A 281,561-nucleotide genomic window follows, 5' to 3' on the forward strand; every position below is an offset into this window, starting at 1 on the left:
AAACTTGCAGCAGGGAATAAAAGGAAGAGGATAGAGATCGAGGAGAAATTTTGAACAACGCACAGATTTCTTCTAACGGCAAAAGGGCGGGGTTGAAGTTCGGAATTTGAAAAGTGCCGAAAGCGCCTGATTACGAATTATTTGGTGGCGAAACTTGAAGCGAAGAAACCAAACTTTGAAGAAACGACAAAGTTTTGGATGGTCGGAAAGCCGATGACTCAAAGTTCTAGAATGCAAGATTTTGAAAATTCAAGATACGATAGAGGAAAATACCGAAAGTTAAAGTCTGCTGACACAGCGTGGCTTACTCGACGAGTGGGTGTAAAAATTTAGAAAAACCGAAAGTCAGAATGACCAGAGTTCCGAACGTAAGAATATCGAAAATCTAAACCAAAGATAGCTCAAAGTGGTGAAATTTCACCAAGCCATAAATTCACGGAACCGACAATCTTGGATCATTCGGAATTTCAATGTTTCATATTGCAAAATTTTCTCATTTTCGCACTTTCGGAAATTTGGCTTGTCGAAGTTACGCCCTTTCGGTATTTTGCCCTTTTGAAATATTTCAAATTCGGAATTTCAACCCTGTCCCACTGCAAAGAGTTCGTTCTTCATTTCGTCTCGTTTTCGACTCCTACTCCTTTTTCTTCGTATTTTACTCATTGATAAGATACCCGTGTTTCCGACGAAACGACGTTATAAGACAACATCCCCTTGCCTTCGCCACTTTCCCGCCCATATTTCCCTTTCACTCAGGTCGGTAAACAATTTCCCCTGAAAGTTTTAAATCACCGTACAGAACCGTTCGTCTTTGTCCTGAAATTGATCGACGCCAAGTAGTCAAAAGTTTTCCCATTTTTCCCCCCTCGCTTCTCGCGTTCCTCACCTTTCTTTTCACATTTTTCCTATTTCTTTTTTTCCCCTTTATTTCCACGAAAATCACATTTCTTCTCCATTCCCATATTCTTTTACTTTCTATACTCTTATTTCTTGTCATCTCTGCTTCTTCTTCTTCTTCTTATCATCTCTCGGATGTTACAAATGCGACGAAATTAGTCAAAATTTGATTTCGAGAACACTCTATTCTACACAAATATCACCGAATTACTCATACTGTACGAAAATAAAAGGTAACTTTGATCTGATTTCAGATCATCGATCAATTCGCGAGATCTTATTTATTTTTCGTGTTATCATTCAATCGTTCTCAGTCAACAATATAACATATAAAGTTAATCTCTGATCGTGACGTCTTTTCTCGTTTAATTTCCCCGCCTGACGTTAATCGTTGATTACACATACACGTAATTATATCACACGTGCATAATATTCCGGATACTTTAAGTCTCCCAAGTTGTATTTTATCGTAAAAGCAAATACAGGCATTTACGATACAGAACGAAGCTGCTGCGTTTTGCGTGAAAAATTAGGTCGAGAAATTACATCGCCACCTTAATTTAACCTGCCGAAAATCCAACAAAACTCTGCACACCGAGTCTGTAAAAAATAAGTAGACTCGTCAATGATCAGTTTCGTCTACAATTACCTGAAAATATGAAAAACCAAAACACGCGTGTAAATTATGGATACATTTACAGGCAGGCACGTTTAACGGTGAAAATACAAGCGACAAGAATTTACACAATTGTGTACCGAGTGAAACTCTCGCAGTTTGATTACTTGCGTCAGTAATTAGAGCCTCCTATGCTTAGATTTTAATCAACCCGAAGGCGCCCGCGTCAGAAACTTGCGTTACACAAGAAGGATTCTTACATTTTAGTTCAAATTCGGCGTTTGCTGTTTTGCAAATATGTGTACGAATTTATAATCGACGATTTTCTCCTTTCAGATTTACATTCATCAATCGCATACACAAAAAACCTTAAAGGAAGAATGAAAACCTTCCGAAATTCATTAGTAATTGCTTGCAACCCGAGAAGACAAGAGAGAAGAAACAATCTTGATAAAATAAATAAATAAAACACGCTGTAATATATTGTCTGCTGCAACGGTATCTTGTCTAAAATAATTTTAGCACGGAGCAGCGTAAGATAGAAAGAAAAAAAAATAAAAAAAAACGACAGTAATGCGAGGGGCGAGAGAGACGGGATTTTTTATCATTTACTTACGTCAATGCAATGTTTCTTATCGCGAATTAAATCACACCATTCAGATTCGCGCGAGATGTACGTTATTTAGATATGAATCTTATCACGATTATGTCACGTGAATTCACTTGTGACTCATTATTGTATGTACACTAGGCTGATTTATTTTTAACTATTTTTATCTTCTCCTTACGTACCCTTCGATATTTCGATCAGAGTGTTTAAAAAATTCAACCCGGATGAGACGCGTTTTGAAATTTTGCTACCGAATACCGGTTTCAAAAGGTTTCGTTTGAGGTCAAAGACTAACTTTTCGAAGGGTGCGAAAGAAGAAAAAAATTAAGTTCATAGAAAAAAAACTGGCCTAATGCAGACGGAAAGTTTTCCTTTACTGCTGGTAGTTTTTTTTTTTTCTTTTCTTTTCTTTCAGAATCGTATCGAAAGTGTTCTGCGTTTATTTTTCATTTCGTCTTCAAAATATTAATTTCAAGCCTCTGTATCGAAAATTGATTTTAGTATATTGTAAAACTTCCCGACAAGTGCATACCTGAGAATTTGTAAAGGAAAGGAAATCGGAAGTATTGAAAATTGGCACTTTTCCAGGCTGCGGATTGGCCGACAGTAAGGTATCGGGGAAAATCATCCGTAAAATTATACCTACTCGTGCGGTTGTCACCCATCGTGATGTCGCAGAAATTTAATGCATATGTGTAAAATTCCTTCTTCGACGCGAAGTATACGGTATACGTATACATACGTAACCTGCGGGACGGGTACGTGACGTTTTTCGCACCGCATCTCGGCTCGAGTGGTTGATGTAATTTAGAGAAGTAGACGTATTGCGGAAGGTGGACGGCCAATTTGGAAACCGCTGGTCCTGAAATCCGGGCGGTACAGATTTGCGAAAGCTGGACGAGGAGAGGAACGAGAAATGAAAATGAAAATAAGAATAATGATAAAAATAAAGCAGAGTAGGAAGCTGGTGGAAAAAGGCTGAAAACGTGCGTGGAATTCGCGGCTTGTGTGCGGCGGAAGACTCGATCCTCGAGGCCGCAGATTTTCCTCCATAGATAACTATGGTGAAAAAAGTTGTCGTCAGCTGGCCGAGCGCGTTTTTTGCGAAAGTAATCTTCTTCGTACAATCTGCAAAAGCAGCGCGCCTGGATCTCAAGGAAAAGAAAAAAAAAGAAAACACTCGATCCCCTATTTTTTCACCCCCCGTTCATTTATACAATTTTCACAGGGTGGCCACTAAATCTCCATCACAAAATTCTCTGAATTGTCCAGTTTTTTTTTCAGACAAGAATCTTATAATTTTCGCGAAAAAATTCGGATGGTAAAAAAAATTTGTATTCGATCTAAATTTATCTAAAGGTAAAAAAAATTGCGGGACGTATTCGTACGAAAAAGAAATGTAGTAAACGCTTCCCTGACTTTCGGCAAAAACCCCCGACATTTCCCCGACTATTCCAAAATTACCGAATTCCAAGACATTACCAGGATTTCCGGAATCCCCTGACCACGGTGGCCGCCCTGTTTTCACCTTCGACCCGCGGAACTATTTCCGCTCCTGACTACTGCGGATATCTACCGAAATCTGCGGACCGGGGCAAACAGTTAGACACACAAGCCTGTGTGTTCCAGGTAGGTGGTTGGGTACATATCGTTGGTATCACGAAGGTTGCCATGCTGCGCGAGACGCGTGCGGCCGGCTACGTGACTAAGAAACCGTCGAAATTCACCCTACAGGCACTGTAGTCTCGTGGAAAAGGCCGACGGAATCCTAAAACAGCCTGCAGCCGATGATGCGGGGACACAGAGCGGGGCTTTGAATGAATATAAAAAGGCCGGAAGCGAATGGATAAATAAAATTTCAAACGGAAGATACCGTCGGGATCGGCGAACGACGCCGAGCTTATTTTACCGGCAAGTTCGCGGATTCCGGAATGAGTTTGCGCTCTTTTCGAAATTCTCTCGGCTTTGGAGTAATCCGAATAAAATCGCGGGATCTGAATGAAAAAAAAAAAAACAATGTCACGGAAATTATCCGTTCCATTTCGGAGTTTGGGTTTACTGTGGAAAAAAATATGAGGATGAAGCTGGTAACGTTACTGTAACGATGCGTGTTTGGGAAAAATTGTTTACTTGGAACGTTTAGGAATGTCTGAGTAAACCGTGATGAACGAAACGTACTCTTATTTTGAAAGTCATACTAAAATTACTAACTTCAGCCTCGTAAAAAATTTTATAACCATGAAAATCGCGGTGCATTTCCCCGGTATTCGAGATTCGAAATTGAACTTGAAAATGAATATGTAAATTGATTCATTCGAAATACGCGTGTGATGAGAATTCGCAGGTCGACAGCAGAATCGTTTGTACAAGTATGTGTACTAGGTACCTTTAACAAAGAATTGATTTATTTCTCAAAAGTTTCTGCAGAATCTATGCAATCCTCTCTGCACCGGAAGTGGCGATGATTTGAAAAGTTACGTGTATAACTAGGTACAGTAGATTCGTTCGATTTTTCCCCGGCTCAAATTCCCTTCGGATTCGACACCATATACGCGAAAGTTCATATATCTTATGGAAGGACGATTCGAATCGTGGTGAGTCGTTGTTAAAACTTACCAAAAATAATCGATTCAATTCCCGATCGATTTAGTATAATCGATTATTTTTCAAACTCGATTAACCGACCGACTTGATTATTTTACCGTACAATCGATTTTTTGTGATCAAAGTATCAATTATCGTCATTGTCTTACTTATTAATTATCTATTTGATATAACAAGTGAAAGATAAATGAATATTTTCACCTGATACTGAACAATTTTTTTTAATGAAATTATAGATTATCAAAAAACTTTTCCGCTATTAAGAATACGTGTTGAAATTTATAAAATTTCCGTTTCAAAAAAATACTTTCAATCGAGTCGCGTTCAATTATTTTTTTGGCCTCGATTAATCGAGTGCATCGATTTCATTACTTTGATCTTGTGGCCATCGATAGTCGTTATCTCGCGTAAGTTTGGATTCGATTTTGTCACAATTGCCGCGACGCAAGCAGACTAAGTGATTATCGAAGCCCTGGGCAGCCCGCACTGAACTTGATCACTAGTTTCCCATTACCTTTGAGCATCAGGGAGTTGCGAAGGGTAATCAGAGAGAGCCAATACCGAAACTGCAATATCTTTGCCCTCCACTTACGTTCCTTCCTTCCGTTCTTCGGAAGCAGGAATTTAGAACATTCTTCTGTTGCACGTTACTCGCCGATCTTACTACGTTCGTTGAGAAACTTTCGCAATCGTTTCTCAACCGTAATTTGACAGAACGTATCAGATGTACAGTTCACTCAAAACAAAACCGAAATTAATGTTGTATCAGTTTTTTTTTAATGTTCGGGCCCCAAAAACCGCTGCACATGTTCGCAGTTGATGATAGATAGAGGGTCGAACGACGAACGGGCTCGTCGTCAGCTTTCCGCAACGTCGTTTGTATAGCTGGTGAAAGTAGAAGAAGAAATAGAAGAAGACGAAGAAGAAGAAGGTGAAGAGGGGCTTTACTAAGAAGGCAATTTTCATTTAGCTCCTACCGCGTTGGTGGATACAATAAGGATGGAGGGTCGCTGACTCGGTTCCGAGAACGCGGAGCTGACGACCCTTAAATTCATCCTTCCGCCTTGGAGTCCTTGCGGAAGGTGTGAAGGAGAAAAAAGTAAGACGGAAAAAAGAGCGAGAATTTATTTTCCAAACCGCTGTAATCCACTGCCGGACATAAATTGGAATTTTCTAGTATTTCGTGGCCGCTTTAACCCCCGCGAAACCGATTAAAGATAGTCGCGTACTTTACACGGTTAGAAAAAAAACATGTCCCAGCAAGTGCGCCAAAATTTTTGGATCGATTTGACGATTTTTTGTAACGTATAACAAAGTGAGAAAAAAAAAATGTAAAAATTACAAATTCACCGTTGATAATATGACGATTTAAATGTTAAAATTATAAAAAATTGTGTCGTATTCATCAACAGAAATGTAACAAACAACAATGATTTTTCTAATAGTTTACCTTTAACTCTACTACTACACTCTCATGTCAGGCCAGCCACCCCTGCAGCTTCCGTTTTCGAGTTTATCGATCCCGGGCTCGAAGAAGAAGATCCCGAAGGACTCGGGTATTCGGAAAAGTTGGATGAGACGCCGGTGAGAAATTCGGACAAACGCAACACGGGCGACGGAGGAGTAATGAGAAGGGATAATTGTTGGTGAAATAACTCGAGCAATTTTCCCGCACGAGCTAAGTATACGCGGGACCAGGAATAAATCAGATCTCATACTAGCCCGAAACCCTTTTACCCGAAAACACTCCGCGAAGACGCTAATGAAAATTAACTACCCTTGACCGCCCGTCGGTCAGTTTCTGCGGATACTCCAAAAAGGGCGGAATATATATATTTTTTGGAGTATGTATGCGCCATGCCGCCATTTTGTTATTAATTTCGACGAACAAAATTCAAAGATGTTCCTGAAATTATACGTAATAACGACCTAAAACTCAAATTGCTCCAAGCGCTCACATTTTCTTTAAAAAAAAAATTCTAAAAATCAGTATGATTTTAAACTGATCAGACCCCCTTCCCAAAATTTTCAATCCAAAAAATTACATTTCTGTAATTCATTTCGGTATGTTTAATAGAATCGTTAAGGTACGTTTATGGGTCAGTGGAGGTCTTTCGTGTTAGGTAATTCTGAATGTGAATCTCGGACCTGCGTACCCGCGAAGAATTTGTACGATAGCGTAAAACAAGGTTCATATAGGTGCGCATATAGTGTTGCAATTAGCGTAATCGGTCGTTTGAATAATTTCGCATTCTCCTAGTCAATATAATATGAACACCCGCCCCGTGAAATTGACATAGTTAATTTAAGTCGACGTGCGCACGGTATTGAATGTATTGTGAACAGGTTGTATACACAGTGTCCGGGAAAAAAATAAGTAAACGAAAAAAAAACAGGGATCGTTTGCGTAGTACGTATATTTGTACAGTTAACTCTAGTTTCACAAAAAAAAAAGGATTCAAATTTGTAAAAATGCCAAAATTCGTAAGATAAATAGATAAAAAAGGACAATGAAAATGAAATAACGAGTGGAAAACATGAGAATAGGGTAGAAAAGTGTGAGGAAACTCATTTGCAGTGTATTTCGAGAGATGCTGCGGATTACAGCGGTCCCTGTCCCTGCGGAAGTTTGAAACTTGGCAGGATTTCAGAATCTCAGCCCATCGGTGAACGAAAGTACAGTTATAACGGGTAAAATAAAAATGAAAGACGAACCGAGACTCTGTTCGATTCGAATCATTTGCCAGGGTAATCGAATAGTTGAAATTCCCCGGATTTCACTCTGCGGCAGTATAAACTTCCTGGTGCATAAATACGGCATGAGGCCTGCCACTCTGTGTGTGTATAAATAGCGAATCAGCGATTTTCGCGAGATGCGTGAAATTATTGAGACTAACGCGAGTGCGAATGAATGAAAGGAAGAGGAAAAATCACTTGAAGAGAAAATACACGGCGAGGTTAGTAAGAATTACGACGGCCATGCGTGGAAGTACCCTGTGCAGCTACTGCGGAGGCGGAAAGTTGTCCATAAAGCAACACCCTCGAGGCCCGGGGGTTTTGGGGGTTAAAAATTCCACCCGGTCCTCCGCTGGCAATACCCTTTATACACGACTAGACGTACAGCATTAGCTACGTCAGCTACACGGCATTAGGCACACGTGGTCCTCCCTTAGTAGTGAGCAGAGGGACGTTGCGAGCCGTAGGACGACGATATTCCCGGGTAAAACTAATTCCGGGATAGAGTTGAAACTCGGCAGGACTCCTGCTCGCTGCGAAGATCGCGTGCCCGAGTTTCTCAATTCCATGCAACAAGGTCTTGATTAAAACTTAATCGCATACGAATTGGCCGATTATCTTCGAAGCTGAATTTTCGGCTATCAGACCTTCGACGATGGTGCAAATCGTTACTAAACCGTTCTTGCCATCACTGTGCTTCGCATTAAATATCGCTCGATGATCAAAGAGCACAGGAAATAATCGCAGGGTTAAAATTAAATCGCAAGTGGGCCAATGGCGGCCATCTTGATTTGGCGATAGCGCGGCCAAGTTCAGCTCTGAAATGTTGATCGACACTTTTGCTATTATTTATTCATCAGATTTTATAAGCTTTTCAACCGATTTATATCCATGCTTTTTTAATACCGTTATCGAGTCGAATCGGGCCAATTACTTGTCAAATTTTTTCTCCCCACAACTCTTCCACCCTGTAATTAGACGGCGATGTGAAGAGGACCCAGACACGACGGACTGCGCCTCTTTACTTTTTGTCGTCAATTTACCGCCGTAGCAGCAAAAGCAGCAGAAGCAGCAGCTATGCAGGGCACTACAGATATTGGGTTGGTACGCTAACGCCCGAGGCGACGAAGCACTCGACGAATCGTCTATAAGGAGCAATAATGTCGAAAGACGCCATACGTAGCGAGTTCAAATCGCTTCGATCGCCGAGTCAGCAGATGCACAGATACCTCGAATTTCAGTCTAAAACCTCCCTAGACTCGCAGATCTCGAAAGAGGCCGAGGAAACTTTACCGCAAGCTAGTTCTGTACATCGTAGATGTATGTGGTAACTATGTATACATCTTGTCAACAAGGACCCGACCACCTACTACCTTTACATACGCAGCGTTGCTACCTTTGCGTACATGTTGTAAATTTTCCTTATACAACGTATTTCCCTCCAGCTACCTGCGCATTTCGAAAGTTGTTTAATTAATTAAGTAAATTTTGTGCACGGAAGGAACTTCATTATAGCCATAATCTTTTCATCAATATATTATATTGATCTTTTCAAAGATTTCGGGTGAGCTAAATTCTCACCAGAGACGATAAGCTCCAAATCGTTGTTCGAAACACGTAAATGCAATATCTTCGCCTCGAAAAGATGTTCTGTTTTCGCATGTGCGTTTGTACAATGTTGCCATTGAAAATTTAAAATTTTACGTTTCACAATGGAGGCGATATTTTGCAACGTGAGCATAAATACTCGGTGTACAAATACAGCCGTTCGTAAAATTTTGATAAGAATGGGGCTAAGAATGGAAAACTTTTTAAGCCTATATATCATCGGTTGCGCGGAAAAGTTATCGCTGGAGGGTGCGAGGTGCGAGCGAGTTGTGTGTATACGCATGTATAGGTATGTATACACGGCTGAAGTTCGTTTGACCGATAATCGATACTGTTGCGTTTATACAGCATGTTTCACGTTTTCATTTAATATACGAGTAACGCAGCTTCGTACGACGTATTGATCATACCCAAGAAACCCACGAACTTAACTAATATGTCCCACGCGTGATTTAAGGGTACACAGAACGTGTGCTATTCTCCGTTTCTCCCTCTGGCATTGTCTCTCTCTCTCTCTTTCTCTCGCTCTCTCTTTCTCTCTTTGTCATAAATCTAACAAGTTATACAACAACTCCGGAATATCACCGTCATCTGGAATACCCCGTAGTGCGGCGAGAATTAGCTGGTTAAAAAAATTTCACAATTTAACCGTAATTGCGCGATATCGTGTTTTGACATATTTCGACTCCGAATACCCGTTGTAGTGAATTTTTAACTAAAATATATGACACCATCGAACGCGATGCGTGGCTGATTTAATGCAACCTGCATGTATACTCTCATTTAATATACCAGAAGGTATTAAAAAAAAAATTATAGCCACGACGTACAACAGACGAGAAGCGAGGAGAGAAAGACAATCTTCTCCACTGCAAATTTTTTTTGTCGCAGTAATTTACTCCCGTGATTATTCTCTTTATTTTTACTTGTTTTTACCAGCGCTTTTTGAATAAACTTTAAAGTAGGTTCGCCTGGTTACATGCAGCCTATTCCACCGCCATGGAAGATTACGCATGGTGGCGCTATCTGGCGAGGATTTATGCATCGTTAATTTCACTGTAGTTAAAATGACGGTCGGTAAGTATGTAGATCCCGTGAGGGTAGAACAGACTGACTAAATCTATCGTAACCTGACAACCTGCTTGACATAATCTCTCACAACCCCGAAAACAACACACAACGTACACATCCTAACCTAATTTTGTTTTAAATCGTAAACTTGGTGATATTTGACAAGATACAAAAACCAGAATCAATTATGTCTCTGAGAAACGTTGGGAAGAAAGTGACGCAGACAGACTTGCGTCGAGTTATGAATGAGCACAAAAAGAAGCTGACCACAGTGACGAGAATCGAATCACCAATCGCAAAATATCCTTTTATGTAAAATAGAATAAACATCATACTTTACGATTTTTGCATCCCCCTCTCATCGCTATAACTTGACTCGTATATTTCCTTATGAATGTAAGCACGTACACAGATTCGGGTCAGCTGATATGCATACTCTGCAAGACACTGGTGCGCAGTGAAGCGGTATGGAATATCCACCTGAACTCCAAGATTCACAAAGAAAACATCATCCTCGCAAAAAAGGAACATGTCGAGCCTCCCAAACCTGCTCCGCTCGCTCCACACAGTTTTAAACGGCCTACCTCTACTGCGAATGTGGAAGTACCGAGTAAAAAGTTGAAGAGTATTTTGAAAAATGGCCCTGCAGTGTCGTCTGCACTGCCTGATGACTTCTTCGACAAAACCTCCGCACCTAAACCTCCTCGTAATGTTCACGAGGCCAAAACTGAAGTGACAAAGGAATCGGCGGAAAGTGAGGATGTCGAGATGGAAGAGAAGGAGGAGGAGAAGGATCTCAGTCAGGCTCAGCTCCCAGAAGGCTTTTTCGACGATCCTATCATGGACGCTAAGGTGATGTAGACTTGGGTGAAAAGGAGCTGGTGATTGACTAGAAAAACTTTAAATAGTTGAGGCAACGTCACGAAAACTAAATTCTAACGAGCCGATAGATTCTTGGATATACTGTTCAGTGAAAAAGAAATGGTCGACGGTTCAGCCCAAGCGAGAGCTCTCCTCAGAACGGATTATTCAATCTGAATCATCTTTAATGATACTTACCCATACATCCAAGAATCTATCATTTCACCAACATTGAGGTCAAGATAGTATTTCCACTAAATTCTACTTCTCAGCTAGTTTCTCACTGTCTTGAATACATTTTCGACAATAACCGTTGCTTGTTTTGAGTGTATATTCATATTTAAGGTTTCTTGGTTTTTGCAGGTAAGAAACGTCGAGTACAAAGACCCGATTGAAGAAGAGTGGGAAAAGTTTCAAAAAGAGATTAAAGAGGAGGCTGCACAGTCGGCTCAGATCATAGCGGATGATCAGGAGGAAGCGACGACCGAGAGGCAATTAGACGAAATAGAGGAACAGATGCGACACTGGTCTAGGTGACGAAATCTCAAATAATCTTCAATCACTTTTGTCACCAAACTTTATACGCAATTATTACAGGTTTCTTTCAATTTTCTTACCTTGATCGAATCTGTTGTTTTCTCAGGGTCCTAGAGTTGGAGCGACGCAGGGAAGAAGTGCTGGAGCAGGTCGAGAGAAAGAGCGTAGCTGTAGAGGAGGAAGTTTCCAGCGGAGACGAGGCTGAGTTTGACGAGTTCCTCGATTGGCGGGCTAAAAAATCGTACAAATAATGAATAAACTTGTCACGATATCGCCGAGTGTACATTATTTTTTTCATCTGTAAATACTCTCGTAATTGTCTGTCGTACTCGCAAGGGTATACGAAATTCACGTTGCTTTAGTGTGACAAACAATTCCCCAGTTGTATAGAAATTAAGTCTGAATAATCTGATATGAAAGAAATAAATTTTCATAGAACAGTTTGGAGAAATCGAACTGACCAATTCTTTACTCAATATAAACTCACTTTTATTGTTATTTTATTCTTTATAAACTTGTCGACCATACCTTGTTTAAAAGCAAGGAGCTCAGCTTCGCGATGCGTTCGTTTAAACACAAAGACCGGCGATCGGCTCGACAAAATGGAGACTGCCCGGAGAAAAATCTTCGATAATTGCGACTAACGCGACGTCATTCGCTTCCGAGACATTTCACGAGTAACACGCACTTCGACGATTCGAAATCCAGAGCCCTCTGATCAGGCTGTGAAAAGAGGCAGGTTCAGTGTGTTCGGTCCAGAATTTGCACGTTCGTTTTAGTACACAAACCATGGACGCTTGACCTTCACGAAGACAGGAGTTATTGAAATTAGAAAAGCCTGCGAACATTGAAAGTGAGTTGTTTGTCTCGTTTTCATTGCTGCGGTAAATTTTAGCGTTTACGAGTTCTATTTGGTTTATCGATTCACGTTGGAAGAAACCGGTGATACGACGGATTGTTGAATCGCGCTTCACAATTGTTTATCCGCTCGCGGATCGCGGAACGGTCTGAACATAGCTGCAACAAATTTGTACTCCGCGTCGTTCGCTTTTTTTTTTTCTCTCGGCGTCATTTCTAACGGCTAGTTGTAAGAAGAAGTTTATCGGGACGTTTAGCTGAAAGACGAGGTGTCGAACGAGCATCGAAGAATTCTCATTCGGAAATTGCTGTACTTGGGATCCAGAGATGTGCGATGCAGCGTATAACTCATCGTAAATAAGCCTCTGTAAGTATTAATTTATGTACTATGCCGTTGCGAGTATTCATGCAAGTTCCGAATCGACGGTTGTATCCAATTCTTTGGAATTTCTTCTTGCGGATCGATACTGTGAGCCTGCATTGCGTATTTTATCATATTCTTTTATATAATTATTATATGTATTCTTATATATAATGCTGCGTATCTTGGAAGTAATGACGAAGTGATGCGTTCGAATGTATAAAATGCAAGCAATTGTTTATCGTGGATTGTTATTCAGGCCTTTTATTACGTTTATGAGAAATCTAAGCAGCTTGAATTACGTGTTTGTAGATTTTGGAGGTGAAATATTGACAGTGCATTCTCATGGTTTACCTCATTACAAGAATTAACTGCTGTAACATCAGTCAAAATTAGAAACTGTCCGAATTACGTGTCCTGAGCGACAAATCTTACGTAAGAAAAGTGATACGAAAACCGAACAAATTGTACTACCTCTGAGTGAAGAAAACAGGTAAACAATCGAACCATTTTTATAGTACAATCATAATCCGTTTTCCGCGTTGAAAAATATTACTATTACTTCCATATAGTATAAATATTTGTTAAAAATATTAGTATGATTTCAGCGCTATTAAACGGAGACAGATTTTCAAGATACAATACTAACGAAATATTGTTTTCTTTTTACCCCTGATTATACAGAACTAAACCATCTTCAGCACTGTTGATTGCAGTTGGCAATGATCTGAATTGAGTAACCCTATCAACTGATTATTTAAAACGAAGTGATAATAAAACCAAATGACTTCAATGAATAACAATGAAAGGTGTGTAATCGAAATGATTGATTTATTTACCAAGTGACTTTTAATCGTCCATTATTTCTGATATTGATTTCTACTCACATATTCAATTCATTTGTGGTATCTATGCCTCTGATTAGCTAATTTTAAAGTTAACTTATACACGCACAAAAAAAAATCCAAGATTTTATCAAAAAAAAAAAATAGATTGTTAACACAGACAGCCTATAGCCGCATGAACTCTAACTGAATAAATGATGTACCTGAATTTTCTGTCTCATTGTCATTCCAGTGCATCTAGCGAGACTTCAACACCAGACCAGGACAGATGTAACGTGAGCAAGGTGTGAAGTATGGAGCAGCCATGAGAAGGTGAGAATATTTTTTAAATACTAGTTCAATAACTCGAGATGGTACGATTGCATCTGAATTTTTATGTTAACGAAGCATGAATAAATGCAAGAAAATGTAGCGATAGGGATGAGTACAAAAACTATGAATCTATTGCATAACAGTTTCCGCACTCTGTAGGAAGTTAATTCGAGCTTCCTTTTTCGCTTTTTCAGAGTTAAGCAGAGACATCCGAGTAACTTCTCCATTACTCAGCAACGTTGGTGAGTTTGCATGCGTTAGGTTACGGGTATTTCCCTGGGACTCCTCCATCACGTGGCGTGGCGGTAACAATTGTTATATGAATGTTCGATTTCTTACCTGCATGGACAGGCTCATTCATGATCGCAACGATGCTTGACTTCAAGTTGGATAATTTTTATTTTTTTTTGCTGCAGTTGACCTATTTTACCGTAGTCACTCAAAGTTAGAAATTTTGCACGTTGCCGAATGTGGAATGAGCATCGCGACAGGTTACCATCACTTACTCGATATTCGCGAAAACAAGTAGTGTTTAGCTACAGATATGATTACCTACGTATGTTTGAATTTTCAAATCACGTCGTTTAAGTGCTGGATACGCCTGAGGCTCAAACATATTCCAATGATTGTTTGATCAATAACATTTCAAAGTCTGGCACAACGTAACATATTAAACTTGCACGATATATTTTGAATCATTTTCAATTTTTTAATACTCTGCAACTGTCGTACAACCACAGGCTTAGGTCGCTTAGAAAAATGCTGATTAGCATATAGGATGTTTTTAATCCATCTTACAAAAGGTTGATGTACAGATAGTCAGCCAGCAATCACTAAAATAGTACTTTCGCTGACTACGGTACAAAAGCATTTTGCTCCCAACAGGTAACCAACGAGAAAGTAAGTCACAGTGACCACGGCGCAAATGAGGAAGAATGATGTGTGTTGGAAAGAATGGAGAATCGTTTAGACCGAATATAGGTAACCGGGTAGGTATGTGGTCGTTTTGGGATCCGTCGCGAGGCTTAATGTATGTAGATGCGCGTGTGAATCTCTTTTCAACATTCCCGTTGGGTGGTTCCGTTGGGAATCAGACAAGGGTAGGAAGGTCGCGATGTACCGTGATGTTACTAACTTTTGTAATCCACAGTGTCAAACGATCACAGTGATTTTCCTCCAGAAGCACGCGAAAGACTCGGTATCAGAGTCTCCAAACTATTAGTGAGCCTTCAAGTTTTAACGAGGTTCAATTACCCATTTCTTGTCGCTCTGCAATCATTTTCCAGTCGTTATTCAATTTAATTACTTAGTCATTGTCGATAACTATTTCACTCGATTGATCTCTGTGATCGTCTGAATGGGCAAAACGCATCTCTGGACCATCTATCGCGTTCCGTGGTACGCTAGATGGGGAGAGATGCTGAGCTCGAAGACTTCGCGTCGAAGAGGACCGCCGACCGCCACGCCACACAATAATGCATACCCTCCAACCTCCCTCCCAGACTTGACTCGCATCTCCGAAGACCAATTCGCATCGCAATGTGTCGGATTCAAAAAGACGCAGATACGGATTGGATTTCTACAGAATTTTGCGACAAGTCCTAGATATGTAAGGTTTTTCGACAGGTTAATCGGTCGCGCCTTTTTGCGCGTAGATTAATCACGGGAATCGGACGCGTCTTCTGCTCGATGATTGATAATCAGGGTGGCGACGAATCGGGAACACCGGGGAAACCCGGAATAGTCGGGGAACTTTGTCCGTCGGAAAAAGTCAGGGAATTATGATGTACCATAGGGAAGAATGCACTTTTTTTATAAATTGTTTTCAATCTTCAGCTATGCTTCGTAAACTCAGCTAAGCCACCTTTCGGAAATGGTATCGATCAATTTCTAATTATTCATGTGAAACGAAGCAATATTACGTGTTTTTTAGATCCAAATTTATATATTCACGGTGCATAACTTCTGGATTTTTTGGCCGTAAAGGCATACAGGCCCATCATTACCCAAGTTCCGTGGGTAAACGTCAGGGACTTCTAAATTTTTTGACGGGAAAAGTCAGGAGAAGAGTTAAGGAATATTATACTTGAGCAAAATTGTCGCCACCCTGATAATGCTAATCGATCGACCGTGCCTTTTGCTTAGCGATTTCATAATCGGTACGTAAAAAAGTATAAAGCAATCTCGATGTGCGAAGCCCGCAGCTCTTCGATCATTTTTTTTTACCAACAACTGAGTTTTCAAGCTTCAGCTGACCGTGCCTGTTGCGCGTTGATGCGATACTTTTTAGTTCTGAGAGAAAGTGCGGTATTGTCAGGCTGGCAGCCAATTCACGGGTATAAAAATCGCGGGGTGTATAGCGATAACGGAGAATCTTTTCGTTAGTATTTGCGAGGTATGTCGGAGGTATAAGGGAAAAAAAGGTTAGGCTATTGAAAGTAACGTGGGTGGTTGAAATTTGCACAGCATATCGTGTTATGTATTATGATTTTATTAAAATTGATTCAAAGAGTGGTTATTACGATATAATATACGAGGTCTTTAAATACGCAGTTTTGTAAGCTAAAGTAGTATATGAATATACATATATATATATGTATATATGTATGTATATATATATATTATATATATATATATAATATATAAAGAACTATGATAGAGGAGACTAACAATAAGTCTATGTAATCGAGAATGTCACACAATTATATAATAACGCGTGTTAGTTTTATATTATATATATATAAAATACGAGAAGTGAAAAAGAGGGACTCGGGTCCACTAGGCTGATAGCTATAGGTATAATAATCTTGTTACGCCCTATAAAGTTACTTTATCGTTACACACGCGTTACGCGAAGGTTATTGTTTTTTATTCTCTTCTTCTTAATTAAATTCGCTATAATGTGTATATTGTATATTCAGCTACACAGTATTATGTATATCACGTGGTATTAAGCATTTTTTTTTCATATTTTTTCTTTCTCTATGACGCATGTAGTATATTATAGAATTATATAATATCGTTAGCTGGGAATCTATAATAATATATAATCATCTTCGTTATTATAATATAATACGTGAAATTCTTAAAACTAATATCTAATACAAATCATGGATTGTATTTACGTAGAATCAATATTATATACATATACTAGGGTGTGTCAAAAGAAATTTTTTTTTTCTCTTGGAAACAGGTTCGAAAGTTTCATTTAGCTACAAAAATGCGCGCGTTAAAATTTGAGTTCTTAATATTAACGTTAAGAGGTCGCGCATTGCACTTTTCTATTTTCCAGGAGGAAAATGGTCTCTGCTCCTCTTCATTTCAATAACTAGCTAAGGATGCGCCGTACAAAAAATTCACAGACATGTTTTTACAGTGAATGGAACGTTCTGTAAAAAAAGGTCTCTTATCATTTTATAATAAATTTACTGTTTCAAAAGTTATTTGAGGTTAAACATTATTTAAGTACCTTGAGTAACTTTTGAAAGAGTAGATTTATCGTAAAATGATACGAGACCTTTTTTGTGGAGCGTTGAAGTTAAATAAAAAAATACATTCGTGAGTTTTCTGTACGACGTATCGTTACCTAGTTATAAAAAAGATTTTTCCCGTGTCATTCTTACGATAGATAGAAAAGTGCGATGCGCATCCTCTGGATGTTAATATTAAGAGCTGAAATTTTAACAGGCGTATTTTTATATCTAAATGAAACTTTTGAACCAGTTTAAAAGAAAAATAAATCATCTTTTTTTTTTACACACCTCAATATATGTATATACGTAAATAAATGTATTACAGCTAATATCGTCAATTTACTTTCCATTTTTTATGGTCCAAACTATATCTATTCATCTATATACTTTATATTTTTTCTATTATAGTATAAAGTAATCTTCAGACTGAAATAGACTGTGTCACAAAAGTTTTCGCGCGACATTGGCATAGTATAGGTATAATGCAGGTAATGGAGCTTGTTGGGAATATTAATTTCTCAGGCATAAATACGAAACTAGTTACGGCTAATCGCCTGTATATATTTCTGAAACCCGAGTTCTATCATCGATTCGTATTTATGTATATTCAAGCAGAATCAGTGTCTGAATTTCTTTTTTCAAGATTCTCTATATTACATACAGAGTACGTCTGTTTTGTTTATTTATTTATATTTCATAAGGTAGCAAAATTTCTGCTCATCGGATCATGATTCAATTGTCTTTCTGTCTCACTACATTTCTCTAGTAAGTTTTCATCATTTATATATATAATATAGAGTGATTTGATGTGATTATTTATACCGCGTAACAATGTCAATCACAGACACGAATTGGACTAGAAGTTTCTATGAATAGTATAGCATATGTATATATATATATACATATTGTATATTATACGTCGTTATAATATCGTCGTATCTATAATAATAATAATAGGTATATAAATAGCTCTAGAAAAAATTAATCCAACAGTTTTAAATTGCGCAGGTCTATACGTATAGTATATATTCTATATATATAATAATAATTAATCGTAATAAAAAGTGCGTTTATAGTCATGTAGATAATACAAGTGATGTAAAGTGAAGGGTGCATCGGTGAGAAAAAAAGCTTTGGCTATAATTATTCGTACCGTCGTAATACGAAATTATCCACCGTATATAATGTAGAAAACATAACGAAAAGCTGAAATGTGAACGTTGTATAATGATGTGTGAATATATATTATGATCAGGTCGCCCAGACACTTCCCCATGATTGGGCTACCCGATATACATATACGGGTGTATTTATAATTTAATATTTGTATATAGACGTTTTTCACTGAAGCACGTTTTCATTCTTATTGCGTAATATATATGTATACAATATCATATATTTCATATCATACAAATATTCACAGATTAGCTTGAAAATAGGTTGTTCAGTGTTTTCGTTTTTTTTTTTTTTTTGTTTTTTTTTTCTTTTTATTTTTTCTCGTGTCGTATATATTTCTTTGAGCGGAAAAATTGTGAAGGGTGATTTCTAAAAGATTGCAATTCTCATTCTAAAAGTTTTATGTACTAGCGAATTTCTAATTGAATACAAGGCTGATTGTGATGTTGTTATAAGATCTAGTGACATATTATTGTTTATTTATGTTCATTATTTGACAGACGTCGTTAATTAGGTACATATTTCTATTATATTTTTTTTTTTTTTGTTTTGTTTTTCTTCTTTTGTATAGATATTTAGAGGCATAGTTAAATTTACGCATGGCAGGTTAAACGGTCCTTATTGTATGATTCGATTGAAATTAATCGAATCGACTTTTTAGTTTGAAGAAAAAAAACAAAAAAACGATTTCTTTTTCATAATATAAACCGTCTTCGGTTTTTATGATCCAGTATTTTTTTTTGCACGAATCTCTTCATTGCTTTGGAACGTTGAAGAGAGATGTGAAAAATTTTATCGTTTCGTTTATCGACGATTTGTTTGAAAAGGAGTAAGGACGTATTCGACGCAAGAAAACGATTATCCTCTCGAGGAAAAATTTTCTTTGGTCCCCACACTGAATATATGATTTGTCAGAGTCAGATATTTCTTCGCTGAATGAATATCGCTCGAACCGCGGTATTTTTTTTTTTATTTATTTATTTACTTTTTTTCATTATTTTTCCCCTCACCGTGATTTTTTCATTACCTAATCGTTACAACATCGAGTATATTATATAATTATACGTAATAATTAGCGTAATAATTCATCATGTGTATTCAGCCTCGGGTTTAATTATTTGATTATTCAATTGCGAAACATCCGCGCGACTTACTGTTGACAAAAATTAAACGATATTGCGAATAAGATTTTTGAAATAAAAAAGTATCGTTCAACTCGCGCAAATATCGCGTATAGTTCGCATTAATTAATTGCAACGTTTTATACTTCTAATCTGCACTCTTTATCGGGGTGTTATTCTAATTCTGACCAACTGATCGTAAACAATTGAATATATTTATCTACTTATCGGCTGAATCGAAGAGAGCTTTTAGCTGTAACCTAAAACTTCTAAGTGAAAATCTTCCCCTAATTTTCACCAGCAGAGTTAGGTCAGCCGCAAAAACTGAATGTTACTAAACTAATCAAGCTATACAAAAAATTTTACTATTACACGGTGATTATATATTATCGATTTTCGATAAAGTATTAGAAAACTTTTCTATCGGTGCTTTAATAATATTACATATAATTTTCGCAGAAATTCGAAACTGTAGATGGTTGAATATACCGAAATTGTTTTACATCATTTCTAAGCATATATAGGCATGTATCATAGGTATCGATTTTAACATGTCGAAATATTCGTCGTGGTAATCACAATGTAGCACAGTTACTACGCGCACCATTAAGTAAACGGTATATATAATACAACATATATACATATATAAATATATATATATATATATATTATATGATATATAAGTATGTAATAACAAATTGTACCGTCGAAAATTGCCATTATAAGCTTATTGTTATGTATTTTTTTATTTTTTTCTTCTTACTCGTCATCGAAAAGTGTACATAGTTAGATTACGTGGGACGTATGTTTTTTACCATAATATACGCGGTGCGTGTTTATGTGTTTGGGTAAAAAAAAAAAAAAAAAAGAAAAAAAAATGGTAAAGTGAAAACGGAACGTGACATTTAACTCGGCACATAAGAGTTTTTTATAAATATATCGTTATATGATTAATATATTTTGGGATGAAAATTTCTATATCAAAAGCGCGAGTGTCTAAGTTCGAAGGTTAGTTTTGTTTTTCACGGTTCTACCGCAAGTATTCGTTAACCGTAACTGTAAAATTCGTCACTTTTTAGATTCTGTCGAGCGTGATGATTACTTCAACCCACTTTCGTCCTCTGGTCCCTTGCGAAAATGACAACTGTTAGAGTTATTGCAAAATCAATCGTCTCTTACGAGGGACGATTTAACTTTTATTATTATACCTTCAGTTTTGAGAATTTAGTAATCATGGTTCGATAATAATTCGCCATTATTTATCTATATTACGTACTACGCTTAAATACTAATTGCGTGCGTGCGCGGGTGCAGATTTATAATTTTATACTTCGCGATTTTGTGCCAATTGATTAATTATTCTTATATATCGCGGTGCCCGATTAGGTGATATTTGGAATTATCTCAAGTATATCAAGGTCTATTCAAAACGCGCTTATTTTATCTACGTAATACTAGATTATGAAATAATGTTATTCCGTTTGCGTATAGAATAACCATCGAGTAACGGTTTAACGATAATATATTGTTTGACGAAATTAGTTATCAATAGTATTATAATTAGTTATAATGTTTCGAAAAAATTATCGCGACGAACTAATCGTGCAAAAACTGCGCAAATTGAGAAACTGTGCAACTGCTTAGTACATATTAATAATATGATTTATAATACGGTATTATAATCATGCGGCATGTAGAATATAGAATGGCTGATTGTACGCATGATTCGATTATACATACATACACATATATATATACATGTGTATGTATATAAAGTTTTATAATTGTCAAGCAAAGGCCAACGCTGATTAATTTTGCGCTGTAATTTTCATTTCTCTCGCAAGTATGTATTATTCATGCGGACTCACAATAACAATAATAACAATAATAATAATCGTATTAAATAATGCGTCAATCTCACATACCGGACGACGAATCATTTTGTGACGCTTTAAAATTTATTTGCGTTCTTGCATCGGAAAATAATGGAAAAAAGAAAAAACAACGAATGTTGATTTATCTGCATTATTGATCGATCCGTCTACGCGACGGCGGCGTCTTGAATTTCGACGGTTATGTTACTCGGTTGCGTTGCTGGTGGCGATTTGTTTGATCTCGTTGATGTTGCTGATGCATTTCCTGTGCTTCCTCGACTTCCTCTTCTTGACCCTGTTCGAGATCCTGCCAACATATCCCTAAATATTAACGTTGTAGCTGTTTGATTATTCCCGGTAATTTTTTACTATACATGTAAGTGTTAAAAATTCAACGATCCGTACGTTTTTTTGCTCACTACGCGACGAAATTTTAACGATATTTTTAATATACTTTACGTTCAATCGATTCAATTATTGGTATACAAAGTGCGAAAAATTCTTCATCCATTGTTTTCTGTTTAACTGTTGAGTTGAGTGAATTTAATTTTGCAAAATTATTGTATATTTGTGAAAGTTCGATTTTATTATACTTATTACCGGAAATCAGTCATATTTTAGCTTCTTCGATCCCGTGTACATTAGAAGAGCGATTGTTGAACTTGTAATTTTACGGACGCTTCATGGGTGAAAAAATTGACCGTCGTTGAATTTTTGTATACTTAAAATCAACTTGCTATTTTTTTTCACTTGATCGAATCAAGTCTGCAGTTATTCAGTGGAACGCTTCATATTACATAACTTCTTCGAATTTTGATCGATGTTGGTCACTTTTTTTTCACTTTACACGATCCTTCACAGTTTCAAAAATCGTTATTCAACCTGTAACTTTTTTTTTTGCCACATTTTCGACAATCTCGAAGTTATACAATACGTAATATAAGAGCCTGCAGAGAAATGTTTGGTACGAAATAGCGAGAAATTCGTATTTCATCCGTTAACCAATATTCGATATAAGTCGAATAATATGTATACAGTGTTTTATAAACCCATGCATTCGTGCGGAAATTCTTACTACAGCAAGCAACTAGCTTCACGGATATAATATGACTTTGACGATCAAAAGATTCGTTCTCTCAATCTTTTCTCTGTACTTTTCAACTGATCGGTCATTACGGTTTAAACATTAGTAAGAAAAAAAAAAAAAAAATAAACAACTTAATCGAATCCATAAGTGGATAAGGATGTCGATACATTATTATAACACGGTCGGAAAACCCATTTGAAAACGGCAAAAAAAATCTCGATTCAACTCGTCGAAGTTCGTTATGTCTCGACATAACTATTTCTATTTGAACTTTTGATTGATGGATTTTTTTTTTACAAAATTTCAATTCAACAAAAATTTAACTATCTGAAAAGTTTGTTTTGCGATGATGAGAAAATTTATCAAAAACGCCGAATAACCCCGATAATTTATACAGCGACGAAATTTTGCACAAAATTGTAATCAATGGCCGTAACGAATTTATTTATAATTATTCTTCTGATGAAAAAATCTCGAACAAATCTCTGACCATATACCATCTACGATTCTATAGTGTGTATATATATATAATCTATCAGTAGCTAATAGGGTATAAGGTCGTTATACACAACAGATGCGAATCTATATAGAAAAAGAAAGGTATACAAGAGAAAAAATAAATAGGCAGGTATACCATAATCAAGATAGTATAGAGGCATCTAGATCGATCGAACAGAGATAAATACAGAATCTATGTTAGTACGAGTATATATAATATATGTATATATGACGGTAAATACGTACTAGTTTATTTCAGGATAGTAGGTATATATATATATATATATATATGTGTATATATATGCATTAGTAGAAGATACGTCTGTATAACGAGAGGCTATATTGCAGTTAGTGTTGAAAATTGTTATTTGCAAGAAGAGAGTGCTTCTTTTTTTTTCACTCTATTTTTCACTTCTTCTCTTTCTTGGTAGGTAAATTACGTATGCGTATTATAGGAGAGTTAGTTATTGGGTGAAAGTTGCTTGCTTAGTAAATGAATGGATAAAAACCCGTACGGTTCACTCGTTGAGAGTTTTTCGCACCTTGCGATGCCGAGGGTGAGTGAGCCCTTAGAGACGCCACGGAGGGCTGCCTCGACGGGCCCCTTACGCTCCCTCGGGAGCCACGCCGCTCCTGTCCGTGCAAAAGCTTGCTGTCCCTCAGCAGGGACACGTTCATTAAGCGCGGATTCGGCGTGTTGAATATCGTCCGGTTTTCCCGCCAGCGAGCCCTGAAAAACGATCATTTTATATCGCGATATCGATCGAGTTTGAATTTTTCTTTTTCTATTCATTTTTCGATACACGCGCGATCAAACAGTCGTTATCGTAATTTTTTATTTATTTGTTATTTTTTTCGTTTTTTTGTCTTCCTTTCTTTTCTTCTCAAATCTGAGTGGAACAGCAAAGCTGGTTCTGGACAGGAACCTGTATCCGACACTTACCGACATTGACGACATTACCGACACTTGCCCGGCATGTAAACCTTCATTTTCCAGATCGTTCGAGGGTGGGGATATTATTGGACGGACAACAAAATGATCCGATCATCGATATAATTATCCGTAATCAGGATATCCCCCCAAGCTTGAACGTTCTAGAAAATGTTTCTGTGTCGGTAATGTAGGAATTTTTGTCCAGAACCGGCCTTGCTACTCTACTAATCTGTGCGTGCGAAAAAAAATTATCAATCGTACATCATCGAAGTATTCAATTACTTTCAATTTCTGTATAACGTACGCAATAACGGTAATTGTTCATTTACATCATTTTTACTACTATGCTGTATAAATATTTTGACGGTAATGACTGGAGAAGCAGTCTTGTCATACATTGCGCAGATATAAATTATTTTGCCCGTGAGTCATGTTACATTTTAGTTCGGATATATGCATATACCTGCACTATACCTATATACTAGATCTTGTATTGTATGACGTGTGTAATACGGAATTGTACGCGGAATTAATGTGACTCGACGAAGGAAATGATTGATGAGGTGGGGTGGTTGGATTCTTATACACGCTAGTCTATTCCCTTATAACCGGTATATAAGGCTTACTAGGTACATATATTGTAAACATATTTTTTTCCACGCAATTTTTACACTCGGATTGTCCATTTATCGGAGCGATTTTTCGTTAATATTTGGTGCTTCGTTCTATAATCTTTACAAATTTCTTCCGCGAGGCAATTTTTCATTCGGTCTTACATTTTTGAACAGTTGCTCTTCTTCTTTTTTACCGTATGAGCGTTATTTCGTGATATTTCGATGCTGCATCGGAGATCGCGTTTTTATGATTACCACTATAGTCATGCATGGTTACTATTATTATTATTATTGTCATTATGTTCTCTTCAGCGGAGAACAAGAGTTCAGATTACTTCGCCCGAGGGATTCTCGTTGATTTTCCTACTCGCTGATGTATGTATGAGAAAAGCGCGATTGTGGCCTGGGGGGGTAGAAATATGTGACAGATTGAGGGGGAAATGAAATTATCAAAAGCGTGCTTGAAATTTTTTTTCAAACTTTTTTTTCATACGGTTTTCCCGGTCGTCAATGTCGTCGTGCGGAAACATTCATTTTTCCCTTTTCAAAGAAATTTTTTTTTCTCCCTTTATTTGGGACGCAAAATCAAATTGGGAAGGTATTTATTTATTTATTTTTTTTTTTTGTTTCACACAACACGTAGAACGTGCGTGTGTGTGTCGGTAAATACTCAGGTGTATATAAATGGGATACTCACTTGCTGAAAAGTCTAAGCACGACGCATAATATAATGAACATTAGTGCCATGGCTACAAGAACCCAAATCATTGCTGGATCTACGTATTGTAGACTCGGTGGCTCCTTGTGCTCGGCTAAAAAATTGAACAGATTGAACAAACAGGCCGAGAATTCACGACTTGCGACTGTCGCGTGTGTTATACATATATGCCCAGAGATATAAAAGAAAGGAAACTGGCGTGACAAATAATTCTTCGGTGAAGTGAAAGTTTCTGATATTTATCGTTGAATTAAAAGAAATTACGGTCAAAGCTTAGCTCTCTTTTGTATCTCTTTTCGAATTCAACCGACAGTCGAGTTTAAGGCCATGTGGTACTCCTTTACCTTTACCGACCGAGCATACTCAATCTTTTTTTTCCAATATTAAACAAACAAACGACGGGAAAGGGTTCAAATTTCGACGGTGCATGGATCTCTTCTAGCGGAATTAAAAAAAATTCACTCATATCCCGAAAATCTGAATAATATGGTTGAGTTTGCTCGGTCGGTAAGGGCAGGAGTACTACGTGGCCCTTATTTTCCTGCATGCATAGTGAATTATTTTTTTTTCGTTTCGTTTGTTTGTCTTCAGATCCGATCCGATCTGTTCGCATCTGATTTCGTATTACCAATGCATTCTATCTCGCCGTCGTATCGAGGTACAGGAATCATTTCGAAAATGCAGATGCATCTTCCGTCCCGGCACTCGGTCTGTTTCACCATCGACTCGCATTGTTCCCGGAAGAAGCAGGACTCGTTGATGTTAGCCTCTGTAAAATTAGGTCGGAAAATATGTACGAGGTATTATACACACTTGTGAAAGTTCTGCAAAGAAACGGCGCGCGAAAATCTGCGCTGTAATTGATTAAAATACGAAAGTAATGAAATATTCGCACTTACTGACTCCGCACTTGTCGATGTGATTCGTTGCCGGAAATTCCTCCTTGCAGTTGCATTTTTTCGTTCTTGGCTCGCAGTAAGAACCGACAAATCCACAGTCGTTGTCCTGCTGGCATCTGTCTGCGAATTTCAGCTTACCCGGCGTCGCTGGACCTGCGAAACACGGCTTTTATCATTATTTAGTCTAGACAACGGTTGGTTGAGATAAAATTTATTCATACGGATAGATCGAAGTAAAAACGAATGCTGGATTTCGAAAGGCGAAAGGGAAAAGAAATCATTGAGAAACACTGAACCGGGATTCAGAATCAATATATTGAACGAAGCGTTCTGACAAGCGATAAGTTTTATCGAAAAATTATTCCTTCGTTGAGAGGAAAAAAAATGTCTACCATAAATTTCAATCGAAATAATTCAGTAATTAATAATCTAACAAAGACGGGTATATAATTATTAGGCCCATTTTGCTAATGCCAGATTTTTATAACAGCGACGCACTATTTTCATATTGTGAAAAGTATCTTGTTTCATTCTTTGTCTTATTTTTCTTCACATAATTAATGGGAAATTTTTTTTACTTCGTCATTATTTCGTTTTTGCTGTACCGATAATACGTACACCTGATAACGAATTATTGAATAAAATCGGAAAACCGACAATTTGTACAAATGTTTTATACCTTGTGAGGTATTGTTAAAAATTTGCGGCACGTTATATTTTATAACAAGGATTCGGCAAATACAATTTATCGAACAAGACTGAATTCGTTGAAGCAGATATTTCACGATGATCGGAGGAATGCGCAAGATTTCTAATTTGCGCGCATGCGATTTTTACATCAATATGATATCATTACCGCAGGCTATGAAGCAATCGAATTGCGAAATTAGTATTTAAATAAGTATTCAGAGGTTCAAGACATTAAAAACAAAAATTAGATTTCTGAACTTCGCTACCTTATTCGAACGAACATCATCGGAACGTTCGGCTGCTAATTCTGTCCGTAAGCTTCACACGCGTATCAAATTTGCGCACAGCCGAATATCTGCGCAAAATGTATGATTTCGTATAACGTATGACTCGTATAATACCTATACTGCGGAATCCTTCACCCCCGCCGATGCAGCAACGCGAAGTAATGAAATATTGACGGGAAATATAAGTATATAATGTACGTACAGTAGAGACAATGAAACGGTAACAATGCCCTCATTCCCAGAGTCAACTCGAGTGCATATTTACGTATATTTGCACACCTATACGTACACGTACCTACGCCTTGTAAATTATACACGATGCGTGGCGTATAACAGCGATAACATTCGTATTGACAGACGGTGACGGCGAGATGAACACCACGTCACGTTACGCTGCATGTTGCATAAAGGATTACAAAATTTTACACTTTTTTTTTTTGAAACCTTTTCTCTTCTCTTTTATATTTTCATTATTTCTCTCTCTTTCTTTATCGTAAAACTCGTCTGCGCGTGCGTGTGTGTGTGTGTTTTTTTTTCTAATTCTTTTATCGGTCACGACCGGTCTCTTGGCTTCGTTTTCATTTCTGGCATACAATGAATTAATGTTTTTGCGACCCAAGCCGCGAGGTACGTGAGTACGGTTGGTACGAGAACGTAATAATACATACAAGGGTCCCATTGTTGCGTGACGTTACCGCCACAGTGGCGATTGCTGCGAGATTCTGCAGGGCCTACGAACCAGACCGACACGCAAGTCTGCCCTCACATGTTGCATTTTTACCAATTACCGTTATTACGTTATATATTATATAGTCTGCAGGCTCGATCCGCTTGTGATTGTAATATACATGTGGTGTAAAGTAAAAAAAAAGAGGCAAGAAAATTGTTACAGTCTGAATTTATTATCATTTGCCTGCGGCAGTTGTATTAATATTACTTTGTCTTTTCTTCTTACAACGTGGTAGAAAAAATAATTATAAGTTTAAGCAAATAGCAAGAGATAAATCTTACTTTCGCGGAGAAGCTTTTATAAAGCTCTTGAAAAAATCAGAGATGATGAATTTCTGGAAATCTTTGTATACGTTATATTATCCACTTCTCGTCGTCCCGTCTCTCTTGGGGAATATAAATTTCCCCGGACGGAACGTGAAGTAACATTCGCGAGTGAATAATTTAACTGAAAAATGAACGACGGGTTAGGGATATGGAATTTGTAAATTCACGAGCGATGTTTTTTTGCGGAAAGTAGTACACGATGATAAATTTCACCTTTAATAACGCTAAGAAAGCGTTTCTTTCAATTTCTGCGATAAAAATTCATATCTCTTATTTGCTTGTTAAAATTCTATCTAATATTTTTATTGTTTGTATTATTTCTCTCTGTGGAAATGAAAAACCGTTTGAACGTAGATTCGCGCAAATTTCTGCGCAACATTAGGCGCAAGGCGCAGTTGCATTACAATATTTTACACGTTACGTTATACGATCTGAAGTTTTTTCTTTTACTCCCTCCCTCCAGCCGTGACCGAGAAAAATGGGTCTGAGGATCTAATATGACGTTTCGTTTCAACTTCAAAAAGGTTTCTTGCGAATCTATTTCACGGTTTTTACGACCTGCAGACGAATTTGTTTTCGTGCGATTTTATTTTATTTTTTTTTCATTCTATCCTTCCTTGCCTTTATCGTTTTTATTTTCCTTTCTTTTTCTTTTTTCTTTTCCTTTTACCGCCCATTTTTCCCTACATTTCTCTCGGGCAGCACACGCAGTTGGGTACGAAGCTATGATATATACATGCACAAGGTATAATATTCTCGATTCTCTCTGTTCCGCAGCGTGGAAATATACCTGCGGTAAAACCGACGTCGATACGCCGAAACGAGTCCTTTGGGCTTTAACGAAAAACGATGAAATTCAACTGATGCGTATAAAGCAGATCCCTTTCCGGTTTGTAGCGTTTGCCTCGTATTCGGATCAATGCCAACCAATTTCCGTTACCGTGCAACGTTCTAAAGTTTAACGGTTTATAATATTCGTCGTCTTGTACGGAGTTTATGATATATTTTTTTTTAAATTTATTGTTCGAAATTCTTATCGTTCGGACTAAATGAATACACGGTGTATAGTACGATTTATTGATATACATTGGATATACAATAAGTAAAGTAGAGCACGCATGTGCATGGTTAGAAAAAAAAAAAAAAAACTTGGAAGAAAGAATGAATTTTGGAACTGCGTTTGAACGAAGTATATATTTAGGAAAAGAGTTGAACGTGAAAAAGAAACGCTTGTTATATTTTGCAATTTGATCGTTAAGAATTCGTCTGTCGTTATATTCGAATTTACAATGGAAAAGAAAAATCCAATGAAAGAATTTTATCGATCACATATATCTTATACGTACTATAAACATTATCGGGGCAAAATTGGAATACAGAATTGGGTGAAGCTTGGTAAAGTTCAAGTTTAACGCGGTGTATCGTGATGGTAGGGAGAGAACAAAAACAAAAAAAAAAACAAACAAACACGGTTATTGAGGCCCATAAAAGCGATCAATACCCGCTACGCCGCGTCTTCTTCTCCGCAATGTGTAAATTTTTACTCCGAAGTCAGGATCAAAACAGGCTAACTAACGTTGATAAATCGAAAAGCTCGAAGGGTCAAATCGCGTAGAAATCGGCAAAATTTCGCCTGTAATTATCAAACGTATGGTTGAAAAATTTTTAATTTCTTGGATATATTTTTAAGATAATACTATTGCAACAAATTGTTCGCGATCGAATTAAATACATATGTCACGTAGGTTTAGCCTGAGAATCGATAATTTGCGTCGCGGTGAAATGGAAAAATCAAAATGCGGATAAAAACGTCGTTCGGCCGTTTTGAAGAGTTTGGTTCTTAGTTTTTTCTTCCCGCATTTTTCTGCACGAACGTTTACGTAATGCAGAACCGAGGCCTCGGGCACGTGATCCACCGCATTTCCATCTACGAGGTACAATGCATGTTACGCCCACGACTACAAACACATTCGCCCGCAAGCCGAGGACTGCGTCGCTTAATGCGGATGTACGTAAAAGTCGACGTTTACACCGATCCATAATCGTGTGAAATACGTGTGAAAATGCAGATAACCGACTTAAGTTCTTTCGCGAAATTGAAGACGTTCGTTGTACCTACGTTATTACTAATTTACAATCCTTCAGAGATTAATGAATTCGGGATTGAGCTTGAAAAATATCAGTAAAGACGTACGAGTTCTGCTTTACACCCATTTGATGGGTACATTTTTTCTCGCATTGAAATTCCTTGAGACCGGAGATACAATTTAAGGGTTCTCGAGGTCGCTGGTTTGAAAAATTGGGGTCGGATCGGAGATATTTACGAAATTCAACATGGTGAAGTGAAAACGCGAAAGCGATCGGAATGGCTCGGAAATGCACACTCGGGTGTTTTTTCGGTCAACAAATATGACCCCGAAAATTCACGAGTAAGAAATTTCAAGCGAATCGGATCAATTTTTATACTTTTATTCCGACCTATCGGAGCCGCCATCTTGAATTTCGAAATTTTGACAATGGATTCATTTTTAGCGCTACACCAAAAACCCGAGTACCGAGTTTCACTTTTCTAGTCACTCTGATCTTCCCATAATTACATTTGTTCTTTAAAAATAGGCATTTTCAACACTTTGTTTATTTACAGCGCTCGCTATATTCGCAGAATCATCATAATCCCTCTTAAAACATGAACATTGACATTTCAGTAGTCCAATTATGCGAAATAAAAGAGCGATATGTCAAAAAATTGAATGTATAAAGCTTGAATAACCGACGCTGCGCCACAGAGTGTTAAATCGAGTTACTTACTATTCGTTTCACTTGTACAAGATTTCACTGAATTTCACACAATCTCACAAACTTGTGAAGAAAAATCAGTCCGAAGAAACACAAGTATAACGTATAGTTGAATCTCATCGGTCGGCAACGATGAAATGGAAGAGAAAATATAAACGAGTATAAAACATACGCTGCTCTACGACTATCATTCGAAGAATTAGGTATAATTGCTGAGGTTTGTGTAATACGCTATATGTATATATACTACAGTTGCTGGGGGTAAAACCTGCAGTGCGGATATATAAACGCGAGTGGAATATAGCTCTATACTTATACATGCTTACGTATATGTGTATATATAAGTTTGAAACGGATAATTCCTTGAGTAATTATGCGATTCTCTGCCTATGAACCAGCTGTGTTTTATGCGCGTATAACCTTATAACGTATAGATTAAATTCCTGCTTTGCGGATCGAAGGCGTAGAGTATAAGTTTAGCCTTTGAAGTATTTTACAATATTAGTACCGTATTGCAATATTTGTCGCTGGATTTATCCATAACGGATATCGTACCGCATTTTTTCTACATCTAATAACAAGAAGAAGAAGAAGAAGAAGAAGAAGAAGAAGAAAAAGAAGAAGAACAGCAACAACGCAACAACTATATTAGTCAATCGTGCTCACAGACCGAAAGCTGCTGCGATATTGCCTCGGCTTTGACGGACGAGACCCTTTAAGCTTCACCACGAATTGATTATATCTTGTACGGGGGAAGAAATTTCGCCACCCCTAAAAGCTGTGTACCCAATATGCCGCAAGCTCGGCGAGCTTTTACAACTTTTTACGTAATTCCGGAAGGGGCGGGGGGGGGGGGGGGGGGACGAGGGGAAAGGAGAATCAGAGAGATGGGGGGCAAATGCGAATGCGGATGCGAATGCGGATACGCGAAGGAAGTAAGGAACGTTCTAATCGCGGCGAAAGGCGAACGAGCACGCGAAATATCACCGAAGGCGGTGGAAGCCGGTCGCTTTTTGTCACGTTGTATATACGTGTGCAATATTACATACATACGGGGCATTCCGTGTAAACGCGACCAATTATTTTCTCTCACAATTTTTTATTTGCTTGAGTATTTCAATTTTTTTTTTCGATTATTCAAACTTATCTAAAAATTGGCATCTTTTTTTAAAGATATCTCAAACGATTCTCAAAAATCGTATTTTACTTTTATTTTTCTCGAGCACTTTAAACATTTTAAACACCACGTTTCAATGTTTCGATAATTGTGAAACATTCTGTATTCAATTCTGAATCCTTTGCCACAAAGACGCGGTAGAAAAAACGATTTAAAAAATACGAGATATGATCTTCAAAAAAATTAGAAGAAACTGAGGGGGACACTCTGAACCTTAGGCGAGGGTGTTTTTGAGATGGGTTTAAAGAATCGTAGGCTAAGATCGAGTGACTAAAATAATTTAAAAATTGTTTTGGACGCTTTTCAGGGCTCGTACTAACGTAGGAAAAAATTTCCGCGGAATGCCTCATACACGGGTATAATATTACACCTACACTTCGACAGACCTACGTATATTATGTTATTATACGTACCGCACGATTTTACGTAAGTTTTATACATACATTTTGATTGTATCGAGCGTCGCGCGGTGCCTGGCGCCATTTTTGCCATGCGGCCAAATAAAATGTCGATCCAGTTTTGTTTTCTCTTTGCTTAATTCGCTCCTTGATTTTCAATTTCTTTATAATTAAATGTAAAAAACATCGACAAATTTCGGACGATTTAAACGAACGTTGAGACGATTTTTTTATACTTGCCTAACCGATGATTAATAATCGAACGGTCGCGTGATAGAATTTATCGACAGTTTTTCCAGCTGAATAAAATCGTCGTTACTTTCCTGCTCCGATTTTACCATTATTATTTGCAAGTATCAAGTCTGTGACTAAATTTCTTCGACTTCACGTTTTGTCGATTGCATAAAACGCGCGACGCCGCGTGATTAACGCCACGACCAATTTAGTCGAACACGCGAAACGGTTACCAACATTTTCCCACATATTCGCATATCGAAACGAGAACTGCACTGTTTCTCTGCGAACGCGGCATAAACTTCGTTCCGCAATTGTAACTATCGTGAATGATAATATACCTACCGTGTACGTACGTGAATTTTTTATCACTTAAACTAGAACGAACGGTTCAATTTGTTCAATCTGACGTGTAAACTGTGATGACTTGATATTGTGAAAAATATGGTTGAACTTGTTTTAAATTATATTTTTTAGTAGTAAATCGAATGATATTTTTGTGCGTTGATTTTTGGGTGCGCACGATGAGAAATTGAGCTTTCAGTTCACAACTGCAATAGCGATAAGTATCTGCTAAGTAATTGGTAATTATTTTAATTGACAGATTGTTGAGGTTTTACGATAATAATCCCATCACGGTATAGATTACAGATATCGTCGCCAGTTTCTGTGTTATTTGTGCAAGAGCCTCGTTGACAGAATTTGCTTCCCATAAATGTTTATTCAAATTAATTTATTGTGCTAATTTCTTTTTTTTTTTTTTATTAAATTGAATTTATCATTAGAGTTTTAACGCTTTCATCATTATTTCTGTTTATTATACTTAATAATTTTATAGTATTCATTGTTGGATTTAATCTAGGTGCAACATTATATGTATACAGGTATATTGAAAGTTCGCATTCGGTCACCGCCGACTCGGCAACACTCAATAATAAATAAATAAATTTTCTTTAAAAAATGTACAAAATTGAAAAATCAATTGAGCGCGATCTTCCACGTAACGTATAACGCGTTCATCTTTCGACAGAACCTTTCTTTTAACCTGAACAAACTTTTTAGGGGATGCCAAAGTGGAAAATGGCGAAAAATTATTTTTGCACGAAAGACGCCAATGTATTGTGTATATTATTTTACCCACGTCAAGAAACAGAGACGCGTAATGTGAAATTCGGGAGAAAATGGGCGGGCAAGGGAGAAATGTGCGTGACCAAGTAATCACATTTTTACGCGTAACACAAAAGGTAATGGAACTGGGTATTTTCCAACCCGTTATAGGATCTAATTACTACGGTGTGCTTAATTTGAATTGAAATAAAAATGTAAAGAAAATAAAGTCGTTAAATGAAACGAATGAAACGTCGAAAATGAGGAGTAAAATGAACGCCGCGGGGTGAATATATTCAAACAATGTTGTAATTCAATTCCGGGACATGGAATAACACGCGTGTTTAAAGTAAGTAAACTGTTAAGCGAACAATGTAATACCGTATGTACAGAGTAACGATGACGTGGCCTCAGTCAGCGTTGTTGTTTGCGAAAAGAAAAGAAAATTCGCGAGTCGATATCTCGAAAGGCGGGGTCCTTTGATTAAGCCGCAAACCCGGCTAATTTGTCTCGAGCTTTCTTCTTTCATACTCACTTGTTGTACGTGAATACTCGAGAAAACTTGCTATCCAATTAGACAAATCTTGGGTCTTGACCCACTTAAAGAATCGTGGATTACACATATCTGGCATTTGTGTACGTGGGAAATATACCTTGTACGTATATTTGTATAACAATACAAAGTTTCGCGGCTTTTCTTTTTCTTCTACACGCGGTACAGCTACGCTTCTGTTATACACGCGCTTATTGTTAACACAGCTGCTGAAATATCTAATCAACGCTACAGCAGCCGTACAAAGAAAGATTTGAGAAGAAGAAGAAGAAAGAAAGGAGAGGAAACTCCGATTTTTCTCAACTCTCGTAAGTTTTCCGATTGCGAATTTATATAGTATGTGTTTACGTATACGGCACTCGACCGAGCGAATATGTTACATATATACTGTATGTTTTCATGTCTATTGCCTCACTTTATAAAATATTATATGCAAACATATATATATATATACCGTAGGATCAATGCGTGGGTACTACATGTGTAATATATAGGTATAGAAATCGAAGGTTCAATCTCACGGTGAATTTTATGCGAAAAATGGAGGAAATATTTTTTACCTTTGAGAGAAGTTCATTTTTACGTACATTAGTACGTGGAGTGTATACAATACATACATATGTATGTATACTAGGGTGATTTCTATTTAGGACGGTGATGATTTTTTCCGGGACGAAGCCCAAATCAACTTTGAATAATTCAAAAACAATACCCTAATTTTATTAGAATTTTATCTCAACTCTAGCCCGTGACTGAAAGAGGGTGGATTTTCCCATTCTTGGAATATATTTTATTGCAAGGGTAATAATGTTCGAAAAAATTTACAACCGCGAGGTTTCAATGGGCGTTGGTTCTACTGTGTGAGAAAAAATTCACATCGCCGTATGATGCAATCTCGACGAATTGCACATCCTCGAAATGTGACTTTTATTCCACTTGGAGGAAGTGCGCAATTTTTCTAGATTATCTGGTACGATGATGTGAATTCTTTCTCGCAAAGTAGCAGCTAACGCGAACTGTAATCTCTCAATTATAAATTTTTTCGAACATCGTTACTCTTACGAGTTGGAGTTGAATGTACGTATAAACTGAGAATTACTGGCAGTTCTTTTCTTTTTTTTTTGTTGTTATTGTATCATTATTAGTTTGCCTATCGACGCTCAGTCATTTTTTACATTTCTTGCAATTGTTAGCTGAATTGAAATAATCGCCTGTCAGTGATTTCGAACGATTCAGAATTTTGTATAAATAATAACAAATTATCCTACATTGATACGACAATTTTCGCCATCGATGTATTTTAATTCTAGTTGGTTCAATTTATCTTTGCGGGTTTCTTTTTTATTGATAATTTCTACCTTTTTTTTCCCAATTCTCGTTTGGTTTCTTCTCTTTTCGCGAAGAATTCTTATCTCCGTTTACGAACACGCGTGCGGCTTACCTGCACGCAACGCGCCTAGATTGTAAGCTTGCGACAAATATAAAGATGCATTATCTTTACGTGGGTAAGCTTTATTTTACACGCTTGCAGCTGTTTGTTGAATTTAAAAACGATGTACGGAATGAAATTCAATAATCGTATGGCTTTAAATATGCAATTATGATTGAAAAACAGTAAAGGTATCGGAATAATAATAATAATAATGACAATAATAACAACAATGATCATGATAATGATAATGATAATGATAATAACGACGATGATAATGGCAACGAGGATTCTTATCGGAGGAAAAGCAAAGCAATAGATCACTTAAACGGCGATGCGCAAAGGACTTCAGCTCCCGATAAATCATCCGTTTATTTTCCCGCTACAAGAGCCGATAGTCCTCGCTGATTGACGTTGCGGATTTTTTCTTTTCTTTTTTTTTTTTAACCTCTTACCTTTCTCGCTTCTTACTTTTCTTCATCTTTTGACTATTTTTTTAATTTTTTTGTTTTTGTTTCGGTTCTTTCTTTCCGTATCACTCCACGGTGATGTCAGACGTGACTTTTTTTTGTTTGTGATGTACGGTCGTGCGGGTCAGGGATGAAAAAAAAAAAAATGAGCGAAAGCTTAAAGTCACCGATTCGCAAAGTTTGACTGATTTATTATAATATTACGATCTTGAAGGCGAAAGATGCGATATAAATAACAAGTCGAGGCTCTGCTTTTCACAAGTTGTAAAATTTATGTCTACCACGCATCGTAATATTGAAATTTATTTAACTGTAGCGTGTTTTTTTTTTTTCTTCTTCTTTTATTCCCGTGCTTTCTGTGCAACGAAATTATATAGTTATATGTACATTTGTACGGGTGTCTGTAACTTGTGGAATGTTGCATCATGTATGTATACAGTGTTTGGGGACTACGCAGGAGGCTTGCTTCGGGATAAGCTAGAAACCGGAGCTTCTAGGTGTGGGTAACGATTTATTCGCTGAGCCGAGGGTTTCGTTCGTGGACGGACGCTAGGATCAGGGTTGGTTTATTCGATGTATTGAAACCTTGCGTGCGAACCTTCGCTTGCTGATTTTATTGCGCGTGTGCTTCGAGTTCCGATATATACGCACGTACTGAATTCATTCGCGAATTTATATTGTGACCGTGGCATTATCCATACATATTTATTTATTTGTTTATTTTTATAAGCGACTCGCGATCGATTTTCGCGTGCAATCGAACCTCTTGAAAAATCCTGACAGGTATAGTATACATAGGTACGTCTCCTGACAATAGAGCGAAAAGAAAATTCGAAGGAATTATGCGTGATTAAATAGATAAGCAGATAGATACTCGTTTGCGTATATATATACGTATATTACTGAGTTGGTGTGGAATACCCCATATATGTATAGATAGACTGACAGACAGACAGATAATATTATTACGAACATTTTATGCAACTCTCTCGCGAAAGCTTGTCATTGCGGAATGGCGACGAGGACGACGAGAATCGCGGTTTCAGGGATTTAAGAGAAGTTGCAGAGAAGTTTCGGCGCTCGAGCTTTGCTACAAATACGCCTTGGTTAAAGCTTGAGAAGGTGAAAAATACATCCGTGGTTTAAACTGACAAACGTGGTTCGTACTGCCGCAAACTGCGAAACTTTATTTGTCCGCACCTGCCAACCGCAATCTTACCCCCAAACGTGCTGTCGTTTGCACCCAGTTTGCTGTTTCTGCAAGCTAATCCTGTACTCCGAGTTTCTGCTGTAGACATATAATATAAGTAAACAACCGTTTGATACACTTTTCAAACTCTTCGAGGCCTGCGAATATCAACCACAAAAAGTTAATCGAGCAAAAGTTATCTTTACCTTTGTCAGGTGAATATAATAACTGGTGACGATGGGAAAAAAGGAGAGAGAAAAAGAAAAAAAAAAAGAAACGAACTGAAATTCGTCGAATGATTCACTTTTTACCAAATTTTAAGTCACGTTTAAATGTGTTTCTCCACTTTATTCGTGCATTGCGAATTCGGTTGAGGAGGTTTTGTCTTTCTCTTTTTTTTGGATTTTTATTCGCTTCTCTCGATATTTTTTTTAAATCTATATTACGGATATTTGTATATTATAGGAATTGTTGATTTGTATGAAATAACGGCGAATAATCCTACACGATTATATTAGAAAGTTTAATATTACGAAATCGACAAATTTGTAAACGCCACAATTTTTGGTTCATTATATAATATACGTGTGTCAAAATATAATTATCCCATTATGCGGATCGTCTCGCAGTGTCATTATGCGATATTACGGTTAACTTTAAATGAAACTGAATTGCGGTAAATTGAATGATTGATCCGGCACTAAAAATTCTCAGCCTTGTTTTACGGTCAAGGCAGTTTTCAGCACACAGCAGAAAATTCCAGCGACGCGGTGACGTGTGCTGAATATTTTCTCAGATCTACAAATGCGACCAATCTCTGATAGAAGTGAAATGTTTTTTGATCTTCCTTTTGTCAAGTTTTTCTCTGGAAAGTCTAGCGATGGCTACTAAGCTAAAAGTAATCGATGCGTCGATTAATCGGGTGCAAAATAGTAATCGAACACGACTTGATTGAAACGGTAAACATTAATCGATTAATCGATTATTTCGTTTTTTTTTTTTTTTTTTTTTTTTTGAAACGGTGCTTTCGAAACCAAAATTTCGTCAATTTCGGTATATATAGCGTAAAAGTGTTTTGATAATTCATAATGTCATAGAAAATATTTTTCAATATCAGGTGAATACATTCGTTCATTTTTCACCTACTATATGAAACTGGTACTTAGTAAGTAAGACAATGATGATTATTCGTAATTTAATCACATAAATTGATATTGCATTGCGTCGTTCATGGGAGTAAAAAAAAAAAACAAACAAAAATTGATTATTTTTGGACATTCTTACTCGAAACTATTTCGATGCGGTCCGCCTTGAAATTTCATCGCGAAATCGGAACGCGTCCGTACATCGCCAACTCACACTACTTACAGTCTTAAAATCAGTGGGACGAACCGAACGTTTTCCTTTTCTACTTGTTCCGTCTGACGCACGAGTCTGTTTCTACTGCAGCTCGGCTGGCTGATTCGACGCCTGCGTGATTTCGCTACTTGCATCAACTATTGCAAACTGTGACTCCTGTTTTTTTTTTTTTTATTATTTTATTATTTTTTTCTCACAAACGCGATACCGTCATTTATAATTACATTTTGTTTTTTTTTACGCCAACCCTCCCGAGCGACAGCGTGAATACAGGAATTCAGAATGCTTGATGGAACAGAAACTAAAAGCTTTTTCGTATCAGCTGTGCACGAGCTTATCTTGCTGTCGTTATATTTTATCTTATTGTAAGGCTTTTCGCTCTTTCTCTCTCTCTCTCTCTCTCTCTTCAAGGATAAATTGCGGCTTAATTTTTCGCGGAATTTCTCACTGCCGCCCACGCGATCATTATCGGAAATTGCCTACAATGGGCAAGAGGTGTAATATCTGGAAAGTACGAACGATTTGAACTTTCTGAAACTCCTTACCTCGCTGCTTGACGAGATGATCTACCTGCTTGCCTTGCGATTTTCAGATTACGTCACGACCGCAAGTTTTTTTATTTATTTTCTTTTTCTGCCTTTATCTCAGCTCCGCAAGAATCGACTTTACTTGAAACACGGAAAAGCAATTACCAATGAAGTTATACTCGTACATTATACAGTACAAGAAATATACAGCCATGTTTTAACTTTTTGTACAACATTTTTTTTTATCTATTCCCTACTTCGAAGACATAGGCAATTATACAAAGATTCTTCGATTGTATTTCTGTGTTGAAAAGTTGAATCATGTAAATTTTACTATTTCCCATGGCACTGTGGTGCAAAATTTTCGCGCAAAGATTATTCGACATATTCGAATATTGCCAAAGCTGACAATCTTACAGGGTGCATTTATTTCCGCACATCGATTCCGGTAAAGCGAGTAAGACTGTAATTGTAATAATTAAAGTCGGATACGGTAATTAATATTGCGCGTCAATTAATTATGACAAAAAGTTTGTAATTATGTGTACTTTGTTCAAGGCATACACTCCTTCGGCCGAAGCTTCCATGCGGTCTAATTATTTGATATCCCTTTTCACCTCGCATGCAGCAGCGGCTCGAATAAGCTAATTCGCTCTGTCCGTTTATAATTTCCCGGTTCACCTGCACCTCGACAGCCACTCGTTCGAAGCTAATTAATTACATCGCACGCATCCCTTGGATTTCCCCCCTGCTTTAAATCTTCCCTGGAATTGAGCGGCTGCGAGTTAATAACAGCGCCGATATTAAGAAAAACCCGTGCAGTCAATTTTTCGCGAATTCTGATTCTGAATTGATTTCAAAATCATGGTGGGCTGGGGTTGAAATTTCGAATTTGACAAGTTCCGAAAGTGCCGAGATTCCGAATTATTTGGTGGCAAGACTTGAAGTGAAGAAATCAAACTTTGCAGAAACAACAAAGTTTCGAACGGCCGGAAAGCCGACGGATCAAAAAATTTGGAAATGCAAAATTCCGAAGATTCAAGTTACGGTATAAGAGCAAAGTTCCGAAAGTTAAAATATACTCGCACAGTGTAGTTTAATCAACAAGTGAGTGCAAAACAGCCGAAAAACGGTAAATCAGAATTACCAGGGTTCCGAACGTGAAAATACCGAGGATCCAAAACAAAGAAAGATCAAATTTTGGAATTTCGGTGTTTTAGATTTAGAAATTCTAGAAATTTTCGCACTTTCGGTACTTTGAGCGTCGGGCTTCAGATAATTCGAAACTCGGATGTTTCGACCAAGTTTGACTTCTTTGCTTTATAAGCAAATAATTGTTGTTCATTTACCCCACGCGTTATTGTTGCGGCTTGTGCGGGGAAATTACCGGCTTTACTATGAATATAGGCATATATATGTGTATATATATGCGCACACGGTGTATATAAATACAACGTTGAATACAGTTGTTGTTGTTGTCCAGGCCTCGTCTTCCGTTGTTTGACCACCGACGCCGTTCGGTCCGTCGACGACTTCCTTCGATGAAATTGAGTTCATGACATAAGAGTAATTTGACAGTGTTAACCTCTTGACCACTTTGTCAGGCAAATATTACCTCCTCCTATCCCTGAAGCTCGTTCCTTTTCTGCTCTACAAACGCGGATGATTTATGTACAAGATTACGTTCTTCTCTCTCTTTCTCTCCAGCTCGTTTCTTTCTTATTTTCTTTTTTATTACAATCTTCTCACGTGTATCCAAAATGATCTTATTATACAATTTATACGTTATGTATTTACAAGTTATACAATTTCCGGTTGTTGTGTAAGAATATGTCACGTGTAATACAAGGTATCGAACAATTACGTATACTCCAGACTTGTCGTATACGCAACTTGTATTTGCATTCGAACTAGATTTTTTTTTTCTTCATCCAGTAACTAACATTATTTTTTTTTTTTCTCTCGTTCTTCTTTGCACACGATTCAGAATTGATTTTAAACTCACGTAGGCGTGAGAATTTTTGCTGCCGTTTGGGGGAAAAATTGGTTGCCTCGTATTCCGCGGAGTTTGAAATTTTTTGCAAGGGACATTGTGGAAAAGAAACGGGGGAGAAGTGTATAAATGCTCAAAGTACGAAGCACACGGTTTTGTGGTGAAAGAGAAGCTGGAGTGGAAAGCTTTGTGAAAGAAAGATGCGGGCCTAAGTGTATAACTTCTTTACGGCGTAGTGGTGCTGACTCTGGAATATCGATCCTGCGAATCCAAACTCGGGTTCTCGCTTATTCGCTGCTGTGCGTAGCGAGAAAAATACGCAGTTTTTTCTCCCTTTGCTATTTTTGAAAAGAAGAAGAAGAAGAAGAAGAAAAAAAACTAAACAACAGCAAAGCTGACGGGGGCAAAAATTCGATTTTTCAAAATTGAGTCAATTCTTCGCTTAGATTTCTTTATTACACGTATATGTATATTTTCAGTAGGTCTCACTTCTACGATGATCTAACCTTCGTTTTCTTTCTTCCTTCTTCTTCTTCGTTACTTGCAAATTTTTCATTTTCTAGGGTTGGAAAGAAAAAAAAAAAAATGGCACTGATTTTTGATCCGAGAGTGCAAATTGTTAAAAATAATGCAGGTTTCGGTGCAAAACGGCGTTGTAACCTGTAGGTTGAAGGGAAAAATAGAAGATAACCGGCTATGTGGAGACAGAAATAAATCCATTTAGTGGGTATCATGTACCGCATCATATATACATTATATAGTACGGCGATGAGAGGAGTGGCGCAGATCGCGAACAGCCGGGAGGAATAAGAGAGGGACCCTTGACTGTAAACCCTTTCAAGTGAGGAGACAAGGATCCCGGGCAACGTCACGTTTCCCCTCCCCCAGCCCTTCTAGTCTCTTGTGGAGAATGAGAAATTCTCGCAGTCGGTGATCGATCCGATCGATGTCAATATACCAAGTTTGCCAATTCGTTTATACGTTGAGCCGAATTTTTCTTCACTTCGTCCGATCCACGCTCTCTCTTTCTTTCTATCTCGCTTGATCTCTTTTGTTCGAAGAAATAATTGGACGAAGAAAGAAAATTGTTTCTTATACTTACTCGTTATAATTATGGATACCAGTCGTTTTTGCCCGGATTTTTTCTTATTGTCTTAGTAAAATGGGCTTTTGTTACTTGAAACTTGAAATCGTGAGTTGGCGTTTTGAATCTTCGATTCGAAGTGCCTTCGATATCGAAGGATCTTGTTTTATTTTCGCGAAGCGTAAAATATATATACATCAGGGTGAGACGCTGCAGCTACGTCAGTAGTTTCAAATTATCTACAGACCTACGATAGATGAGGAGAAAGAAACAAGCCAGCAGTGATTAGGTGAACAATGGCTCTGTTATCGGCACAGCTTTACATACGTACATGTACTTAGGTATCTACTTGCAATGCGACACAGATGACGGAAGTACAAGGCATGATTCGTATATAACCTGACGTGCAATCTTTCCCTGACGAGCCGTGCCAATAGGGAAAATTTCAATACCGAAAATACTTTCTGCAACCTCCGCTTAAAGTATACAGAATTTTATCCGATGATCATTCGTTGAATTTTTGGGCAATCTTTTTGTTCCATTAGCAGTATTAGCAAGAATTTTTGTACATGTACATTAATTATAGTTTTGTGTCAGATTTGAGGTCGAAAAGGATTCAAAAACATCGGCAATTTTGATCGCTTATGCTTTTCGTAATAATGATTGTGTTAATTTTTTTTTTTTTGTTTCTTTTACTTCGGCGTCGGTTCAAACCACCGAATAGATTTTCCGCATCGTGAAGATAATACGCGTACAACGATGGAGATTATTTATAAACACAACGGTAAAAGCAAGTCAGTGTTGAATGAATGAGAAATTGATTTGTAATGAGAAAGAAATAAAAAATGGATGTATCGAAGTGTCGTCATTGAGTACGAAAGATAAAGTTTCTGACTATACGTAGGCTGTGATTGAACCCGTTTCTTTATGTTTCTTCTCCATACAATTCAAGTGTACGATGCAAATCGTACCTCATACATGTAGGCAAATGATCTCTTGGCGTTATTATTGAAACGGCGGTGATATCGATTATGTTTACTCGAAGAAAGAGAGAAAGAGAGAAAGAGAGAGAGAGTGAAAGAGAGAAATAAGCGCTGCGCTGTTAAAAATTTCTGTATGGAACTTCCTATACTGTATTGGAAGCTTTATTCGGATATGGAACAATGAATTAATTCACTATTTATTCAATTTGAAAATATAATGAAGTTACTACAAAATTTAGTAAACTCAAAGTACTTTTTAAAAAATAAATAAATAAATAAATTTCAGTAAATTCAAAATCATTTTTAACAGTGTGGCTGATTGGCTGCAGGTACAGCGATACGACTGAAATCATCGTTGTTTGTTCAAAGTAAAAAAAGAGAAAAAATGATAGTCCTATTAATCGCAACGACGACGTAAGATAATAACTGTATTATGTTTTCAGTACATATGCAGCCGATGCAGTAATTATACGTACGTATAATCGTTTCGCGTGTTCGAGTGTCATGTTTAACAATTGGTCTCTGGCATTATCCATTATTACATGACTTATTACACATTGTAATGCCGGCGTTAGACACGAGTATAAAAGAGGTTTTACCGGAAATTTATAAAATCATCGATTATTTGTTTGTTTATTTATTTATTTTTTTTTTTCCTCGATCGAGTAACGAAAGATTTTTACAAAATAGCGCGAAACGTTACATTTAATTATATACCTACGAACAAAACGAGCGTTAAGGCCGACATAGAAAAAGAAATCTAGCTATTAATTATCGCAGTATAATAAAGGTTAATAAAAGAAAAAATCAATTTCCGTCGTTGAAAAAGGGGGGGAGAAAAAACAGATATTGCCGGTGTGCGACTCACCTTGCGGTGTCGTTATCTCGGAAGAATCCGGCGCCCCGATAACTGGCCGGGACAGCAGCAGCCACCAGGAGCCAACGAGGAGGACCCGGAGGGCGCAGATCCGTCGTAACAACGCAGTCATTTTACAGGCAACGACGGCTCCGATCACATCTCATATATTTATACACACGCAGCTGCAATAACAGGAGATAAGAAGAGAAGCGATTACTTCAATATTATCCTCCCTCTCCTCCCCCTTGTCATCCCCTCTCCCTCTTCGTCGTCACCCTCAAAATTATCGAATATCGAGTATATCACCTTTTTTTTCAACTCGTATCGTACGTTTCCACGTCCGTCTGTCTGTCCGTCTAACTAACCGCGAGTGTCTGTGTGTGTGTGTGTCTATATTTTATGATTAACGAGAACGACGAAATGGGGTAGAACGGGGTTCGATCCTCGCTATCGGGAAGACCTCATATTATAAACCCGCCTTTCCGCTGCACGCGGATTCACCGGCTCTGCTTCACAACGCGGCTGCTCACGATACAATCCTGCACATTCGCGATATTCACTTTTATACTGCGGCACTCCACTGACCGCTGCGGCTTTATGAGTAATGAATTTGAAAATTCTCTCTTGCCCCTCCCCACTCCCACCCACCCACCCCTCCCCCCTCCCCCCTCCGCCCCCCGCCGCCCCACGATGACTCGATGTCAACCAGGGTGTTAACTCCTCACACACTGCTCCGATATTTAATTGTCGTTGCTTTATTTGTTTGTTTGTTTGTTTTTTTAAATCCTTTTCTTTTTCTCTTTACTTTTTTGACATTCTTGTCGTGACGATCGGCGAGCTTTTCAGACAGGCGCTAGGCGTTCACGTTCAACGGATCTTTGTTACAGGCCACCACGTATCATGTATAGGCTGCGAGCTTGCAACCTGCAGCTCCGATTCTCTCCAACGCCACGCGAAGCTCAAACTGTCTTGACCCGAGCCAACGGCGACGACGACGTCGCGACGATCATCGCGCAGACGCGTCACATTCGTCTGTGACTCTTGTACAGCGCCGTGCAAGAATTGTTGCGAAATCCGATATGTCGATGATTTTTTTTTTTTTTTTTTTTTTCTATGGAACTTTTTTCCTCAACAACCTTTTTGTTTCAACAAAATTTATCGTCGTTCAATAGCGCGGACGTTGTTCAACCTTCTTTGACACACCGGGTCAATTTTATTCCGATGGTGCTTCGTTCGTCATTCGTTAACAACGCTTTGGTTGGATTTCACCTCAAGGATTCAGACGTATGCATTGAACATTCCTTAATACTTGTGGAAAAATTAAAATTCGTAAAATATAGAATTAAATTGTTGAGAAGAAATTGAAGTGAGCGTTCAGTGAAAAAATTCGTTCGTGTCAAAAAATGATCCGAGGTGTCAACGAAGGGTTAAGTTTTCAACCTTACGTACAGAATTTTTTTCACTACCAAGCAAATTTTTCTAAGTTGTCGATTAGAATCGCGTGTATGTTTTGTTTCTTAGAATTTCGTCTCACGTACATCTGGCGTATATTGAAACAGAAATTTTTGGAAATTTCTCCAAGCTAGGCAAATTATCCGTACTCGTTTCTCAAAAATTCTACTCTAACGATCAGTCAAATTTTCATTAAGTCCAGTTGCGCGTCGCGTAATTACGCGTAGAATTTTATCATTACCCGTAACGTTTTCCATTTGTAATTGTGAATCCGACTGTACGGTAAGCTCGCGAACGTGCTGGTTCCGTAGTTTCTCGACGGTAACCCGTGGCGAATAAAGCTCTGGCACCATGTACCTCGTATACCTACGTCTGACTCACAGCGTTTTGCGTTCAGCAGGGAACAAATACTCGTAGATGTAAATTGTGTATACCTGCACGTACGCGTGTACCCGTTGCACACGCATACGCGTAGACACGCCGACGTCTGCATGTCGGTGCAATCGACGTAGGACAACTTTGGAATCGCGTGTCGTTCTCTGTATTATTATAAGCCCGGTTTTTAACAATATTATATCTATGCGAGGTGTACCTACGCAGTTTGCAGTTGTCCTGGTATAATTCTTGTATCTTTATACCTCGATTAGGGTGGTTCATTTTAAGTTTGTTTTTTTTTTTTTTTTTTTTTTTTTTTTTTTTTTTTTATAAAGGTGTTGCTCGAAAAATTTGTGACAAATACTGAATAAAAAACTGTCGTAAAACCTGGAGGAAGTAGGAAAATATTTAGAGGTCGCTAACGATTATAATAATATTTTTTATTCATTTTTATGCCTACATTTGTACGTATATTAGTTTGTGTCTTATTTTGTACCGTGGTCCAATTAATCATTCACCAATCAGCAGCAAACTGCGCCAAACAATTCCGCAGTTGGCTGTTCTCGTCTTTTCAAATCGGAAAGATTAATCGTCTCGGAGAAGTTTGAAATAACAGTTTTCGTTACCGAAATAGGAGTATCGCATCACTTTAATCACCCTGTTTCGTTTGCAGTACTGATTTTTATGAACAATGATTATTGGACCCAAAAAAAATAAACTAATATATATATATTAAGATGCACATGTAAGAACAAATAAAAAATATTGCAATAATTGGTAGCGACCTATATACATTTTCCAACCTTCTCCAGGTCTTACGATAATTCTTTTTTCAGTATTTATCGCAAATTTTTCGACTGACGACACAAAAAAGAAAAAAAAAAAATTTCGACGAACCACCTTAACATTGATATTACATTACTTTGTTCTTGTTATCGGGTTCTGCTATCGAAATTTGTATAAAATATGAACAAAAAATAAATTAATAAATAAATACAAGTCGATCTGTGACGGTAAAAAAGTGACGCGGTGAATTTAAAAGCAAGAAAAAAGATAACGAAACAGGTCAACCGAATTCTGCACAGCTTTTATTATATAACGTACGAGAATTTCCCCACCATGCATCATATGTGCGTGTTGTGTATAAATATATATATTTATATGTAATTCGCTATCGAACGTCGACCAGTCGTGTAGACGCGGTCCAGTTTCGGTATGCAGAGCAAATAATGTCAATCCGGGTTCTCTAGTCTTACATAAACATTGTTTCTTCGGTGAAATTGTACACATTTGAAGACCCACAGTTCTTTCCCGTCTATCCACCTGTTTGCACGATTGAATGCGATGTATACCTACCTACGTTTGTTTTTTTTTACATACCCTAGAAAAATTTATTCGTTGTGTAGGTTATACTTGTTAATCATACGGGGGGTGGGGGGGGATCACTTTCTATCCGATTTTCGTACAACTTTATGCAAACTCATCAGGATATGGATACATGGTTATTAAAGAAGGGTTTTATACTCCGATCGATATTTGTAAGACGGTATGAAATCAGCAGAATTATTTTCCTTGATTGGTGTAATTTTGTTATAATTTGATTTGCAGGCATGACATTTTTTCAAACACGTACGCTTACATTTCAACTCGGACGAATCAATCTAACAATTTATGCAGCATGATCGCGATGACGAGTTTATATTGAGATACGTATTACGTATAACGTATATACGTAGGTGTGTAGTATACATATACCTGATAGCGGCTGTCTAGATAATTAATTGATTCGTTCATCCGATGATCACGCAGCTTTCGATTAATCGTCGAGTTTACTTCCTTTATTTTCGGGTAGCTAAAAAATTGTCACGAAACTAGATCTATGTAAACGCTTTGAATCACCATTCGCCGCTTGGACGAAGTGGGTTAATCGGCAAGCTTGACTCGCGCCAAATTGGCCCTCTTATCAATTTCAAAACGAACGCCTACGCAGCTCGAAGAATTACAAGTCTTTGCGCAAAATGTGGAATTTTTATATTTTTGCTATCACCGGTAAGATCAAATTTCACAAGGAACTATCCTCGGAACTTGATTCATCGGGTATTGTAAAAATAAAATTTTTCGTTACCGTTTTCGTCTTCTTTTTTCTTTTTCTTTTTTTTTTTCTCTAATTTTTTTTGACAATTTCGGGGCTGCAGTTTTGATATTTATACTCGTCGAGTTTCTTATTGTGTCTTACACGTAAAGCCTCCGAGACATTGGTCCTTCTTTTATGGGATTAACGCGAATAATTTGGAGGTAACAAACGTGTTTTATGGCCTTTACTCTACGGTGGCCCGTATTAAGGATTTATGGGACGTACAGTCCGGTTGAAAAAGTGTCGAAACTAAAACGCGACCGTAAGTTTTATACACCTAAAATATCTTGTTGTTACACCGATTGACAAAATGAAGAATAAAGTCTGAGATGATTTTCAAGAAGTTCAACGACAAATAAAGCGTGCGATTTTGTTTAATTTTACTTCGAATCGTACAAACAGATATGTGAAGTTTTCTGTCTGAATAATTTGACTTCCTTGCACTTTGTCGAGAACAAGGATATTCACAGTTCGAATTTGATGTTTCAAAATTTTTATTTACACAAGTTTTTCTTACTATATTTAAAATTTTTATTATCTTAGGTAGTTAAAAACTTTCTATATCACGTATCTTACGTCACGTCCTTGACCCGACTGTACCTCCCATACAAACTTGAACAAGATACGGCGTTAACTCGCACGGTTCGCGGTAAAATAAAATAATCCTAAAAGAAATAAACTCGCGAAAATTCTCCAGCACACACGCAAGACGTCGATTTGCGTACGTTGTTTTTGAATTTTACACCGACCGTACAGCCGCGGTTATGAAGTCACTTTCTTCACGCTCACGTCAATCGAAAACCACTCCCTAAAATTTGTTTTTTCTTTTTTCCATGCTGCCAAATAATAATTTTCACCTGCTCCAAACTCCGAATTAATATTTACATGACAAAAAAAAAATACAATTTCCGAAATATTTTGTTCGCTTTAATTTTTTTTTTTTTTTAGTGTCGTACGAAATTTAGCGAATAGTCATGCCGGTCATGTGTACAATGTACGGAACCTTTTAAGCTCGGCGAACCGGTCATTGTTTGTGTTCTGCAAGATACATGGTATATATATATATATATATATATATGTGTGTGTGTGTGTATTCGTTCGCTCCAATTTTTTTCCCCCACTTTAGTCTCTCCTCATATGTCAAGGAAGAGAAATCCATTAACGGTGTTACGTTACTGCAAATATATTTATATAACATACAACCAATTGGCAAGTGTGTATTTATTATTTATCGTATGGTTACATGTGCATATATATTTTTAACCCGAATCTGCCGTGGAACGCTTTTCTTCTCTTCTCATCCTTATGTAACACGAGGTCCGTGAGGTGTACGAATACATTCACCATACATTTACGCATCTCAGCGACGTGAGAAGAAATATTAATCCATTCGAAGTATTAGATCCGTGTCGAGAGTAATAAATAAACCGGGCCGAGTATTCCGACCACGTTTGTCACACTGCTAGATGGCTAGATGAATATCGTACATAGAATACTTAAATAATTTTAAATTCTATAGGAAACGATCAGTTGATGATGTTTTCTTTATTTCTTCAAATTCTTTATTTTTATCCATTAATATTTATGTCTATATGTATGCTAATCTATATCTACTATGGTATAAAAAAAATCATTCACGTTAGAAAATATATTACAATTGTCAGCGTTACTTTAAATGTATCGACGTAAATATTAATTATATATTAGTTGGATAATTAAAGCAGTTTCGTGACAATGATCAATATAATACGTACGTTAATTACAGATACAAGCACGGTATTTTCTATATTTTTTTTTTTTTTTTTGAGAATTGGCCTCACACTCTTCATTTGTTTAATATATACATAAATAATTGAATGACACGCAAGCTCGAATTAGGCCGTTCAATTTTCTGTCGATTTTTTTCGAATTCAAAGCATCGAACCTCTATTGCGTTTTAAATGTGATACCTCGACTTCGCCCACCTTGACATTGTACCAATAATTAACGGCCCTTCGACTCGTGACACTGACAATATTCGAGAAAATTAAGGAGGCAAAAAGAAAGAGTAAGCTCCAGTTTCAGAGGTCAGTAATATTTTCTACTTTCCGAAACGAGCCGGGGGATTTTCGGGCAGCCTCCAGTCAGACCAGAAAGTTCCGTAATCCTTCAGCACGGTTCCCCTGGAATGAAATTAAGAAATTTCTACATGTCCGTTGGAAGCTCGGTGCGGAATTGCAAAACTGCGGAATCGACCTGATGAAATACGTGAAAGATCGCGATCCAATAAATAACTTCCCGCAGCGATCAATTTGTCTAAATAGCGAACAAATATATTGCGTCACGAGACTTGAATTGTGCATTGTGTGTGTATATATATTGCGTCTGCGTAAAAATTTATTACGCCAATTTTTCGTTCAACCGTCAACGAGGCAAAAAGTCAACAGCTCGAGAAGAAGAAAAAGGAAAAAATTTCAAACTCGTTGCGAAAGTCTTTCTTTTTTTTAAATTTTTTGCCAATTCTTTTCAGACCGTTGTTAGTCAGCTGTGCGAAAGTTGTTTCGTTATAGTTCGCTGTGTATATGCGTATTTAAGTGTGTGCAATTTTCGGCACCGCGTATAACAATTGTAATCTCGAATCATGCTATAATATATAATCGCGAAATTTTGTAAGAACGAATTTTCGCATATATAACCGAATCGTTGTTATTCATCGTCGATCTCAAATTACACATCGGATATATTTATTGCACGCGATTTTAACACGCGCAAATTTATAAACCCCATTTCGCGTTCACGGGCACGCGAACGTGTAGTGATTTTTTTCATTTATTCACTTTTTATATTATTATTCGTATATCAATCTCGATCATCAGCGACTCTTGATCGGATCTTGCCGTATAATTCGGCACTGGAAATCAGCTCAAACCCAACTTTCCTCGTCGTTACAACACATTCGAGATTTTTACATGACTTTACAAGAAGCCGCGTTTGATACAGAATTTTTCCCTACCTTTTCCGATTCGTATTCCGCAACCGATTAAGCGGGCAAAAAGCGTATGCAAGTAAAAGAGAAGAATAAATAAAAAAAAAATGCAACAAACATGGAGATGAGACGACAAGTTGAACGAATTAATCTACAAGAGTGCGGAGACCTCTGAATTATTTGTTTATTTATTTTTTATTTTTGTTTCTTGTTGTTGCTGCTGTTGTTTTTATTATTATCACAGCAGCCTCAGAGGGTGAAATCGTTAGGTTTACTCACGTAAAGTACACGCGACCTCGAGCATCGTGGGGCGCGTTCCATATCAGAGTCGCATGCTGTTTGTCCCGAGGATCGGCGTGGGTCACCGCACTGCACTCGGCGTGAGTGTTTGTGTTCGGAGTCTGGGCCCAGGACCCGATCCAATTGTCGGTCCGAGCGTCTCTCGCCTGGATAAAGAATCCCTTGAAAGCTGCCCCCTCGATGGTCACTGCGTCGTTAACGTTTCGTTGTTACAATTGACAAACTCATTCGCTGATAATTATTGTATCAGTTGTAACACAACGGAGGATAAGACGTGCGGAGTTATTCGTATCGCTCAATATTAACGCGGCTGGTCGGATAGTCTTGGCAATTTGGGCCGGGGTTTAAATTTCGAATTTCAAAAGTTTCGAAAAGTGACGGATTCCGAATTTTTTTACGACGAAACTTGGTTCCTCTCGAAAATTTATTTTTCGGAATTTTCCTCTTCGGGAACTTGCATTTCGGAACTTTGAGCCGTCGGGTTTCTGGATATTAGAAACTTTGTTGTTTCGCAGAAGTTGATTTCTTTACATCCGATTTCGCCGCCAAGCAATTCGGAATTAGACGCTTTCTATGATTGTAAATTACCGAAGATTTTTTCCCAAAAATTCATAGTTCTCAATTATTTTTCTATAACGCGAAGAGGATTTTATAGTTTCTCGAAAAGAATTTCGCGCAACTGTTATTTTCAATTATCGATACCTTTCTTACCTATGTCTGTAAAATTAAATATCGATTCTAAAAATTGGTTCGATTTACCAGTTATCTGCGAACCAGGTCCGTATTCGGCGGAGGACGCCGTTATCGTGTAGGGATTCGTTTCCCGTGGCTGTGGCCTGGCTTGGCCGTGATAGGGTTGATTGGGGCGAGGTTTTACGCAGGCGTCGACGGGGGCTCCGTCGGGAAAACAAAAAACTAAATTCACCCCGACGAGGAGTGATAACAGGATCGTCAAAGGTGCGATCCGATCGATATTCGTCCAGGCCATCTTCGGATCCACGGATACGATCTGTGGATGATGATATTCGACGATGGATTTCATTGTCGGTTTGCAAGCGCAAGTCTTGGATTTATACCTAGTTTTAACCCATTCTTTTTTTTCTTTTTCTATTTTTTTTTTACGATGCTCTTGAGATGTACCGTATATTGAATAATAAATTGTCAAGTGTACGAAAATAGGGGTAAAATATTCTGACACATCAATTGTATATATTTATTTTTTTAGAATTATTCTCACATTGTGAAAATAAAGAAAAACGAAAATTTTGACCAAGTAAAAAAACTCGACTTCTCAAACATGTATTCGAAACATCTCAGAATCGTTGGGAAAGTGTTTTTTTATTCAAAGAAAAGCATTTTGAGTCAATATTCACATTTCGACGTGAACGGGTCAACACTTGTCGATATTACCACCGTTATCCCGCGGACTGCAGATTATTGTTAGTACTGAATACGGTAAGGAATTCACCTGTTGCCTTCCGCGTCCGAGCACGATATGTATAATCGTTTGGGTAGGTACCTTTTCTATAGATTCAAATACGTACCTATGGCTGGGCTAATATTCTCGCGAATAATTTATCACAGCTGGTTTATCGCGAGAACAGCGCGAAGAGAGAGATAGAGAGATAGAGAGAGAAATATTGCAGCATTGTTTTCAATCAAGCTCGAAGAATCTCCGAGTCTCCTTATACTTGTTATAATTCGTGGACTCGTCAGGTGAAATCGGACAAGACGAAAAAAATCGTCTTTCGAATTTTTCTACAGTTATACGATAATCCGTTTGAAATATTAAAACAAAGAGACTTTTGGAGATTTTTGGAGAACTGGATAACGCAGTGAGATAAAAATTTTGTTGAAAATATGAGGAATGCTTCGTTCGACAGGGAGTTTGAAACGTACAAAAAGGGTGAACAGATATTAATTAGCGTCGCTTCGAGCGCTATCCGGACCGGATAATTGATCGAGGATAATTGATTGGTATCGCGGATTAGACGGTGAAAGTCTTTTTATCGACGATTCTTTTCTCCCGCGTTGCAAAGGAGATAGTTGGCGATGTGCTAACATCGCCTCCGGCTAACCCGGTCAGCCACCCAGCCCTCACGGAATACCTTTTGCGGATTTCCCTGCTGCACTCAGCGACTGACAAGGATCGCGTATCGTTCCGAAATCGCTCTGAATCACGTCTCGTCACGTTTCTAGGTTCAACCGTTCTTTTTTTTCTTTTTTAGAAAGATAGGTGTATCGATTAATTAACTGAACATAATGTTTGTACATCGATACGGTGATTATGAATTGAGTGATTAATTAATTAATTAATTAATACAACTATGCTTTGGAAAATGAAATTGTGAAACCGATTTGAAAATAAGCAATTACATTAATGTGACGAAACGTGATTCTGAGATACAATTAATCAGTTGACCGATTAAAAATTATTTACGTATCGATATACTCGAGTTGTGTTTAATTTATCGAGGAAAAAGATGATGGAAGAAAAAAAATTGAGGAAAAAAAAAAGAGGAAACATTGTTAAAAATAAGAAATTTGTGTATATTGTGAGATTGAATTTGCAGCATTTCATCATACGGTAAAATTGTTTAATACCTACACGAGCTGCATTCGTGTTTTAAGTGCACTTTAACCTGGGTCTTATAATTGAAGAGAGAACGGGACGTACGTGCAGTATAAGCTGGCGATTTTCAAAGAGAATGCTCTCGGGGATTACGCCGCCGCTTTTACAGATCTCGTAATACATAATACAATTACATTATCACGTGGAGGTAAAAGAGAATACACGATTCACGGTGTAATCTGTACCAATTGCTGTAAGGCGTTGAGTAATAAATAATTGCAGTTATAAAGTCTTGACGCGGCAAGAGACTGAATAAAAAGACGGGGATTGAAATTTTATTATCTCGCTTTGCAGCGATGAACAATTTCATATGCTTCAATTGTATAGTTTAATATCAAAGAAAAAGAAATTTGAAATATGTACGATACAAGTTGTTATTTTTAAACAATTCAGTGAAAACGAACGTGCTCCGGTATCAATTCAACGAGCGTAATCATTTCAAAATTGTTCACGGATCAGTTATTTATTTATAACGAGAAGAAAAAAGAAAATTTTTCTTACAGTCAAAAATACGGTAAAAATCGTACTGATTATATTTCTGATTATACATTTTGTATCGTGTGTCTGTAAATGATTTCGAAGTTGTAACACGAGTGTGAATGAATGTTTTTTTTTTTTTTTTCCAAAAGCTGTTAAAATGAAACAAAGAAAGGAAAATATATGATCGACTTACATTTTACCGTATATAAAACAAACGTCCCGAATGTTTTTTTTTTTTTTTTTCAAAAGCTGTTAAAATGAAACAAAGAAAGGAAAATATATGATCGACTTACATTTTACCGTATATAAAACAAACGTCCCGACGAACGAACCGCTCCAAAGTAACTGAAAGTAAATTATTTATCCAGGTTTCATTTCTCACGGCTTCTCCTCCTTCTTCCTCTCGCAATCAGCTACACGTACTATAATAACGTATGCGGTTTAATACTTTAATACGTAACGTACGAAATACGCTCACCCAGACGTAAATGAATGAAATACGTATACGGAGTCAAAGGTTTGCTGCCGTACAATCCCCACCGTTGATATGAATCGGAAGGAGCAAAGGTGGACAAAACCTGGACGAACCACTCGCAATTCACTTTTGCTAATTGTTACTTTCACTCACTCGGTTAATCTCCCAGCCCTTACTTTATACTTGACGTAACGTGTTGCAGTGTTGTGCACGGAGTACATTCCTTTCCTTATTCACAACGCTGCTCCAAATTCCGGATCGATCGCTGAGTTTTATAACGAGTATGCTTCTTTAGGCGCAAATAAGGAATAGGCTAGGATTTTTACAAATTATTTTTCTCAATTCTACTTTTATTTACTTTTTTTTTTTTCGTTTCATTTTTATATCTTTGGAATTAGAGAGAGACTTTTGATACCTGCACGATTGCAAATATTATCCGTACATTTTGATTTTCAAAGCGTCGATGACTGTTCCACTCATTAGTGTAGCAGAATATGGATACACAATTGGTGGTTTTCTTTTTTCAGCAATGTACCGTGTTTTCCGTACAGTTTATTCGGCTAAAGTTCTTTACTTACTGTATGTTCGATTTAAACATATAGTTTTCAAAAATGTAAAAATAATTGATTTACCGATGGAACGTTCTTTTTTCGTATTGTAATAGATATGCACCCGTACGAATTGTACGGGTGAAATATTTTAGAAGTAGAATAGATATTAAAAATACTATACACGTTATAATATAGCAGAATCAATCAGGCCTGTAGAAATAAAATGACGTAAACGTAACAGCGTTGTATATACGCACACGTTGCACATAACACGGTAAACAATACTCTTTGTAAATTTATAACAATCTATATAAGTGTAAACTATACATAATTATGCAAAGTATCTTCGGACTGATTTACGATGTAAATATTCGTTCTGATAAAAATCATCCCCTGATATATCAGAGGTATAATTGTGCATATACACTGTATAGAACAGATGGATCCGATAAAGTAAATCGTATGTAAAAATTACCTTATACATACGTTTACAGGTATGCTTATGCTTAATACTTACTTAACAACTAGCTTGATTCTGTCCCTTCGGCGGATAAAAAATTTGAGTAAAAAAAATAATCGACATATATAACGTATAGTGGAAAAATGGAAAATATGCTCGAACACACATAAATACACGCAATATTACGCGCCTTGGCTAAAGTAATGTCAGACATACTATTAACGCGCACTCTGTCAAGTTTTTTTTTTTTTCTCTTCGACTGTTTTTCTACTAAGGCATTAACTAGGCCATTATTGTATCCTAATCGCGTTTAAACGACTGTACATATTGACTTCCTACTATTTCAACGCCGCACGCTCTTGGAAACCAGCCACGAACGCGGTCCGGTTTTTTGTAGGCTCCTCCTATGCCGTTGTTTTCTTTTTCCCCGAAGAGCCAGTACCTAACGCAGAAATTATACTATTTATCTTCTTATCGGTTAGTTAAATATTTATGAAGCTATTGTATATTGACGACAGGTATTCGATCATTTATTTCGTCAAACAAACTTTGAACTAACCTTCGCCATCTCGTCACTATAACAGTGTCGTTTACACTGAGCTTGATACGCGTTTCGTCTGTACAAGGCGGATGACACAAAACTGCACATCCGTAAGTGATCGGCACCCAGGAACCAGATGCCGCGGAGACTATTCTGTACCTTAGAGCTCGTTTGCGTTTATCCTGCTTTTGCGCTAGCTGCTCACGCTGTAAAATTATTCGTTCCTTTAATTTGTTTTTGATTTGTTTCCTTTGTGGAGGAACAAAAAAGACAAAAATTTGTATCTTACGGTCAAAGTGTACTGATCGCATCCGTCGATGACTGGCCAAGTAATGCCGTCACCTTTTGGAATGCAGTTCCACGTTAATATGTCTCTCGTGTCTTTAAGCCAGCCCCTGGAGTAGGGGTGTATAAATTTTTCGTTTGTTCCGTATCTCCGGTATTCTGCTTTTTCATTTATCCAGTCTTCTATACCGGTGCGATTTCTGAATATCGCCTTCAGCTGAATGACATGAAAAATTTGTGTGACAGTTGTTCATCGATCAGTCCGTGCTAAGATTTTAAAAAAAGGTAAAATTTACCTGGAAATAGAGTAACATTCCAACAGCCAGAACAACTCCAATGGACAGACCGCTACTGAAGACTGCTAGAATCAATATAATTACAGAAGGGGGTGGGAACAGGTGAATTTTGAGGGCTAAAACGCTCATGAGCCAAGAAACGAGAGTGAACGTTGCCATGCAGCAGCCGCCAACCGCGCTCGCTAAAAATGCCGTAAAATGGCCGTGGTTGTGGTGTCCCACACAGTTGTTTATCCACGGACAATGATGGTCCATTTTTAGGACGCAGCGATTACCTGTTGATAAACGAATAACAATCTTTCAAAGGAAAAATTTTGGCGACGCAAAAGCTTTTTGTATATTTACTGGCAATATCGAATTCCTTACATTTCCTACAATGATGCGATCTAGGCGCTTTGTACCCAAGACACGTCGAACAGAACTGCAAGTACTGAGCGTCGGATATCTGCGCCTTCAAAGTAGAAAAAGAGAATTGCATAAGTTTTGCTACAATTCTAAATAAGAACGGAACTCTGAGTAAAGGTCAAAAACCTATGTGGTAACAAAAATTTGCAACAAATTACCGGCGTCCATTTCAACGGCAGGTATCCTGGTCCCTCGTAAATTGAACTAATGAAATGATAAAGCGTAGAGCCGCTGAGACTAAAAAAGCAGAGGAAATAAACGGCGCCAGAAATGCTCTCTTCGGGGGGCCACCACTGTCTGCTGCAATGTATCGTCATCAGCGTAATAATTTTTATGATACCTGTAAAAATCAATCGCGCTAAACAATCCAGTCCTGACCAATCGTCAAAATTGACAGAAGTCAGAGCAATCGCCACGCCCGGCAAATTGAACGATCGTTTTTCAAAGACTAGAAAATGTTTGTGTACATCTATTATTTTTATATTCGGCTAGCCGAACCCTTTTTGAACGAGTGTTCAAAGGGTGTACGCCCGTTTAGATACAATAAATAAATGAATTTAATAAACAAATAAAAAATATTGTTTTACAACTCGACTGCTTATTTTCAAGAGGCGGAAGGAGAGGGGGATTGTAAAAAAGAGATTTTAGATTAATGAAAAAACTAAGATTACCAAGGGCTGTCAAGGGTCCCCAGTGACAAATCCTCTTGAAAGGACCAAAGCACATTTTTTTTCATAACACACAACTAACGGCGAGTGGATTTCCGTCGACGGGCTGTTTGTTTGACAACAAGATAACCTATAAAATTCGGGGCTCGCCGACTCACCGACCGAGAAAAACGCCGGTTGCAGAATCAAGTAACGCAAAAGTCACCTGTTTCTTCTCAATTCACTCATGCGTATCACGTCATGCCGTTCACGAATCTGTGACGTCACAGCTGAGGTTGGCATCATTGCACAATTTTAATGCACACAAAATTGTGGGAGCATGTGAGTCCTTCAGAGCATATACGGTATATGCTCTAAGGAGTACCCGCCACATTCACGCACACCTTGATCGCGGCTTTGGAGCCGAATTCCGTGCGAATTGCGTCAAGTCGTCAAGCTTGTCAACGGAATGAACGATCATGACACCGTATGTATAATTTTACTTCGAAACTACGTCGATAAATTATATTTTGCACAATGCCATGACGATCATCCACACTTACAGCGTGTGAAATTTGAGTGTATGGGTTTTTCTTTTTTAACTTTCTCCAAAATCTCAAAATACATGTCGTGTTATTCGTTCGCCGATCTGACTGACTTTGGCAAAAATAAGTTGTACCGTAGAAAAAAACAACAAAAAATGAATAAACCTCAGTACCTCTCGAGTAATCTGACAAAGCCTAAGATACCAAGCTTTCGCATTCGATTAAAATCAATTGGCAAACAATTGATGAATGAAATTTTTGGTCTTGAGCAAGCAATTGACCTTTTTACAGAACTTGAAGAGGGCTCTCACTGATTACTAATTTTCACATTGCAGCCACAAAATGCCGTAGAAAAACCGTCTGGTCCTAAGAAACGTCAATCCTTACTTGAATTAAGAAGAGATCGTTTTAACGATCAGAGTGACACAATGAGTAAGAAAGAATCACTCAAAAATGGTTCGTGTCGTAGTCCAGCTAAGGTAGGCCTCAAACCACGGAAAAAAAGCTCTTCCCCAAGTTCTCCGAGTTCTCATAGTTTTAGCAGTACTGAAAGTTCTCCTATCAGGGATGAAGAAGCAGTTGAATTTCTTCGCTACAGAAGAGGGTCTGTATCCCCTTGTCTGTACCCAGAGCTTGATGGATTCAAGGAAATGAATGATAAGTTGGATCTATACCTATCAACTTGCAACCAACGCGCCAATCAGTCTCGAGATACTTCAAGCTCCAGTATCAGTTCTAAGCCATGGAATGATGATTCTTGTCCAAAATTTACCCCCGAATCAAAAAAACGTTCGAAACGAAATAAAGACGAAGAATCGAATTGGTTCATGCAGATGATTATGATAGGTGCCTTCGTATTGTTTGTGATACTTGTTTATTCTAATCTACTGTATGCGGAAAATAGTAACGCAACAGTCGACTCTGATGTATTTGATGATGTGAATTCAGGGATGAATGACATAGTAAAACTTTTTCCATCACAAGACGAAAGTATTTGGTCATATTTCACAGCTGGCATAGCAGAAGTGAAAAATAAAATGCACAGACCTGCAGTATTTTTACTATTGGCGCCTGATGATGATACTACAGCAATTTGCTTGGCTAAGAAGGTGGCCGAAGTAACTCGTTCTACTCTTGGGGGTACCGGCAACGCAATGCTGAGTCCGGATCAGTTGGAGAATGATATCGGCAAAGTATTCAAATTGATAGAGGAGCGAGTCACGAGAACCAAAACTGTGGTACTTAATCATTTTAAGACTCATGTCGATGTTCGTGTACTGCATTATGGTTTGAAGCAAGCAAGTATTAATCACTTCTAATCTTTTATTGCAGATTCTTTTAGACTTATTGAACCTTAAACCACAGGCTATCAGGGCATTACACGATATATGTGATCCGGACAATGCGTTGGTCGAGGAGGCTGTATATCTGATTATTATGAAATCGGAATTATACAAAGAATCCGAAAATTTGGTCGCTTTTGCTGAGCAGCAACTTAACAATAGTTTTTCAAGTGTTATAAGTGAAGATATATTGCGTCCATTAATTACCAGGATCACTGCGGGCGCGGTGCTACCTATTAGAGCAGAAAAGAATCTGCCGTGTTCAAAACACGATATATCATAACAAAGCTGCTCACCGACATTTATACATACGTAACAATGCGATGCTTAACCATGTAATCCTTACCTGATTTATAAATATTATAAATTAACTGTACACGAAGCTGATCATTATTTATACTCTAAGTTGATAATATTCAACCATTATATTTTATACGTTTTGTTGCTTTTATCAAAGTTTTTTTTGCATCACCCTAAGTGCCGTAAATTAATTCTACATTAAATTTGTAATTATTTCAAGTATTAATATCATAAGTAATTGAAGAATAGGACTAATGTGAATGTTAAATGAAAACATAATATAATATACATTCTTATGTCGTTTTTTTATTAAAGCAGTAAAACTTTGTTTTTGAAAAGAAAAAAAAAAATTAGTGAATTTACTTACCACATTTTGACACTGATAATTAGTATCTCACAGTTTAAATTTGGATAGGATTTCCGTCTAAACTGAAGTGATTGTAGATGGTTTATTATTTCAATTTTATTTTATTTATGCCAAATGATCATACACAGAAAACACAATGTTTCATGTCAATGAATCTCTCATTAGTAATATAATGAGAAAAAATCTAGCTCTGTTGTGTATTTGCTTTTGATTAACGTTTCCTGAGGTTTTTTGCCGTTGGTTCTATTGGCATTAACTATTTCAAAATCTATTTGTTTTTCGTAATTAATATGTATTCCATAATGAAGAACACATTCCCAATTTTTCATTTCGCAGTAATGTTTCACTAGCTTTAACCTGTATGTATAAAGTAGAGTTAAAAATAAGATCAAAATAACGTTCTATGTGTATGATATTGAATCATTGTGTTGGCATTGTGGCGTAGCAGTCAGCAGTCCTTGTACTGTTATACATAACGTCACGAATCACATAGATTTGCTCCCATTGCCAATTTGTAATCAATCTTTACCCAGAATTGCCTCAATTCAAATATTAAATAAAAATAAATGTCCATATTTTACTCGGAACGACAATCTGGGTAAATGCATTCGGTTAAAGATATGTTGATTTCAACTCCAATATTTCTTCCACAATAATTGGGAATATTTATTCCCAAATATTTTTGCATAAAATAAATGTTATTGAACTTTACACATGCAATCCCGCCTTTGTGATAAAATTCCAGAGGAATTTTTTTACATACAAAAACGAATCGTGCACAAGAAACTATCAAATTATCAAAAATTGGCAAGGGGTACTCAAGAGCTGTTATGCAATGTTGAAAAATATTTCATCTGAAGCATAACGAGAGCCTTAGAGTAATATGACAAAAGTTTAATTGTCGTAATGATCGAAGTCGGTAACTAAAAGTAGAGTAGTATATATAGTTTGTATAATATAGTATGGTATCGTCGAACCTAAATAATAAATACATTTTATACAGTCACAGACCATTTATACAGAATGTCCGAAATTTAAACTGCTGTACAAATTACTTCCGAAACAACAATTGATTTCAGATTTCGAGGATACGTATCTTTTATACGAATTTTTATTCCATTTGATCGAAATTTTTGTTTACACTTGCTACGCATAACAAACACCAATCTAACTATACGTATGGCTTTGTCCACCTAATTTCTTTTTCATTTAAACCGCATGCAGTATTATTTTTTTCTCTCTTTTTTTTCAATTTATTCGTTAATATACTTTTACATTAGCTGCAACAGAGGTGATCTTATTTTTTTTTGTCATCTTTTCGTGTTATGGTATTGCTTTAGCAAGCATGGAAAAATTTTAAGGATTCATCTATCATTACGATGCATAATATATATATTTTCCTTCTTTTAATTAAAGCTAAGGAAGGTTGGTAAAAGTCATATTGCACAAAAAGAATTATAAGAGACTTTTTAAACATATTGCATACATAACAATCACCAATCTCTACTTCGAATATTCGATGTAAGAATTTGATGTCAAAAAAGTAAGTAGATCCGAAATTCTGAGCAAATTTAATAATATTCTAACGTAACACTCGGGATATTTTGACTTTTTTTTTTTCAATTTTCAATTGAATAGCCTTTTTGGTATTACCATTCATAAAACAAATCCACAGTTAAAACTGATCGATGTATTCGTAAATAAGAAAGGTTTACCTAAGTAAGAAACCAGATTGGATTAAGTAAACAAAAGAAGGAAATTTCCCTGAATATTTTTTAGTTCTCTTAGATTTTTTCGTTCTTTACTTCATTTTAGGGGCAATCTGTATATAACGGCCTTATAATTACAAGATACGTATTTACAGTAAAAAACTTTAATTGGTCATGATCCTATCTAGTGTAATAAAGAGTTGAGTACCGCGTTGCGTAAAGTTATCTGTATTGGCTACGTAGTCGCGTACTTCAGTCATTTTTAGTATCTTGCCGTTTGCAAGTTTCAGTAATTATCAGTCAGTCGAACGTCGAGCGTCGAGCGGGGCCCATTTCTGCCTCTAGTGTATTTATCAATGATCATTTTAGTAGTTACTTTATAATACTACTTAACATTTAGATGTTTTTTTTTTTTTTTTTTTTCATTCTGATAAACTAAATGTATAGCATATATTAGCTAATAATATACGAACAGGGTACGAGCTTAAGAGATACCTATAATGCAAAACAAATTAGTCGATTTGAATACTTGAATTTTAGAAATTGATGAAAGCCTCAATTATCAAAATACGTACGTGTACGCATACGTACACATTACCTACTCGTACAATTGTAATTCATACAATAAAATAATATATATTTTGCTCTAAAATCCTGGAAATCAAATTAAATCCGCCAATACGTATGCATTAACCTTTTCTTGTACGAGTCGAGTACGAGCAAGTGGAGAAACACTTGCTGCGACGAGTTATATATTGTTTTTTTTTTCAAATGTCAACAACAACGAATGGTCGCTTGTATACAAGCGAAAAATAAATTGTAAAAATAAAACAAGAATTGGCTTCGGTGTCAACTTGAATAAATTGCAGCGCTGACTTGGAAAAATTAGAATTGAAAACCTTGAACAGGTAGTTGAGAAGAATCAGGTGTTGTAAATTGAAACTGTTGACCCTGAGCATCGACCTGTGGAGCAATCCTGAGGTCCTCTTCCTCCGAACCAAAGTAATGTTCTATTATATCGAAAGCTTTCTGATATATATCCATATTCTGATGGGACTGCAGGAATTCTATTTTGTCCAAGCCTGAAATAAACGTGACGATCGTTTGTTAATGAAGATGCGAATGGAGCCAGCGATCAACGTAGTTGCGGTTTTATTCTTCATCGTCTTACCGTAACATTCTTCGATTAGAACGGCATATGGGTTTACACCATTGTGTGTACTGGCATCTTGTTCGCCCAATCGAAGAATATTTTCCAAGCCATTCAGCGCGACCTGTACAATCTTGGCATCCATAACTGTTAAAAGGTCGCAAAGTGGAGCGATACAGCCTTGTGTAGCCAAGTATCGAATTTGTTCCGCCGTGCCGCCGCTCGTTGCATTGGTGATTGCCCAAGCAGCTTCTTTACGTGTTTTAAACTCTGCCTTGCCCAAGATATCGATGAGAACTGGGAATATATTGGCTTCAATTACAGCCTGCAACAAAAAACAGACACACCAATGAATTTATTGATTGTGAAAGTGAGAGGCTAGTTGTGGATAATTCGTAACTGGAATGCGAGTAATGTAGTAAATAAAACAACACGAACCTGTATCTGTTGACGATTACCAGCAGTGATATTAGAAATCGTCCAGCAAGCTTCTTTACGTACGGTTTCACGGGGAGAGCTCAAGAGATGTAGAAGACAAGGTAGCGCCGAACAGTTCAGGACTACCTGTGTTTGCACATCGTCACCCGTCACAATGTTGCCAACAGCGCGCAGCGCAGCACTAACAACGTTGTTTTGTTCGTGCATAAGAAGCTCGACTAGACGCCTGCAAACTCCGGCGTCGATAACAGCCTGAATTTTGTCATTTGGCCCATCGCTGAGGTAGGAAAGAGCCCAGCAAGCATCAGCTAGGACGTCACGATCTGTTTGCAAAAGTAGGCGGGCGAGTACTGGGAGGCAAGGAGCAACCTTTGCGAAGGCTGGAGCTGGGTTTTTGCCTCGACATAAATTTGACAATGCCCAAACGGCGTTGCGGGTCATGGATAGACGCGCTGCTTTTGAAAGAAGTTGGAGTAGCGGGACAAGAATGCCGCTGGCAAGGACATGATCCCGACACTCGGGACTGTCACCAGCAATATTGCCTAAGGCCCAAACGGCTTGCTCCTGTACATCCTCATATTCCGAATCCAAAAGTTTTATAAACGTAGGCACAGCTCCTGTCTCTATGACCATTCGCGTCTGTTGGGAAGTACCGCTAGCTATGTTCGTTAACGCCCATGCGGCCTCGAACTGTAGCGTCGCGTTTGTATCGTTTTGGAGGAACTCGACAAATCTTGGAACAATTCCTGTCTGTATAACTTCATCTATAGGTGGATTTGGTTCCCGGGACAGCAATTTTCTGAACTTTTGAGTCGCTGTTAGCTGCTCCTTAGGATCCGTGCTGTACAACGCTTGTATCATCTCTGTTGTTATCACTGGTGGTTGGGGTATAGCAGCTGGCACGGCATACTCGTCTGTTGCGGGAGCTGTGTCCTCGTCTGTAACAACACTAGGGACATTTCGTCGTTTCGATAACTGCTGTTCGCGCTTTTGTTTGCGAAGCTGTACTCCTTCCTCTTCTCTCCGCCGGCGCAATTCGGTGGCGTCAAGCCCGGCATTTTTGTATCGGTATTTGTGCGTTTGACCGGTGGACATCTGAAAATTGAAGTTAAGGGGCAAGTAACAACTTGATCAAAAGAATCGAAGATGATTTGTATTTGTTTAAATTCATTAATAGGTAATAATAGTCGATATAATTGAAATTTCCATCCATTACGTGAACGAACATACCATGGGTAGTTACAGAAGTATTACAATTAGATTTTACACTCAATCTTAGGAGGATCTTTTCTTTCTAATTACGCTTCCAACAAGGTCTGTATATTATGGTTCTGTTTAACCTTTGTATTACAGGATTCACAGGCTAGTCTATATGACGGTATGAAACAACGATGCGAGTAAAAATATATGAAGGTACAGGTTTTGAGATTGAAGAATTCCTACAAATAGCTTTTGTGGTATGATCGGAGCTAAATATACACGTTTATATTGGCGCAATTGACGTTACGTGAAAAAGACGGAAAAAATGGAACATGTCTCGCATAGTCATAGTTATATAGTACAGATTCGATTATAATTTATAGTGCAACTTTGATGCTATTTAAAGATTTTTTGGTCAAATGGGGGGTATAATTGAACTGGAGAGGTCGAGGGGAATAAGTGACGTTAAGAAGCATCGTGACTCGAAATCGTGGATATTTCACTCGTGGCGAACGTCATATTTTCAATCGGGGTATTAGTCATGCCAACGATATTTTCGGGTTATTTGTGGAATTGTGATGGACATTTTAGCAAGGCTAAAAGACCAGCGGTAGTTGACGTTTAGTTCTCGAATTTTCTCGACGGTTTATTTTATCCGCAATAGTATTCTTGCAATGGTCGTTTCCCGGGGGTCTGTCGGTATGCGAAAATGAAAAAATCTTTTTACTTACGGTGGTTAGTTGACTCAGTTGTATCGCTATCTGTGAAATATCATAAGAATAATTCGTCACTACCGCACTTTTGGCTGCGCGAGGCGAACGAAAAGCCTTGGCGTGATGTGCAAGATATGCCGCAAGGTATCACGGGTTTGATTTCTGATAGGCCGATTCAAATCACCATTTCACTTCAGTTCTCTTCGGCCTGCTGCCTGTCTTCTTGCGCACACAAATGCCTATTTATACCATACATAGGTAGGTAGGTAGGTCGCAGGCATCACAAGTACGGTCGTGGCCGAGGAAAGACGTTCCTCCAATCAGGGTCTCAAATAGCTCAAAACCCAACGGCAAGGGCCAATCAAAACTCGCCAAAATACTACTCCGAACCTGCTGAAGCTGGTCACAAAATGGCGCAACGCCCATGACGTTTTATATCCTACGGGAAATAACGAGAACGAGTATTTTACATATTTATCGGTTTCCTGCATATTTGCCTGGAAATATTCTATCACTGATACATGCCGAAATTCCTGCTCTACTAGGCTAATAAAGAAAATTTGTTAAAATTATGATGCAAATGTTCGACATATCGAGAACCGCTTCTCGTAGTGCTTCGAGTTTGTCGTTCGACTCGGTCGTTACTCGTTAAACCGAGACACGGTGATCATGGCTTGGATCGCAGACTGTGGCGATTTTTTAGAATTCCAGGTACTTGTGAATAAAAATTTTTAACTATATGCGAACTATTCTTTAATTGTTAGCAAAGTAACTGTCCTTTGATCGTTAGAATATTTTCCTTATCTTTCGAGTCACGATCGACATCGATTCATTCGTACCGGCAAATCGCTAACCCTGTTGAAGGTTATCTTGTGTTGAAAAAGAAAAGAAAAACGTTGTTGAACAAGTATTTTCGGTTATTGAAATTATACTCCAACAATTATTGGAGTATCAGTATTTCACAACGTCAACCCAATCGTAAATACAGTTGAAGAAACATGTAGAAACCAAAGTGGATGAGACCCAGTTTTTGATTTAATCTATTTTCAATTTTTTTTATGACTTTGTGTGCCTTTTTGAAATACGATGGTATTAATTACTTTCAGGATAACCTGAAGAAAATGAGACTTTTAGATGACAAAATAATTTATACATTGAACACTGCGATACCCACCGATTCGTTCAAAGGCCAGGTGAATGCGACCGCAAAGTGTAAGGATCTGTTTCAACAAATTCAAACAGGTCACGCACAGAGAGAAGTTGCGATTCAGACGTGCATAAATGCTACCAAAGATCGTGTCAAAAGTTTGAAGGAACAGAGGGATTCTGGAAAAGACGATCCTGAGCTATTAAAATCTCTGAGAAAAGAACAAAATAAGTTACGTTTACTTCAGACTGAACTGAATGTAGAAGACGTTGTTAAACAACAAACAACCCGGGTTTATAGTGAACGATGCCGTTCATATTATAAACCACCTAGTAAACAATTGTGAAAAAATTTTTATCCGGACATTATTTTTACGACAAGTAGTTGTTTTATACAATGTCGTTATACTGTCAGTCATGTGTATAAACTAGAAATTTTTTTTGACCTCTGGTGTTTTAACAGAGGTCGTATAATCAATGTTTAATTGAGTAAAACAACGTTACTGTCAGATTACAAGTGTTATTTGATCTAAATGTTATCATTTCTTTCTATTTACACCCTTTATAAACATATCGATGACTTATGAATGAATATCACACCTTCAATGAAAGTGCTGACTTTGTAAATAAATACCTGTAATAAAACTTATGTCCTGCAACCTATAGAATGCAATATTTACAATCAAATAAATTTGTGATTCACTAAAATCAGCATGATCGGACGATCAAGAATTAGTAGCTGAAGTCAGCACTCTATTTTCGTTATTGTTTATTCTAATTCAAAATGTAGATTTTCTGTACAAGCATATTATAAAGGTAGAATTCTTTTAACAATGATCAGAGATCAACAAACTTATTTAATACTATAATTTGTACAGGATACCCAAACATATAACATGCAAATTTTTCGACCAAACTAGGAAGCTTGGCTTAAAATGATCTAATCATCACAAATAATGTACGCTCATCTTAAAACGTGAGCAATAGCTAATTGTCAACCTTGGTTAACAATTGTGAATTATAATAATCAAACACTCTAAATTCCACTTGTAGATTTCTACTATGACGAACACAAATTTTTCATCAATATAATTTCTAAATAACTTGCTACAATTTAATAAACATGACATGACACTTTTTCCTTTTCAGTAAAATCAGAAACAGTTCCACTCTGCAGAAAAATTCAAATTCCACGTGGGATAATGCATAAAAAAATATAGTTGTATATTTTACAGAAAAAAAAAATAATTCATCTCCAATATTAGAAAGAAGGAGAAAAAACGCCAATCGCTTTGCACAGTGATATAAATAACATTGAATAATCTACTTAATTGATACAAGCAGTGGTTATTTCTTATCTTCTGCAAGTGCCTCCTTCTTTAGACTTTCCTGATATTCGGCATTCATTCTATTGTGCCAGTCAATGTTCCACTGTTCGACAGACTCCCCTCGTTCAGCCTTCATTTTTCCCCAGTACACAGAGATATAGCAACCAATGAGCGTAGCGATCATCATGTACGTGCAAGCTTTTATCCTGAATTTGTTTTGGGCTTTGTCCAACTTTTCATACCTGTACGAGCAAAGGAATATTTTTCGGTGAAAAGCGAAAGGCTTATTTTTCTAATCGTTGTTCATACAAAATTGGACCTTGCGTAGAAATGCAAGATGCTCACGTCATTTTCTCAGGTACTTCGTCAACGCTTTTGTAGTACTTTAACCACACAAGCATTCTCCTATCACGTTTTGTCGGCGTTACCCATCTTGTACCTGAAAAATAAACCAAACTCCATGTCAGATTGAACACGTACAATGTTGAAAAAAAAAAACATACCAGGCAAATTTTAATAGACCAAGGATCTTCTCACGCACCAAAGACATTTGAATCAATAGGAGTTTCTTTCGGCGTAGAATTCTGAGTAGCGTTGGTGGTAGATTCTGAATTTGTCGTAGCTGCGTTAGTCGACTTAGAGTCTCGTAAAGTTGGATAAGTGGCAATTAATCTGCCGCGTTGAGCCTGGCAGACCCGATTGATCAACCGCAGGGAGTACATGTTTAAAATCCTGAAAAACCATTAATTATCAAAGTGTAAGACGCTGCGTCAAGTTCTAGGTTAATCCCAAATTGTTAACGAATATCCGTCATAGGTTACTGCCAGTGTTTATTCGTCACTGAGAATCGAACGTCAATAAAATTTTATTATAGTTATGTATCAACTTTTATTGTGCGCAATGTCCGTCGTTTACATAACCTTCTTGCATCAAGTTGACATAACGTAATTTATTTATTAACAATTCGCCACATAGGCCGAATTTCGCGCAATTTGAAGCAACGATTCGAACCTATCGATGAATTAATGACACTGTTGTTTTGACAGATCCGAGGGACGGTAAATTACTCCGAATCTCTGGGACGCAATGATATTCGAAAATCGAAAGCCTCGACCTTTTACTCACCGCTGATAAAAACTTGACTACTTATATCCACATCTGCGATGCCAAACTAAACTCTGAGAACAGTTGGAACGGTTTCCGCTACGCGATACAGTATTCAAGGATTATATAGCTATGCTTTGCTGTCACGCAGATTATTCGTTGAGGACATCTATCGTCGCATAGAAAATGCGTACTGACTCTACGGACATTTGGTCCAGCTATTATATGCCCGAGAGTCACGGAGTAATTGCATGTACTGCATACAGCTCGTGAGAAGTGGCTGGGCAACGTGACTTCGGACTCGTAGATGGCTCACCGCGGTTTATATTATGCTCGAGGGGTAAAAATGAGAAGAATCAAACACGGGAACGTACATACATGTCGTCTTGCACGATGCGCCGAGTCTTTTATTTACACGCGGGTTCTTTGATCTCGGGAGTTTCGAGCAACTCATTCTTTTCCTCGAAACACATTCGAGCCTTGCTCCAATTTTCTGTAGCCGATAAAATTTAATGCTTTGCATTAACCTGCAACGTAATCATAATATTATGTTCATATTTCGATTAGTAGTAAGGGATGGCAATCGTGACAATGATTTGACAGTTGTCTTGTGGTATTTAATTCATTGATCAGGCATTATCGCCGCAGAATAGCGCTAGTCTTTTAATTATGAGATTGTACAGCAATTTGCAGGAAACCGACACGCGATATGATTATGATCGTTATTGTTGTAAATAATACAGAGATCCTTTATTATCTGCCGATATTTTTAATGCTATCTAGCATCTCTGATAGGTGGTTCCGGGTGTCCGAATTTTCATTCTTATACGACATTTTACAGAGAGAAACCTTTTGTATTATATGAATGCTTGCAGCGTTATTCACGGTCATTTTTGGAATTAATGCGTACACACGTGCGTGTGTGTGCATGAATGAAAAACGTAAATTCCATGCGTACGAATGCTGGAAACGTCAACAGAACAGCTGTTTGTGATACGATTTTTTGTAAATTACTAATTAGGCCGGTTTCCAGCAGTCAGGATGCAGGTAAGTAAAAGATAAAGTTACATCGCGAATCCCGGAATATTTATACATTTGGTAATGCGGTTTTACTAAACCTTTGGAAACGTAACCGAAAACTAACCTCTTCTTTTTTATTAAATTCAAATTAGGAACAGGATATTCCGATTGATATAAATTCAGGTAAACTGTTAGAATGGTTGATAAACAGACGTCACTGTACCAGGGATTGGCAGGCAAACATTATCGCCATCAGAGAAAAAATTAATAATGCCATTCAGGACATGCCTGTACACGAAGGAATCGCTCAGCTACTCTCTGGCACATGTGAGTATGCCTACACTATATTAAATCTTCTAGATTCATTTACTAAGTTCATTGTATGATGAAGCAATTCTTTGTTTTCTGCTTCTTATTTCCGCATTTTTTTTTTTTTTTTGCAGATATCAATTATTTTCATTGCAAGAAGATAATAGAGATTTTAAAAGAGACTGAGGTTGACTCCAAAAATTTATTTGGTCGTTACGGTTCGAAGAGGATGAAAGATTGGCAAGAGATCGTTCGACTTTATGAAAAAGATAATATGTACCTTGCGGAAGCTGCTCAAATGTTGATGAGAAATATCAATTTCGAAGTACCAAGCTTCAAAAAGCAGATTCAGAAGTTGGAACAAACGCAGAACGTAATTAACCAGTTACCTGTTTTTTACCAAAGCAATTCAGAGATTTATATCTTTCAAGCAATTGTAATCGTGCTCACCTCAATCAATGTTTCTTCCACAGGATTTAGAGAAAAAGGAGACAGAGTATAAAAAGTCAGAAAATATAGCTCGAACAGAGTTTAGCACACTTTGCAAGCAGCTGGGAATACCTGGGCAAAAAATAAAGAAGGAACTAGTTGAGAGAGTATCGGAATTGCCCGAGATTTACAACAGATTAGTGGAAAAAGCAAAATCCATCGACAACGTTGTCGAATTTTATAGTTCGTTTGTGGAATTCACTTTGGGAAGGCAGCACGACGGTGGTTGCGTTCCGATGGTTAAATACGTAATCGGTAAGCAAGCTTCGAGCTGCATTGAAGAATTAATTTCACCTTGATATATCGGTCGACGCTAAGTTATTTTTATTTTTTAATTCCAGATAAGGGTAACACGACAACTTATGAATGGACGTACGGAGAAGCTCCCTTATCTGTTGTCGAAACTGCATTGAACGTCAATTTTGACGACGACGAAGAGGAGGAAGCTAAAGAACATGGCGAGGTAAAGAATAAATCTCCAAAAACTTATCGTGCACGATTTGTCGGATTTTTATATTTATCATTTGTCAATTTTTTGCCACAGATTGACTTTGGAAATGAGCCGAAGGAAGAAATTGACTTTGGTCAACTGGACGGTGAAGGGGAAATCGATTTCGGTGCGAGGGGTGACATAGACTGGGGTAACATCGAGTCTGTCGACGGTACCGCGGAAGAAATCGATTTTAACATATCTCTAGAGGAATCTGGGATTGTTGTAGAAGCTGCTGGTCTTGATGGTGGAATCGCGACTGGGACTGAGGCTTTGACGGTTCTTGACAATCCGTCGACTAGAAACGACTTTATAGACCAGTTATTAGAGGTATTGACAGAGTCCATACTTTAATTTTTCAACCTCTTTCATATTGACATGAATTTTCATAGACCTCTACCGTCAACTTTTCAGCTCGAATCTTTTCTAAAACTTCGATTGTACGAGTTTCAAGGAGACAATAGAAACAATGTACTCAGCATGAGCCAAATGCAGCAAGCATCTCCTATCCTTCAACTCGCCACACCCGATAGCACTAAAAGCATGCTTGACCATGTACAGGTCCTCATCACTGAGGTCCTGGATAGCAGAGTGCAGCATTTGCACAACATAAAGCATTCGCCCAGGTAATAATATAGATATATATATAATAATAATACAATAGCTTTTCTTGTCGAAGCGGGATTTTGACTCTAGGAGAAAATTTTGCCCGCAGATTAGTAACGAACCAAATATTCTCGATAAGGATACGTTGTTTTTTTTTCACAGGTACGTAGATCTTCTCGCCGCGTCGCTGAGACAGAAATTAAAGATGGCTGAGAAAATGGTTTCGCTACAAAAATTAACTAGTCAAAGGCGAGAAGATATCATAAATCAAGCTCTGGCACTTCAACCAATGTTGAAAATGGTTATTCGACGAACCAAGGAACTGCAGACAGAGGTTATTGCTGTTTTTTATGTACAAAGAAAAATATATATATATATATATATATACTCTCTCTCATCCTCACCAGTAACTTATTACCTAATGCAATTACATTTTCATTTACAGATAGAACAAGATATATCGAAAAAGTACAAGAACAGGATTGTACATTTGACTGGTGGTGTAAATAACCTTCAATAAAAAGTAGCTTTCTTGCCATCATAAGCTACGCAGACTTTGAGAAGACACTTATTTTTGGGCTGAGGGTTTTTATTGTTTTCGTTGGTTTTTTTTTTATGTTACTTTATTTTATTTTATTTTATTTTATTTCATTTTATTTTATTTCGTTTCAAATAATTTATCAATCAAGATTTGCGCTCACAATCAGATTCACACGCTGTAAAACGTCGGCGATAATCAACAGCGTTTATCCGCTAGTGTAGTATTTTTTAACAACACACTCCCACACACACAGAATCATTTATACATGTATAATATTACTCGTGTGTACGTATCGAAATGAATATTTTTCCCAATCGTATATGCGTCCCATGTTATCTTATCGATCATACGAAGAAACATCCCATCACAAAATCGCATCTGCAAAGAATTTTTCTTTTTTTTTTTTTCTTCCAAGTGCTTTTATGGGGTTTGTTCGCTTGTTCGTTAACGAACAATTATAAGTATATCGAAATTCTTCCAATCGTTTCCCTACGATAACATCGTGCCCTATTTATATGGCTATCGCGTTTACCCCTGAGACATACGGCTAGTTAGTGGAAGCACCTTTCCATCCCCCCTTTTTCATCTCCCGTAGCGAAAAGAACCTAAAAGTTTCCAACCCCCGTTAGGGTGAGTTCATGCATATGAATTAAGGGGCGCAACCTCTTGACGAAGAAACGCGCAGGTGAAATTATCCATCGCAAAAACGTGGACTGACAACAAACCGTTCAATTACGCTCGGTTTTCTTTGCAGAATCAGGGGATGAGAGATAGAATTAGGGGTAGAAGGGTATAAAAAACGGATCCACCTTCTCACGCAACGGTACATTTCATTCGGTGCTATGGGAATAATGCAAAGATTTCATTTATCAATGTTTGAAAGAACGAACGAATCAATTTTACAAATTAACAATTACAACCTTAAGAGAAAGTCTTATATGTATATACATATATGTATGTGTATAGGTTTGATTAGGTTTAATTAGTCTTAAATAGTCTTAAATTGAATAGGTTCGTTAAATTCCATATTTGTAGTTCAACTTTACATAACCATAAATAAATTTTGCACCAGCCTCCAGGCGGAAGACGTGCACATGGCTTTGGTAGTTGGGCAAGGATACCGACGCAGACATTCCGCCAAGGCACGATCGCATTCGCACAAACGTTGGGCACACGATCCAGACCCTCCCCACTCCCCGTGCTCGACGGCTGTAATAAGACGACGATGGCTAATTTATGCAATTTGCAAGCGATTGCCGACCGCGGCTTTGTTCTTTTCATCGTCCGACGTAGACTCACCGCATATCGGTTTATAGCCGCGATAGCATTTCCAGTAGTAAGGAACGAAGTACTCCAAGAACATCGGGCAGTCGGTTGCCTCGTAGCACCAATCGTGCATCTTACAACATCTGTGGATAAGAGAATTTTTTTTATTTTATGTCACATTCACCCGTTTCTTTTTTTTTTCATTTATCTTTCGAAGGTGAGAAGCAGAAAATTCAACGTATCTATATTGCTGTCGCGTATCACATTTCACCTCAGGCATGAAGCTTGTTAGTGGAAGCATCGTCCCTTCTCTCTTTAATCACGTCCCCCGCACGGTCGAGAAGCGAAAAGTTTCTCACAGTTTTTGACGAGAAAAACGTGCGGGCTGCAGATTTTCTAACGCTAGTAATACCGTAGGTACCGATTATACTAATTCGAAAAATTTTTTTTAGCCTTGCGAGTATTTATCTTGATCGCCTAATTTTCAAACCGTTTCAGAACGAACAGTTTCCTCAATATCTATGCAGAAGTAAAAAGTATAGACTCGAGGTGAAATGTACTCGAAAGAGAAAATCGAGGAGTGTTTATTTCCTCGTAGACTCACCTGTCAATACCGTCTATGGAAAATCCTGATCCTAAAAAACCGCAGTAACATCCGTATCCCTTGTAAGCAAGGGGGTTACACCCGGTTGCACAAAATACCATGTTGTAGAGGTGCACCACGCCCCGCTTTGATCTTCTTAACCGGGACGAATTGTTTTCAGCTTCGGAATCGAGTCTGAGAATATCGGTTTTCGTAATTTTATACATCGAGGCCTAAAGGACGAACGGGCCCGAGAACATCGGAATTGGATTGAAAATAAACAAGACACCAGAGTTTAATCATTTTGAACATACAATTGTAATTAGAAACCTTTTCTCGAGTTGTTCATCGTGAAAATTTTAAATTGCTGATTCAATACGGCGGACAAGGAAAAGCGACAATAGGGAAAATTTTGAAAAAATTCTGTAAAGTATTTCGGTGTGTATTAAGCTTGTGTAAAAATTGGCATTCGAATTTTCGTGGTAGATTGGTATGGAATTCATTTTTTCGTGGAAGAGTACGAGTTTCGACCATTTGTTTACATGCGCTGTTTTTTCAATAGATAAATAAATAAATTTTGTATTTTTTTAAACTTGGCAATATTTCAGAGACCATGTGGAACCAAAAAACTTGGCCGTTATTACCAAAAAAAGTAGTTTAATGGATAGAAAGCTGTAGGAAAAAAAGTGGGACGCTGGGCTCATATGAATATCGCTAGAAGAACTACATCAGTGAATTGTATCCCTTGTTTGTAAAATCCCAATGTACCAGTGCGATAAATCGAAATCGAAATCGAGGGCGAATCAAAGGGTTAACTCTCGTTCAGATTTTTACTCGACGGTATTTTTTCTCCTTTTCCAAAGCGTTAATCAGCAACACTCTTATCGGACACGGCGACCACGTCTGTTTGAAATTTCCATCCTCCGTGAGGTCCCCATTTTTCCACTAACCCGGGAACACGGCTGCCACCCAGCCATCTGACGAATGCGCTTGTATTTTTTACTCACTCGGTCTCCGTTTTATTCGAGACGTTTCTTGATGCCGGGGCACTTTGTGTCTGCCAGGAAAAACGCGCGTGACGCTCCTTCGCGGCGTGAGTGGTTGCCGAGGACGTGCCCCATGGGTCACCCCCGTACCCCAGGTACACCGATTCCGACGATCCTGCAGGGCCGAATCCGGGCGGCCAGGAATACGCCCGTCTCACCGGGACACAGGGGTCCACCCCTGAAACGATGAAACAGCAACGAACCTTCGATAATTTCCTCGAATAAGCAAAGTTCTCTTTTCGAAGGTTAAAAATAAAGAATAAGAATTTTTGTCTCTTCAAGCACTGCGTGTTGTGAGAATGTATTGTTAACAACGGGGAAAATTAAGAAAGGACTGAGAGAATCAATGGGTTCTCTGTGCGAATTGAGCGAACGCCGAGCGAAAGAAATCTCACAAAACGAGGAATATTTTAGAAAGAAAGTGGATGTATTTGGTCACGAAGTTCGATTTTTAAAGTCTAGAGACTGACTGTTTTTACAATAATATTTGTTGACCAGCAACCCTATTCATTTTAAGACGTATGAAAGCTTTTAGTTTAAGATGCCTACTAGATCATTAGAAAGACGATAACACGGGTGATTGATGATTTCACCCTTTATAACAGTATTGTGTAGATGATATGTTAACCCTTTTTGAATTCTTGCTTCTGATGAGAAGCCACGCAAAACGGGCAAAGCCGTCTAATAAATGATATGAATTGTTGAAAATTTTTAAAAATAATGATGTTTTCTCTAATCGTTTTATCACGCAATGAAAGAATTGTTCCATTCAAAGCTTACGAGTACGAAAGAACAGCGTTTGAACGATATTTGGTAAAATTTTCAGGAAAGCATTTGGAAATTTAGTCGTTGAGAAGTCGTTTTCGGAAACCCAGTTTTTTTGCGGTGGACACGATAACTCGTGCTAGCTTTGTTTCAAATCAAAAAATCAAATATTCTCCGATAATTGAAATTTTAATTTTTCATAGAATTTTAGGCAAAATTATTGAAAACTTATTGCCTTGTAAAATAATTTGTGATCGAAGAAATCGAAAAGCCTTCGTTCGATCACTAGCTATACTCACCTATTAACAGAAAATATTTGATTTTTTGATTTCAGATAAAGCTAGCGTGAGTCATCGTGTCCAACGCAAAAATACCCTGTTTACAAAAATCAGTTCTCAACAATTATATTTTCCAAATTTCTGGCATGAAAATTTTATGAAATGTTGTTCCTATGCTGTTCTTTCGTATGCTTAAAGTTTGAATGAAACAATTCTTTTATTATGTTAAAAAAAAATAAAATAATTACAGACGATATGCTTTTTTTAACCTTTGAAACCCGCGTTGGAAGAAGAAAGTGAGCGGGGAAAAAAACGAGTTCTTTCCGCGTATAACTTTTACCCCGCAGCCAAGGGTCAAGAGTTTCTGTTTGGCACAACTGCACTTGTGAAAATAAAAAAATCAACTAAATACGAGTAATAGTAAGTGGCGCACAGGTTGTTGTTCCAGCTTGTCGTGAATTGCCCGTGAGAATCGTTCCTTTTGTGTTTTTCTTGTTGTTTTTTGTTTGTTCTTTTTTTTTTCCGCCTGCACTTGTTTTATTTTCCTTTACTCGGTTTCTCTCTTACCCTCGTTCCTTAACTCCCGCAGGGAGAATCGACCGGAGGAATGCCGCGATAATGTCGCTGCTTGTTTATATAACGGGTTGACACATCCCCCGAGTACGAAGGAAATTGTTTACAGCGTGAATCGCTGTAATAACACTGATAGTTAAACTGATAATAAAAATAAATATAAATCAGCCAGTCGTTGCGTTTACGAAATTTTCTCAAGCAGAACACATTTCGAGGAGTACCCGCGCAATTAGGCAAGGTCTTTAGGGTCGTGTCGCGTAATAAATGTCCAGCGAATTTCTCTCTCAACGCTCTCTGAATCATTCGCAAAATTAAAGGATAACAGCCGGGATACTGGAAATTTTAATTATTGAAGAAAGCTCCGAGCGCTAATCAGCCCATCAAATTACTGGAATTTCGGAGCATATTTTTAACACCGTCCTATGTATTAAAAGTATAAAGTCAAAAGAAAAACTTCCTTTCATCCGATACTCGATGCTGCGAGTCTTTATTCGATCGGCAAACTTCCGGGTATTCGAAATCCACTCAGAGTTCCAATAACGTATACTTTGACAGATATACATATGTACTCTGGTGTATATGTATAACATATGTATGTAACATGGGACTCTGCGCTTCTAGCTTTACATTCGAGTTTCCAACGTGAAAATCCCTTCGGGGAATCGTGACTCGGTCTAACTTTCATACATCTTCAAAGGCTGTTAAGTGTGCTTTGCTGATATTCACTCGGTAAAGAAATTCCACGATTTTACTCTCTGCCTATGAATTAAGCTCGGAAATCGCACAACCCTTTTCGCTATATGATATCAGGAACCAGCGGCTGTAACACCTGCGTGTCATCTATGTTCCCAGCCAGCTGTAACGAAGCTTGTATCGCAACTTGGCCGGAATAGCGGTCAGCGCGTAGAGTAATTAGCGGTAACCGTATACTTGGTCACGGTCATTGTCACGTCCGAATCGGGTATTAAGATCTCTGGAAGTGCGCGAATCGTGCGAGATTTCGCGATTCGTTTCTGAAATGGTGCGTAAGCTGCAAGGTAAAACGGTGCTAACGAGAATTTAAAAAAAAAGGAAAAGAAAAAGGATCAAGTCTCAATTCGCAATCACTGCTGAAATTACAACAACGGTACGATGCTCGATTTATACTCGAAACCGCCGTTTCGGGTTGGTATTTGTTGCAATAGTTGTTACGGATTTCGGATCCGCAGTCTACTTGCCGGACAAACAACGGTCTTTCTTTCTAATTTCAGGAAATTCCTAATTAACGCGGTACGAAAGCAGCAAGGCGACCACGAACCGCCGCACGGGTATTTAATCTTACAAGTAGGCGTATCGGATCCGAAAGACCGGAGTCTGCTTCGTCGGATTCAATCGCCAAGCACGGAAAATTCGGAAAACAAGCAACGGGGAAAAATGTCGAGGCTGCAACCGCATCACTTTATTTTCCACAGCGCGAAACGAGCGAAAGGAAATTTGAAACGTGCTGATTTCGTGTAAAAATTTTCTCCTCGCGAAACTTTTCCCAACCGAGTCATCGTTCAGGGCGGATGAATGGCTCGTTGAGAAACTGGAACTACTATTGACAATATCGAAAGTTTGACGGAGGATCGATCTTTTTTGAATCAAAGATTTGCCTTTTGTCTTTTTCTTAAGAAAATTCGCAGGCTCTTGTTTGTAATTGACAGTCAGCCAGTAAGTCGGTTACTAGATAATGTTGAAGGTGTCAGCATTAATGTGTAAAGAAATTGTCGTTAATCAGCGGAATATTTATTGAAAATTTATTGGAAAAATTCTACTTTCATGCTGGAATAGGTGGAAAAAGTCGGGGAATATCAGATTCGAAAAAGCGTACGAACCCTGAACTTGGACAATGACTTACGAATTGGATTTTCCGAAGAAGCGATTCGTTCAGTCGGATCTTCCCACGCGTTGTCCGATTCGCCCGCGGTTGCCCTTCCTGGGAATACGTTAATTAAACTTGTTAGCAATAGTTGAGATTCCGTATTTGTATGGAATGCCGTAGGACGTCCGGTGTATCGCATCGGAGTCGCTTGTCTTCGTTATTATACCGCGTATAACTATTAACAGCGCCGGTATTGCAGTTTGTTTTACTTTGGGTCAACGGTGCATGTGCTTCGTGTAACGTTCCTATATTCTCGTTACACGTCTTTGTTCGCCTCTTCCACGGTTTCAAATTACCACTCGTGTCCATTGCCGTGTGCAGGTACGGAATATGGTCCAACATATACTGCCAAAATCGCAATCTCGTGCGAAGCAAATAAGCCGGATCACGGTTTTCCAGCCTTACCTTATTTCAAACCGTACGACTCGTCCGTTGATTCGAAGTCGGGGTGAAAAATCAGTTTCACAGAATCTTGTCCAACTCCCAACAACGCGCACGAGGTGCCGACGACGTCTTCTCTAATTTAATGTCCATATTTTACATTTTCCTCTAACTTATGGCGCATGTTTAGCGTATCAGCTGGCTCGGTATGTTGACATTTTTGCTCGCGAATTCGGAGGTGGTGTAATGTAACGTCATTCTATATTCCGTCCGTGGTTCTGTGTTCCATGTCTTGGATTAATTTGCATCGTGAATTAGGTGGGTAGTCATTTGAATTCCCTTACTACACCTAAGTAAAGAGTAGGTATAGGTGTATAAATTTCCCGGTTTGTGTTTGTTCAATTTTTTATCTTGACTTCTTTATTTAAAAAAAAAAAGAAAACATTGAAGCGTTGGGGAAATCAAGCCGTCGTATAATGAATTTCGATAATCATCCCAGATTTCATAAAAACGCTCTGAGCGCGGGTTGCCAATAATTATACGTGAGGTAATCATCCCTCGTTCGAAAATTAGATAATCCTCAGTCACACTCGGCAGTCTTAAATTCCCGGACGTCACGTAATTAAAATTAATTACCTTTCGCGAAAAATTATTTCGCATTACGCGTACACCCACTCGTATATTTCTTTTCATTTTCACGCTTTTTACATTCTCACATGGGCGGTTATGCATGTACATTAGGGTGTTTCGGAAAAAAAGTAATTCACGATTTTCCACAGTGGCAGAGAAAATTTGTTTAGGTTAAAGGAAAGATTGTTCTGTGAAAAGATTAGCGTTCTACGTTACGCGGAGGATCGCGCTCATTTCATTTTTCACTTTGGTTTCACATTTTTTGAGAAGAAACAGGTTGTAGCACTTGAATTATTATTTCCTTCCCGAAATTTACATTCAACCGAAAGATCACGACCCATAACCCAACGGCATATCGATATTACGATTGATGCAAGCAATAACGAAAAGAAAATTAAAAAATTTTACTAACGATACTTAATAAATTGAAAACAAAATGTATGAAAATAAAAAATCAATGAGCGCGATCTTCCACGTAACGTAGAACGTTCATCTTTTGACAGAACCTTTCTCTCAACCTAAACAAACTTGTCAAGAGGGTGTCGTGGTGTGAAATCGTGGATTATTTTTTTTTATCTGCGACACCTTAACGTACATGTACATGTGAGTATATCGTACATACATTGTACATACCTGCAGACTCCACTTCGCGGGGCGTCGCGACGAGCAGCGCCAGAATGCAGAAGGTTCGTAATCCGGCGCCGGCTGAATTGGTCCGGTAAATTTTTTCCGACAAGACCGTTGAGCGTTGGGCGATAATCCCTTCGTGGAGCGGGCGGCACATCGAGCCCTACTAATCAAGGGCGCTCAGGACGGAAATTCCCGAACCTGAAGCCCAACGGCTGTACCATTCGCGTAAAATCCAAAAGGAGGGTTCGAGTTAAAAAGCACACAGGCACGCGGGCGGCAGAGAAAGAGCGGAAAAGCTCGCCCGAATTCCCGGTATCGGGTGAAAAATTCCCGACCTGCTCACGACGCTCGGACGATCATCGATATTAAAACGACATCCGATTTCCGACAAGTCGATTTCAGTCCGCGACAGCGTTGCCGATCGGCTCGACCATCCGACCGATTTCATCACGCCTCACGTCACGTGTATTTAATTCCACTGATTGTACGATAAAGCCTCATCGTTATGACGAATCACGGAAATGAAGCAGCCCGAATTATGCGACCTCGCCGTTTCGAAGCTTCGGATTCATCGGATCGAGGCGATTGATTTCTCGCTTTGTTACCGTACGCCTCTGTAATATTTTATCGTTGAATGTTTACGCGCTCGAGGATTAATTAAACTATCGTTATTATAATAACGCGCCGAGATGTCGGAGGGTACAATCCGTGCGATGTGCACGACGTTGACAAAGTTTATCAAGGGCTTTTCCACGAACGTGTTACCATGCTAAATGGTTAAAGGTGCAGGCTTCCACCGACTCTAATGCTCCACTACTCGCAGACGTTACGATTCGAGTGACTGTTGTTCCTAGCTTTTAGCCGTTGAACGGACAAACAACTCCTCTCTCTTCGCCGGTACGGACAGACAGAGCCTTCCACCTTCTCCGGCTATGAGTCCTCGACGTTTCTCGTCGTCCCTCGTTTAAACCAAAGTACATACGCACGCTTTGTACCCACGTGTACCTCAACCTCTGTACAACCCTCGTTTCGACACTACAGGCAAGAGGGTCTGGAGGGATTTCACTTTCACCGTTTGTTCCGAAGACCCTGCGCGATTGCTCTGATACTTCATTTCGTTGCGAACATTCCAGTGTTTGTTGTTACGACAATGGCGGGACTTGGCGCTTGTCTGACATTGCGGTGGGTGACCCATGCCCGCAATCTTTTACACTTAAGCCGAATACCTAATTGTTCGTTATCCAAATACGCGAAAGTTCACCGCCATGCGTGCGATGCTATTATTCGGTCTGCGATATTTATTTTCACATTATACGTCGCGGTGTATCTTCTTTACCGATGTTAATGATCCGCGGCAAGAGAAAGGAACCCGTTACGGTTACGCTTGAAACATTTTCGAGATCTACCGCAATCGTATCATCTGAATCAAGAGACGGTCAAAAGTTTTCAACAATGGATTTAAATGCCCTGCACGACTTTCGTTCTCTGCTCTTTTCGATTGTTTATTCTAATTTTCAAAAACGTCGATCTTATGTAGGTCACAGAAGGCCATTAAAGTTCGTTAAGGTTGGCGTTATTTGAGAATAATGATAAAATGCAAATAACGAAGCTGGATCAGCCGGGGGATGTATTATAGTTATTAGACGTGAAAGTGATGCGAAAATCCCGCGGCTCCGCACACGCATCGGTATTTTGTATCATTCCAAGCTCCCCCTTTTGTTACTCACAAATATAGGTATGTAACGCTTTGTCTCTCTCATCCAGATATTGTCGCACTACGCGGTGTAAGGACTAGATGGTCTTAAGGCCTCGCATTGTTTGTATACCTACCTAGTAACGAATTAGAGCGCCGCGGTGAGATTATTCGCGTTCAAAAATTTAGACGTAAGAGAGCGAAGCAGAAAAATGGAGTAAAGAAATGAGAAAGTAAACGCTCGCAGGGCGGGAGCCGTGAAATGACTCGAGCGCGAGACGGGAAATTGAAATCTCTACCGAGTCAATGAAGAGAAGAAGTTGGCGTAATCTCTTCTTCTCGACACCCGTCGAGGACTCGTTTCAGCTGCTTTTTATCTCGCCTCCGCAATTACGCGACCCGGTTTATGATGGGTATAAAGCCTCGGCAGATGCCCCAAAGATTTTACACATGTTCTACGTGCGGGCGGAAAAAATATACTAATTGCCGTTAATAGAGACGCGCACTAATTGTAAGCTGCGAATAATCGATGCATCGATCAATCGAGTCCGAAAAAATAATCGAACACGACTCGATTGAATCGGTGAAATTAATCGATTAATCGATCATTTCGTATTTCTTTTTAAACAGAGCATACGAAATCAAGATTTCGTAAATTTCGGTATGTAAAGTGTTGATGGCGGAAAAGTTTTTTGATAGTTTATAGTTTCATTCAAACCATTTGTCAATATCAGGCGAAAATATTCATTCATCTTTCATTTGTTATATCAAACTGGTATTTAGTAAGCAAGGCAATGATAATAATTGATAGTTTAATCGCATAAATTGATATTGCGTTGCGTCGTTCATGGGAGCGAGAAAACAAAAACCGATTATGTTTGGTCATTCTTAGCCGTCAAGTCTTCTGTTCAATTTTTCTTTGGATCGATTCACCTGTCACGGTATTGTCTGCGATTTTAACACGAGAAGAATTATATTGATGCGCACAGTGGAAATATTTCGTTGATCCACTTAATTGTAACCGAACGCTGCTGCTCCGTGAATGAATTGATATCAAACTGTTGGAAGGTATAACCGTTGTTACATCGCTCTGTAATAGAAACAATAGGCAGAATATCTGGTACATGTACATGTACGTATGTGTGCGCACAAAGTTCTGAAAGCATTTACTGTTCTCGTCTACAAGGTACGGAGTGACAAACTCAGATTTCAGTTTTCAGTTTCAGTTTCAATCTCACGCGCCTTCTCACCTCGTTTCTTCGTCTGCGGTACTATTCTATCTGCTCGTATGGGACAAGTATAAGCAGTATTCAATTACGCAACGACTAAACGCCTGAAATTATATTTTACGCGAAACACTATCCTCCGACTTTTCTCTTTATATCACGATCGCGCAGAGCTTCTTTCAACGTTGTCTCGAGAAGAGTAAAAATGTAGTACAGGTAACAAAAGACTTGGCAAAATCTCACGTGTTATAATACGAACGCCTTTTCTCCCCGCCTACGTGCATATTCGGTAATACTGAAAACTTGCAGGGGTGAAAGGCATTTGCGAATGCCACTTAAATAGATTGAGTTCTATCTTTCGACGTTGGATATTTGACGTAACGCATCTGTTGCGACAGCAGCTAGTAATAATAGTAATAATATTATTATTAATAATAATAATAATAATAATATGATAACGGAATACGCGTTCACTCGCAGGTAATTGCAAAACTCATTTGCTGATATTAAATATCGAAGGAACAAATCGAGAGAAGCTTTGGCTCGGTCTCAATATCGTTTACCGTGCTACGAAGAGTCGTTAATTTCTGAACAATTATCGTCCAGTGACGATGGAAACTTTGAATTCGTCAAACATGCGCGTGGAAAGCAAAAATCGGCAGAGAAATTTCCACCTGTTGCAACGATGATGAAAATTTATCATACACCTATATATACATCTAGATATATGTATAGACAAATTGTGGAGGCGAATAAAGCAGACAGCGCCTATAGTATACAAAATTATGCGTACGATAAATATCGGTAGACTTTATATCTACACACATGTATATTGCGTATACATTTATATATGCGTAAGTACGTTATAGGTATTCAAAGGTGAAAGATGAGAGATGAAGGGAGAGAGAGAGAAGGCGTCTGGCATTCTGGTGAAATTATTCCGCTGCAGTTTGCATCCGGTTTACCTTCGACCGTGCATTTTCCTCGTACGCTTATAATTTACATTCTGTTGCCCTATTTGCACGGTCGAAATTTATGGAGCGTGCAATTCTAGGCACGCATACCGCGAAGAGGATAATTCCCATTTATCGAGGATACTGGATCAAGGGGTTACTTGGGTTTTTAAGGGCGAAGAAAGAATTGTCGCGGTGATAATCCTGAAAGGGCATATAATATATATGTAATATTTTTTTTGTATTTAGTTTGAAAATAAGTCTGCGGAACGATTGGCGATGAGAAAAAAAAAAATTATACGCATTTTTGGCATTTGCACCGCTATATTTCCTCTAATTTTTTTGGCTTTTTTCAACGTAATAATTCTTTTATTATTTTGAATAAAAATAACAATTTTTTCTGCTTTTCGAAACAGACGTAATCCCGTAACGTTACGACCGGTGGTCGAGGCGTCTTTGCGTAAGGAAATGAATCTGTTTTTCCCGATTTGGCAATTCACCCATTAAACTCTGAATGCTAATTAACATTTGCGGCTAATTAGGTAGAAACTCTCGATGGTCCCGAGTTGTGCAATCGCGAGGGATCTTATTGATGGATCTTTCAATACCTCTGAAATAGCTTTATTATCTGCAGGCTTAGCGGGGTCTGATTATTAAATTAATACCTGGAATGCGACCGGTCACGTTATTTTCCGGTCACATGCCTTCGTTCGTTACACGTTTATTCACACGTCATCGCTGTCAGTTGCCGTCTTCCAGCGTTGCGAAAGCTTTTTGTTTAATTCTCGCTTTACGGCGCGGTTCGTCTTTATGTTTATATCTAGAAATTTTGCAAATCCACAGGGAATCGGCGTCTCGGTGGATTATCCACCGTCCGGCTTACGCTGCGATATTAAATACGCAGGCGGGTGCCAGCCGTCAATTTCATTAGCCGTAGAAACGATACGCGGTAATCTGTGACGTTCGGTAACGATATGTGGCTTCGTGAATTCCTCCCTCACTCTCGGCTGTCGAAACCATATTATATTATACGAAATTGCCGATTGCGTAGAACGGTAATCAATCCACGAAGGGAATCGAGAAGGGGTTGTAATATACCGCGGCTCTTTAATTGCCCACAATTCGTAATCCAAGGGAGAAAATTTCTTTTTCCCCTTATCGTTCTTTCAAACTTTCGAACAGCGATAAGACCCGACGGTTTGATAAAAAAAAGAAAAACAAAAAATGGATAAATAAAAAACAACGATTATAATAACGGCAATAATGAACTGGAAGGGAAAAAATATCGACGAACAGTCAAGATACCCTGCACATATCGACGATAGAGCAAATGTTTGCTGGTTTTTGTTGTTCGCTCGGCTTCGTCATAATCTTAACTGTGAAAAAATAAGTGCGTTAATGTACAGGCGGCGACTTCCCACGGCATATTGGATCGGCTTTATCTTCTTTAAACTGATTCCGATCGGCCTATTATACCACGAGAACTGCGCAATATTCACTATCCGGTGCAAACCTGTCACGTGCGATAATTCGATTGCAAATTGTGCGTGAAGCGGCGGTCCAGCGGCTGGCCTCTTCAAGTGATCGCCTTAATTCACAAAAATTTCACCTTCACCTTGCGAGGGATACTTTCGGACCTTCCTTTTCTTTCTTACCAATCGGTCTACGTTCCGTTGGGAATTGCGCGGCTTTTACATCGCGGAAAAGCTCTTCCCCGTAACGATTTCAGCTCGGTTTCATGAACGCCGCTGGTCACGCATTGCTGAAACTTTTTCCCTCCAACGGTGCGTTGAAGATCGAAAGAGCTGCCCCTCTAACGACCCGAGATATTCATTCGGATCCCTATCATCGGTTGCGAAAAACGCAACGATCGGTATTTCATCCCTCCGCAGGGGATTCAAACTGGTCGAAGGGTTTCTTGGGAAAAATTATATAATGTACACGTATCGTAACAATGGTGTAATTAATTTGAGGAAATTCGCGGTGTCTCAAGGGAGGGTAAAGGGCTGCTAGAATCAATTATACATACGTGGCAATCCGTGACGTTACGATCAAAAGTCTACGTCGATGTCTCGGATTGGCTTTATAATTTTTTGTAGGAAATTATATGGTGAAAAACGCAATCCCAATTTTTTCAGAATTTTTTCACCCAGCGTGTCGGACGTATGATTTAAAAACTTGATGCAAAAGCCCCCATTTTCGAAAATCGGAAAAAATTCTGAAAATTTTTATGAAATAGTCATGTACTTTCATAAAAAAAAAATTATAAAGCCAATCTAAGATATTGACGTAGGATCCTGATCGAAATATCATGGAATGTCCCACATATTCCGCATCGAATTAACCGCGAATTGTTATTTTTTATTTATTTTTTTTTAATAAAAGACTCGTGTTATCAGTGTTATTATTGTTGTTATTTTTATCAGATTCGTGCACGTTTTATTCGGCAACTAATTCGACTGAATGTAACCTCGTGCTTTCAATGATTTTCTAACATTATCCTCAATTACTCGAAATTGTTACGATTTCGAGCATCAATCCGTCGCTCTTTTCAAGTAACGCGCTTCAATCACATCCAATTTTATCGCCGATTGACCGGCTGAGACTTTTTCGAAGACGGGGAAATCGACGCGTAAGCGATTCGTGATTGCGAACATTTATATAAACCCGCGTTGTGGAAAAAATAGATCTAAGATTACTCGTACACGATGAAACAAGAATTGAATGAAAAAATATAATAAAAATTTTAGACTTATGTGTCACTGCTTTGAAAACACAGGTTATAAGGTGTAACATGTAAATTAAATTTTACCCTTAATCCCTTATTGCACACCACACGTGGAGCTGTAAAAAGTAAATAATAATGAAATTTTTATTCTCTCAAGGCAAGCTTTTGTTCCCTAAGCGAAATTCTTATAACAACAGTTTACTCGCTGGGGTAATAAAAGGGATTGTATATTTTTACTCTCAACACCCCTGACAACCTTATGAAAATTAGGGAACGTTTTGTTATATTAAAGGTTTATACACTGAGATTTACACACGTGCCTGAAAAGGGCATCGCGAATTTATGAGGGAGATAATCTAAATCTACGTACCGTTCGTCGTTTTACGCAGTCACCGTGTGACTTAATAATTATTTCGCGCACCTGTGTCGCGTGATTTCATCAATTTTGTTCATCTCAGACCCCATTCATCCACCTTCCTTCAATTCATTGGAACTGAGCTTTTTTTCTTGTAATTAATACAAATGAACGAGACAAAGATTTTTATTTTTTTATACCCTGTTACGCGTCATGACTCGAAACATTTTCGTTCTACTTACATATTCATTTTTTTCACCTGCCATATCTGTACCGTTCAATCGGTTTGTCCGTATATATTATACACATATAAGAGAATGATTATAACCTGTTGTGACTGCCGGCTAAAAGCTCTCCGTTTTTTTTTCTTTTTTTTTATATTTTTTTCTCTTTTATTAATTCGTACTCGTGTCCGGTTAGTTTTTTCAGACATATTTCTTCCGCGTTTTCAAACACAGCGGAACGTATTTCACGCAACATGTCAACAGTTCATACCTGCTTCGCTTTTAGCGTATGAAAATATCTCTTTTATTTTTTATAGCGGACGATTTTTGTTGAGAAAAATTTTTATTCAGGAATTTTGACCTTATTACCAGACAGAAAATTTGACGTCTACAGATGGCGAGATTTGGAGGATAATTTAATATCGTACCGAGTTCGGTTTCGGTCGGATCTTGATTTTTAAAATCGCCCTTCGCACGAGCCTCGGACGAGATGAGAGTGGAAATGAGGGAAAGTCGCGTCACTCTCTCTAATCGCAGAAACGTGCGGCTCTCAACTCGCATGCAGTGTAGCAAAACGATCATTGGTCGCTGCACCTCCGGTTCTTCGTTCCCATCCCTGCGGATGGAAAATGATTTTAACGTACAACTTCGGCAGCGTTACTTCAACGGACGTTTCACTCAAATGTGAGAACGTAACGCGGTAAAACGTAGAGAACTTTTCACACTGTTCGCGACAAATCATCGTTAACGACTGAAATTGAATTGCCCTAGTTTCTACAGAGTGGTTTCACGTCGGCGACAAGATCTTCTACTCGCGTTACAAAGACCGCGTTCGTTATCGCTTTTTAGGAAACTTATCGTAGGTATAATACCCACATTCGCTGTAGGGATGAACAAAGCGTTTCGAAGAAATTTGGCATTTCGGATTTTCTATACGATAGTGTTTTTTTTCTTTTTTTTTGATCGTTCACAGAAACGGGACTGGTTTTTTTACAACTTTTAAGCCCAGAGTTATTATCTCGAGGAGATTGGTGGGCCAAAAATCGATACTTTTTCTTACTTTTGTTACGAGATGGTTGCACGATGAAACTGTGTATACAAACATAGATATAAAATAGACTAGAATTATAAACAAAAGTTTCATCGATCGGTGCTTCGTTTCAAATTTCTTCAAAACGGTTAAAAGTCCAGGAGATTTGTTAGATTTTATTTCAATTTCATCGGAAGACTATTTTCTCAAAATTTACCAAACACTTCTTTTCATCGTTTTGGCATCGTTAAATATTCAATTTCACAACATCGCACCGATAAAGATCATTATCAAAAAGCGGCAATATCGAATCGACTACTGAGAAAAAAAAAAAGAAAACGAAAATCTGTTCGAGCAACTTTTTAGAAGATAGTCTTTAGAGTAAAATGTGCCACTGCAGAATGAAAGCGAACGAATCTTCGATGCTTTTATCCCTGTGTATAAAGATTTTCTTCACACTTCCAGTATCTTCCGTATATTTATTTTTACAAAAATATCCGAGCTCACGAATATAGTAATTTGTCAATTACCAAACGTAGGAAAAACTCGGTATAAAATTAATTATAAAACGTGTTTATTTCGGCCAACCAACCTACTCGAGTACAGATCGAAACGATCTGCTAATGAAAACCACGCGACGATTGATTGGCGCGGAAGAATTGGATCACAATTAGAGGTATAAACGGTTCGACTCGAGGTGGTGGAGGAAGAGGGAGAGAGAGAATGAAAATAAAAATGATAGATCGTAAAAGCGTTTAAATCTGTCGGAGCGACGTTGCAGAGTCTCGACTCTCTTGTTCCGAGTTAAACCGGAGGCGAGGCCCGAGGGTGAAGAAAGTGTACTTTGTTAGTAATAGAATTTGTTTGCGAAACCGCCCTGACACGACGTCTTGCCGGCAGCTTTTCTCCGCACATCTCGCTATGCCGGATGATGCGTGGAATTCTTCTTCAAGCTGTCTGTGATAATTTACAAATACGGGAATAACTTTGTTATCTTTCCGATTAATTATTCAGAAGTTATAATTTGCTTCAATTCCTTTTTTGCATCGTTCGATCTAGCTGCTGCAGGGATTGCAAATTCGAAGAGTGAATTTCTCGACGATCGACGTCGTGGCCGTCAGGCTCTATTTTCAAACCCCGGAAATTAATCGAGCACGGAGTCATACTTATTTTTGCCAATTGCGAATGCAATCTCTATACTAGAGTGCTTTGAACTTGGCTACCTGTGATTTCATCCCCCATTGCATTTCGCCGTTAATCGTTTTTGACGTTCGTTACAGCTTCACTTGGATCAGTTTTAGTTTCTTGTTTGGGTGTTTTTTTTGACAACATATTTGTGACGGGGTTGAAGGTGCGGAAGCACCTGATTCCGAATTATTCGGTGGCGAAACTTGAAATAAGGATATAGAAGTTTTCCGACCGAGCAGAGTTCCGGAAAATAAAATTTCGATAGAGTAAAATTATGAAAATTGAAATATACTCACACAGCGTAGTTTACTCGACGGGAGGGTGTAAAAAATTAGAACGACCGAACGTAAAAGTATCGAACATCTAAAACAAAGAATGCTCAAAGTGGTGAATTTTCACCAAGTCAGAAATTCTCAGAACTGTAAATCTTCGATCATTCGGTATTTCGATGTTTCAGATTGTTAAGTTTTTTCATTTTCGCACTTTTGGAACTTTGACTTGTCCGAGTTACTCCCTTTTGGCATTTTGGAACTTTGCACTTTCCGAACTTTGAGTATCGGGCTTCGGACCATTAGAAATTTTAATATTTCGTCAAAGTTTGATTCCTTTACTCGAAGTTTTGCCCTCAAAAAATTCAGAATATGGCGCTTTTGAAAGATTTCAAATTCAGCGCTAACGGAGAAGTGAGTTTGCAAGAGGGATAATTCCCACTTTCTTCGCCGATGGTGTTTCTTTTTCCCCCCTGCCCGTATAACGCATTAAATTTGCTTTCCGAGTACCCGAAGAAATGTCAAAAAATTCTCGCGCTGCGCAATGTCTCTTACAGTATAAGTTATAGTAGTTAGTAACTAATGGTGGGAGATTACGGTAAATGAGAAAAATAAATCTACCATGATTTGAAACCTGCAACGCTGACCTCAAATGCGCATTATATTATATAATATCGATGACGGTAATTAACGCGGAAAATTTTGTAAATCAGATTAGCCGCGGAGGCTCGTTGAGCCGATCAAAAGCGCACGCCTCGTGCATCCGACGATTATTGCACAAGCGATTTTATAAAGCCCCCCGTTCTTGTTATAATTCATCGATTTCACCACCCTGCCGGAAATTTATTCAAAATATGTACCTAGGTTTAGCTGAGCTGACAAATCCAATGCCAAGAAACGAGCTATAGACCTCAGTCGGAACTATTCACCCTGCATTGTCTGACTTTTCTCGCCTTGCATCGTTAAATTCAGTCCCCGCAAACGTGTCAAACCTGACCAACAATGGAGTGGATGGATGCCATCCGTGACCTGTAATTTCGCTGTGAAATTCCGCAGTGTTCATGATCAATGTGAATCCATGTAACGCGTTCGATCACTCAATTTTTGTTACCGAAATTCGCGTTTCAGCTAATTCTGAATAAAAGTTTTTAAACACTTGATTCAATTTGCTGTTTGAATATTGGCATTCAAGATTTCTGCATCCGTGAATATTAATTACTTTGGCAAAGTTGTACCGCAGCTTTCCTTCCGCATTCGATTAACTAGGGGTTGTATTTTTGCGCTTGTCTTTTTATTCTTCTCATCTAAGACTGACGCAGTCTGTGTTTTTTTTTTTCCGATACTGGTAATTCAGCAAACAGATTCTCGACGATCATTATTGAAAGTAGAGAAAGACGGAACTTTTTTTATATCTCATTTGATCCTCTTATAGTGGCTGTGTTGCGATTTTTATATTAATCATTCCGGTTCTTGAAAGAACTTTAACGAGTCCTTTTACCTTGAAAAAATTACACTTTCACGCGACCGCGTTCAACACGGAATTAAACACTAAATTATACATCAAAAGTCGGTGTATTTGTAATTTAGTATAAAACGCTCTTTTTATCCGTATTGAAAAAAGAAATTTCATCACTCAGTGTTAGACATAATCGAACGATTAATACCCACGTAAAAGTCGCATGAAACTTTACTCGCGTTCGGAAGCTAGAACGGCTTGCCAAAGCTCGTTATTTTTCGGATGAAAAAATTATCTCGTACGTGTTTGAGATAGGTCAAATATTCTTTGTATACATTGTATTTTTGGCGATTGTAACCAGCTTCGGTAATAAATCTACCCATGCGCACATACAACGTTGATAATATTTATCGCCGAGGTAATTGCGGGCGATCGAGTCATAATTTTCCAACTTATACGGAAATATAATAGAGTGTTTCAGAAAAAAATAATTGACGATTTTCTACCATTGAACCTCCTAAAAAGTTTGTTTAGGTTAAAAGAAAGATTGTTCCGTGGAAGATCGCGTTCGTTTGATTTTTCAATTTCTTTTCACATTTTTTTCAATTTGAGAAGAAACAAGTCGTAGCACTTGGATTATTATTTCTTTCTCTGACATTTATATTCAATCGAAAGATCACGATCCATGACCCAACGATATATCAACCGGGAATCTTACGTTCCTAAATTAAAAAAAAGTTCACACTGAATTATAACTATTTTATGAGACTGAATTAATAATGGAAAGGTCGTCAGACAGGCTTCTCAAACATCAACTGGAGGCTTGATATTACAACCGTGGTTCTTCTCTGTGACGTAAATTGATGTTACGACTGATGTAAGGAATAAAAAAAATTTTTTTTTATCAACGATACTTCATAAATAAAAAAAATATACAAACGTGAGAAATCAACTAAATGCGATCTTCCACGTTCATATTGTGACAGAACCTTTCTTTTAACCTAAAAAAAACTTGTTCTCCAACTATTTTTTTCCGAAAAACCCATGGTACATGGTGGAGGGGTAAACGAGGCAGACTTTTTAGCCAACGGTGTAACAGATTCGCGGCACGAAAACCGGCTGAGAAAAGGACACGTCCATTTTCGCTCTATCCATCCGGCTTAAACGTCACGCGAAAGTTGACTCGATTTTCTAGCCGACATCGATCACGTGCAGCGTCTGTGTCTTCGGTCAGCACCGACCAATCGTCACCCTCCCACCTTTTCCTGAACAAACCCTGCCCACCTGTACCCAGCATCCCCCTTTCGCCCCATAGCCGGGGGGCACCAGATGCGCGCTTCGTTCCGCCCCTGTAAAAGAGCGAGCGCGCGGCTGTGAGCTCATTCATTTCCAACCACCTGCTCGTCGAAGAAGCACCCCGAGTATCGAAGCTGGTACCACGAGTCGCAACCCCGAAGAGAACGACGAGCCTCTCAGTATCAGTGCGAATTTTCACCCACCTCCCCCATCCTTGAACGAATTCGCGCCTCCCCGAAGAATCATGAAGACGTCGATCCTCACAACGGCTTCCTCTCGACCCTTCGTCGGCGTCGTTATACTCGTCGTTTTATGCTTCGCGATTGAAGTCTCCGCCAAACGTGAGTCGAAATTTATTCATATTCTCCGATTATTCGCCACTATGTTCTTTTTTTTTTTTTATTTTTCACTTCTTTCGGTCGATTGTTTGCATTTTCTGCGGGTGACGTTCTGTTATTTTTTTTTTTTCTTACTCCGCTTCCTTCTTTAATGTTACACTATCTATTCAGAAATTAGGTATATTGAAGTCGAGAATATTTATCATACGCTCGATTGTTAATCCATGTACCGTTGAAAGTTTTTGTTCACGTTATGTGTGATTTGTAATATAAGTTTATTATACGGACTTGTCCTAATTTCATTCGACGTTTGTAGAAATTTAGACAAATTCACGGTCTCGCTAAGAAAATTTTCACGAATGCGTCTCGCGGACTCGAATTAAATCGAGAAAATTGCGGGTTTTTTTTACCGGATCGCACGTGAAATTTGACGTGAAAAGTAGTATTGAAATTTTTAATAGCGCGTAGAAATTTTTCTTCCGCTCTTGATTTAAGAATCTGTACCGTTTTATTAAAGCTTTCGTTCTGGTATCACCTGGGAATTATTTTTCTTCGGCTACGTTGTGTTAATAGGGGTGGTATCACCCTTTACCGCTTCATTTTCAAGTTCCCTTGATGCGAAAAGTTTTGCTAATAATCGACGCCTATATGCGACTGAAAGATGTTAAATTCATTTCTCTGTTGCACTTTGAAATTTGAAAAATGATCTACAACTGTTCAACTTTCCGCTCATTTTATTCGCAACGACGTTTCCGAACACTCGTCACACGATAACTTCTAACCTGTTTTAAAAATTTTTTTGTCTTTATTTCACCTAGTGAACAACGTTTCAACGACGCGAAACGTGCAAGCTCGTCGAGAATTCTGTTAGATGTTAAAAGTGTCGCAGGTTTAACAATTTGTAACGATGTGAATTTTTCAAATTTTAATGCACCAAACAAGGGTAAAACTGATATTTTATATTCAAATATTTAAAATAGAATTTGATACGCGTAAATTTAAGTCAGACTGCAAGTCTGGACCGATTTTATGTCTTTGTACCACGACAAATTTTCATTGTTAGCTTGAGCTGTTTCCGCTCGCACGTCGGTTAAACTTAAGTTTATAAAAGTCTTCGATCGATCACTCGGCGTATCATACTTTTTTCCGCATAAAACGACCATCTTTTTGTACTATATATATATATACATGTGTATAAATGTATCACGTATTCAAGTATCACGTAAAGTACAACACGGTAATGGTTCGTAAATTCTGACAAGTGCCAGAAAGTTTGACGACTAGAAAGGTCTACAAAATTCCAGGTGTATTACATACGCAGTAACCTAACTGAGAATTGATTAACACACCGTGAGCTGGCGACTCGTTGTTTCAAGGCTTCGGCAAATGCACTTATTCTACGTATATCTCTAGTTTTTCTTCTTTTTTCATTCTTCTTGTCGTTATTTCAAGCAACGTTCGCGATTCCTGGCTACCGAGTTTCGGTCTCTACCGCTTTATTGCCTGATGATAATTGGACAAAGAAAAAAGAGGACACTCGCGGTTTGATTTCCCGGGGCAATCACGCGGATTGATTTTTATCTAGATATTATTTTCCGCCAAAGCAGTTTACTTACTCCCGCATTTGTTTCTCTCTGTCGACCTGCAGCTTCGAAGCTCACGTCTCGAGGCGGGTGAATTTTTCATTTTCTTTGAAACGGTACGTAATTTCGTAGCTTTTTGTAAAATTGTATTATAAGTGTGTTGAGTGTATACATATATATTTTCTTTTCTTCCCTCTTTGCCCCGTGTTCGTTTATTTCTCGGTCCTTCGTAAACCCTCGTTCTTTTAATTATCTTAACAACCTCTGCACTGTATAATATACGATTATACACAGGTATAATATACACGTGTGTACGTAGACGCCTACAGTACCACTAAATATGTGTGCAAGAAAGTAGGGGAAATCGGACGCGCACGTGGCACGGAAATTCAAATCAACCCAAGGAATTAGTTTTCTCTCTGAATGTATCCCGATCCACACCGATTCCACGCGGGATGATAAAAGTTTCCAAGTTATTGTGTATAACTTGTATAATGTATACAGGATGAAAAAATAATCAAAGAAACAAATGAGAAATATCGGATTTGTTATACGTGTTTATGAAAACATTGTGCTGAATAAAAAAAAAATAAATAAAAAATAAAAATAAAAATATCGCACAGCCAATTCAAAATTTGCATTTATCCGATAGGGATACGAAATTCTCTGAACTAATCTGTTGGAAATAAATCACTCGTGGCGCGGGTGAAATATAACTCAACCGAAATAATATTGTAACGATTGCAAAGAAATTATCGTTCGATCGAAACGCCCAAAAACGATAATTCGTTTGGTATCTGATTTTAATTATATGTATACCTACGTACATCAATTCGCTTGCGCTTGACATATCGCTCAGCGGCAGATACCGCAAATTGCGACCTGCAGCGTGGCATGTATATTATATACATATACTAATTATATATTATCGCGTGCAATGTATAAGAAATTTTAAAATTTGATCCGTGGCTTGGACCGGATTTGAATTCTGAATGGCTTTGAATGGCTGGGTGAAAAAGATCACTGATTGTAAGACGTTGTCGTAACTGCCCGTTAGGAAATACAAGCGAACTTTTACTCTTTTCACTCGGGAGGAATGCGTAATTTTAATTAAAAGGAATCAAAAAAAAAAAAAAAAAGTAGGTTGGAAAAAAAGGAAACGCAGGTGAAACCAGACGTCACGCCTCGCCTGAGAGATTGAATTTTCAATCCAGGAACCCTTCTCATATTACAGATAACTTCCGTACCGAATAGTTATCTGCGTATGAGCCAAGTAGTCGTAGAAATTCCAAGAGGATACGTAAATCGCTGTGATTTGCTTTACGAATCGAAAAAAAAAAATAATCAGAACATTCTGGAAAGTTGTTTGGGAGTAAAACATCGCTTGTGTTTATTCTCTCTTTCCTCGGTGCCAAAGTTTGTGTGAAACTCTTTTCGCGCTTTGCCGAGCGTATAAAAGCTCGATTATTCATTGTTCATACACAGCTGTCAGCAAGCACTCGGAGCGACTTGACGCAGAATTTGCTTTAAACGCATTTCAGCTATTGTTGCCTGAAATGGCGATACAAAATTACATCACGACTTCGCCATAAGCTTTCAGCGAAAGCCGTTTAACTCGGCAGAAAACCGCCGCGCTCGCATATTTCCTCGGTAACGAATTCACTTGCGTATACGTATAATACCGTGTTTATTCCGCCCACTTCCCTCCGTTCGCGTCCTTCTTAATCAACGCATTATAACGCTTTTATACATTCGTCCCTCGATTCATCGTCGTTCGGCTGCTTCTATTATTATATTACAACGTAACGGTTAATGTCGAATCGATAAATCAACGATCACCTAATCCGGGAATACTTGATAATAATTAGTCCGCTGTTCGAGGGGAAAATTCGGGAAATTCGACCCGCCCCGTTCGCATTAAATCTGACGAAGGTTGCTCCGAAGCCAACCGACAAGGACTGCGCTCTCGGCCTTTTAATTTTAACCTTTTCGCACGCTAAAACGAGTTTAAAAAAAAAAAAAAATTCTGAAAGCCCTTATGCCGGCAGAGTGCGTGTATCGTTATTATTATCGTTCTTGCGTGAACAGCTTATATTTTTCCAAAACAGTTTCAATATTCACCCTCGTGTCATATTTACGCCTTCACTATCACGTACCTACTCGGCGATAAATTTGAATTCACCGCTTGCTCAGGATCACCGAGATGTTCGAACGGAGAGAAATACACCGCCTGTTGTTCACAATTCCAACGCCCGAATCGTCCCGGGAAGTATAAATTATGATCAAACAGAAATACTCGCTGTACGCGATATCTGGAAGCCTTTCACGGCCCGACCGCAGCTGCTTTTGTATTCGTGTACGTTTCAATGCTCTGGTCAGGAACCGGACGCAGGATATTGCCAACGCGTTCGATATTGTCATTACTCAACTTTCCGAAAAAAAAACAAAAAAAAAAAAAAAACATCCTGATACGGATCGAAAGTTAAAGAGTATATGATACCAATATAACGTCGTGTTACGGTCACATTCAAGAGAAACTCGAAGGCGACGTATTGATTGAGAATTCTTGAAATTATAGAAAATTTGAAGAGTTCGTGGAATTAATGATACGACAGGACAAAGTTTTTTCCGTAAACTTTAAGAGACGACAAGCCTGCAAGGCATTTTTATCCGTCTATTATTTGAACCAAAGTCAATGCAATGCATCAATATGGTGGAAAAAGTTGACACGTTTTTGAAAGAATTTCACAATGTGTTGATAAAAATGAGCTTTCGCTCAATTTTAAATAAAATTTATTGAACGGTAATCCAGGTGAGAAGAATTTGATTTTGTTGTCCGTATGCAGTTTCGTGTCACATAAGTATGCAAATTCATGGCGAATCGTATCTCTTCTTTTTTTATTAAAGTATGGGGAGAGGCTTACATAGTGAAATGGAATAAAAAAGAGGAAATAAAAAATTTCGATTGAGCGGTAACCCGGGTTCTTTACATGTAAAGTAGGTATCTCGTTTGCCTTTGCCTTGGAAAAAAAAAATGACGGGGAAATCTTGGGACAGCCACCTTTTCATAAATTCGAACGATTCCTCCGGGAACTGTTTAAAAATTAAAAAAACGTTTCCGAGTTAGCCTGGCCAATTTTGTGCATTTTACAAAAACCCAAAAACGTACAATCGCTTTTAAAAATGTTGTGAACGAGTGGAAAAAAGCCAAGCCTATCCGGCTGCTTTTCAACTTTAACACTTCTAAATTATAACCGACGTACAATTTGCTGCGGAAATGTCTCTGCTAAACTTTGGAAAGTTGAAAAGTAACGAATGAACGGTGAACTCGCCGTGGGAAATTACTGTTCGTCAACAGATGTCTGCGGTGTAACGAAACCGCAAGTTTTCCGCGCAAATTCACACACTCGCAATCAGATATATGCGTATTTGCAGCTGCATGCAACTGTTTCCGCGGTTGCGGCATGTGAATTTGCAAATATACGCGTACACTGTGCCTATGCCTGTGTGCGCGGAAAGCTCTTAACGCCAGAGCGGAAACTTGTTGCTCGTCACGAAAACCCGATAACATTCGCTGCTGCTACAGCCTTCGGGCAAATGAACTCGATTTGTCTTTTTTTTTTTTTGCACGGATAGATAATAACATTCGGAGACAGTGTTTATTTACGTACGTATGTAGATTCGTAGTACTGATTTTACTCACTTGTTGTATTTACTAATCATTTTCATTCATGCTGTGAAATTGTATACCTTGGGTAAAATTTGACGAAAAAGAAAACTACAAAAAAAAAAAAAGAAAAAATCATAAAAATTGGCGTACCGTGATTTGACAGGATACAACGTGAGAATCGAAGCTACGTGTTTTCGGTCTCTCATCCGTTCGCCAAAAAATTCGCGTTACAGAATGAAAGAATCGCAGCCAGGCGGAAAAATTGTGTAAATTTTGGTGGAAAACGGTGCTCGGATTGCGGGTGAAACTATCATGCCCTGGGAGTGGGAGATAATGACAAGCCGAGATTCACATCCCTATCCAAATCAATGCTTAGCCTGAGGGGTTCAGAAGCCGGCTTAGAGGGCGGTGTAAGAAATCGTTTGCCCTTTACCTTTCTTCCTTATTATTCCCTCTTTCTTCTCACCTGAGCAAATATTTGGCACTCTATTTTATAGACCCGGCATCCCGACGGGAAGAAAAAAATAAAAAAAAAAAAAAAAAAAGAGCAAAGAACGTAGCAAGGGTGAAAGTTTTTGCATATAAATATAGCAATAAAATATCCCACGTATAAATGACCCGATTTATACAACGTACGTATCCCACTCGGGAATATTTTCACCATCCCTACTCCCGGGAAGTTACAAAAAGAGTTTGCACCCGTAACAACGAGGATAAGCCGCGGTGCTCGAATTTCTGCCCGAGTTACGCTTGTTGGCCAAAATACAACCTGATTCTGGATCTTGCTTTCCGATCACGTAATTTCGCACACACGGAATCCCACAGCTTCGTTACACCATTTGCAAAAGCCCGTGTCGACCTCTGTCCATGAGTCTCACTGGAATCACGCGCAATAATTTTCACCCTCTTGAGATTCGGAATGCGGAAAACCGGCCGCTGCTCTCCAAACTCGACGAACTGACCGACGTGTACGAGGACGACGTACACCGTCGCAATTTTGTCAATTGTTGTTAACTTGCATCCTCGGAATTTGACTACCCAGAACCGCGACTTCGGTGTCCAGTTGGCACGTTGCGATAACGCAGCTTTGAGCCATTCGATACACTTGCGGAAGTTTGTGGGTACACTGTCGAAAAGCGAGTGGCCGTGGTTTGCTTTCCGTTTTCCGCGGTCACTCTTTATCGCAAATCTGGTGTATGTATAAAATCATGTATTTTTTTGCATGCATTTATGAAAAAAATTATTTACAATTTTTTTTTTTTTCTAATTTGTCAAGAAACACATCGTGGCACTTGAATTATTAATTCTTCCCCGACGTTTATATTCAACTCAAAGATAAGGATCCGTAACGTAACGGTATATCAAACGGGAATCATAATCTTCTGAATTAAAAGTTCATATTAAATTATAACTGTTCTATGAGGAAAAAGTCGTCAGACACGCTGCTGAAACATCAGTCGGAGACTTGATGTTACAAGTGTGGGTTTTCTTTGTGACGCAAATTGATATTATGATCGATGTAAGCGATAAAAAAAATGTATTCACGATACTTCGTAAATTTAAAAATTTGTACAAAAGTGAAAAATCACCTGAGCGTGCTATTCGACGTAACGTAAAACCCTCATTGTTCGATAGAACCTTTCCTTTAGCCTGAACAAACTCTTTAGGAGGTGGCGTGGTGAAAAATGTCAGATTATTTTTTTCTGAAACACCTAACAATTATATACCGAGAACGTCGGTTTGCATAATAATCAGCTTCCCGACGAAACCTGAGCTTTGTCAAATCAAACGGGCTTTATCGGTTGGCTGAAATATGTTGCAAGCTGGATTATCGTGATATCGGTAATGTCGATATTCAGAATGACACGGATCTATACCACGCGTTACATCGAACGTATCACGCGAATTTGATCGGATTTCTTGACGCAGGTGAAATTTCGACGAGGCGACGCCGTGAGAATTGGACGAATAAATTTCCGAATGATTGACGAAGGGTTGGCGTGTATAATTTCGTACGATGGGAAAAAATCGCAGGACTTTGACGGCGGCTTGTTCGGAGAAAATTTGTGAAATCGAGGTGTCTTTTCACGCCTTATTTCTTCGCCTCTGCGACGCGAATCTTGCAACGCGACGAACGGGAATCGCGGGGATAAGAAAAACGAGAAAACGGTGCGCGTCCAACGGAAATATTATAATACACGGCATGGAATAATTAACGATTCGTTTCATACTCTTGGCGGTTGAAGGAACTGGTAATTTCCGCCTTTTCGGTTTTCACTGCTTTACAACGTGTCAGGCCAACTTTCTTGCACGTCATTTTCATTATTTCTTACTCATCTCTCTTCACTCGGAAACCCCACGATTCCTTAAAAGAAAGTAAAAACGTACGCTTCAGAGAGTGAGAATAAAATTAGCAAAGATGAAAAAATTTGCTTATACATTCCGACCGTAGATATAAATATACAGTGTAGCGCGGGTAGTTGGTCACGGGAAATGAGCGGGGTAACGAACGGTGGCGTTGAAGCGGACATTTTTTAAGACATTCACTTTTTTTAATTACTTTGAAAAGCAGCGCAAGAACCCTGTACGACCCTTTTAAAATTTCACCCTCCAGACTTCGCTTTTAATCTCAGTTTAAATACAAATATTACGTGCAATGGAAACAAATTTTTTCTCCCCGCGCAAAGTGATAGAAGCGGCGATAATCTCGTGGTATTTTTACTTCTACTTTATCGTTTTTCTTACTTTATTTTCTCTAACAGCAGTCGAATAATTCGCCGATCAAATCACAGACGCTTCGAGTACGCGACGGCGCAAGATTCACGCAACGACGGACACGCGCAAAAATACATTCGAAGATCAAGTCGATCCGGAGATGTTTCAGGTTCGTCGATGTGCCGAGAATTAGTTCGATCGTCCGTGTGATAGTCCCGGGATAGCCAATCTCATCTTCGAGGGTTGATTGATCGGGTAAACACCTGCTGCTGCCATCGCCGCTCGTCCAGAAGTCGATGTTTGACACAGCGATATGCTCACTTTTGCCGTAATTGCCGAAGAGCAGAAGGCACTGAAAGTTGGTAACCAGGGACTCGCATTTCCTCGACGTTAAATCAAATTTACCTACCCGCGCAGTCAATTTGCCAAATATAATCAACACCGACTAACTTTTCGATCGATATTATGACGCGATGGCGGGGAATCCCCTGTCTCACGGCTGCGAGTTCGACGTTGTTGCACGACAAACAATACGAGAAATTAATAAATAGTTTGGCCTGTGCAGGTAGCTTTCTTTTTTTATTTTCACTACCAACATTAAGTAGGAATTATTATGACGTTTTACGCCGAGTGGATCAATTTTCTTTTGTACACGCGTACGTATACCTATACAGCGAGAAACTTCCTCCGACGTTTCGAGTTAATTAAGACACGGAGCTCACGACTTTTATTTATTGCGCGAAATTGAATGCTCGTAAATATGTAGACAAGGGAATCCGAGTGACCGTCGTCGTCAGATCGCCCTGTTATTTATTTATACATACATACCTGCACGATGTACCTAACAACGTCACGGAGATAATTTTCGCATCTCTTCCCCAGAGGGCGGAAATTGATTTTCAAATATACAGAGAGGGTGTATTATTACCGAATCTCGTTGATTAATTAAAGCCTCTCGGATCGCAGCCGATTAGCCGCGTTAGACGTTTGCAAGTGCCAAGTTAATGCGACTTTTCGCCTTCGTTCGAAATTCAAATTTCCCCGATCAACTTATACTCGTTTGATGAAAATCAAACTTGGGAGAAACATGAAAGTTTCGAATGGTCCGAAACCCGTCGCTCAAAGTTCCGAAAGGATAAAATGTTCGAAGGGCGTAACTCCGACGAGTCGAAGTTTACAACGTGCGAAAATGAGAAAATTTAAAAATCAGAAACGTCGAAATAGTGAATAATCCGAGCTGAGTGAAACTTCACCGCTTTGATCTTTCTTTGTTTTGGATTTTCGATATTTTTACTCTCGGAATCCTGTTCATTCTGATTTTTTACACTCGTTCGTTGAGTAAACTACGCCGTGTGAGTATGTTTCACTTTTCAGAATGTTGCGCTGTCGGAACTTTGCTCTATCGTAACTTGAATTGTCGGAATCTTTTTGTTTCAGCAAGGTTGAGCAAAATTTGATTTTCCTCACTTCGAGTTGTCAAATTCGAAATTTCAACACGCCCCGCTCTCTCATATCCCAGACGCATACGTAAGGCGACAAAAGTGTCACACAAGTCTGCTTTATCGCGCACTTACGAGTCGACACGGTGCTACAAACTGCCAAGTAATCCACAACAAGACTTGTAAATCCAATCCGTGATCCCTCGACGCGACCCTTTATCTCAGTCAATATCCGAAAGTGCAACTTTCCGCGATATCCCAGCGACGCTTCGTTATCCTCGCAATCTTCTTAGACGAGAGTGCGACACTTCGCGTTCAAATCCACCGTCGTTATTCATTAATTTCAAAATATTTGCCTCTCTCTGCGGTAAGTGAAACTTCGGCAGGGCAATCGGTCATCAATATTCACGACGTCAAGTTTCCAGCAGTATAATTCCATCAGTTGTGGAAATCCGGAGTCGCGGTTGGTTCGCACCCTTTCCGCGTGGCTCGCTGTTGACAGGGGACAAATTGACCTAACTTAATTCCGGTCCGGTGTGTGAAATTTTCGAGACATTAGTCGTCGTCCGACGTTATCTGTCCGGAATTTTTCTCGCTTGTATACCCATCGATCCGCTTATCGTTGATAATCACCCTCGGGGAGCGATTAATCGCACAATAGCCGCGTCGTCTGCCGATCGATACGCGGTAATTCAATCATTCGACGTTTCGACCCGGGACAATTTCAGGCTACGCGTTTTCGATGAAATTATGCACGTCCCTTGGTGCGAAAATTATTTTCTCACTCCCCTCTCCCCCACCAATGCAACGAGCCTCTATATCATCTTGTTCTTTCGCGTAATTGGGGATTACGAATAATTGAAATATGCTGTCTTAGCTACGGCTGCAGGATCCGGGTGAAATTAGTTATTTCTCGTTGAACGTGAACGTGCGACGTCGATCGGCACGTCTCAATAACCGTCCTCGTTCTATCTCGGGTATCAATGTTTTGCCATTTGAAAATGCAGCCGCAATTGGCTTTTCCTTTCTCTCCGTTCTATTGTCAACCTCAGCCCTGTGAAATCGGAAACTAGTACATGGCCGCATTGTGTTCTCTCTGCGTTTCTCGGGATCTTGTCACGACGGCATGAAAGAGGTCCGAAAAGCTTCCATCGTTCTACATTCATCCTCTCGATACCCTTGTTATTTTTGGATCGGAACTGGAGCGACGCTTATTTCATTATTACAGGGCTTTCCGAACGCTTCGCGAGGCAGCTGATTGCAGGCTTTGCATTTCAAGTTTCATTTCTTGAATTTTTTTTTTCTAAGATTTTATAATCAAACGATCGTAGACGGGTCGTCATATCGATCAAGATCGTCGATTTATTATCAAACTTCTGCCGGTCTTGTGGATTTTTACCAACATTGCAGGCCAAGATCGACGATTTCATCCTGATCTTTTTTTCCCCCACTTACGGTTTTTCAAAAGCTTCCAAAATATTCAGGTAATAAGTTTCAAGTGCTTAATTGATATTCCAATAGTTCGCATTACGATTACTTTCGATTAGTTGATCGGTAGTGATTGTTAAACAACGAAAAATTCCCGGGTCACCGATAAGTGAGAATTTCATGTTGGCCGAACGAATATCCTTGACCTATAAGCAATATATTTATTTCCGTTCTCGCGAATGAGAAACGAGCGGGAGGCTCGACCAGGTCGTCCAATAAGGAAATTGATTCCATAAACGTAGGAATTAATGTCTTCGGTTTGCTTTTAATGCGCTTTATTCTCCTGTTGTAGGTACAGGTATAATATGTATATATTAATGTTTGTGTTCTCGACTTCCGCCCTGCGGCTCGGAAAGCCGCGCGTGCTGTCTGCGGGGTTTCACGTTGTCGATAGTTTATTTTCAGTCCGTACATATATATTATTTACAGATTTTAACCTTGTAAATACCGGCAAAATTATGCGGTAAACGAAAGCAGGATACTTTTTATGGGAGAATCTCGTATTCATGGGGGTCGGAATAAAAAGAAGAATGATCGGGAGGATCGGAGGGGAAGAGGGAACGAGCTTAATTCACTTACACACGCACACAAATAGCACATAGCGTATATAAGAGGTCATGGCATGTTTTTTGCGAGAGTTAAACCGTTTTCACCTTTTTTTTTTACATTAAATATTCCCTCGCAAATATTCGTGGGTTAATATAATTCTCGGCCCCATGCAGGAAGAGTTGAACAAAAGGCCCTGCCTTTTTGATTAATATAACGATATAATTTCAACGGGATAATATCTTTCTCTCCGGCTATATATATATATATATATATAGCTATATATATATATATATACACGTATGTGTATGCACATAGAAAGAAAAATGTACATATTTTGACTGATATTTTTCATTCTCTCTGCATTGTTGTTTTTCGTATAGCCACTTCTTTCAACACTGGGTCATTCAACGCGGAAAAATGGCCGGATTCTTGTATTGCGAATTTTTTCCGCCGGACGCGAGGGCTTGAGGCTAAGCTTTTTTTAGAACCCGGATAATTCACACCGAAGCGCTGCAGCGTTTTACTAGCATCGTCACATGAACCTAAAAAAAATACAAAGAAAAAAGAAGGAAAATGTTGCCACTGCACTGAAACTGTGACATAAAACCTGAAGCCGAGCGAAGGGTGTACTCCATTTTATCGTAAATTGCTTTCAAACTTAAACTATATAATTGCGATATACTTACATTGTAAAAGCTTAGGCATCGGTCGGTTAATCCAGGATAAATCTGCAGCTGCAGGCACCCTAAATTCGTTGATTACGATGCAATCTTTCGAGCGGATGATTCAATGAACGAAGGAAGAAACTGCAGGTGTAGGCTTTGGCTTTAACGCAGAAACTTGCAAGCTTGACGTTTCAAGGGTGCGGAATCCGAGGTGACTAGTCGACGTTAGATTGTAACGTTTAAAATATCTTGTTTATCTTGTTTATCTTTCTTTCTACATCTGCAGCCGCGAGAAATGTCTGATTATGTTGTATTCGTCGATCAGACTAGCCGACGGTGAATCGATCCATTTCTGGTAAATCCCTTACTCCGAAGTTGAAATTTTTCAGGGGTTTCGTCTTCGCTGTTTTTCGCAGAGCTTCTACGTCAGGCCGTGAAAAAATGAACTCGTTTCACGAGGCTTGTGTTACATACTTACGGTTGTGTACGTTTGACGCAATTATGACGCACAAGAGAAACCGATTCAGCGTGTGAAGCAACGCGAGGTGAATCGAACATACATACGCGGTTAGTTTGGCAAATGAGAGGCGAGGGTTGCGCAATGATCGTGGCGTACGAGAGAGGCGATTAGGGGCTTGAAAAAATACCGCTTTACCTGGAAATTTTCACTCTCCTGACAATTTTCAACGTAGAAAGTTCTTCTTTTACGCGCCTATAGTTTCTTCTCTCCGTTTTTGCGCCCCGGCTACTCACAGAGCGTTAACGAATATTCAAATTACATAATTTTCGCAAATTGCCTCATGATTCGCGTAATTACATGCGATGAAACAATAATACCGTACGTTTTCAATATCGCGAACCTCGCTGTTCGGGGGAAATTTGGCGTAACGGCTCGGCGAATGGAAAATAAACAGAACACGGCCCAACGATCCGTAGGAGGAACGTGTTCGTACGGAAATGTATTGGCATCTTGAAACAAAGCTTCTAACGAACCCGCTCCACGGTTCACGACATTCCATTTTCCTTCGCGCGCTTTGAAAAACCCGTAATTCGGACCATTTTGTCAATTCAGGTGTGCCGTTTATTTGGACGCCGCGTTATCGCGCTCGTTTAATTTACTCCGAGAACGAGCGCTGGAAGACTTTTGTAGTAAAAGCTTGAAACGGAAGCGGACGTCGTTGTGCTCGACGTTTAATTAGCACACGTCTAATTATTATTTAGCGTGTATTGTCCATCATTATCGTCATTTAACAGGACGTACACCCCCCGCCATTACGTGGTTAATATTAATTAAGATTGCACATTCCATTGTACGCTGGAAGCGATTATCGCGGGTAACTAAACAGTAGCAACTGCAGTTAAACTCGCGATGAACAAAGCAGCGGATCAAGTACACCGGCATTATTAACGACGTTCAAATATGCACCGTGCAAAATACAACGCACAAGCTGATTATACCCGAATAACGTCGGTGATCTTTCGTAACGAGGTCGTATCATGACGCACTCGACGACCAGATATCGCAGTTGCATTGAATAATTAAATTTATACTCCCGTGCATATAACAACATTGGCATACATTGTCGGAACGAAAATTCATTGACCGTTATTCGTCGACTCTTTGAAATGATTAATCCAGCTTTATTCGACGCGAAATAATTCCTCGTTACCGCTAATTCTACGAAACAACAGGACTATCTCGTTTAAGGTGTTTAAGGGCCGATGATTCCAAAAAAATTCACATGTATTCAGAAAAACCAATGAATTCATTATGTATGAATTAAAAAAAAAAATATTTCACCAGAGATCCGTTACGCAAATTTTTGTTCAAATAATTTACCGACAACTTTTTGGCATTATTGTTATTCGAAACGAATTATTTTTATCAACTTGTCGAAATGTTCAACATTCTCACCGAGGGTCACTTTTTGTTGGGAACATACGTCCCTTAACACCTTAATATTCGACACCAACTGATCAACTTGTGCAATTCCTCGAAAAGTCTTGTTCCTTACTTCAGGGGGCTGCTCGGCTTTCGGCCACTCCTGCTTCGGAGGCCACGGGAAGAGGTCAGGATCCTCCGACCGGATCGACGACGGTCTTCAGGAAAACATGAACTCGGGTCTGAATCAGGAAGGCCAGGAGTACGAGAGCCCGAGAGGAGGTGGGGAAATCCTGTTAGCCGACGCTGGTCAGGTTTACCAGGATCGTCCGATGCCCCGTTTCCAGCCTCCGCAGGTCCTCGGTCCGCAGGAGCAGCATCCCCGCTACAATCTCTCTCCGTTCATCAGGCAATGGGTGGGTTCTCGCCGAATTTCATCAGCCTTGCTTCGTCCCCGATTCTTCCTTATTCTATGCATTGATTGATTCATTCATCCCGTAGCTGGCCTCCTACCGCAGTGGAAACTCCGCCGACTACGAGGCGAACTAGGATTCGAGATATCCGAACACCGACCACCAAGTCGTTGACAGCGTTACGATTATTTAAGGATAACACGACAAGGAATATAGCGATGGTACTATTGATAAAGAAGTTATTGGTCTTTTATTGTTACACATTTCCTGACACCTTATTACGCAGTTCCAACGGACCACTCAACAACCAGTGCCGCGCTATTCAATCTGCCCAATTGGTCCGGAGAATTGACTCGGTGTTAATTGGCTGAAAGTCGACCGTTTAGAATGGCTGATTGAAACAGGCTGCCTCAACCGGTTGTCCTGTTAATCGCTCGACTGTTTCAACAAGTCTAGGCCAGTCGAATCTGCAGTTGAATTGTGCAGTACTGTTATATTCAATATCAAATATTCACTGTCGCGGTTACGCTAATTAACATGCCAATCTTTCCGTTTTCAATCGATCCTCGCGCGTGTGTATTATTTCGGAGGGAAATGAGAGGCCGATTATTATAGGTACAGAGGCTGGCGGCTTTTCCAGGACTATGCTCCGAATATAACGCTTCGGCAATTTAATCCGACGAGGTGCAAAGTCAGAGCACACCTGTCTTTGAAATTTTTACCAATTTGGCAAGTCAATTTTCCGTTTTATTTCTGACAGTGAAATTCTCGATCGGTTTACGAAAGTGTTAAATCCCTCGAATCCGGTCACAACGAGTCACGAAATACCTTCCCGCACACCGCGTTACCAATCCAACGGAGACTTCTACACGGTTTCTATCGCGGCTTATCAAAATAATATTATCTACGTCTTTGATGGGCCCTTGGACTAAATTCACCATGTTCAAAGGAATGTTATAAGAATATTACTAAAATAATGTTGTATCAGCAATGTTGTGTAAGATATGCATGTATACCTTATACGCATCGTGTACATACGTATCTTGATTGGATATAGGATTAACGTTGGAGAAGAAAAGAACTATTATTAATAATAATAATAATAATAATAATGATAATAATAATAATAATAATAATAATAATAATAATAATAATATTACTAATAATCTCAATGGCGATGACGGTGATGGAAAAATAAAAAGAAATAAAATAATAATAAATGATAGTATTTATAAAATGCAATTCGCTTGCATGTATATTTTATTCCCCGGATATATGCAATTATCGTTACTGTGCAATAATGAGTATCAGTGTAATTCACGTTATGTATCGAATGTTACGTACAAAAGGATGAAAAAAAAGGGAAAACAAGAAGGCAAGACGAAATAAATATTATATAGTGTCTAATATATCAGTTAGAGATACGTATGAGGTTCGTTTCAAGTCAAATAAAAATGAAAATTATACGACAACTACATTTACTCATACAAGTTCAGATCATTTCCCAGTGATGATGTAACATTCCGGCAGTTGTTGCAATGGATTTTAGTAATCAGTGAAACGTCTGGTAATGTAGCAAAAGATACGTTTACGTAAACGGAGCCTCGACCTCGTGATAAAATGAACTAAATTATATTTACACGGACTTAAATAATCACGCTGATTTCGCGCGTCAGGCGATGCGGGAAACGTGCGGATTTCGCATGGCCAATGTTATCACGTGTCAAGTAAATGGAACGAAGACATTGGCGAGATAGGTAGACTCGCGGCTGGCTTGCAGTAATTTGCCATCGCTGAAATTAACGGTGATAAAAGTATGATAGTCTCAATTGATGAGTGACGCTGCACGCTACCAAAGGCTAAACGGTACTTCGTTATGCGACAGATAATGTTTGAAAGAAGCGTCCGATTCGGCGATGGATTCGCCATTTATTTTTCTTAAGGGCGTGTAAAGGTGTTTTCACCGAAAATGGGAAACGAGTGGTAATGTTTATTTTATCGAGTTCGAAGACACCCAGTCTTGTTGCAGCTGAAAACATCTGTGGTACCACATCGTGCTTCTTGATCGCGTCAGACTCTTTGTTCAGAGAAAGCTACGGAGAGGAAAAAAAATATTATCAGAGACTCAAAGAAACTGGAGACTCATGTATCCGCGTGACGAATTTCTTGACAAAAGAACTCGGCATTCGGCAATTGGTTGGATGCATTTGAACCTCACGATTATTTATAATTATCCGTGAATACGAAATTTCAGTTATTACGCAACTGTCAATGTACATACGTTGCGTCATGCGTTCATGACATGACAAAATACAAGGTCCGGATTTCTCGATGTGTCGGCTGTAGAGAATGAATCGCATTAATTTTCATAACGTCATATTCATAGTCGAATTCTATGATATGGCGCTACTGACCTATCGACGAACAGTGAAATTGCATCTGGCGTGTTCCATTCAAATCTGCGTTCAGTTCGTTACTGTTCTCTTCTTACTTCATTAAAATAGAGATCCTAACAAAACGGTTTTTTCGGCGACTATTGTGGCGTCAACCTTTCGGGTAATTTACATCGTGCATCTACAGGACAGATACTAACAGGGGCAACACCATCTCAAGTGGGAGGAGCCAGACATATTGTGTAATTGTCTTGAGACACGACACGATCACGGCAAGGGGTGGGTTACTAGGAACAAGCGTGTATTTCCGAGTTACTGGTCGTTCAACTAATCTCGTGACACGTGATTCGCCACAGATCACTCATAAGCGATCGTCAAAGGTATGAAGCAACGCCAAACTTCAACACAGCGAATACAGTGTATTTCGATAATGTGCTTGTTAATTATACACCAACACATATGACGACAAGTTTGCCATTTCACGCTGCCTTTGCGTGGATTTGCGACTATAGAGCGAATACAATTGGATCGTGTAACTAGATCCCTCTCGGTATAAAAGTTAGCTTCTTAGTTCGAGGGCACAGTAATCAGACTCGCGGAATTTGCATCGGACCACGATGTCACGGTATTTTCTATCAGCTACACTAATTCTGGTGGTTGGATTCTGGCACTATGGATGTGCTTCGAGGATACTCGGTATATTTCCAACACCCTCCATCAGTCATCAAGTGGTATATCGTGGACTCACCCTCGCGTTGAGGGAACGGGGTCACGAGCTCGTTATTGTGACCACAGATCCTGTGAACGATCCAAATTTGACAAATTACAAGGAGATAGATGTCCACTCTCTCTACGATATTTTCATCCAGGATGTAGATTGGATTGCGACTCGAGAAAAAGACACGTGGTCTAACATGTTTGATGGCTTTATGCCGAAGCTTGAGTTAGAATGCGAAGAGATCCTCGAACATCCTGAACTGAGAAAGCTTTACGCACCGAACAGTGGCGAAAAGTTTGACCTGATGCTCATTGAGATGCTTTTTTTTCCCTCTCTTATGCCTCTCGCTACGAGATTTGACGTTCCAGTCATCGGTAAGTGATTTTTTTGCTGGGCGAAAAGCTTATTGCGATTAATTCTTGCAGATATTTATTCACTATCTACGAATATATGTATTCGAACCACACCTCATGTTACATGAAATTGACGGTTCAATTGATGACATTTCTAAAGATTTATGTATTTGCAACCGCTTAGCGAGGATTATAAACATGCTATAGTGGATTTAATTTTCTACAATGTTCTTTGAAGGAATGGCATCTCTGGGTCTGAATCTGAACATGCAGTACGCGGTTGGCAATCCTATTATGCCTTCTCATCCATCAAATTGGGATACGGACGAAAAAATCTTCGGTGAATTGACACTTTGGCAAAGAATGAAGAACTTTGTACGGATATGGAAATATCTGTACAAATACTGGACTCGTTACATGCCGGCGCAACAGGCGTTGGCGAGAAAATATTTTGGAAACGACATTCCTGATATCAGCGATATCGAGAAGAACGTCAGTTTGGTCTTTGTCAACCAGCAAGCACCGATTACGTACCTTAGACCAAATGTTCCTAAAATCATAGACATCGGTGGGTTTCATGTCACCAAGAAAATCAAGCCTCTGTCAAAGGTATTGTTGAGAGATTTCAATCACCAAATAATCTCGTCGTTATTGATCTAATGGGACAGATAATAAATTCACACTTCTGCACACATAGGATCTTCAAAAAATTTTGGACGATTCGACGCAAGGCTTCATTTACATGAGCCTCGGATCAAATGTCAAAAGTGTGATGTTGGCGAATGGAACGCGAGAAGAATTCATCGCTGCCTTTTCGAAACTACCATACACTGTTGTTTGGAAATTTGAAGATGAGTTTCTTCCGAATCAACCACCCAACGTCCTAATTATGAAGTGGGCTCCACAGCAGTCCATTCTAGGTAACTACATGCTAGTTACTGTACATAGATAAAACAGACACGGTCTGGTAGTTCAGTTTAAATATCTGGTCACTCTCTCCGTTCAGCACACCCGAACCTGAAAGTTTTCATATATCAAGGAGGATTGCAAAGCACGGAGGAGGCAATATCACATGGCGTACCTGTGATTGGCTTTCCAGTGCTTGCCGACCAGGATATACACGTTAGCAAAATGGCGTCTCTTGGTGTTGGTAAAAAATTAGAAATTCTCACCGTCAAAAGAGACGAGTTAATCGAAGCGATTCAATCCGTTGTCTATGACACAAGGTAAAATATTGCCGATTGCGTGACAGTTGAAACTATTCGTGCGACCGAGTCTGCAGTATAAATTTGAACGCTCTGCATTTTCAGCTACAAGAAACGCATGTTGGACTTGCGAAATTTGCTCGGAGATAAACCTTACGATTCGATGGAAAACGCGATTTGGTGGACGGAGCACGTGATACGTCACAAAGGAGCTCCACATCTGCAATCCACTCTGGTCGACGAGCCGTGGTATCAGCGTCAAGATATGGACATTGTTTTCATCATTTCCGCCGGATCTCTCGTAGCTTTATATTTCACATTAGTTGTATTCCACAAGTTGTTGATTTGCAGTATTCGTGCCTTCAATAAGCTGCCGTCCAGCAAAAAAGACAAACTCCATTAATTTATTTTAGCAATTGGTGCCATAGATCATAAAAAGTATTAATTTACTGCAAAAATGTATGACACGTGTATAAGTTATGAATACACTACCTCATTTTTTACGTTCAACTTGTCTTCGATGCATAGTCAGAATTTTATGACGTTACTCAATTCAACTGTTTTACAAAGAATCCTTGAAGATACCAAAGTTTCGTGTAGGTGACTAATATCGCTAACATCGAAGTAAGCGTAGGGGAAAATAACGGCGCAAGAAACGTTCTTCTTTCAAATGCAGTGGTGTAGGGAATAATATACTTTGTTAAATGATTTTCCACAATGTAATAAGCCCCCTAGATTTAATTTTTAAGAGTTTTAATGCTGAGCGTTTTCAGCTAAGTATTCTTACCACGATTTGCCGGTCAGAAATTTTTAAGCCATTGGATGATTCACGTTGATCAGGCAAGTTCTACTGTCAGGCTTACTGAAAAATCTAGCAAAGCGGAAAAATTGTTGACTTGGAGACTTGTCATTCTTTCTTCTTTCCACGGCTTCTTCAAGTAACTCTGATTAAATGTAACTTAGCTCTATATCTGGGCATTTTCTTTTATCGATTCGTGTACCGTTTACCTGAACACCACGTGATCATGCTCGACTATAGTTAGTAGATCTGAAAGTACTTGCAAACTGAAAATCTCTTGGTCTCATACCAAGATACTAGTCCAAAAAATGTATCAGACTGAAAGACTTTTTATCACGAATTGTAAAACTTATCTATCCTCGCAAATGGTGTTGGAACGTTCATACCTGCAAACGCACATCGTCTTATGATATAATGAGAAATTAAAAATGCTTATATTGCAATATCCTTTGAGTGCTCGACTCACTTGTCACTCATTTGGTCAGCACTCAGCAGTTAGTTGAATATTTTTCAACTGGTAGATTGTTTAGAATAATTGTATACGAGTCATAGAAAATTCTCCCTTTTACATTATCCTCCGTATATGTACTTTGCAATGCATCCATGACATAGCGAAACACAAAGCCCTGACCTCTCGATATACCTCACGACATAGTGTCTCAAGCTCAAATAATTACGGCAATTTTTATAAATTCGTGTTCACAATCAGTATCATAGATTCATGCGTGCGTCATATCTGAACAAGATGGAACCAGTACCGTAATACCTATCCTCATAGTCAAACAGCTTAAACGTCGATACTATAACACAGCTTACTGAGATAATTGCCTACTGGATAACTGAGAGTAACGTGACATTTATCGAAATGACGCATTCGAGTGTGTTTGTTCATACTTTTACGCGATTGAGGCTGTAAATGGTTATGCAGTCTCGTTTATTGAAAAATGACCAGCAGTGCGACTGACGCTGCCCATTTGAACGATTTTCTATTTATGACAGGTCGATGTTGTATCTCCCTACCTTGCGATAGCTTGGAGTATCGATATCCTCTTTACGGATACGTATCGATAGTCAATATCTATTATATAATCGGAGATCGGATTGCAGATCTCTACTATCTGACCATCTCAGTTTGGTAAAAGATATCATTCGAAGACGTACTTTATCCGAATGTTCGCGAAAGACTGTTGGTATTCTTTTACGACAACGTGTCTGTTTGATTTTGAGGTGCCGTGCGTCGGGAATGGGTCATACACGAAGACCATGATTCAAACGACAGCAGGGCCTTTCACAGCCGTTATTGTGGTATTGTCGGGTTACAAACGGAGATGACAGTGTCTCGAGTTGGGGGGAAACCTGACATACTGTGTAGTTGCCTCGAGATACGGCACTATCGCGGCGAGAGGTGCTCAACTTAATTATATTCAGAATTTTTAGACTTATTGACGATCGAGAAAATCTTATCTGTGCGGTTGGCCACATACTACGCATATCCGCTTAATCAAACTGGCCACTAGGTGTAGGGACATTAGAAAATCCTATCCGATGACGCCACTTTTCGCAATTCTCTACACTGTAGCATGGTAAATGAAGCCTTTTTCGATAACGTCTTCACCTCGTATTACATACCATTACGGAATAACCATTGCGTGCCATCGTGCAAGTAAACTAGTCACAATATAACAGGTTTCTACTTTGAGAGGACAGTCACTTATAGACGAGCGGGATTTGTAGCAGGTTAAAATGTTACGGAGTTTTGTGTCAGCTACGTTAATTTTGCTTGCCGCTTTTTGGCACTACGGATATGCTTCAAGGATACTCGGTGTATTTCCAACCCCTTCGATCAGTCATCAAATAGTATTCCGAGCTCTCACCCTTGCACTGAGAGAACGGGGCCATCAGCTCGTTGTTGTGACTCCAGATCCGGTCAACGATCCAATGTTGACCAACTACACGGAGATTGATCTTCACTTTCTCGACGCTGATACCGACGGTGGTGAGAATTGGATCGAGACTTTGGCAAAGGAAAGGTGGACCGATATCCAGGATGCCTATTTGTCGACGGTCCTGACACAAACCGAACTCATCCTTGATCATCCTGAACTGAAGAAGCTATACGCACCAAACAATGGCCAAAAGTTCAATTTGATGATGATCGAGATGCTTTATTATCCTGCCCTTTTGCCTCTTGCCACGCGATTCGATGTTCCAGTTGTGGGTAAGTGAGTTTTTGTCTGTAACAAAAGCTTCCCGTTCATTATTACTGAGCGTTCATGAATGAAGAGGACACAAGTCTCATAATAATATCCGCCTGTCGAATTGGCGCATTGTTCAGGGTTACTAATCCTATCTGAATTGTCTGTATTATTGTTTGAAGGTATAACATCTCTGGGTCTAAGTTTGAGTATTCATTACGCAATTGGCAATCCTATCATTCCTTCTCATTCGTCAAATTGGGATACAGAAGAAATGATTTTCGGTGAGGCGACATTTTGGCAAAGGCTAAAAAACTTTATATGGGTATGGAAGTTTTTATATAAATACCGAACTCGTTACATGCCGGCGCAACAGGCGTTGGCCAGAAAATATTTTGGGAACGACATTCCTGATATCAGCGACATCGAAAAGAACGTCAGTGTGGTTTTTGTCAACCAGCAGACACCGATTTCGTATCTCAGACCAAATATTCCTAAAGTCATAGACATCGGTGGATTTCACATCGCAAGGGAAATCAAGCCACTCCCGAAGGTATGGTTAAGATATTTTCATCGTTGGAACATTTCGTCATTGGTAGACGAAAACGAACATGTACTGAATTTTCACCATTGCATACAGGACCTTCAAAAGATCTTGGACGATTCGACGCAAGGCTTCATTTACATGAGCCTTGGATCAAATATCAAAAGTGTGATGTTGAGTGACGAAGTGCGTAGAGAATTCATCGCTGCATTTTCGGAACTGCCGTACACTGTTATTTGGAAATTTGAGGACGATTTTCTTGCAAATAAACCAGAAAATGTCATAATTATAAAGTGGACTCCGCAGCAATCGATTCTGGGTAACTACGTATTAATCGTGGCAAAACAAGAAAACGTATAAGGTCTGGAAGTTTTAGTATTATTTGTTTACTCTGTCTGTTCAGCACATCCGAATCTAAAAGTTTTCATATACCAAGGAGGACTTCAAAGCACAGAGGAAGCGGTTTCTCATGGCATCCCTGTAATTGGATTACCGGTATTCACCGACCAGCACGTACACGCTAACAAAATGGTTAGTCTAGGTGTTGGAAAAAAGTTGAACATTCATTCCGTCAACAGGCACGATATACTTGAAGCAATACGCACTGTCGTCCTTGACACAAGGTATAACATGGCCAGTTGAATAGAGGTTGACACTAGTTGTGTAACTACGTCTGTCGTACAATTTCGAATTCTTTCGCTTCTATTTCCAGCTACAAGAGGCGGATGATGGACTTGCGGAATTTGCTCAAGGACAAACCCTACGATTCGCTGAAGAACGCGATTTGGTGGACAGAGCATGTGATACGTCACAAAGGAGCTCCACATCTGCAGTCCACTACGGTCGACGAGCCGTGGTATCAGCGTCAAGATATGGACATTGTTTTTGTTATTTCCACCGGATTTCTCATAACTTCAAGTTTGGCAATAATTGCGTTCTACAGGATGGTCAATCATATTCGTGCAATGATTCAACCAATCAGTCAGAAGGTCAAAATAAATTAACGCGACCTCGCGATTAGCGCAGATGAGTAAAAAAGGTCTTACAATTTTTTGCAAATTGGAAAAATATTGAATATGCACTGTAAATCATCGATCTATTCTCGTCATTCTGGATATCAATTATTCCTTGGACTCGCGGTAAACTATGTTCACGGAAAGGCCAATTTTCCACTCTGCACTGAGGGAGCAAAGTGCAGTTTTGCTTCCTCAGGGTGGACGGCCACATCCCCCTCCCAGTTTAGGTAGTAAGTCCGGCATTCGTAAGCAAAAACCTATCTTCCTTTCTTGGTGCAGAATGTACTATTATTATCGAACCAACGATAATGTTTACTTTCATGACTTGATAAGCGTGAAAAAATAGCATACGACTCCCTCGTATACTTTTTCCGCTGTCTGCTTCTCGCTTCGTTCAGGCAGTAAATCGACCGCGGGGATAATCTACAACTTTATTCCCTTGTTACATAATGTACTGTTGTGGAGGCAGTTCAAAGTTATTCACTCGAATGAAATACAGCGAGACAATCAAACACAAATAATACATATTTGAATACTCACGGTAATTAACAAAATATTTGACGTAATAACATTCATACAGTCTCTAAAATTGCCTTCAAAGTTCAGAATTCACAAATATCAGCGCAACACACGCGTAATAACAGATGTTCGTTGCGGGGTAGGAATTATGTTTACGCCTGAGATGAGCTAGGACAATTCAATGAACACAGACCGGGCGGTCCGCATCCGTTCAATTCAAACAAATCCAATCCCGAGCGTCGCGGCGTCATTCGCAGTCATTTGCTCGTTGGCAGCGGGCCGAGAGCTACGGAGTCGTTTGTCGCGTGGTCTAATCGTAATATTCGGGAATGGATGTCTGCCTTATCGGGAAAAGTCAGGGAAAAATCAAGGAATTATAACGGACCATAGGGAAAATGTACCTATTTTATAAATCCTTTTCAAATCTCAGCTGAGCTTCGTAAATTCAGTTAAATATTGCTCAATTTCTAATTATTCGTGTGCAACGAACCACTAGTAGGTATTTTTTACCTACGAATGTATATAATATTCAAGGTGCACGACTTTCGGAGCTTTTGGTCATGAAAACTGGGCAACATTACCTAAGTCTTGTGGGAAAGAGTCAAGGAATTTTATGTGAGTAAAATTGTTGCGATTAATCCTGATCCGCAGATTGTTACCACTCGAAAAAGTGATCAGCTGCTGTAATTTCCTCAATATTGATTGTTTCTTCAAATTTGAATAATTCGCAAAACCGGCCAGCTCCTATTTCTCAAATTTTTATATATTTTTAAAAATAGAATAATCAAACGGTGCACTTAAAAAGTCCTTGTCACCAGTTGCCAACCGCAAGGAGGAATTGCGATAAGCTTAACGCCTGCAAAACGACATCTCGACTGTCGCGTACATTGGAAAAGTCAAAGAGCTTGCGCGAAGAGAATGCGCACTAAACTTGCTGTTTGCGTTACGTCGATGGATCGTGCTCGATCCTCAAGCAGTTGAGGTTGGTTCGGATGATAGTTGAGTAAATATCGGGATAAAAAATGTCGACGTCCCGTGGTATAAACTTTTTGAGAGTCGTTAGACAAGCCACGAAAATAAATCGCAATCACAACCTGCAACAGACGCGAAATGGGCACGGGTAAGTTATTCACGGGTTATGTAACGTCGAACGATGAAATGCTTTTAGGTTAGAATATCCGTGAAAATATTTTACGTGCAATAGGTATTGTAGCTATGCGTGTTTCTGAATTTCAACGTTTCTGGATGTATCCAGAAATTCACCGGAATTTGAATCCGTTGATCTATTCAATGGAATGTACAGCGATCACCAACTTCTAGGCAGACTTGCGTAGAGGAATTTGTAAATAAGAAACGTAGATACGACCAGCTACGCTCTCAACTAATGTATCTAACACAAATTTCGGCTCTGTTGTATTATAGAGGGGTCGTTTACCGTTTGCCAGCACCTCCGCCACATAAAAGCGTTACTATAGGCGCAGAAGTAATCGGAGGAGTCGCGTGGTGGTGGATTCTTTGGCATCTATGGCACGACTACGAACACATTACCGTAAGCGCTTTCTTGTTCAATTAGCCAATAGTTCTACCTTGAAACTGGTTTATTATATCTCGGGTTTCTTCGTCCAAACGGATTTTCCCTCTTCTTATATTTCTATACTTGGGTAAATTTGGTTTGTCGTGATTGAAATTTCAATCGTGTACTGAATAATCATTTTTATCGCTTTTGCTTATCAAGGGGGAATTCGATTATCCTGATCCATCGAAATGGACCGATGAGGAATTGGGAATACCTCCGGACGACCATGACGTCTAATTAGATTGTGGATTGAGCCGGTACGTCATTGTTCACGTTTTAAAAAATACCAGTCGTCGGAACCGTTAGAAAATTTAAAAATCTTAATTGTGATTCGAAAATTCCTGAGACAACTCCGGAGTAGCACTTGTAATTAAAACCGTATTTAATAATGCTATCGTGTAATATAATGTATTAATAAAAGCAACTCTATGCGGGTTATTTCTATGCATTCATCAGCAGACATCAGATTACCTGATGTAGGTACAGTTTATGGTCCACTAACAGTATTTCTTTGTTATTTATGATTTTACCATTTTTAGTTATGAATGATGCAGGTGTAAATTATTCGAAACAAGCAGCAACGCTTATTGGTAATACAAAAAATTCTCGTGCACTTAGATGTCACCGATGGTAACAATTTGGACAATCACAGTCCTATCACGGGTGTATTAATAGTTATCGCAACCGCGCTTTTGAACGTATTCGTGTAACCCGTCTTTCCTGCTGTAAATTGTAAATGCGATGCACTTACAAATTACATCACTGACCAGATACAACAACTATTTTGCTGTACATAAAAAAAGTGGTTTTCGCAAAATCCACTTCCTCGATATTTCTCACAAAGCGTCGACTTTGAAATTTCACGATCAATCATTCAAATTATTTAAACAACTTCATTGTTGAATCCGGTGTAAGCAAATTCTAACGGTAAAAAGTGAAAAAGTGTGACAAGTGTCTGGTAATGTTCCACCTTGGGATCGTGTAGCCATGGAAAGATACAATTTCTTGGGCACCCTCGTGCAATGTGTACCTTGACATGGAATGAACTACAAATCAGCCCACTTCAGTCAAGTATCGATAAATGGGTAAGTGTGAAATATGTCTAATATTATTTAGAATATTATTGAAATGTTGATAAACTTGGAATAGGTAGAACCAAGTGTCGGGCTGATGAAATTTTTTCACTCAAAAAACGTATTTACGCAAGTGAATTAAATAATCGACCATAGTTATTTTTGGGTAAATTGTTTATTTACTCAAACACTTAATAAGTGCAGGTGGATGGCCATAAAAGCTGACATTCCGAAAACGCATAAATGTCAGAGAATTCCAGCAGACTTTTAAATCTGAAGCGTACAAATAATGAATAGTAGCAGAATTTTTGGAACCTTGAGTCATTGGGATTTTCCAATAGGTACATTTGACCATTGGTCTTCAATTCTTATCGTAAAATAGCTGGTGATTAAAATTTTGGCACTAGATAAGCTGAAATAGTTGGATGAATTCAAATTTCGATTTTTATCCGCACACTTTATTTTTCATTTTTTAGTGCTAAAATTGGGCAAACCGTACGTACCTTATTCGTGAGATTGCATTTCGTTGAAAACTTTCATTCTTCACCATGCTGAACTTGGGTAAATACTTTTGTAGCTACTGAAACTTGTTCTCTTTAATTAATTTAATGCAGATAATTGAGATTTGGACGAAAATATCTGGGCTGGTTGTTGATTTATTGAGAAGGAAAGAATTTTTAATTGGTTTCCCGTTAAGATTAGAATGATTCGTACAATAAATAGTACAGCACAATGTGTGATAAGGTTGGAAACTATCTCGTAGTATTCATATCTTAGCAAAATATATAAAAGAACGACTGTTTAAAATTACTGTGTATGGGTCATTTCCGAGTTACAAAACAGCTATGATTATTCAAAATGATTTGTCATCTGACTAGACACCGAACTTTAACCTCGTTGTCAACAAATTGCTCAAGATCAGGAGGACCGTTATAACGAACTACTTGCAGAACAAACAATTATGAAGTTATTTTTAGTATTACTCCGAAACCGTTGCTAAGCCTGACTTACGATAGATATTTACAACTATTATAATTTTCGTCGCTGTTTTACACTCATTTCACGTTATTTTATCGTTAATTGATTATCGAAACAAAAACGTTTTGAGTGTAAGTATTCTGCCAAAGACGACATGCACGAGGAAAATGATGCGAAAAATGATAAACGATGCGATTGAACATGTTTAATTTGCACAATGCGTGCATTATTTGCAACGATCGTTCGATTTTTATACTTCTGTCGAAATCATGTCGGACTTCAATTTTATTAGATACGAAATAGTTTTAATCCCAAGAATCAGAATCAGAAAGCAGCATCTTTTTTTTCGTCGAAAACAGAGGTAACAAGATTTTTCGCATACATTCGAATTCAACATGATTTTATTGCTAACAATCTTACGTTCATTCGTTCAGGGTTGGTATTACAAAATATATTCATAGAAAATACATGGTAGATAATATATGGTCGTTGGTAGTTTCCTGGTAGTCTTAGTTTTTGGTAGGCGTCTTGATTGAAATCGTCTTGATTTCGAGATACTCGTTTAGTCCATCTTCTCCACTGTAAATTGCGTAAATCAATAGTTGAAAACATACACGCGGACTACACATTATACTTATAATTATATGAATGAATTTTTATTTGAAATTTCGTGTCAGTTAGAATTGTGAAACTTACAGTTCTCGTCCGATTCCGGATTTCTTGTAACCTCCGAACGGCGTTTGGGGTGTAATAGCATCGTAACAATTGATCCTGAAAGCGAAATGCATAACTCATTAAGAAAAGTTCTTCATTACTGTGTCAAATGAACAGTGAATAAGTCAACGCAACAAAAATGAATTAATCAAGTTTTTTCGACTATATATTTAATATCGAATGGCAAATCGAACAAATTTACCACACGCTTCCAGCCTCGACCGCTTTCGCAAAAGTAAGAGCCTTGTCGATGTCTTTGGTCAGGACAGCTGCGGCGAGACCGTAGGTGGTGTTGTTCGCACGATCGATAACTTCTTCAAGCGTCTCAAATTTGAAGATCGTTTGGACAGGTCCGAATATCTCTTCCTTGGCGATTCTCATGTCGTCAGTAGCGTCAGAAAATACGGTTGGCTGAAAAATAGCGGATGATGGGAAATATTGAAATTGCCCAAAACTATTTCTTCAACAGACATCGAAAAATCCTAAAGTATGCTGGAGTCCGAGTTGTACCTTGAAGAAAAATCCAACGTTTCCCAAGCGTTCCCCTCCAGTTTGTAAAACGGCCCCCTCCTTTTTGCCGGACTCTACGAGGTTTGTAACCTTGTCAAACATTTCTCTGTCGATTTGCGGCCCCTGTTCAGTACCCGGGGCAAACGGATCCCCGACCTTTCTTTTCTCGGCAAGTTCCTTAGCCCGGGCTACAAACGCGTCGTAAATACCGGACTGAACGTAAGTCCGCGAACCGGCGCAGCAGCTTTGTCCATGATTATCAAACAGCGCCGTGTGAGCAATCTCCGCAGCTTCGTTGACTAGAAGAATGTTAAAATGTTTGTAACGATCGATCATAATTTCGTTTAGCAGTAATGACAGTTGAAATCGTTAATCGCAACCAACCATCAAAGTCGTTGAAAATTACCACCGGGCTCTTTCCTCCGAGTTCCAAGCTGACTCGTTTCAAATTTGACTTCGCCGACGCGGCCATGATCAAATGGCCAACCTTGCGAAACGTGAAAGAAGAAACGTAAAAAATGACTTGGCACATTGAAATTCAATGTTTCCTCACCTCCGTGGAGCCGGTGAAGGCGACCTTGTTTATGTCAGGGTGTTCAGCTATCGCTGCTCCTGCGGTTGGCCCGTATCCTGGAAGGACGTTAACGACTCCTGGAGGAAAACCGGCTTCCTTGACCAGAGACGCAGCGTGAAGGGCGGTCAGGGGTGTTTGTTCAGCGGGTTTCAGGACGATTGTACATCCTGCGGCTAGTGCTGGTGCCCACTTCCAAGATAGCATTAGTAGCGGGTAATTCCAGGGTATGATTTGTCCAACAACACCAACCGGCTCCTTTCGCGTCAGGGCGAACGAGTTGCCGTCTGGGAAGAGGGTCGTTCGTTAATTTATCGTTACCTTGTTTTTCACACTCTTTTTCAAATCATCCTCCATTACTCACCCGCGGGAATAGTGCTTCCATGAATCTTGTCGGACCATCCCGCGTAGTAACGCAAAACTGTGGCGCTTATTTGAATGTCGAAAAGAGAAGCGGCGAATGACTTGCCGTTATCCAAAGATTCCAAATTCGCCAGATATTCGCTATCTCTGTCGATTAAATCCGCAAGCTGTTTAAACATAAAATAAAATGAAATCGACGGTAAAAGTGAGTGGTGTTTTTTTATTTCGTCGACGGTTTTACTTTCATCCCGTATAATTCGAAATTCGCTCACTAACTTTGTTCATGAGATTCCCTCTGGCCGAAGCATCCATTGTTCGCCATGGTGAACCTCTTGCAAATGCCTTTTTAGCTGCCGAAACTGCCTTGTCAACGTCAGCCTGCATTAACAAATAATTATTAAAACTACTAGGATACATGCACTGGTTGAAACTTATAAAATCATAATGTACGTGCTGTTTATTAATTGATAATTGCCAATTATGATACCCGATGGTGTTATTATGCGTTATATCTGCAAGTGCTTCATCCCGAGTGTGGAATGTCATTCGTTTGTTCAAGGTTGAATTGCGTGCTAATTAAAACGCCTCTCTCATGATACCTACTTATAATTGCTACGGTATTTAAAATGTATTACACGTATAGACAGATCGTGTACCGTACCTTGTCAGCTTCGGAAATTTCTGCAATAACAGTCTCGGTTGCAGGATTAATGGTCCGGAATTTTTTTCCACTCTCTGCATCCACCCATTCGTTGTTGATGAACAACTGCGATGTGATAAGTTATTTATAACGTAAGATATTACATACATCCCACGAGATATACTGAAATGCAATCCGCATATCCAAATCGCGTTATAACGTCTCGCGTCGATTATTTAACATTTTTGTAATTTGAATATCACATATGAGTTCATTAAACTTTTGTCGTAGAATTCAGTTGGCAACAAAGTATCATCGTTCTGCAACGTTATCTTCGACTTTTCATAATCGTTGAAATTATAATTAACAGTGACATTAAACCGACTTGTTCTAACACATTCCATTATCTTGAACTGACAATATTCCTTGCTTCGGTTAGTGCCACTTTTGAGTGATTGGTATTTTTCTCATCTCTCTATTATCATGTATGTAACTCATCGTCAGCGTTTATCCAATTCAAATCCACTTCGAAATGCATCTACGGCTTGAATGCCGGTCACTTTAACAGCCGGTTTTGGATAGCGTAAGAAACGAAATTTGCTGTATACATTATGTATGCTGATCACTAATTACTCAATTAGAATCATTTGTTCGCTACGAAGAGTTTTTATTTTCATTAGATTTTTAAATTGATAATACAAACTTTGGTAGGAGGACAAGATTCATCCGAAGAGTGGTCCGAAAAATTAGGAACATTTATTTTGTAGTTTTAATATACACCCCGAGAGACAAGAATTTGTTTGGTGATTAGAAATTTTGTGTTCACTTTTGTAACCGGCATTTTACATGTTCTGAATTTTCGAATTAAAATTGTTTTCCTTTTGCTCAAAAGTTATTAGTAACGAAAAATACTCTGCTCATATTCATTTGATTTTACTTGATCTCATCATTTTCCGACTTACTGTACAGCAATTTATCGAGACATTGATATGGAAGAAAGTGATGTGTTCCGTCAGTATTGACGGACGATTTGTCGGGTGCTTAGAAATTGAAAATCTTGTACCGCGATAAATAGTCGGCCTCTAAGTTTGGTCTTACACATTTGAAATCAATTCTCTAGCATGAGCCACATCAAATGATATCGGTATCTTAACGAGATGGAAACAAGACTGTCTATTTATTTACCTCGGTGTACTTGATGTTGGGATTACGGTTCGCCATTTCGTTAACGATACAGTTTGAGGTCTCTTGGCAGCTCTCGGCAACTGTGGATGTCTGGCTCGGAGATTCTTTTTCACTCAAGGGACGCCTGCGCAGTGCGTTTTAAACGTAAAGCGCAAAAGCGCAGATCCCTGCACACGCTTGTTCTATTTACACATACGTTGCATTACAGTGACTGTACGATTTATTGACTGAGTGACAGATGACCGGTACGCTGGTATTACGGTGATTGAACAAATTATTGACCGAGTAGCGACAATTTACCAACACACTGTCTCTGCGGTAAAGTCACGTCATCTTCTTTTACGCAATTGGAGAAGAATCGAGCGTGATGGCCGCTGAAATAGATTTCAGGCATCTGTTTGAAATTCAACTAACTATTCATTTCGTTCTGGTTGTGAGATGTTTTTACAACCAGAAATCATAGGGCAATGAACCTACAACCAAATTGTTTTTATTTTTTTTGGTCTTAAAAAATTGAAGTACATCAAAGATTCAAAACGCGAAGCCATTTATCATGTAATAGTAACAGACATGTGCGATTTCATGTAATCCAAGATATGCGTATAGGAATCTTTGATCTCTGTGCAGTTTACAGTTAGTATCATAAATTATTTTACTGACTTTGATTCATACAACGATACCATGAGAACGGTACTGCACAGAAATTTACATAAATTAGAATTAATAAAGTAATTTATTCAACGCAGTATAATTAGTCAGATGTGTGACATGTAGCACCGTCGTAAGGCTCTTGGAAGATAGATTAGTTATTGGTCGGCGTTTTGATGGAAATAGTTTTTATTTCGAGGTACGCATCCAACCCTTCCTTGCCCCTGAAAAAACGAAGAAATTAGCACTTCGGTGTAACCTAAATCGAAATACAATCTTCTGAACTTGCTTTGGGGTTCTCAGATCAAAAGTTCTAGAAACATGTAAGTCATTAACTTTACAACGTTCCTAAGAATTTGAATTTTTGAACAATAATATGGCTGAGATCTCGTTTCGAATTAGTGTACTGTTAGAAACCAGAGACGAGAAAGATGGGCATTATAATTAACTTACAATTCACGCCCTAATCCAGACTGTTTGAACCCACCGAAAGGTTGTTGCGAGTTCAATGAGCTGTACTGGTTCACCCTGGAAAGATGACGCTTGTTAGTCAATCTCGAAAAAGGGTCTACACAGCGTTGATTTAGAATTTCTATCTTACCATACGCTGCCGGCTTCTACAGCCTTAGCAAATTCGAGAGCAAGTTCAATGTTCTTAGTAAAGACGCCGGCTGCCAAACCGTAAGTAGTGGCGTTGGCTCTCTCGACAACCTCTTCGAAAGTGTTGAACTTCAGGATCGACTGTACTGGTCCAAATATCTATAAAACATAGAATTGCCAGCGAGAGTTGGTAGTTGAGATTTGACAATTAAGGTTTGTCAAATTCTAGTGCAATGCTTACTTCTTCCTTGGCGATTTGCATGTCGTCGGTTACGTCCGAGAAGACGGTGGGCTTAATAAAATATCCCACTGATCCGTGGCGTTCTCCACCAATCTGTAATTTGGCTCCTTGTTTCTTCCCTGACTCGATTAGTCCCATTACCTTATCGACCGCCCGTGACTCGATCTGAAATCCAATCAAGTTGGCTTAGCTTCTCGTTCAGATAACGCGAATGAAGTTCCGAGTACCTGGGGACCTTGTATGCATCCAGAAGTGTAGGGATCGCCAACTTTTGTCGCGGCAGCCACGGCAATGGCCTTTTTCACGAATTCGTCGTATATTCCAGCTTGAACGAAGACGCGGGACGGTGCGATACAGATCTGACCCGCGTGTACGAATACAGAACCGGCAGTTTGAACGGCCAAATCGACTGCATGACAAATAGACGAATTATTAGAATAACAACTTCATAAAATAAGGGAACAAAGTAGCCTTCTCCAACTTGTTTGTTGTACTTACGGTCGGCATCGTCGAAAACGACAAACGGGCTTTTGCCTCCCAGCTCGAGTGTGACACGCTTTAGATTGCTCTCGCCTGCAGCTTTCAGTATGGCATGCCCCACCTGTTCATAACATTCGGATGCAGGTAAGATAGTGGGATTATAGCGAGGATCAAAGTGATTGATATCAAGTTCGTGACGCTGCACTTTCTCGCGTCAAGCACGCGACGTCGCGTTACCAGGATCACAGAACTTGTGAACCGGACGTGCAGATAAGATACAGCTTTTACGGGTGTGGCTGAAAACTGTAAACGTGTATAATAAAAGGCAATGCAAATTACCTCAGAAGACCCGGTGAACGAGACCTTGGCGATTTCTGGGTGTGCGCTAATCGCCGCACCAGCTGTTGCCCCATAACCTGGTACAACGTTGACGACTCCAGGAGGAAACCCGGCCTCCTTGACGAGGCTGGCCAACAGAAGAGCAGTCAAGGGTGTTTGCTCCGCTGGCTTTATGACCGCGGTACAACCCGCTGCTAATGCTGGCGCAAGTTTCATTCCATACAACACAATGGGTCCATTCCAGGGAACGATCAGTCCGACTACGCCAACGGGTTCCTTACGCGTCAAGGCGAAAGAGTTACCGTCTTGACGAAAGGAAGAAGAAAAAATGAAAAACCCGACTCGTCATCACTCAGTCACGTTAACATGGGTCCTATCAAGTGGCGACATTTTCAACTCACCAACTGGGATGGTTGAACCTTGAATTTTGTCCGCCCAACCAGCGTAGTAGCGCAGGTGTTTCGCAGCAGATCCAACCGAGTGGTACGACATGGGGAAGGGCATTCCATTGTCAAGCGATTCTAAATTCGCCAGTTCGTTGATGTTCTGCTCGATGAGATCTGCCAGCTGTGTAGTAAGACGTTGAAATATTATCCCTGCGCTTGTATGGACGCAGTGAAAACAAACTCAATAAACGATTGGTGAACGAAACTTTCGGTATACCGACCCTGTAAATCAATGTCGCACGTGCGGAAGCATCTAATTTTCTCCATTCCGATCCTCTGGCGAAAGCCTTCTTTGCTGCCACTACAGCCTTATCTACGTCAGCCTGTTGGAAATGTGCGATATTACACAATCACATCGCAAAGTCGCTGAACAGCGAAAAAAAGCTAAACCGACCGACCCACTTTACTTACTTTGTTTCCCTCCGATACTTCGGCATTTGTCTTTTCCGTACACGGATTCACGGTGGCGAACTTCTTTCCGCTTACCGAATCGACGAACTCGTTATTGATGAAAATCTGTAAAGGAACACTGGGTCTTGAATATCTTGAAAAGATTTAAGTAAAGCTATGTGAACAGTTCACTAAACCCACAGTATACCTAGCTGTACGCAAGAGCAGTAAATATAGTTGGTCTGATTCACAGAATTATATTCTTTCTTATTTATTCACACAATTCGAACAGTCGAATCAAGATAAAAATGGTTTATGTATTTATGCTTTGTTGAATTGAGGATCAACAGCTTTCAAGATTATAAGGTACCTTGGTATATTTGACTTTGACGTTTGGGTCTGCCTTTGGCGGTTCGATATTAGCTGACATGTTTAAAGATGAAGTTACCGGGATGTTCCTAAACAACTTATTGCTCGGAATGACTTGGGCAATATTTATATATTCCGGCTGTGGGAAGTGTGCACAATGGTGCTTATCAGCGATAGTTGATACCACTAATCTATATCAGTATCTGCCTCACAGTATAAATTGCGTAATTTTATACTGTAATGTGAACGTACGTTATTTTGCTTACTGCTTGCGCAAATTTTTAGATTACTGTTTCAGGTAAACAATATCTGTCACTCATTACTCCTCGTTAATTCATATTTTCAACTACGCATACTGGCATGTTTTAATTAATTAGGTTGCATGAATTATCCGTTGTCTTGTAAAATAGTCAATCCTTATCGTTGCGGGGTCACGAACATAAAAGACATCACGAAACGATTTGAAAAAATATTAGCGATAGATAGAAAAAGAATTAAACTCTCCTCCATTTCTTTTAGAGTATGAGAATCGTATAATATAATTAATGTATGTAGTTTTTGATTATCATGCTGACTGCGAAATACTGATAATATTTTAAAAAATTGCATGGTCATCGAGGAAACATCTGTTTCAGCATGATCATACAGCTTCGAGAATAATCCATCAAGAAGCTTCATGCTTTTAGTTCAAGTTTTTTCACGACACGCGACATTGCATTCAGAATTTCCGGTACTAATTTCTCAAGTTTTACTCTTGCATGATGTGAATCGAAACTGCGTTCTTAAATATTAACTGGTTAAACTAAACACTAACGTGGCGTCGAATCGGTAGTCTTGAAAAAACTTTCGAAGTGTCTTTACTTTATTTCTTGATACAGATTTCTCTTGATTAAAGAGTTTTTGAAAATTTAGTAGCTAATCTAGGAGTGTTGAATCACTTTTGCGTCTTCGTAGCAGCCACCTGAACGCATTGCCATAAACTCAATTTACGATCAAGTAGTAGTCGACCATTTTCTGCCTGAGCTCGATAGACCAACATTTCATTCTTGTCTCATTGAAAGCGCGTAATAGTAAAAGTTCATGTGGCCATATTGGATTTCACGTAACATTTGTAGAGTGCTGTTGCGAGACACATCAGTGATTGAATGGTGTTTTATAATCAGAATAGTTTTGGTTGGAAGGTAGGCATCGTCCAACCTTTCCTTTCCCCTGAAACAGCAAAATTGAAACTGTATTGTAATCGAAGCCTAAAAATGTTACTGCTTTTTGGATGCGACCTTGTTTTCAGTATTATTCGAAGTTTTCTTAATCCTGTTACCGAAATGCTTGTAGAAATACATTTGCTAAACTAAATAAACTTACAATTCGCGTCCTGCCGCACTGTTTGAAACCACCGAGAGGTGTTTGTGCAGTCATGGCATTGCACTGGTTCACCTTTAAAGAAAATAGCCGTGTTCGTTGGTAGATGTCTCAAAAAAATCTTTGCGTCGTAGTTTAAGGGACTTTATCATACACTACCGACTTCTATGGCTGTGGCATATTCGAGAGTAATCTTAATGTTTTTGGTGATGACACCGGCTGATAACCCGTATACATTGTCACTCGATCTGCTGACTTCTTCAAAAGTCTCGAGCTCCAGGATCGGCTCCACAGACCCAAAGATCTATAATACGTAGAACTGCCAGTTATAGTTGGTGCATGTGGTTTGTGAATATTAGAGTTTGTTGAACGTTCTGCTTTCCCCATTGCATGTATAGGGAATAGTTTGAGGAAAATATTTGTACCTTCGTGTATTTCGTTTTTGGATTCGGAATTCCTTTGGGCGTATTCATATTTACGAAAAAAACTACCAGTTGTTTTTCTCAAACTATACCGATGTGGTGAAATTGTTAATCACGCATCTTATGGTTATGGGTCCGCAAGGGGAGGAGGGGATCAGCCTTGGGCTTGCATAAGTGCATGCTCAATGTTGTCGTAGTAACGACGCTTTATCGAAATTGAAGTGGATAATGAACCACTATAGTATTACGAAGGCCAGCCGATATGTGTGTCTTTTTTCTTTTTGTTCCGCAAAATTGAGTGCTGGACTTAAACATTGTCGACCGGTTACTAACTCGGGTCTTTCTTATTTGTTTACATGAAGCAGCAGATATTCATTCTCTTACTCGTCGCCAGATCCAGAAAAAAAAGATGTTGGACTGATTAGACAGTCGGTATTCACGGCAATAACCCGCTTTACGAATTTCCGACAAATCTCAGCTTGCTTCACGGAAACTTTATGAACTGCAGTGAAACTACAGACTTTGTTATTGATCGGATCGTAACCAGTTCTGATCGTTTTGAGAACCTCAAGAACTGATTTTCGACAAAGAACAGGGTACGCGAACGTTCAAGGTTTATTTTCAATAGTGTTGTGAAATTTGAAATAACATTCCAACTTTTTTTTACTGAATTCCCAACTCTCCGGATGTTTCACAACTTTGTAACATCGTCTGTAACCCAAAACTTTTTCTGACGTAAGAAAAACGATTTTCCGACATTTGAGTCAGAGAGAGTGACTATTTATATTTACTATGGACATATTTTAAATACAAATTTCTGCGAATTTTCACTTCTAGTTTTAATTTTTATGACTGTTATAATTTTTCAATTTCTTGTCAAGCTATGGGGTAGGTACAACAAAAATCAGTTAGTTACATTGTATGAATAAATTTAATTAGAATGTTCATGTTTCAATATGAGCGTGTAGTTATGAAGTTGGCTTGGCAGATCTTGTTGAAAATCATTTTAGGGGTGAATTTGACTTGTTCACCTTCCTCTACCTCGGCAATCGGCTGTTACGTGCACGGATCGATGGTAGTGAACGTCTCAGCACTTTTTTAATTAACGAACTTGTTGTCGATGGAAATCTAGAAATCCTTAAATTCGAAATTTTAGTAGCGTAAAAATCTGTAATCAATAACAAAATAGTTTATGACGAGGAGTTGCCACATCTTTCCGACATCAAAAACACATAGAATATTATGAAAAAATTATTTTGCATCTTCGCGTACTTAATTTTTCGATTTGAAATTCCCTTAGGCTGAACGGTATTTGCGCAGGGAGTGTACGAAGTTTCGTTGCTTCTAAAATGTACCAAGACCATTGAATCCTTAACCACGCCTTTGATAGAATCACTCAGCATGAGGGAGAGGATCTAGTTACGAGCTTGCACAAGTCCATTCATTAGGTTGGTCTAATTGCGCTTTATACGAATTAACGTTACGACCGAATCCTGACATCGTTACGAATAGCATTGTTGCACAGTTTTCGTTATTTATTTTATCACAATGAGTTTCTAACTCGTGTACAGTTATCCGTTTAGTAAACCATGTATTACCAACTCAAGCGTGCCAAGCAGGTGCCTGTTATTTCCTATCACGAGTAGATCAAGAAAATGAAGGTGATAGGCTGAATAAACAATCATCTTCGTTCATCGAACCCGAGTGCTAAATGCTAAATGTTACCGCCTCGTTGTCTTATCAGATGTTTAGATGTTTTTCACCTTAACGCGAATCTGTTTGCACAACAGGTGTTGAATAAATGAAACTACATTTGAGATACTCGTCTACGAAAAGTAAATTCACCTACTCGGCCATACGTATAAAGTATTCTTGTCTCGACATATTTATCATCAGAATTTATTGAATACATGGCCGAGGAGATGAATGAATCCATCAGTTTGCCGTAACTGAAACAAGGTTAAAATCATGCTTCATCGGGAAAGTGGCCGCGGTAACAAATTGATATTTGATAGGCGGTTCAAAAACATTTTACACCAAAGGAGACATTGTATTATTGAACGACGTATAATCCTGAAGTGCCGATACTTCATTTCCTTTATCGTCAAGTTTTCCAATTTAAAAAAATTACCATTCTACCAGTTTTATTTGCCCTCTATTCGCTTCTTCGGTAAAACAATCCAACATAGATCAACAACTCAATCTTAGGAGAGTAATACGCGTGTATTTTACACAGTTACATAACAATATTTTTGTAATTTGATTGTTTTGTTTGATGTTCGCTTTCAGTAGCCGCGGAGCCAAAATTTATCACTCCTGATAAGTAGCTTGGAGTTAGGTCAATGGTTTGTTGGCAATTTAATCGAAATGGTTTTGGTTTCGAGGTAGGCATCCAACCCTTCCTTCCCCCTGAAACAGAAGAATAGAAACTGTATTGTAATCGATGCCTAGAGATATAACTGCTCTTCTAATGCGAGATTTTTTTCAACAGTAATCGAAGTTTTCTCAATCCCTTCACCGGAATGCATATAGAAATACATAAGCTAAACGAAATAAACTTACAATTCGCGTCCTATGCCGGACTGTTTGAAACCACCAAAAGGTGTTTGTGCAGTCATGGCATTGTACTGGTTCACCCTTGAAAAAACAGCAATCTTCGTTAGTAGATATCTCAAAAAAATCTGTATGTCGTAGCTTAAGGATTACGACCTTACCATACACTACCGGCTTCCACGGCTTTGGCGTATTCGAGGGCAGTCTCAATGTTTTTGGTGAAGACACCAGCTGATAACCCGTACTCAGTGTTATTCGATCTCCTGACAACTTCTTCGAACGTCTCAAACTTCAGGATCGACTGTACCGGTCCAAAGATCTATAAAACGTAGAATCGCCAGTTGGAATTGGTATATCTGATTTGAATACCAAAGTCCGGTGAAATTCTAATAGAAATGCCTACTTCTTCCTTGGCGATTCGCATGTCGTCGGTCACGTCCGAGAACACGGTGGGCTCGATGAAATAACCGTTTGTTTTTCGGCGTTTTCCACCAAGTTGTAATTTTGCCCCTTCTTTCTTCCCCGATTCGATCAGTCCTATGATTTTCTCAACGGCCCGTAATTCGATCTGGAACCGAATTCAGTAAGTTCACTTTATAAATCAGATTATTATACGCATCTCTCATATTACATTGTAATTCCCTGGACGAATTCAATTCATTTGGAAGGCTTTCCGTACCTGGGGGGCCTGCCAACATCCCGGGGTAAAGGCGTCTCCAACTTTCATTTGGGAGGCCACCGCGACGGCTTTTTTCACAAACTTGTCGTAAATTCCAGCCTGGACGAAAACACGCGATGGCGAGGTGCACATTTGACCCCCATGTGAGAATATAATGGCAGCTTCTTGAACAGCTGCATCGACTGGTTAAATGAGCAAAGTATTAGCGTGCATTCAATTTGTCGAAATATTCAGACCAAGAATCTTACTCACTGTCAGCGTCGTCGAAAACAACAAATGGGCTTTTTCCTCCCAATTCGAGTGTAACACGTTTGAGATTACTCTCGCCTGCAGCTTTCAGAATGGTGTGTCCCACCTGATAGTAAAAAAGATGAAAACGTTAGACGTCTCTGGAGATAAAAGTATGGATTCTAAAACAGCAATCAGGTAATGATTGACACCTGAATAGTACCATCGAAACTTTATGAAAGAAGCATGACGAAAATCTATAATAGCGATTCCTATTACCAGTGAAGAACCAGTGAAGGAAATCTTTGCTACATCGGGATGCAGGCTGAGTGCACCTCCGGCCGCTGCACCATAACCTGGCACAACGTTGACAACCCCTGGAGGAAAGCCGGCTGCTTTGATAAGGCTGGCCATGAAAAGTGCAGATAGAGGTGTCAATTCCGCTGGTTTCATTACCACTGTGCAACCCGTTGCCAATGCGGGCCCGAGTTTGAATCCATACATTGCGATCGGGACGTTCCAGGGAATAACCAGAGCAACGACTCCGACGGGCTCCTTTCTCGTCAACGCGAACGAATTACCATCTTGGGAAAGCATAAAAATGCTGTTTTACTAACCTTATTAGACTGTACATCGTATGAAGTACAGAGACCTTGAATTTTAAATACTTAAACTTGCAGAAACAAACTATGCAGGACTCACCAGCGGGAATTGTAGAGCCCTGAATTTTGTCAGCCCAGCCAGCATAGTAGCGCAAGTTTTGGGCAGCCTTAATGGTGATTCCGTACGCCATAAGAAACGGCATACCGTTATCCAATGACTCCAAGCTCGCTAATTCGTTGACATTTTCTTCAAAAAGATCGGCCAGCTGTAGTGAGATAAACAAATAGAATGTAGTGTGCGCAAATCGCTTGCCAAGAGTCTATGTGGCATAAAATTTCTAGACGCGTAGGCGAAACTGATACTGACCTTGTTAATTAGCGCTGCACGGGCAGAAGCATCCAGCGATCTCCACGCAGATCCTCTTGCGAAAGCCTTCTTTGCCGATGCTACTGCCTTGTCTATGTCAGCCTACAAGGTACAAAGGAACCAGTTAGTTATATTATACCAAACGAACACATCATTCTTGACATGACAAACGTGAATGATCAGCAGGCATGGATTAACTTCGTACGTTTAGATTTTAATTTGAGGATGTAAATAAGGATTTCATAGTGCAGTAGTTTTAGCAGATCCGGTTGTAATTTTTTTTTTATCGTTAAATTCACCTTGTCACCTTCGGTTATTTGAGCAATTGGCTTTTCGGTGCGTGGATTGACGGTCGCGAACGTCTTTCCACTTTCTGCGTCCACGAATTCATTGTCGATGAAAATCTGGAAAATATAAAACTCGGCATTTTAATAATCGGCATGAAAATAACGAAGTATAGGAAGCATCTCTCTATCTAATAAAAAAGTTTCAAACAAACGAACGTAGAAAAAGATTATAATAACAATAGTAAAAAAAGATTATAATAACAATAGTAAAAAAAGATTATAATAACAATAGTATACGCATGAAGTTGGCGGTGGGGTGAGATACCGAAAACAAAACAAAAAGCATCTAGCAAACCCTTTGACAGCTGTCATCGGCTGTTTATGACAGTCTTTGACAAATATTTTTATAGGTATCTGTTTCTGACGCGCAAAAAATGAACATGCAAACGAAAATTATAACGATGATTCCCGACAGGAATTGTCTTTTTCGCGCGTTGGCGTATTGTGTATACGGCACTCAAGATCGACACGCAGAGGTGAGACTGAGTATCGTTTCAAATATAGTGGATAATTGGTCTACATTTGCGGGTTTTATTACAGGTAATGAGTCAAACGGTGCTGTGATTAGGTGACCTGGTGATTACAAATCACATATGAATAAAAATGCAATATATGCAGCTGCGGAAATTTTTAAGATATGTTAAATCGAGTATCGCGAAGAACAAATTCATCCACACCGGATCGGATCACAAAATGGAACACAATTCTCGCTACTCTTCACCGGTGACGGAGAGAGTGGACACTTTGATGTCTTGCAGAACCAAAATAAAATTCAGATAGTGAGTAATAAGTATGAAAAGTAACAATCAAATAATAGTAAATCTAAATATATCACCAAACAGTCAAAAGGACAGCCAGGATTTACGATGACAATGGAGAAAGGAGGAGTTTCAAGCAGCAGACAAGGCGATGAAGATGGTGAATGGTCGGAAGTATCACAAAAGAAAGAGGAAAATAAAATTGTAAGTGCGAAGAACCAAATAAGCCATAGAATAATATCCACCAAATATTCGTATAACCAGGAAAGAGGACGACCAGGATCGATGTTGACCACAAGAGAAAGAGGTGTTTTGCGGAATGAACATCAACGCAAATATAGAGAAAAAAATAATATAAAGAAGGTGATTTTGGAGAATAACCGGCAGAGCGGCAGTAAAAATAATTCAACGAAGGGTGTCGAAGAATTAGAAGAATCGATTGCGATGATTGATTCGGAAAATAAATCGAGAGGACGACCAACCAATGTGATGTACATAGAAGAGCGAAAAATTAGACGACGGGAACAGCAGCGAAAATATAGGGAAGCGAACAAAAAATATCATACTGGCTTTTCAAACAACGAACAGAAAGGAGGAGTTTCAACCAGCAGACAAGGCGATGAAGATGGTGGATGGTCGGAAGTATCACAAAGGAAAAAGGAAAATGAAATTTTAAGTGCGAAGAACCAAATAAGCCAGAGAATAATAATAAACAAATATTCCTATAACCAGGCAAGAGGACGACCATGATAGATGTTGACCACAAGAAAAAGAGGTGTTTTACGGAGTGAACAGCAACATAAATACAGAGAAAAAAAAAATATAAAGAAGGTGATTTTGGAGAATAACGGGCAGAGCGGTAGCAAAAATAATTCAGCAAGTCAAGGAGATAGACAGATATCAATAGAGAAGGAACACCAATTTTCAACCAACGAATGGAAGCTTAGATTGATGAAAAAAAGAAAAGTAAGCACAGAAGGAATTGAAGTGGACAGCAAGTGCAGGACCTGTCATTAAATCAACATGAAGGAATTCGCCTGTCTACTAGACAATGCGTAAGGAAATAGTGAGGCGCGAAGCGCCGAGATGGGGTTGGCGCGCGAAGCGCGCAGGGGCGAAGCCCCTAGTAGTTTAAAAAATCAATTTGTACCTTCGTGTACTTGATTTCTGGATTCGGGTTTCCCTTGGGCGGTATCATGTTTACGGAAGAAACTGTCTAGGTAATGCGTCGAACCTGTACTGACGTTGTGAAATTGCTCGCCAGCTATTTTATGGTCTCGTGAAGCGTGACTAACGGGTTATAATCTCGCGGGATTACGCAAGCGTATATCTCTAGATACCCTAATGCTGTATCATGTTGACTGTGAGTTAGCTGAATTATCTCCAACGGTACTCGATCATAAGTCCTATTTAAGGGAAATCCATATCCTTTAAATTTTAAAGAATCGGGTTTTGGTTTATTAACACGTTTGAGATTACTCTTGCCTGCAGCTTTCAAACAAGTGTGTCCCATCTAATAGTAAATCGGATGAAAATTTTAAATGACTTTTAAGATAGAGCGCGGCAATATTCAAATTAAAGGAATACATTTTCTCAACATATACAATAGCGAATCCTATTACCAGAGAGGAAGCGGTGAAGGAAATCTTGGCAACATCGGGATGCAGGCTGAGTGCACTTCCGGCCGCTGCACCATAACCTGGCACAACGTTGACAACTCCTTGAGGAAACTCGGCCGGGTTACAGTTCGAAAATCCGAAATTTTCGAGGTGCGAATTTTAAAACAACGAATGACCAGCGTATCGACCAGTGTTGGGATTTTCGATAAATCACCCGGTAGAATAACTGTTTTCCTGATTGTTCATTCAATCGAACGCTCCCCTATCCGAAAAAGTATTTTCAGAACAGTCGGCATTCCGAATTACCAAAGCACAGAATGTGGAGGTATACAAAAATGAAAGTTCCAAAATTAAAAATTAAGAACGGCTAATACTTCGAACAGCCGCTAAACCGAAATAATTAGCTGTCGACAATCAAAGTTCAGAAAGAGCAAAATTACGATCCGCAAAATGCAGAAGGGCAGGAAAGCCGAAAGACCGGAATACGGTTGTCATACTTATGCAGACTCATGCTTACTGGCACTAGACACCCGCCATCGGATACGCGTGGCGTTGCAGAGAATGTATGGGCTTCTGACGTTATCCAACCTTTCGGAATTTTTCCCATTCTGTCTTCAGCGGGTTTCAGGATTTCGACTTTTCTTCGAGTCTTTAGTCAGTCGTTATTGCTAAATTCGGATTCGTAGATTTTCGACAAAGGCACGAGTCTAAGATTTGTAAAGACTACTCTTTGACTCTTCGGTATTTGCACAATTCAATATTTTGCCTTTTGTAATCTTGTCCATTGCAAAAAAAAAAAAATTATGTTATAAATTTGATTATACATTTTTGCGTTCTCAAGTTTTATTTTCCTACAAGTTATCATTTCGTATTCCTGGTGTTTCTACGTTTTCAAATGTTTGTACCCCACCCGCCCGAAATGCGGCCGCTTTGAGAAGGCTGGCCATGAAAAGTGCAGGTAGAGACGTCAATTCCGCTGGTTTTATTACCACTGTACAACCCGCTGTCAATGCGGGCCCGAGTTTGAACCCATACATTGCGATCGGGACGTTCCAGGGAGTAATCAGTGCCGTGACTACGACGGGCCCATTTGTCGTCATGGTGAACGAGTTACCAGTCTGGAGAGGCATAAAAACGCCGTTTCACTAACCGGAACAGACTGTACATCCTACGAAGTACGAAGAGCTTGAATTTGGAATACTTGAACTAGCAAATACAAGCCATAGATGATTTACCAGCAGGAATAGTAGAACCCTGAATTTTATCAGCTGATAAAACCAGCAACCAGCATAGTAGCACAAGTCTTACGCATTCTTCACGTCAGGCCAGGGTCATGGCCAAGAGAAACGGCATACCATTATTCAGTGACGAGAATATCCATTATTCGTTAACATTTTCTTTGAATAGATCGGCCAGCTGTCGTGAGATAAACAAATAGACTGGTATGGGAAAATAGAGTGTTGAGATTCGAAGTGGCGTCAATTCGCTAGACACGTAGGTGGACTGATTGGCCTTCTTCACGCAGCCATCCAGCCATCTTCACGCAGTTCCTCTGGCGAAAGACTTCCTTGCCGATGCTACTGCCTTGTCTATGTCAGCCTATAAGGTACAAAAAACATCATACTGAATGTACACAGTATCATCGAGATGACAAGCAGGAATAACTATCGTTAAACTCACTTTCTTACCTTCCGCTGCTCGGGCAATTGGCTTTTCGGTGCGTGGATTGACGGTCGTGAACGTCTTTCCACTTTCTGCGTCCACGAATCCATTGTCGATGAAATTTTGGAGAATGTGAAATTTGGCATTTTAATTTCACGAAAATGACGAAGTATAGAAAGCATAGTTTGAAAAATCAATTTGCATCTTCGTGTACTCGATTTCTGGATTTGGATTTCCCTTGGGAGGTATCATATTTACGGCAACAACTGTGCAAGTTATGCGTCCAGCCTGTACGGACCTCGTGAAATTGCTCTCCAGGCATTTTATGCTGTCGTGAAGCGCGATTGACGGATTCTAATCTCGCGGGATTACGTAAGCTATACTTCGAGATACCTCAATGCTGTATTATGTCGACTCTAAACCAGCTGAATTATCTTCGTGGTGCTCGATCAAAAGCCACAATTTTTAATAATGTGTCAGGTTGGAATGGGTCAGAATACAAGTAGAGCTACTGTTGTCGTACGAAAATAATAACAAACGAGTCAACGTCAAGGTATAAATTGCACCTTCAAATAAAAGATGTAGTGAAGATGCTATTCTTTAACCCTTAGCTGGTACACTTTCCCGGCATAACATAAAATCCATATCGCGAATAAACTACAGGTTATTTTAATTTGCAAAGATTATCAAAGAGTCGTTAAACTGATTTGTAAAAGAAAATACAGCTTATTTGAAAAAAATTATCAAATATGGAAAAAAAAAAAAAAAATGGAACACTCCAAAGAAACGTAATTTTTTTCAACTATTCTTCTAAATTATTTTAATTATTTATTCTCATTGGCTTAAAATAAGTATCAGCAAGCGTTAGCGTTTGGTACCTCAGAATGCCAGCTAAGGGTCAAGTCCTTAGTTACATGTTTCTGTGCACGTTGCTGGGTGGTAAAGACTTCATACAAAGGAAATACACGACTAAGATACCTATAATTTGGTTCATTTTAATTAGCCATTTTAATCAAGGCGGTATACTTTATCGGCTGGGTGGAGAATATACTATCGCACTTTAATCTCGGTCTTGCTGCCTGTGGGATATTACTCTTCGGTATTTCCCGTGTGAATCTTACTGCGTTTTTATTTCGTTACAGCAGCAGATTACGTAGCACGCATTTATCATAATTAACCTGGCTATTTTTTCCTTTCTTTTTATCACTCTTTGTACCATACAAACGATCGTGATGAATTCGTTCAGTATTGCTCTCCGAATTTTTACTGACTATGGGTGTATTTTCGATTGCCATTTTTAATAGGTAACCAAATCTATTATCATCAGTTAAAACTCGTGGGTTACAGGATAGGATAGAACGTCATGATTATTTGTTGTTTTTATTTTTTGGCCTTCAATCCTCAAGGATTCAGATCTGGTGCCTCGGAAAATTCGCAGTTCTTCGTTAATCACCTTCCCAAAACTATGAATCGCTATTATCCAAGATAATTACAGCATGTTTTTCGTCATTTCTCTTCAGAAAACCAATTTTAAACAGTTGTCAATTCTGGACCTTGATCAGAATCAAATACTACTTTTCCTAACGGTTACAAATCTAATCGATAATCAGCGAAACGTAGATAAGTGCTAGATGATCGCGGGATAAGCATCCACCCATGTCGGATAAAACAGCTCCATTTGTAATCTTATCGCATGGCCGAAAAACGCTTTATCAAAACTGAAATGTTTGAAAAGACATTGCTCACATTACGAAAAGCGTCTCGTATAATTATTTTCGTATCTAATTTTTTATCACACGAAGCAGTGCACGTTCTTTTAATTCATTCCTACAACTCGATTCAAGGTATCAAGCTGATTAGACACTGCAATCACGTCCCTTATTCATTTAATTTGAGAACTAGACGCTAAATGTCTAGCTGTCTTTAACCTTATCTCAGATGATGCTTTACAACAGGTGTTGCGAAAATAATTCCTTACTTTTATAACATTTGTTATAGGTTATCGGAATTAATTTGCTTTTTCAACAACATTATGGATTTTTATTTTGATATATTTGTCATCAGAGTTTATTGACCGTTATATGTGCCAGCGGAGATAAATGAAAATCATCAGTCTTGACCATAGGTTTCGAAGTCAGCTCAATGATTGGATGGCAGTTTGATTGAAATGGTTTTAGTTTCGAGGTAGGCATCCAACCCTTCCTTGCCCCTGTGGAAAGGAAATTTCCTTATTCATGCCAATCTTTGAACAATGAAATTGCTAGACTGATAAAGCTAGACAATTCAACTTACATCTCACGTCCCATGCCAGACTCTTTGTAACCACCGAATGGTGCTTGCGGACTAAAGGCGTTGTACCGATTCACCCTAAAGAGATAAGTGTACCATCAAATAGTTAGCAAATTCTCGAAATGATTCTGTACATCGCTGTTACGGAAATTTGATCCTACCATACGTTTCCTGCTTCCACGGCCTTCGCGTACTCAAGAGCAACCTCAATGTTCTTGGTGAAGACACCGGCTGCCAGTCCGTAATTGGTGTCATTTGACCTTTGGATAACCTCTTCGAGAGTGTCGAACTTGAAAATAGACTGCACCGGTCCGAATATCTGCAAAATGTAAAATTACAATTAGGAATCAGCCAGTGTCAGTCGACGATAGATCTTGACCGAAATGACGGATTTACTTCTTCCTTGGCGATTCGCATGTTGTCAGTAACGTTCGAGAATACCGTGGGCTCGATGAAGTACCCGTTTGATTCTATACGTTTTCCACCGGTTTCCAGTTTCGCGCCTTCTCTCTTCGCCGATTCGATCAATCCCAGAACCTTGTCAACAGTATCCAAGTCGATCTGAAAGCAAATCGCGTCGGTTAATTCTCGGCTGAGCAACTGTAGGAGTCTCATGTTGTCAGGATGTTTCACCCACTTGAGGACCTTGCTGACACCCGGGAGTAAAAGCGTCTCCGACTTTAGTCGCGGAAGCAACGGCGACGGCTTTCTTTACGAACTTGTCGTAAACCCCAGACTGAACGAAGACCCTTGAGGGTGCTATGCACGCCTGACCAGCATTGGAGAACAGACTGTAGGCGTCTTCCACAGCTGCATCAACTGCATTGAGAAGGAAACTATTGTGTAGACAAGATGTAAACATGCAGCTTTTTAACGCCCTCTTACTCACGGTCAGCGTCGTCGAAGACAACGAGAGGACTCTTTCCTCCCAGCTCGAGGGTTACACGCTTCAAATTACTCTCCCCAGCAGCTTTCAATATGATGTGTCCAACCTGTCGATGTTATTCGCATACAGTGAGACGGTGTTTGTCACAATGGTCCAGGTTTCACGGGGACCTGAAACTCTGGGGGGTCAATAATCACCTCTGATGAACCGGTGAACGCGACCTTGGCGATGTCAGGGTGGTGGCTGATCGCCGCTCCGGCTGTAGGACCGTAGCCTGGCACAACGTTGACGACTCCAGGAGGAAACCCGGCCTCCTTGACGAGCTGGGCCAGCCTAATCGAAGTCAGCGGTGTTTGTTCGGCCGGCTTTACTACCAGTGTGCAGCCCGCCGCCAATGCAGGCCCCAACTTCAACCCGAACATGAGAATCGGGTAATTCCAAGGTATGATCTGCCCGACCACACCGACCGGCTCCTTCCGCGTCAAAGTGAAAGAATTTCCGTCTGAGGCAAACCAGTTTTTACCGTTATTGTGGCATTCGAATTGTTCGACCCGAGCAAAAACTTGTATTTCACCCAACTCACCGACGGGAATAGTCGTTCCGTGAATCTTATCCGTCCAGCCAGCGTAATATCGTACAAAATGCGCGGTCATTGCTGTGAACTGGTACGCCGCAGGGAAGGGTTTTCCATTTTCAATTGATTCCAGGTTTGCCAATTCGTTCACATTTTCCTCGATCAGATCAGCCAGCTGCGCAAAAGCAGAGAAAATCAGACCCTCGTTATATGCTAGCGGATAGATGAATTATATAATATGATGAAATTATGTAATCAAAACAACAATTAGATTAATGAGCAACGCTGATCCTATCACTGGGATACCGACCTTGTAGAGGAGAGCTCCACGGGCTGAGGCATCCATCGATCGCCATACCGATCCCCTGGCGAAAGCTTTTTTTGCTGCTGCCACTGCCTTGTCAACGTCGGCCTATGGGTGAAAAATTTACTGGTTATTTTAAGCGGAATGACCTGTAACGCCGAAGCCATGACGGCAGAACTTGTTTAACGCGTCTTAAATTCAACTCACCTTGTCACCTTCAGCCGTTTGAGCTATTAATTTTTCTGTTGCAGGATTCAGGACAGGAAACGTCTTACCGCTTACCGCGTCGACGAATTCATTGTTGATGAAAATCTGTGCAGTTTGATCAAACGTAAAACTTTTATAACGTTCAATAAATTCTTAATTACACACAGCTGCGATTGCATCTTACGAAAATATGATCAACCCCTGACCCGCGTAAGTTCATCTTCAAATTTGTACATCATTAATATCAGATCATTATTTGTACATCATTAGTTTCGCAACAGCAGTATTGATAAATTTTGTAACGACGCTGACATTACCATTTTGCTTACTATGCGATTGCGAAGGGTAATAATCGATTGGAGCACCAACATAATAAATCGTTATCGGCAAAATGCAAATCTAGTCTAAACGAGTTTTCGATAGTCAACGTTGAAGCAAGAGATGGATTACACCACCCTGCATAAAAAATAATTTTTTTGTTTTTCAAAATTTTTCCTGGGCTAAGTTCATTATTTTTTTATTTATCGTGCATCAAAAGAATGCAAAGATCTATATAGCCCCATCAAAGTTTGCTCCTGTAGTCCTGGGATAGATAATAACGATTTAATAGTTTTTATAGCACAGGTTTACACGGATTTTTTACCTGGGATTATTGTACGTGATTATTATAAGTTGGTCGGTACTAAACACAGAAAAATTACCATTTGTCGAAAAAGTTTGATTTTGCAGCCAAGAGAATGATATTTCAGAATTTCATAAAATCTTCGATTTTAATTATTAAACTGATATAAATAATTTCACATATTAATCATGTATGTGGAAATTCATAGCACAGTATGGTTTTTTAATTCTTTTCATGCCGCTGAGACTTTGCCGTCGTTCAAAAATTGTTTTATACGTACACTACGAGCAACGATTCATTTCTGTATTCATATGAAAAAACTTTTATATTATTTCGGTTTCTCGGTTTTACCACCGGCCGGGTGTTCACTATTAAAAAAATGCGATAGCGCACCTTGGTGTAGTTTATTTTTGTGTTTGGGTTTCCTTTCGGTGGATCGAGTGTGACAGACATGTTTGTAGAGATGTTTATGCAGACGTTTGCAAACCACTAAATGTTCGCGGGTCTATTCTGGTTTTAAAGCCTCGGGGTGTGGTAATATCGGACCTTATCTCGTGGATTTATTGGCACTCCTTCCAGAGTTCCAAACCGCAAACTTACGTTTCGCATTGGTTGGATTATCTCTTACATTACCTAAAAACTTGAAAAAAAAACATGACGCAATAAGATGTCGAATACAGGTTTGTTGTATAAGAAGTTGATCTGTCCAAAGTTTAAGCCATATGAAATCTTATATTTAGGTGTGAGTAAGAAGTTTCTTCTCTGCATGCACGATGTACAAGGAGACTCTAATGTGTTGATGTTGTGTTTACCCTTTTTGAATCCTTGCTTCCGATGAGAAGCCCGTAAGACAAGCAATGCCGTCTATTGAATGATATGCGGATGTGCAAATCATTAATCTACGAGAGAATATTTGTTGAAAGAATGTAAATTCGAAAAATTGGTGATTTCGAAAAATTAACGACGGAGCCAGGAATCGAACCTGGCGTCTAGAGATGCTTGACTGGAGCCTTACTCCACTAGACCACCTAGCCGCCCTGACTCTGTTGTCGTTAATTTCTCTCATCACCAGTGAGTTCGAATTTGTTTTCCTGTGCCCGGTTTATGTGTGAGTAAGAAGTTTCTTCTCTGCATGCACAATGTATAAGGAGATGCATATAGGGTTATATTTAGGGTTATCAGTAATTTTTTTCTTACGTCTTCCGTCCGCGCGGGAGTCACGTTGCGTAATTCTTCACCTTGACCAGCTGCCGTCAGGGTCTTTCGGAACAATTTTTTTTACGATATTCCTCACAGATCGTAGTATAGGTACAGCAGTAGGCATAATATTCGATCGATTTTAAATCTGTCGGCGGGTTATACAGCGAATCCAACTACCGTTTCAAGCGTTTCAAGAAATACCGAGACAGTTTAACGAAATACCCTAGAAACTTTGGATCGTGTTGGTAGAATAATTCAGTCGAGGTTATTAAACTTGAGGATCATTTCTGAACGTTAAGTTTTAGTTTTTATTGTTCATTGAGAAGTATAAAGATTGTTACAAAGTGTACATCGATTTTTATGCCGTAGTCATTAGTGTAGGCTGTGGATCAATTACCACCACACTCCATTTTTATTATCATTCTGAATTAAGAGATACCCAGAAGAAATAGAAAATGATGGCAGGCATTTGGACTCCGAGAGATGAGCATCTGCTGTGTAAATCTTTCTCTTAGGTGTGTCTGCGACGTTGGGCAAGCTTAATGATTCGAGGGTAGTTTGATCGAGATGGTTTTGACTTCGAGATAGTTGCTCAAAGCTTCTTCGCCCCTGGAACATAAGAATGAGCTGTACTTGCGCGATCGAGCGTCATTTGCTGGTCTGAGGTTAGGTAACTCGGATGACTTACATTTCCCTTCCAATGCCAGATTCCTTGTAGCCACCAAAAGGCGCTTGCGGTCCCAAAGCACCCCACTGGTTCACCCTGAGAATATGATCGTGCCACTCGTTAATAAATTTCTCCTAAGGCTTTCAATCCGTCTGTCTTCAAATTTTTTTGCAACTTACCAGACGACACCGGACTCTATGGCCTTGGAAAATTCTAGTGCGGTTTCGATGTTCTTAGTGTAAACACCGGCTGCCAACCCGTAATTGGTATTGTTTGCTCGTTGGATCACCTCCTCCAGGGTTTCGAACTTGAAGATCGGTTGTACCGGTCCAAAGATCTGCAGACCATTGCGTCATGAATTGTATAAAATCGGATTACTGATCGGTATTGGTCATGATTTCAGACTCACCTCTTCCTTAGCGATTCTCATCTCGTCGGTGACGTCAGAGAAGACGGTAGGCTGAACGAAGAAACCAACTTTACCAAGCCGGCTTCCGCCAGTTTGCAATTTCGCGCCTTGTTTCTTGCCAGATTCAATCAAACCCAAAATCTTCTCGAAACTTTCCGTGTCGATCTAAAATAACATTGCAATTAACTTCTTTGTCAATTTGTTATGGCCAAATGAGATAAGTGGGACGTTTTTTTTGTAGATCTTATTATCGCGACTAACGATCTTTTCGTATCTAAATTTTAATCGCTCACCTGAGGACCAGTCTGTACATTTGGTTCAAAGGCATCGCCAACTTTTCTCTCCTTAGCCAAAGCTGTCGATTTCTTAACAAACTCGTCGTAAATTCCGGACTGCACGAAGACTCGAGTTGGTGCACAACAGGTTTGCCCAGCATTTTGGAACAAATTATCGTGGGCAACTTTTACGGCTTCGTCAACTAAATAAAACAAATGTCGTTTCACTTCTGCAATCGTTTGATTGAAACAATTGTTCAGGAGTCTCTAATGTACTCGAAATATTTTGTTTCCTTTCACCGACTCGTATTGCTAATCAGGAATCGGTGTATTATTCAAATTGCTGTAAGTCGATATTTTTTTATGTATTCCTAGTCGTGGTCCAGTGTTATAAAACTAGTTTAACTGGTATATATGACTGTCCTAAGACTGCCGAATAATATCCATATGAAATATGTACTCACGGTCAGCGTCGTTGAAAATGACAAAGGGGCTTTTCCCTCCCAACTCCAGCGTGACGCGTTTCAGATTTGTTTTTCCCGCGGCTTGCATTATGATGTGGCCAACCTGTTGAGACGGTGATTTTGGGAACGGAACTTTTATCGCTTAAAATAAAATCGTGCTGTGCAAAGAGTAACCCGTAGTCATACTGCCCAGATTATCAGCGAGAAAAGCGAAAGGTTACCTCGGTAGATCCGGTAAACGCAACCTTGGCGACGTCGGCGTGTTCGCTAATCGCGGCTCCAGCAGTGGGACCGAAACCTGGAACAACGTTGAGGACTCCGGGAGGAAATCCGGCCTCCTTAGCGAGACTTGCTACTCGAAGAGCGGTCAGAGGCGTTTGTTCGGCTGGTTTCAACACTATCGTGCAACCAGCTGCCAGGGCTGGCCCTAGCTTGAGTCCAATCATAATCATGGGATAGTTCCATGGGGTGATTTGACCGACTACGCCGATCGGCTCCTTCCTCGTTAAGGTGAACGAGTTTCCGTCTGTTCCGGAACCAAAAATCGCGACGATCAGTTCAATTCAGATTTAAATCAAGTCCCGAGAACTCACCAGCCGGAATGGTGCTCCCGTGAATCTTGTCGGTCCAGCCGGCATAGTAACGGAGAAAAGCCGCGCAGCCGTAGACTTCTCCGTAGGCTTCCTTGAATGGTTTTCCATTGTCGATGGACTCCAAGCTGGCCAATTCGTCGACGTTTTTGATGATCAAATCGGCCAACTGTCGAGCATATAAAACGTGTTTACAGCGCGAGTTATGAAAGTCGGCCATAGTGAACGGAACGAGAATCGACCTTGTTCAATAGATTTCCACGCGCCGATGCATCTAAACTTCTCCAAGCTGAACCTCGGGCGAATGCCTTTTTAGCCGCTGCAACCGCTTTCTCAACGTCAACCTATAGAAATTAAGGTATTTGGAGTTAATATGGGGCGGCTGTCGTTATTACCTTATGTTTGTTAGAAGTTTGTGCATTCAGAAACAAAACGATGTTCAATTTATAGGACTACAGTGTGATAGCGTGAATGGTTTTGCGAATTAAATACGGAAAGAAGATGTGTACAAACGTTCTAACATGGAAAAAAATTTCACCTTGTCAGCTTCGGCTATGTCAGCAATTTTTTCTCCGCTTGCTGGATTAATGGTGGCGAATTTCTTGCCACTCACTGCGGGGACCCATTCGTTGTTGATGAATAGCTGTAAATATTTTCGACCGTCAAATTAGAACTGTTGATATCTCTATAATTAACAACAAGCTTGTAAAATGGTCTTGAATTATTTCGACCCGGTTTTTACATTGATGAGAATTGCAACTATTCGTTTGCCAGCATTTAGATGTTAAGTATAATTATTTTGAAATCTTATCAAGAAACTGTTCGACTGATAGCTGTATACAATTTGTAGAAACATTTTTCTGTTTCTTATCACGGCGCGCGGCGTATTTACAAGATAACTTTTATCGTCGTACACGCCTACAAGAGCCAAGCCGCTACAATGATAATCAGTATAAAAATTACACGATATGATACAGAATAACACGAAGTTCTTTTCATTATATTTTCTGCGCTTTTAGAAATGATCCTATGAGGAAGCTGCGAAAGCGGTGGAAGACCTCCTATATGTCCCAGGAATTTTCGATCAGGAATAAGAAAAATTTTCACTTCGTCTGATACGGAAATCAACGTTAAAACCGAGGTCAAAACGCGTCAATTTCAAACCCATTTATCTCGAAACTACTTTTTTCAATTTGGTTCACATAATATTACAAGTTCTACGTAATCGATTGACTTCAAATTTGGTATGAACCGTCAGTATATATCCCTCTCTAGTCCAGACATTGGAAATTGCGAAATTATTATTATTACCATTTAACAAAAATTAAAAACCTGGAAAAAATCAGGGCAAGAAATTAACTTTTTCTTCAGACAATCACCATTTGTTTAATTATTTCAATATCTTTTCTCTTTGGTCCTGACCAAATGACATTCTTACTGATCAAAAAAATTGGTTTCATTTCTGTTTCCGATGAATGGGAGCACTGGAATCATGCCAACCACCTCAACATGTTTTTATTTCACGGCCATATTTACAGGCTCAGATCTTCTTTGAATTTAATTGTTATTTAAGCAAAAATTTTATTCCAAGTTCTTGAAACCTCAATAATAAGACTAGAAATGAATACTAGAAATATGTACCGATATTTTTTTATTTTTTTTTTATGAATTCCGACATTTAAACCGGTAAACTAGAATATCTCCTTAGAGTTACGGTTGAATATTGAAATTGTAAACCTACCTGGGTGCAAGTGACAGGCTGCTTTGCGTTCGGTTTTGCCATCTTCGCGGTTAAGGATTATTACTCTGCAATGTCGCTTGCCGGCAGTCCAGACGCTTCTGATCTTGAAACGAAGAACTCGATTACACGCCGATGACTTATTGTTAGTCAAGGTCTGTTGGTGAGAGGCTCTCCCATCACTGTACCCTCATATATTCGCTCTGTATTTGTTATCAAGACGACATTACGGGCCTGTACAAGCAGCACTATCGTATCGAAGAAATTATAGATATGATAAGCGAGAACCTAAAATTCAAATATCATTTGAAAAAGATGGAAAATTATAGAGTACAGACAGAGTTTCGGATGCCACTGAAGTTCATTCCCATCATAAGCCGAGCGTGGCCTCGTCGTATTTTTATTTTCAAGCTACCTTGTAGAAATCTTCTCTACAGTTAGTGTCGGGCATGGGCGATTGTGTTTTAATGTCTAACTAATACAAATTTTTAGACTTAAACTATAAATTTCCGGATTGGATTGATTCCAAAGGAATTGTTGTAGATTTTAAACTGCCAATTACCGATGCCACGTTACATAACTCCGTCATATTCTGTGCTGTCAGTTGGAATTGTGCAATTCATGGCTTGGACGGTTAGAGCTGAATAGTAACTCGGCAGTGATTTTTCAAGGCATCCGCATTTACACTCATCATTAACGCAGCTCTCGCTCTCGTGTGACCTTGACAAAATATAATTACCATTTTCGCATCTTTAGAAGGCTAAAAACAATTAGGGAGAAAACATTTCATTTATTTGGTGATATCATCTCTCCTGAAACGTACCTGGCTATACTTGGAAAATAAAATAAACCGTATATTGTAACGCAGCTCAAAGATTCCTACAATATAGACTAGCTATCCCCACAGCGGATAATTGTAGAGGAGAGCGAAAGAAGCTGTAAGTGCCTGTGACCAAACTTAAAAAAAAATAATAATAAAAACCGATCAAAACTGTTTTTCTTTCGTTGCATTGTTATTTGTGGCTTCAATCCGTCTGTGGAATTCTTTTTTTATGGCACTTGCAGCCTCTTTTAACTCTGTTTTTCAATTATTTCTTGTCGCTATCTTTTAAAATGCATAAATAACTCGAGCCAATTATAGCGTCTTGGAAAATTCCCAAACAACCGTTCATACTTCGACTTATCCCCGTCATAGCGATATGAAGATAAATAACTATAAATAATTGCACGTTAATATTACATTGTGTTAGATTAGTGTTTCGCTTAACTAATAAATTTCTTATAGTTTCTGCTAATATATTTCATGGACTGAATACTTTTCGCACCTACGCATTTCATGAAATATTCCGAACTTGAAATTCTGTACTTCAAAAGGGAACTGTGGGTAATAATTATTTCTGAACAAGTAATATCAATATTTGTTCAAAGAATATGCCTCGCATTGTATTTCACTTGGTATAAAATCAAAATCATCAAATATACAATGGCTATTACATAGTACATACGTTGCTCTAAACTGTGGTTTGACAATCACTAAAATATTCTAAATACAGGAACTATTACGTGTCGCTCTACTTCTAATTACATTTCAAATGTTTTAGTACAAGTATTGAGTACAATGAAGAAGTAGAAGTAAATATAAACGAAACTGAAGTCGGGTGACATGGAAGATATTCTCTACCGGATGGGTCCTCAACGTCGGAACAGCTTAATTATTCGAGGGTAGTTTAATCGAGATTGTTTTGGTCTCGAGATAGTTGCTCAAAGCTTCTTCGCCCCTGGAACATAAGAATGAGCTGTACTTGCGCAATCGAGCGTCATTTGCTGGTCTGAGGTTAGGTAACTCGGATGACTTACATTTCCCTTCCAATGCCAGATTCCTTGTAGCCACCAAAAGGCGCTTGCGGTTCCAAAGCGCCCCACTGGTTCACCCTGAAAATATGATCGTGTCACTCGTTACTAGACTTCTTCTAAATACTTTCAATCCATTCGTCTTCAGATTCTTTCTACTCACCATACGACACCGGCCTCCATGGCCTTGGAAAACTCTAGTGCGGTTTCAATGTTCTTAGTGCAGACACCGGCTGCCAACCCGTAATTGGTATTGTTTGCTCGTTGGATCACCTCCTCCAGGGTATCGAACTTGAAGATCGTTTGTACCGGTCCAAAGATCTGCGGACCGTCGCGTCAGGAATTGTATAAAATCGGTTTACTGATCGGTAGTTGCTCATGGTTTCAGACTCACCTCTTCCTTAGCGATTCTCATGTCATCGGTGACGTCTGAGAAGACGGTAGGCTGAACGAAGAAGCCGACTTTGCCAAGCCGGTTCCCGCCAGTTTGCAATTTCGCGCCTTCTTTCTTGCCAGATTCGATCAGAGCGAGAATCTTCTCCAAGCTTTCCGCGTCGATCTGAAGTTACATTGAAATTAATTCTCTTGCCAATTTGATATCGCGACATCAGGTAGGTAGGACTTATTTTTGTAGTTCACATTATCGCGACTAACGGTCTTTTCGTGCCGAAATTCTAATCGCTCACCTGAGGACCATTCTGTACATTTGGTTCAAACGCATCGCCAACTTTTCTCGCCTTAGCCAAAGCTGTCGATTTCTTAACAAACTCGTCGTAAATTCCGGACTGCACGAAGACTCGCGTTGGTGCGAGGCAAGTTTGCCCAGAGTTCGAAAATAAATTATCATGGGCGATTTGTACGGCCTCATCAACTGCGTGAAAATAATGTTACGTTTAGCATTGCGCAGATGTAGACCGTCGTAATAATGAAGTTGAACGCTCCAAGCAACGTAATGAGAAATTGGAAACTAAATGCTTCATCGTTACTCACGATCAGCCTCGTTGAAAATAACAAAGGGGCTTTTCCCTCCCAACTCGAGCGTAACGCGTTTCAGATTTGTTTTTCCCGCGGCTTGCATTATGATGTGGCCAACCTGTTGAGACGATGATTTTGTAAACGGAACTTTTATCGCTTAAAATGAAATTGTGTTGTGCAAAGAGTAACCTATAGTCATACCGCTGGCATTATCAACGAACAAAACGAAAGATTACTTCGGTAGATCCGGTGAACGCAACTTTGACGACGTCGGGATGCTCGCTGATCACGGCTCCAGCAGTGGGACCAAAACCTGGAACAACGTTGAGGACTCCGGGAGGAAATCCAGCCTCCTTAGCGAGACTTGCTACTCGAAGAGCGGTCAGAGGTGTTTGTTCGGCTGGTTTCAACACTATCGTGCAACCAGCTGCCAGGGCTGGCCCGATCTTGATTCCCATCATAATAATGGGGTAGTTCCATGGAATGATTTGACCGACTACGCCGATCGGTTCCTTCCGCGTCATGGCCAATGCATTGCCGTCTACAATGAAACCAATAATTGCGACGGTCATCAGATGTTTTCGGGAAAAAATGGAAGTAGACGCAGTTTAGCCAAGTTTTGATTATCAATTCCTGAAAACTTGCCGACGGGGATTGTTTTCCCGTAGATCTTATCAGGCCAGCCGGCATAGTAGCGGATAATAGCCGAACAGGCATGGACTTCCATGTAAGCCTTAGCGAAGGGCTTTCCACTGTCCAGCGCTTCCAGATTGGCCAGTTCGTCGACATTTTCGACAATAAGATCAGCCAACTATTGAACAAATCGAATGACGCGGATAACAGCAAAAAATCATTCACAAAATCAAGTATAGTTTTATCCTACGTTAACAAATTTGAGGTAAATTAACCTTGTGTAAGAGATTTCCGCGCGCTGAAGAATCTAATCTTCTCCATGGAGAACCTCGGACAAATGCCCTCTTAGCTACCCCAACCGCATTATTGATGTCCACCTGTGAAGATTAAATGTTTCGAGGTCTCTACTCAAGGATCCTGAATCAGCAGCCTGTTTTTTTCCAACTATTACCTAATATGAAAGAAAAATACTTCTCGTGTCGAGTGACAGGCATTTTTACCGGTTATGACTATACGCACAAAGATCAGGACGGTGGAACTATTCGTAATTACATCTTTTTTTCATCTCCTATGAGTCGTTAGAATAAACACTTACCTCGGTGGCTTTCGCTATATCAGCAATTTTTTGCCCATTTGCTGGATTGATGGTGGCAAATTTCTCGCCAGCCGCTGCGGGGACCCATTTGTTGTTGATGAATATCTATAAATTTTTTGACAATGTATGCAAAGGTACACTGGCTAATGTAATAATAATCATGAGAAATTTCTCAGCATTACATAGTGTGCAAAACAAAACATAACTGATGGTGTAATTTTTCAACGTAATACCGATCTTCCCTCACATCGTTGGATTTTCAAAGTCACGTAAAGTTCATCGTGGCTAATGCTCGGGCATTTTGTTCCTAAACGTTGCTCTATATTCTTCTTCTTCTTTTGGGGTGTATTAATACGTGAAACTTTTCACCCTTTCTGATATAAAAATTAGTCGATAGTTTTGAATTCTATCAGAAAATCGTCCCGGCTGATCGTTACAATCGGTTTATCTTGTAAGTAAAATTTTATCAGATACTCATTCGTAATCGAAGCACACTTGAAACACGTTGTTGCGATTATAATTACGCAATGAAATTTCGCAACGTTGTGTACTTTTAAAAGGTTAAGGCTACTCTGGATTTTCAAAAAATCGATTTTTTTTGTTTGTATTTTCTTAAAGTATGATGTTTCGAAAACATTTTTTAAAAATTTCAAATAAATCTAATCAATGGTTTCTGAGATACCCTACGATAACTGAAGGGCTGTATGACCCTCGATGGCGGATAGCTTGCGGCAGTTGCTAACGAACTTTAAATCTGTTTATCTCGAAACTGTCTTTTCAAAGTCGGTGACCTCTGTAATTCAAAAACAGCTCGATGGATTCAAATGAAGTTTATACAGATATTCAAAGCATAAGAAACTAGTGCCTGATCGTGGGATTTTTTTTTTAACTAAGTTTTTTTCCCGTTTGATTTATTTTGGATGGACCGAGAAAAAATTATGACGGTCACCGCAAAACACTACTTGTGGGACGGGTTAGAACAAATATGGCGATTACTTGGTCTGCAATGAATATTTTTTTTTAATCCTCGTCAAATAAAGTTAAGACATTGTTTAATAACTTGGTATTACTTGTTGTATGAAATTCACTTAACTACTGTCAAAAAAAAAGTTGTTTAAAATGCCAATGTTTTTACACCCAATCACTTCCGAAGAAAATAGTTGGTAGTGCACGTTTCTTATGCCAAAAGTCAGATTCGTACTTGTATAATTTTTTTGAATTCCTGAACGGTGTACGAGGATGTGAAATATAAATTACCAATTCGAACTTACCTGCGTGTAAGTCACGATTTGTTTCGGATTCGGTTTCGGCATTTTTTGAGGACGATCCACCTTATGGTATCTATCGCAACGTTCCTTTACGACGGTCGGAAAATTTATGGTCTGAGAAATGTGCGTATCGATAATTTATACCAGTAGATAGACACCCGAAGTTCTCAATCTACGCGAACAAAGCAGAACCGTTTAGGTGTCCAGTGATGAAGCGATTTCAAGCCGGCAAATTAGACGTATTTTGAGTAGACGTGTAACGTTTGGATACTTTCAAAAACGACTGCGACGGATATTCATCAGCCGTGTGTGTACATGGGAATATTACATTCTGTTCCCAGGACGAATCCGCCGGACCGTTTAATCCGAAAGCAAGGAAAAAAAGAAAGAAAAAAACGTTTACAAACAGCTAGAGCAATTTTAGCCGTGCCATTGATAGAGCTATGGATACGAATGAAACAATATCCCTACGGTGTAGTAGAATAATGAATCTGAACCAATTCGAATAATACAAAGAGTTTATATATTAACTTGCATTATTCGAATTTCCTGAGATTCATTACTAAGGCATTGTAGTCGTGTTGAGTATCATCGATAATAGTCGAGGATTATCCAAACGCTTCTCTTTCTTTTTCTGATTTTTTATCCCGACCGATCTACTTATCCTCCAACATAGTTTCTTGGGTTAAATTTTTCCTCGTTGATTGGAGTCTGTAACCTTTTGAAACTCATGAATTTCATTCGTCTTCAATTGCCTGAATGACCGATCAGGCGGACGAACGACATGAAAGCTTGCCATGCTATTGTATTCTAGAGGATTTTTCGTGAAGAAGAAATTCGAATCAACGACTGTAATAACATCCGTCTGTAGCAGCGATGTTGGCCAAAGTTGCGCAAATCATCGATTCGGATGATAAACGAAGGAGAGTGACTCAGTAGCGTTTCGTATATTGCGTAATTTCACATCATGTAATTACATTTCAGATGGAACGTCCTTGACAGAGAATTGTAGTGAATTTTTTCCAAGAACGCAGTACATGTCCGGGATTAAAATTTATAGTACTATAATATAAAATACACAAGTATGCAAAAAAATATTTAAATGTTATGTTTTCGAGTGTGCTGAATTCAAAAATGCATTCCATTTCCCTCCATCACATACAAAAATACAAGGTGTTTGCATAAAAAAAGCTAACAATTATGAAGAAATCATCATTTTATTACATTGAACTAAACAATATTTCTTACAAAATTAAATAACAATTGCTTTATGAAATGTATTTAACATTCCATGTTCATTCTTTTCGCCTGTGAAACCTTTTCTTTTTCTCTTTGATACACCTCTGAACACGCTTCCGCTTTCAATTTGCTGTTTCCCTGTATGTAGTTATTCTTGAGATTCACTCTAATACATATTAAATGAAAGTAAGAAATCACTTTTGCATAGGATTTTTGAAATCAAGAATAGGATACCATCACTCTAAATGAGACTACAAACACGAGTTCAAGAAAAAAACCAGACGTGATCGAATTTTTTTGAGTATTTTTCCCGGTTTCAGTGAGTGAAAATCCGTAAGAAACAATATAAAAAACCTGTGCAGTTTTTAGTTGCAGACCAGTGATATTAGTACTTATCATGAGATGAAGCCGAAGAAGATGAAAATGTTCCTTGATTCCAGTAAAATATAAAGTATCACAGTGTCTTCGCATAGCTAAGTAATAATCTGTTTTTGTCTTGTTAGTATCAATGACTCGTCAACTTTAATGCCTACAAGATGCGAAATACAGTATTTTACAAGTACCAATTTCTGAAGCGATGTGAATTCTTTAATTGCATTACGAATGGATAAGGTAATCGTACCCCAAATTATTCGCAATCTGAGGTCAACCGTCGATAATACGCGCTTGACGTAATTTATATTATCGGCCAAAAGACGTTGGTTCGCCGATAATTTACTCTTATTGAAACTTATTTTACTTCAGCTTCGAAGAAGGGTCCAACCAGATCTCTTTTAAAAGGATGTATAGAGATAGGGAAGTCATATTCAACAACGGGTCTGATTAGACAAAATGTAAAATAAAATTCTGTATTTTCAATATCGTAACGTAGATGTACAATATTTTTTTAGAATATCCATGATACATTGTTCATGAAATTGAACATTGGTATTATCATTAAATAAACTTCGGGACAAAACTTGGTCGAGTAATCGTAAATATATCCGCCAATTTTTTTTCTCGAAAAATACAAATCATTATATGATTACATTGGAATACTGCCTGCCAATTGTAAGATCATTCGATAGTAACGGCGGTTTAACGTTTTCTGTACATCAATCATAGATAAGATTCATGCATTTCTTACATAATTAGAATGGTATACGTAATTTCGAACGTTCGTGTATGATTCAAAATGATAAAATACTTACATGCTATATTAAATGGCAGGTTTATATATTTTGAAGTTAAATGCAAATTCTTCTGACCATCTTTTTTCAGATATGTAATAATAATAAGAGAGTTATAATAATGTTGATATACGTTGACAGTAAAATTATACACAAACAGCTATTTTATGTAGTAAAATAATAATTTATCAGCTAAAAGAAACATCGATTGGTTCAGAATTATAAAAACTATGACTTGGAAAAATGTTCAAAGTTCAATCTATAGTCCTCACTCTGGCATATATAAATTTTACATTCTTATTAAATTAAAATATCCTGTTTCTGTACTTACAAATGCGAAACCTCAGTGTATACTCAATATTACCGGTATTTTGTAATCAATTAATCAGTTATTTACATTAATCACGCGAAATTATAGCAAACGTAATCTGGGATATGCTTTTATTATTACCTTATTAAGTTTTTGGAGTAATTAGCTGATTTTAAAATAGCTATATGTTGCTGATGTTAAATTCATTTTGTACTTGATGTATTCCGTCGCAAAATCATCTCATCGATTATATCAACAGCTTTAGTTTCATTTAATTCAACCAATAACGTTCGTAATTTTTTGATCGAAACTTCAGCTTGTATCTAAAAAAATAATACAAGATACAGCTTATTAAATTTTTGCATATAATTCGTATGACAAAACCAACGATAAATAAAGTCATCGAAGTACTTACGTCTAAGTAGTTTAATAACATCCGCGATGGACTGACGGGGCCTGAAGTTTTGAGCGAAGACTGCAGAAAATCATATCCCAAAGATGTGACGATTTTTTCCCATGCCTTCGATTCGTCGAGTATGGGAACTAGAAGAGTCATAGCTTTTTCGTCCAGCAAAGTACCGTCACTTTCCTCGGGTACGTCCTCGATTTCTTGTTTTATTATCGTATTAGTCGCAGAAAGCAATTGTAAAATCTGTAATTATTTCCGTGGCATTGAGACCTTAGTGCGTAGCCATACACGTACAAAAGCGTACGATTTTTCAAGGAACCCAATTTACCTCAGGTTTGTTTGATGCGAGGTCAAACGACGTTTGACCACTTTCCTGGGCATCTTCATCATCGGATATCGCTTCATCTTTTATAGTTGTTGTTTGCAACTCCTATGAATTTAATAACAGGACGAAATGAAATTTTTTTGTTTTAATTATCAGTACAATTATCTACGAGTCTTCGCGGCAGTCGAAGGAACAGGATAATCTCTTTGATCTTAACAGCTTTGTTGATCGCAAAAGATTTCTAGAAAATAAAAAAACTCACTTTCGACGAATCGCGATTATTATTAGGTATCGAGGGATTCGCCCCGTGATTCAACAGAAGCTTGCAGAGCTCCTCAGCTCGTTCGCCGGTGTTGACGACAGCACTGTGCAGCGCGGTGTTTCCACTGAAATTCCGCTTATTTACGTCGATTGTCGTCTGTGGAGAATTGACATACAAAGTGCTCAGAAAAAGTATAAAATAGAGTTTCAACGATTATTTTGATTTCACAATATAAATTAACACTACCTACCTTTTCTAACAGGAATTCAACGATTTCTTTGTGGCCACCTTCGACGGCGATGTGGAGTGCTGTACGCCCGTAAGACATATCGGTACTGTTAACATCAACGCCAGCTTTGACAAGAGACTTGACAGCGTGTAGCGATCCGGCTTCAGCAGCCAGATGAAGAGCGGTCCAGCCAGTATCATCTCGTGTTTCGACGCTTATACTTCCTCCTTCTAATAGTGCGTCCACACAGTGACCCGCCTCTGGGACTGTTTGGGACACAAATAATCGATTAGTATGCAAACAATTAGTTTATTCGTTGGGAATAAATTATTTCATCAATTCACGCACTTTTGACCGCCTTGTGAAGCGGTGAAAAACCGTGATCATCGCACGCGCTTGCATCCGCCCCAATCAAGAGCAGAGCCTTTGTTACTGCAGGTTGGTTTTGTTCTACGGCGTAATGTAAGCATGTCTAAAATATAGAGCAATATTAGTGAATTGAAAATATTACATTTCCGCGGGTTAATCGTAATAAAACTTACACGGCCAGAACTTGTTTGAGAGTCGACAATTTGCTTGAAATCCGGGTACTTTGCAAGTAACATTAGAATATATTTAACCAAATTCATTTGTCCGTGTCTTAGCGCGGAATGGAGAGGAGAATCTCCATAGACTGTGCGCTCTTTGAGCAACGCTAGTATGCGTTCCTTTCCATTTGGATCATTTTTCTGAAGTATAATTCGAATTTGTTTTACAATATTCTCCGCAAACGAAGCCGTTTCCTGAAAACATGTAAACATTATACAATTGTTTCTTCTTTGTCATTTTGATACGACTAATTAAATGTTGCTTACTTTTTTTTTCAAAGGCCCATCCAATCTCAGTTCTTCATTATCATTTACTTCCTTTGGCAGTAAACTGATGTACTCTGGGGATAAACAAAGATTTACACATTTTGTATATAACTCATCATCTATTCACCGTCTATACTGATGGAAAAATTTTTGAAACATGCGAGCATAACAAACACGTGTCTCGGTGTTTAAGTGCTCACCTTCTAAGTCCAGATTTTCAGAGTATTCCCGAAAATCGTTTGATGTACAATGCTCACTCAACAATTTGTTGATTTCACTTGAATTATTTACGTTGAAAATGGATGTGCCTTCATCCGATTGCACGAGATTGATTGCGATAGGAGTTTGTAATTCAGTACTTTCGCAAGACATGCGCGGTCTCTTTCTACCTGTTCATAAATCAGGACATGTCAATGTTTTTGAATGAGAATTGGAAGCGAATATATTTGATGATAGTACATGTTGCAAATACGCCTTACCGATGCGGTTATTGGGTTTATAAGTGAACTGTAATGGATCGCTAGACTCTCCGTCAGTCGGTCTGCATAACTTTATAAAAACCTCTTTTGGTTCAGTTATATCTTTGTCTTTATACGGTGGCGTTCTGAAACACAAGTGATATATTTACAAAACGAATATAAACCGACCCTTAATTCTCTGACAGCAGTTCAGGGTGTTTTTTACTGTTACCCGTACATAAGACAGGTCCGCATATAAGACGAGGACAATTTTGGTGGGTGCTGTTAATGATTAAAAAAAACCTCGGCTTATATTTGGGACAATACGATAATATTCTGTCAATTTTTAATTTATAGTAATTGAATGTTCAAACTGACCGAAACACTATCGCGTATTGATGATGAACATCTAACTCTGTGAAGTGGCCTAAAGCGCTCCAAATTTCTACATTGTTTTCATCCATTTCAAAGAATTTGATTACGATGTTTTCTGTAACATAAGAATGAGAATCTGAATACATATGGGACAATAATATTAATTCGATTAATCTTTCAACAGAGAACTTAATTCACTTCCAATTCAATATTATCTTTATTAAAACTACAATACGAGTTGTATAAACAACGATACTCACTTTTTCCCACTTTTTCTACCAGCATGAAAACTTCCTCGTTACCATCACAAGATCCTGCAGTTTTGTCGATTCTACATATCTTGAGCTCTCCCGTAAGGGCACTTTCTGTAATAAAAAGAACAAAAAATGGCAATAAAAAAATTCTGGTACCCAAATGATAGATGAATGGTCACTTCTACTCACTGAGATTATTAATCGGGTTCGAATACACTGGTTCTGTGATGGGACAAAGTACGCCATTGGCATTTGGGGCAAATGCTTGAAAGCATAATGCGACACTGTTCAGACTCATCCATTTTTGAGCAGCTTCTGCTTCCATTTTAATCTTTAACAGAAATTTTGCGTTCAAAGTTGAGTAAGCTAATTGAACGAAATAATTTGATATGCATAATAACATTGTATAATGTACTGGCAATGTATTATTATACAATATTTAATTTATTACCGTTGCTTCATCGCGGATGGTCAACGATGTGACATTAACATTTTTGCGTTTTGCTTCTTCTAAAGCCGTAATTCTTTTCTTTTTAACAAGCTCATCTTTTATGTGCTTTTTAGCAGTGTGGATGATCCCCATTCCGTGGAACCTAGATACAAGCTTAAGTTTTATGAATACATACTCCAACAATAATGAAGATAAATATTGTTGTCTTATGAATAAAAAATTAGACTGTTCACTTACGAGACTGTAAAACCTTGTTCGGGTGAAACCTTTTGCTCGTGCGGATCATCTTCGTCTGAATTTCCAACACGGCGTACCAGACGATGAGCATGTGGTCCCCTACGATCTGGATCTGCTGTTACAAGCGTACAGCGAATGACGGCGCTGCCTGGATAATTTTTCAGCTGGAACACCAGTGAAATAGTTATAATTATTTAATGACTAAACGAAGATAGCAAAAACGATGAATTGGAATATTTCAACAGGCAGATTCAATGAAACTCTGTTATTTTGTTTATACCTCAACAGTAGGTGCTTGCTTCTTGCGGCTGTTTGAGCTGTTGGCGCCAGCAAGACTCCCGTGGGTTCCCATCATCTCTGATTTGTATCGGAACCGAAACTTGTCTACTGGTTGTTCAATAATTTTTATATACCGGTCTTCCAACACTGCGAAGGTACAAGTACCGTAATATCATCACATTTGAATAAAACATTATGAAATTAATTTATTGAATAACCAAAAAGATGTACATACTCGTGCCAGTTACATTACTCAGTGTATAGTATGACATTGTGTGGTTTGGCGATTGTGATATCGACATCGGTGACGGAGTGCTGCTGGTCATTTGTGAATCCAGTGAGCTGTTGCTCGGACTCAACAGGCTGAGATTATTCATCATAACTGCACAAAGACATGTCAAATAATTCCACAATTTCTCCATTAAGATATTATTCGACTTGTTACAAGTGAACAGGCCATTTCTTTCGAATTGTCATAAACAAATCAGTTAGTGTAAACTTGTATACACGATATATTGAAATATCAGCGTTGCACTGATTGCTAAGGGAGATCGAAGTACACTTTGTCTATTCAGTTCAGATGTACGGCAACTGGTAAAATTAAAAGGTATCATAGGTAATTGTGGTTTTATAATATTGAACTACCGGAATCATGGATCTCGGTATATGTTATTGCGACACCTCTTATTACCGAAATAATGAATCACAGCTCTGTGCCTAAATCAAATAAAGAAACTGTACAATTTATATTCTGATAAATTCCACGTTGGTAACCCAGAAACTATTTAGAGTTTGTTAGCATGATCATATACACCAGTGCGCGAATGAATATGTCGTACGTATTTCGGTAGTCAAAAAGTGGTTTATGTGTACATGGCAAGTTACAAGTGCATAATTTTATCATTAGTGCAAATCGAACTGAAGTCATCTCCGTTCTAAATTTCTGCAGTATATCACAGCAGAAATATTTAAGTAACACAATATGTACCATTGACTGAAAACATAGCGGAGGTTTCAGCATCAATTTGAACAAACGGAAGCGAAATTGGAGAAATGATATGAATAAAGAGAATGAAATTAGGAAATGGTTGAAAGATTGTACCCAGTAGCATCCTGGAAATATGATACACAATCTCAAAAAGAAATTTCGTCTAATTACCATCAGGAAACGGATAAATCTGATCCTCCTGTTGATTATAGTTCTGGAAGACGTCCAAGTTTTCGTAAACTTGCGGCATGTTTATTTGGTACTGTTTTTCTTTTTGGTTAATCGTAATTGCTACGCGAACGCGGCGCCGATTGCACTATAATCAAAATAAACTGCGTCGTTTATACCTTAGTTTATACGTGGCACAAAAAAGACGTGAACTATTCTCCACGCGCATAAGCGCAACGTAGAGACGAAACTAGCGCGGTGATTATTTTTAAGGAGAGAAACAAGGACCGATTCGATTTCAACTTTACAGACCTGGATGTGTTACTCACCGTTTATCAACTAACTAATACTTTTCGCATACGTCAACGACATAACCTTGATGGATGCACTCCGGGTTCTTCCCCGAGGATACGGTCCAATCAGCTCCAATCATTCCTCCCCGCCCTGGTCACGTGGTCCGGTCAACGATTTCCAAGAAGGATGGGGGAATTCCCCCGTCCTTGTTGTTCACGCAGCCAGGCGCGCGCACGTGACGCGTGTTCAAACTTAGTCGCGGAGCGTGCGAAAAATTATACATTGAATAAGATATGTAAACGAGGTTAAAGCATAAATTGATGAATTGTTTCACTATACTGCTATTTGCATGCTTATTAATCCAGCTGTATTTATATATCAACAAGTAATAATATGTATATATGGTTTGCAGTAGGCCAGCACAGGTTTCCAATTGATGAGTAATTTTATTACACGAATGAAACGTCGCTAACGAAATTGAATGATTACGATATTAACTAGATTTGTATGCCGTTGACGTTGAAAAGAATTTAATTTCAAAACCGAAAAGCAGGCAACCCGCATCCCTTACCAAGAGTGACCACTAATTAGTGGTGTAGATGTCAAACATCATACAACGTCGGTTTATGTACAATAGATTTTTTATAATTTCGTTTTCATCATAATTTATTTGAATTTATTGCGTATCAGTTGAACTTCAGAAGAGATTTCATACCCAATGCGCACGATAATCCTGATGGGCCACTAGGCGCCAAAAATAATGAGCTGTAATGATATTTCACAGACTTGAGCATGTCGATTGATATGAATTTTCTGCACGGTTCTGCGAGGAATTCATTCCCAGCATTTTCAGCCGTGTAGAAATTGATTATTGGAAGTAGGAGGAAAGAAAAATACATGCTAAAGTGTCAGAAACCGTTGCGTTCGATTTTGGATAGAAAATTTGTTTGCAACCGACTTTTAGTAAGGGTGCCTCATTATTGTGATTCCTACAATCAGTCGGTTCGACTAGCCCTAATGAGAGGAATATATATTACCCTATTGGCCAAATTTGAGGTTTCCAGTTTATCCCCTCCCTGGGACTCCGCCAATGACAAGATGCTGGGCTAACCCAGGTCTAAAATCAGATGCGTATGTACTTGTTGAGTAGTCGGTACCCGAGAGCCGAGGTTGCCAGTTTTTGTGTCAACAGTTATGGCGACGATTGTGTCCCCGATCGTGTGAAAATAAACTTACCGCTCAATTTCGGGGCTTTATTTCTTTAATAATCATTGTATCTCTCTTGTACGTCTTTTGACATGATCGGCGAATGATAATTGTATATTTTTAATAATTCGCTACGTATGAACAAAATCACCCACACGCTTCTCTAGATAATTACTATAAAAACACCCCCCGGTCGAAAAATGTCAAAGGTACTTTATCCTTGTAATCACATGTTTACAAACAGATACAAAATACTGTGTGAATTTAATTTCCATACTGTTTCAAAGGTGACACACTTGTTGGTGGAATAAACCTATATCATACATTGCTATTCTTGAAATTCATTCTGAGCATAATTCGTCAACCAATTTCTCAAGGATTACTGAGTTCAATCAATCATGTAGATGTAATGAGATTCTTAAATTAATTGTGAACAAGGCAAAAATTATAAAGATTGATAAAGAACCATCCCTATCAGTGCAAAATAAGATGTAGAATCATTGTTATTAGTACTTCCATATTATTGCCATGTGTATAAACCAATTCGTGTACAAAGTATTCAAAATCTGTTTCTGCTGGAAAAATAACTGTACATTATGCAACAAGGGAATAAAGTCGAACTCGCTTCGCTGAGGCGATAAGCCCACCCGCGCGGATAACCGATTTTTATCCCTGTGTTATTGACTTGAGAAATGGGACTCGATATTTTTCGCAATATTGTCTTTAGAATTCAGATACAGCTATTATTAAATAAAAAAATTAATTGTAAATGCATAAGAGTAGCATATTGATGTAGGTTGGCAAAATCGGGACCAGACCCTAGTGGGGCTGTGTGATCAAACCCTCCCCCAGCTCCTCCACCCCCAACTAAAAAATATACTTTTTAAAAATGAAATAAAAGTTTTAAATTTATGGAAGTACAATAAAAATAATTGCCTGGTATTTATTCTATATTAGCAACATCAACAATTCAGATGATATCAATTGAGATTTCTACAATTGAATTTCGAAACTTTGCTAAAATTTTTGTTTGTTGCATTACAAATTATTACAAATGATGAAAAAATTTAATAAAAGCATTTAGCATAAAACATCATTGTAATTTTACCTTTTATGTCTAAGTGTAATCATTCTAATAGTCTGAAAACTAGAATATTAGTGAAAGTTCACAGTAATACAGAAAGAAATATGTAATCAAAATAGAAAAAAAAATGGAGAGTAAACTCGAAAATCTGAGATACTTACTATCGGAAGTGCCACTTTTGAAAAAGGGGAAAGTTATCGTTGAGTCAAAAATAAATTAAATTTCCCGCCCATGTTTAGCTTTTCCAGCTTCCAACTGATTCAAAGGTCACGGGGTACGAAAATGAAATCGAAAAAATAATCAACAACTTGGATTGCGAGCAGAAAATAATCTTGAAACAAGAGCCATGTAAAGATTCTTGCTCGATGAATAAAAATAGTTCCGGCGGTAACGACATCGAAAACTCTGATGCAGATTCCAAACCTTGCATCAGAGAATTAAGCGGGATTCCTGAAAATTTGAACGGAGATAGAAAAATTAGGGAAAGCACGGAACAAACTAATAATCAAGTAGCGTTGATTACACCAAAACGAGAGAATATTCAATACAGTTGCAGATTCCCCAATGGTAAGTGCCTACTATATCTCATTCGCAATTAGAAAAATCTCTGTTCTACTTCATAATATCGCATCGTTCGATGTTTTCTTTATAAGATCCTGCTGGGGTCTCTATGTGGAAACCGGATGCCAATACGCTCGGAGGATGCAGCGGTGGCAATGATTTTGGTGAAGGGAAATCCCAATTCGTGCGACCACAGAGACAGGTTTTTGTTTTTTCTACGATGATAGCGAATGCAGGTAGCAAAGCTGTTCTGCGAGGCGACTTTCCATCAATCGTAGCTTACTACTCTGCGCAACTACAGCGAAAAATCTCGCTCGAGGTATGATTATGGAGTTATTTCCCAATGCTACGTTATCCGCAGAGTATCGCAAAAGCGTTTCATTCTTCATTTTCTTCCCCACAGAAAGATGGAATCATGAGAAACAGAGCTGGCCATCTTCGTGCTTGGTCTAATAACTTCAATGCTCCTATGTACGATCAAAACAATCAAGAAACCTACGGCAACAGCTCTACCTACCAAATCCAAGAATTGACAGATCAAAGTCCGAATCATTCACCGTTTAGGAACGAACCGTCTGCAAATAATTTTCAAAACTTGAACAGTGAAAATTCGTTTGGTAATACCGAATCATCGATCGACCATACCATCAATAACGTAGGCATGTGTGGTTGGGAGTTTCTATTTGTTATCTATTTGAATATCCAGTACTATCACCGCGTCATGTACTTACAGGATATAAATTCAATCAGTAAATTTAAATCATACAGCTTTTATTTGATCCAGTGAGTTCTCTGCCCAGTCCCTATTCGATCACCGACTTTGTTAACTCAAGTCCTAACTGGCCGCAGCCTTCGTTACGGGGAGTCAAAGCACCCAACGAGGTTTTGATTCTGCGACAACGTAGATATCGAGAAGCACAATTGGCCATACTACGAAGGGTACAAGCTATAATATTTAACAAGTGTAAGAAAGTGACTGATAGACCAGCCCAGGTCTCAGCGCAGAGCACTCAGTCGCAGCCATTCAGACATAGTGACAAAAATTCACCATCCGACAGACCAGTGGATGAGCTTGCGGCCAATACCGAATGGGACGACATTAAAAGTCAGCTTTTCGACTTGGACAATAAGGTAAAATAATATTTAACGTTTTCTCGGATCGAATTAAAACATGTCTGAGCCTAAACTAATAACCCCGTGCAGGTATCGGCTGACAATTCCAGTCCAGTGACATTGAGTGACAGAAGTCTAACTGCCGGTTCAACAGGCCAAGGCCCTTCGCCCCCTCACCATCGACCAAAGAGACCATCGAGCCCGCTTATCGCCTTGCTAGGTTCAACCCCATCGTTCTCCAATAACCGAACCAGCAATTTATCTCTCTCTTCACTTCCCGCCAACTCAGGCGAAAATTCATCAGTTCATAAAAGCAGGCATGTTCACTGTGTTAGGCAAAGATCAGGATTATTGCCACCGGAGAGTCGGATTACTCAGGAGTCCCCGAGTTGCGGCGCTGGCAATGCTCCCCCCAGAATTGACAGATCTTTGAACCACAGTAACTCTGAAACACCGGCGTCTTACCCTCACCTTTTGGGATTCACTCCTGGTCCACCTTCGATGCAGAAACACCCCATCGACTTAATATCACGTCATTCACCGAGCGGTAAATTTATTCTGAGTTCATTCGCATCGAATATCAGCCATTTGAAATTCTAAATGCCTAACTCTGTCTCTCTCTCTCTCTCTCTTTGTCTTTCTCTCTCTACCTCTCTCTCTCTCTCTCCACCTCCGTTTGGATTCACAGTGGATGACATACTTTGTCAGACTTTAGAAGCGGTCAGTCGGGAACAGCGGGAGCAAGTTGGGACTGCTACGGATACCAAGGACGGGAATCTGATGCCAGTGCCAAGACTCCAACAGGAGTTAACTGAGACAATCACTAGATCGAAAGATACTAACTCGTCTTCGTAAGTGCATCCAGATTGCATCAGAGCGATATAAGTTTGAAATGAGGTGATCATTGAATAATTTATTCCTATTCCAGCAACACCGGCCAAATTAGAAAACTGCCAGACGTCGGTAGCAATCAATGCTCCGCAAGCGGCATGGGGGTGACGAGTCCTCTGTCGGAGATCAATGATCGTGGATTCGGGGGTCTACTTCCGAACCCTCGGAGTCCTCGTACTCCTCGTACCCCCACTAATAACACGGGGTACTGGGTGTCCGATTTCTCAACTACCATTCAGGCTGGCAGTGGAAAGACATCGAGCAGTCAGAACAGCCCAGCAGCCCCTCACGACAAAGGTCTAATTGACTGCATGGGGCGGCCGAAGAAGTCCTCACCTTCCTCGAACAAAAGGCAGCCAAAAAATCTGAAAACCCCATTGCAGTCTACTCCTCTGGACTCGTCCGGCAGCTGTCGAGATCACGTGCTCATCAGTGAGCAGCACGAGAACCTTCCACTTAACCCGAACAACGTCGATGACTGTCATCTGGGTACTCCGGAGTCCGTAAGTACGGACCATTTCGACCCGATCACATCACTGGCTCAAATGAGCGAGCTACTACCAAAGAGTACACTGATGTCCAACCTGCGCGAGATGTGCTCCGAAAATCCGTTTCGCAAGCCGGTGCGGAAACGCCCGCCGTGCCCCGTGAATCCCAAGAAAAATGCGGACGTCCCACGATCGGAAAGGGAGCACGGGGATTCCACCAAGTCCGCCGACTGCGTGCCAACCGGAGATAATCCGGCTTCTGCAGCCGAACCTGCAGGAAACTCGGAGATTCCCAACATAGCGTCGGCTAAACAGACTATGGAATCCGCCGCGATGCATACGGCCTCAACCTCTAGCGGGGAACCACAAGGCGTTATCAGATTAGCGGAGCCCAGTATGCAATTGCCGGCCGCAAATTTATAATATGCCTGGGAACTAGGGCGTCGTCATGGGGATAAGGCCGTCGGTACCTTATCATCCAATAGATCCGAATATGGAGATGGCTAGTGGCGGCTTTCAAGATTACGCCCAGGAGTATCATAATTTTGAACAACAGTTGTACGTCCTTGACAGTACGCCCAGTAACTCCCATCATCCCAACCTTCCACCATGAACAAATTCCGCTACCTTTCCGACAGAATGGTGACCACACTGTTGTTTGGTGGGTAGAATCATTTCTACTCTGTCCAGTGAAATATTAATTTAAAAATCATTCTCCCAACCCCATAAAATGAGGCACTTTTTACGCCGAGAGACACGACGCACAAGAATTTTTGTGCGTGACTTGTACATATTACAGAAAACAAATTTAAACGGTTAGTAAAAATCTTGAATTTGAATTTAAAAAATGGCAAATTTTTTGCGAAAATAATTTTTATTACTCTGTGTACAGGCATATTGTGTGAGGCAGAAACTTATAACTATTATACGTAGGTATATTCTGACACTGAAATCGCGCTGTTATCTGCGGACACAATTGTACTCGTATCTGCAGTCGCTTCCGTTCGAATTAATGTTAGGCCGACGATTCAAAAATAAGTATAAAACGAATTCGTGATGAAAATATATTTTGATATTACGTGAGTTTAATCAAAAATCAGTCGACATGAAATGAATGAAATCCAAGAACAAAATGATAAGTATAAAGTGTGAAAATAATCCTTAAACGCGAAACCATATACTCGCTTTCTGAACGTCACGCGTCAACTGCTGTCAGAAAGTTTATTGACTGTCTTTCCATTTGCTGTCAAGCTCTTTTTTCAGTATCGAAAGCTTGGTCAGAGCATCGTCACGCCACGCTCTTCTGGCTGGCAGTTGATCGATGGAAGTGATTGCATTTAGTTGGTTGGAAATCTTTTCGGCAACTTCACCCTCGAACTTAGGTACGGCTCCCATCGTCATGCTGACGTTGTATATGCTGTTTTTGTAGGTTTCGCAGTATTTCTTCATTCCTAAAACGCGAAGATTTGATTACTACTCATTCCCCTTTGGTCACATCCCTGGTAAACTCACCTTCAGCGTTGAGATGAGCCGTTTCAAAGGCGCCCAAAAACGCGTATCTCATGCCAAGCCCCTCACTCATTACCAAGTCCATATCTTTCACATCCAAAATACCGTCGGCCACCATTCGCCACGCCTCGTTCAGAATCGCGTACCTGCGTTCAAATATGTGTTCATTGGACGCGATTTGTTCATCAAGAGTTTAGATAAGAGTCAGATTTCTTTCGATTTCACAATCAATAAACAGATCAAAGCTTTTGTACAATCGATAAATTACCACTACTTATCTTTGCGGGAAACTCGGAGATATCTTTTATTGCTGGTAAATAGGCACTGCCGTTATAACCATCGATACTCACTGTATTCTATTGAGCGCAAATCCGTCGACTTCACGGCTGAGCAATACGGGTGCCTGACCGATTTCGGTCATGATTGCTCGTGTTGCAACTGCTATTTCGGGACGGGTCCATGGAGATGGTACGATCTCCACGAGAGGCACATAGTATGGTGGGTTAACCTGAAATAAGCGCGTTTAATTAACGTTTTGCATGTCGTTCTATATTTTCCAGGTTACGCTGGCGTATCTTGTACAGTGCACTCAACCAATCGTTGAGATTAAATTGTAAACATCCACCATCTTCTCGCGTTGATTCAACAGAGTTGATAAACCAATATTACGTCACTTGACAATTTATTCTTCGCCACGTTATCATTCTTGTTTGATTGCAGCAATTGGGTATTTGCATGATTTTTATATTTCTTAACTTTTGATGTTTTTCGATTCTATAAATTTTTTTAGAATTTGTGAAAAAAAAATATTTTGTTTTTGTTTATAAGTATTTAAATAATTTAATAAATAAAAAAAAGGCAATATTTAAATGAATAAGTAGCTCCATCTCGCGTATGTGACGTCACAATGCTGAATTTTTTTGAAATTTTTAGCGCCAAGTTCTCCTGTAAGCACGCCGTACGTGTAATCAGCTGTTGCTCTGTGTTGTGGTTGATGAAAAGAACGTCTGATAGTGCTGTTTATTATAAACTAAAGTTATTAAATTATTTAATATGTCATTAAAAAACGATTTTTGTTGGTGTATAGTACCAACTTGTAAAAATACTCAAACTAATGCTTGCTTAACATTCTTAGTATAATAACATTGACGTGATCATAACCTCCACACAATTATCCGTGTGAGTTAAAAAAAAAAAAACACCACACAAAAATTGATTTCTATTTTAATTATTTTCACCGAAGTCTGACATTAATTATACAATGTATCAAACTTAAAGTTTAAAAAACTTGCTTAAAATTTTTTTAGCGCTAGAAAATATTGTACATTACTCTTTGTGGATTCAAATAAACGCGCCAGTAGCAGCACAATGACGTCAAACCAATCACATTCCGTTTTATGTCACGTGACTTTTATGTGATTTAGGACCACTTTTATTTATTAAATTATTTAAATATTTATAAACAAAAACAAAATATTTTTTTTTCAAAAATTCTAAAAAAATTTATAGAATCGAAAAACATCAAAAGTTAAGAAATATAAAAATCATGCAAATACCCAATTACAGAGTTTTATTCCGCCTTCTCTGCCCACGAGCCTAGGTCATCGGTTCACTGATAATTCGACAAGATAATCTACGTTGTTGAAATATTAATAAAGCAAGAGAAATGCTTACGGGATGAGAAACAATGACCTGATCCCGATGTTTCATCTTTTCGGAGAATAGTGAGGGACGAAAAGTGGACGTCGAGGATGAGAGAATGGTCTTGTCGTCAAGGATCTTGTCTAGATCAGTGTAGAGCTTGATCTTCCAGTCCAGCTTCTCGGGAATGCATTCCTGGACAAATTTGGCGCCCTTGACGGTATCTTCAAGGCTAGTCGAACCTGGTTGAAAAAATTGAGTTTGTTGTTAAATACCTTCCGGAGATTGCTGAACTGGCACGTAATTGGAAAACCCTCGAATTCCGTTTTCGCATGACACTGACCTTTAATGGCTTTGAACTGACCATCAGCGTCCACACTTCCACGCAAGAGGCCATTACTCTGGAGAGTGTTGAGTTGCTGACGAATGTCTTTCAGAGCATTCGTTATTTGTTCCTGGACAATATCGTAGATGGTGACTTGGTAGCCAACACTAGCGAATAGCATTGCCCAACTGCGTCCAATCAGGCCGCTGTAACGAAATCGAAGTTGATAGAATTTTAATACAAGAACATATTATGGTCCTGTTTATTCAGCTGCCGGGTATTTGAATTCATGGTCAGCAGATCTTTCTTACAATCAACGTCTGAGAAGGTTTGTTTGGTAATTATTATTATCAGTCTGGGCGATGGAAAGGGTCCCCCGAGCTGAGATGTAAAATTGAAAAATCTGCATCATCACCGACATGACTGACGAGGAACCACTTTCCTGTATTGAACTGGGTGACCCAGATGAGCCATCGTTCGGAGAGTTTCTCAGTAGCGGTTAGGTACCGGTTCTCATATCACTTGACAGCCAAGTCGCATGCCGAAACCGGACTTCGAGTCGTTGGAAAACAGTTCAGAACGGAATGGTGTAACGATTGTTAGTATATCCATAGCCGTAGGCAAGTGATTTGAGAATCCCAAACCTGCCGGTTATTTTATATTATTTCCCTTTTCATACACCGAATTAGAGGTGGCTTTAGGCGTGGTGTAAAGCAAATGTCAAGTGAATGGCTAATAAGTAAAAGAGTAATAAGTAAAAAATTATGTTACGTAACGCGATTCCGACTTCCCATTCCACACGACTTATAGCACAATGTCGACTGCTATCAGTGTCACGCGTCACACCGACAATCCTCAGGTACAATACGTATTAACACGAGACGCGGTTCCGAGTCACTTGTCAAGCTGAGACGTAGCAAATGAAGGATATAGTTCCGTCACTATAATTAAATGCACCTACCTTCCGATGATTCCAATCTTTTCATTTTTCGAAGCCATGTTTCTTAGGAGACGGAGGAAAGAGGCTTCTCGTATAATCACTTGGAGGATTAGTCAGTATCGTCGACGAACTAAATGCGCGAAATTCACGACGCGACTGGCGTCGCGACACCGCGAATCTGTATATATATACACGGTGATGTATTGAAGCGGCTGTAGAGCCCGCTTCCTCCACTTCTACGCAGTGTTTTATACACCGCACGGCATATGAAAGAACGAAACTCGACGCAACTGATTAAAGCATTTAAATATTTTTCATTTATTTGTTTCTTATTCATTTATCGTCTATTGGGTTTGTTTCCTCACACCGGTTCCACTGCTACACCATCGATGAAAAGAAGCCTCTCAAAATTAAAATGTTTGACGGTTTCAGCACGGATCGTTTTGGTTTCGCGTTGCATAAACTTTGCTTATAAAACTTGGGCTTGATTGGAGACGTTGATTTCTTATCTAAAATGTGTTCTAAATTAGCAAAATACGTAAGAGCTTCTTATGAAATATCACAATTTTACGATTGTAAATTAAGAATATTCAAGTATATACATGTATCGCGCAAGGTCTGCCAGGTTATCATGAGACTCAATGTGCTTTTTAACTTAAAATCTAACATTCTCGATTGTCGATAACTCAACGCGAATCACAGATGGAAATATTATTTATCACAGGCTGCTTCGCGCCAGTATAACGTTGAAGCCGGACAAGCCGGCTCGACGAAACTTTCACTCTCAATATTAACAGATGTTATCCCACTCAGTAGTTAACTTGACAAAGTCTTTTTTTACGAAAGAATGAGATTTTCGTGCCGCATCACTCGTTTCAGAAATTTTAGCTTTTCCAGAGAGTATACATTTCTTGGATTACGCGTTACGGTAAAAAACGTGATCATACAGCACAACTAGCTCTCTAATTTTTAATATTAGGTCAGGTTTAAAATTCGAAAGCATGTTAACAAGTTCACACAGCTGCGCTTAGACATCTCCTGTAGTATATCTGCTGTTGTTGTGGAGGATTGTTTTTTCAATACACTTGATATGGAAACACTCTTGATAATGTCTTACATAATATTCTCGCCTCGCGCAGTTCGGGTTACTTCCACATCGAGCGATTGCCGATCAAACAACAAGATTACTACAGCGTATATATATTAATTATACATATTCGAATCAACGGCTCAGAAAAAAATTGACCTTGAGAAATCAAAGCGATATCACAAATTCCGAGATAGATATACTTGCGTCAAATAATTGAAAGCGAAAGGTAAGGGAACAGGATAGAGGCTGAACGACCAGTCGCACGTCAATTATTCATCTCAAACTATTGTTTTATAAACAAACTTTATTTTATCGTATGAGATTACGTTTCCGTTCATCACGATTCGTGGACATTCAATGATTTTTATACGTCCATGTTTAACGCGAAATGGTACACCGTGGAAATTTGAATTCATTCACGTCAGTTAAACACGGTCGAGGGAATTAACCGTAAACGTATGCTGCGGAACGATCATGTTGAACTGCCGATGGCTTCTATGCCTTGTGGTCGTACTCGGTATGAACATAATATTTCCAAGTTAGATAAAACCAATCTTTTGGCAAATTTTGAAAGCTCTGTAAATTAACTTATAATATCGTCGAATTGAATTTCGTTCGATCATTTACTACTTCGGGTCCTGTTATCCCCAATCGCGGAATTTCATTAATTAGCCGAACATACCTGATTTTGTCAACATACTGTTTTGTCAATGATCTTTGATGACTAAGCTTATCACTGGTGAAATGGACGAAAGTGTTATAAGTATACATTGCTAGGATCAAAATGAGCTCAGAGGGCAATTAATATGACAATTTAACTGCAGATCACAATCAGAGTATTTGCTAATCCCCGCAAGCTGTGGCAATCGTGAAAAAAACTGATTTCTGTGATTTCTGAAATTGTGAATTAAAAAAATCAATCCACAGTTCGGTTGGATGTTGTTATGGAAACTCTGTATATTATGATAATTGCCGCCTGACTGATAATATGTTGTAATTACGTTGTTGACGAGATATTGTAAGCGAGATTTTATACTTACTCGTTCAACCTCCCAGCAATGATGATATTGAAAGAATTTTAATTAGGTAAAATATTCATTCAAACAATTGTTATGATCTTCAATATTCGAAAAATTCAACCCAACAACTGCGATTTCCTTCATCCGATTTAGGGCTATCAGCGCGTCGAACATCTTCGATGAATGACCAGCCAGCTCACGGCAAAAACTATTCCCAAAAGTCGAGGGAAAATGACACGATCGCCTTACTGAATCCGGATTCAGACAGCAAAAGAAGACCAGCTGAGGATTATGCCGAAGAAGAAAATCAGGATCAGGTGCGGCCTGCGACTCCAAGTGTTGCTACTTTTGACCTAGCAGCAAACTTAACGAGCCTAAACGGAAGTGTCACCCTCGGTGAATGCGAGTTTATATATTCATCAATTCATCGGAACAATAACGTAGTGCAGATTTTAATAACTTTTCGGTTTCAGTATCCAACGCCGGGAAGTCGGGTTCTCCCCACGATCAGTCGCACTCAAAGCGACACTCGCGGCGTTCGAAATTGTACCGAAGAGAAGGCAAAGTGAAGTCGCGTGGGAGTTTGGCAAAGAAAAATGCTGCAAGTCCGAGTCTAATAACCTTTGGCATGGAAAGGTCCGACAGTCTGGATCAGGATCCTCCCCGTGGTCGAAAACGCAACAGTGGATTGGCCAAACTCTTGGACTCCACCTCAAAAACGTCCAACGCCACGTCTGAGCCAAATCCTGTCGCTGCGAGCCGCAATGATTCAATTCCGTCCAATTTTCTTTCTACAGGTAAAAGCAAAGTTCTTCTGGATAGATTATCGGACAAGTCGTCCAAACTGGCTAAAGGATCAGGTACGTCAACCAATTTTCATGAATGTGGTTGAATACCATGCATTAACACGCCGCTTTAGGTTCGACTGAAAATTGGCTCAACTTCTCCTCGTCGTCATCGTCGTCAGCGGGGTCCACAATTAACGAAACCGCGTCATCTATCGAACTGATGACGTTCGGATTCGAAAGCGCTGAAGAATTTCGCAGATCTGCCTTGATAAATTCAAGTCACGTAGCACCTTCATCAATTGCAGCGATTCATTCGTCTTTCACAACGGCAAGATTAGCGACTCTAGTCTCCGATCGATTTGCCGACATGTCGGAATCCACCTCTGCTCGCCCATCCACTGTAGAGATGATCAATAGAAGTCAATCGATGCAGAGAACTGCAAAACGACGTGACGTAGACGATAATAGTTTCGAATTCAGTGTTCACTCGGAGGACAGTCGGGATGTACCCCTTAACATCAAAGAGTTATTTACCTCAGCGAGAACGCCTGGCGATAACACAACGAAGGATCATTCAGGTAAAATATTCGTGTTCTTAACTTCTAATCTATTTAGTAAAATGACCAACTCAACGTTTCTATTTTGTGTTTTCAGTGATTTTAACATCAATAGGAAGTGATTCGTCTACGTTGGAAAACTCCTACAATACGAGTTTGAGAATTTCGGCAGTTCGTAATGGGTCAGATATCGATACCATAGCGGAAAGTACACAGAATTCGAGTCACGACGAACCTGAATTGAACATATATTCACGGAGCTCAGTGAATGACAGTTTGAATCGACTGACCCTCTTGAAGGTAGCCGATACTCTGAAACACATCGATTGTCAAAAAGCTCGGCGTTCGTATACTCACAGTAATTCCACATTCTCTGAAATTTCGGACGACGCCTCGCCAAAACTCCAAATCGAGTCCGTCAAGGTTTTAAGGTCTTCGTCAAAAGGTAAACTGCATTCGCTGAAACTTAACGACACTGAGTTTGAAGTAGCTGAGGATTCTTCCGCATCACCGGGCCGGATGTCGATCAATGATAAAGATGGACCACTGAAATTAACGATTCCTTTGAGCATTGATACAACGGCCAAGGCTGGCACGAGCGGTAAGTCAGCAGAAGAAACCGTGGACGTTCCACGACGGTCGAAAAAGTTAGCAACGACTTTTGGCGATCCTTCTCTGACGGAAACTGTATCCAAAAAGAGAAACGTTGATCACGGACCCCTTCGAGAGGTCCTCGATGTCGACCAGCATCTTGCATCGAGATGCAACTCAGGTTCTTCGACTGAACGGTCGGAAAACGTCCAGAGAGTGGACAGCGAAAATCGGATTGATCAACAACGCACTGACGCTGTGACGCTCTCAGTTTCTGAAAGCAGCATTTCCAATCTGGAACATTGTTTGATGCGGTCCTCTTCGTCAGCGATGCCCCGTGATTTGATTAACGATCCTGAACGCCGCCTCGAGGCTCTTGTCGCGTCAATTATTCCTGATAATCCCGAAGAGAGAGAAGCAGACGCGACGTTCACGATGAACAGAAATCATGATGAAGATGCTCAGGCTGGCCGACTGGGCTATTCGTCTCCTGAACCCCGGGGTCCTCAGAGTTTACATGACTCGGACGTGATCGTTTTGGAAACTTTCGAGCCAGTAGTTAGCGAGTTGGTGACTCCTCTTGAAGAAGTTGCCGATGTTGACGGTTCTCCGGGGTTCACTGGCCTCGAAGAACACTGCAACTCGTCTTTATTTAATGTTTTTATACCGTCTGTAAATTCCCGTGAAATTGTCGCCAGGTCAATACAAAATCTTCCTAACTCGCTGGTCCTGAAGATTAATGAGCCAAAAGCGAGAATTGAAACGCAGAATATTACGACGGAGGACAGTCTCTACATCATGGAAGGCTTTGGCTTGTTCAAAAACAGTCCTGAAGATGTTTCCGAACTCGAGGAAGAGCTCGATCGACGGAAGGGCGCCCCCTTTGACTATGCCGAAACGGAAGGGTACCTGGTATATTCACCCCCCGGTGATCATGCCCCAGGATTGAAAGTCATAGATGAGATCGAGTTCAAAGCTGAATTACCAGCCAAGCCAGAATCACTGGTTGCCGATGTCCTGTGGAATCGAAATTTCGGCGGTAATACATAATATGCTTATCTGGTGATTCATATTTGGAATACGATACGCAAATTTGACAATTCGATTGCAAAATGTTTTGATGATACTTAAATTCCATACACTTACTCTATCTTATGATCTAATCACGATATTTAGGGTACTATTCAATACGTTAATTAAGTTGACATGGCATTTTTACTTTTCTCAGAAGAAATGGACGATCTGTCGTGGTTGGACGATGAAACTGGAAATGCAATTTGGAAATCCATACAAAGTAAGGATGCTCAGCAGAAAAGTTTACTTAATCCGAGTGAATATCCTGCAACGCTAAGTGATGTCAAGGAAGTTCAATCTCCTGTCAAGAGTCTTTTAATCCGAGAACATATAACCGAAAAAAGTACACACCATCTGTACATACTGCCAACAATTTATGGTTAGTATAAAAAAGAAGCGTGAAAAATATCAATTTGAAATATGACCCCGATAAATTGTATGACTGCAGTTTTAATCGGAATGTGTGTCGTCATCGTGGGATGCAGCATTTGGTACAGCAAGAAACGTGTGAAGAGACGGTCCAACTTACCCAAACTCAAGTACTTCGTTCAGCAGCGGCAGGAAACTACGGAGGCCATTGTATGAGATAAACCTTACAATACTCGTGCATACGATTTTTTTATTCATGGATTGTAGCGTGATGCAAATGGAGTTTTTTTACCAATGAAATATATGATATTGTACAGGAAGTATAGAGTGATACTGGTAATTGTAATGCAGCTGTAGTTCGCGGAGTTTTCAAAATTTGTCCCAAATCAGATTAGTATATTCATATTCTCTGGACGGAACGTGACAACATAGTGCATAGAAAGAGATTCAAATCACCAAATCTGCGAAATGAAGAAGATGCAAATTTATACATGGCAGTTCAAGCCATTGATTGCTGTGACATAGAACTATGCATGCAATTTATTATCAACGCAAAATAACGTTGACAACCGCTTCAGCTTGACTTGGTCCTAGCATTCGTTGAGGAATAATCATAATATAGATAGCTTCTGAATGCATTAATTTGAGTATTTTCAGAATCTGTACATTATGATAAAATAAAAATGATTATAATAGAAATGAAAAGTTGACCTTCCTTGTATTCCAACCCGAAACTTCTCGTCTCAAAATAGATTACATTGAATTTTACTAAACTAATTAAACCTTCAGGACTGCGAAAGAGACATCAAGAAAAGCAAGGGACCAGCAGAAGAAAAGTTACGGTGCAAATCTTTCATTTTTGCGCTGTAACTCATGATCCGTTAATCGCGGTGTATGAGGACTGCGCCCAATCGATTTCTCTCGCAAAATTACGTCAGAATAGCGCCAGGAAGAATTTATTCCTGCACTTTTCAAAATCGCGAAAATTTTCGCCAAAAATGCAAAGGGGTTAGCCTTACTTTTTTTTCATTTTTCGACCAAAAAATTTTTGGTCTCAGATTCGATTCTAATGACCCTTACCTGACTAATTGGACCACCAGGAACTCAGAAAACACAGCAAAAAGAGCGTGGGATCAACAGGAGAGAAGTTACGGAGGAAAAAGCACCTGCTGAAAAATGTTGAAAACACAGGTTCTCGTTTTTAGGCTCTAACTTTTGTTGCGTTGATCGCAGCGTATTGGGACTGCGCCCAATCGATTTCTCTCGCAAAATTACGTCGAAATAGTGCTACAATTAATTTATTCCTGCACTTTTCAAAATCGCGAAAATTTTCGCCCAAAATGCAAAGGGGTTAGCCTTACTTTTTTTTCATTTTTCGACCAAAAAATTTTTGGTCTCAGATTCGATTCTAATGACCCTTACCTGACTAATTGGACCACCAGGAACTCAGAAAACACAGCAAAAAGAGCGTGGGATCAACAGGAGAGAAGTTACGGAGGAAAAAGCACCTGCTGAAAAATGTCGAAAACACAGGTTCCCGTTTTTTGGCTCTAACTTTTGATGCGTTGATCGCAGCGTATTGGGACTGCGCCCAATCGATTTCTCTCGCAAAATTACGTCGGAATAGTGCTACAATTAATTTATTCCTGCACTTTTCAAAATCGCGAAAATTTTCGCCAAAAATGCAAAGGGGTTAGCCTTACTTTTTTTTCATTTTTCGACCAAAAAATTTTTGGTCTCAGATTCGATTCTAATGACCCTTACCTGACTAATTGGACCACCAGGAACTCAGAAAACACAGCAAAAAGAGCGTGGGATCAACAGGAGAGAAGTTACGGAGGAAAAAGCACCTGCTGAAAAATGTCGAAAACACAGGTTCTCGTTTTTTGGCTCTAACTTTTGATGCGTTGATCGCAGCGTATTGGGACTGCGCCCAATCGATTTCTCTCGCAAAATTACGTCGGAATAGTGCCAGAAAGAATTTATTCCTGCACTTTTAAAAATCGCCAAGATTTTCGCCAAAAATGCAAAGGGGTTAGCCTTACTTTTTTTTCATTTTTCGACCAAAAAATTTTTGGTCTCAGATTCGATTCTAATGACCCTTACCTGACTAATTGGACCACCAGGAACTCAGAAAACACAGCAAAAAGAGCGTGGGATCAACAGGAGAGAAGTTACGGAGGAAAAAGCACCTGCTGAAAAATGTCGAAAACACAGGTTCTCGTTTTTAGGCTCCAACTTTTGTTGCGTTGATCGCAGCGTATTGGGACTGCGCCCAATCGATTTTTCTCGCAAAATTACGTCGGAATAGTGCTACAATTAATTTATTCCTGCACTTTTCAAAATCGCGAAAATTTTCGCCAAAAATGCAAAGGGGTTAGCCTTACTTTGTTTTCATTTTTCGACCAAAAAATTTTTGGTCTCAGATTCGATTCTAATGACCCTTACCTGACTAATTGGACCACCAGGAACTCAGAAAACACAGCAAAAAAAGCGTGGGATCAACAGGAGAGAAGTTACGAAGGAAAAAGCACCTGCTGAAAAATGTCGAAAACACAGGTTCTCGTTTTTTGGCTCTAACTTTTGATGCGTTGATCGCAGCGTATTGGGACTGCGCCCAATCGATTTCTCTCGCAAGATTACGTCGGAATAGTGCCAGAAAGAATTTATTCCTGCACTTTTAAAAATCGCTAAGATTTTCGCCAAAAATGCAAAGGGGTTAGCCTTACTTTTTTTTCATTTTTCGACCAAAAAATTTTTGGTCTCAGATTTGATTCTAATGACCCTTACCTGACTGATTGGACCACCAGGAACTCAGAAAACACAGCAAAAAGAGCGTGGGATCAACAGGAGAGAAGTTACGGAGGAAAAAGCACCTGCTGAAATATGTCGAAACCACAGGTTCTCGTTTTTTGGCTCTAACTTTTGATGCGTTGATCGCAGCGTATTGGGACTGCGCCCAATCGATTTCTCTCGCAAAATTACGTCGGAACAGTGCCAGAAAGAATTTATTCCTGCACTTTTCAAAATCGCGAATATTTTCGCCCAAAATGCAAAGGGGTTAGCCTTACTTTTTTTTCATTTTTCGACCAAAAAATTTTTGGTCTCAGATTCGATTCTAGAGACCCTTACCTGACTAATTGGACCACCAGGAACTCAGAAAACACAGCAAAAAGAGCGTGGGATCAACAGGAGAGAAGTTACGGAGGGAAAAGCACCTGCTGAAAAATGTCGAAAACACAGGTTCCCGTTTTTTGGCTCTAACTTTTGATGCGTTGATCGCAGCGTATTGGGACTTCGCCCAATCGATTTCTCTCGCAAAATTACGTCGGAATAGTGCCAGAAAGAATTTATACCTGCACTTTTCAAAATCGCGAAAATTTTCGCCAAAAATGCAAAGGGGTTAGCCTTACTTTTTTTTCATTTTTCGACCAAAAAATTTTTGGTCTCAGATTCGATTCTAATGACCCTTACCTGACTAATTGGACCACCAGGAACTCAGAAAACACAGCAAAAAGAGCGTGGGATCAACAGGAGAGAAGTTACGGAGGAAAAAGCACCTGCTGAAAAATGTCGAAAACACAGGTTCTCGTTTTTTGGCTCTAACTTTTGATGCGTTGATCGCAGCGTATTGGGGCTGCGCCCAATCGATTTCTCTCGCAAAATTACGTCGGAATAGTGCTACAATTAATTTATTCCTGCACTTTTCAAAATCGCGAAAATTTTCGCCAAAAATGCAAAGGGGTTAGCCTTACTTTTTTTTCATTTTTTGACCAAAAAATTTTTGGTCTCAGATTCGATTCTAATGACCCTTACCTGACTAATTGGACCACCAGGAACTCAGAAAACACAGCAAAAAGAGCGTGGGATCAACAGGAGAGAAGTTACGGAGGAAAAAGCACCTGCTAAAAAATGTCGAAAACACAGGTTCCCGTTTTTTGGCTCTAACTTTTGATGCGTTGATCGCAGCGTATTGGGACTGCGCCCAATCGATTTCTCTCGCAAAATTACGTCGGAATAGTGCTACAATTAATTTATTCCTGCACTTTTCAAAATCGCGAAAATTTTCGCCAAAAATGCAAAGGGGTTAGCCTTACTTTTTTTTCATTTTTCGACCAAAAAATTTTTGGTCTCAGATTCGATTCTAATGACCCTTACCTGACTAATTGGACCACCAGGAACTCAGAAAACACAGCAAAAAGAGCGTGGGATCAACAGGAGAGAAGTTACGGAGGAAAAAGCACCTGCTGAAAAATGTCGAAAACACAGGTTCCCGTTTTTTGGCTCTAACTTTTGATGCGTTGATCGCAGCGTATTGGGACTGCGCCCCATCGATTTCTCTCGCAAGATTACGTCGGAATAGTGCCAGAAAGAATTTATTCCTGCACTTTTAAAAATCGCTAAGATTTTCGCCAAAAATGCAAAGGGGTTAGCCTTACTTTTTTTTCATTTTCCGACCAAAAAATTTTTGGTCTCAGATTTGATTCTAATGACCCTTACCTGACTGATTGGACCACCAGGAACTCAGAAAACACAGCAAAAAGAGCGTGGGATCAACAAAAGAGAAGTTACGGAGGAAAAAGCACCTGCTGAAAAATGTCGGAAACACAGGTTCCCGTTTTTTGGCTCTAACTTTTGATGCGTTGATCGCAGCGTATTGGGACTGCGCCCAATCGATTTCTCTCGCAAAATTACGTCGGAATAGTGCTACAATTAATTTATTCCTGCACTTTTCAAAATCGCGAAAATTTTCGCCAAAAATGCAAAGGGGTTAGCCTTACTTTTTTTTCATTTTTTGACCAAAAAATTTTTGGTCTCGGATTCGATTCTAATGACCCTTACCTGACTAATTGGACCACCAGGAACTCAGAAAACACAGCAAAAAGAGCGTGGGATCAACAGGAAAGAAGTTACGGAGGAAAAAGCACCTGCTGAAAAATGTCGAAAACACAGGTTCCCGTTTTTTGGCTCTAACTTTTGATGCGTTGATCGCAGCGTATTAGGACTGCGCTCAATCGATTTCTCTCGCAAAATTACGTCGGAATAGTGCTACAATTAATTTATTCCTGCACTTTTCAAAATCGCGAAAATTTTCGCCAAAAATGCAAAGGGGTTAGCCTTACTTTTTTTTCATTTTTCGACCAAAAAATTTTTGGTCTCAGATTCGATTCTAATGACCCTTACCTGACTAATTGGACCACCAGGAACTCAGAAAACACAGCAAAAAGAGCGTGGGATCAACAGGAGAGAAGTTACGGAGGGAAAAGCACCTGCTGAAAAATGTCGAAAACACAGGTTCCCGTTTTTTGGCTCTAACTTTTGATGCGTTGATCGCAGCGTATTGGGACTGCGCCCAATCGATTTCTCTCGCAAGATTACGTCGGAATAGTGCCAGAAAGAATTTATTCCTGCACTTTTAAAAATCGCTAAGATTTTCGCCAAAAATGCAAAGGGGTTAGCCTTACTTTTTTTTCATTTTCCGACCAAAAAATTTTTGGTCTCAGATTTGATTCTAATGACCCTTACCTGACTGATTGGACCACCAGGAACTCAGAAAACACAGCAAAAAGAGCGTGGGATCAACAGAAGAGAAGTTACGGAGGAAAAAGCACCTGCTGAAAAATGTCGAAAACACAGGTTCCCGTTTTTTGGCTCTAACTTTTGATGCGTTGATCGCAGCGTATTGGGACTGCGCCCAATCGATTTCTCTCGCAAAATTACGTCGGAATAGTGCTACAATTAATTTATTCCTGCACTTTTCAAAATCGCGAAAATTTTCGCCAAAAATGCAAAGGGGTTAGCCTTACTTTTTTTTCATTTTTCGACCAAAAAATTTTTGGTCTCAGATTCGATTCTAATGACCCTTACCTGACTAATTGGACCACCGGGAACTCAGAAAACACAGCAAAAAGAGCGTGGGATCAACAGGAGAGAAGTTACGGAGGAAAAAGCACCTGCTGAAAAATGTCGAAAACACAGGTTCTCGTTTTTAGGCTCTAACTTTTGTTGCGTTGATCGCAGCGTATTGGGACTGCGCCCAATCGATTTCTCTCGCAAAATTACGTCGGAATAGTGCTACAATTAATTTATTCCTGCACTTTTCAAAATCGCGAAAATTTTTGCCAAAAATGCAAAGGGGTTAGCCTTACTTTTTTTTCATTTTTCGACCAAAAAATTTTTGGTCTCAGATTCGATTCTAATGACCCTTACCTGACTAATTGGACCACCAGGAACTCAGAAAACACAGCAAAAAAAGCGTGGGATCAACAGGAGAGAAGTTACGAAGGAAAAAGCACCTGCTGAAAAATGTCGAAAACACAGGTTCTCGTTTTTTGGCTCTAACTTTTGATGCGTTGATCGCAGCGTATTGGGACTGCGCCCAATCGATTTCTCTCGCAAGATTACGTCGGAATAGTGCCAGAAAGAATTTATTCCTGCACTTTTAAAAATCGCTAAGATTTTCGCCAAAAATGCAAAGGGGTTAGCCTTACTTTTTTTTCATTTTTCGACCAAAAAATTTTTGGTCTCAGATTTGATTCTAATGACCCTTACCTGACTGATTGGACCACCAGGAACTCAGAAAACACAGCAAAAAGAGCGTGGGATCAACAGGAGAGAAGTTACGGAGGAAAAAGCACCTGCTGAAAAATGTCGAAAACACAGGTTCCCGTTTTTTGGCTCTAACTTTTGATGCGTTGATCGCAGCGTATTGGGACTGCGCCCAATCGATTTCTCTCGCAAAATTACGTCGGAATAGTGCTACAATTAATTTATTCCTGCACTTTTCAAAATCGCGAAAATTTTCGCCAAAAATGCAAAGGGGTTAGCCTTACTTTTTTTTCATTTTTCGACCAAAAAATTTTTGGTCTCAGATTCGATTCTAATGACCCTTACCTGACTAATTGGACCACCAGGAACTCAGAAAACACAGCAAAAAGAGCGTGGGATCAACAGGAGAGAAGTTACGGAGGAAAAAGCACCTGCTGAAAAATGTCGAAAACACAGGTTCCCGTTTTTTGGCTCTAACTTTTGATGCGTTGATCGCAGCGTATTGGGACTGCGCCCAACCGATTTCTCTCGCAAAATTACGTCGGAATAGTGCTACAATTAATTTATTCCTGCACTTTTCAAAATCGCGAAAATTTTCGCCAAAAATGCAAAGGGGTTAGCCTTACTTTTTTTTCATTTTTCGACCAAAAAATTTTTGGTCTCAGATTCGATTCTAATGACCCTTACCTGACTAATTGGACCACCAGGAACTCAGAAAACACAGCAAAAAGAGCGTGGGATCAACAGGAGAGAAGTTACGGAGGAAAAAGCACCTGCTGAAAAATGTTGAAAACACAGGTTCTCGTTTTTAGGCTCTAACTTTTGTTGCGTTGATCGCAGCGTATTGGGACTGCGCCCAATCGATTTCTCTCGCAAAATTACGTCGAAATAGTGCTACAATTAATTTATTCCTGCACTTTTCAAAATCGCGAAAATTTTCGCCCAAAATGCAAAGGGGTTAGCCTTACTTTTTTTTCATTTTTCGACCAAAAAATTTTTGGTCTCAGATTCGATTCTAATGACCCTTACCTGACTAATTGGACCACCAGGAACTCAGAAAACACAGCAAAAAGAGCGTGGGATCAACAGGAGAGAAGTTACGGAGGAAAAAGCACCTGCTGAAAAATGTCGAAAACACAGGTTCTCGTTTTTAGGCTCTAACTTTTGTTGCGTTGATCGCAGCGTATTGGGACTGCGCCCAATCGATTTCTCTCGCAAAATTACGTCGAAATAGTGCTACAATTAATTTATTCCTGCACTTTTCAAAATCGCGAAAATTTTCGCCCAAAATGCAAAGGGGTTAGCCTTACTTTTTTTTCATTTTTCGACCAAAAAATTTTTGGTCTCAGATTCGATTCTAATGACCCTTACCTGACTAATTGGACCACCAGGAACTCAGAAAACACAGCAAAAAGAGCGTGGGATCAACAGGAGAGAAGTTACGGAGGAAAAAGCACCTGCTGAAAAATGTCGAAAACACAGGTTCCCGTTTTTTGGCTCTAACTTTTGATGCGTTGATCGCAGCGTATTGGGACTGCGCCCAATCGATTTCTCTCGCAAAATTACGTCGGAATAGTGCTACAATTAATTTATTCCTGCACTTTTCAAAATCGCGAAAATTTTCGCCAAAAATGCAAAGGGGTTAGCCTTACTTTTTTTTCATTTTTCGACCAAAAAATTTTTGGTCTCAGATTCGATTCTAATGACCCTTACCTGACTAATTGGACCACCAGGAACTCAGAAAACACAGCAAAAAGAGCGTGGGATCAACAGGAGAGAAGTTACGGAGGAAAAAGCACCTGCTGAAAAATGTCGAAAACACAGGTTCTCGTTTTTTGGCTCTAACTTTTGATGCGTTGATCGCAGCGTATTGGGGCTGCGCCCAATCGATTTCTCTCGCAAAATTACGTCGGAATAGTGCTACAATTAATTTATTCCTGCACTTTTCAAAATCGCGAAAATTTTCGCCAAAAATGCAAAGGGGTTAGCCTTACTTTTTTTTCATTTTTCGACCAGAAAATTTTTGTTCTCAGATTCGATTCTAATGACCCTTACCTGACTAATTGGACCACCAGGAACTCAGAAAACACAGCAAAAAAAGCGTGGGATCAACAGGAGAGAAGTTACGGAGGAAAAAGCACCTGCTGAAAAATGTCGAAAACACAGGTTCTCGTTTTTAGGCTCTAACTTTTGTTGCGTTGATCGCAGCGTATTGGGACTGCGCCCAATCGATTTTTCTCGCAAAATTACGTCGGAATAGTGCTACAATCAATTTATTCCTGCACTTTTAAAAATCGCTAAGATTTTCGCCAAAAATGCAAAGGGGTTAGCCTTACTTTTTTTTCATTTTTCGACCAGAAAATTTTTGTTCTCAGATTCGATTCTAATGACCCTTACCTGACTAATTGGACCACCAGGAACTCAGAAAACACAGCAAAAAGAGCGTGGGATCAACAGGAGAGAAGTTACGGAGGAAAAAGCACCTGCTGAAAAATGTCGAAAACACAGGTTCTCGTTTTTAGGCTCTAACTTTTGTTGCATTGATCGCAGCGTATTGGGACTGCGCCCAATCGATTTTTCTCGCAAAATTACGTCGGAATAGTGCTACAATCAATTTATTCCTGCACTTTTAAAAATCGCTAAGATTTTCGCCAAAAATGCAAAGGGGTTAGCCTTACTTTTTTTTCATTTTTCGACCAAAAAATTTTTGGTCTCAGATTTGATTCTAATGACCCTTACCTGACTGATTGGACCACCAGGAACTCAGAAAACACAGCAAAAAGAGCGTGGGATCAACAGGAGAGAAGTTACGGAGGAAAAAGCACCTGCTGAAATATGTCGAAACCACAGGTTCTCGTTTTTTGGCTCTAACTTTTGATGCGTTGATCGCAGCGTATTGGGACTGCGCCCAATCGATTTCTCTCGCAAAATTACGTCGGAACAGTGCCAGAAAGAATTTATTCCTGCACTTTTCAAAATCGCGAATATTTTCGCCCAAAATGCAAAGGGGTTAGCCTTACTTTTTTTTCATTTTTCGACCAAAAAATTTTTGGTCTCAGATTCGATTCTAATGACCCTTACCTGACTAATTGGACCACCAGGAACTCAGAAAACACAGCAAAAAGAGCGTGGGATCAACAGGAGAGAAGTTACGGAGGGAAAAGCACCTGCTGAAAAATGTCGAAAACACAGGTTCCCGTTTTTTGGCTCTAACTTTTGATGCGTTGATCGCAGCGTATTGGGACTTCGCCCAATCGATTTCTCTCGCAAAATTACGTCGGAATAGTGCCAGAAAGAATTTATACCTGCACTTTTCAAAATCGCGAAAATTTTCGCCAAAAATGCAAAGGGGTTAGCCTTACTTTTTTTTCATTTTTCGACCAAAAAATTTTTGGTCTCAGATTCGATTCTAATGACCCTCACCTGACTAATCGGACCACCAGGAACTCAGAAAACACAGCAAAAAGAGCGTGGGATCAACAGGAGAGAAGTTACGGAGGAAAAAGCACCTGCTGAAAAATGTCGAAAACACAGGTTCTCGTTTTTTGGCTCTAACTTTTGATGCGTTGATCGCAGCGTATTGGGACTGCGCCCAATCGATTTCTCTCGCAAAATTACGTCGGAATAGTGCTCCAATCAATTTATTCCTGCACTTTTCAAAATCGCGAAAATTTTCGCCAAAAATGCAAAGGGGTTAGCCTTATTTTTTTTTTCATTTTTCGACCAAAAAATTTTTGGTCTCAGATTCGATTCTAATGACCCTTACCTGACTAATTGGACCACCAGGAACTCAGAAAACACAGCAAAAAGAGCGTGGGATCAACAGGAGAGAAGTTACGGAGGAAAAAGCACCTGCTGAAAAATGTCAAAAACACAGGTTCTCGTTTTTTGGCTCTAACTTTTGATGCGTTGATCGCAGCGTATTGGGGCTGCGCCCAATCGATTTCTCTCGCAAAATTACGTCGGAATAGTGCTACAATTAATTTATTCCTGCACTTTTCAAAATCGCGAAAATTTTCGCCAAAAATGCAAAGGGGTTAGCCTTACTTTTTTTTCATTTTTCGACCAAAAAATTTTTGGTCTCAGATTCGATTCTGATGACCCTGACCTGACTAATTGGACCACCAGGAACTCAGAAAACACAGCAAAAAGAGCGTGGGATCAACAGGAGAGAAGTTACGGAGGAAAAAGCACCTGCTGAAAAATGTCGAAAACACAGGTTCTCGTTTTTTGGCTCTAACTTTTGATGCGTTGATCGCAGCGTATTGGGACTGCGCCCAATCGATTTCTCTCGCAAAATTACGTCGGAATAGTGCCAGAAAGAATTTATTCCTGCACTTTTAAAAATCGCCAAGATTTTCGCCAAAAATGCAAAGGGGTTAGCCTTACTTTTTTTTCATTTTTCGACCAAAAAATTTTTGGTCTCAGATTCGATTCTAATGACCCTTACCTGACTAATTGGACCACCAGGAACTCAGAAAACACAGCAAAAAGAGCGTGGGATCAACAGGAGAGAAGTTACGGAGGAAAAAGCACCTGCTGAAAAATGTCGAAAACACAGGTTCTCGTTTTTTGGCTCTAACTTTTGATGCGTTGATCGCAGCGTATTGGGGCTGCGCCCAATCGATTTCTCTCGCAAAATTACGTCGGAATAGTGCTACAATTAATTTATTCCTGCACTTTTCAAAATCGCGAAAATTTTCGCCAAAAATGCAAAGGGGTTAGCCTTACTTTTTTTTCATTTTTTGACCAAAAAATTTTTGGTCTCGGATTCGATTCTAATGACCCTTACCTGACTAATTGGACCACCAGGAACTCAGAAAACACAGCAAAAAGAGCGTGGGATCAACAGGAAAGAAGTTACGGAGGAAAAAGCACCTGCTGAAAAATGTCGAAAACACAGGTTCCCGTTTTTTGGCTCTAACTTTTGATGCGTTGATCGCAGCGTATTGGGACTGCGCCCAATCGATTTCTCTCGCAAAATTACGTCGGAATAGTGCTACAATTAATTTATTCCTGCACTTTTCAAAATCGCGAAAATTTTCGCCAAAAATGCAAAGGGGTTAGCCTTACTTTTTTTTCATTTTTCGACCAAAAAATTTTTGGTCTCAGATTCGATTCTAATGACCCTTACCTGACTAATTGGACCACCAGGAACTCAGAAAACACAGCAAAAAGAGCGTGGGATCAACAGGAGAGAAGTTACGGAGGAAAAAGCACCTGCTGAAAAATGTCGAAAACACAGGTTCCCGTTTTTTGGCTCTAACTTTTGATGCGTTGATCGCAGCGTATTGGGACTGCGCCCAATCGATTTCTCTCGCAAGATTACGTCGGAATAGTGCCAGAAAGAATTTATTCCTGCACTTTTAAAAATCGCTAAGATTTTCGCCAAAAATGCAAAGGGGTTAGCCTTACTTTTTTTTCATTTTCCGACCAAAAAATTTTTGGTCTCAGATTTGATTTTAATGACCCTTACCTGACTGATTGGACCACCAGGAACTCAGAAAACACAGCAAAAAGAGCGTGGGATCAACAGAAGAGAAGTTACGGAGGAAAAAGCACCTGCTGAAAAATGTCGAAAACACAGGTTCCCGTTTTTTGGCTCTAACTTTTGATGCGTTGATCGCAGCGTATTGGGACTGCGCCCAATCGATTTCTCTCGCAAAATTACGTCGGAATAGTGCTACAATTAATTTATTCCTGCACTTTTCAAAATCGCGAAAATTTTCGCCAAAAATGCAAAGGGGTTAGCCTTACTTTTTTTTCATTTTTCGACCAAAAAATTTTTGGTCTCAGATTCGATTCTAATGACCCTTACCTGACTAATTGGACCACCGGGAACTCAGAAAACACAGCAAAAAGAGCGTGGGATCAACAGGAGAGAAGTTACGGAGGAAAAAGCACCTGCTGAAAAATGTCGAAAACACAGGTTCTCGTTTTTAGGCTCTAACTTTTGTTGCGTTGATCGCAGCGTATTGGGACTGCGCCCAATCGATTTCTCTCGCAAAATTACGTCGGAATAGTGCTACAATTAATTTATTCCTGCACTTTTCAAAATCGCGAAAATTTTCGCCAAAAATGCAAAGGGGTTAGCCTTACTTTTTTTTCATTTTTCGACCAAAAAATTTTTGGTCTCAGATTCGATTCTAATGACCCTTACCTGACTAATTGGACCACCAGGAACTCAGAAAACACAGCAAAAAAAGCGTGGGATCAACAGGAGAGAAGTTACGAAGGAAAAAGCACCTGCTGAAAAATGTCGAAAACACAGGTTCTCGTTTTTTGGCTCTAACTTTTGATGCGTTGATCGCAGCGTATTGGGACTGCGCCCAATCGATTTCTCTCGCAAGATTACGTCGGAATAGTGCCAGAAAGAATTTATTCCTGCACTTTTAAAAATCGCTAAGATTTTCGCCAAAAATGCAAAGGGGTTAGCCTTACTTTTTTTTCATTTTTCGACCAAAAAATTTTTGGTCTCAGATTTGATTCTAATGACCCTTACCTGACTGATTGGACCACCAGGAACTCAGAAAACACAGCAAAAAGAGCGTGGGATCAACAGGAGAGAAGTTACGGAGGAAAAAGCACCTGCTGAAAAATGTCGAAAACACAGGTTCCCGTTTTTTGGCTCTAACTTTTGATGCGTTGATCGCAGCGTATTGGGACTGCGCCCAATCGATTTCTCTCGCAAAATTACGTCGGAATAGTGCTACAATTAATTTATTCCTGCACTTTTCAAAATCGCGAAAATTTTCGCCAAAAATGCAAAGGGGTTAGCCTTACTTTTTTTTCATTTTTCGACCAAAAAATTTTTGGTCTCAGATTCGATTCTAATGACCCTTACCTGACTAATTGGACCACCAGGAACTCAGAAAACACAGCAAAAAGAGCGTGGGATCAACAGGAGAGAAGTTACGGAGGAAAAAGCACCTGCTGAAAAATGTCGAAAACACAGGTTCCCGTTTTTTGGCTCTAACTTTTGATGCGTTGATCGCAGCGTATTGGGACTGCGCCCAATCGATTTCTCTCGCAAGATTACGTCGGAATAGTGCCAGAAAGAATTTATTCCTGCACTTTTAAAAATCGCTAAGATTTTCGCCAAAAATGCAAAGGGGTTAGCCTTACTTTTTTTTCATTTTCCGACCAAAAAATTTTTGGTCTCAGATTTGATTCTAATGACCCTTACCTGACTGATTGGACCACCAGGAACTCAGAAAACACAGCAAAAAGAGCGTGGGATCAACAGAAGAGAAGTTACGGAGGAAAAAGCACCTGCTGAAAAATGTCGAAAACACAGGTTCCCGTTTTTTGGCTCTAACTTTTGATGCGTTGATCGCAGCGTATTGGGACTGCGCCCAATCGATTTCTCTCGCAAAATTACGTCGGAATAGTGCTACAATTAATTTATTCCTGCACTTTTCAAAATCGCGAAAATTTTCGCCAAAAATGCAAAGGGGTTAGCCTTACTTTTTTTTCATTTTTCGACCAAAAAATTTTTGGTCTCAGATTCGATTCTAATGACCCTTACCTGACTAATTGGACCACCAGGAACTCAGAAAACACAGCAAAAAGAGCGTGGGATCAACAGGAGAGAAGTTACGGAGGAAAAAGCACCTGCTGAAAAATGTCGAAAACACAGGTTCTCGTTTTTAGGCTCTAACTTTTGTTGCGTTGATCGCAGCGTATTGGGACTGCGCCCAATCGATTTCTCTCGCAAAATTACGTCGAAATAGTGCTACAATTAATTTATTCCTGCACTTTTCAAAATCGCGAAAATTTTCGCCCAAAATGCAAAGGGGTTAGCCTTACTTTTTTTTCATTTTTCGACCAAAAAATTTTTGGTCTCAGATTCGATTCTAATGACCCTTACCTGACTAATTGGACCACCAGGAACTCAGAAAACACAGCAAAAAGAGCGTGGGATCAACAGGAGAGAAGTTACGGAGGAAAAAGCACCTGCTGAAAAATGTCGAAAACACAGGTTCCCGTTTTTTGGCTCTAACTTTTGATGCGTTGATCGCAGCGTATTGGGACTGCGCCCAACCGATTTCTCTCGCAAAATTACGTCGGAATAGTGCTACAATTAATTTATTCCTGCACTTTTCAAAATCGCGAAAATTTTCGCCAAAAATGCAAAGGGGTTAGCCTTACTTTTTTTTCATTTTTCGACCAAAAAATTTTTGGTCTCAGATTCGATTCTAATGACCCTTACCTGACTAATTGGACCACCAGGAACTCAGAAAACACAGCAAAAAGAGCGTGGGATCAACAGGAGAGAAGTTACGGAGGAAAAAGCACCTGCTGAAAAATGTTGAAAACACAGGTTCTCGTTTTTAGGCTCTAACTTTTGTTGCGTTGATCGCAGCGTATTGGGACTGCGCCCAATCGATTTCTCTCGCAAAATTACGTCGAAATAGTGCTACAATTAATTTATTCCTGCACTTTTCAAAATCGCGAAAATTTTCGCCCAAAATGCAAAGGGGTTAGCCTTACTTTTTTTTCATTTTTCGACCAAAAAATTTTTGGTCTCAGATTCGATTCTAATGACCCTTACCTGACTAATTGGACCACCAGGAACTCAGAAAACACAGCAAAAAGAGCGTGGGATCAACAGGAGAGAAGTTACGGAGGAAAAAGCACCTGCTGAAAAATGTCGAAAACACAGGTTCCCGTTTTTTGGCTTTAACTTTTGATGCGTTGATCGCAGCGTATTGGGACTGCGCCCAATCGATTTCTCTTGCAAAATTACGTCGGAATAGTGCTACAATTAATTTATTCCTGCACTTTTCAAAATCGCGAAAATTTTCGCCAAAAATGCAAAGGGGTTAGCCTTATTTTTTTTTTCATTTTTCGACCAAAAAATTTTTGGTCTCAGATTCGATTCTAATGACCCTTACCTGACTAATTGGACCACCAGGAACTCAGAAAACACAGCAAAAAGAGCGTGGGATCAACAGGAGAGAAGTTACGGAGGAAAAAGCACCTGCTGAAAAATGTCGAAAACACAGGTTCTCGTTTTTTGGCTCTAACTTTTGATGCGTTGATCGCAGCGTATTGGGGCTGCGCCCAATCGATTTCTCTCGCAAAATTACGTCGGAATAGTGCTACAATTAATTTATTCCTGCACTTTTCAAAATCGCGAAAATTTTCGCCAAAAATGCAAAGGGGTTAGCCTTACTTTTTTTTCATTTTTCGACCAAAAAATTTTTGGTCTCAGATTCGATTCTAATGACCCTGACCTGACTAATTGGACCACCAGGAACTCAGAAAACACAGCAAAAAGAGCGTGGGATCAACAGGAGAGAAGTTACGGAGGAAAAAGCACCTGCTGAAAAATGTCGAAAACACAGGTTCTCGTTTTTTGGCTCTAACTTTTGATGCGTTGATCGCAGCGTATTGGGACTGCGCCCAATCGATTTCTCTCGCAAAATTACGTCGGAATAGCGCCAGAAAGAATTTATTCCTGCACTTTTAAAAATCGCCAAGATTTTCGCCAAAAATGCAAAGGGGTTAGCCTTACTTTTTTTTCATTTTTCGACCAAAAAATTTTTGGTCTCAGATTCGATACTAATGACCCTTACCTGACTAATTGGACCACCAGGAACTCAGAAAACACAGCAAAAAGAGCGTGGGATCAACAGGAGAGAAGTTACGGAGGAAAAAGCACCTGCTGAAAAATGTCGAAAACACAGGTTCTCGTTTTTTGGCTCTAACTTTTGATGCGTTGATCGCAGCGTATTGGGGCTGCGCCCAATCGATTTCTCTCGCAAAATTACGTCGGAATAGTGCTACAATTAATTTATTCCTGCACTTTTCAAAATCGCGAAAATTTTCGCCAAAAATGCAAAGGGGTTAGCCTTACTTTTTTTTCATTTTTTGACCAAAAAATTTTTGGTCTCGGATTCGATTCTAATGACCCTGACCTGACTAATTGGACCACCAGGAACTCAGAAAACACAGCAAAAAGAGCGTGGGATCAACAGGAGAGAAGTTACGGAGGAAAAAGCACCTGCTGAAAAATGTCGAAAACACAGGTTCCCGATTTTGGCTCTAACTTTTGATGCGTTGATCGCAGCGTATTGGGACTGCGCCCAATCGATTTCTCTCGCAAAATTACGTCGGAATAGTGCTACAATTAATTTATTCCTGCACTTTTCAAAATCGCGAAAATTTTCGCCAAAAATGCAAAGGGGTTAGCCTTATTTTTTTTTTCATTTTTCGACCAAAAAATTTTTGGTCTCAGATTCGATTCTAATGACCCTTACCTGACTGATTGGACCACCAGGAACTCAGAAAACACAGCAAAAAGAGCGTGGGATCAACAGGAGAGAAGTTACGGAGGAAAAAGCACCTGCTGAAAAATGTCGAAAACACAGGTTCTCGTTTTTTGGCTCTAACTTTTGATGCGTTGATCGCAGCGTATTGGGGCTGCGCCCAATCGATTTCTCTCGCAAAATTACGTCGGAATAGTGCTACAATTAATTTATTCCTGCACTTTTCAAAATCGCGAAAATTTTCGCCAAAAATGCAAAGGGGTTAGCCTTACTTTTTTTTCATTTTTCGACCAAAAAAATTTTGGTCTCAGATTCGATTCTAATGACCCTGACCTGACTAATTGGACCACCAGGAACTCAGAAAACACAGCAAAAAGAGCGTGGGATCAACAGGAGAGAAGTTACGGAGGAAAAAGCACCTGCTGAAAAATGTCGAAAACACAGGTTCTCGTTTTTTGGCTCTAACTTTTGATGCGTTGATCGCAGCGTATTGGGACTGCGCCCAATCGATTTCTCTCGCAAGATTACGTCGGAATAGTGCCAGAAAGAATTTATTCCTGCACTTTTAAAAATCGCTAAGATTTTCGCCAAAAATGCAAAGGGGTTAGCCTTACTTTTTTTTCATTTTCCGACCAAAAAATTTTTGGTCTCAGATTTGATTCTAATGACCCTTACCTGACTGATTGGACCACCAGGAACTCAGAAAACACAGCAAAAAGAGCGTGGGATCAACAGAAGAGAAGTTACGGAGGAAAAAGCACCTGCCGAAAAATGTCGAAAACACAGGTTCCCGTTTTTTGGCTCTAACTTTTGATGCGTTGATCGCGGCGTATTGGGACTGCGCCCAATCGATTTCTCTCGCAAAATTACGTCGGAATAGTGCTACAATTAATTTATTCCTGCACTTTTCAAAATCGCGAAAATTTTCGCCAAAAATGCAAAGGGGTTAGCCTTACTTTTTTTTCATTTTTCGACCAAAAAATTTTTGGTCTCAGATTCGATTCTAATGACCCTCACCTGACTAATTGGACCACCGGGAACTCAGAAAACACAGCAAAAAGAGCGTGGGATCAACAGGAGAGAAGTTACGGAGGAAAAAGCACCTGCTGAAAAATGTCGAAAACACAGGTTCTCGTTTTTAGGCTCTAACTTTTGTTGCGTTGATCGCAGCGTATTGGGACTGCGCCCAATCGATTTCTCTCGCAAAATTACGTCGGAATAGTGCTACAATTAATTTATTCCTGCACTTTTCAAAATCGCGAAAATTTTCGCCAAAAATGCAAAGGGGTTAGCCTTACTTTTTTTTCATTTTTCGACCAAAAAATTTTTGGTCTCAGATTCGATTCTAATGACCCTTACCTGACTAATTGGACCACCAGGAACTCAGAAAACACAGCAAAAAAAGCGTGGGATCAACAGGAGAGAAGTTACGAAGGAAAAAGCACCTGCTGAAAAATGTCGAAAACACAGGTTCTCGTTTTTTGGCTCTAACTTTTGATGCGTTGATCGCAGCGTATTGGGACTGCGCCCAATCGATTTCTCTCGCAAGATTACGTCGGAATAGTGCCAGAAAGAATTTATTCCTGCACTTTTAAAAATCGCTAAGATTTTCGCCAAAAATGCAAAGGGGTTAGCCTTACTTTTTTTTCATTTTTCGACCAAAAAATTTTTGGTCTCAGATTTGATTCTAATGACCCTTACCTGACTGATTGGACCACCAGGAACTCAGAAAACACAGCAAAAAGAGCGTGGGATCAACAGGAGAGAAGTTACGGAGGAAAAAGCACCTGCTGAAAAATGTCGAAAACACAGGTTCCCGTTTTTTGGCTCTAACTTTTGATGCGTTGATCGCAGCGTATTGGGACTGCGCCCAATCGATTTCTCTCGCAAAATTACGTCGGAATAGTGCTACAATTAATTTATTCCTGCACTTTTCAAAATCGCGAAAATTTTCGCCAAAAATGCAAAGGGGTTAGCCTTACTTTTTTTTCATTTTTCGACCAAAAAATTTTTGGTCTCAGATTCGATTCTAATGACCCTTACCTGACTAATTGGACCACCAGGAACTCAGAAAACACAGCAAAAAGAGCGTGGGATCAACAGGAGAGAAGTTACGGAGGAAAAAGCACCTGCTGAAAAATGTCGAAAACACAGGTTCTCGTTTTTAGGCTCTAACTTTTGTTGCGTTGATCGCAGCGTATTGGGACTGCGCCCAATCGATTTCTCTCGCAAAATTACGTCGAAATAGTGCTACAATTAATTTATTCCTGCACTTTTCAAAATCGCGAAAATTTTCGCCCAAAATGCAAAGGGGTTAGCCTTACTTTTTTTTCATTTTTCGACCAAAAAATTTTTGGTCTCAGATTCGATTCTAATGACCCTTACCTGACTAATTGGACCACCAGGAACTCAGAAAACACAGCAAAAAGAGCGTGGGATCAACAGGAGAGAAGTTACGGAGGAAAAAGCACCTGCTGAAAAATGTCGAAAACACAGGTTCCCGTTTTTTGGCTCTAACTTTCGATGCGTTGATCGCAGCGTATTGGGACTGCGCCCAATCGATTTCTCTCGCAAAATTACGTCGGAATAGTGCTACAATTAATTTATTCCTGCACTTTTCAAAATCGCGAAAATTTTCGCCAAAAATGCAAAGGGGTTAGCCTTACTTTTTTTTCATTTTTCGACCAAAAAATTTTTGGTCTCAGATTTGATTCTAATGACCCTTACCTGACTAATTGGACCACCAGGAACTCAGAAAACACAGCAAAAAGAGCGTGGGATCAACAGGAGAGAAGTTACGGAGGAAAAAGCACCTGCTGAAAAATGTCGAAAACACAGGTTCTCGTTTTTTGGCTCTAACTTTTGATGCGTTGATCGCAGCGTATTGGGACTGCGCCCAATCGATTTCTCTCACAAAATTACGTCGGAAAAGTGCTACAATTAATTTATTCCTGCACTTTTCAAAATCGCGAAAATTTTCGCCAAAAATGCAAAGGGGTTAGCCTTACTTTTTTTTCATTTTTCGACCAAAAAATTTTTGGTCTCAGATTTGATTCTAATGACCCTTACCTGACTAATTGGACCACCAGGAACTCAGAAAACACAGCAAAAAGAGCGTGGGATCAACAGGAGAGAAGTTACGGAGGAAAAAGCACCTGCTGAAAAATGTCGAAAACACAGGTTCTCGTTTTTAGGCTCTAACTTTTGTTGCGTTGATCGCAGCGTATTGGGACTGCGCCCAATCGATTTTTCTCGCAAAATTACGTCGGAATAGTGCTACAATTAATTTATTCCTGCACTTTTCAAAATCGCGAAAATTTTCGCCAAAAATGCAAAGGGGTTAGCCTTACTTTGTTTTCATTTTTCGACCAAAAAATTTTTGGTCTCAGATTCGATTCTAATGACCCTTACCTGACTAATTGGACCACCAGGAACTCAGAAAACACAGCAAAAAAAGCGTGGGATCAACAGGAGAGAAGTTACGAAGGAAAAAGCACCTGCTGAAAAATGTCGAAAACACAGGTTCTCGTTTTTTGGCTCTAACTTTTGATGCGTTGATCGCAGCGTATTGGGACTGCGCCCAATCGATTTCTCTCGCAAGATCACGTCGGAATAGTGCCAGAAAGAATTTATTCCTGCACTTTTAAAAATCGCTAAGATTTTCGCCAAAAATGCAAAGGGGTTAGCCTTACTTTTTTTTCATTTTTCGACCAAAAAATTTTTGGTCTCAGATTTGATTCTAATGACCCTTACCTGACTGATTGGACCACCAGGAACTCAGAAAACACAGCAAAAAGAGCGTGGGATCAACAGGAGAGAAGTTACGGAGGAAAAAGCACCTGCTAAAATATGTCGAAACCACAGGTTCTCGTTTTTTGGCTCTAACTTCTGATGCGTTGATCGCAGCGTATTGGGACTGCGCCCAATCGATTTCTCTCGCAAAATTACGTCGGAACAGTGCCAGAAAGAATTTATTCCTGCACTTTTCAAAATCGCGAATATTTTCGCCCAAAATGCAAAGGGGTTAGCCTTACTTTTTTTTCATTTTTCGACCAAAAAATTTTTGGTCTCAGATTCGATTCTAATGACCCTTACCTGACTAATTGGACCACCAGGAACTCAGAAAACACAGCAAAAAGAGCGTGGGATCAACAGGAGAGAAGTTACGGAGGGAAAAGCACCTGCTGAAAAATGTCGAAAACACAGGTTCCCGTTTTTTGGCTCTAACTTTTGATGCGTTGATCGCAGCGTATTGGGACTTCGCCCAATCGATTTCTCTCGCAAAATTACGTCGGAATAGTGCTCCAATTAATTTATTCCTGCACTTTTCAAAATCGCGAAAATTTTCGCCAAAAATGCAAAGGGGTTAGCCTTATTTTTTTTTTCATTTTTCGACCAGAAAATTTTTGTTCTCAGATTCGATTCTAATGACCCTTACCTGACTTATTGGACCACCAGGAACTCAGAAAACACAGCAAAAAAAGCGTGGGATCAACAGGAGAGAAGTTACGGAGGAAAAAGCACCTGCTGAAAAATGTCGAAAACACAGGTTCTCGTTTTTTGGCTCTAACTTTTGATGCGTTGATCGCAGCGTATTGGGACTGCGCCCAATCGATTTTTCTCGCAAAATTACGTCGGAATAGTGCTACAATTAATTTATTCCTGCACTTTTCAAAATCGCGAAAATTTTCGCCAAAAATGCAAAGGGGTTAGCCTTATTTTTTTTTTCATTTTTCGACCAGAAAATTTTTGTTCTCAGATTCGATTCTAATGACCCTTACCTGACTTATTGGACCACCAGGAACTCAGAAAACACAGCAAAAAGAGCGTGGGATCAACAGGAGAGAAGTTACGGAGGAAAAAGCACCTGCTGAAAAATGTCGAAAACACAGGTTCTCGTTTTTAGGCTCTAACTTTTGTTGCGTTGATCGCAGCGTATTGGGACTGCGCCCAATCGATTTCTCTCGCAAAATTACGTCGGAATAGTGCCAGAAAGAATTTATTCCTGCACTTTTAAAAATCGCCAAGATTTTCGCCAAAAATGCAAAGGGGTTAGCCTTACTTTTTTTTCATTTTTCGACCAAAAAATTTTAGGTCTCAGATTTGATTCTAATGACCCTTACCTGACTAATTGGACCACCAGGAACTCAGAAAACACAGCAAAAAGAGCGTGGGATCAACAGGAGAGAAGTTACGGAGGAAAAAGCACCTGCTGAAAAATGTCGAAAACACAGGTTCTCGTTTTTAGGCTCTAACTTTTGTTGCGTTGATCGCAGCGTATTGGGACTGCGCCCAATCGATTTTTCTCGCAAAATTACGTCGGAATAGTGCTACAATTAATTTATTCCTGCACTTTTCAAAATCGCGAAAATTTTCGCCAAAAATGCAAAGGGGTTAGCCTTACTTTTTTTTCATTTTTCGACCAAAAAATTTTTGGTCTCAGATTTGATTCTAATGACCCTTACCTGACTGATTGGACCACCAGGAACTCAGAAAACACAGCAAAAAGAGCGTGGGATCAACAGGAGAGAAGTTACGGAGGAAAAAGCACCTGCTAAAATATGTCGAAACCACAGGTTCTCGTTTTTTGGCTCTAACTTTTGATGCGTTGATCGCAGCGTATTGGGACTGCGCCCAATCGATTTCTCTCGCAAAATTACGTCGGAACAGTGCCAGAAAGAATTTATTCCCGCACTTTTCAAAATCGCGAATATTTTCGCCCAAAATGCAAAGGGGTTAGCCTTACTTTTTTTTCATTTTTCGACCAAAAAATTTTTGGTCTCAGATTCGATTCTAATGACCCTTACCTGACTAATTGGACCACCAGGAACTCAGAAAACACAGCAAAAAGAGCGTGGGATCAACAGGAGAGAAGTTACGGAGGGAAAAGCACCTGCTGAAAAATGTCGAAAACACAGGTTCCCGTTTTTTGGCTCTAACTTTTGATGCGTTGATCGCAGCGTATTGGGACTTCGCCCAATCGATTTCTCTCGCAAAATTACGTCGGAATAGTGCTCCAATTAATTTATTCCTGCACTTTTCAAAATCGCGAAAATTTTCGCCAAAAATGCAAAGGGGTTAGCCTTATTTTTTTTTTCATTTTTCGACCAAAAAATTTTTGGTCTCAGATTCGATTCTAATGACCCTTACCTGACTAATTGGACCACCAGGAACTCAGAAAACACAGCAAAAAGAGCGTGGGATCAACAGGAGAGAAGTTACGGAGGAAAAAGCACCTGCTGAAAAATGTCGAAAACACAGGTTCTCGTTTTTTGGCTCTAACTTTTGATGCGTTGATCGCAGCGTATTGGGGCTGCGCCCAATCGATTTCTCTCGCAAAATTACGTCGGAATAGTGCTACAATTAATTTATTCCTGCACTTTTAAAAATCGCTAAGATTTTCGCCAAAAATGCAAAGGGGTTAGCCTTACTTTTTTTTCATTTTTCGACCAAAAAATTTTTGGTCTCAGATTCGATTCTAATGACCCTGACCTGACTAATTGGACCACCAGGAACTCAGAAAACACAGCAAAAAGAGCGTGGGATCAACAGGAGAGAAGTTACGGAGGAAAAAGCACCCGCTGAAAAATGTCGAAAACACAGGTTCTCGTTTTTTGGCTCTAACTTTTGATGCGTTGATCGCAGCGTATTGGGACTGCGCCCAATCGATTTCTCTCGCAAAATTACGTCGGAATAGTGCTACAATTAATTTATTCCTGCACTTTTCAAAATCGCGAAAATTTTCGCCAAAAATGCAAAGGGGTTAGCCTTACTTTTTTTTCATTTTTCGACCAAAAAATTTTTGGTCTCAGATTCGATTCTAATGACCCTTACCTGACTAATTGGACCACCAGGAACTCAGAAAACACAGCAAAAAGAGCGTGGGATCAACAGGAGAGAAGTTACGGAGGAAAAAGCACCTGCTGAAAAATGTCGAAAACACAGGTTCCCGTTTTTTGGCTCTAACTTTTGATGCGTTGATCGCAGCGTATTGGGACTGCGCCCAATCGATTTCTCTCGCAAGATTACGTCGGAATAGTGCCAGAAAGAATTTATTCCTGCACTTTTAAAAATCGCTAAGATTTTCGCCAAAAATGCAAAGGGGTTAGCCTTACTTTTTTTTCATTTTCCGACCAAAAAATTTTTGGTCTCAGATTTGATTCTAATGACCCTTACCTGACTGATTGGACCACCAGGAACTCAGAAAACACAGCAAAAAGAGCGTGGGATCAACAGAAGAGAAGTTACGGAGGAAAAAGCACCTGCTGAAAAATGTCGAAAACACAGGTTCCCGTTTTTTGGCTCTAACTTTTGATGCGTTGATCGCAGCGTATTGGGACTGCGCCCAATCGATTTCTCTCGCAAAATTACGTCGGAATAGTGCTACAATTAATTTATTCCTGCACTTTTCAAAATCGCGAAAATTTTCGCCAAAAATGCAAAGGGGTTAGCCTTACTTTTTTTTCATTTTTCGACCAAAAAATTTTTGGTCTCAGATTCGATTCTAATGACCCTTACCTGACTAATTGGACCACCAGGAACTCAGAAAACACAGCAAAAAGAGCGTGGGATCAACAGGAGAGAAGTTACGGAGGAAAAAGCACCTGCTGAAAAATGTCGAAAACACAGGTTCTCGTTTTTAGGCTCTAACTTTTGTTGCGTTGATCGCAGCGTATTGGGACTGCGCCCAATCGATTTCTCTCGCAAAATTACGTCGGAATAGTGCTACAATTAATTTATTCCTGCACTTTTCAAAATCGCGAAAATTTTCGCCAAAAATGCAAAGGGGTTAGCCTTACTTTTTTTTCATTTTTCGACCAAAAAATTTTTGGTCTCAGATTCGATTCTAATGACCCTTACCTGACTAATTGGACCACCAGGAACTCAGAAAACACAGCAAAAAGAGCGTGGGATCAACAGGAGAGAAGTTACGGAGGAAAAAGCACCTGCTGAAAAATGTCGAAAACACAGGTTCTCGTTTTTAGGCTCTAACTTTTGTTGCGTTGATCGCAGCGTATTGGGACTGCGCCCAATCGATTTCTCTCGCAAAATTACGTCGGAATAGTGCTACAATTAATTTATTCCTGCACTTTTCAAAATCGCGAAAATTTTCGCCAAAAATGCAAAGGGGTTAGCCTTACTTTTTTTTCATTTTTCGACCAAAAAATTTTTGGTCTCAGATTCGATTCTAATGACCCTTACCTGACTAATTGGACCACCAGGAACTCAGAAAACACAGCAAAAAAAGCGTGGGATCAACAGGAGAGAAGTTACGAAGGAAAAAGCACCTGCTGAAAAATGTCGAAAACACAGGTTCTCGTTTTTTGGCTCTAACTTTTGATGCGTTGATCGCAGCGTATTGGGACTGCGCCCAATCGATTTCTCTCGCAAGATTACGTCGGAATAGTGCCAGAAAGAATTTATTCCTGCACTTTTAAAAATCGCTAAGATTTTCGCCAAAAATGCAAAGGGGTTAGCCTTACTTTTTTTTCATTTTTCGACCAAAAAATTTTTGGTCTCAGATTTGATTCTAATGACCCTTACCTGACTGATTGGACCACCAGGAACTCAGAAAACACAGCAAAAAGAGCGTGGGATCAACAGGAGAGAAGTTACGGAGGAAAAAGCACCTGCTGAAAAATGTCGAAAACACAGGTTCCCGTTTTTTGGCTCTAACTTTTGATGCGTTGATCGCAGCGTATTGGGACTGCGCCCAATCGATTTCTCTCGCAAAATTACGTCGGAATAGTGCTACAATTAATTTATTCCTGCACTTTTCAAAATCGCGAAAATTTTCGCCAAAAATGCAAAGGGGTTAGCCTTACTTTTTTTTCATTTTTCGACCAAAAAATTTTTGGTCTCAGATTCGATTCTAATGACCCTTACCTGACTAATTGGACCACCAGGAACTCAGAAAACACAGCAAAAAAAGCGTGGGATCAACAGGAGAGAAGTTACGAAGGAAAAAGCACCTGCTGAAAAATGTCGAAAACACAGGTTCTCGTTTTTTGGCTCTAACTTTTGATGCGTTGATCGCAGCGTATTGGGACTGCGCCCAATCGATTTTTCTCGCAAGATTACGTCGGAATAGTGCCAGAAAGAATTTATTCCTGCACTTTTAAAAATCGCTAAGATTTTCGCCAAAAATGCAAAGGGGTTAGCCTTACTTTTTTTTCATTTTTCGACCAAAAAATTTTTGGTCTCAGATTTGATTCTAATGACCCTTACCTGACTGATTGGACCACCAGGAACTCAGAAAACACAGCAAAAAGAGCGTGGGATCAACAGGAGAGAAGTTACGGAGGAAAAAGCACCTGCTGAAAAATGTCGAAAACACAGGTTCCCGTTTTTTGGCTCTAACTTTTGATGCGTTGATCGCAGCGTATTGGGACTGCGCCCTATCGATTTCTCTCGCAAAATTACGTCGGAATAGTGCTACAATTAATTTATTCCTGCACTTTTCAAAATCGCGAAAATTTTCGCCAAAAATGCAAAGGGGTTAGCCTTACTTTTTTTTCATTTTTCGACCAAAAAATTTTTGGTCTCAGATTCGATTCTAATGACCCTTACCTGACTAATTGGACCACCAGGAACTCAGAAAACACAGCAAAAAAAGCGTGGGATCAACAGGAGAGAAGTTACGAAGGAAAAAGCACCTGCTGAAAAATGTCGAAAACACAGGTTCTCGTTTTTTGGCTCTAACTTTTGATGCGTTGATCGCAGCGTATTGGGACTGCGCCCAATCGATTTCTCTCGCAAGATTACGTCGGAATAGTGCCAGAAAGAATTTATTCCTGCACTTTTAAAAATCGCAAAGATTTTCGCCAAAAATGCAAAGGGGTTAGCCTTACTTTTTTTTCATTTTTCGACCAAAAAATTTTTGGTCTCAGATTTGATTCTAATGACCCTTACCTGACTGATTGGACCACCAGGAACTCAGAAAACACAGCAAAAAGAGCGTGGGATCAACAGGAGAGAAGTTACGGAGGGAAAAGCACCTGCTGAAAAATGTCGAAAACACAGGTTCCCGTTTTTTGGCTCTAACTTTTGATGCGTTGATCGCAGCGTATTGGGACTGCGCCCAATCGATTTCTCTCGCAAAATTACGTCGGAATAGTGCTACAATTAATTTATTCCTGCACTTTTCAAAATCGCGAAAATTTTCGCCAAAAATGCAAAGGGGTTAGCCTTACTTTTTTTTCATTTTTCGACCAAAAAATTTTTGGTCTCAGATTCGATTCTAATGACCCTTACCTGACTAATTGGACCACCAGGAACTCAGAAAACACAGCAAAAAGAGCGTGGGATCAACAGGAGAGAAGTTACGGAGGAAAAAGCACCTGCTGAAAAATGTCGAAAACACAGGTTCTCGTTTTTAGGCTCTAACTTTTGTTGCGTTGATCGCAGCGTATTGGGACTGCGCCCAATCGATTTCTCTCGCAAAATTACGTCGGAATAGTGCTACAATTAATTTATTCCTGCACTTTTCAAAATCGCGAAAATTTTCGCCAAAAATGCAAAGGGGTTAGCCTTACTTTTTTTTCATTTTTCGACCAAAAAATTTTTGGTCTCAGATTCGATTCTAATGACCCTTACCTGACTAATTGGACCACCAGGAACTCAGAAAACACAGCAAAAAAAGCGTGGGATCAACAGGAGAGAAGTTACGAAGGAAAAAGCACCTGCTGAAAAATGTCGAAAACACAGGTTCTCGTTTTTTGGCTCTAACTTTTGATGCGTTGATCGCAGCGTATTGGGACTGCGCCCAATCGATTTCTCTCGCAAGATTACGTCGGAATAGTGCCAGAAAGAATTTATTCCTGCACTTTTAAAAATCGCTAAGATTTTCGCCAAAAATGCAAAGGGGTTAGCCTTACTTTTTTTTCATTTTTCGACCAAAAAATTTTTGGTCTCAGATTTGATTCTAATGACCCTTACCTGACTGATTGGACCACCAGGAACTCAGAAAACACAGCAAAAAGAGCGTGGGATCAACAGGAGAGAAGTTACGGAGGAAAAAGCACCTGCTGAAAAATGTCGAAAACACAGGTTCCCGTTTTTTGGCTCTAACTTTTGATGCGTTGATCGCAGCGTATTGGGACTGCGCCCAATCGATTTCTCTCGCAAAATTACGTCGGAATAGTGCTACAATTAATTTATTCCTGCACTTTTCAAAATCGCGAAAATTTTCGCCAAAAATGCAAAGGGGTTAGCCTTACTTTTTTTTCATTTTTCGACCAAAAAATTTTTGGTCTCAGATTCGATTCTAATGACCCTTACCTGACTAATTGGACCACCAGGAACTCAGAAAACACAGCAAAAAGAGCGTGGGATCAACAGGAGAGAAGTTACGGAGGAAAAAGCACCTGCTGAAAAATGTCGAAAACACAGGTTCTCGTTTTTTGGCTCTAACTTTTGTTGCGTTGATCGCAGCGTATTGGGACTGCGCCCAATCGATTTCTCTCGCAAAATTACGTCGGAATAGTGCCAGAAAGAATTTATACCTGCACTTTTCAAAATCGCGAAAATTTTCGCCAAAAATGCAAAGGGGTTAGCCTTACTTTTTTATCATTTTTCGACCAAAAAATTTTTGGTTTCAGATTCGATTCTAATGACCCTTACCTGACTAATTGGACCACCAGGAACTCAGAAAACACAGCAAAAAGAGCGTGGGATCAACAGGAGAGAAGTTACGGAGGAAAAAGCACCTGCTGAAAAATGTCGAAAACACAGGTTCTCGTTTTTTGGCTCTAACTTTTGATGCGTTGATCGCAGCGTATTGGGACTGCGCCCAATCGATTTCTCTCGCAAAATTACGTCGGAATAGTGCCAGAAAGAATTTATTCCTGCACTTTTCGAAATCGCGAAAATTTTCGCCAAAAATGCAAAGGGGTCAGCCTCACTTTTTCTTTATTTTTGGAGCCGAAAATTTTTGGTCTCAGATTTGATTTAGATGACCCTTTTCTGACTAATTGGACCCTCAGGAACTCAGAACACGCAGCGAAAGGAGCGTAGGACCTTCAGGAGAGAAATGGCGAGCGAAAAAGCACCTGCTGAAAAATGTCGAAAACACAGGTTCTTGTTTTTTGGCTCTAACTTTTGATGCGTTAATCGCAGCGTATTGGGACTGCGCCCAATCGATTTCTCTCGCAAAATTACGTCGGAATAGTGCTACATTTAATTCATTCCAGCTCTTTTCAAAATCGCGAAAATTTTTGCCAAAAATGCAAAGGGGTTAGCCTTACTTTTCCTTCATTTTTGGAGCCGAAAATTTTTGGTCTCAGATTCGATTTAGATGCTCTTTTCTGACCAATTGGACCCCCAGGAACTCAGAACACGCAGCGAAAAGAGCGTGGGATCAACAGGAGCGAAATTATGATGGAAAAAGCACCTGCTGAAAAATGTCGAAAACACAGGTTCTTGTTTTAGGGCTGTAACTTCTGATCCGTTGATCGCAGCGTATTGGGACTGCGCCCAATCGATTTCTCCGGCAGAATTACGTCGGAATAGTGCATGAAGGAATTCATTTCAGCACTTTTCAAGACCGCTCAAATTCCTACCAAAAATACAAATTTCGCACAAAACGATTGTTGTACTTCTTGACCAACTATCTTTACGGCAGCAAATACGAAAAAGCAACAGCAGTTTCGTAGCATGAACAGCTGCAGGCGCACAACAAGCATTCATCGTCCCATTGCATAAGAGTATCTAGCGAATGAATTGAACATACAGATCGACATGATCGATTTCTGTTCAAAATCGTGAATCTTCCGATGAAGTGCAGGAATATGTTACAGTAAAAATACTCGTTTTATTACATCAATAGGATAACGTGTTCCAGAGTCATTAGCAAAAAAAATTACAAACTTGCGTCACGAAACTGTTGATAATCCATCAGTTATTGCTCAGCCATAATAAGAAACATAATAATAATGGTGATGATCAGAGTTTTAGTAGTGATAATATTCATCGTCACAATATCGGTTATAGTAATTGTACTCTTCTTTTTGCTACTAGCGAATCACAGAGAAGCTATATTTTTCAATATGCCAAAGTTTCATACTGTTTTTAACTAAATTTCCGAAATAAAATATATTTGTTCATCGATATAGTATAATTCGTTTTGTTTCTTCTCGTAAAACGATAACGTATAGTTAACACACTTAGAAGTTTCCTGAATGTATATGTATATATGTGTATATGTATCCACATTATGTACGTATATGTTCATATATATTCATTGTATACTCATATTCATACATATGTGTATATAATGTGGATACATGTATAAACTAGATAGAAGGGAACGTTACATCTAAGAAAATGTACATCGATGATAATAATAATCATTGTTCGTTATGTATATATGGTACAATAAAAAAGCGATTACATTAATTCTAAATATGTACATATACAGAGGCTTCCCTGCATACTTTGCTTACAACCATAGTTTATTCTACGTACCGCTATTACACTTTACAATAACAACAAGAGACTTATGTTAGAAACATTGCGTCTACCCTTATATTCAATTTTACTTTCACTATAATAGATACATACAATACGTACATTATAATTTCACATAAGAAGAAATTTACTGAAAATCAATATTTGTCTTCAGATACTCTCCAACTTATATTTTCTTTAAAACATCCAATATGTACATCGACATACACTGTCATACAGGTGTAATTAGATATGGCTCTTAAACCTAATGAACCGTATACACACAATCTGTATTCTCAGATAGACGGTGATACAGTGTGAAATGACAGGAAATTAATCCATTAACAAAGCAACACAATGATCTAATAACATATGAACCAATTATGCTCACACATAATGGCCCACAATGTCCATCTGATTATACATACTTTCTAAATTACAGCGTATAATTTGATAATACACATAGATTTTTCCCTGAGACTGATTATTACAATTAAAATATGCATTTACTGCGTCTGAATAACTATTTCTGTGGCTGTTATTTATTAATATTAGTAACTAAGTCTTTGAGTGCATACAAAGCATTGTGTCGCACTTTTTGAGTCCACTGACATTTAACGGTAACTGCGAGGTTGAAATGCAGTACGCAGTAGAATAATAAGTACGTAGATCGATTATATTTGAATGATTTTCAATGCAAGCGTACCGATTTCTGCAATCAAAGTAATACATTTTTCTATATAATAAATACACCATTATTTTATACATTCAAAACGTTAGAAATAAAATTTTTTATTTTAAGTAGAAAAAAAAAATTTATCCAACGTAATATCTGATTCGAATTAGTTCAAAATAGATTATAGCTGGTCATCTTATTGCACAGAGAACATTTTTATATTGTGATTTTAGTATTGCCATCCAACGAAATAGCTTGTCTACTTCGGTTGCGTTTTTATGATTGCGCTATCAGTCTACCCAAGAGTATTAACACAAAAAGAATCACTTTTCCCGATTGCACTTCCCAATTCATAAATGCCCCTTAGCTTTTAGGCAAATACACGTATGTACATTTGAAAATTAATTCATCAACGGTAAACAAATTTTATAAATACATAATTATGTGTACTTGACGAACATTGCAAGTGAAGTAATTAAAGTTAAATTAAAAATTGGTAACGTAATAATCTTATTCATTGATTTATTTATTATATTATTTTTTCTTCTAACAGTATTTGCACTACTAAAATAGTAACCATGCCTCATTTTTTCTTTCTTTCTTTGTTCAACCCTTATAGAATTGGCTTATTCGAGGTATTTCAACAAGGAAATATGTATTTAGTATGATTTTCAGTCATTGAGAATATGCACTGATATACATACTACGTACATAGTTTACATGAATATAAAACTGCAAATCATAACTGATATCCCTTGTTGAATATATTCTGGATTATCTAATGTCCAGACGGCAGTTTTCTCCTAAAAGCAATAGATTAAAATTTTTATTCAAACAGCCGTAACAGGCATTTTATTAAAATATCATCCGACGGATATATATCTCCAATAAATACTCTAATAATATAATGTCACAGGTTGCTGCTTTGTTGTCCTCACTTCTAATTGTATGAAAAATGAAAACTATAATAATACACTTCGTTTACTACCCACATAATATATCATTCGTCAGCATTGCACTATTACCGACAATATGCTGCGATATAATTTTCATTGTAACAGTTTTTCAATGTATATTCATATAAATTGCCCATTTCATAATGCTCGTGAGATCCAGAATGCTCCAATATGAATATTTCGGTGGAAGTCACTTTATACACATCCAAATTGTTACATGTGTTGCACCGTTCATCGACCAATAGTTTTCAGGCCTCACATTCATTCACCCTAACAAGTTTCGTTTAGTTTGTCGTTTAATTCTTTTATGTCTTTCCCGCTTGAATCCAAGACAGGATAAAGTTCTCTTTTCATCAACTTTCATTGATATAAGTTCATCTTCGATTGAAGTCGACGGCCTAGCCTGGAGACAGGTGTCCTGCCCCAGTGGCACCTCCTGTCACCTTGAGCTAATCACGACTCGTTCAACGTTAAGAAGTGACTTCACTTTATCATTGTACTTAATAAGCGTTACTTTGGAGGCGCGCACGTTTATTCTCTCGCCGCCACTCAACAGATGACAACATCGAGACTGTTCTAGAAAATCTGGAAGCTTTAATTCTCGCATAACGTCACGGTGAGCTACCGCCGGCGGTCCGGCAGGAGCCTTTGGATTAACTTGGCGAAGCAGAGCATCCCTACTCTTCACACGTAACACTGCTGTCAAGTCTTGCAGAAGTACCCATTTGTCGGGGTCGTTGGCAAGGGAATACAGCACTGGTAAGTTAACGTCGCTCACTTCCATTTCGATATCTTCAAGTTCGGGCTCTGGAATATCCATGGGAGGTTCGCTTAATGGACTGTAGCCTGTCGGCTCAAGATCTGTAAGCCAATTAGATTCTAGATTAAAATTAAAATCTGCCCACACTTACGTAGGTTAATATAAATTTACATAATATACACGCAAGTTTAAGGCGAATTTTGACCAATTAAGTCAGAGATCGATGAAAAAAGGCGATATTTTTACTCACCAAAAATTGATGACGGACCTGCGAAACTCCATGGAGCAGCAGGACGTCCTTGTACATCGTCTAGATGTTGTTCGAGGATCAAATATGCGTCTGTGTCCGAGGCCAGCATCAAGGGAGTCTGGCCAGCATAGGTAGCCAACAACGGATCAGCACCGTATGAAAGCAGCAATCTGACAAGTTCGGTTGCCCCATTCTCTGCAGCTTCGTGTAGTGGTCTAGAAGGGCAAAAGAATATCTCAGCTTTATGCAAAGTCTATTATTTCTCCTTTTGTGCTCACCTTATCCCCCCATTGGCGCTTTCGCTAACATTTGCCCCATAGGCAAGTAGAAGTTTAGCAATTTCTAGATGTCCTTTCGAACATGCCTCATGGAGGGGTGTGTATCCTGCATTATCCTTAGGGCTTGGTGGATTGTTCAACTTTTCCAAGCAATATGCTGCAACATCCTGAAAGGCATACTCAGAGTTATAACTCGTAGTTGGTAATACGATTACCATTTGTTTGCATGATTGTTTGATGCACAAGCATCTTGTGCTTACCGTATATCCAAGCCTTGCAGCTCGATGAAGGATGGTTTCACCCACGCCTTTCTTGATGACCCATGTTCTAATTTCCGTTTGTATATCAGCGACGGATTCGGGACTTGGACGAGGCACAGTTTGCTGGAAAAACTGATTTGTTGAATAATCGGACTTGAGAAATAAGTGGCCAAAATGCATTGATTATGTTTTTATACTCACTCGTTTCCTATCCTTGGATGTAACGTCGTCTTTTTTCAATGGTTTCTTTTTCTTTCGCATGTAATCAAATCCAGAACGAAATTTTCGTCGGCCAGTACGTAATTTCAGCCTCTTTTTACTCGGTACCCCAATTTCGTCGGCATTCTCCGGTTCGACTTCGGGTCCGTTGCTCTCGGTTTCCTGCATTTCACTTGTCTCGTCCAACTCTTGTTTCGTTTCATCTTCTTTCTGGATTTTCTCCTTCTTTATATGCTGGAACTTCTTTTTAGCCAAAGATTTCAATAGGTTGTTACGTTTCTTAGGATTTAATAGATGTAGCTTGGAATTCATTAGTGCTTTGTTACTCCTCAATATTCCAGCACTTTTAAGACGAGACACGACTTTTTGCTTCAGCGTTCGTGACTTTCCTGGCTTGGATTCTTGCGTTTCATTTTGCGAATCGTCATCGTCTTGCGAAGTGTCTCCGTGATTTTGCATCGGCGGTGCAGACGCTGGTCTATCCTCCCCGAAGACTTCTCTAATCGTTGCCTGTTTCTTCAAAACCCGAGTCTCTGTTCTCGTTCGGCTCTTCAAAACGAACGTCGAAAATTCATTGGGCAGAGTGTGATTATTCTTAAAAGCATCTCTAAAGTTATTAACAGTCTGTTTACGAAAGTATCCCAAAAGACAGGAGTTCGTCACTTTTATTGGTTTCGGTGACTTGTTACTTTTGACAGGGGTCTTGCCTTTCGTCTTTTGCGTCGTTGCTAGGTCGTTCGATAAAAGAGGCGCCAAACTCGGCGTGGCAAGCAGCTCTGGCTCGTTCCTACCTTTTGGAAGAATCTTAGGGCATTTGATCAACTTTTCCTTGGCCCTTCGTTTCTGCTCTTTTTTACTAGTACCAACTTTCTGGGCGAGAAGGTCGATGATGGAATTATTTTCCAATCGAGTCTGTCGGGTCGATTTCGTTGGACACGACATTGTCGTTGAGGAAGTTGCTTCTTCATCGTCGATTTTGCTCTCCAGTCCAGCAAGACTGAAACTACAGTTTGACTCCAAGTCGCTGTCCGATATTCTTATTCGTTCGTTATCGGTGCTTTCCATCGATACAGAGAGTGCCGGTGATCCCGGATCGAGATCCGGAAGTGAAGTTGACAACCTATGAAACCTGGACGGCTTCGAAACGGTTATTAACCTGGTTGGCATTCTTAGCGATTTTTTATAAACGTAAACCTCATCCTCCCAACCCGGTCTGAAGTCGCTACCATCGCCGAACAATGGTTTCGGTTTACCTTTTTGCGACACACTGCCCTTTGCCGGTGACGACTTTCCCTCCTTATCCTTTGGGGCCTTGTGCGGCGTCGTATCTCGCGAGCGCAACTTCATGCCTTCAGTTTCCGCATTCGCACTCGAGCGTTTTCTGGCACGTAATCTATCGGCTACCGAAGAACCATGGCCGAATTCAGCGCTTGCTTCACTCTCTTCGCTCGAGCTTTCGCTGCCGCTAGATGAGATAAGTTTTATCCTACTACCACGACGAGATCTCTTCTTCCTTCCGACGATCTCTTCTTCCCCGTCACTCTCGATCTTCGTAGAATTCTTTCGCGCCGCTCTTTGAATTAGTGGCAACTCGTCCGAATCTCGTTCCACGATTTTTTCAACTTTCTCCGTTTTAATATCTGATTCGTCGGGTTCAGTCTTGATTTCCAAATTTTCGAGGCAGTCGTTCTCGGTTTTCACCTCGATCACCTCCTCTTTGATCTTCACAGTTTCGCTTGGCACATCTGGTACCTCTTGCTTAATGTCTTCAGGCTTCACTTCGAGCCTAGGCGCCGATTCCGCGTCCGAATTTAGCGCGGAATCAGTTTCTAGCTTTGTCGCCGAACCCGAACCGGACTCTCCCTTCTTCCGTCTGCCACGTTTTTTCGTTGTGACATCGCCACTTCGTAGCTGTTCCATAAACTTATCACAGGTTGTCGACCAGAACGAATCTGGTTCGATGATTTTGTCATTTTCCTGAAAAACCAAAAAACACATCACATCATCAAGTCACCGTCACATCAATGCCATCGGTTTAATCAACAACATCCCTAAAATTTTACACAGAGAATCGACTCGTACCTTGAGTTCTATCTTCACTAAGTCAGACGACGAAGCCATTCTCATGCACATCGCGTTGTTGAGCGGTACGGGTGGCTGGACCTTCGACAGTTGCCTTCTGTCCCTTCGCATTTCTTCCAGCGTCTGTCTCTCCAAAACCGGCATTTCACCCTCGGAGTCACTCTCTCTGAAGTCAAACACCGAGGTCTCTGATGAGCTTCGGAATCCGCTAGCTCTCGGCGGTACGACCGAAGCTTTGGTTGGGGTTGGCGCCGGAGCTGGAATAGTTGCCGCAACAGGTAAATCCTCGTCGGTCCTTGAGAACAACCGCCTTCGGGGTGGAAGACTAGCCACCTGTTCGCGAGTGAGCTTGGGAGGGCTTCCCCCAGAAGAACCGGACTGGGGCGTTGATGTGGAAGCTCCATTTTCAATGTCTTCAATATCGAAAAGAAAAAAAGAAAACAATGAAAACAATTTATTCAGTAGCCATGACAATTGAGTGAACAAATGCACTTCGTCATATCATTGGTTATTACGGAAAATTACCTTTCGGTGTTGCCGAGATCTCCTGGGATGACGCCACCGTCGGTTTAGCGCCAAACTGGCCGGCTGACACCTGGTGACATTTTAATTACAATAAAACGTAATCGTTCATGCGTAGAAAGATTGGCCTCAAGCGTAGAGGAATACTATCGAAAATATTTGGACGGCTAGAAACGAGGATGTAAACGATTGAATATCAAACCGAGCCGGTGTATTATCAACGCACCTGTTTCAATTCAGCTTTAGTTCGTATTCGGGCTGCCAATATAGCCGCTAATCCATCGTCCTTGTCACGATGAATCTGGTTTTCGATACCTCTCGTCATCGAGTTGGCCTCTTTGCCAGGTATAGTGGCGGATGAGTTAACCCTGGTGCCGTACAGACTGTGAGAGGGTTCCTGGATAATCGAGTCGACCGCCCTTGGCACGTGAAATTTGTAGTGAGGTGGAGTGGTGCTGTTCCTTTCGAGAAGACTAGCAGCGGTGAAGGGGGAGAGATTATGTCTTCCAATGTTGGTTTTGGGCTCGACTGGTGTGACGACCTGTTGCGGTAAAGAATAAGAAAGAACGGTAAGTATGAACAAGTAGCGAAACAAGTCAAATAGAAGCTGAGATTCGTGAGAAACTTACCTTATTCTGAAAGCTTGGCTGATTGTAATTGGCGAGTATTGGTTGCTGGCTGTTGCTGAGCTGCTCCTCCCGCTGTTGTTTATTTTCCAAACTGTTCCTGAGGAGGCTGAGTACCCGTTTCTTGTCGGTCCCCGCGTTGCTGGGCTGTTCCGCGTTCGGTCCAGAATTAGGAACATGAGAAGCAGGTACTCGGTAGCTTGCATGCTGTCCCTGACCGTGTCGGTAACCCGCGGAATACAAATTCTGGTGCCCCGAGGACTGAGGGATATGTGAGTGTCCGGTGACTCTTGGGGTTCCACCCTGATTTCCGTAGACGGCGGGTGAGGCTGGAGCAAAGGAGCCCCTGGCAGCGCCCTTGATTTCCGGATAATTCCTTTTATCACAGTAATTATACGCACTGTTGTTTTCGCGGCGTTGATCGTAGCCGGCGGGCACGACGGCGGAATTGACGCCATTGGAAACGGGTGCGTTCAAGCTCATCTCCTGACGCTGGCGTTCTTGAAGCGCATTGGACAGTCTTTGCTCTATTTGTTGGTCTATCGACTGCCGCCACTTTTCAACACGCGGTTGTTTGCTGAGCCCGGTATAGGGTGTCGGATCAGCCGCGGTCCTCTTGGTTGCCGGCTGTCTATCCCTGCCGTATGCTGACGGCTGAACATGAGCCATCTTGTTCCTGTCGACATGGTACTTGCTAAGATCGGACGTATACTCCTGGTGACGTATCGCGTTACCGCCGGGTTCCATCACCGGAGCGTACCTGGGGCGTGCCACGTTCCCGACGCGATAGGGTGGGTTCTTTTCGTACGGCAACGAGGACGGGGCAGCGGGAGCTTTCTTGAAGGTCGCTATATTGGGCAGAGGGGCAACCGCCGCTGGATTAACACGCGGCGATGGCGCGTATATATGTGAGCTGCTCCTGCGAAGCGTGTTGCTCTCATGCGCCGGGTGGTGGAGGGGCGTCGAGCTGAAGTTCGGTAAGAAATCGACTTTCGGCGCGCGGACAGTTTGCAGAGGAGTGGAAGCCCTGACCCCGGAAGCAGGGCTTCGGGAATGTCCGAAGCTCCGCCCGTCGTATACCGGATACGCGGCACCCGGAGGCACGAGTACGGTCCTCCCGGCGTTTCTCGACGAAGCGGCGTTGGAGCTGCTGACGATTTTGTCCCCGCTGCAGGAGGCCTCCGGGTCATCCTGGGCCGTGGAGTCCGCGGGGGTCTTGATCGTTCTGAGCGAGAGATCCAACGGCGACTCTCGTTTTCTGTTCGACGTCGGCGCCCCGTTGGTCTGAAGTGTGCTGGAACTCGAAGGGGGAGGGACGGACTGGCTGACGACTGTGGACGTTGGGTAGGCTGTCGACGCGCTCGGGTAATCCTTGTAGGCGTAATTCTCCTGAGGTTGGTGCGGCGTCGAGGGATACGGGTTGACAGACCGACCCCCAGACCGGCTCGGGTAGCCAGGATTGACGATGGTCGACGACATCGGCGTCGGGACGGTCGGTCTGTTGGAAATTGGCGCACCGTTCGACGTCACGGTGGTGCTGGTCGCGTTGCTGCCGTGATGACTGGGCGCCATGGTTGTGGCGTACCTCGGATAGACCCCGGGCTGTCCACCGACCCTGCTGTACATGGAACTTGCCGAGGTGACGACGTTCCCGTTGGCATGCTGGTTGTTCACGGCGACCGGATAGTCGGACAACCTCGCCGGATTCGGCGTTAAACCGGTCGTCGAGGAATTCTTCGTAATCGCAGACTGGGGTCGCTGTTGCTGCCTATGCATCGGTTGGGCCTTCGACAAGGCTTCGCGCGAGTTTCTGTCGTAATGATAGGACAGGGTGGCGATCGGTGGGAGATTGTGAGTATTCGAGGTCCGCTGAACCGATACCGGTGTCTGGTAGGACTGAACCCCGTACGGCCGTTCAGCCTCCGGGCAATTCCTTCTTCCAGCATCTTGGACTCCGTTGTAGGCGATCGACTTGCCATGAGCACCGTACTGGCCGCCGGGGTTGGCCGTCGAAGGCGCTGAAACCGGAGGAACCGCGTAGGGCTGAGACCGATTGCTCTGCGAGTAGTAACCGGAGGTTGAGTTCTTCGGCTGGAGCTGGGAATGGTAGCCGGACAACTGTGGCTGAGCGTAGCCGGCAGCTGTCGACGGATAAGAACTCGGCTGCTGATAGTGCTGGGGGCTCGATGACGAGTACGAGTGCGGAGTAGACTGTGCGGGGGCTTGGGGAGGCGGGGGATAGGTCGGTGACCGAGGCTGAAAGGTACTGGAGTTATTAGTAGGGTGGGGCGAAGGGGGGTGGTAGGAAGTTGCCTCGTGAGGCGAGGGCGAGTGGTAGACCGAGTTCGGGGGTGGCATGTGGGGAGACACCCGGGGACAATAGCCGGTGGAACCGGCGGCGTTACCGGCGCCAACAACGTGATGCTGAAGGGGCGAGGGATTGACTCGGGCGGGATTCTGGGGTGACGGAATGTGCTGCGGAAGGTTATGGGGCGAAGGAATGTGCGTATGAGCATTGTTTCCGTGAACGGCGACCTGATGAGCCGCCGGATTACCAGCGGCAGACGACGAGGCCGCGGAACCTGGCTGCTGCAGCTGATGCCGCTGCTGCTGCTGATTTGAGGTAGGAATAACCGCGTTTCGCACGGTGTAGCCCTGCGCGGCGGCGTGCTGCTGGTGAGCGCCGTTCGCCTGCACCGAATTCGGATAGCCCGAGCCGTGGCCCCGCAGTGCCGGACTCCGAAGGTCCCGGGATTCGTGCACGTGACTTTGGGCTCCGGGTCCCGGTGGTAAGGCGCAACTCTGCTCGGCCGGACTCGAACGGGTCACGGACTGCTGGACGACACCGGAGCTCGGAACCGCGTTGGCAGACTGGTAAGTCGAGCTCTGGGTCATCGGCAGTGGCGTGCTCTTCGTGATTTCGGGGTGATGATATCGCGGGTAGTACTGCGTCCTCGGCGCCACCATCGCTGGACTCGGAGGGGCCCGTTCGACGGCCTGATAGGACGAATGCGCCGGCAGCATATCGGCGGCCGTCGAGTACGGCGTTCTAGATACGGTGTTGAGCTGCTGATAAACGGGCGGCGTTGAGCAGGCCTTCGGAGGTTGTAACTGGTGCAGCTGGGCCGGTGATGAGGAGGAGGGGGAGGAGGAGTGCGCGGCGGCGTGATCGTAGGCCTGCTTGCTGGCTGGCTGCATCTCGGTTAGGGACCCGGCGGGGGCCTCGAGACTGACGCACGTTCCGTCCGTCGGCCTGGTGTCGGGAACCTCGACGCGGGTCGGCTGCGGCGGGTAAGGTTCGACGGGTCCGTGTGGGTTCCAGTAAGAGTTACCCACCTGGCTCGCGTCCTGCCTGTCCTCAGGCCCCCGCGAACCGAGTTCGACCCGCTGCTGGGCCCCGGGGGCCTCGCGCGAAACAGCCGCGATGGTGCTGGATGAGGTCGGCCCGGAAACCGAGGCCGCGACATCGCCATGACCGTACGAAGAGGAGGTCGATGTTGCGATGTTCTCCGTCGACGATGTCGTGCCTGCTGTACTAGGTACGGGAAGTCCCTGGAAGTACTGGCGAGCCCCCTCCAACACGTTAGTGAAGCTCACATCCATGTCCCGCCGACTGCTGCTAATCTGGAAAAGACCAACGAAGGGAAGTTGCGGTTAGTCGACCAGTAAGGCGAGCGCGGCGCGGTTTACCGCTAACCCGCTCCGCGTGCTCGGTGTACGGCTCTCTATCCCTTCCATCCCAAACCCCCCCCCCCCCCTCCCCCCTTGCCACTTATTATTTCTTTTTCTTTCCTTCCTTCAGTCGCTATTTACAGCCGCCTCCCACCGTTGCGTTGGACGAACTGCGGACCCTCGACAACGAACTTACCGCGTCCCGGGTATCAGGCTGTTCTTGGTATACAGGTACCCGTGCATATCTCGCAATTAGCATCAAGTTTTCGAACGAGCGGCGTGCCTGCAGGGCTAATCCACTCGGATAGTCGGATTAATTAGACAAAGGGGAACCGTTTCACCTAACAATGTAGGTTCGAGACGACGGCGATGAAAGGTTCGTTAAGTCGAGAATGCAATCTGGGTGTCGGACGAAATTATTACAACCAAGGATCAACGGGAACCCGCCATTGGGGGGAGGAGGAGGAGGAGGAGGAGGAGGAGGAGGAGGAGGAGGAGGAGGAGGAGGAGGAGGAGGAGGAGGAGGCATAAAGCTACGTTGTATTAATCTTCATTGTCTTCTATCTGTTCATCCGCCCGACGCAAGACACGCAAGCGTGTTGCTCAGCATCTCTCTACAGATCTATCTACGGTTATATTCTTCTTCTTCTTTTACTCTGACGGTTAATGCGGTCCGAGGAGATGGAATCGCTCGAGGACCACGCGGTGCTAATACCTGGTAAGCCTGATCGAATCAATGAAATCGTAACCTGAACTCATGTACAAAAAAGTGCGAGTCGCGAAAGATAGAGCGAGAGAGACGTATATAAAAAGGGAATTGGAGTGATTCGAGTAATCCACCAGCCTCCGCATCGCATTGTCGCAAGAATCGTTGCGTGATTCTCATCTCTTCTTTTCAACCCGAAGGCGCCTTTCGCAATGTGTTATTATATTTCACGTGTATAAATCCCTTCCCCTCCCCGACCTTGTAACAGTTGAAAATCTTGAATAAGAAAGAAACGGTACGATAATGTGGTTAGCCTAACCTATTTTACGTACCGGCGATTTCTTTACCCTTGATAAAGCACGCCAACAACTGAGAAATCACCAGCGTAACGCAAATCCGGAGGTGAAATGAATGAGAAAAACAAAAAAAAAAACAAAAAAAAATATATGTACGTTTCAAGGTACATCTGTACACTACACTTTACGGAGTAGAGAAATGTAATATTCGGATGAACGTCACATCAAATTTCAATGTATTGTTCAAGTACGCGTGGAAGTAATATAATCAACCATCGTCTGCGGCGTATTGAATCTACATAAGTAATCAGTTAATCGAAGAATGCCGCATACTAATGAAATTAGGCCAGTCATAAAAACCCGCAGCACAAGGTGATCCGACAAGTTTTAATTAGTTTTGACTGGAACTTATATAAAGACAGGGTGAAATCTGTTTTACGACTTGACCTTTTGTTCGCGTTATTAGATGAACTGAAAATTTCCACGCGATTAAACGTCGAGAGCGGTGGCGGCGGCGGCAATGGTGGGTGGTTGAAGTAAGCAGAAAAGTTTTCGCTCAAATTCCGTCGCGTGCTTGTACTAATTGTACCCTGAAGCAACTGTGTCATGGTGGTGGCAGACGGAGGACGGTTAACCCGCTATGAAAAGCCAACTAGGTTAATGTGTGGCGATTTGTAACATAAATTCGTATGCTTCATTGGGTAAGAGAGACGTGGCTGTGGGTATCGAATGGGAGGTTTGTCGGAAAACTGTAAACAAGCTACGCGGAAACCATACGAAGGAAGACCTGCACGAGTGTGGAGAAAGAGAGGAAAGCGGGGGAGAATAACTCCTCGGATAAACGGAACCCCGTGACCTCTAAGAGACTCTCTTCTCTCCGCTCTACGCCAATGCTAGCGCGAGAATCAATATCGCTCTCTCACAGTCCCGGGGTAGGAAATGGTGAGAGGAGGCACGTCCAAGAAAAGGACAGGGTATGGTTCCTTCTTCCATTCCACTCGTGTCCTCGACGCATGCTGTTCGGAACGCCCCCAATTGCACCCTAAATTTATTATTCCCGGTGTTTGAGAACCAAATAGCAAGGGGGCGACGACGCGAATTATATCGTCCTCCGTCCTTTCTCGCAAAGTAAAAAAAACGAGCATCGTTTCCGAATTCAGCGAAGAATATATCACCACCCCCTTTTAATTGAGATAACCAACGAATCGGATCGGAGAAGATCGTTGCACAAAGGTCAGGTTTTCTCTGGTACCAGAGACGTCAGCTGTGAATTGGTTTCACGCCTGATAGAGAAGGCCGTGATGAGAAGAGGAAAAGTGATTGAAGCAGGGAGGAGACGAGGACGAGAATGCAAACTCGATAAACAAAGTCTGCCGACGAAAGCGCGGCGGCGAGCTTTGCATCTTCCTCCGCTTCTCCCATTTCTCACCGCCTCGTTTCCATTAGCCTTATTGGGCCGGACAGTGACTTGTCGTTTAAGCCCCAGACGCGTAGCAGCTTTTCCGCAAGTCCGAGCCACTAGAAACTCACTTTCGTACCAGCTGAAACTTTCAAACGACGAATCATCGGCCAAGAACGCTGCTTTTCTGGTCGCCGGATTGAGCCAATTGTTCTAGTGGCATTTGGCGTGCCCGCTCTTTTCAAAATTCTTACAACACTGGAGCTGGATTAGGACGCTTAACTCAACGAGGCGCCAAATTACGAGATTCTGAACAATGTTTCTCGGACTAATTTATTAGCTAAGCGAAGCATTGAAAGCTCCTCAAGTATGTCACAAAGGCGATTCTGTAACATGTGTGGTCGAGTCATAACTGACAAGGTGGAACCCGACGAATTTCCCGGTAACAAAGTCGTTAATTATAACCGCGGCTGGAATGTGTGACATTGATATCGTGAGAGTTAGCCTAGCTATCAGTCTTCTCTGGTTTCTTAACTTTGGTCTTTGACCTCATCCTGCCGGTTCTCGTCGCCCACTGCTCGCCGTGCACGGATTGCCATAAATTAAATACCTCGAAACAACAAGAGAACGCTTTAATCTCAACCAGTTATGGCACTCTGCCCGAAGGCATAATGGGTACTTTCTAACTTCCAAAATTCCTGACGTGAGTGTCTGCGTACATAAGGATCCGAAAAGTAACAGTTTGGTGCAAAGCTGCAGAGCAATTGAAAGGAAAAGTGAATCGAAAGAAAGAAAAAAAAAATACTGACGATAAACACCACGAGGAATTCTATTACGAATGCGGTACAACGATTGCTGAGAGTGAATTAACATCCTTGTAACTGAAATAAAGAACCGGTCACGCTGCTCAAGTGTTCTTGAATTCACAATTGTGAAGCTTTCAGTTTTCCATCTTACACCCACCGTCCATTCCTAGACCACAACGCACTTCCGTGAAAGTTTATACTGCTAGTTCTATGCTCTGGCAATCAAATGCACGCTGCTGTGACGCTACGCATCCCGGGTTTACAACGAATTTGTAGACGTATATTCTACCTTCGGATCGGTAAACGAAGTCAACGATCGTCCTGACACACCGTTCTTCCGAGTTTAGCGATTCTCCCATCCTGTAGCGACTTGGTTTAGTGCAGTTTGGGTTTACTTTAGTTTCTCATACTCCTAATGATTTTCTTGCCACAGTTCTTGCTCTAGCAATATCCGTGACGACAGGTTATGCGCAACAAACTGATATCTCTGAGTTTGTGAAATGCCTGTAGTGAAAGAATAGAAATATGGAATTACCATCACGTCATTTCGCACCATTGGCGTTGTCGTTGGTATACTTAGACCATCTACCCATCGGTGTTTTTCCACATCCGCAGGGCCCACGACAAAGCTTTAGAATTTTTCTCCTACGCTCTTTGGGAATTGAACACTGAACTGGATTGCCCCGGCTTAATTAAGGAAATTGTTATTGAAGGAGATTACATTTTATCTCCACTTCGCTAACGCCTTGTCCCACGGATAACAATTAAAACCATTTTCCATTCCGGATTAACCAAGGGCTGACCCCACCCCAGTAACTCCTTTGCCACTTATTCACTTGGAGTACCAGCAGCAGCAGCAGCAGATGAAATTATAATGAGGAAGAAATTCAAATCGCTTCAATTCGTAATGAAAATTTTCTTGGATACCGAAAACTCTCGTTCCTAACCGAGTGGAATTTATTATTCAGAGACGAAGGAGTTCGGCGGGCGGCTTTACAACAATTTAGAGCACCTTTCAAATTGCTCCTCATTTCCAAATGAATTATGCGAGACGCGTTGTTTCCCATATCCAACAGTGATATTTTCGTGTCTTTATTATTACCAACTGGAACTTGACGTTCTACGACACGCGAATCGTATATCTATACTCAACGTCTTTCCACACTTTGATTTGGCAAGTTTTTACGATCCGGATTGTATATCAATCGAGGCGAACCTCGCGAGGCGTAAACAAAATAAAGCGCCACAGACCGCACGCAGCAAAAACCCTGGAACAACCTTTCATTGGAAGTAACGCGTTTGCCGTACCCATTCAGGCGGATGAAAATGTTTCGACGCTGGCGGCAGGGGAGTCGATGGGAAATTCGCACGTGTGGAAAGCGTGTGCGAGAGTAAAGGTACGTACACGCGTAGCTGTTTAAGGGTGAAATACGGGTTAGCCGGAAAATTTCGCCAAATTTTCAGTCGACGATTTCAACAATTCGTCGAATTTCGAACTTGAACGAAAGGTGCACGTTTTTCTACAAATTATCCGAGGGTTTTTGTTACGCGTCGTTTTTGCAGAGACGAGAAAACGGATCGCGGGTTACAAGCTACATGGATTGGGGCAGAAATATATGTGGAAGTGGGAAGTTTAGCAGGATGATGAAGACGATGAGAAAAGGGTGGGAGATAGGTAGATAATGACAGATGAGAAATGACACCATCTGCCCCTCGTATTTCTCCCACGTTCACCGCTCTACCAATCCGAACGAATGAATAGAATCGATTCTAATAATTCACTCGGCACGCGCGCATACATGTAGCCGTAGTATAGCAGCCTATATACCCAATATACATTGAACCGCGTGTGGGTCGCTCATATGCGCCATGTATGTACATACACCTAAAACCCAAGTCGGCGGTTGTACAATGTACGTACATACATGCATCACGCATGCCAACGACGAGGAAAAATACCCGGTGGAATGTCAACAATTCTTTTCAATCTTATCTAGCGTTACCTTTCGTACACGTAGACCTGGACGTGCATACGTGTATTTAGCCCACACATCACCGAAGTACGTTATTCTGCTGATAAAAGTGTCGAGTCAAGACGCAATTAGACGTCGAGGGTAAGCAGAGGCTGTATTTGAAAATGTGTCACAGCGGTTTTTTCACCCTCAAACGAAATACGCTTACAGTACATTTGAGACATGAATCTAGTCGAGGGAAACTGCTGATATCGTTCCAACTGTGGGCTTGAAACATACACGGTATAATAACGCAAGGTAGCGGTAATTTCTGATCCCCAAGTGCAATAGCGGCAGTCTAGGGATTCCGTCAACCGCGACGACGGAGGTGCTTTTTGCCTTTTAATTGGTCGAGTTGGTAATTCGCGCGCCTCGTAGCTCGAGCAGAAGGCTAACCTGGAACACTTGGTTAGCGTCTGAGGGCCGTTTTCTGAGGTGGAGGAGAGAAGAAGGCAAAGGAACGAGCGTGGACGGAGGTTAAGAGCCACGCGGGGCTCGCCCGATCCTTTTATTTAATTTCATACGGGACCCGACCAGCCCCGTTCCAACCATTTTCACGACCCCGGCGGCAGCGGACGTCCACCGACATCTTCGTCCGCTTTATCATGCCCTTGGAAGCCGATGGGAGAGCAGGGAAAACACTTCTCGGTACATTATGCGAGTTTTCCTTCCAACGAGTGGTTCAAACGCTGCGGAAACGCACAAAGAGGACTCCAAACTCTCTTCCCCTTTGCCACTGCAAAACTCGCGTACATACCGTCGGCTATCCACGGGGTCGAGTCCCTTTTGGTTCCTCGGTATCGCGCGGCTCCGGGTCAACGACCCATCCGACCCTCCAGACACTGAAAAGTCGTCCTGAAAGCGATACAATTCGTTTCAGTGCCGGCTAGATACGTACAGGAATTAAACGAGCTCGGTTCCAAGACTCCGCTTCTTGGAAAATTAACCGCAAGATGAAACGGAAAATTGTCTCGGAACAATTGCAACTGCTTCCACGTATAAGTTTCTGGTTCAGCTACCTGGGACGATTCACAACTTGTGTCAGAGATGCAGATTTGCGGGAGTTGAATGGGTTGTATTCGGTGTGGGTGAAATAAAGTTCTGAAAAGGGGTTGCGAGCATGGAACGGACGTGGCGGAACGGTAAGTAGAGAGAAGGGCCGACAAACGACCCGACGGAGACAGAGGAGAACTAGAGTAAAGTGGGTCCCGAGCCCGGGTCCGGGATCCGAGTTTCCAGCTTAGCGTGTTTCCCCGATTCCCGTCGCGCGGCAGAACGCCGCTAAGTTATCTTAAATAAGATTAGACCCGCGAAAACAAGTGGCTGCTGGCTGCCTGGCTACGTTTGTAATTTAAAACTTGTTGAACTTTTTCCCTTTGCCCAACAAACAACGGCAGAGATCTCTCAAGAATTTTTCCCTCACAGTTTTCTTTCTGTCTTTATTACTACCTTTTCCCTCGTTTCGCAATGAATATTACGCGTTAAGAATAGGGTGGAATAAAAATTTCTGATTTATTCGCTCGCGCCGAGAGACGATAACGGCATCAAATTGGGGAGGAATTAATATTAATTAAGCGTTATTCTGTTATTCAATTTTCAACACGCGGGACAGGACGGCTGAGGTGCCACACGCAACTACGAGGTTGGCGATCTGCTACCAACAAATAATTTTAATCAAGGTCGTTGTAACGTACGAACGATGATAAAGCTCTTTTTGCGCACCTCGTATCAACGCGTATAAACATTTATATCTGTATCCCAAGAACTCCTTGCCGAAGAAGTTCTACACGCCCATTGTGCGTGACGGACAATGAGAATGTGGAGAGGCAATCCTTCTATTGAGATGAAACAGCGCTCTTCGTAGCATAGGTCGTAGAGCGACGTAAGAATTTTTTCTTTTACCAAGACAATATTAAACGTTTACCGTACGATATACCTATCTGCAAAGATGCAATTGAAAATAATGAAGAAATCGATGATGGAACCGAGGCTGGGAAACGTTCGGGTACTTAAGTACTTCGGCGAGATTATTCAATCGAAGAAGATAATTTTTCTTCACGAATAAATTCTTGCAGCTGTACAACTTTCTACCTATAGTTATGTCGATTGAAAGTGTATATATCCATATAGATATGTTATTGACCGTTGTTGAGAACCGAAGAGTACGGCAGACAAGGATAAATATTTATATTCCTTTGGAATCCGAGAGGTTCAAAGAAACTTCTATTCGTAGAGCGGTAAGAAACTCTATTATTCTCGACAAAGTTTATCCTAGAGCTCAAAGTTTCCCTAGCTTCTTTTTCAGTCTTCGTCGTTCCCCAACTTTCTATCTTTTTCTTTTCTCTTTTTTATACGTCTCAGATTGAATTGAAACGGAAGATGCCTAATTTACCCCAATTTTGATTTCATCAAATGGCAGCAGCGTTTCTCTTTTGTGGTTTCTTTGTCTTTTCGGAATTTTGCAAAGTTTCATCGTTGAGTTCAATTTTTCCGCCACCGTACCGTGTAATCGTTTCTTCCTAGCACTGACTGCAGGTTAGATATGATTACCCAATATTTACTGTTCCTTCAATTAGTTTTTACTACGTCAACACCTTAATGCGCAAATCAATGAGATTTCGTTCGAAACTTTTGGCGCGTTATTGGTAAAGGGTAAAATACAAGAAAAATTTAATACCGAACGATAAAATTCTTCACGGAACGTGTGCAAAGTCCGTACAAGCAACAGTTTTAGAATTTAACAGCTCGCGCGCATTTTTTCGGGTATACCGAATGTTAAACGTGATCCCCGGCATCCCGCAGGACAAATTAACGCTGGACAAGGACGAGGACGACGATTCAACTAGAACCGCTCCTCCGACGCCTGCGCTCTTTCTGGATTTAATTAAATATTTACACGCAGTTTAATCTTCCCTCGCTTCAGCCAGCTATCCCCGATCTCCTCTCCTCTCCTCTCTCCTCGCTCCTCGCTCCTCGCTCCTCGCTCCTCGCTCCTCTCTCCTCTCTCCTCTCTCCTCTCTCCTCTCCGCTCTTCGCGCTCTGCTCCTTTACGCCCGGAGGTCTGCTACCACGGTAGAAATAATCGGCGTCGTATTTGCATGAAGATAATGACCTGCATGCATTTGTTATGCAAACACGCGGCCTTGTTTTTCTCTTTGTTTTACTTTCACTTATTCGCTTCTCTTTCACCCCAACTTTACTGCCGCACATAACAGTATCGTCAGACACGTCATCGCGTAGCCATAAGCTTTCCGAAATCTAACCACTTGCAATTAATTACATTTAATTTATATCTTTCGCGTGTACGAATTTTCTTTTTTTGTTTGCTTTTTGAAAATTTCTATACCCCCTCCCTCGACAATTCTCCGGAGGTGAAGGCAATGCAATATTTATTAGGAAAAATACACGCCGCGCCGGAAGGGTTCGGAATAAAAAAAATTCGAACAAGGGACGGGGAATATAAACAGGATCACATTTCACCCCTGCGTGTCTATTAGCAGCCTCGCCCGCCTGCTCGTAGCACGTTTTGCTCTTCCTTCGATCTGCCGAATTTTACTCTTCGGTCTGCGAGGTGGGTATAAAGGATAGATAGATAGACGACGCGGGTGTTCATCATTTAAATTATACCATCGAGCGTCGACTCAACTTGCGAAGAGCTAAGAATAATTACTTCCCGCGAGAGTATCGCGACGTTCAGAGAACGATTTCTACACTCTAAGTGAATTTACGCTACTCAATTGTTTAATTGTACATCAGCACTCGCTAAACAGATTTTCTCACCAAGCGATATTAGATTTATGCCTAGTGATATCGGAAATGTGGACGAACACTTTTTGGGTAATATTTTTTTTTTCATACGAAGTTCTTCACGATTGAATCACAAACGGACGTGAGAAAAAGATGCAGAAGGAAGAAAAATAAAAAGTTGTCAAAACTGTGTTGATCCTCTTCAAACCGTACGTATAGAGTTCAACTTTTCACTGCGGATTGATAATTTTTCAAACTCTTTCAGAGATTCGGACGGTACAATTGAGAGCGAATCAATTTCGCGAAAGTTCGTTTCAACAACAACCCGGTCTTCCCGAAGTTGCGACGGTGTTGGTGGTGTATATACCTAGTGGTTGGATAACTTTGCGGGATTACCGTCAGGACGTGTTCGCCAGGTTGCCTCACTCACGCGGTGATTAAAACATTAATGGATATAGCAATTAGGCACAGTAGATTTAACTCCGAATCTAACAATCGCAACAAAACGTTTTCTTCTCCCGCGACTATATAGTAATTAGAAGAAGTGAGAAGCATCTTGGGAGAAAATGGCGGTGTAATTTACCGGAATGAAAGTCGTTTAATAACGTATATCTTAGTCTTAATTTTGCACAAAAACAGAGATTCAAGCAAGAAAAGAAAACACACAACGACGAAACTCGCACCCTGAACGCAACACTACTTTCTTAAACTCATCGCTCATAAGCAAGGCAAGGTGGGGGAAAAATCTGGGTCAAGTCGCGGCCGTCTTATATGCCGCACGTTAAATTTAATATTAATCCCAGCGCTAAGTAACGAGTCCGTTACTTGCCTTGGTTGTAAGCTTACCGTGCATCGATTTACGATTTCACCTTTTTTTTTTGTTCTTCTCTTTTTGTTGTTGCGAAATAAATATTATTGTGCACATAAACGAGCCAAAGAGATTCGGTTATTCTTTCTATTTTTCGCCAGCAACGATTTTTGCGTCGACGGTAAATCTCGTCGGATCATGCGAGGGGGTACAATTTGCGAGATATAATTGATGGGGATCGATTCTGTGGCAGATTGACGATGCATGTTCAACCCGGCTCTGCGCTCTCGGCGTGTAGCTCACAGGAAAAAAAAATAAGAGAAAAAGAAAAAAATCAACGAATGAACCCACTCGGCCGTTAAATATCTCCGTTTGTGTTTTATGCCCCAAAACTGTCAGCGGCATTTACGTGTGTAAAATTGTCGTACAAAACGCGAGGTGTATAGAATGATTGCTCTGTCGAAACCCTGTGCAAAACGTATGTAAAGTAATCCGTAAGTGGTCAAAATTCGATTGCGGCAAAGTCGAAGACGAAAAGAAGTTGAGGATAAAAAAAAAAAAAAATTAAAAAAGAAGCAGAAGAAGAAAAATGAGTGGGGAAAAATTGATTGATCGAGTATCACCGATAAATCCATCGGATCCCCCGCGTTCGCTGAACCGAAACGAACGAATCGAAGTGAATTGATTTTCTTCTCGGTGATGCGGGTAGCCCTCTCCAATTTTGCGTTCGCTTCATTTTTTGCCCGCCAGGAGTTACGTTGCCCCGTAACCGCCCCCCTTCGCCAAAACGAGAGGTCGAGAGGACGAGGGCGACGGACGTCGCGACGCCCGGGCGACGCAGCAGGGTGAGGTGAGAGGCCGTCGACCGACCTTGCGAACTCCGAGCCAGCAGACCAATCAGCCAGTCAGCCAGTCAGTCAACCACCCGCAAACCCTCAGACCTTTTTCGGGGGGATGAGGAACGGAACAAACACTCCTTCCCCTCCTCGAGGTCTAATGGGCCGAGTTTTTGATTGCGCGACAACTTTCACGTGCGAATTACGAGGCGAGCAGCTTCGCGATAAGTGGAACTTTTGCGTCAAGGGTGCGAATTCGGGGCGTGATCGCGTCACGGAGGCAGTAATACGTTACATACGTTACACGCGAAACTGACTCATGACCGAAAATCTTCGTACACCGAGTATTCATTTTTATACCACTCTTTGCAGCGTTACTACTTTCAGAGTATAAAGAGAAATGTGTTCGTGTAAAACTCTAAATGAAAAAAGAGAATAATACTTGCTGAAACGTATACGCGTAAAACAAAGGAAAGAAAGAAAGCGAAAAAAACATTACTCGTATTTTTCGAACGACGACGAAGACGAAAAATCGCTGTAGCCACCCCGAGTCCTTTGATCTTTTCGTTTCATTCGTTTTGAACCCGCGAAATTTGCTCGGTGACGTTGGAGCGATAATGCGTAAAAATCAAAGCGATATTCCGGGACGACTGCGACAACTGGGGAATTGCGGACGCGAGGCCTGTCGCCCGTTTCGATCAAAGATTGCCCGAGTTCAACAGCGACATCGTTTTGGGAAATAAAAAACTAATAAACCATACGCAAAGGACGAAAGCGCGATACGCGTGTTGAACGCCGCTGGAGTCACACCTCCGTGTAATCTGGAATTATGTGGCGAGTGGCGGGTAGTCCTGTGAGCCGGGAGAATCTAATCTCAGTGCCAAATTCTGGGGGCAGAGTTGCGTTATCGACCGCGGTGGCTACACGGAGCGTCTGTATTTGGTAGCCGGAGGAGGACAGCTACGATACGCTCGGAATGTCGGATCGGTGAATTCCTTCGCGTAGAGACAACGGGACACCCGCGGGACGAAGGGGGGAGGGAGAGAGAGAGAGGGATGGATTGAGATTAATGCGAGACGATCCGGATCGAGAGAGGGAGAAACAAAAGATGTGGGAAAAGGAAATCGAACAAGGTTCTCCGCCATTCCCGGATTACCTCCCGAAAAATTTGTCGGGATTCAATTCGACCAAGGGACTCCGGGAACGAGTCCTCAAAGTCGAGAACTTCGAGAGACATGAAGAGAAGCGCTAAATGGCGACTGGAAGTTCGTTTTTATTTTACGAGAGTAAAGATCGCAGGCTACACATGTGGGTATGTTGTTCGTGCACGCTGATGCGGTAACTCCCGATGTGCAACCCTTTGCCACCCGGTGTTTAAAGCCAAGTGTCCGATAACGAAAGCGTATGTACTTCCATCAAATACGGTAACACAGGCCCGCGGTCTTTGCTTCAGGTGTGTATTATGCATCGTGTGTGCCACGTGTTTTGTATTATTCCGTGTGTCGAATCCGCGGTAGTTGGAGATAGGTCAGGTTTTGTTATTCTTTCCCCGTTTCGAGTTCACGTCTCTTCGTCATCGCCCTAAGGTAAGCGTACCATTTATATTGACGACACGTTGAGACCCAATTATTGACCCTTTCACTTTCCAAAATTATAAATCGACGGCACTGATTGCGGATCTCTCGATGACGGCCCCGAAAGCGGGCTTGTATCGATGTGCAGTTGCAGTGACGTCTCGTGCAGAGAATAACATACGAGTGATACCTAATCGCCGGACAATTCATGCCCGTGTGTGGAGGCGTTAATTTTAATATCGTAAATTAATGCAACTTGATAAACCGGCCCGTAATACAATTAATTGGAACAATGCGTTACGCGGGAGGACGAGGGCGAGTCGGTGGGTGACGAAGAGGGTGAAGGCAAAGGCGAAGGCGAACGGTTGAGGGGTTGAGGGGTTGAGGGAATACCAAGTTTAGACGAGGGGTGAAGTTACTAACGACGGCTTTTGTGCAAGCGTTAGAACCGCCCCCTGTTCGAGGGTCGTAGCCGAGAGCGAAGGATTAAGCGAGTGGGTAGTATATACGCGTACCAATGTGCGCAAAATTCTCTCAACCTTTGTGTACGCATACGCGCGTATGCGCCCATAAATATCCCATACACGGTAACCCGAAGCTAAAGACTTGGGTTTTCGTTGCGAGAAGCACGGAGCAAATTACGACCGATGAAAAAAGGAACGAGGAATTTCATACACCGAGTAAATGAATCGATTTCTCTATAGAATTCATCATCGAAAGCGATACTTGACTAAATGTACGATAAATTATTTAACTCGTCATTTTGTTTGTAGAAGGAAGTTGCGCAAACACGGGCAGCGAAGCTTTTTCGGTCTCGGAAAAATTGACACGACCAAAGCCACGGGGGCTTACGGATGATCGAATAATTTTTGATTGTGTACAGCGGGGTTGGAGAGAGAATTAAATGGATGGATCCAATAACATGAATTTTATACAACTCCACACATTTTTCTTCTTTGCCCTCCCGGTGCCGCGCGGTGTTTCAGTTTCTGTATACGTATTGTAGGAATAAAACCTGACACTCAAATGTTTAATCAAATTTCCCTCCTCCTGCCGCTCTGCCGCACGTTTCGCACGCACTCGTTTGTCTCAATTTTCAACGAACGTTTCAAACACTGTTCATTTCCAACTACAAATTCATGTACATGCAACTGAATTTTTCATTTTTCTTCTTTATTTATTTTTTTGTTTTTTTTTTTACTTTAAAAGATATTTTTCACGTTCTCTATCAAATTCGTCAAAATCTAATAAACAAATATCCCCGTACAGCTAGTTGTTGGTTTTTTTTTTTTATTCTAGGTCAATTCATTTGCGTTTACACGCAGTTAGCTACGTGGCATTAAAATGTTGCGAAACAAAATTACCAATGGTGACTAAACAACAGGAAAAAGAAAAAAAATTAAATTGTTCAACTAAACAAAATGAAACAGCCAACGGTTCAGACACTTAATCGGTTCCAGGCTAACGATAAGAATAAAACCAACGGGATTTCCCTGTTTTTGCTCGCGATTACTGAGCGAAGATGTTAAACAGGCAAAAAATCATCGAAGTCCGAACCTCGATTGCTCGATGTTTCGATGATAAACATTTTTATTCCCGATTGCGAGTCATGCTCGTTCATCCTGGCAATACCTTTCTATCGTATAAACATAAGTCTCTTGTAAATCACATCTGCCGCAGGTAGCAATGAAATACATACAAGTACAATAATGGCTGTATATACTTTATTACACTCGAAGTAGGCGGGCAACTTGTACCTTGTATTTATGCCTTACACACCGGGGTTTTTATCACTCGAGTATCTCGTCTTGTTATCTCACCGAAGGAAGCGAGCTAATCTCGAAGTAAATTTAAGGCAAGAAATGACCCTGTAAAAGTTTCTCATTACAGCTCAATTAGCGAGTTTCGTGTATTGCCGTTTTATACGCTACGTATAGTCCGGAGTCTCAAAATCAAACCATCTGCACCAAGTTAAGGAATCGCGATATGACACGAATTCCACTGCGCACACACACGCATACGGAGATGATGATGATGCTACAATTTATAAGCGCGAGGAGCGACGTCGATTCGAGGAATCCTTTTGGCAAGGCAAAGTCAAAGGCAAGGCAACTTTCCCGCGTTAATTAACAAAGTCTGGACTACGAGCGGTGAACAGCGTCGACGAAGAACACGCGATTGAAAGCTGTGTCGAACTCCGTAGAGTTTCATCGAACTGCACGGAAAGTCTTTCCGAGAATAGAATAGATGTTACATGTACGTATATGTCTGGGATTTGTATTCGTATGTCTAGGTTGGCTCACGTTGTTAACCGCGCATACACAAGTTCGCTTTCTCCTCCGCCTCCTCCTCCACCATCTCGTCTTGAAAAAATTCAGAGGTGGAGATTTCGGAGTCGTCTCCTCTCTACCTGAGATCAAAACCGGAAATACCTACCCGCGGCACGAGATGAAAGACGTGTACATTTTTCTCCTTTTTTCTCACCTGAAACCAAAAAGGAAAGAACGATTCTTTACAATTCGTTACATTGGTGTATATATATATATATATATATATATATATATATATATATATATATATATATCAATGTGGATTGTTATAATATTCATTTCCAAACAAAACTGTAATACCGTGCAAAGATTTGTGATGAATTTAAAACCTGGCAATGATATATAAATACCTCCATTCCGGTAAATAATACAACGCGGCGGGGGGCAAGCGAAATTATTCCGCAGTCTAAAGCACGAGCCGGCTCGTTTCACGGTGAGTAAAAGTTTTCTGTATAATAGGAGAGGAGGTGAAGAAGAGGAGCGAGTGAAAAACGGTAAAGAAAACACTGAGGCTGAATTCTACAACGCAAACGATAAGTCATAACGGAATTAGGAATAACGAGCTTTTAAAGTCAACAGAGGAGGAACAGAGGTTGGCTTGCTGGTAGATACGGTATATAATCTACTTGTTGGAAAACGTTGCAAAGTATACACGGAAGAGCATGAAAGCCGACATTAATATCATTCTGTATATACATATTTTTCACCACTCTCTGGGTTTTATCTGCCTTTTTTTCCCTCTCTTTATATCTCTCTCTCTCTCTCCCGTTTTCTGCCATTTTTTACTTAAAATCGCAGAGAGGGGAAGTGAGAGACGGAAACAAGGTTACCCGTTTACAAAACATTCCCACGCAGCAGTGACGGTAATCGAAAATGTCCTTATAAGACTTGTTCCACATAGTCCTGGAGTGGTTTATTGAATTAATCATAAGAATTGATATTTCATGACAGTGTCGTAAGTGAAACAAAATGGTTCAGAGTAGTTTGACGATAAAATAACTGAGGCGAGCTGATTTATAATGTCGATATGTGCAAGGGTAACGTCTCTTAAGCTGGAATAACCACTTCATCAAAATCGAAAATGACCTATATGGGTATTTAGTGCTCTTTAGTTGCTAATTTGTTCCCCAAATTTTGATTTTGTTGCTCCAGTGATTTCGCCGAAATTGAGGGCGATGTCAAGTTTAAAAAAAGTTGGCAAAGCCAGGCAAACGGATGACGGAATATTAACGAAAAAATTATGAGAATTGGTTGCTAATTAGTTGCTCAAACAATACACTCATTTCGAACTGAAAGAATCAACCCCTGCTCTGGAAACCACCCCCAAGTCGTCACGTACAAACAATACGCTTGAAATGTAATTGAATGTACTGTACATTTTGTTTTCAACTAATAAATCACTAAATCACGTGAATTTGTCGTATCACCGATTTTGTTGCTCAACCCCCAACACCCGAAATTCACCCCCATGCCAACGGCGCTACACAGAAATGACAGAACGCGCGGATATAAAAACTCGTTAAAAATTGATTTCAGATCCGCGAATTAGTTGCTCTCGATGTACCGTATCACCGATTTTGTTGCTCAACCCCCAACACCCGAAATTCACCCCCATGCCAACGGCGCTACACAGAAATGACAGAACGCGCGGATATAAAAATTCGTTAAAAATTGATTTCAGATCCGCGAATTAGTTGCTCTCGATGTACCGTATCACCGATTTTGTTGCTCAACCCCCAACACCCGAAATTCACCCCCATGCCAACGGCGCTACACAGAAATGACAGAACGCGCGGATATAAAAACTCGTTAAAAATTGATTTCAGATCCGCGAATTAGTTGCTCTCGATGTACCGTATCACCGATTTTGTTGCTCAACCCCCAACACCCGAAATTCACCCCCATGCCAACGGCGCTACACAGAAATGACAGAACGCGCGGATATAAAAATTCGTTAAAAATTGATTTCAGATCCGCGAATTAGTTGCTCTCGATGTACCGTATCACCGATTTTGTTGCTCAACCCCCAACACCCGAAATTCACCCCCATGCCAACGGCGCTACACAGAAATGACAGAACGCGCGGATATAAAAATTCGTTAAAAATTGATTTCAGATCCGCGAATTAGTTGCTCTCGATGTACCGTATCACCGATTTTGTTGCTCAACCCCCAACACCCGAAATTCACCCCTATGCCAACGGCGCTACACAGAAATGACAGAACGCGCGGATATAAAAATTCGTTAAAAATTGATTTCAGATCCGCGAATTAGTTGCTCTCGATGTACCGTATCACCGATTTTGTTGCTCAACCCCCAACACCCGAAATTCACCCCCATGCCAACGGCGCTACACAGAAATGACAGAACGCGCGGATATAAAAATTCGTTAAAAATTGATTTCAGATCCGCGAATTAGTTGCTCTCGATGTACCGTATCACCGATTTTGTTGCTCAACCCCCAACACCCGAAATTCACCCCCATGCCAACGGCGCTACACAGAAATGACAGAACGCGCGGATATAAAAATTCGTTAAAAATTGATTTCAGATCCGCGAATTAGTTGCTCTCGATGTACCGTATCACCGATTTTGTTGCTCGACCCCCAACACCCGAAACTCACCCCCATGCCAACTACGTACAGAAAAGTGATGGAACGCACGTTTTCCATTGATATGCTGTTATTAGGATTCTGCCGTTCCACCCTTTATTCATTAAAATCACCCCTTTGTCAACTTATCTTGATAAAAATTAGAGTTTCACGTGTCAAAGTTGCTCGGCTCTATATCTAATGTCCAAAGTTAACGCTGCTGATGAGATTGCCATGATCGGAGAATGAGCTCGCCCACGAGTCTTATCCACTTTACAACTCGGCTTTCCAATCCAACTATTCGTGCTGTAATAATGTGTCGAGTTAAATAGTTTTGAGTGCCTGTAGAACGCCCAATATTATTTTATTCTCCCAATGTAATTCCTCGTGGCTCGACAGGCGTTTATGTTTATGGTATGTTAATGACATGTGTCGGTTGTTCCGCGATTATTTCAACAGCATTTCATTTCACCTCTAGTCTCATTTGTTCATTTGTAGAGGATTTTGTAGTCTTTCTACACCTTCAGAGGACGGTAACACCCATACACGGGGGCAACGCATGATCGACACTTTACCCATAACAGTTTCAACATATTAGATACCATTTTTATGCATTTTCTAAAGGAGACCAAGAATCCGAAATCCCTGTCCTCCAAACTTATCACCTCCGCTCTCGTATCAATTTCCCAAAGAGGTACTGATATAATATGTCCTATACAAATATCTGAAAAAAGTCTCATTTTACGCAATAAGAATGCCAGAAGATGTATTCCTGTAATTTAATTACCACTTATTGCAGGTATACATATCCTTGCATCATTTCCACTCAAAACAAAAGATTTTTTAACAATAAATAATTAATACAAACTGAAACTTGGATAAAGATGAGATTTATATAACTGTATATGTCATGAAAAACAAGAAAATCCAAATATCATTCAAGGCCGAGTAAAAATGGGTCACGTATTGTAATGCAGTCTCAGGTAACCCTGTAATGTTTTTTTTTTTTTTTATGCAATAACGGAATAACGCACATATTTCTGAAAATCTCAGAACTTGTAATTTATATTGATGACTTGGAATTATGTCCAAGATGACAGTCGTTGGCATGGGGGTGAGTTTCGGGTGTTGGGGGTTGAGCAACAAAATCGGTGATACGGTACATCGAGAGCAACTAATTCGCGGATCTGAAATCAATTTTTAACGAATTTTTATATCCGCGCGTTCTGTCATTTCTGTGTAGCGCCGTTGGCATGGGGGTGAATTTCGGGTGTTGGGGGTCGAGCAACAAAATCGGTGATACGGTACATCGAGAGCAACTAATTCGCGGATCTGAAATCAATTTTTAACGAATTTTTATATCCGCGCGTTCTGTCATTTCTGTGTAGCGCCGTTGGCATGGGGGTGAATTTCGGGTGTTGGGGGTTGAGCAACAAAATCGGTGATACGGTACATCGAGAGCAACTAATTCGCGGATCTGAAATCAATTTTTAACGAATTTTTATATCCGCGCGTTCTGTCATTTCTGTGTAGCGCCGTTGGCATGGGGGTGAATTTCGGGTGTTGGGGGTTGAGCAACAAAATCGGTGATACGACAAATTCACGTGATTTAGTGATTTATTAGTTGAAAACAAAATGTACAGTACATTCAATTACATTTCAAGCGTATTGTTTGTACGTGACGACTTGGGGGTGGTTTCCAGAGCAGGGGTTGATTCTTTCAGTTCGAAATGAGTGTATTGTTTGAGCAACTAATTAGCAACCAATTCTCATAATTTTTTCGTTAATATTCCGTCATCCGTTTGCCTGGCTTTGCCAACTTTTTTTAAACTTGACATCGCCCTCAATTTCGGCGAAATCACTGGAGCAACAAAATCAAAATTTGGGGAACAAATTAGCAACTAAAGAGCACTAAATACCCATATAGGTCATTTTCGATTTTGATGAAGTGGTTATTCCAGCTTAAGAGACGTGCAAGGGTAGGTATGCTTGATAATAACGCCGTGTGACTGTTTGAATAAATTGTGTTATGAATTCGATGAATATTTGTGAATAAATTTCTTCCCCGAAGACTTGCGATTATTACGGTCGTAAATTCATTGGTTTCTGGACTTTGTCACTAACCCTTTCGACCCTTTCTACCACAATGCGAACAAACTACCAACGAACACCGTTGGATGAATTTTTGCTACACGCATCCAAGCACAAGGTTTGGACGAGGAATAAAAATCTTCAATATCGATTTCAGGCTAACGTTGCCTGCAAGTCTGATGAAACTACGAACGAAAATTTTTTCCTGAATTCCAAAGTGGCGACAATTATTACGTGAAAATAATCGCCGACGAAACAACCAAACTCATTACCGGCGAAGGAATGATGGAACGAACGGCGGTCCTCGAGGGATTATGAGAAACTTAGGGTGCTCGCATCGCGTCTCAAAGGCTCTAAAATTTGAACAGAGGTAAACGAAGCGGCAATCCTGGTTAGCCCGACTCAATCTCCGACTTCAATAACTCCAAGTCACAATTCCGAGGCGTGTGAATTAGTTCACGGGTAATTTTACGTCAGCTTGAATTACAACCGTATTACGCCGGGTGCGTGCTGCATCATCATCGCGGGTTGGTGGTGATGAAAATGCAAGGGGGAGAGAGAGAGAGAGAGAGAGAGAGAGAGAGAGAGAGAGAGAGAGAGAGAGAGAGAGAGAGAGAGAGAGAGAGAGAGAGAGAGAGAGAAAGAGATAACTGGCGCTAATTATCTTCCATCCTCCGTTCGCTGAAAATCGGAACCGTCAAGCACCAGTCGAGTGATGATCGATCATTGGACGCGCAGCATCAACAAGAATCAGATATGAACGACGAAAATTGTTCGTGACCCGATTGACGAGCGTCGAGATGCTCGAGATGCATCCGGCGTTGTCCCAGGTCAGAGATGAGTTGATCCGATTTACGGCCACCGGATACCGGAGACAAGAGACAGTCGACGTCGAGGTGCGTTATTAGATTAGGTACACCTGGTATTAGCATGTCATGCATATTCCATCAGCACGAGCCGCGAGGAGGCGGGAATCGTATTGCGCCTTGGTTACGTATCTCCGACCGTCTGCGCGGATCGGTGTGACATTGCCTTACGGTACTGCGGACTCTGCGTATCCTCTTACCTTGGCACTTCGGACGCCACTGCTGACCTTAACCGCCTCGCGTGGCAGTCGTTCGAGGTGTGAAGGACAAACGCGGAGTGTAAGAAACCGAGCGAAGGAGAGAACCGCGCCCAGCTGTCGTAAAAAAAGGCAATCGTCGTTAAAGACTGTACAGCGATATGACCGATAGATTAGCTCCCTGTAGCGACGAATCGATTCCTTCTCACGTTCAATTTCTTCACCCCTAACCCCATTTCCGACAAAATATATGCCTACCTGTTAAACGCGCGGAAACATTACCCAGATGGAGAGGAAAAAAAAGAAAAAAAAAAAAAGAAATAAAAAACAAAAAAGAACAGGGAGTGTAGTTTATGGATCAACTACATTCCGTGCAGGTTCACCCCAGGGATCATTTCTTCTTCCGTAAAACCAACCATCCCCACGTATCAGAATACCTACTTTGTTGTTTCTCGCGAAATAAAACGAAGAAAAAGAAAAGTGAAAAAGAGGATGAGTACCGAAACGATGATTTACCGAGCGACATCACTGTCGTACAAAATTATGCAAACGTTAAGGTTTCCAGACTGCGGCCTCTCCTCAAGCGGTTTAGATTAATACCGTTGTCCGAAAACGACCCACCGACCTGCAGAGCTGCAAAAAGGTCACGGGCAAGAGACGAACGTAAGGTTTAAAAGTAACTTGTGTCGCGGCGATGAAAAAAAAAAAAACAAAAAAACAAAATTGAAGAACGGAAGAGCACTAAGTTAGTAATAACGTAGGGATGAGTTTAAGGTAGATAGGTGGTTATTTGAGAAAAAAATTTTTTTTACGATCGGACGGAGACTAAGAAGGAGGAAAGAATATCCGAGAAAGCGTAGGGCGGAGGAAAGAAAACAGAGAGATGAACGACAGAGCGGGGAAAGGGGGATAGAGAGGCATCCATCTCGTTAAGAAGGAGTGACGCCAGGTTAGACGCGAGGGTGACAAAAACTCAGCTGATATTATTTTCAGATCGATACCTTCAGCCGACGGCAGCTAGCCGTCGAGAGAAGAGAAGAGAAGAGAAGAGAAGAGAAGAGCGACGCATGATAGGGAGATGGAGAGATTACGGAAGGAAACAGAGAGCGCGAGAGAATGGGGTGAGGAGTAAAAGTGGAGTGAAAATACATCCGCTCTGTTTCGTGACGACGACGACGACGATCGGGGCAACGTTTCGAACCGTTTCGCGGGGAAAGATACGAGCCTAACGAAAACCATTTACGAAACATCCGTCACCTGTGCGTATGTAGACGAAATTGGAATAAAATTATCATCCCTCCCCAGCAACAACGATAAGACAAACGGTAGTGGGAGGATTCCCCTCGAAATCCTCGCAACTTGGCACACCATTCAGCTTAACCCGCTTCCAAGTTCCGGTCGGCTTTGAGTTTGATGCTGTTTTGTAGCGGCGTTCGCTCCAACTAGTCTGGATACACGCCGATACGATATCTTGTCGCGAACAAAGCGGGGGAAGCCCGGAGAAACAAGTTTTCCTCTCACTCCCTCTATCTCTTCATCTCCCTTTCCGTCTATAGTCTCTCGACCTTGACTCTTTGGGAACAAAATTCAAGGTCGATCCGCGGTTCGCATCCAGCCGGGCGATCCGATTACCGAAGTTGACGATGATGACGATCATGAGGCTCCTGTGACTTTTTTCACAAAGCTCAGTCCTGAGTTCGAGCCCGAAGCGAGGTGGGAAGACCTTGAACACGTCGTGCCTCCACTCGAGCGTTCAAACATTGAAGAATACACCGTTCGTTACTCCGGATGCAATTACTCCCGGGTCGCGTACGTGTTTCCCTGCGACTGAAATCCAACGCCCTGTTTTCAATCTCCGGAGAGCTTTGAGCTACTTGCGGGGAACGGTGGATATGTGTTAAAACAAATTCCCGCTACCGGCTAAAAGCGAAACACATTTCTGGAGTCCCCCTCCTCCCCCATCCCCCCTTTTTTTTACACAAGTAGAAAAGGTCACGATTTACGAGGCCGTAAAGCGAAACGGAATCACTCGTCGCTGCTTTTTAGACACCAAACGTACCTCCTCATCCTCCTCGCTGCAACTCGGTTCAATTAGCATGCGGACATTCATACGAATTGCCAGTCAAGCCTTGGTTTGCTGATTTGCAATTTTTTACCCTGCTTCCCGAGTGCTTTTCTCTTACTATTTTTCTCTGCCTCTTTCATTCGGAGATTTATCATTACAGCGATCGCGTTCCGATTCTAAGCCGACTTGTTACAGGCGGTGATAATAAATTTAACGAGGCACGCAGTCACCCCTTGTTCCTTTCGTCGATCAACGGCTCGCCCTCGCGCCAGGCGCGTGTCATTTTCATCGTGATTGGTTTTTCCCCCTCCTGCAGCTAGCTCGGAGTGCGGGGTAAAACCACCAAGCCTCGGTGGTGGAGCGTTCTATTTGTAAAATTTATGAATTTCCGACTACCCAGGCTGCGTTCAAAGGTCGCCCAGGTATACCTGTATACGCAGCATCGAACTTGGTCAGGAATTATTGGAAATCGTGACCTCACTCGTGATTTCATAACGTAATAGCAGACGCTTTCTGCGCCGGTGTAAGGCAATGTAGGAAATTGGCCTTACGATTGCCTCGCTGTACGACTCTGACGTCAAATCGCTTTGCAACTCTTGCTCTTGAGCTACAAAGGTATATATACGCGAGTATCAGAGAGGTCACGGTCGGATTATCCCTCGCTGCGATTTCCGTTCACGGTCACGAGAAAAAGCAACCTCAAATGTGAATACCTAGGCTCCGAATCGATAAATCGCTGTGAAAGTTGAGGTGAAAATCCGTCCTCGGGAATCCCAGACTTTTTCTAACGCGATGTTTCGAACGTCTATCCAACGCATGGCGGATTCTCGCTTTCCAACATAAATGCGGAGCTCTGCAGCGAGGTTAAATTAATGCAAACGTGATTAAAGCCAGCTGAGTACGGACGTCAAGTTACGCTGCACGTTTGTACGGATAGCGACAAGATAGGAACAAGTTTTGTAAGCTGACGAAAGCCGAGCGTGCTTAGCCTACTTTTTTCTTTGACGACTTCGATTCTTGCCCGTCAGCTTTAATGGTTTAAAGCTTTATTATACTTTACTTCAGCCGTTGTATATTTTCTTCGCGCTGTATACGCCATGCAGCTATATCTATACGTTTGTACGAGCGTCGTAGTCGACAAAGAAGAAGAAGAAGAAAAACGACGAGACCGTTCTCCATCCGCTGCCCGTTAATTACTCTACTCAGACTCTCTGCGGAATTTTTATCCGATTAACTTTCCTCGAAACGCGACTCGTGATTCCTCGTGCACAGTTTCACTTCGGTTGGGTAATATTTAATAGCGAAAACTTGGTTATTTTTTCATATACACAGACAAATTTCAAACAATAGCTATCCTGCTATAAATATATAATATAAATAAATAAATTTAGAAATTCATTTCGAACGATCCCTGCCAGGCTCGAAAGTATCGATAATCATTTAGGGACTACCGCTAAACTAGTCGTTTTTCATCTCGAACGACCGCGGTAATAGCGTGCGGATTTGGTGAAGCGAAGCGGTGAAACAAGTGTTCTTCAATAGCCCCGAAGTAGGGGATGAAGAGGAGGGTGGTTTCAAGATGGCACGAGAAGGATAAGGACGGATACTGGCAGGAGGAGGAGGACGAGAGGAGCGCGCTGAGAGTTGAACTACTTGTGCAGTTGGTAGAACTTGTTCCATGGCAGAGCTCTCGCGTGAAGCCGGAGAGTAACTCCGAGGAAAGTTACTTAATTATGAAACTACCGTAACACGACGCCAATGGAACTGGAGATATTTACCGGGTTTCCCTACTTCAACGGTATGGCGCTATCTCCAACTATAATTGTGTAAAGAAGAAATATGCGCCCGATTGTTCTCCACCCCCGAGAGTAAATCGGCGCCCATTCGGTTCTACCGAATATGGTTAACGAGTAAACGCGGCGGTGATTTCGATCGAACGAACATCGTTTCGTTCATTTTCCATTCTCTTTCTCTCTCTCTCTCTCTCTCTCATCCTGCAGTTCGGGATGTAAGACTTTCCGAATTCCTTCCTTTATCCTGCGTTTTCTTTTACGACATCGATGTACGTTCGAACCTCGATCGGATCAAACCTATGACCGACTTAGCATCTTTTACGAGGATGTTAAGGCAGGCTCGTGCGGCTCGAGTAAAACGGTAACGAGAAAAGTTGACTCGACGATTTTTTCCAGCAAGAAGAAAACCGCTGTACGAATCCTCGAGCCTCTGTCTCTTGTTATTTGGCCTGAAACAGCACGGGGAAAGCAAAAAACTCTTCTTCTCTTGGAAAGAATTAACCGTAACTATGCCGTTTTACGAAAAGGTTCACCAGGAGCAAAGGTAGAAAGTGAGGCGAAGCAACGTTAATATCAAACCGCGTTGATACCTGCGAAGTCCTCCCGCGTCAAGTCCCACCGCGATTTGTCCGTTCTCGAGAATAAACCAGCTGGGTGAAGTAGGGTAAAAAATTAATTGCCAAGTGCTATTCAACCAAGCCTCAAGGGGGGTTCTCGGTTATATTTTTGTCTGACGGCGAAGTGCTCTTGTTTCGTCACACGGGCTTTATCCATCATGGTTCCAAAAAGAGGATCGGACCGGAGAAAAAGGCAGACTTAGACCAGACAAAGCTTCTTTTCAGGGTCGACCGCCCGCGGCACCTTTGTTGCAAAAATGCATATACAATAGCCAAAAGGAATGACGTTTACACGCAGTAATTTAGACAATTCTCAGAAACCTTTTCAACGTGAAACGAGAACGGTAATGGGAAACGTACCAACAACGCGATTACCAATTTTTCCTCCTACACTTACCCCGACTTCCGGGTCACAAATGAAACACGCCTTCTTGTTACGCCGTTAATAAAATGGTTACACAAAGATATAGGTACCCACACAGCTGAAAATCGGTGCGCAATCAGCGTACTCAATTTACAATCAAATCACGGGAAGAGAAGCGAGGGGATTAACTCGCCTGGAGACAAATTTATCAGGTTACAGAAGCTGGTGTAAATTTTGACAGAGCGTCAAGCTCGGAGTCAGCTGTTGACGGGTCGTCCCCGTGTCAGACGAATCCCGAATGGAGTTCGCGCGACGCGCACAAGTGTTAATCAATTATTCGCTTTGAAGCAGTTTCATTGAATCCCACCGCCTGCTCAGCCTCTGATTATACTCTCGCTTAACTTCCACCTCGCGTGTTCGTACAGCGTGTAAAAATAGTGGCTACGAAAGTCAAGGAATTGCAGCGAGCTTTTGGACGTTCTCCCGTACCGCGCAATGCCGAGAGTGTTTGAGCTCGAGCTTGGGAAAGCGGAAAGCGACCGGCTCCGGCGTTATCTCCCGTTTTATCTGACCCAGTTTCCTCTCCCCTCCCTCTTCTCCTTCTTCTCCTCCTCCTCCGGGAGACACGTAGACGGGGAACGAAGAGTGTGGACGAAAACGGAGCCAATTTACACAATTACCGGACCGTCCGCCTAGACCTTACAGCATGACGGCAGTTTCCCAATCTCGCGGTTAGCAGTTGGGCGGCGAAACTTTTCCCGCTTCTTCGTATTTATATCCCCTTTTTCTTCGGGCCAGTTAACCGGCGCCTGGTATTGCCCGCGGGTCACCCTCGAAAAACCCCTTTTACTTTTACTTCATCATCAAGTTCCTACCGCCGCCGCCGCCGCCGCCGTCGACGAAAGTGTTTACGAGGATTTTATTCCCGCGCGCGCACGCCGTCCGGTACGGCCTTGCCATTTTTTCCCCCCTGTTAACCCATAAACCCCGAAAGCGCTCTAAAAACCACCCCGAAAAATTATTATCATCATCATTATAATTATTATTATTATTATCATCATCATCATCATCATCGTTGTCGTCATCATCGTCATCATCGTCATCATCATCATCATCATCATTATGCGCTCGCAGGTCGTTAATTAACAACTGTTATCCGACATACCGGCATACCGCCAGAGGCTGTAAACTAAATTGAGATGGAGAAAGAAAACTCAAAGCTGAATTCAATAAGACAAGCCTCTCAACGTTTTATTCGCCTGATCTTGCGATCATTGAAACGATTGCACTCGGCAGTTCGCTTTTCCCTTCCTTTTGTTTCTTGGCTCCGGACCACGTCGAGGATGTCGAGGAATCAGGGGACGGATTGGCGGCTTCGGAGAAGGTGACAGCGTTGAATTTTAATCGAGCCTCTCTCGCCTGGTTGGCAGACACCCCGGAATCACTGGGTCACAGGATTCTCGCTTTGGCCAGCTTATGATGGTTATTTTAATTAACGACGAACTAACCGAGAACAAAGTTGCGCTTACGAACCACGGCGAGGAGGCTATAGAACTGGGAGAAAAGCTTTCTGCGCGGCAGGTAATGAAGGAAAATCGCCTGAATTATACGCGTGGAGAAAATTCCTCAAACTCGCAAGTTCTTGCCGTTAAATGAATATTTTCACAGCCAAGTATAAAACGATGAATCTGATCCGAGTATACGTGATACAGGAGAGCCAGACGTTTTGTTTACCAGCTTTTACGTCTTTACGCCGACCGGCTTCCAGAAATACCCTTTCAAGTCCGTTACGAAAGATTAAGGATTAAAGGATGAGCGAATGCCGTCGTCTATCATTCGTGGTAGACAGTTGATCTTTGAAACCGCGTCCCCTTCCCTCCTTTCACGCAATTTCACCGGCCGACGGATTCCCGCGAGTTATTCCAATGCTGCTGCAAGAGTTCTTTGCCAAAACCGTTCGCGCGTGTAATAAATTTGCTTGACGATAGCGTTATACTGCGCTATTGCGATGCCGCGGGGCAGGATAGACGGGATTTGAAATGTTTTTTCCTTCTCTTTTGAAAACCATTTCACGATAGTGAAATCTTCGTTACGTAGACTGCAAATTCACTGTATATATCGAATACCGCAACTACAAGTTAGTTTGTGCATTAGGTTTACAGTTTCAACTGATGCAAAATGAAATAATGAATCTACACGCGATAATATTACAACTACGGAACTTTTACCACCAAAGTTTATTACACTTTCCCGTTTCCTCTTGCTCTCTCTATCTATCTTTCTCTCTTTCCACTCGTAAAACTGCAACGTTCGTCCGGTTCGAACCAACTCCTAGTGTAAATACGAAAATTACGGTTTTATTAACACAACTGGTGCAGCGGCACTGGAGAGAAGAAAATAACGATAGAACTACAATTCCGCACAACTGTTCTCGTACAGGCAGCAATTTTTAAAAAAGTAGGTAAAGAGCTTACGCTGTGAAAATCTGTGTATGGTTTGGGTACATAACATACATTATAAAGTACACGTTTATGATATAAACCACAAAAAGTTAGCCACCCTGTGGAGGGTCGTGGGGAGCAGCGGAAGACCAAAGGGGAAAGGGCGAGGGGTAAACTGGAGGATAACAAAGCTTGCGGACGTGAGTTATATAAATCGCTCGATATATTACGGTACAGTGGTAGAGCGAGGTGAGGTGTACCTACTTTCGCCGGCTCCGGCGGGTCCAAGCAAACTTTTAGCACGTTCGGAAGAAGAAGAAGAAGAAGAAGAAGAAGAAGAAGAAGAAGAAGAAGAAGAAGAAGAAGTAGTGTAATGGAAAAATGAATATGGCTTGTGTTACGCAGAGCTTTTCAAAAGTAAGCAAACTCCTCCACCCCCCTCCACCCCCTTCCTCGTCCCACTCCCTAAACGCAAGACGACTTATCATAAAACGCGGTAGCTGGTAGCTCAAAATCAAGGATATTGATGCTGTACCTCATAAAGGCAAAGCGGCTCAGCCTGCCATTTAATATCAGACTTTCGAGTGGATGAAAATACGCGGCAAACTACATTAGAGAAAGGGGGAATAAACTCCCTGGAGACTAGGACACTATTCTACATTATTCTATATCTTACGCCTGATATCGAGAGAGTAAATTTTTTTCACCGGTTCAATTTTCACACAGAATTTACGGGATTCAGTGATATTCGATAATAAAAGCTTGAATTGCAGGTCGCGTGACTTGCTTGGCTCAGAATCTAGTAGTGTATACATTGTAGAAAAATGAAAGAAAATCTATCTCGAATATGAGAAAAGACAGACGAGGCAAGGTCAATCGAAACTCCAGACGCGCCGAGAGGTTTCTTCGAGGCGCGAAAAGCTAACCTCAATTTCGGAAAAAAGAAAGAAAGAAAGAAAAAACATACACGGGTACAACAAACGTCAAAGAAATCCCTCAGCGATCGTTTCGCGTAAAAGCTTTTTTTGTCGGAACGAAGTGGAGAATAAGCGAATAAGAATATGCGCGGCTCGGTCCACGCGTGTTGCGCGTGCTGGACAGCTACACATCGACACGCGTGTTTTCGTCCGCGATCCGAGAATACGCAAGAATTTCATCCGCGAGTCGATACCTACACACCACGCGGAGGAACGTGATTCATTTATAAAAGCTCCGTTCCTTCTGCAACCCGCGGGGAATCGGTTCTTGGAAAGTGACTATTTGACGTTCCCCTGACCAAGCAAAGCATGCAAACGTCAATCCTCCACAGGTTACTGCCACAATCCGTTTTGCATCGAACGTATAAACAACAATCAGCGACAACGTGCGGTTCAATTTTCGTCCGTGATTCGTTCGAGGCCTCCGCAGTTTATAAACAAATGGTAGGATGATGAAAATTCGGCGTATATACATATATATATATATAGCAACGAAATGACAACCCTGAAACGGACTGGTTAACGGTGACGAATCGGTGGCTCGGCTCACCAGATGACGCGGGCAAAAAATAGGAGCGAAAACAAGACCCCGCGAGCCCCGGTAAAAGATCATCTCATAACGCCGCGGGAGCGGAGAATCTTACGACGACGGCCAACCGAGTTGATACGTTTTTCGCAAAAACCGCGTCAGCGGAAGAGGAAGTTGAACCCGGCAATCGGACTGTCGGGGGTCTTTGGCACGTATACACGCTGTATAACGGGGTTCTAAATCTGTTCTTCATCCCTCTCTTCGCGTGCCTTTGACGAGAACCCGCCGGTCTCTGCGTAGACTTTGACGCTGGTTGCAGTCGCGACACAATAGCATCGCGACAAGCTTCTCAAGCTTGACTCGGGGGTTGGGAATTCGATTCTGATTTTCTCGAACATCCTACGCGATCCAGCCTGCAACCATCGTCCGAGCAAAGCCTGGCTTTGGCACCTCGAAGTCTCCTCCTTCACACGCGTGCATCGATCCTGGATCGAGAGTGTGCCGTGTCACGGGCGTGCAAATGAACCTGGTCGGTGCTCTTCCTTCGCCGCGTGCGCGTGCACCTACACCGCTAACCGCTTCCACCCCCTCCCACCCCCTCCGACCCGGTTCGAGCGGGGTGCGTATCGATTATATGCGTTCGCGTTGGGGGCGGCGGGGCTTGCTTCGTGTCTGGTGCCCGCCTGGTGCCCGCCAACCCGACTATCGCGGGGGCAGGAGTGCTTCGAATAGCTGGCTCAAATAATTAATACTCGACATCTCGGAGCGTGTAAATGAGTGAGGTGCATAAAATTCACCCGCTGGTATAATTATAACAGCCAGCCAGCCAGCAGGCAGGCGGACCGGCGAGTTTTGTTCAAGCGTTCATCCCCCACCCCTATCCAGCTATAACAATCCCGTCGACAAACTTTTCGCGTAAATCACATGACCGATTTTATCTTATCTTTTTTTCTTTTTTTTCTTGTGGTTTTACCGTACACGATTTATAACGTGTTTCACTGTTCGCCGACATATCTGATATGATCATGACCTTTCGCAATTCGGCAGATCGGCAACAACGGTAAAGTTCAATAGGTGAGGGTGAAATTTTTCAGATTCGAAACATTCCGTCGCCGACGATAAGATCGGCTGTCTTGACCCAGTTACCGTGAGTCAATGGAAAGTACGGAGTGGTTCAATTTCCCGCTGCATCGTCATCCTCGTTATCGCGAACAAGATCGTACGTCAAATAATTTCCAACTTTCACTGTATAAACCGTCCGCTCGCGTCGCGTCGTTTCGCAGCTATTTGTCAATCCGTATAAATGTAACGGATTTACCTTTGAGGGTGTAACATGGAATTTCCAATCTCGTTTGTTGAGGTAAGGTGAATAATTGAGACCTCCTTTACACAGGGCCGCCGCAGCGCAATATAATCGACTCGTCAGGCAGACAAAGGGGTTGAGAATCACCCTTTAAGGGTGATGAGAATAAAAAAAAAAAGAAAAGAAAAAAAGGTGAAATGAAATTGAAAAATGCGTAGACGCCATGTTTAAGGATTTCTTTTCAAAGCTCTGTTCCTTTGCCGCATGCCCATGTCTGCATGAAAATACAAAGCAAATATATACATTAGTGAAATGGAAGAGAGATGTATTTATTGGTAAGGGGGGATTAAGGTGATAAAACGAGACGAGACGAGACGATTTATATCTAGGAATTTTATTGCTGGCCAGCGTATGTCGAATCTATCGAGATTATTGAACCATTAGCAAAATTACAGAAGAACTGGCGGCATGGCGGAAAGAACGGCTAACATCGGAATGAGGATGAGATTTTTACTATCACCCGCTAAAATTTCGTCACAGTGTGAAGAGGATGAAGATAACGGTAACCGTTACTGAGGAACGGGTTAAGATTCGCACTTCGAGTGGATAAATTCCTCCTTATCGGTTCATCATCCTCCCGAAGTAGTCGAAGCAAAGAGAAGACTCGGCCTCGAAGTTAATAAAATAAAATGTATTTATACGAGACGTTGTGCCGCCGAGCAGCTTCGATATTTCACCCCAAAGTTTGGGTTGATCGGCGTTGGATGCGGTGGAACGAGAAACGCAGCGATTGGAAATAGCGTCGAATCAATACGCAGTGGATGGTCGGTATACCAACACGCGCACATTGACAGAAGGATATTTATGTCCCGAGTAAAGAAGAGAGAGCGAGAGAGAAAGAGAGAGAAAGAGAGAGCAGGAAAACGGAAATTGTCGGAAAATAGGGAAACGCTTGGTCATTTTGTAGCCGATATATTTCGCGGGGAAAATTCGACGTGTCTGCGGTGCAAAGCACGAACCTGCGAGACGAGTCGCCGTTTCGTCGTGGCGTTCGATTCGACCAACGGCATCCCATATTGGCGAAACAATAGTTCTCCTTATAAACCGATCAAACGATCAAACGATCAAAACGGGCCGCCCGACAAAACTCGAGTGCCTAAATTTATTCACCACTCCAGACGACGATACTATACGGGACGAGTCTCTCGAGGGTTTCATCGACTTTTCCAGGCTCAGCGAACAAGTCCGACGGACCATCGCCGATAACCGTAACTGTATAAACGAAAACGCCCCCCCTGCCCCCAACACACACACGCATCCATTCGTACGCGTGAATCTATCCCTAAAAATCGTCCCTTTTTCCCGTCTCAGTTTCACTGGATGATCGACGTTTAAAGACTCGTCAAAGTCACGTGCGTGCGTCAGACTCGTTCGTTGTGTAACAAAAAGACAAGAAAGATGTCTACCGATATTATCATACGTACACCTATGCGAATTATGCAGAAACGTTTATGGATAACGCGGAAGTTTTAGCCAACTGTCGTTATAATATATATAATAGAGGTTGTGATATTATCGGATGACTTCTGCGGTATTACGCAAGGCGTTTACTGCACTATCGCACTTGCAGCGACGCATACCGAGAGGTAGGCGCGAGTAAGCGAGCGAATGCATAGCGCGTGTCACACGCGTATTGGGATACCGTATGATACACTGCAGTTGCAAATTACCATCGTAGGGAACTGGAAGGCCTTGAATCTTGATACCACGTCAGACTTGCACCGCGAGTCCAACTGTAAAGGCGTTGATTTATACTCGAAAGGATTATCACTCGAACGCGAGGTCCTTTTTTTCGTTCACGCAGGACTGTCCGACGCCGTCGAGATTTCAACTATCTACGATGATACGGCGAATATACCGAAACGAAAAGTCGGTCCCAGTGATTTGGGACAGCGTCCGGATGGCATCCGATTGGTTTATTGGATTAAGGGTTGTAAAATTAATCGCTTGGAAATTAGAACTGATTACAGAAACAGAACCTGTTATACGTACATGCGTATGCATGCATGTGTCTGTGGGAGTATATATATATATACACACCGTAGCTCTAGGGCGGTGTAATAATATCAACCAAGCAACGTTGCCGCTTAATTCAAACAGCGGGACGGCAAAGTGATACCAACCTACCGTAATTACTTTGAACGATGGCAAATACGCTCCTCGATTTATTAGTTCGTCCCTCGTCGTATATGTATATATAGGGGCATATTTCAAGTCGACGAACTTCGTTGAATCCCCCCTCCCCCAAGTATTTTCACAAATAATTAATTCGCACCAAACAACGACGCTAATTGTGTCTCTGGCTAATCTTTTCTGTCGATTTCAATTGACTCGGGACGATTTCAGAAGCGAATCATTATACAATAACAGTATTAAATCCAACAGTGAAACAAAGAAGAAGAATACAAAATGAAGGAAAAGAAGAAGAATATATAGTACGACGAAAATCCATCGACACGTGGCAGACTGACGTATAAAAAAGGAATATAGGGCATGTACGATAAAAGCATCCAATTTTAATTTTATTAAAATTTTTTCGTGGAAATCCTGCAACGAATTTACACGAGGTGTATAGTATAACACACGTTAGAAAAACTAGGGCGCTAGTAATACGAGGGTGCAATTGTCCGTGTAAGAAAGGTTACTTCTTTTTTCCTTTCATTTTCTACCATTCATCACAGCTGAACAGCTGACGACGACGTGTCCCTCGCGAAAAGTTTATTTCAAGGCTTCCTTCAACTTCACCCACCCGCTAGCCTCTCGTCGCTGAGTAAAAATGAATAAACGTTCGAAATAGAAGACCGTGTGGTAAAAAACAACGTAAAATGTATCCCAGAACGAGGAGAAGATGATGACAAAGAAAAAAAAAAAAAATATGCTAAACGGCTTCCCGGCAAAGGGATCGGCGACACAGGCACAGGCATTGATATTAATTAGCCACTTGAAGTTAATTACTTGTACCGTAGCGGTGCAAGCTCGCTGCCTGAATCCACAGGGAACCAACCTCGACCACCACCTCTTCCTCCTCCACCTCTTCGCTCGATGCGGATAGGGGGGATGGTTTCGAGCCAACCAGAAGCGTGCGAGGGGCGGAGTGGGGGGGGGGGGGGGGCTGACAGGTAACTAATACCGTGCCCTATAACCACCCCGCCACCCGATCTCTAACCAACTTGAGTTACAAACTTACCCTATATGCGCTCCTCCTCGCACGTACACGCCTAACGATAAGTCTGTACGGGTGCTGCAGATAGGTATAAAGTAAGGGTGTAGCTTACACTGCAATTTATTACCCCTGGCACAGAGCACATCGATCCCCCGACGCGTGTTGCGTGTGTAAAAATTAATTTGCATTTTCTTGTCAATTTTTCGACACGAGTTTACTCTTAAAGCTCGGAAGTTTAATCGAGATCGTGAAGATCAACACAATTTTTCGCAATGAAACGGTCAAGTTATTTGCCGCGATTTTCGGGCTGCGTGAATAATTCTATATAGCAATTGTTTCGGGTCCAATCGCTCTTGGACAAACTAAAATAATCATAACCCAAGGACGAGCGATGTTAGCGATAACGGAGAGAGCAGAGAAAAGCGAGAATGAGATAATGGGCAAAAAAGAGAAAGCCAAAGGCGGGGCGATACAGTCGAGGATTGAGTTCGCGGTAAGGGGAAAAGCCAAAGATCTGAAAGCGGTATACTTTGGAGTTTCTGATGAACATTTGAAAAGCTCGCGGATACGAAGGAGAAAACAAAAGGAGAGTTGAAACGTCGAAAGAGATAAAAAAAAAAAAAAAAAAGAGGGAGAGATGAGATACGGCAAACGCGGAGAAGAAGTAGAAGCATCTGGATACCTGGGCAACAATAATCCAATTCGTTTCATGGCGGCCCAACTTGGGTTGTAAAAAATTCAGACGCGTCTCGAGGTCGGCGTCGACCTAGACTCTCTAATTACATGATATCCAGCGTTTATAACGGCTCCACCTTTATTCACCCCTTCGCGTACCCCCCTCCTCGTGTTCGCAAGAACGCGCTCAACCGACTTTTCACGCCAAGACAGAAATTTTTCATCCCTTTCCTCTGTGTATAACAATATTTCAACGTTGCTACACGGGATATAACACGCTGGGTGTTAAAGCCGGTCGAGACACTGAAAGATGGCTTACCTAATAACAACAACAACAATAATAATGCGTGAAAAGATTAAGGGCACGGAATAATCGGCTGGCTATAACGCGAGAGACACAACGCGATATATCTTGTGATTAGAATTTGTAATTTAAATCAGAATCACCGTAATAATTCACTATATTTTAAAGTGAAAGTTCCCGACCGGCATAACACGACAAGATGACGACAGGGTCTACCCAGGGTGACCTCCGTGCGGCAAGAAAGGGATGAAACGGCGGGTGTTTTTTGCTGACGCGAGAGAGGGTACAAAGTATACAAACGAGAATCGATACCAGAGCCTCGAGACGAACCTTCGCCTTGTATTATAATAATATAATCGTCGTTTGGCGCAAAGAAAATGAATAACCAAACATGCCGAAACGTTGCTATTTTCGCCACGACATAACGTGCAAGACTGTGTAATGTATTACTGCCGAGGAGAATAATAACAAATAGTTCACCCCTGTCACCTATCGTGAAGAAAGAGGAGGGTTCCAGAGTTATAAACCCGCATCCAACGTTTTAACGAGTTTTTTTTATAGACCAGCTGGACAAAACTCTTCCCGATGACAAGGACGACGACGTTATCACACCTCGGATAATAACTCTCGACTCGTTGCAAACGATCGTCCTATAACACAATAAATGTGGTAAGGACCTGAATTTAACACCCGCGGGACCTGATTGTAAGCGAAAATTATCCCCTTTCGATAGTATGCTCTTTCCCGGATCAGCTGTATTACGAATAAACGGTGGCCGATAGAAGAAAGTTCTGATTCCAAGGCGCGCTGAAAAACCGCAGTAACGATTAAAGAAGTGGAAAAAATGAAATTCCGATGAATGTAATCTAGCGCGAATGGTCCGGATCTGAAACAGAATTGCTAATGACTTGGCGCGCTGAAAATATGTCGGAAAAACTTGCGCCCAAGGAAAAAGACAAGGGTATTCGAAGATTAAACTCTCTCTCTCTCTCTCTCTCTCTCTCTATCTATCTCTCTGAAGTAGATTTTTCAATTTTGGTTCCATAGCAGACTGTTTCCGCGTCGGATAGCCGCCGAGTAAAACGAGAGGATTACGGGACCTTCACCAGAGGATACCGCTCGAGGCGTGTACGGTGGAAACCGGGATCCCTCGCAGGAAATGAAAACGCCAAGGCGAGCGATTCGACCGGCGATATCGGTCAGGGATCTAGGTGGCAACGATCACTGGCTGGATTTAGTCCAATGGCTCTTACGGTTTCCGTTCACATTCACAATCTTGTACCACAGCCCTATCATACCCAGAAGGCTGACCCATAATCCGATCTCTCCTCGCACGGACGATGATCAATAGTCAAAGACCGCGGGATACTTATCGCGGTTAAACCGCGTATACCTACTCCGATTAGTTGGAGGAAAGGCTTTGTTCGTAGCGCCTCTTCGGAACTCGGAAACCCACTTCAGTGTAACCTACGATCGCGAATGCCGACGGCGAGTCGGGATCGCGTACTCGCGTACGACGGTGTTATCCGACTTACCTGATGTGTGCCTGCAGGGTCTCGGGAATGGGCTTCAACGGGGCTACTAGCCAGCCCTGCTGACCGGGCGCGTGCGCGCTACCTCCGGCACCGAGGTACTTCGGCGTTCCTTCTGCATCCTGTAACAGACCGGTGAAAGAAGGAGCGTTAGTAACCTTTCGGCGATAACGGGTGGAAATTTTCTAGAGAGTACCGGAATCGAGAAGTCAATTTTCGAAAGCTCCCACCTGGTGGCGGTGAAACGATTTCCGTATTCACGGTAACAACGCGACTTCCCGCTTCTTAGCGGCATTGATATGGCCAAGAGGTGGTCTACTATTTACGCCAGCTGATGGACGAAGAACGGGGTCGACGTTTGCAGGCTGGCCACGTGCCTGATTAAATGTCGATACGTGGTCCTGGGCGCAGTGACGCTTGACACGCTCGGCTGCCGGGGACGACAACCATCGGCGCTCGGTGCCTCGGCACATGGAGAAAAGTTTATATTGGTTTTCATATTTAATGCAATACATCGCACCGCACGCCGCTGCTGTATAAATAATTTATACCCAGAGGAGGGAATTGAGGAGAACTCGTTAAAAGACAAGGATAGAGAGGTAACGCTCAGCCTCGCGTAAAATCGACTTTTCGGAATCGGGTACCTACAAAAATCACACCATCGTCGTCGCTCGTTGCGGCGAATCGAAGAGTGACGACCGTCCGATACCCGGTCGACCTTAAATCTGCGAGAGCAACGGCGGTGCGTCGTTGTCGCGTCCGCGTCCTTACGATCGGTGAATTGATTAGAGTAACGCTAAACTGTTCAACCGAGCTGTACCGTACTGCTCCGACTACGTGGCACGGTATACGAAATACGCGCACAGTTGGTGCTCGAACAAGTAGGTTAAGTCAGCCAGGCAGTTGCCCGCCGACGTTTGCCAGGGCCAACGAGAAACAAACAACGATGCTACGAGCTCTTCCACAACCACTTCGCTCCACTATTTCCTGCACGCCAATCTCCTCGAAAAGGAGGAGGAAATTTAATGCAATGTTGGCTCGGGGAGATTGCATTACCTCCTTGAACCCTACGTACCTTGGTGTACGTACATCCGTACATCCGTACGGCATCTCAAAGCCGAAGAGGCGTTGCGAATGAATATTAATCGCTCCTAATCCACGATGCATCACTCGGAACAATCGTTGTACGAATACGCAACGTTTCACTTTCGAATCGGCATACCTCTTCTTCCACTCTGCACGCATGGTAATTCATTCCCGAAAAGCTCAGCCTCGTGACCATTTCCATGTGCGATGAGCGGTACCAATGAATGAAAGGTTGAGAAAAGTAAACACGGAATCACGACGAGGCACGCGTTCGTGTATAAAATGTACCAACGATCTTTCCTCCGCACGGTTTTTATCATCATCATCGTCTCTTTTTTTCATTTAAACACACTCGCACACACGCTCTCTCTCTCTCTCTCTCTTTATCTCTCTCCACGTAGTTAATTAATTACCGGCACGAAGGCGGCACAGCTCGTTGTCGGACAACACGTATCCTCGAGAGTTGCAGACTGTGGTTGTGCTTCTGCTTCTGTTGCTGTTGCCGGTGGCGGCGGATGAGACGAGAGAAAACAATACGCAATTATACCCATTTTTCTGCAACGATCTTTCGCGGGATCCTCAAATGGCGCGAAGGTCTCTGATTTATATTCCTAATTATCCACACAGCCGAGCAACGAACGGTGCTGTTGTTGCACAACCCGTCTTCATCCAACCCTCCGTGAACTTTCAACTACCGTCCTTTTCCCACCAATGCCACCAAGGTATCCGCCACCCGAAGCCGAGGTCACGCGGGGTGAACCCGATTTGTAACCGGTACAGCTACGCGGTCCAGGAAATACTAACGTGCCAACGAATATTTCTCTCCATCTCGCTCCACCGTCAATCCAGCCACTGCAATAAATAAAAATTCATCCGCGCTGACAGAAGAAGAAGAAGCAAAATAAGAGCAGGATTCTTTCTCAACGTCACCGTAATCGTTCGGACGTTATTGTTTCGCGGTAACGGACGAATATCGATGAATACGGAAACGAGCATAGAATCGTAAAGGTAATTTGCATTTACAGCCAGCCATTTCCTTGCGATTATATCGTATCGATGAAGGAAAGAGAGAGATGACAGATAAAACGAACGTCGGCACAACAGATTTGAGGAATGCCATCGAGGGTATAACGGCGGAAGCAAGTGGCGGAGAGCCCAGAAGAGATAGAGCCCGCGGTGACAAAGGAACATACAATATTATACCATATCGGGAAGTTATCATCGTTCACGGACCGAGGAAGGTCTGGTGTACGAAGCCCGAGACGCAAGCTATGCTACGTATATTAACGAGTTAAGAACCTCGCGTGTTTCCCGCGTCTACGTCAAATCTTAAACTACCACCACGACGCACCGTCTCCTTATAAACTGCGCGCCGGTGAAAATAGACAAAGTATTTGTTTACACGCGAGGAGGAGGGCTGCTTCTCCTATCCGAGTAGTCGTCGTCGTTTGAGGAGCGGGCATCGTGTAATTTTCGCCCCGCGTTCACCCGCAACTTGGTTTACTAATTGGAAGCGAACAAGTTTCCCGTTCCGAAAGTAATCAGTGTTAAAAATCGCCTAATCTCTATCCCTGACCTCGCATCTCCGGTCATCTTCGTCGTCTTCAATGGTACACCTGACGAATAATTGTCTTGTCTTTCCGACAATTGGTCGAAAACTTATTAATATAATTACACGTCCCTTTCGGAGCTAGAACGTTCGTTCGGTCTGCACGCCGGACCGTGGCAAGTGATCGTTTTAATCCAGGATTAAAGGATCGACGCTCGTTATATCGCCGGGATACTTGCGATTTAGCACCGGCGATGAGGCTTCTTCCAACTTTCATCTAATCTCTCCTTCACCCCACGTTTTCAAAGAGTTGATATTACGGTCTGTTGTACGGTAAATGCTCCCGCTGCGCGGCTGCGTCGCGTGAATACGGAAACGCGCAAACTGGGGAAACTCGACAGTTTTTAGGTCCACGCTTGGCGAAGCCTTTGAACCGTTATTTGCGTCGCTACGCGGAGGAGGATAACCTCATCCTCCGAAAGGAGTGAAATAGCGCGGAACGCTCGCCGGCGACACCGGGAAAGGACTTTGAGAATGTAAATTGGAGATTCTTCGGCGAGAACGAGAAAATTTCATTTCTCCTTTAGCCTCCGTTCGCCTTCCTCTACGGGCGTACATGCGAGTCGCTGATAAGCCTCGAAGTTTCCCTTTGACCCCTTTGACACTACCCTCCGCACTTAAAGTGAGTGTACCGGTTATTGACGACGCGTTTAGACACAATTATTCACTATTTTATTTTCCGAAATTATAAACTTACGGCAAAAATTGTGAATTTCTCGATGACTAAAGCCAAATGCTACGAATTGGTACACTAACCTTATGCGATTATTCTGAAGATGGAGATATACTCAAGGGAATCAAAAGTCAATAAACTCTCTTTCAGACTCGCTTTTTAACACTCGAATCTGACGATTTGAACGCGTGTAACGGCATACGCGAAGTGCCAAAAAGATTTTAGGGTAAGACGATTTAAATGTCGAGACGATGACGAGGATGATGATGATGATGATGATGATGTTGAAAATGGCCACGAGCTCTGCAGTCTTCCTTCCCTCGAGCCGCGCGTTTCACACCCTCTGATCTTGAATGCGCGTTGAAAATACCCGAGAGCGAATGAAGAAGTGACTTTTTAACAAGTTTCTCAGCTTGAAGCCACCGTCCGGGTTTCCTTATACTTTTCATCTTGCTTCTGCTTGTGCCACGCGTTGCGGTTTGAAAGAATTTACCGAGAAAATTTTCAACGTCCTCTCTAAAGTCCGCGGGCCATCAAGGTGTCCGTATACCTTGGCTTTTGAAAACCAGGGTTGAATAGGGTCCGCGGAATGGTTGAGTAAATCCATTAGGCGCGTCTGCACCGATACACGGACACGCGGCTTAGTCAACGCTCGTCGCACTTTTATTCATCCCGCTGGGTTAGAATCGCGCCTCTTAAACGGTATAAAAATAAAATCAAGAAACAAATTAAAATTAAGCAAAACGCTTTTTCGTTCCTTTCGCGTAAACGAATTTTCTACACACAGTGCGTATACATATATATATAAAAATAACAGAGGTCGAATATTTTTCTTATATATGTACTTAATCCCGCGGAGAATTCCTCCCAGATTCCAAGCACGGCATTCAACCCTGAACCTTCGGTGCCGCCGATATGAGAGGCTGAGCAAATCTCGTCGAATTCAAAGCGCACGTACGTTTCACCGATCTCGTTTACAAAACGCATAACTATCGCAAGTCTCCCGAGCTACAGCCATTCGTTCAAAAATTCCTACAATTTGATTACCTCGCGATAAGGATTTGAAAAATTTACAGATCGTCAGGTCAGCAGCCTAGATCGGATTGATCGAAATTACATGAGTAATTGCGATAGAGGCGGCGATTAAACGTTCCCAGATTTCATCAAACTCGTCAACGGCGGCGTGATGATTAAATTCCGTTCGTTCGTGGGACGCTTGTAGACTCAAACGAACTGATGAAATTCACGCGACGAGGAAACAATTAATGCACTCCGCTACACGCCTGGCCGGTCGATTAAACATTATGTACCCTAAGCCCGTAATCATCGTACCGTTCCTGCACCCATCAACGGTAATATATATAAATAAATATATTATCGCGACAAAAAGTCTCCGTGTAAATAGAAGATTAACCATCGTAATGCCAGTCGGGCACACGTTCCCACGCACCGGTTTTCCTAATTAGTATTTGGATTAAATGCGATCGATCGTCGATAGAATTTACATGCATTTTGATACGTAGAATTCACTTTGATGGATATATTGTGTACAAGAGACGGTGTAAAAAATACTCCCGATTGATTTTTTATAGAAACGAATATGGAAAAGGTTTTGACACGCGTTTATCGTGTGTATAATGTATTAAAGTGAAACAATAAATTATCCTTGGAGCTGGAATTTTACCACCACAAACACTATACTGACCCAAAGTCTTCTTTTCTTCATTTAAAAAAAATTTTTTTTTTTTCCAAACATTTCACAACGATTTATTGACATGAATTTTTCGCTACGCGCAGATATGATATAACGTCAAAGAATTTGAGTATCGCGAAAGAGAAATTCCTCCAGGATTATAAAGTGAGCATAATGGGACCAAAGAGAAATCGGAGGAGATCGCGAGTCCTTTGGCCGATGTTAGCGTCGTTTAGTAACGACTTTGGTCACCGCACGGTGACACTTTAATGGCAGAGCCAATTACCTTTAATTCATTATCTAAGGATCAAAGCGCGAGGAGCTCAATTTGATTCAAGTTTAAGAGTGGGGAGTTGGTAATGTATCGTTAAGTCACAGTCGTAAAGGCTTGCAGTAGTAGCGAAACGAACGGTTTGTTCATCCCGTCCGCTAACTGACTCGAGGAATTACGAGACGTATAGTCGAAATAAAAACGTGGCTACGCGAAGGTTTGAAAAAGTGCGATCAAGCTAATTGAACAAAACGTGATGAAAAAAAAAGTCACATTAATCCGAAGAAAAATGTTTAAATGGTGAATTACAGCTGTAAATAATTTGTTATTTTCTAACGTGGTGATTGCAGTAAAAATTCAGTGTCGCAAAGATTTTTTTACACCGCCGCGTCGTGTGAGTATATCAGCTTCAGCTTCAACTTCGAAGCGTTCGTTTTATCGCATTTTAGTACCAGATTTCCGTTCCTGACTCGACTGTACCAAAACATCGCTCACGGTGTAAATTGTTGTCTTCGTTTATACGGTATCTGTAACCCTGTAATTCGCGGTTATCAATCGCGAATCCCAAAATTAAAAGTTGGCGATTAACAACACCGTCGATTCGGATTCGAAAGTGTAGCTTTGAAGCGCATTGGAAGATCGGAAACTGAATTTCAATAACGAAGTCTCGTCTACGCTTCAAGTGCGATTACGGTAGAGGATAAAGAAAAATAAAAAATATATATTTGGAAAAGAATTGCACGTCGCGGAAAGAGGATAGTCGCGAGTAAAGTTTGAAGCAGGTTTTAAATATTTAAAGCATGTGCAGATATATCTTCGTCGTGACTGGCAGCCGGCCTTGAGACGACTCAACGAGACGTTGCTCGCGAGCTCTGACAATTATTTACATCGGTGTAAAAATACACCGAGTCGGAGGGCGACAGCGTTTAACATTTTTGAGGCTAAAGTATTAAAAAATGAAGAAGAAAAAAAAAAAAAAAGAATTAAAAGCACGCATCTTTACAAACGTGGATGACGTAGAGATGGATTGACAGACCTCTGTGAATTCCTCGAAAACGGAGATGATCGTTTCGCGTGATTGAATGATGGTTTCTCAAGGCTGTTAATTCGCGGTTTATGACACGTATGTACGTTAATCCGGCGAAACGGAGAAAGAGAGACAACAAAGACGAGATATTAAGACTGGCTTGTTTCAAGCGAATTTTTTCACCAGTCGCTACTGTCATTAGACTCGTGCATGGTTCGCGTTCGTCGTATACAGCACATTAATAATAACTACATATGTATTTATGCGCGAGGAGATGAGAGGTCGAAAATATAGCTGCGGAATTCGCAGGAATGTGAGAAATCCCACGTCGCAAAGTGAGTCGCGTGAAAAATCATTTCTCTCTTCCGTAGAGGAGGAGGAGGAGGAGGAGGAAGAAGATATATGCATAAGTAAAGAAGTGGAGATATGTAAACGGCGAAAAGAAGTCAGGGTGCAGAAAATACAGGGAACAGGGATCGACGCTGCCGGCTCGCTACCTTTGCTGGCTGGCTCGTCCCTTCTTCGTCTTCTTCTTCGTTCCAAACCCGCGGTGAAATATAAAAGAATTCAATTGTTCTTTCGAGAGCACGAGTTCTCTCCTCTTGCCCATTTTATCGAGCACATAGCGGAGGGAAAGGAAAAGGGAAGGGGAAAGGCGAAGGGAAGAAAGCGGTTCAACGGTCCGTCTGTCCGAGCGATTCCTATTTCAATTTCCTTCCTTCCTTCCTTCCTTCCGCCAATTGAGGCGGGTTAACCTCCTCTCAGCGGAACCGGAATTGTCGAATCAACTTTTCAAGAATTCTAATAACCTTCGCCACCCTCGCAACACCGCGAGACTTGACTATTTTTACTTTTGACGCTTCTGCTTTCTTTTCGTCTTAACGCAGCAGCGTCGATAACTCTGCGTAACTTCCTTTTTGTTAATTTTTTTTTTTTTTTCACTGAAAGACAGTCAATCACGGATTGGATATTTATCTAATTTACATGTTCGTAGGGATAACGCTAATTTTCGTATGAATGTGACAAAAATAAATACCAGACTTGTGAACAAGATCTTAGATACATGTATTTGGTAATTTCGTTCAATTTCACTCGGCGATCAGGCACCTTATTCGAAAGACTAGCCTATACAAACTCATTAAGACACTGCGTTTCTTTGTCACGTTGGTGTCGTTAAATACTCTATTTTTCAAACTGAAACCACACGAATCTACTAAATTTGGACCACTTCAAAGCAATTATTCAGGCTGGCCACAAATTTTCGAGACAAAAATTCCACGACACTTCCAAATTTTCCAGGACCTAAGATCTAGGTTTCCCACACACTTCCCAAGATTTAGTAAGTTACTAAAACCTAAATCGTTCAGCTTATTAAAAACGTCGGTTTAAGCCAATTGTTTTTCTCGACGCAAGAAAGTAAATTTTTCACCAATTTTTCACCAAAAATCATTTCCAATTCCCTTGACAAGAAACTGATAATTCCCAATTTTCCACGACCCCTTTTAAGTTCCCTGATATTTCCAGGTATTTCAAGTTTTCCAGTTACGTGGCCACCCTGTTATTGGAAATAAAAAACCGATGTTCAAGCTCTTGATTATAATTTTTTTTACATCCCTTCTATCGTTAGCTCACGAATGTATAAAATAAATTCTACAAGAACTCAACGAGCGACTACATCTCCTAATCGGATGGACCAAAAAGTATTGATCTTCAACTGACCTCCGACCTCTTCAATTCTCCTCACCTTCAACGGTCGACATACCATTGCGGTTAAATTTCGTTTGCGAACTGCGAACGATCTGGAAGATGGGGGCGGATTGTTAGTCCGGTAGAAATTAAGCCGAATGGAAGCGGGAGCTGGAAGGAGGAGGAGGAGGAGGAGGAGGAGGAGGAGGAGGGAAGGGAGAGGATCAAGACCCGAGGTCGCGGTAAGACTAGAGTCAACTTCTCGACTAATGAATTCAATGACTTGCGGTTAACTTCCTCCCCGCCTTTTCGCCCATGACATCTATTATGCATGTATCCGATTGATTTTTAATCTCGCTTCGTTTCTTTTCCAATAATATGAATCTCATATACATACATGTACCCGTATAATATTAAATTTTCACCGATATTAGTCAAATCGCTTACATAAATTAACGATCACTGATTTAACACATTGAAAATATGTTACCTCTGAATTTCCATATTTTTTTCGAAATCCGTTACGAAACCGAGTCCGTTATTCGAATTAGGAAGCTGATCGGCCACGATTAATTCCGTCCATTTTATAACCGATCGCATTTCCGTTACAATCTCGTCACAACAGTCGTACTACATTATAACCCCGACGAACGGTGATTTTATCATCCTCAAATCATGTAACAACAACGCACAGATGACCTAAACTATAGTTCTAATCGACTCCGTGTAAATCCACGCTCATATCGTTTAGAAAAATCGTTCTTAACTTGCCTTTTCACAAACGCTTTTACGCAGTGACAAACGAATCGCGCGAGGCTTACAGCGTGATCGTTTTCTAACCATCAGCATCGCGTTGTAATAATCCGGGGGTGAAAATTCGCATTTTCATTTCGTAACAGCATCGCGCACCGTGTGTTTAATACCTCATACACACCGAGATACCGTTGATGTAGATACACCTACGTATTTATACACTGTGCCGCATACGATACGTAACCACGCCGTGTGGATGCTTGGATCGATCAATGGATCGATATTCCGCGGGGCATTCTTTGGCAAGCCGGCCTGTGCATGCCTTAGACGCGATATTGTGTAGCCTGCTAGTCGTCCAAAGGTACGAAGGCATATACCGTATATCCATCCCATTCGGCCCCCATTCTCCCGATATATCGATCTATCAGACTTCCTCCAGCCTCCAGCCTCGGGCAATATGCACCGACCGCCGTAGCGACGTCCTCGTCGTGCAGGTAAATCTGTTGACGCGTTGAAAGCTCAGATCAACCGTAGTGGTTCATACCTATATCTATGTACGTCGGAGATACTGCGCCAATTTGTTGTCCGTACATGTGCATAACAGAAACCGGCCGTGGAACTGCAATTGATACCGAGTACTACCTGAAAATTAACCGCAAGAAGTTATCCGGATCGTAAGGATAATTTCATTTCTCCTGTGATACGTGTATATGCGTATATATAGGCCTGCATAATTATGCGAAACGAATCATACCGCGTACATAATCGAAATCGTTTTAATTTAGTAGCGTTAGCTTCTCTTTTCTCGTAAAATATTCGAATTATATACGAAGAGAGAGAAGTTCTGCAACAGCACGAAAAGTGAAGAAATCTTTCCCGAAAGCTCGGAGTGTAAGAAGAGGAGATTCGTGGGAAGAAAAAAAATTTGCATAAACAATATTTTGCTTTGCCGTGTACGCGACGAGATACAGATACCGATATCATGAGGTTGGACGGGACGTCTCTTCTCGAGTCGTTGACGAGTCTCTCAATGATACGAGAAAAAAAAAGGTCAGAGTTCTCGTTGGTTGCCCAACAACTTCAACTTCTTTTTTTTGCCCCAGCTCCGTTCCTCGGCTGTACGTGACAGATGTGTAGTTTCTGTCGCTCGGTTTCTAAAATTCATTTAAGGAAACATATTACGAAGCTGAAGCTGGTACCCAGAGTAAGCAGCAAAAGGTGTTGAACTTTTTGGAATTAGAAAAATGCGGTACACTTTCGTTCTCATAAGTGTTTTAAAAAAATTTGGGTTTCAAGGTATCTGACGAAATTTTGATTTTCGGACTTTGCTATTTTATTCGAACGAACATTGGAACGTTTGGCTGTTAATTCTGTCTGCTAGCTTCAGCCACGCAAAACATACTTACATATATCTTCGATACGTGTGAAACATTTTCCATTAACTGGAATTTATCGTACGCAAATATCGAAACGTCATCGTGGTAATCGATTACAATATAATAATAAAAAACACGCGAGAAAATGAGGTGCCGTTGCCTCTTTGAGTCAGCCGAAATCGAAACCTATCGAAGTATTTGCATCAACAGACGAGTTTTGGTAACACGATGATGTATAAACAGCTTAACGTAATACGAGCCTAGGTGCAATAATTGCAGTTACGCTCTCTATTTGTTCTTCGATTATTTTTTAATTCAATTTTCTTTTTGTTTTTCTCCCTATCGCGACTCGTTTGGAAAAAAAGGAGGTCCGAAAACTTCGAAAAGGCGACAGCTTGTTGGACATACTGGAAGTGCAATAAGTTGCGAAATAATAACGACGAACGTGGAGTACGCGGAACGGATCTCGAAGATAGAGTGAGAGGGGAGGGGGAAAAAAAGAGGAAAAAAAATGTCAGAGTTTCGCAATTGAGGCTACGAATGGCGTAACGAGTATAGGTGTATACATATTGTATATAAATAATGTGTGTGTACATGTATATATACACACCCAGTCGGTTCTTACACACGCCTCGACAGCTCGTGAGTCAACGAACTCCGTTCACTACCTGGCCGTTCGATTCACTGACTCTCGGTGTGCCTCCTCTTCAGCCGTTTCGCAAGTCTCGATGATACCGGGAAAATCGCAAAGAATAGAAACGAAAAAAAAAAATAAATAAATAAATAATAAAATAGGAACCGATCGATCAATCGGCGATCCTCGTTGGTTAAAAAACTATCACCCGAGAGAGTCTCCACTGTTAAATGCTGACGAATTAATATCGACGCGATGATATTCTACATTAGGCCCGGTGATGAAAAAAAGCCCCTCGAGTATAAATCGTAAAATTGAGGGAAGAAAGATTAACCGCAGTGAGTGATTGACTTTCAGGTACCGACAAGAACAATCTCTCTCTCTCTCTCTCTCTCTCTCTCTCTACTGTAGCCGTGTATTTACAATTAGTAGCAATAATTATAATATAACATAATCCGCGAAGCATCGAGCCGAGTCAAATACCCGAGATCCTCAGCGTTATCGGGAGAAATTTTCACGTTTCCTTATTTTCCAGTACATCAAGCGCACGATCAGCGAGTAGCTACTAACACGGGTGAACAAAGAGAGTGATTCTCTGTCGACGTGCCCCGTTACGTACGCGTCAACGACGGTGAGTTATTGCTACGCTTTACTTCGTTGAAGGATAATAAAAATAGTAATAACAATAATAGTCATAATGATAATACGATTCAGATTGCTATTAGAAAATATCAATGTATATTATGCGGCGAGAAATTACCGGGGTAAAAGAATTTCCATGGCCATGTATGACAGATCACGGCGATACAACACGAAGCGTACAATTTTTAAATGCAGGTTACATAACTTGACTCAGTCGACGTATTACGTGAGAATACCTGGGAATATTAAGCCGTGAATAATTAAAACAGCGATTTTCTCCGTCGTCGAAAGGCGTGCAGAGATATCAGGATTATGATTTTCAAGTATACGAGATCTGGTGTCTCTAAACGAGAAGCAAGGTGTGTTTATAGTGACTGTTATTATTATTAAAATGTCTCTCAACGTCGAAACGGTAAATCGTTTTTTCATCTTTCCCTCCTCCTGTTTTTCTGTTCCTCATTCTTCCGCCATGTATAACAGAAGCGAGAGCAAAAACAACGGGACTTACCGGAAGAAGAAGAAGAGGAGGAGGAGGAGGAGGAGGTTTGATGTAAAAAAAAAAAACACCGCGAAGCAAAGAGGAGAGAAGAGGAAACGGGGCGTAGCGAAGATTGGAACGTCAGTGTTTGCTTCTTCTTTCTCGTTCGTGTATCACGTTATACAGACCTCTGATATCCCGTTAAGAAACGAATGCAGGCGAAGTGCAAGATATTTTTCCCCATGTAGAAATAATCACGAGATTCCAAGCGGGCGATTTGACTCGATTAAATAAAAAAATAGCATGACCGTCGATCGGTGAAATTTTCAAAAATCAAGATATCGATCGATTCATTATTTAGTTAGTTTATTTTCGCATGTTTGAAATTTCGATATATCGTTCGTTCGAAGTATCGACCCTTCCAAGTTCCGACCCCAACCCAGGATTTCTACAACTCGAAATAGCTGAACTCAGGAAGGAAGGAATTCTACACAGAATTGAGAATTAAAATCAGCGGCGGGTGAAAACCGCGAGTTCCGCGACTCGCGCGCTATTAATAGCGAATTTTTCTCGCACGACGAGAGCCGGAGGAGGGAGAACGGAGCGGAGCAAGCGCATTCACAATCGGAGTGAGAGAAGAGGAGGCACCTCGATGTGCTGCAGAAATAACCGGTGACATCAGCCCGTTTCGGTCGAATGACGACGAATCTGCCACGTTCAACGAGACGAGACGAGACGAGACGAGACGAGACGAGACAACTCGACTCGACTCATTCTCGAGTGGTTGATACTGACGTCCGAGTAGTTGCTGCCACAACCCGCATACCTAAATGCCTACACACTCTTCTTGAGGCCGAAAAAATTACTGCCCAGCTGACTGCTCGGCGCAGATTTAACAACGCCACGATGTTTGAGACTCGGCCCATTCACACGGCACAGCGTCGCCCTCTTTTGCATGACACATTGTACCTACATATCCTAATCTTATAGATGAAATTAGCTCTTGACGACAGGTTTGACAATTCAAAGTAAATAAGCTGTAGGTTCACCAAAGTCGAGGATACGGTAGGAGAGGAGAGGAGAGAAGAGGAGGTTATCTTCGTCTGGATCAACAACGCGGCAATTTATTTATTTTATTTATTTATTTTATTTTTTTTCATTTTCGAATCGTTGAAAATAACTTGACGAGCTTTAAAAGCAAGCTAATTCGAAATGGTATCTTGTCATCGATGTTCTTTAATGCAGATACACAGGTGTTCAAGATAGACGTACCTCACATGTAGTGAAGAAATTAGACGGATGAAAATAAATGATCAGGTTCGGATGAATGAACTTTGTTGAGAGGCTGAAGTTAGTAACGCTAACGGGGCGAAACGTCAGAAATTATCACTGTACAATTTACGAATGACTTACAAGGAGTTTGCTCTTCAAAGTACATGTGAGTATGTTTTGTATATCGTAGTTTGCCAAATTTTATACGATCGAAGTAGATGCGAAGTAACGATTTCACCGAAACATGCATCGTTGCAGTAACGTTACTAACTTCATTTTCATAACTTTATTGAAAGAACCGCTCTTCGATCACACTGAAAATGTAAGTCGAGTCAATCATCTTAATTTTCACCTTTGAAACACCTCGATTATTATTATTCTTTCATTGGCCAAACTTTTTAGTGCATGTGTACAACATACGTACCCTAAAATTCAAACTGACCAGAATCGAAAGGTGATGAAACTGATCTTTTCTTCCATCCGGCTCATCGTGTAAAATTATCAGCCTCAAGTTAGTAACGTTAGCGTATCGAAACATTGGGCGTGAAAAAAGAATCACTATTTTCCAATTTTGTAGTGACCAATTTTTTGCAACACATAAATTACTTTTGCCTTATTATGACTTACCGCACTTCAGAGATGCCTGAAATTACGAATCAACGGATCGTCCGAATCACGAATAATTACAATAACGTCACACCGCCAACTTCAGCCTCGTGCAGAGTGAGCGATATAAAATTCTTTCCAAAGTCTCGAATGGAATAACGACGATAAATCGGTATAAATATCCGCGCCGATATTTTCGCAACCGATAAAAACTACATGAGTAACTGTAAGGCGTGACGAAGTCGTGGGTTGTAGTGGGGGAGGGGATAAAGTTCGGAGTTAGGTTCGTTAGCCTTTTCGTTATCATTTGGGAAGATCGTTATTGTCCGTCGAGTTAGACAACCCCGATGGCAACGCCCCGTCGCCGTTCGACCGACCCACCTCGGGATCAGAGATTTTAACGACTGCTATTAGCAGGTCCTGACCGCTGACTCAGTTGACCTGAGGCGGAAATAAACGAGGAATTACCAACCAACCCACGGGACGCGATGGAGGAGGAAGAAAGTTTTTCCTTAACGGTGGCCGTGCGTCGAAAAGCCTGCCGAACGAGTGAAAAGGACGAGAGAAGAAAAAAAGAAAGACGTATTTTTTTTTTATGTTTTTTTTTTTTACGTCTCCTCCGCAGTTCCAAACAATTCGCGCAATGATAAGCGAGCGGTAATTTATCCACTCTCGGCAAATCGGTGCTACAGAATGGATTAAAATCTTGACAAACAAATGTTTTCTCTTCTCCCCGTTTGCTTCTTCTTCGTCGCACTGCAATCGTCGTCTCGCTAAATTCTTTGTTGCGGTAAGTTTTACCGCGTGTTAAAGCATCGCAGACAAGAAAAAAAAAAAAAAACGAAATGAAATAGATTTTAAAACAAAGGAAAAACAAACAAGACCGGTAACGCGAGGTGTAAAAAAGAATTTGAATCAAGCTCGCAAATTGTCTCGGAGATCGCGATTTGCGTGCCGGCATTCGTTTCAACTACTAGGCCAAGAAACGCACGTCTTCGCATCGATTCCTCTCTCAGAGGCGGTAAATATTAAAGTCGAACATCCCGACTCTACGTAAGGCCGTGCGGTATCTACGTCATGAAAAATAACAGACGCGTCTTTAACGCCGGTATAATTACTTCATTTTTCACGATTTTCCGCTTCTATTTTTCAAGTACATAGTCGCGGCGCAACGAGTTTTTTTTTTTTTTTGTTTCTCGCAACTCACGACAGACGACCCGGCAAGGTTTTCCGTTGTGTAGAAAATTCTGCATGCAATTGCCTGCAAATAATTACGTACCAATCGTGGTTACCCTCCGTTGGCTTGATTTTATACACCACTGAAATAACACTTAATTGTACAGCAATAGACGGTCCAACGTTACGCTGGATCGTTTAGTTTTTTTCACCGTAACATTATCGGTAAGTTACATCATCAGCCACGTTGGGTAAGAATACCGTGTAACATTGAACGGTTTGTAAACAGTGTGTAAAAGAGAGAAAAAGATCTTTATTATATCCTTACAGCTCTAAGTATCATCAAATTTATTATACTCCGTGGGAATAAGTCGATGATAATTCTCGCTCGTAAGAAACAGAAACTTGGCATTTTCGCAACGCTTGGTTAACAATAGATTTGCACTTTGCTCATTTTCTAATCGTATTAAAATCGAATTAATTTTATCCCTCTCTGTTAAATCAAAAAAGAAAAAAGATCCTCGGATGGAACGAGAAGAATAGATTGAAGTCGGAGCTGGAAGCTCGGCAATAAAGGATATAATCGCATCAACGGGTCTGGTACGGTTCCAATTGGCTCGCCAATTAGAAGATATAAAGGAGAGAAGAAACGCGGTCTGCAGCGCGAAACCAGGCTTCCGGATCTGAATCTATTTGCATGGGAATAAAAAGGAGGAAATTAATTTCAGGAGTGATGTTTCAAGGCGATCTTCATCAAGCCGGATTAATCCGAGTCTAGTTTCATTTCGTTTTCTCATTTTTCGTTTCGTTCTCACCGGTGAGAAAAATAATATAAGAAGAGCCGAACACCGAAGCGGCGAGCAAAGGAGGAACGTGGATATAATTCACTTAGCCATGCCAAAAGCCGTGACGCGTTTGCACCGCACGGCGCGCGGAGTAGAAGAAAGAAAAAGGTATAAAAAAAAAAAGAAAGAAAGAAAGGAAGAAGAGCGGCGAAGCGGGCTGCTACCGCTGCTGAAAGCTCTGGTGCGGGAATTGCTGGTGCTGGTGGTGCGGCTAATAATAGTTGCACACTGCGGAATGACCCAGAGAATAAACTTTGATAGCGTTGCACAGGCCGCGTACACTTCGGCTCTGTGATGATAAACCGCGGCGAGGGTGTGCAAACATGAACGAGAGAAAATTAAATTTCTGCTTCGAACTGTGCATGAGAGAAGCAACAGCGGCAGCAAGCAGCGTGCGGTGAAACGTTAACTAATAACGCCGTGTGTCGCCTCGGTCGGAAAGAGATGTAATTAGTTGGCGGTGAAACTAAATGTCGGACAAGGCAGGCTTGTTGAAGAATTTTACCCCTTTCGCCAGGGTATTGTTATCTTTGTTACATCACGTAACGATAATGATAAAGAAAAAAAAAAAAAGCTCGACACGGTGTAGGTGTAGCGAATTGTTTCTTCCCTGAGACACCAAAGGGGGATGAAACGGAGAAGAGGAGAAACTATTGGTCGATTTGTCAAACATTCGAACGGAATTGATCAATACCCGATTCGCGGCACATGGGGGTCGGTGGCTGGCTCGCGATTACTGGGTGATGAACAGAGGGTAGGAACGGTGAAAAAAAAAAAAGAAAAAAAAAGGGAAGAAGAGACGGGGAAGGAGGAGGAATGGAACTCGTCGAGCGTAGAACGTAGTACGGTTTTTTGTTCCTCCCTCTCGACAACTCGCTTTTCCCTTCCTCGATCCATCGGCAACAGAAGTAGTTCCTGCCGCAGCAGCAGCAACAGCAGCCGAAGATTGTATCGATTAAAAAAACATACACATGTGTCGAAACAAAGACGTGACCGAACAAACTCATCGTCAGCCACGAGTTAGATGTATTTTATAAGCGCTTGATTGAGGGGTTCGTTAAACAGTCCAAATTGTTTAAACCCTCTGGCTCCTACTGCTCCGATTTTTTAAAAATTTAATTAAAAATTCGAAACTTGTATCGAAACATTTCCGCGAATGACTCGCAAAGTTTTGACGGTAATAATATCGGAACGATCCGGTAGTAAAGTAGGCTGCGTTTCGATACGACGAAGGTTTTGTGATAACTTACGAACCGAATAATTGGAGTAGTTGATTGAGTAACTCGAGTAACCGACGATTCCTATCCGACGAACGGAAATCGCTTCCGGCTGTCACGTCGAACTTGGTAACTTCATCGTAACGATTCGTGCTGTTCGCAAAAAATATTATTTCGTGATTTTGGAAGTGTCTGAAAATTCAGTAAACCGTAATAAAAAGAAAACATACTCGTATTTTGCGATCTTATTTCTTTTTTCGATCGTTGTAAAAATAAGGAAATAGTAATTCTTCGCACAACGTTTCGTTGCGGTAACGTCAACGACTTCAACCTCGTGTCCGGCTGGCGGCCACCACAGGATACGCGATTCGACGCACCTGGAGCATCAGGATCTGCTCGAGGTTTACGCGACACCCTCTTTCGGGGTCCGGGACGAGGGGGAAACGGTTGGTCGCCGTTATTTACTGGCTGGAGTCGGTGTGTATCGGGTCGCGATAACAGGAAATCGATGACCACTCGGCAACTAATAATTAGGAGGAGAAAGACGTAGGTATAGACGAGCGTGTACGTGTAGGTGTAGTCGCAACATAGACGCGTACGTACGCCCGAAGGCTTAGCCCGACTACGTCAACAAGGACTTTGCGCCGCAGAGTTTGCGGCGGGGATTTGATCCTCCCTGTGCTCAAGAGAGAACGATCGATTAAGATACGACAGGTGGTTGGCTTGATGTGGAGTTAATTAATATCTCAAACACACAACGGGGGTTCGGCTCGTGTGTCAAAAGTTCAAATTTTGGCCTCCTCGTTCCGTGTACCGTGAATTTGGATTTTCGAATTATCGGTACATTGTAAGCATGTGTAAGGAATTCCATGGAATCTCGATCAATATTCTCCGTCGATGTCTCGGATTGACTTTATCATTTTGTTGTATCAAAGTAAGTGACGAAAAACGCAATTGCAATTTTTTCGGAATTTTTCGACTCGGTGTATCTGATGTATGATTTAAAAACCCTCACTCTCTAGAATCTGAAGAAATTCAGAATAATCTTATTAAATCTCTATTTTCCAACAGGTGTCAAAGAGTTTTTCACATCGCAGAGAAGATTTTTCTGAATTTTTTCAGATATTAGAAAATGGGGGTTTTTGTTTCAAGTTTTTAAATCATACGTCACGTACGCTGGATCGATAAATACTTTCATACAAAAAGTTATAAAGCCAATCTGAGACATCGACGTAGGCATTTGATCGAGCAGTCATGGAATGCCCTATGCATATGCGAGAAATCGAATCTCGTTACGATAACGTAAGGCGAGAACACAATGATACAAATATTCACAGGATGATAAGACGAAAACAATTACAAACGAACGAAATAAAACGAAGAAAAGAAACCTGAACGTAAGAGATAAAAAGATATAAAAAGAGATAAAAAGAGAGAGGGAGAGAGCAAAAATATCATCACTTCGTCACTGAAAATAACAGGTTGACATATTACTACGTATTCCACGCCCCGCGCGATCCGGTTGTTGTTATTTATTGTCATTGTTTCTTTTTATCTTCCCTCAACGACATTCCACTCGACGACATTTACAGTCGACTCATTCCAATCGTTTTTCCTTCTTCTTCCCGGTGAATACACAACCCCAAACACAGGAACGCCGAGAGGCACTAACACATCGTCGGTGTTTTCCCCTCGAGCGACGAATCTGTTCCACCCTGTCGCATATTCTTTTTTCTCAGTCTTTTCTTAATTTTATTTGCCAACTAAGCGATCATACGTGTGTGCGTTATCGTATTTTGAACGAATATTAATTACCAAACTGTAGAATTTAGAATCGCTGTTTTACTTTGTTAAATTACATCAGTGACTTGTCGCGAATTCCAAAGAGAAGAAAATAAATAAAAAAAAAAAAATACTATCCGCAACGCGTCGCGCTGCAAAGCCAGCCGAGAGTGCAGGCAAAATAGTTGAAGAGGCTAAGGCGTAGAGCTTGCAGGGAAGCCATTCTCGGCAGAATAATCCGGCCAGTCATATACAACGATATCGGATGGGGGAGAAGGCAGAGCAAAGCTCCGATGCATTGTCCGACGCGCATTGTCAACGGCTTGGGAAAATTTCTTTCAAATCGTCTCGATAATCGGGAATTTTCAGTTTGCGACCGAACCCTCCGAGACCTGGTAGCACAGCGTTTTTAGATAAGCGGCAACGCCGATCGAACGTCATCCGTTTTCGAATGAATAAATGAATGAAAATGATGAATAAATACACAGCGAATAAGAAGGTGGAACCCGAATTGAGCTGTGAAATTATTCAAAGACGAAACCCCGTTTTGAATGACAAATAATTAGTGAGATCAAACGGGTTCAAGATATTTTACAGTATGGATTGAAAATTAATTAACGTATCGAATTGATGATATATGGACCGAAAATCGTGACGCAGCATCGATGTCTGGATCCGACAATTTTTTGAAAAGTAATACATTTTTTTGCTAATATTCACGTAAGACAAACGTACCAATTATTAACACGTTTAGACCTAATTATTGACCCTTTTGTTTTCCAAAATTATAAATTTATGACGAAAATCGATGACTAAGACCAATTGCTAGAAGGTTAGACACTAAAAATTTATTTCTCGGTAATTTTGGAACTAAGGATCAAACGGATATAACCAAAAAAGGTTAATAATTGGGACAGAGTCAATAACTGGTACACTCAACTTACCTACTTTTCAAAGTCGTTTCGATAACGTGGAATTTGCGACGGGTCCGCTGTGTTTCCAGGGGGTTTTCACGGGGGATGAGGAGTGCCGAGCTTGGGGCACGAAATATAGATTTTCTGGAGTGGTCGGTGAGAAAAGGGAGGGTGGGGGGGGGGGCGGAAGAGGAGGAGGAGGAAGAGGAGGCGGCGTTCGCTGAGCAACATGGGACGTAAAGTGAACTAACTTTGAGAAGCGATCATAGGTGTAGAGATAATATTGGATAGGGATAAGAAGCTCCGTTTCTCATCCTCGGGATCGAGCAACCAGCGAGAAGCTCGAGATAAGATGAAAGCGCTCAATCTCAACAAACGAACGGGCAAACAAAAATAAATAAAAAAAACAGATAAACTATGTAGTAATAAGCGGTTGATTTTGCAAATTCAAAACTAGATACATTGTACAATAAAAATGATCGAAAATAAAATTGATTATTTTTACCCGATTTATTATTTTTTAAACTCGATTAACCGACCGATTCGTTCAACTGAACTATAAATTATCAAATTATGAACTATAATATCAAAATAATTTTCTTTTATTAAGATACGTACTGAAATTTACAAAATTTTGGTTTCAAATGCTCCGTTTGAAAAAAAAGAAAATACGAAACAACCGACTGATTTATATTACCGATTCAATCGAGTCGTGTTCGATTAATTTTGTTAGACTCGATTGATCGATGAATCGATTATTTTTAGCTTATTGGCCATCGCTGTTAGACAGACGTAGCAAAGCGGCGGAGTTCAACTGTAATCTATTTGTACCCGTAGTAAACTTGTGTCGGCGATTAGCGATCAGCGATTGACTGTACCAATTAGTCGCTCTGCAGTTCTGTAAACTGGCAAGATTCTCCACGGATATCAGTGCGCGGATCAGAATTAATCTCCATTTGTTCGTACCCCAGTATTGGTGTCCCAGGGGTGGGCGTATCATTTCCTCTTCCTGTGTAATAAATCGCATTTTAAAATAAACAATTACGTTATTCAGAAATGCAATTAATCTTTGGTTAAACTAAAAATGAAATTTTTGGGCTAGGCTATACATATACCGCGAGTAGTGGGAGAAAAAACCAGGTATCTTCGAAATAAACGATAAAAAGACCCTCACGGTCTGCTTTTACCGCGCCGTCCAAAAAAGGCTGCAGCCCACATTGGCCGACCAATCGCATGTCGTAAATGCGTAAAAACTCGTCGAATATTATATTGTAGCTAGAAAGCTTGGTTATTGTCCACGAGTAGACCGTCCCGAAAGGTAGTTTTTGTCTTGCCAAATGTCGTCGAACTGACCTGCTCCAGGCCTTTCCTACCTTCCGAGTGCATAGAAATTCCCAATCGTCAGCCTAGCCATTTGTTCAGAAATTATTTTAAACTATACAATAAAACTGTAAAACAAAATAATCGGGCATGGATGTTATAAAAAACAGAATTTCAAGAATTTCGTGTCAAATGACGAGATGGAAAAAGGTTCGCTGCGGGACGAGAGTTATTTTTTCATCTCCCTTTCTCTCTCTCTCTCTCTCTCTCTACGAGTGTAAGAAGCGTGCGTGTGACACATGGTGAAATGGTGCGTTAAAGAAGAAACGAACGACAAACGCGAGTATATCGAGGGTCTGCGAGAAGCTGCTGCCCCGAAAGAAAGGAGAGAAGGAGAAAAAGAGGAAAAGTGAAAGAGTAAAAGTGCGAAGGAGAAAACGGTCGAATCCAAACTAGCACGGCGAGATGAGATGAGATGAGAAGAGAAGCGGCGGGTATGTAAGACTTTTTTTTTTGATTGATCGAGGTACTCGCACCCGACGGTCTCGAAAAACGACTAGGACGACTTACTAAGCGTAACGCTCGTTCCTGCGTAACATATATATACATATTTTTTTTTCCTTTAGAATATTTCCCCGGAAAAGAGCCGATTCGAATAATATCAGTAGGTCACGATTCTGTCCGCGTGAAAAATCGGAGCTGATTTTTCTGCTGCAACCAAGTTTTTCTTTTACATTTTCCTTTTCATTTCTTTCCACCGCGTGTATAACGAAAGCAACGTGTCACGTCACGTTTAATCGTGATTCAACATTGTGGGAAAGAATTTCATTGAAGAAAAAAATGGAGGAATAATAAGGACAAAAATTTTACATTAAATTTTACACATATTAAATTACCTTTTGAATGTTCGTATCGCAATGCAGGTTTACATTGTACATACATACGTATACTCGATGATGGTTTATTCAGTCGATGCGGTTCAAGATAACCGTGTTATTTATAGTTTGTATATTTGATTTATTTATTAAAGTGTTCATCGTTGCGGCGCAGCGTATATATTCAGCACTTTGTACCTCCTGCGGAGAAGTTTCCTGATTTACATTCAATGTGCGTGAGCGAGTGTGTGTACGATACTGGTTAAATTTTATCCATCATTCACAGAAAACCGGTTTAGAGAACGGTGAACAGCGCGAAAGAAAAAAAAAAAAAAGAAAATTAAATATATTTACCGCTGTAAAAACACTAAAAAGTACTTTTCCATAATCGACGTTACAGGTAGGTACGATGTGGAAATTATCGGTCTTTCTTTTTCTTTTTTTTTTTCATCTTCTTTTCGTCCAAGCAACAACGATTATAGATTTACGAGAAAGTAGGAAACCGAGACGCTAAAGAACAGGAACAAACTCACACGGTTCAATAAGATTAATTTCAATCGTATTCTGAAAAAAAAAAGAAAAAAACAACGACAAACGTATTACGAATAAATGAATGAAACCTGTTCCCGACATTCCTGCGAACAGATACGTGTACACCTCCTTGCATCAGCCGGGAAAAAAATATGTTTCAAATAAATTTCACAAAACGTTAAAAATTATACGCTAAATTCATTCCCTAAATTTTATAATTTACGACGCGGTAAAGAGAAGGGGAAAAATGATAGGGAGGAGTAACTTTTACGCCCTTCAACTTCGACGCCCTTTATCGTCGTTTAATAGCCCACTGAATAACACACGAAACTTAAACCGAATTTCTTTGCGTATCATACGCGTACGAAACGACAATTTTTTCAAATAATCTTGTAAATACTGCAGAGAATTTCGTTACATATATTATTGTACGTATAGGTACATTGTATTGCGGTTATATGTATACATATAATTCACGCCGCATAGCTGTATCTTCATTTCGCACAGTTTGCACGTTTTCATAAACGCTGACGCAGAGAAGCGAGTAGCGCGTGTCTCGAGTTATTATACTCTCCTCTTATGCGCAGCAGTCTCTACATATTTAGTTTTATATCTACGCACACAGCGTTAGACATAGGTATACGTATACAATCCTGTATATACACGGATATTCGTAGAACGATACGCCGGAAACTGCACTCCAGAGGCGTCTGTCGAACATTAAACAAGGGTAATTAGCCGAGCAGATTATTGAAGGAAAAAAAGAAAACCAAACCAAAAGACGGAGAGAATCGTTACCGTTAAAAAAAAAAAGATGAGCCTTCTCGATTAAAAGTCATTACAGATGGATGGGAAAAAAGTGTGGTGCGAAAAAAAAAAGCTTTATACGTACCCGTTCATTCATAACTCGCGCAGCGTTTTAATGAAACACGTGTGCAGCAAACGTGAAAAGGAGAACGAGAAACGGAAAAAGAAGAAAAAGTACCTACACGGTCGAATGTGAAAACTGTTATACATGTATGTGTATATATATATATATATATATATATATATATATATATATATATATATATATATGTATGTATACACCTACGCTATTTCCTATTCATTAGACACGCGCGCGCTGCACGCATGCATATGTATGTGTACGTATATATATACACGAATAAATCGCTTGGAATTTGATTCCGTACGTTATTGCGCAGAGTGCAATTACCCGCACGCATATTGGATAAAGAGTTGTTGTTCAATGATTTGCAAGCTTGAGTTACAATTTACTGTTCAATTTTTACGGGATTAGTTATTGGCATACACTGGCCGTTTGTACGTGTACTGTTCTAAATAATTTTCCTTCATATTCTCCCGCGACAACGGTGTTTCCCTTACCTACATCGAAATTCGTTGCGAGTGACGCTGATCTGAAAGTTCTCGGCGAGCCAGAGAAAAAAAAAAATAAGAAAAAATAAACCGCGAATAAGTACTTGACGACCTCAAAATAAGTTGTCGCAGGGCAAAATGGGGGTTGAAAAAATTGCCACGGCACGGGGAAAAGTGCGATAACATTAACTTGATCCGGGGTTAACTGTGGAGAGAAGGTGGAGGGGATAGCCCGAATGGGAAAGAAGTTTTTAAAGTTTACGATCGCATAAAGGGAGGTCGAGAGGTCGCGTTTGCTTCGCAACGGGTCGATCCGGGTCGGACGCGCGGTAGTTTGGCAGTCCTGCAGGAAGAGCGAGAATGGCGTTGGCCCCCGGGAATCGCAAACGAAACAGAGAGAGAGAGAGAGAGAGAGAGAGAGAGAGAGAGAGAGAGAGAGAGAAGAGAGAGAGAGAGAAATAGAGAGACAGAAGCGTAGGACAACATATCGTACAAGACAAGATTAGTCGAGAGAAGATTTTCTAACCCTTTCTAAGAGCTTTTTATGCACAAGATCACGATCTCCACTTCTTAATTTACCCAACAGCATCCTGGAAAGTTTGAATTGTCCAGCAGATTCGAAAACGTTGCTCCGCTATGTGTTATGTAATTGCGCAATAAGAAAGAAAAGTAGAAGAAGAAGAAGAAGAAGAAGAAGAAGAAGGAAAGGAGAGATGAAAGAAGAAGGAAATCTCCGCTTCTGCCCTTGCTGCTGCTCCCCTGGAAGATAATCCTCGGTAAAATTGAGCGTACGGAGTGGTGCGCTGGAAGGCTGTCTCAAGTTCTGAGGCTTCGGTTAACTACCGCGTTACACAAGATGCAACGTGCCTCTATTTAAACCCCCCCCCCCCTCCCCCCCGCCCGTCCCCCTCTCTCCCCCAACACCACCATGGGAGAGTAACTAAATATAGAAGAAGAGATTCCGCGAGAAAACAAACTCACCGTTGGCTGCAGCAGAAAATCTCCTCAGCTTTATAAGCGAGAGGGGATATCCCTGTGGAACGAAATTATATAATATCCTTGGCTGAAACTATCACGTGCTGAGGAGTTTGTTGAAGATTGAAAAAAAACCCTTTCACCCTTCTTCGTGCCTTGGTCGTCGTATATCGCGGAATGAAATATCAAAAGCGCCAAATTTTCCGACCGATCCAGCAACTCTTTAAGAACAATTTCTAATCAACTCGCATCTTTGGAAGTAAAACGTTGTACCGTACCGTAAGATACGTACGACGTTCTCACAAGTATCGATGACAACGCGTGAAAGTTTTTCATCTCGAGAAAAGGCGAGACGCCTCGCAACATCCACGTAAAATATATTGAATCAAGAGTTGAAAAACTGCGAGTATCGCACGAGTCGTACTTACTCGAGAGTGTTACTTGGTTTGTGGTAACGTGTCCACGAACGCGTACCTCGATTGAGTCAGACGACGTGGAAGCTCGTTAACGTTACTGTAACGATGTACAAGTTTAGGAAACACGTCGTTTACTTCCCGCCTTCGGGTTTGTCTGAGACCAAGTAAAGCGTAACAAAGAAAACATGCGCGTAACTCGAAGAGCCAACTCCTCGAAAGTCATAACAAAATTGCACAACGCGAGCTCTTCTCTCGTGTTTCGTGTTTCGTTGCGTCAACCTTGCCAACTTCGACCCGGCGCCTCGACACCAGCATCAGCAACAGCGGCACGAGCTCACGGTACACGAACGAAAGTGGATCGATGTCACTTTTCCCCAAACCCGGGTTGGCCCCATTCCGTTCCAATAAAACTTTCGCGTCAACGTTTGCATTCTGAATCACGCGCGTGTGTATACGTATAACGTGGGACGAGTCTCGGAAACCGAGCACCTTGATCCCCGAAACCTTTTCAAATTTACCGAGCCGAGTCGAGGAGAGTTTCATGTACGATAAGACCGTTGCAGCGTAAAAGCACACGTTTAACACTACCGATCCTCTGGCTTCCAAGT

At 40.6% G+C, this 281,561-nt stretch overlaps 26 protein-coding genes and 1 long non-coding RNA gene across 45 annotated transcripts in view; 10 read left to right on the forward strand and 17 right to left on the reverse strand.

The window, feature by feature from the left end:
- Positions 1 to 10,148: 10,148 nt before the first annotated feature.
- Positions 10,149 to 12,038, forward strand: LOC124215627 (zinc finger protein 830). The gene is made up of 4 exons (XM_046619237.2): positions 10,149 to 10,442; positions 10,547 to 10,994; positions 11,367 to 11,536; positions 11,647 to 12,038. The coding sequence occupies exons 1-4, from the start codon at positions 10,330 to 10,332 to the stop codon at positions 11,789 to 11,791; spliced, it is 876 nt and encodes a 291-aa protein (XP_046475193.1). The 5' UTR covers positions 10,149 to 10,329; the 3' UTR covers positions 11,792 to 12,038.
- A 6,801-nt stretch (positions 12,039 to 18,839) lies between these two features.
- On the reverse strand, positions 18,840 to 46,253 carry jus (julius seizure). 4 transcript variants are annotated; one of them, XM_046637300.2, is made up of 7 exons: positions 46,195 to 46,253; positions 44,511 to 44,683; positions 26,311 to 26,463; positions 26,040 to 26,180; positions 25,391 to 25,505; positions 23,661 to 23,875; positions 18,840 to 21,867 (listed from the first exon to the last, which is right to left on the reverse strand). In XM_046637300.2, exons 2-7 carry the CDS (start codon positions 44,629 to 44,631, stop codon positions 21,728 to 21,730), a joined length of 885 nt encoding a protein of 294 aa, XP_046493256.1. In that variant the 5' UTR covers positions 44,632 to 44,683; positions 46,195 to 46,253; the 3' UTR covers positions 18,840 to 21,727. The 4 variants fall into 4 exon arrangements, with proteins under 4 accessions (XP_046493256.1, XP_046493255.1, XP_046493257.1 ...); XM_046637299.2 differs by lacking the exon at positions 46,195 to 46,253 and adding an exon at positions 44,808 to 45,118; XM_046637301.2 differs by lacking the exon at positions 46,195 to 46,253 and having other exon boundaries at positions 23,688 to 23,875; positions 44,511 to 45,118.
- A 3,915-nt stretch (positions 46,254 to 50,168) lies between these two features.
- Positions 50,169 to 55,411, reverse strand: LOC124224973 (putative defense protein 3). 2 transcript variants are annotated; one of them, XM_046637306.2, is made up of 4 exons: positions 55,133 to 55,411; positions 52,487 to 52,736; positions 51,707 to 51,914; positions 50,169 to 50,624 (listed from the first exon to the last, which is right to left on the reverse strand). In XM_046637306.2, exons 2-4 carry the CDS (start codon positions 52,713 to 52,715, stop codon positions 50,543 to 50,545), a joined length of 519 nt encoding a protein of 172 aa, XP_046493262.1. In that variant the 5' UTR covers positions 52,716 to 52,736; positions 55,133 to 55,411; the 3' UTR covers positions 50,169 to 50,542. The 2 variants fall into 2 exon arrangements, with proteins under 2 accessions (XP_046493262.1, XP_046493261.1); XM_046637305.2 differs by lacking the exon at positions 55,133 to 55,411 and adding an exon at positions 55,033 to 55,094.
- A 1,100-nt stretch (positions 55,412 to 56,511) lies between these two features.
- Positions 56,512 to 59,018, reverse strand: LOC124224970 (palmitoyltransferase ZDHHC6). The gene is made up of 7 exons (XM_046637297.2): positions 58,524 to 59,018; positions 58,011 to 58,192; positions 57,814 to 57,898; positions 57,448 to 57,722; positions 57,156 to 57,368; positions 56,885 to 57,072; positions 56,512 to 56,767 (listed from the first exon to the last, which is right to left on the reverse strand). Exons 1-7 carry the CDS (start codon positions 58,576 to 58,578, stop codon positions 56,626 to 56,628), a joined length of 1,140 nt encoding a protein of 379 aa, XP_046493253.1. The 5' UTR covers positions 58,579 to 59,018; the 3' UTR covers positions 56,512 to 56,625.
- Positions 58,628 to 61,885, forward strand: TORIP (Torsin interacting protein). Of its 2 annotated transcripts, XM_046637296.2 has the most exons (4): positions 58,628 to 58,986; positions 59,380 to 59,523; positions 59,610 to 60,282; positions 60,377 to 61,885. In XM_046637296.2, the coding sequence occupies exons 2-4, from the start codon at positions 59,498 to 59,500 to the stop codon at positions 60,668 to 60,670; spliced, it is 993 nt and encodes a 330-aa protein (XP_046493252.1). In that variant the 5' UTR covers positions 58,628 to 58,986; positions 59,380 to 59,497; the 3' UTR covers positions 60,671 to 61,885. The 2 variants fall into 2 exon arrangements, with proteins under 2 accessions (XP_046493252.1, XP_046493250.1); XM_046637294.2 differs by having other exon boundaries at positions 58,629 to 58,986; positions 59,380 to 60,282.
- Positions 61,886 to 62,609: 724 nt separating this feature from the next.
- On the reverse strand, positions 62,610 to 66,478 carry Kap-alpha1 (karyopherin alpha1). Its single transcript, XM_046637291.2, has 4 exons — positions 66,283 to 66,478; positions 64,352 to 65,446; positions 63,935 to 64,238; positions 62,610 to 63,845 (listed from the first exon to the last, which is right to left on the reverse strand). The coding sequence occupies exons 2-4, from the start codon at positions 65,444 to 65,446 to the stop codon at positions 63,649 to 63,651; spliced, it is 1,596 nt and encodes a 531-aa protein (XP_046493247.1). The 5' UTR covers positions 66,283 to 66,478; the 3' UTR covers positions 62,610 to 63,648.
- Positions 66,479 to 66,681: 203 nt separating this feature from the next.
- Positions 66,682 to 68,638, forward strand: Ccdc58 (Coiled-coil domain-containing 58). The gene is made up of 2 exons (XM_046637309.2): positions 66,682 to 66,975; positions 67,371 to 68,638. The coding sequence occupies exons 1-2, from the start codon at positions 66,934 to 66,936 to the stop codon at positions 67,755 to 67,757; spliced, it is 429 nt and encodes a 142-aa protein (XP_046493265.1). The 5' UTR covers positions 66,682 to 66,933; the 3' UTR covers positions 67,758 to 68,638.
- On the reverse strand, positions 68,163 to 69,460 carry LOC124224974 (UPF0389 protein CG9231). Its single transcript, XM_046637307.2, has 3 exons — positions 69,280 to 69,460; positions 69,084 to 69,177; positions 68,163 to 68,980 (listed from the first exon to the last, which is right to left on the reverse strand). The coding sequence occupies exons 1-3, from the start codon at positions 69,458 to 69,460 to the stop codon at positions 68,758 to 68,760; spliced, it is 498 nt and encodes a 165-aa protein (XP_046493263.1). The 3' UTR covers positions 68,163 to 68,757.
- Positions 69,461 to 70,634: 1,174 nt separating this feature from the next.
- On the forward strand, positions 70,635 to 73,321 carry LOC124224968 (CDK5 regulatory subunit-associated protein 3). Its single transcript, XM_046637293.2, has 9 exons — positions 70,635 to 70,889; positions 71,015 to 71,189; positions 71,306 to 71,544; positions 71,645 to 71,915; positions 72,002 to 72,123; positions 72,205 to 72,480; positions 72,565 to 72,776; positions 72,919 to 73,090; positions 73,202 to 73,321. The coding sequence occupies exons 1-9, from the start codon at positions 70,884 to 70,886 to the stop codon at positions 73,274 to 73,276; spliced, it is 1,548 nt and encodes a 515-aa protein (XP_046493249.1). The 5' UTR covers positions 70,635 to 70,883; the 3' UTR covers positions 73,277 to 73,321.
- A 760-nt stretch (positions 73,322 to 74,081) lies between these two features.
- LOC124224972 (phospholipase A2 A2-actitoxin-Ucs2a) lies at positions 74,082 to 107,313 on the reverse strand. Its single transcript, XM_046637304.2, has 5 exons — positions 106,239 to 107,313; positions 76,154 to 76,370; positions 75,168 to 75,341; positions 74,597 to 74,706; positions 74,082 to 74,506 (listed from the first exon to the last, which is right to left on the reverse strand). The coding sequence occupies exons 1-5, from the start codon at positions 106,255 to 106,257 to the stop codon at positions 74,340 to 74,342; spliced, it is 687 nt and encodes a 228-aa protein (XP_046493260.1). The 5' UTR covers positions 106,258 to 107,313; the 3' UTR covers positions 74,082 to 74,339.
- On the forward strand, positions 93,861 to 109,971 carry LOC124224976 (neuropeptide CCHamide-2). Its single transcript, XM_046637311.2, has 3 exons — positions 93,861 to 94,111; positions 108,238 to 108,515; positions 108,601 to 109,971. Exons 1-3 carry the CDS (start codon positions 94,015 to 94,017, stop codon positions 108,646 to 108,648), a joined length of 423 nt encoding a protein of 140 aa, XP_046493267.1. The 5' UTR covers positions 93,861 to 94,014; the 3' UTR covers positions 108,649 to 109,971.
- Positions 109,972 to 111,257: 1,286 nt separating this feature from the next.
- LOC124222841 (UDP-glycosyltransferase UGT5-like) lies at positions 111,258 to 113,684 on the forward strand. Its single transcript, XM_046634228.2, has 5 exons — positions 111,258 to 111,997; positions 112,215 to 112,585; positions 112,674 to 112,896; positions 112,983 to 113,202; positions 113,287 to 113,684. The coding sequence occupies exons 1-5, from the start codon at positions 111,523 to 111,525 to the stop codon at positions 113,582 to 113,584; spliced, it is 1,587 nt and encodes a 528-aa protein (XP_046490184.1). The 5' UTR covers positions 111,258 to 111,522; the 3' UTR covers positions 113,585 to 113,684.
- Positions 113,685 to 113,828: 144 nt separating this feature from the next.
- Positions 113,829 to 117,812, forward strand: LOC124222853 (UDP-glycosyltransferase UGT5-like). Of its 2 annotated transcripts, none has more exons than XM_046634261.2 (5): positions 113,829 to 116,198; positions 116,358 to 116,728; positions 116,816 to 117,038; positions 117,123 to 117,342; positions 117,432 to 117,812. In XM_046634261.2, the coding sequence occupies exons 1-5, from the start codon at positions 115,724 to 115,726 to the stop codon at positions 117,721 to 117,723; spliced, it is 1,581 nt and encodes a 526-aa protein (XP_046490217.1). In that variant the 5' UTR covers positions 113,829 to 115,723; the 3' UTR covers positions 117,724 to 117,812. The 2 variants fall into 2 exon arrangements, with proteins under 2 accessions (XP_046490217.1, XP_046490239.1); XM_046634283.2 differs by having other exon boundaries at positions 117,123 to 117,250.
- A 712-nt stretch (positions 117,813 to 118,524) lies between these two features.
- On the forward strand, positions 118,525 to 120,268 carry Ndufb2 (NADH dehydrogenase (ubiquinone) 1 beta subcomplex, 2, 8kDa). The gene is made up of 4 exons (XM_069138156.1): positions 118,525 to 118,869; positions 119,034 to 119,374; positions 119,677 to 119,803; positions 119,990 to 120,268. Exons 2-4 carry the CDS (start codon positions 119,277 to 119,279, stop codon positions 120,065 to 120,067), a joined length of 303 nt encoding a protein of 100 aa, XP_068994257.1. The 5' UTR covers positions 118,525 to 118,869; positions 119,034 to 119,276; the 3' UTR covers positions 120,068 to 120,268.
- A 1,996-nt stretch (positions 120,269 to 122,264) lies between these two features.
- LOC124222890 (aldehyde dehydrogenase 1A1) lies at positions 122,265 to 126,049 on the reverse strand. Its single transcript, XM_046634368.2, has 10 exons — positions 125,865 to 126,049; positions 124,701 to 124,805; positions 124,316 to 124,417; positions 124,041 to 124,206; positions 123,659 to 123,963; positions 123,490 to 123,592; positions 123,106 to 123,404; positions 122,798 to 123,006; positions 122,578 to 122,652; positions 122,265 to 122,460 (listed from the first exon to the last, which is right to left on the reverse strand). The coding sequence occupies exons 1-10, from the start codon at positions 125,898 to 125,900 to the stop codon at positions 122,391 to 122,393; spliced, it is 1,470 nt and encodes a 489-aa protein (XP_046490324.1). The 5' UTR covers positions 125,901 to 126,049; the 3' UTR covers positions 122,265 to 122,390.
- A 289-nt stretch (positions 126,050 to 126,338) lies between these two features.
- On the reverse strand, positions 126,339 to 129,535 carry LOC124222868 (aldehyde dehydrogenase 1A1-like). The gene is made up of 11 exons (XM_046634316.1): positions 129,379 to 129,535; positions 129,030 to 129,134; positions 128,840 to 128,941; positions 128,574 to 128,739; positions 128,173 to 128,477; positions 127,852 to 127,954; positions 127,581 to 127,762; positions 127,354 to 127,518; positions 127,114 to 127,271; positions 126,966 to 127,040; positions 126,339 to 126,736 (listed from the first exon to the last, which is right to left on the reverse strand). Exons 1-11 carry the CDS (start codon positions 129,436 to 129,438, stop codon positions 126,667 to 126,669), a joined length of 1,491 nt encoding a protein of 496 aa, XP_046490272.1. The 5' UTR covers positions 129,439 to 129,535; the 3' UTR covers positions 126,339 to 126,666.
- Positions 129,536 to 130,218: 683 nt separating this feature from the next.
- On the reverse strand, positions 130,219 to 131,252 carry LOC124222903 (retinaldehyde dehydrogenase 3-like). 3 transcript variants are annotated; one of them, XM_069134139.1, is made up of 4 exons: positions 131,162 to 131,252; positions 130,900 to 131,040; positions 130,740 to 130,811; positions 130,219 to 130,586 (listed from the first exon to the last, which is right to left on the reverse strand). In XM_069134139.1, the coding sequence occupies exons 1-4, from the start codon at positions 131,207 to 131,209 to the stop codon at positions 130,512 to 130,514; spliced, it is 336 nt and encodes a 111-aa protein (XP_068990240.1). In that variant the 5' UTR covers positions 131,210 to 131,252; the 3' UTR covers positions 130,219 to 130,511. The 3 variants fall into 3 exon arrangements, with proteins under 3 accessions (XP_068990240.1, XP_068990244.1, XP_068990238.1); XM_069134143.1 differs by having other exon boundaries at positions 130,896 to 131,040; XM_069134137.1 differs by having other exon boundaries at positions 130,891 to 131,040.
- A 2,033-nt stretch (positions 131,253 to 133,285) lies between these two features.
- Positions 133,286 to 137,988, reverse strand: LOC124222879 (aldehyde dehydrogenase 1A1-like). Its single transcript, XM_046634342.1, has 11 exons — positions 137,843 to 137,988; positions 135,887 to 135,991; positions 135,588 to 135,689; positions 135,321 to 135,486; positions 134,898 to 135,202; positions 134,643 to 134,745; positions 134,391 to 134,572; positions 134,115 to 134,279; positions 133,873 to 134,030; positions 133,721 to 133,795; positions 133,286 to 133,567 (listed from the first exon to the last, which is right to left on the reverse strand). Exons 1-11 carry the CDS (start codon positions 137,888 to 137,890, stop codon positions 133,498 to 133,500), a joined length of 1,479 nt encoding a protein of 492 aa, XP_046490298.1. The 5' UTR covers positions 137,891 to 137,988; the 3' UTR covers positions 133,286 to 133,497.
- Positions 137,989 to 139,152: 1,164 nt separating this feature from the next.
- LOC138191404 (uncharacterized) lies at positions 139,153 to 140,517 on the reverse strand. Its single transcript, XR_011177713.1, has 3 exons — positions 139,992 to 140,517; positions 139,547 to 139,910; positions 139,153 to 139,479 (listed from the first exon to the last, which is right to left on the reverse strand). It is a non-coding gene; the product is annotated as an uncharacterized lncRNA (long non-coding RNA).
- Positions 140,518 to 141,991: 1,474 nt separating this feature from the next.
- Positions 141,992 to 145,428, reverse strand: LOC124222876 (aldehyde dehydrogenase 1A1-like). Its single transcript, XM_046634326.2, has 11 exons — positions 145,249 to 145,428; positions 144,234 to 144,338; positions 144,033 to 144,134; positions 143,732 to 143,897; positions 143,346 to 143,650; positions 143,152 to 143,254; positions 142,900 to 143,081; positions 142,659 to 142,823; positions 142,424 to 142,581; positions 142,266 to 142,340; positions 141,992 to 142,182 (listed from the first exon to the last, which is right to left on the reverse strand). The coding sequence occupies exons 1-11, from the start codon at positions 145,306 to 145,308 to the stop codon at positions 142,113 to 142,115; spliced, it is 1,491 nt and encodes a 496-aa protein (XP_046490282.1). The 5' UTR covers positions 145,309 to 145,428; the 3' UTR covers positions 141,992 to 142,112.
- A 911-nt stretch (positions 145,429 to 146,339) lies between these two features.
- Positions 146,340 to 150,359, reverse strand: LOC124222887 (aldehyde dehydrogenase 1A1-like). The gene is made up of 11 exons (XM_046634354.2): positions 150,202 to 150,359; positions 148,999 to 149,103; positions 148,703 to 148,804; positions 148,464 to 148,629; positions 148,092 to 148,396; positions 147,871 to 147,973; positions 147,425 to 147,609; positions 147,132 to 147,296; positions 146,902 to 147,059; positions 146,744 to 146,818; positions 146,340 to 146,664 (listed from the first exon to the last, which is right to left on the reverse strand). Exons 1-11 carry the CDS (start codon positions 150,241 to 150,243, stop codon positions 146,595 to 146,597), a joined length of 1,476 nt encoding a protein of 491 aa, XP_046490310.1. The 5' UTR covers positions 150,244 to 150,359; the 3' UTR covers positions 146,340 to 146,594.
- A 1,256-nt stretch (positions 150,360 to 151,615) lies between these two features.
- LOC124222856 (aldehyde dehydrogenase 1A1-like) lies at positions 151,616 to 155,831 on the reverse strand. The gene is made up of 11 exons (XM_046634306.1): positions 155,524 to 155,831; positions 154,253 to 154,357; positions 153,933 to 154,034; positions 153,670 to 153,835; positions 153,261 to 153,565; positions 153,040 to 153,142; positions 152,736 to 152,920; positions 152,444 to 152,608; positions 152,213 to 152,370; positions 152,056 to 152,130; positions 151,616 to 151,976 (listed from the first exon to the last, which is right to left on the reverse strand). Exons 1-11 carry the CDS (start codon positions 155,563 to 155,565, stop codon positions 151,907 to 151,909), a joined length of 1,476 nt encoding a protein of 491 aa, XP_046490262.1. The 5' UTR covers positions 155,566 to 155,831; the 3' UTR covers positions 151,616 to 151,906.
- Positions 155,832 to 157,593: 1,762 nt separating this feature from the next.
- Rel (nuclear factor NF-kappa-B family member relish) lies at positions 157,594 to 163,936 on the reverse strand. Of its 2 annotated transcripts, XM_046634211.2 has the most exons (19): positions 163,857 to 163,936; positions 163,531 to 163,675; positions 162,607 to 162,753; positions 162,373 to 162,518; positions 162,093 to 162,256; positions 161,856 to 161,997; positions 161,594 to 161,735; positions 161,411 to 161,515; positions 161,154 to 161,265; positions 160,797 to 160,921; positions 160,518 to 160,706; positions 160,318 to 160,391; positions 160,006 to 160,245; positions 159,812 to 159,935; positions 159,485 to 159,729; positions 159,235 to 159,390; positions 158,976 to 159,077; positions 158,654 to 158,890; positions 157,594 to 158,561 (listed from the first exon to the last, which is right to left on the reverse strand). In XM_046634211.2, exons 2-19 carry the CDS (start codon positions 163,607 to 163,609, stop codon positions 158,442 to 158,444), a joined length of 2,649 nt encoding a protein of 882 aa, XP_046490167.1. In that variant the 5' UTR covers positions 163,610 to 163,675; positions 163,857 to 163,936; the 3' UTR covers positions 157,594 to 158,441. The 2 variants fall into 2 exon arrangements, with proteins under 2 accessions (XP_046490167.1, XP_046490177.1); XM_046634221.2 differs by lacking the exon at positions 163,531 to 163,675 and having other exon boundaries at positions 163,857 to 163,933.
- A 612-nt stretch (positions 163,937 to 164,548) lies between these two features.
- LOC124222821 (protein BCL9 homolog) lies at positions 164,549 to 170,247 on the forward strand. Of its 2 annotated transcripts, none has more exons than XM_046634197.2 (8): positions 164,549 to 165,236; positions 166,351 to 166,678; positions 166,765 to 166,991; positions 167,076 to 167,327; positions 167,522 to 167,803; positions 167,876 to 168,332; positions 168,474 to 168,636; positions 168,714 to 170,247. In XM_046634197.2, exons 1-8 carry the CDS (start codon positions 165,228 to 165,230, stop codon positions 169,585 to 169,587), a joined length of 2,592 nt encoding a protein of 863 aa, XP_046490153.1. In that variant the 5' UTR covers positions 164,549 to 165,227; the 3' UTR covers positions 169,588 to 170,247. The 2 variants fall into 2 exon arrangements, with proteins under 2 accessions (XP_046490153.1, XP_068994255.1); XM_069138154.1 differs by having other exon boundaries at positions 164,551 to 165,236; positions 167,076 to 167,335; positions 167,461 to 167,803.
- On the forward strand, positions 169,122 to 179,698 carry LOC124222810 (serine-rich adhesin for platelets-like). 4 transcript variants are annotated; one of them, XM_069138152.1, is made up of 7 exons: positions 169,122 to 169,179; positions 175,842 to 176,084; positions 176,162 to 176,548; positions 176,608 to 177,054; positions 177,131 to 178,663; positions 178,853 to 179,077; positions 179,147 to 179,698. In XM_069138152.1, exons 2-7 carry the CDS (start codon positions 175,868 to 175,870, stop codon positions 179,281 to 179,283), a joined length of 2,946 nt encoding a protein of 981 aa, XP_068994253.1. In that variant the 5' UTR covers positions 169,122 to 169,179; positions 175,842 to 175,867; the 3' UTR covers positions 179,284 to 179,698. The 4 variants fall into 4 exon arrangements, with proteins under 4 accessions (XP_068994253.1, XP_046490122.1, XP_046490132.1 ...); XM_046634166.2 differs by lacking the exon at positions 169,122 to 169,179 and adding an exon at positions 172,842 to 173,237; XM_046634176.2 differs by lacking the exon at positions 169,122 to 169,179 and adding an exon at positions 172,842 to 173,237 and having other exon boundaries at positions 178,856 to 179,077.
- Positions 170,020 to 173,746, reverse strand: Had1 (beta Hydroxy acid dehydrogenase 1). Its single transcript, XM_046634380.2, has 6 exons — positions 173,601 to 173,746; positions 172,658 to 172,845; positions 172,348 to 172,556; positions 171,024 to 171,181; positions 170,677 to 170,819; positions 170,020 to 170,615 (listed from the first exon to the last, which is right to left on the reverse strand). The coding sequence occupies exons 1-6, from the start codon at positions 173,636 to 173,638 to the stop codon at positions 170,386 to 170,388; spliced, it is 966 nt and encodes a 321-aa protein (XP_046490336.1). The 5' UTR covers positions 173,639 to 173,746; the 3' UTR covers positions 170,020 to 170,385.
- Positions 179,699 to 209,224: 29,526 nt separating the features above from the next.
- LOC124221932 (uncharacterized) overlaps positions 209,225 to 281,561 on the reverse strand; it is a 154,162-nt gene continuing 81,825 nt past the window's right edge. For 3 of the 6 annotated variants that reach the window (XM_046632431.1, XM_046632603.1, XM_046632513.1), the window contains 10 exons: positions 255,723 to 255,841; positions 215,969 to 219,589; positions 215,566 to 215,880; positions 215,343 to 215,412; positions 214,818 to 215,230; positions 212,718 to 214,712; positions 212,517 to 212,648; positions 212,257 to 212,423; positions 211,979 to 212,193; positions 209,225 to 211,847 (listed from right to left, as the gene is read on the reverse strand). In XM_046632431.1, coding sequence (XP_046488387.1) covers positions 211,408 to 211,847; positions 211,979 to 212,193; positions 212,257 to 212,423; positions 212,517 to 212,648; positions 212,718 to 214,712; positions 214,818 to 215,230; positions 215,343 to 215,412; positions 215,566 to 215,880; positions 215,969 to 219,568 — 7,347 coding nt within the window. In that variant the 5' untranslated portion in view covers positions 219,569 to 219,589; positions 255,723 to 255,841 and the 3' untranslated portion in view covers positions 209,225 to 211,407. The remainder of the gene's footprint in view (positions 211,848 to 211,978; positions 212,194 to 212,256; positions 212,424 to 212,516; positions 212,649 to 212,717; positions 214,713 to 214,817; positions 215,231 to 215,342; positions 215,413 to 215,565; positions 215,881 to 215,968; positions 219,590 to 255,722; positions 255,842 to 281,561) is intronic. The other 3 variants (XM_046632767.1, XM_046632844.1, XM_046632681.2) reach the window with 3 other exon arrangements.

Source organism: Neodiprion pinetum, chromosome 1 (assembly GCF_021155775.2).
Source record: "Neodiprion pinetum isolate iyNeoPine1 chromosome 1, iyNeoPine1.2, whole genome shotgun sequence".
Lineage (NCBI taxonomy): Eukaryota > Metazoa > Arthropoda > Insecta > Hymenoptera > Diprionidae > Neodiprion > Neodiprion pinetum.

Bases quoted from the DNA above. Each gene is read 5' to 3' on its own strand.
- LOC124215627 (XM_046619237.2), top strand. From the start codon at position 10,330: ATGTCTCTGAGAAACGTTGGGAAGAAAGTGACGCAGACAGACTTGCGT. The intron at 10,443-10,546 runs ATATCCTTTTAT...GAATGTAAGCAC, and splicing joins ATCGAATCACCAATCGCAAA to GTACACAGATTCGGGTCAGC. The intron at 11,537-11,646 runs GTGACGAAATCT...TTGTTTTCTCAG, and splicing joins CAGATGCGACACTGGTCTAG to GGTCCTAGAGTTGGAGCGAC.
- jus (XM_046637300.2), bottom strand. From the start codon at position 44,631: ATGACTGCGTTGTTACGACGGATCTGCGCCCTCCGGGTCCTCCTCGTT. The intron at 23,876-25,390 runs GTGAGTATCCCA...ATCGTTTTTCAG, and splicing joins GTGCTTAGACTTTTCAGCAA to GGCTCGCTGGCGGGAAAACC. The intron at 21,868-23,660 runs GTACGGGTTTTT...ATATGTTGGCAG, and splicing joins AAACTCTCAACGAGTGAACC to GATCTCGAACAGGGTCAAGA.
- LOC124224973 (XM_046637306.2), bottom strand. From the start codon at position 52,715: ATGGCCTGGACGAATATCGATCGGATCGCACCTTTGACGATCCTGTTA. The intron at 51,915-52,486 runs GTAAATCGAACC...TTAACGACGCAG, and splicing joins ACCTGGTTCGCAGATAACTG to TGACCATCGAGGGGGCAGCT. The intron at 50,625-51,706 runs GTGAGTAAACCT...ATTTCATTCCAG, and splicing joins CGAGGTCGCGTGTACTTTAC to GGGAACCGTGCTGAAGGATT.
- LOC124224970 (XM_046637297.2), bottom strand. From the start codon at position 58,578: ATGTGCTTTGGTCCTTTCAAGAGGATTTGTCACTGGGGACCCTTGACA. The intron at 58,193-58,523 runs GTAATCTTAGTT...TGATTTTTACAG, and splicing joins GGGACCCTTGACAGCCCTTG to GTATCATAAAAATTATTACG. The intron at 57,723-57,813 runs GTAAGGAATTCG...GTTTATCAACAG, and splicing joins ATCGCATCATTGTAGGAAAT to GTAATCGCTGCGTCCTAAAA.
- TORIP (XM_046637294.2), top strand. The intron at 60,283-60,376 runs GTACTTAATCAT...CTTTTATTGCAG, and splicing joins TCACGAGAACCAAAACTGTG to ATTCTTTTAGACTTATTGAA.
- Kap-alpha1 (XM_046637291.2), bottom strand. From the start codon at position 65,446: ATGTCCACCGGTCAAACGCACAAATACCGATACAAAAATGCCGGGCTT. The intron at 64,239-64,351 runs GTTCGTGTTGTT...TTTTTGTTGCAG, and splicing joins GTAATCGTCAACAGATACAG to GCTGTAATTGAAGCCAATAT. The intron at 63,846-63,934 runs GTAAGACGATGA...CGTTTATTTCAG, and splicing joins TCTAATCGAAGAATGTTACG to GCTTGGACAAAATAGAATTC.
- Ccdc58 (XM_046637309.2), top strand. From the start codon at position 66,934: ATGGCTTGGATCGCAGACTGTGGCGATTTTTTAGAATTCCAG. The intron at 66,976-67,370 runs GTACTTGTGAAT...AATTACTTTCAG, and splicing joins GCGATTTTTTAGAATTCCAG to GATAACCTGAAGAAAATGAG.
- LOC124224974 (XM_046637307.2), bottom strand. From the start codon at position 69,460: ATGTACTCCCTGCGGTTGATCAATCGGGTCTGCCAGGCTCAACGCGGC. The intron at 69,178-69,279 runs GTGCGTGAGAAG...TTTATTTTTCAG, and splicing joins TATTGATTCAAATGTCTTTG to GTACAAGATGGGTAACGCCG. The intron at 68,981-69,083 runs GTGAGCATCTTG...TTGCTCGTACAG, and splicing joins GAAGTACCTGAGAAAATGAC to GTATGAAAAGTTGGACAAAG.
- LOC124224968 (XM_046637293.2), top strand. The intron at 71,545-71,644 runs GTAATTAACCAG...TTTCTTCCACAG, and splicing joins AGTTGGAACAAACGCAGAAC to GATTTAGAGAAAAAGGAGAC. The intron at 72,481-72,564 runs GTATTGACAGAG...TCAACTTTTCAG, and splicing joins TTATAGACCAGTTATTAGAG to CTCGAATCTTTTCTAAAACT.
- LOC124224976 (XM_046637311.2), top strand. From the start codon at position 94,015: ATGAAGACGTCGATCCTCACAACGGCTTCCTCTCGACCCTTCGTCGGC. The intron at 94,112-108,237 runs GTGAGTCGAAAT...TCCTTACTTCAG, and splicing joins GATTGAAGTCTCCGCCAAAC to GGGGCTGCTCGGCTTTCGGC. The intron at 108,516-108,600 runs GTGGGTTCTCGC...TTCATCCCGTAG, and splicing joins CTCCGTTCATCAGGCAATGG to CTGGCCTCCTACCGCAGTGG.
- LOC124224972 (XM_046637304.2), bottom strand. The intron at 75,342-76,153 runs GTGAGTAAAAAA...CGATATTCTCAG, and splicing joins TCGAATAAAACGGAGACCGA to ACTCGATTCCGAAGCTGAAA. The intron at 74,507-74,596 runs GTGAGTCTACGT...GTCTTATTACAG, and splicing joins CGGCTATAAACCGATATGCG to CCGTCGAGCACGGGGAGTGG.
- LOC124222841 (XM_046634228.2), top strand. From the start codon at position 111,523: ATGTCACGGTATTTTCTATCAGCTACACTAATTCTGGTGGTTGGATTC. The intron at 112,586-112,673 runs GTATTGTTGAGA...CTGCACACATAG, and splicing joins AAATCAAGCCTCTGTCAAAG to GATCTTCAAAAAATTTTGGA. The intron at 112,897-112,982 runs GTAACTACATGC...CTCTCCGTTCAG, and splicing joins TCCACAGCAGTCCATTCTAG to CACACCCGAACCTGAAAGTT.
- LOC124222853 (XM_046634261.2), top strand. From the start codon at position 115,724: ATGTTACGGAGTTTTGTGTCAGCTACGTTAATTTTGCTTGCCGCTTTT. The intron at 116,199-116,357 runs GTAAGTGAGTTT...TATTGTTTGAAG, and splicing joins ATTCGATGTTCCAGTTGTGG to GTATAACATCTCTGGGTCTA. The intron at 117,343-117,431 runs GTATAACATGGC...TTCTATTTCCAG, and splicing joins ACTGTCGTCCTTGACACAAG to CTACAAGAGGCGGATGATGG.
- Ndufb2 (XM_069138156.1), top strand. From the start codon at position 119,277: ATGTCGACGTCCCGTGGTATAAACTTTTTGAGAGTCGTTAGACAAGCC. The intron at 119,375-119,676 runs GTAAGTTATTCA...GTTGTATTATAG, and splicing joins CAGACGCGAAATGGGCACGG to AGGGGTCGTTTACCGTTTGC. The intron at 119,804-119,989 runs GTAAGCGCTTTC...TTGCTTATCAAG, and splicing joins ACGACTACGAACACATTACC to GGGGAATTCGATTATCCTGA.
- LOC124222890 (XM_046634368.2), bottom strand. From the start codon at position 125,900: ATGGCGAACCGTAATCCCAACATCAAGTACACCGAG. The intron at 124,207-124,315 runs GTTAGTGAGCGA...ATGTTTAAACAG, and splicing joins GAGGGAATCTCATGAACAAA to CTTGCGGATTTAATCGACAG. The intron at 122,461-122,577 runs GTAAGTTTCACA...CGCAATTTACAG, and splicing joins TCCGGAATCGGACGAGAACT to TGGAGAAGATGGACTAAACG.
- LOC124222868 (XM_046634316.1), bottom strand. From the start codon at position 129,438: ATGTCAGCTAATATCGAACCGCCAAAGGCAGACCCAAACGTCAAAGTC. The intron at 127,763-127,851 runs GTAAGTACAACA...TTTGTCATGCAG, and splicing joins CGTTTTCGACGATGCCGACC to TCGATTTGGCCGTTCAAACT. The intron at 127,272-127,353 runs GTAAGCATTGCA...TATGTTTTATAG, and splicing joins TGCAAATCGCCAAGGAAGAA to ATATTTGGACCAGTACAGTC.
- LOC124222903 (XM_069134137.1), bottom strand. From the start codon at position 131,209: ATGAATACGCCCAAAGGAATTCCGAATCCAAAAACGAAATACACGAAG. The intron at 130,812-130,890 runs GTATGATAAAGT...TTTTCTTTAAAG, and splicing joins CAGCCATAGAAGTCGGTAGT to GTGAACCAGTGCAATGCCAT. The intron at 130,587-130,739 runs GTAAGTTTATTT...TTGCTGTTTCAG, and splicing joins AGTGCGGCAGGACGCGAATT to GGGAAAGGAAAGGTTGGACG.
- LOC124222879 (XM_046634342.1), bottom strand. From the start codon at position 137,890: ATGATACCGCCCAAGGGAAACCCGAATCCAGAAATCAAGTACACGAAG. The intron at 135,487-135,587 runs GTCAGTATCAGT...ATCTCACTACAG, and splicing joins GTGCAGCGCTAATTAACAAG to CTGGCCGATCTTTTTGAAGA. The intron at 134,031-134,114 runs GTAGGCATTTCT...TACGTTTTATAG, and splicing joins TGCGAATCGCCAAGGAAGAA to ATCTTTGGACCGGTACAGTC.
- LOC124222876 (XM_046634326.2), bottom strand. From the start codon at position 145,308: ATGTCTGTCACACTCGATCCACCGAAAGGAAACCCAAACACAAAAATA. The intron at 143,898-144,032 runs GTCGGTATCCCA...GCTTTTGCGCAG, and splicing joins GTGGAGCTCTCCTCTACAAG to CTGGCTGATCTGATCGAGGA. The intron at 142,824-142,899 runs GTGGGTGAAACA...ATTTGCTTTCAG, and splicing joins GGTGTCAGCAAGGTCCTCAA to ATCGACTTGGATACTGTTGA.
- LOC124222887 (XM_046634354.2), bottom strand. From the start codon at position 150,243: ATGGCAAAACCGAACGCAAAGCAGCCTGTCACTTGCACCCAG. The intron at 147,974-148,091 runs GTAACCTTTCGC...CCGTCTCAACAG, and splicing joins CGTTTACCGGATCTACCGAG to GTTGGCCACATCATAATGCA. The intron at 146,819-146,901 runs GTAAGTTGCAAA...TCATATTCTCAG, and splicing joins ATAGAGTCCGGTGTCGTCTG to GGTGAACCAGTGGGGTGCTT.
- LOC124222856 (XM_046634306.1), bottom strand. From the start codon at position 155,565: ATGCCGAAACCGAATCCGAAACAAATCGTGACTTACACGCAG. The intron at 154,035-154,252 runs GTAAGTGTTTAT...TAATCTTCACAG, and splicing joins ATATAGCGAAAGCCACCGAG to GTGGACATCAATAATGCGGT. The intron at 153,566-153,669 runs GCAAGTTTTCAG...GTTTCATTGTAG, and splicing joins CGGGAAAACAATCCCCGTCG to ACGGCAATGCATTGGCCATG.
- Rel (XM_046634211.2), bottom strand. From the start codon at position 163,609: ATGCCGCAAGTTTACGAAAACTTGGACGTCTTCCAGAACTATAATCAA. The intron at 161,516-161,593 runs GTGAGTAGAAGT...TTTTTATTACAG, and splicing joins GAACCCGATTAATAATCTCA to AAAGTGCCCTTACGGGAGAG. The intron at 160,246-160,317 runs GTAAGCAACATT...ACATGTTTTCAG, and splicing joins ATGGGCCTTTGAAAAAAAAA to GAAACGGCTTCGTTTGCGGA.
- LOC124222821 (XM_069138154.1), top strand. The intron at 167,336-167,460 runs GTGTGGTTGGGA...TGATCCAGTGAG, and splicing joins ACCATCAATAACGTAGGCAT to TTCTCTGCCCAGTCCCTATT. The intron at 167,804-167,875 runs GTAAAATAATAT...AACCCCGTGCAG, and splicing joins TTTTCGACTTGGACAATAAG to GTATCGGCTGACAATTCCAG.
- LOC124222810 (XM_046634166.2), top strand. From the start codon at position 173,105: ATGAGCCATCGTTCGGAGAGTTTCTCAGTAGCGGTTAGGTACCGGTTC. The intron at 176,085-176,161 runs GTGAATGCGAGT...TTTCGGTTTCAG, and splicing joins AAACGGAAGTGTCACCCTCG to TATCCAACGCCGGGAAGTCG. The intron at 177,055-177,130 runs GTAAAATATTCG...TTGTGTTTTCAG, and splicing joins CACAACGAAGGATCATTCAG to TGATTTTAACATCAATAGGA.
- Had1 (XM_046634380.2), bottom strand. From the start codon at position 173,638: ATGGCTTCGAAAAATGAAAAGATTGGAATCATCGGAAG. The intron at 170,820-171,023 runs GTGAGTATCGAT...ATTTGAACGCAG, and splicing joins TTTGCGCTCAATAGAATACA to GTACGCGATTCTGAACGAGG. The intron at 170,616-170,676 runs GTGAGTTTACCA...TTCGCGTTTTAG, and splicing joins GGCTCATCTCAACGCTGAAG to GAATGAAGAAATACTGCGAA.